The following is a 278,835-nucleotide window of genomic DNA, read 5'->3' as shown; positions in this document are numbered from 1 at the left end:
TCATTCAGCCCCTTACCTACCCAGTAAATTATCAAAAAAATCATACAATAGATATTTATTTTTTTTTTTAATTAATGAAGGTACATTACGTTATGCCGTATGTTGTAATAGCACATCCAGTACTTGCTTTACCTAAGATTACGAGTGCCTGCATGGTGTGCGCCACAGAGCTCAAGTTCCCAGGGCAGAAGCGAATTGGAAGGAAAGTCAGCAACAGAGGATGTAACAACAACGGCTTGCATTAAGGAGGTTTATGGAAATGTGTTTGCCAGTGGTGTGTATGACAAAAGATCAGCTGTTATAATTAACATAATAAGACTGATTTTATGCTTTATACTGCATGGAAACTATTTTAAGAAGAAACTAGCAATTTATCACAGCATATCAGGAAAAAAACCCTAACACAGTGACTTCTGTTTATTTTTCTAGGTTCACTATATTATGTTTCTTAGAGCGTAAGCAGGAAACAAGCAAACTAAAGCGCTATTTCTGTTTTTGTCAGTTTTCGTGCTCGAACAGACATTCTGCTAGTGTTTATTCTTTAAGCACTCTCAAGGGGAAAAAAAATGCCTTTTATTTTTATAAGAGTAAAGAACTCCCCAAAATATTTTGCACTGAATGTACCAAAGTCGAAGGGACATTACGATCTGACCGATAGCAAACTGCATCACTATCAAGTATCTGTAAAAATGCTTAGGAACCAGGCTTTCTTCACAGTGCCATGTCTAGAGATATCAGGACTGTGCACATAAGTAATAATTTTATAGTACTATATGTGATATTATAATATGCATTTATTTTAAATGCATCTGAGTCATTTTTCGTGCATTGGATAACTTAATGCAGTGGAGTTTAATACAGATATTTCATATACTCCCCACAACTTTTTATTTGTACAGCACCATAAAACACTAGCTCATTTGGAAACCCATGAGTAACCTACTTCAAGGTGAGCCGCTGGTCATAATGCCACTGTCCCGTATCAGTGAACACCTACAAGATGTAAACCATTCATAGCATCTAAGCTTGCATTTTCACTGATAAATAGTTTTCTTATCAATTGTTAGTTGAAAGAGGTTTTTATGGTGTATCAAGCACTGCATGGACACCAATTTCTTTATGCTTAATTTTGCTGAAATACATGAGGCTTGCTCGCATCTATTTTTGGTACTTTCCTCCAGACAGTCTTGTGGAACTTACACAGCTGCGCACCGTGTCTTGTACAGCTGCTGTCACGCAGTGTGGCCACCACGTTTTAAAATTCCGGGAAGTTGCACTTGGATACTGGATGACAAGAACAGGAATCTAGCTTTGCGCTAGCCCTTTCGATAGCACTGAAGCACAGCAAGCCCTCTTCTGTGGGAAAAGTAGCTTTTGAAGTAACATTCTCACTCTGGAGACTCTTGGAAGGGCGTCTCAGGGAGGTATCCTGGTTGTTCTTATGGAAGGTTTTTTCCAGTGGATCTGAACATCTATGGAGATGCCGTCAGCAAAGACTGCCATGCCACCCTCCACGTCGAAAGGCAGGTGCAACTGTGGTGGTGGCAGCAAAGACTGAGAAAACCCTCCAGGCTTACTGAGAAAATGTTACTGGTGCAAAGGAAAACCCACTTGCAAAATCAGAGTGAAAGCATTCTTTTATTTCAGGAATAATTGAGCTTCTGCATGACATCTGGGACCCGCTTAAGTAACATGGATTTTCTTACGCTACTTCTGGCTGGTATGAAGTAGTGAGGAAAAAATCCAAACATGTCACCCTATTTTTACACATGTATTTATCAGTCTTTGCTAAGATTGCATGTCACAGATCCTAATGCACATCTTTTTTCAGAACACGGAGGAGCAGTAGGCTAACTGACTTTCACCAGGTCACTCCAGCATGGCTCATGTTTCATGTGATCCATCCACTGAGTAGCTAAAACTCTGGCACTCGAAGCAGAATGCAACTTTTGATTGGCTGAAGGACTGCAGAATTTTGATTTTACAATACCGTGTTATCTGTGGTCCAAAAAGGTGATTTCCCAGGTGGAAACTGTATCTACAAGTTTTGAACCAGAAACTCCTCAGAATGAAAAATTTAAATATTTGGCACAAAGTAAGTTTATACTAGTCTGCCTTTTAAGTTATGCTTTTGTACAAAACTAAACCAATAAATGCATCTTGTCGGTTTTTATTTAATTATCTCTTCTGCACACATTTGTTCTGTATTTATGCATGTAAAACCAATGGAATTCAGTCACAATGATCTGGTATTCTGTAAAGATGTGACAGTCATCAGTGGGACAGCTGTCAGTTGAAAAAAAAAAAAAGATAAAAAACATCCATAATCCCTGTAGCATTAAGACTAAGAGAGACTGAGAAGAAGCTGCTTCTTCCTCCTTTGCTGCCAGCGTCACCTGGGGGACTCTAGAAAAGTGCTATTGGAAAGCGATGAGGAGTTAGCTACAGACACATGGCTGCCTATGGTGCCTCAAGCAGTTGGCTGGCTCTTTGTGATGATACAAGCGATGCTGTTGCTCTGAAAAGATGGCAGGGAGGGAGTATATTCCCACATACCCACATCTCCTGGCTACTGTGTGGAATGTTGTCCCATCAGTGTGGGAAGCATTTCCCATTAAATGCATCCCAAGCGAAAGCCAACTTTCATGTCCTGCACGTGACTGCAACAGGCGACCACGGTGCTTTTGCTTAGGACAGGCTGTGGCAGGCAAGAGGGTCCAGATAGAGAAAGATTGAGAAGCCTTTTTGCAAGCTCTGTATCTCCTCAGAGCTCTTCCAGATGGTGCCAAGGAGCTTTGCATTTAGGGAGGGTGGAAAAAAGCCAGTCAACCTGAAGCAGGCAAAGGAATTCCCTTCAACTTCAGTGTGATGACAGTTGGTACTAACTTAACCTGCAGCATCTCCATCGGACGGGCTCTGGCCGAGGAGGTGCCCAGGCTTCCCACTCTGTCAGGAATCAGAGCCACACGTTGCTAGCCAAAAAGCAGCTAGTAGGTCCCCTGGCAGCCGAGTGCACGCCAGTGGCCTCTGTCCCCATCCCCAGCACTGCAGGGCCAGGTCCACCTTGTCCCAGGTCCCAGCATTGCGGCCAGGCAGAGGTGCGCTTTGGTTTTGCCCACAGCAGGCAGAAGACAGTCATCTGCTACCTCTGCCACACCGTCAGCTGCAGGGTAACACGGGACAGCCAACTTGCAATCCAAAATAAAATCCAATTTAACATGCAATCCTGCTGACCAGAAGCAAACCTTTTCCCTCACCTCTAGCCTCCTGTTTTTCTTTAGTATTCATCAAATAATTGTCTTTTTGCTTTTAAACATAGTTTTTGTTATCTTCATTGTGAACTTACCATAAAAAGGTGTTAATGTGACTTAGGGAGTATCTAGGGTGAAATCCATCTGTGTACACAGGCCTGCTGGGCACCACATGCACTCCACATGGAAGCGGTTAACCTCAGGTCACGTATGGTGAATATACATCTTCTTCGGGGAAACTGAAAATCTAGGCAGCAGTGTGCTGGCAGGACATCAAACAAAGTTTCTGGCACGAGTTAAACTAGCAGAGCACCAGACTGGTAGTTTGCTCAGATTAAAATTATAGGAAAGAAAAGACTTTTGTGGTTTCTTATGTATTTTTAATCCTTTTAAAAGTAACAACAACAACAAAAAAGGAGCTTCTTTCTGAAGCCTTTGTAATTGTATCATCTGGTTGCTAAATGTCGTCTCAGCAGTATTAACGGCAGATGTTTGCTGAGTTTGTGCAGCAGTAGCTGCAGAGGTTTATGGAGATACTTGCAAGCACACTGTCCCTGGCCGGAGGGAACTCCTCTTCACCGAAGGGGGATCTGCAGCAGCTGGGTTTTCGTAGCCGGTGTAAGTTCATTTCCCATAGCATAAAGCAAGTTAATTCTTCTCAGCGAATGAAAACTCTTTGTATTAAATTACACTAGTAGTTGTGTTTTTCTTGGTATTGTTTTCATGTGGAGGGGTAACTTACTCCGGTTAGCACTAACGAGAATTGAGCAATAAGTTTGGTCTCTAGCCGTAAGGTTACAGACTTGGCTTTAATGTTAACCATACAGTGTTAAAACTCGACGACCACTGCTGTTTCTCCTTCTCAGCCTTTCCTCCTGGGTAAGGGAATTGAACTCCAAGCAAAATTTCAGAGTGGTTACTCAAACCTGGCTTCTTAAACAGTTTGCATTTGAGCCCAGTTTTGCAGTATGAGGCAGAACTGCAGAAGTGTTACAGGTTGATTAGCTCACCAATTGCAAGTAAGAAGTTCTTCACAATTTTATTAGCGCAACCACAGTGGCTGCCATTGGACTAGGCTAACTTTTTGCCTAAATATTTTACAATAAAAAAAGAGTTTAAGAGGTTGAATTTGAAGTTGCTTGTTCGCTGGAAAAATAAATATACGTTAGGTAAGCAGTAGGGGAAAAGAACAACTTTATTGTAAAGCCCGTAAGGCTAAAAGCCTTTTTACAACCCATTTTTGTTAGCAGTATGCAAAATTATAAGGCTGACCATATAAATGCAGTTTTCACAGGATGTGTTGGTTTGTGTTTTGGATCTCTTAAATAGACCATGAGCTTCATAGTGCTTCTGTTTGGTTTCAGACTGGCTAGTTTCAGCACTAGACTGCTACTATTTAAAACATTCATTGCTATAAAAAGTTTTCTATTCAAACATTTCTAGTATTTTCCAAAATAATTTTGCTGTAAAGAAAGGTATTGTTCAGGTTGAAACTTCATTTAGGGCTTTACTTCATAGGCTTTGCTCGGAGCCATGTAATGCTATAGGTATTTTAAGGTAAATTCATGATTAATGTGAGAGTTCTGATTCCTATCAGTGACGTTATAGTGACCTGGTCACTGCTTAGCAAGGCTCGTCCTGACTGTAGGTAAAAGGACGGCAGTCAAGGACTCCTCTGGAATGGTTACAATCCATTGTCACATCTGTATGTGTTCAAAATGCAATTAAAATCTCTCTTGAGGACTATGTGAAATAATTACTTACGCTTACTGATTAGCCCACTTCTAAGTCAATAATTGGCATTTTGAACTTCTTTCCTTTATGTACCAAATGCAGTCAGATTACATTGCGGAACAATAATTAGAAAAATGTAACTACAGATGCATTCTGACAAATCTCTTAAAAGTTAGGTGGAATGCAACAGGGAGCTGAGCTATGCTTCTTTCAGTCCTTCCTCCCTTAAAAAACTTCTGAGTAATGAAAATTGTATTTTGATTTTCAGTAGTTTCTTTTTTAGAGCTTTCAGAAACTTCTTACGCAGCCCCTACTAGAAGAAATCTTGTCTACTTCAAGGGCTTTTGCTAAGCACTCAGGAGGTATATTGTTCCACTAATTTAACATAGTTCCGTGCTGACATCAGTGTAATCAGCTTTTAAATGTATAGACCTACAAAACTCTGCACGACTCTGGTCTCCCTTATTCTGGGCTGCCATCCAAAGGCTGGCTGTCCTCTCCCTTTTAATTGCACATAATCCTACAATCACCCGGAGACAATTGCTGGCCACCTACGCTGACTGTAGCTATAGTATCAGAGTGGGTTTGTTTTATTTTTTCAGCAAGAATTAAACTGGTCTCCTTTGCAACAAGAGCAGCTCCCTTCAGTCCAGAGAGTCGTCAGGATCACAGTTACTCTGACATCTAGATTGTGCGCGGTTTGAGAAAAATAGTCACAAAAGTTTTTTTGGAAAACAATTGCTTAAGTATTCAAGGGTAAAGTACCCTTTCGTTTTGGTTTTGCAAAATTAGTCACGAGGCAGGGGATTTTTCTCACCATGTTTTCTATTTCCAGAATTTCTCAGCCCCCGTGGGCTGCGTCAGGCTGCTGGCTGGCAGGGTGGGTAGCCCTTGCAGTGAGGCAGGTGAGCGCCGATCCAGAAATCGGGGCGGCAGGTGATTTATTACCTTAGCGAGGACTGTGCCTTCCACAGATGGAGGCTTTGTCATACAGCCCTTGAGCTGGTTTCTCCCAAAAGCGCATTCGTATCTGCGTTGCCTGCTAATTGCCATACAAGCAGCTGCTGACACACTCCATTGACTATTCCGCATCTCTTATCTAGCAGTATAAATCAGGTCCATAAAAGAAGATTTTGCTGAGCCATCATATTTGATTGCCATGCTGACTGCAGTCAGACATTGGAGCTGAGGAATTTTAAAATAGATTATTGTATGAATAAGCAAATAAATCTCTGAAACCTCATAAATAATGCTAAGGAAGGAATGTAATTGTAGGTGCTGTAAGGATAAGATACGGCAGTTCCACATGGCAGATAGAGCATGCAAAAGGCAACCGTGGAATAGCGCTACAGAGAAGACAAGACTGAAAGAGTAGGGACAGAAAAGGGACTAGACTTTGCAAATAAGCAGCTGTGCTGCCTACCGGGTATACAAAAGGGGATACTTTTTGCTTGAAAATTAGGCTACGATAGTGCACCCAGGAAAAATGACTATTCATCATGAGATACATTAGTCTTACTGCAACTGCAAGACCTATTTTACCTAATTATTAGGTTTTGAAAATCTAAAGTACACAATCAGAAAGCTTAATTCTATGTTGGTTTTTCTTGTTTTATTGGTTTTGGGTGTTGTTTTTTTTTTTTTGGACTACTCAGGAAAATGAAGGCTTCTAAACAAAAAAGGGTGGTGTCTGGAAGTCCTCTTTACTCTTACTCTTCGTACAAATAATTATTGTGTTTATTATTAGCTGCATTTGTCAAGAGAAATAGCATCTGATAAGAAGTTAAATCATCACTACCGAAGGTGACTTTCATTTTAAACGTGACAGGTCAAATCCCTGACATTTAGATGTGCAAAAATGTAGATGGTCCTTTTGGTTGGGGTTTGTGTTACGCTTGTATAACAACCATGGAATTCCACAAAGAGTGTTAGTCATTCTGGGATTCATATGACATTTCTAAAGCTTATTTAAAGTAATTAAAATATTCTCAGTGATCTAGCCTGAGCTGATGTGAATCTGGACTCCATTCACACTCTAATGATATTATCAGCAAAAATACTGTGGAAGAGGGGTAGGAAGATTTCAGGACCTGGTTCTTTACCTAAAAGCCAAGACTACTGGATAAGTACTAAGTCAAAAGAATTCCTTGCAAATTTTCTTCTTCAACATGATAATGGAGGTGGTAAGAGTTAATATAAACTTGAAGTCCTAAACTAGAAGACAACTAGTATGTTGGGCCATAATGGTTCAATAGTTCCATATAGCAGGACATTTTTCTTCAATGAGTCTGCAACACTCAGGAGACTGCTGTTTATTATCAGCATTGCAGGGAGGAAGAAGAATTACAATAATACTAAGTGCATAAATCATCTTAGAAGGATGCTTTTTCTTTGGACTCTGTTTTTCCTTGGAATGACGCAGCCTTGAGGGCATCCGTGAATCCTGACCAGCAAGGCTGCTTTTTGTATAAATGACTGAACATTTGTACTTGCAAGGGCTGGTGCAGTATAGAAAGGGAAAACTTGGGAGAAAAAGGAGTTGTTGAGGGAGGTGATCTGGAATGCTGGTACCCCCAAGTCAGTTGACAGTCTTGCCCTTGCTAGGCTACAGTTTGGGTTATTCAGCATGTTTGAAAGCGCATATAGTTTTACAAGTTTTTGTAGTGGGGATGCAGGCATCCAGAATCTAACAGGTATAGAGGTGCATCTCCCTCATTTTCGACAATTACTTGATATAATTTTATACCAAGTTCTTTGTTTTTAAAGAATTTCAGGCACTGAGAATACAGAGTGCGTGTTTATTTCTAAGCTTTAAGTAGAACACGTGGTGTATTTTTTAATCCTTTCCATACTTTTCAGTTAAGTGTTCACAAGACTGTATATCAAATACAATACCAAGTTTTTCTATCTTTCTACAAGCCAATTTAAGTTTCATCAGAATTTGGTATATGTCTTTCACAAAACACCAAATGGGGAATATGTGCTTCAAGCATTAAGGTGGTGTATGTCCTTTTCTCCGTTTACATTGCGTTACGTTTCACTTTTTTTTTCTTTGAGGCAGAGCGAGCAGATACGAAATGTGTTGAGTGTGTTACAGGGACACACAATGTGTTTCGTTGTGCCTGGCTTCAAGGAATGTACTATAATGTTTGACTGCTCACAGATTTGCATAATTATCTACTCAGTTGAATACAGGACTGTTGTGTTGTATTTCCTGTTATTCAAAAGCATTTGGGGAAAAGATTTTTCTGTGTATAATTTTATTTTCATACTGATCTCTATTTTGTTTAAGACCATGTTTCATCATGAAATCACTGAACTAAAATAAATCTTCTTACAAAATCCACTTTGGAAATTGACTCTTTTATTGTGCCTCTGAATATATCGTAACACCATTTTTCAAGCAAGTACCTCTTGTCTCTAGATCATTCGGTGTCCTTTGCAGCATTTAAAAACCTTTAGAGATCCCACAAGATACTCTTTTTTTACATCACTTCTAACTGACTTCTGGTGGCCTCTGGAGCCCAGCACATTACAAATCCTGATTTTGGAAGTGGAGAAAGTAAGGATTCTGCAGCCACATGCAACATAATTTGAACAAGAACTACGTATGAAATAAAGACTCTCACAACTAAAGCGAACAAAGCACCAGATCCTACAGTCAATGCGTTCGAGGCCCAGGCTTCATGAAGGAGTCTCTGCTTTTGGACGGAGCATCAGAACTGGCAGAGACAGTGGCTATAGCACAAAGCACTGTATTTTCATAGGGAAATATCTTCAGGGGAAAACATATTTCTCTCTTTTATTAGTTGGTGGCTCCCACCAAAGATTTCCCCCTACTTTTCTTAACAGATTATACCAGTTCCAGTAAGAGATACTGGTCTTTATTCAGCACTTAGGCGAGGGTTCTCCCCACCGAGACAGTCCAAGGAGACCTTTGCTCTAGGATGGTTAAATGGCAAGTTCTGACTTCTCCTGTGTGTTACATAAACTCTTTGTAGAATCTCACACTGAAGTGATAATTCTATTATTATAAAACTTTTTCTAGGAAGTAATTTTGCATTATCTTGCTGCTAGCAGAAACGCGGTGCAAGCCAACCTAAAGCATTGAAGGGGAGCTGCTGCGGGAAGAGAAGAGCAGAGAAGAGGCTTTGACACTCATAGTTCTCAATGTTAGACTCGTGAGACAGTTTCATCCAAATCGCTGATAACTGACGCCATGTATTGAGCAATTGCTCATTTTTCCCTCAATACTAAGGCTGGCGTTTGTGTAAAGCTCACGCCAGGTGACACTGGGACAATTCTGGTAAGCAGTGACCAAAGGAAACACAGAGATTCTTTGCCCGTGGCACTGCGGATTGCCTTTCCTTACTGGCTTCCTATGCAAGAACATAGTGGCATTCTTGCAGACACTTTAGCATGGGCAAAAAAAGTCAGATTTTTTTTAAATGGCCTGTGTTAAATAAAAATACAATCATTCTTTTTGGGTGAGGGGAGCATCTCTATTCAAAGATTTGGTCATGTCCAGAACTGACTATCACAGGTATGGCAGGAGGTGGCATGCGGATCTGAGCAGCCTGTGGCAAAACGTCGTTCTGTGCTTTGAGCATTTCATGTTCTAGTTTGGCATTTGGTATCAGAGACGTTGCTTCAGCTAAAAGTGCTCTCATAGATGTTTGGGACAAGGGTAATCTCTACAGGGTGACGGGGAGTTAGAGGGTTTTTTTTGCCTATTTTATCCCCACGGGGTAAGAGAAACAACATTCGGTGTCAGTAAGTCCAGAAGTATCCCCCCTACGACAGGCAGCTTTACACTGGGATCTGAGATGCACTGAATCAGCACGTTTTTCAGCTAGTCTGCTTCTCTGTGTGGGTCTGGTGTGCCAGCTCCATGCTCTTCTGCCAAGCAACGAACCGTGGGTACTTTGCACCACAATCATCCACTTTGCAGGCAGATTCACTCTAGATTCTTGAAGGCTGCGGCAGTAGAGGCAACAGACGGAAGATGTGGATCTTTCCCCGTGACTTTTGAACTGCAGGACACTGAAGACACTCAGGTAAGGCTTTGTTTTGCACGTGTTGTCATGCTACTTAAGCACATACTGCCTCGTGCAAAGGTTATGCCACCAAGAGACGTAACAGCTTGGTGGAATTACCCATTTGCCTTATGTTTTTGAGGCTTTTTTTGGTGCTACAGAACAGGGTCTTGCTTTGTCCATGTCTTGCCAAAGAAATTATCACGAACGACTTGGAGAAGGTGTCTCAGACGTTCTCAGCTTCCATCTATGCAGCTCAGTGTTATTCACTCGTCGCCAACTCTAGCGACTGTTGCTGTCTATTCAGTCCAAACTACATCAACCCTGTGACAGGTCTGAGTTGAAATCAGTGCTTCTTGAGGGAACTGAGCTTATTCCAGAAGTTTAGCTTCCTAGAACACCTATGGCTCTCATCAACGGGAGCTGTGCGTCACAGCCTTGCCAAACGGATAACTGATCAAGAAGAAACAGTTCTTTTCATGAAAGCCTCTAAGACCGTAAAAAACCCAGCTTCGTAATGGATAGATAATTAAGGAAAGCAAGAGAAGAAGTTACTAAGAATGGGAATTATGAAGCTAACACCTTCGGAATAATTAAAAAATAGCAATTAATGACCAGATGCGTGCATTAGTAATAAGCATAGTTCACCATTCTGTACTGTTGTGACCTTCAGCCTACCGTTCCCCCTTCTCCACCCTTTGTTTGTCGTTCTCTGTGGCGGTGTATCTAAGTAAAATTCCAAAGTCCTCAGGGTGGAGTCCTGCCAATTATACCCTTCTCTAAGTGCCAGATATGTTTCTTTCACATTACATAAACAGATAACCGAGACTACAATAACACGAATGTCATGAAGCATTTTTAGCATTTACTTGGTTTTCAGAACTTCCAGGGAGAGTAGAGCAAATCCTGGCCTTGAAAAGGGTCTGCAAAGACACACGAGCAGCTAAGGAGACAAACATAAGCACTGTCATTTACTTTTCGGCACCACATGCTATAATAACCTAAAACATCTTAATTGCAGTCATCATTTAATTTTACTCCTGTGGATCATTCAGTATGTTTGGAATGCTGCTTGCTCTTTGTATGGCACAAAAGAACACTTCTCAACAAACCCAGTCTTTTCTACACGCCTTTTTATTTGGCAGATTATTTGAAATCATGTTACAGTGAAGAAAGGGTACTCTGCAGAGATGGTGGAACTCTGGGGGAGAGAGTTAAGATTTTGGACTTTTTTTGTCAAAAATATTCACAGCTCAAATGCTAAAAACCTAGATGGAAGATCAAGTGAGCAGGAATTAAGTTGAAAAGCAGCTCTTGTTCTTAGTAGGTCCATCTTACTGTGCCAGCTGCATGGCATAACATAAATCCAAAGTCTTCAAGAATACTTTCAGCTTTCTCAAACTGCTTATCTCACCTTCGTTTATACTATTTTAACTAATCTTAATGTAAGCATTGCTGTGACAACATGACTTTGGTACTGTACGCGCCCTGCACACAGCAATTACCCGTTTCACTGGCAGTGCCATGGCGTAAACAAAATTAACCCAGTAAATGTTAACGGTGTGCTGCTGAAATTAAGTTTTTAGCTCTTACACGCTTATGCTACATTATTACTGCCTTTATGACAAATCTATTACAAAACGGATGTTAGTAAGTTTCTAGGGCAGCTGGTTGGATTGCTTCACAGGGGAAATAAATTTGACAAACAAATTGCAGCTATTTTAGAACCCTAATTTCAACTTATTTCTAAGGCATGCTTGAGGCTATTTTATATCCTCAAAAAAGGGTCTTTGAAACCACAAGTTAAAGTCTTTAAACTTTTTTTTTTTTTCCCCCTTTGGGCTCCTGGAAGCAAGAGGCGCTGAAGAGCTCGTTGCCACTTACATGCACGAACGAGAGACTGTCACACGGGCTTTTTGCGAGATGCGTACTTGCATAAAAGCCATGAAAAGCAGGCTCTGTTCCCGTTTGAACATGCATATGCAAACGTCAGTGAGAACTGGAATACCAGTTCGTGTTTGTAACTGGACCTAGCCAGGAATACGCTCGCCCGAGACCCTGCAGGCTGCGTTATACACGCGAGATAAAAAGCGCGGCCGTACGTGGTCGCTGCCGGTACGCGCACACGGGATTCGGTACCGCGGTCGCGGGTTTCTTTGTCAGCTCCTCCAGCGCTGCCCCGCGCGGCTCCGCGCAGCCCGACCCTGGCTCGGCGGCACCGAGCGCACCTTGCGCTACCCCGCTGCCCCCGCCGTTCCCCTTTGGTCCAGCACACCGGGACGCAGCACGCGCACCGATAAGCCTCATGACGGTGTTTAGATTAAATACAGCCCCCAGACTAGGAGATACGGCCGGTGCATCTCGCCCACACCGGCGGCTCGGCTCTGCTCCGTCAGGCGGCTACACAAAATGGCTCTCCCGCAGCTGGCGGGCCGTCAGCCGGCGGTGCGCAGCCCCGCTTCGGTCCCGCACCGGCTTCTGAACAACCGGCCGGCCTCGCCCCGGCGGGCCCAGCACTTCGGAGGAGAAGGAGGAAGAGCAGGAGGGCACCCGGTCCGCGGCGGCGGCGGCCCCTCAGCCCGCAAGGAGGGGCTCGGGGCGGCGACACCTGCCGCTCCCGCCCCGCCCCGGCGGCCTTTCGAGGGGCGAGGGCAGCCGAGAGGGGGCGCTCGGCGGTGGGAGGGCGCCCCACCAATCGGCGGGCGGACGGCTGGCCCCGCTGGGCGCGGATTGGCTGCTTACCGGGGCCGAAGTGGGCGGGGCGGGCGGGCGCCGCCGGGGCAGCCACAGCCACCGGGCTGCGCTTTTCAAACGCCGGCTGCGCGGACGCGGCGGTTGGCGGGCCGGCCGTTGGCCCGTGAGGGGCTCCCTGGGAGGCCGGCGGAGAGAGGTGAGCGTGTCTCGGCTTAGGGCTGCGCCTGCCGGGGAGGAGGGCGGGCGGATCCAGTGAGGCGCCGGGTGGGCGTCGGGAGCCTCCTACGGTCTCTCTCTCCCAGCCGGTGTCAGCGCTCGCCGGCGCGCGTCTGCCCGCCCCGAGGGGCGCAGGCGGCGGCAGCCCGGAGCGCGGGAGTGCCTGTGAGGAGAGTTAGGGCGCGCCGCGGGTGCCCGGGTGCCCGGGCGCTGGCAGCCCGTCCGGACCGAGGTTCAGCGCGCTCCCGCGGAGCTCCCGTTGCGGTAGCGCGGAGAGAGGGGGAAGGCGGAGGCGAGGGGAGTGCGCCGTGCCCTTCGGCTCCCTGCGGGCGGGACTCGGTCACCGCCCGTCGCCGCCGAGGGCGGTGCGGGCCCTGCGGTGCCTCGGCGTGTCCTGGTGCTGCTCGCCCGTGGTGCTTCTCTGGCGAATGCCTTCCTAGCCCGGAGCAGGGGCTTGGCTTTTTTTTTTTGGGAAATAGTTACACGAAGTGACCTTTTTTGGCCAGTTCAAGATAGTTTAGTGGGAAGCTTTCTCTTCAAATGACAGCTTTGAAATTTGAATTTGACAGCTTTTAGAAATTTGCAAATTTCTGTGGGATCTGTGCCTCTGATGTCTGTTACTCCGGGCTTTTGGTGCGACGTGTAGCAGCACAGGTATCGCTTTTAATTGCTGAAACAGTGAACGTGTTAGAATTTGTGCCTTTTTTCATAGCTAATTGGATTAGAAGCAGGATCTCACTCTCTTGAATAGATTATGTCCCTGTTTGGGGGTTTCTGCCTGCTACGAATATATGTTTTTCTCTATTCTTGATGATGCCAAGCTAACAAGAGGAGATGTGGTGTTTTACCGGAGAAACAAAGTCAATTCAACAGGACAAAAGTTCTCCTTAATAATAACTGCTTGAGAATAGTCATGTAAAACAAAGGCTTGCATAATACATTTGATAATAGTAAGCTCTTAATCAACTAGGTAATTTGTCTAACATAAATATCTTTTTTTGTGCTGAAGTACTGCACCAACAAGATAACTTCAACAGTTAAACTGTATTTAGTGAGTACAGTTCTAAGGAAAGTCATGTAAAACTTCAGACATCTGAATCGGTCTCATAAATGATAAGCTGTCATACAACTGGGGAAAAGGAATGCATGTTTGTTACAAACAAGGTGATTCAAAAACTTGTATGTTAGATTGTATCGTAACCTCTTGATAATTTTTTAAGAAGTTATTTCACGCTTATCAAATAGTACTTTGAAGGTATTCTTAAACTGTATTGTAGGTTGTTGTTTTGTGGTTGTTTTTTTTTTTTCTGCTAGAGCATGAATCGTGATTTAAATCCAAAATAGTTCCAATATGAATATCCATGTTCCAAGAACTGGTAATTTGAACAATGTTTGGGTACTGGATTATATTTGAATCACAACTAGTTTGAGTGCTCCCCCAGAAGTTCCTGATAGTATGTTTCTGTCGTTTGAAAGTGTATTTTTTTAAGTTTGTTAACTTTAGCTGAACTGTAATTTTCCTTTTTTTTTTTTCTCCCTTCACTAATACAGGTAAACCTACTCTTTAACTTAAAATAAACCATCAATTAAGGCTTCTGTTATCTTTCAGTAACCTTTTTCTGCTTTGCTTTTGCATTTCACCTGAAGAGCTGCTTCAGGCCTATAAATGTGAATGCCAAAACCCAGTACTTTTACTGTTGTTTGGGTTTTTTTTTAACAGTAGTAGAAATTATGTGGGTGGGTGAATCTTCATAATGTGTTGTTCTACTGGTTTATTGAGGTAATTTAATCAGGGCTACTATATCATTTCTATATCATTTGGTTCTAAATGATCTGAACTTGCAAAGAGGATGTTGTCCATTCATGCTGCTTTCTGACAATTAATCTAGTGTTAAAATGAAACTTAGATGACCTACGAGTGAGTTTAATAAGAAATGTGAATCTTCCCACTGGAGGAAATTTTTTCTGTAGTTAGCTATTCTTGCTGTTTAGCAGACAACCAAAGCTCCCTCCTGTTTATTAAGTCCCTTAGGGACACCAGTTAAAACTGTAAACTTAAGGGAGTTTCTGGAACTTAGCCAGAATCCAAATAAGAGTTAAAGCTTATTGTCAGAAAGCTTAAAAAAAAAAAATACATGTCATTAATAGTTAAACAGTTATTAGCATTTTTAGTAGAACCGAAGCTTATCCCCAATATTTTATGGATATGTCTAGGGGGAAAAATACCCAACTTATCTCAAATGTTAAAATTATTAAGTAAAAAAAAAAAAAGTCTTTCCATTAGTTTTCTTAGCATGTCTTGATTAGTATTCCTTTCAGGTTTTATTTTTACAGCGATAAAATGTGTTGTTTTCAGGTCTCTACTGAACAATCTTAAGGGTATTCTAGTTCGATAGACCTAAACTCTAATATTTGTCTACTTTCCTGTGTTGTAGTTATGGAATTTCCAAAACTCTTAATTATTTTGCTTTAACAGGTGACTGGTTGAAGAGAGAGACCTGTTCCTGACTATGTCGAGGAGAAAGTTGGAGAGTAAAGGCCTTTCTGGCTTGTTAGCTACATCTCTGCAGACACAAATCAAGACGGACAATTTCCATGATTTTTATATGCTTGAATCGAAAGAGCTAGGAAGGTAAGATTATTTTATTTTATTTTAATAAGAGGAATTTCTGTTGTAAGACAATTCTTTGTGCAATGATAGACTGTTTCGGGGAAACTTTTATGGTAGTAGATGGGGGAATGACGTGTCCCACTCTCCTTCCTCCCTGCTTCTTTGCAGAATCTGACAAGTTCTCCAAGGACCCAGAAAAGGTACAGTGAGGCATAAGTTGCCAGCCTCTTCCACGTCAGAGAGATTTAGCCTGTTTTCACAGGCATATGGATCTGGGATTGTGTTCCTTTTCTTCCATTTCCCGTGTCTAGTCACCTGTCGCGTGCCAGGTACATAAACTAAAGAAGAGATGACATAGGGTAATGCTGCAAGACAAAGAATGGGGATTTTGAATTGGTTGTTCCAGTTGTTTGGTTGAGTTTTTTGAAGTCCAGAAAACAAAGACCTTTTTCTCTCTCCCTCCCACCCTCAAGCAGTTAGTGTAAGTTTCAGAGTAGTTTTGCAGCCTGCCTCCCTTGCTCATGTTTGCAACAGTAAAATCAGAACTAAAACAAAAGAAAACAAAAAAAGTGGTATTTATGATACTGTTTCAGACATCTGAGTTAATGCTTTTTTGAAATCATTTTTGGTTAATTCGTACCTTGAAAATATTCAGGGAATTGTATGTAAAGCTGTGCAACCATAATGCCTGGTCCTGTTTGCAGGCTCCTCGAACAGAAGCAGTGTGGGTCAGTCTCAGTTGTGCCATGCTGTGCTACATAATGATCCTTTGCACCTGTAACTTGTTTTGTCAGGAAAGATGCTCTTCTGTATGTGATTTTGTAAGCTCTTTAGCCTTTGTTGTTCTCTTGGTGTAGTTTGGGATTTTTTTCTAGTATGTGCTTTATCTGGTACGTTTTTATGGGTTGCAAGGTGCACTTTTATAACTTTCCTCTTTCCTTACACCTTTGCCAGCTCTAGTTTTGAATTCTAGGCTCAACAGAAGCAGTTTATATGCACTATCCTCCAGAACTCCAGTATTGTTAAACTGCTGACTTTCAGATTGTACATACCTGTGAGATGATGTCTAAAGCAAACAAAAGTATATATTTTGCATGGGTTCCAAAACACAGTCTTTAATACTTTCTCTGCATGCAAAACCAGGCATAGCAAAATAAGTACCAAAATGCCAAGAGATAGAAGCAGAGTAGTATGTTTTCTAGACATACTTTTGACCTTTCCTGGCCTAACAGTGTGTGTATGCATTTTTTTAAAAAAACGTTTTAAGTGTTTACAGCACTTTGCAAGTGATGTAAAATCCACCTTTCCTTGTAGCTTCTTTAAAAGATTTAATATGCTTTTCTTTTCACTTGCAATTTTCTTCTTCCTCTTCAGGTTACGTAGTAAATGGTCCTTTTGTTCTTCTGTGCTTGATTCCCAAGTCCCATTTCTTCCTCCCACACCCTTATCTTTTAGGTCCTTTGGTATTTAAGAGACTGACTCATGAAGCAGGCAGGTTCTGCTCAGTGGGTTAAGTAGTTCTGTCCCCAGTGTGTGGATGGCTTGGCTTGTTTTGAAGTAGTTGAATTTCTGTGGTTTATAACTTGGGATATGAAAACAACTTGAAATTGGCTTTTTTCTCATAAAACTGAGCAGTAAAGTGTGGTTAAGCGTTTGTTTTGCAGGCACAAGGACTGGGAACCACTTTGCCTGCTTCAGTGCAACACTTCAGATCTGACTTTTTTGCATTTCTAGGGAAATTCCACTGCTCTAAAACAATTTTGTGTCTTAATAATTTTGTCTTAATAATTGGCATGCTATGAATGCAGTATAAACAAGTGGAAATTTTCACATCATTTATCTGGAGATAGCGCTGACCTTCAAAGCTGCGATACTCGCAGTGACTAGAAGGAAGATGCACAAAAACTATCAGGGAAGATCTCGTTGTTCTCATGAAACTCAACCAGTTCCTCTTTCTTAATTTTAGACGAACTTTCATGGTTGACAGGGTGACGTGATGTTAAAACGACAATGTGAGCTGTGGGGGGAGCATCTTAAACTTTGGTGTATTACAGAATTCAGCTCAGTAACTTCAAATGCTTTGCAATAATAAGCTGGTTTAACAATTGGGAAAAGACTTGGCCATTTCAGGCTTACAAATAGTTGCTAAAATGAAGAATGCATGTATCAGATTGTAAATAACTTTCACCTCTTAAATTAATTTTTCTTTTGAGTTTTGTGCTCTTACCTTTCTAAACTTAGTGCTTTCAGAAAAGGACAAGTCCTGCAACTAATTGCAGATGCTATTTTGTGGAATTTGTTTCTATATAAGTGATAGTATGATTAAAGGTCAACTTTACAAGTTTATTAATTTATTCAGATTTGTACAAACTGTATTTAACATATGGTTATTTGCAGATGGAAATATGATTTTTTCATGAGATGCTCATACCTTTTTTGATTAAATACTGAAGTCTAGATTTTTCAGAAAAGCCTCAGACATGCTTGTTTTCATTTTTTTAGAGATATTCCTTTTAGGCATTGGATTTTTTGCACCCGAAGACAGGCAAAGCCTATAGGGCAACAAAGTCTTTTCTACTCAAGAAGCTGATTTAGTTGAAAAAGTGAAAGTCAGAGAGCTTATAGTGAGCTGCTTCATCAAATTTGTTCTTAGTATGCTGTGGTAACAAAAAAACAGGCATGGAAAGGCATTGTTTTTTTGGAGACATAAGTGTAGGTCTTTTTGTACAGTTTTGTAACTGTGTTTAGAACTTTACACAATTTTTTTTTAGCCCTTCAAGTTGTTTTCCTTTAAATGAAGTTTCCTGTATCATTTGAAACACTTTGCAAGTATGCAACTAGGCATTTCTGGGAATGCAAAACTTGTGATTATAAAAGTTTGGGTTTTCAGAAGTTTATAACTTGGCTTTAAAAACTGCATTTTTTCCCCTAGTTTTTTAAAAGGTCAGCTTGGTGATTTAACTACGGTATGTGGTTTTCTTTTAAAAACATTTCTTTGCCAAAATACATTTTTGTTTCCATACCTAAACAGTCGGATAGGAAATAAAGCAGCACACTTTGTCTAACTGTAATTGAGAAAGAGAATGCTCAGTAGCGGGTGTCTTTCTGTGGAGATGTTTTAAAACGTTTTGCAGATACCTGGGGTTTCTGAGCAGTACTGTGTGATTTGTGGAGGGAACTTCTCTGTATGACTCAAATTTTCTGCACTTAAAACCTTCCCTCCCACCTCAGCATACAAATACACTTCATTTTCTGTTTTCGCTCTCTACATTTCTCACGGTTTTGTTTTATTTATTACTGTATCCTGTAGGTGCTATAATGTGGTTGAGATTTTTTTTTTTTAATACAACGTTGCCAACCTGAACAAAGCCCTGAGCAGCCCAGTAGAATCTCGTGGCTGGCTCAGCTTTAAGCAGGAGGTTTTGCTAGAGACCTCCAGAAGTCTCTTCCAACCTCAGTTACCCTACAATTCTGTGATCCTACAGTAAGAATGTCCATGTAACCTGATACTCTGATTTAATGCTGCAAGGCTGTATAGAGGGAATTGTACTGGGTCTGCCCCAAACTTCATCTAGCTTAGTATTGTTTCTCCTGTAGTGGCTGAAAGTGAATGTTCAGGGAATAGTCTAAGAACAGGCCAAACATAGCATTCCCCTGAGAATTATTTTATTTATTTTTTCAAATTTTAGTTTCCAGTAATTTGCTGTGCTTTTTTGTTTCTTATGCCAGTTTACATACTTATTAGGTCTTATGTCTTAATGTTTTCTTTTTTATTTTGTAGAGGAAGATGTGCTGTGGTTAGAAAATGTATAGCTAAATCCACAGGCCAAGAGTATGCAGCTAAATTTTTAAAGAAAAGAAGAAGAGGTCAAGACTGCAAAGCAGAGATTCTTCATGAAATTGCTGTACTTGAACTAATGAAATCTAATCCTCGCGTAGTTAATCTCCATGAAGTCTATGAAACAGCAAATGAAATCATCTTAGTGTTGGAATAGTAAGTATGCATTCATCAGATGTCCCACATCTGTAGCTACAAATCTGTCAACGTACTCATTTTTTGCATGAGTTAGCTGAACACCCAGGAGAATTATGACAGTACTCTATATACGTTATGCTAATATCTTATTATTATATACTTTATAAGCTTTTAGGGACTTTGGAGCTGTTTCCTCCAAAACTCCCATGTCTCTCTAGATTTCCTTGTGGCTCTTCATTATCTCTGAAAACAAGTCTGATTTGGGAATTTAATTTGAATTTGAATTATCTACCATTTTGCTGTATGTGTAAACTTTTGTTTAGAATGTAAGGAACAAAAATGCAATTTGTGAAATTAATTCAGAAAGTCTCTGAGTTAAATTTCATGTACAAAGTGTTTGAAGAGCTGTTGACAGTGGTCTGCACACACTATGATAAATTCCTTCAAAATTTCTGAAGAATGTACATAGATGATCTTAAAAAAATACTTTTCTTCCTGGAACAAGATGATTCCTAACATGTTATTTGTTGTTTTGAGAAGGCATAATAAATAATGTAGAAGTAAAGACAAAGTCTAGATGACAAGTTTTGAACTTTTTATCAAGAAGTAGTGCAAGTGCATATGAAAGCCATACTGATTTTACTGCTTCTGTGTCAGCTCGGCTAACTCTGTCTTGCCTGTTAATGCTCTGTAATGAAACAGCTTCCTTTATACTACACTGGTGTTAATGGTCTACTTTGTAGTAGCATTCAGAAGTCTTGCAGTATGTGTTCCTAGTTTCATTGGGATAAACGGAGAGCTGATTACACTTCTAAATTATGTCCAGATTAAATTATGTAGCAGAATACAGATTTTTTTTTTGTTTCTCATTATCAGAACTCTGAAGCAGTACTTCAAAAGAATTGCAAGAAATAAGTCTCTTACTAATAAAATAGTTTATAAGCATTTCCCTTTTAGCCATATTTTTCCTCCTACATATGGTCCTCACTGTTGTTGGATTGTATTGGTGGGGTTCTTTGGACGATGCAGTAGTTAACAGTCAGTTTGTGTAAGCACATATTCTCTAAATAAAGGAGAGAAATGGATGTTAGTTCTTAATAAGGCTATCTTTGTAGAGGGAATTACTAAAGACACAAATACTTCTTCGGAAGCCCCACAACAGAGGTTGTTACTCTTCTAATCTGAGGGTCAAAGGTAATTGGAGGAATCTGGTTGTTCAGAGAGAAACCTGACAGCTGTACTAATTTTCAGAGCTATCTAGTTTTGTTCATTGAAGAACTAAGAAAGGCCCTACAGAGTCAGATCAATGGTTTGTCTAATCTGCCGTTTCCAGCAATGGCTGTAGGGAGATGCTGTTTAGGAAGAACTAAGGAGCGTATGAGCCTGTCGGCTTTTTGCTATCTGTTCTCTTTGCACTGTCCCAGCAATGAGAGGTATTGTGCTGAGGGTACCTTTCTGCCTCTTCCTTTTAGTATCTGTTTATGGACCTTTAGTCTGTGAATCTGTTTTGTCCTTTTTTCGAGCCTGGTGCTAGCGCCTACTTCGGTGTTAATAAATTCCAGATGTTCATTACCTACTGTGTGAAGAAATACTTTTTTATCTGTTTTAAACTAATCAGCGAGTTTCATCAGATGCCTCCTAGTTCTCATATTGGGATTTGGTGAATAACAGTTTTCTTGTTTAGTGCAAAACTGGCTTTAGTTTTTATAAGCCTCATTCATAGACTCCCCCACAATCTTCTATCCAAACTGAAGAGTCGGTGTCTCCTTGGTTTCTTTTTGTAGAGTAACTGTTCTCTTACCTGCCCTTCTCTGTCTTCGCTGATCGCTTGATGCTTCTTGAAGATACGAAAACCAGAACTATATGCTAAGGCTTTATACTGAGCATCGTTCTGCTGCTTTTTGTTCTCAGTAGCCTTTCTGATGATAGCCACGTGTATTGACTTTTATTTAGACTGCACACTGGTCCAATTATTTCAAAGAGCTGTCATAGAATCACAGAATGGCATAGGCTGGAAGGGACCTCAGAGATCATCTAATCCAACCTCCCTGTCATGGGCAGGGACGCCTCTCAACTAGACCAGGCTACTCAAGGCTCTGTCCAACCTGGCCTTGAGCACCTCCAGGGAGGGGCATCCACAACTTCTCTGGGCAATTTATTCCAAAGTCTTACTGCTCTTGTACTGAAGAATTTCTTCCTAAGATCTAACGTAAATCTGTTCTCCTTCAACTTACTCATTTCCCCTTGTCCTATCAGTGGACACTCTTGTAAAAAGTTCCTCCCCAGCCTTCCAAAATGTCCTGAGTTGTACCTGCCAGTTCAAAGTTTGACATTGTGTAGGATTTGATTAGGTTTATTTTTCTGAAGGTATCTTACATTTATGTATGCTACAGGCCATCTGGTGCTCTTTTACTTGCTTTCTCAGTTGATGCTGAACTCACTTGTTAATGTCTTCCTTGAACTGAGGACCCCAAACCGGGATGCTGCGTTCGCGCTGTGGCCTAGCGTGCTGGGTAGTCACTTGCCTCAGCCTGCTGGCCGTGCCTCTGCTGTTACAGCCCAAGGTGCTGCTGACCTTCTTTGCAGCATTCAGCTCGCTCTCTGTGAGGACTCCCAAACCCTTTTCAGCAGAACTGTTCAGCTCTTTAGCCATCTGGGTGCCCACTCCTCCAGACCGTAATGTAGCAGCTTGGATACAAGAATCTTACGGGAGACAGTGTTGAAAACCTTATTAAAGTTGGAGTGGATCAGATCCACTGCTCATCCCCTCATCTACTTTTGTCATAAAGGCAACTAGGGGAAGGCGTTACTGACACCTCACATAGCTCCAGCAGGTTAGTGACTGTGTTTGTCCATGTTATCCGTTATCTGACTTTAATAGACTGTGTCATTTTGCTAATGATGAAATTCAGGCTTACCAATCTGTAGTTTTGAGGTAGCCCTTTATCCTTAAGAGGAGACTTCAGGCAGTTAGAGCAGGCTAAGTAATGATTTCAAACCCAGCACGAAAGGAAACCGCTGACACTGTGGCAAAGTGTAGAACTAATAAACCACACACAACATGGTTATTTCCGTACTTCCGTTATGCTCTACTAATAGTAGGGTTTTCTGTAAGTAAACAGCAGCTTCTTTCTGAGGATGGTATACTTGAGGCACTGTGAAAACATGAAGCTTGTTAATCTCATCTTTGTTAGTGTGGAAATGGTAGATTTCAAAGGGACAGACGCGAGTCCTTTGTTTCTGAATATTCTGTCTACTGGAGTTTTGGAAAATGCTGCTCACTAACTGTGAGCAATTGTATATTTAATCATCATCAGCATGCTACGTTTTCTTCCTGGTACCTCTGATTTTTAGTCTTCCATATCGGAATGGCAGGACCTAGGGTGGCACCTGTGCAGTTTCCTCCCACTCCAGAAATATTCTTCAGCAACTCTAGCCGTTCATTGCATTGTAGTTCTTACGTTTACATCACAGCCACATCATGTAAAAAAAAAAGATGATTTTTACTCCCAAACTCAGAATAGGAATACTGCTGGCCTTTCTAGCTTTGTATTATTTATGCAACTAGTCTAATGGAAGAAGTTTTAGATTGGACTTGAAGAGAAAGGCATCTTCTGTTAGGGAATGATGATAGAATTTATCTTCCTGAAGGCATCTCCACACTTAAGAGGAAAGCATGCTTGAGGGTACCAAAGCATTATGTTTTCAGCCACAAAGTTCTGTTTCACTGTCTCAGCTGCTGTTGCCAGCTATAAGGAACAGGATTGTCAGATTATTTTTCTTCCTTTTCTAAGTGCGTATATGATGTGTCTTAGCATTAGTGTGTGGAAAAAAAACAACCAACCAAACAAAAAAAACCTCACAAAAAACAAACCAGCCTCTCTGGGAATATGAATATTACATAAGTAAGTAGGTACTAGATAGAAAATTTTTCCTCACTGTGTAAGTGTTCTTGAATGTGTTTCAGTGCTGCTGGAGGGGAAATATTTGACTTGTGCGTTCCAGATCTGGATGACAGAATTGGTGAAAGGGATATTGTAAGACTTATAAGACAAATACTGGAAGGACTTTGCTGCTTGCATGAAAACAATATTGTTCATCTTGATTTAAAGGTAAGGCTACAGCAGACTTTTTATTTTAGTACTTTATCTTCAATTTAATATTATGATCATCAGTCATTTGTTAAAAAACAAAGACAAGACAAAAAGGAGTGTCTTAAAGTTTAAATAATTTTTAAAAATAAAATCTAGCAGTAAGTATTCATAATAGAAACTGAAATGTCATTTAGTACATTGGGGGGTTTTGCAGCTTATATTTTATTAATTGAGAATTAAATCTTTTCTGTTCTAGCCTCAAAATATTTTGCTGAGCAGCGTCAATCCTCTTGGTGATGTAAAAATTGTAGATTTTGGTATGTCTCGGAAGCTTGAGAATTCTAGTGAGCTGCGGCAGATTATGGGAACAACAGAGTATCTAGGTATGGAAGAGTTGCTTCACAATTTCTGATGCGTGGTTTTGAGAAAACAGAAGCAGTTCATGTCATAAGCTTATCAAATTGTCAGTCATTACTGGAAAAAGAAAAGCAGGACAAGGCAACGTGTTTTGAGCTGTTTGTTCTTTAGAGTAGTCAACAAATATTTGCACCAAAAAAAACCCTAATTATATCAATAAGTACACCTCCAATTTCATGCTGTGGTATTTCTTGTGATGCAGACTGTTAACAAGAAATTTTGGCTGTTAAATTCTTTTGATTAGAGTTGAAAGGCAACATTAGCATGCACAAAGAAATGTTCTTTGAATTAGGAATGCCGATTAGTAGGATGATTTAATAAGATTAAAATATTCATTGGAAAAGGAAAGATTGCCATTAACACTTGGCGGTCTCTGAGGGGCAGGTTTCCTCAATGGTCTGCCTACACTCAATTTTAAGAGCACTTCAGTGTGTAGTGACTAAGGAGCTATCTAGCATGTGCTAATAGCCACTAATCCTACGGTTGGCTTTGCGGTGTTAACATGCTGAAGGCTTTATGCATTCCCTTTAAAAAGCTGTATACTTGAAAACCTCTTAGTCTTCTATGTGCATGCATCTGATGAGAAAATATCTTGAGACTTGGTTAGAATAGACTTTAGACCATATAGTGCCATTTTAGTGTGAACCAGTTAAGTACTGGTGTGTCTAATCAAACAGAAGTAACTTTTTCGCACCCTTGTGACTTAAAAATAATGAACTTGATTATTGAAAATGCACATTTAGTCTCGTAGTAATGGTTGGCAAAAAACTGCCAGAAATGTAGTGTCTGATTCAAGGCCACTTGGATAATATATCTATTAAAGTGTTTTTCTTCTCCCCATCTCTTTCTCTAGCTCCAGAAATCTTAAACTACGATCCTATTACCACAGCTACAGATATGTGGTAGGTTGTGTGTGTTAATCCATTTTATTGAGGTAGGCATGACCACTTCACAATCAGAGGCCAGATCCAGATTCCGATGCGGTTTCATTTGGCTTCCAAGAATGCCCTTCTGTTGATGGGCTGACCAAAATAGGGAGAGTTGGGAAGGGAAGGAGCCCGCAGGATATAACCCAGGGCTTGCAGGAAGTACTGTACGTGAGTCTGTTGCACATCTAGTAGGGAACGCTGGTGGCTTCTGAGCACGCAGAGTATAGGCCTTTGTTCTAAGGGAGCAATACCAATGACTGGATAGCATACTTTATTTACTCTTAGATGCCATGCTTCATGTATTAACTGCTCTTGGATAGTCCTCCCTACCCGCTTTTGTATCATTAAATAATTGTATTATACAAATGATAAGTATTTTAACTTATCTTTAGAGCAATATCTGCAGAATGAGTCATAAAAAAATGAGACAAGTACCTTAAACTAATCCACAACTTTATTAAGTACATCTTTGTAGCCTATTAATTTCATGAGCTATGTTAGTGTCAAGGCTAGCTTTGTGATGTTTCCTTTAAACCACAAAATATTCATATGCTCTTATTAAGCATCTAAATAATTAATATTCAGTTTTAGAAGTTGTTATGATCTAATTACTCCTTTGAAATAGTAATTAAGTGTGTTTGTGAATGTGTTTTAACCACTTATTTGCCTGCTTTTGTGGGAAGATGCAAAAACAAACTATTGGTGCTCTACTCAGAATGACAAACACAGCACCTGCACCATAAGGAGTACGAAGGTTTGATCTATCGATCACAACCATTTTTTGTTACGAATCAAGGAACCATCTAAGACTTATAATAAATCACATGATGTGTGGTACTCACATTCATGTTCTCAGGGAAAAACATCTCAGCAAGAAGATTGTAACACAAATGTCAATTGTATGGAAAGGCTGACTAAATCTCAGTCTTTGATACTTCATCCAGAATTGTAGTGAAAGATGGGGATTCATTTACATGCAAGTTAAAGTCTATCATTTTGCAGTTCTATCATCCAGAATTGCCATATGTCCAAGGATGGGCTGTGTAAAAGTGATGTATTTCTTTGTCCTAACAATCTCAATGGGAAGAAAAGGGTGTATGGAAAGTAAGCATTAATTTTCAAAAATCCCTTCATTGAGATATATACATAGCTTTCTTGTGTATGCATGTGCATACATGCTTGAATCGCATAGAAGTGAGATGTCACATGATGTTTTTAGTTCTTTGAGTGTGCTCGAAATGTCAGGAAGTTTGATCTGCAGCCTGAAAAATATGGGGGGTATATTGTTTAACAATCCTAGTAGGATTACACATTGTGTTCTTATCTCAGGAACATAGGTGTAATTTCATGTGTTATTATCTCAGGAACATAGGTGTAATTTCATACATGCTGCTGACACAAGAATCTCCATTTGTGGGAGCTGATAATCAAGAAACTTACCTTAATATATCTCAAGTCAATGTGGATTATTCAGAAGAAACATTTTCATCAGTTTCCCAGCCAGCCAAAGATTTCATTCAAAAACTTCTCATAAAAAATCCAGAGTAAGTAACAAACTCCTCCGGGCAAGAATCTTATCTTTTATGTTTGTGGAGCACCTAGAAAAAATGAACATTAATTTGGGAGCTTAATACCACTACTATGATCAGTCAGACATTTCACAATGCTTTGGTATTATCAGCTGGGTATTTAAAAGTGTAGGTTAATGCTTTTTTCATAATGTATGAAAAGGATCTTTGGTTCACTGTCTAGCTGTTCTTGTAGTCAGGCTTGGTCTTTGAGCTTTTTATTTTGAGTTCCTCTATATTTTCATTCAGAGGATAGATTATTAACAAATCTGATTAAATATATTCTGGAAAGGTCACATTCTTTTCCATAATTTAACCTTTTATTGCACAGTTTGGAGAGAAAAAATGCAGTTTCTTTGATGCACTGCTTTCTTGTTTCTTGACTTACCTTTAATGTATCTTCCTACTTAATAACATTTTATATGAAGACTTGACAGTCTTGTGACTAAGCGTATGTTTTTCAGAAATACAGTGTTTTGCCATGTTCAATCTCTAAAAAAAAATGTTCTCAATCAAAAGTACAAAATTCTTTTTGCTTGTGAGGCACGTTTCCATAACTTTGCATTCAGACTCTAATCGAGGTCTTTCAAAGTAACTGAATTTTGAGAAAATAGTCTTTGAGAGTAGGAGAATTATAGACATCAACTGTGTCTCCACTTGCTGTATAGCGTTAAATCCATATATTTTTAACTGTGGCACCAGCAAACGCAGAAAACAAACAAATAAAACCAAAGAGGAACACCCTAAAAAGTATATATGGGGGAATAATGTTTAGCAAAGTCAGTTAGTCATGTTCGACTAGGCATGGTCGGGTATTATCAGTTATAGTGCTGTATTGTCTGGTGGTGAGACAGTAGTCCCTGTCTTCAGAGAGCCTGCAGCAAGCAAGAGTGACCCTATTGTTTAGCTGAGAAAGAGATTCTGTGATAGGAGGGGACGATGGGAGATTGTATCTATGAAAGTGCTACTTTGATGAAATAAGAACTCCTTATAAACGCATGCCTGGACAGGATCAGGGATGAACGGTCCTTTCTATTCTGACATCTCACATAGAAGGTTTGTCAATATCTGGAATAACACAAAAACCACAGGATCATGAGAGAAGCAATTACGAAGAGCCTGTTTTGATAAATGTTAGTGTGTACCTGTGGGATGTTAGACATTCCGTCACAGTTACTTCTCTACTTGCTCTTTTGCTTCTGAGCATCTCAGAGTCTTTGTTATATCCTCAATAACTCTTTTTCCCATTCCTGATGACTATACTCTCTTGAATCTTAAGAGGAAAAATCTGTACTCAGATAGTCAACTCTGTAAAGTTACAGTTCTCTGACTGAAAAATATCCATGTGTCCTGGTAACATTAAGGATAAGTGGTGGGCTCTGTTGCATTTCCAGTAAGTTCTGTGGAACTTAACAATTGCATAACGTGATGAAAACTGTAGTAGCGCTGTACTAGCTTATCCAAAGGAACAGTTTTGTAAGTCCATGGTTTGTTTGGTGGTAACTACGTTTTGGAAGGGTTTACACTAGTTTATGATGAATTGCAAGAGTAAAAGCCTGCAAAAGTCAGTTTATGACATCATGTTATTTGTCTCTCCTTGAAAACCTAATGACTGAGTATTCATTAGCCTCCCTGTTTACAATGGTCTGTATAAAACATAGGACTTCAAAAACACAAGCGCGTGCGCAAATGTGCTGGGTTTGTGTGAAGGGATTCTGGTGGCAGGAGAGGATATTTGCTCCCTGTGACTTCCCTGGTTTTGGAGGCGGGTCTGACCCATACACACACACACACACACACACACACACACACACACACACCCCATTGAAAACAGAATTCTAAGGGACTACGAATACTGGCTGAGAAATATCTGTTGCTTGTTCTGATGAAAAGCTCACCAGTTCTGACACTCAGCAGTCAGGGAAACTGCCAACTAAAATTTAGATGGATGTTGCCAACACATAACCTTAACCGTGGTAGGGTCTAATGTGTTTTTTAGCAGCAGTGGTAGTGGTGGAAAAGCAGCAATATTAACTCTTCAGCGTTAATTCTGCTTAAGATTTCTTAGCATGTGTCAGAGCTATTTTAATTATTAAATACTTTCAGTATTTCTCAAATGAACTTGAGCATCTTTGCTTTTTTCTCTTTCAAAGGGAAAGACCTACAGCAGAGGCCTGTCTTTCTCATTTGTGGTTGCAGCAAGGGGAGTTCATACTCTTGTGTAGCCCAGAAGAAACGTCTTGCTCTTCTCTGATGCCAGGACACACACCAAAATGCTCAGAAGAGCGGAATGTGAAATCCAGTTGTAATGGTACCTGTAGCAACAAGGAAGACAAAGAAAACATTCCAGAGGACAGCAGTACAGTCTCCAAACGCTTCCGCTTTGATGATTCGTTGCAGTATCCTCAAGACTTCATGACAGACTTCGTATGTTAATATGCAATATAGACTTCTATAAAATGAATTTAGCATAATCTATTCCAGTGGCAAATATAAGATTATGGCTTGCCAATTTGTGCAGCACTGCAGCATTGGCATACTGGAAATGCACTTTGATTCTTTTATGCTGGTGCTTCCTTTTCTATCCGTTGCTGGCAATGGATTTAACTCCTGAGAAATTGGAGTTGTGGCACCAATAAAATGAATTATTTTTTTAAGGAGATATTATTAAATATTTTTGCACTTTTCAAGTTTTAGTCCAAAAATGATGCCAGAGTGAAAAAATTAAAACCTGAAAATGAGTTTGTTTAAACTCAAGCTTTGCCAAACAGTGGTTGAACACATGCACATTTTTATGACTAGCCTTGATAAGAAATTGGTCTAAGCAGGGAAACTGAATCTAGCTGTCTTACTGGGCTTATTTGTGACTGTTCTCATTGCTTTAAATTGAAGCTGAAGTTGGTATGTTTTGGGAATATGATACATCTGTTGGGGCCATTTGGAAAACTGCTTTTTCTTTGGGATCATCAGTAGTTAAGGAAGTGTTTCTGCATTATAGATATGGCCCACTTAGGGATTTTAATGCCTACTCTGTGTGGTTTTCCTGTGTTGGATCTCTGGAATGCTTGAATAGAAAATGGGTAGACTGTCAGTTCTTGTGTTAGTGGCCCTTTGCTTCTTATCATTAAGTTACACTGAAGAGGATAAGGGTCCCAGGCGGATGTGAACATTCGATACACTTGTTAGTTTGCTTTCATCAAACCTCTGAAATAGTGTTGTCTACCTGTATTGACCTATTCCTCATCTTAAAAAGAAAGAAAAAAACCACAAACAAAACTCAAAACAAACAAACCTACAAAAAAGTATAATAACTGAATAAACTGAAAATAACCATTTTTGCCAGTGAAGCTGCAATTAAAAGCTTTTCATTATACCTCTCTAATGTAGAAGTGCAGTGCATCTTTCTGTCCATTATTGTTATCCATAATAACTTAGCTTCATGCCCACTCTGAGAAATGGACTGCAGTGTGTTAGTATTTAAAGACAAACTACCTAATAATCGTTTTGAGCGTTTAAATTTTGTTTATTTAGTGGGTTTGCTGTTGGTTTGTTTTTGAAGTTATATCCCTTCTGCCTTGTGTTTCTAGGGTCTGAGGAAATAATGCGTATGTCAAGTTTTGACTTAGAGCAAATACCAGTCGTGCCTTAACAGCCTGAAACTAATACTGACAAGACAAAATCCTTATTGTAACACTGAGGCTGGAAGTCTTTTTGTGTAGGGAATGTATTAAAACTCCTATAAATATTTTGAAGGTAAATGGCACTTCAGAATACTTTTAGGATTTTCCAATCCTCAGACCTTAAACTTATTTGTCTTTGATTTGGATTCGGTTTGTTTTTGTATAATAAAATATCACAACCTGATAATCTTTTTCAAGTGTGCCTGTGGAGCTGTCAATATTTAGGCAGATTGAGGTTTTGGAACATCATATGACTGAGAGGTGAACATAATGAGCGGTAAAGGTTGTATTTTATGTTTCTTCGCACAAGGAAGGAACAGGGTTTTTTACAAATGGATTTCAATATAAAGTATCATCATAATGCGTGGGGGAATTCAGGACTGTTGTCCTTATTTTGGGTAACACTCATGTTGGCAAGTGAGAAGTTGACTGAGGTGTAAAGTGTGTAAGACTATCTTTCAGCTTATGTTTGTCAGGAGAAGCAAAAGTTTTCCAAGACTTAATCTCATGTGAAATGAAGTAATGGATATATTCAGCATGGATGAAACTCAGATGCCTAGGTATAAATGAACCATACTGAGTCTCCTCTGTGTGCTAATTCTCATGTCACTTTTTTCAGTGATACTGATAATATATATAATTATAAAATGACTTCGCTGGAGGCAGTTGTTGGATTCTGTTCAGGTACTTTATACCCTTACTTTTCAAAGTCCTTGGCTTTTCCCAGTTGGATTCTTAACTAATCTTTTGGTTTTTTCCACCAGCAAGGAGTCTAATTTGAACCAGGTAAATTAAAAATACTTTTTTATACATACTCAGAAGTTAAAGTGCACTTAAAGAAGAAAATGTCAAAAAGCTGTAACAGATAAAGGTAGAAAATAATGCTTATAAAATTGTTAAATTTTAAAATTCTGCAAAAATATTACTGAACTGAAATTATGACAGGGAATCTTGTGAAAGTCTTTGTACATTAGTATTCTTTTCTTTTAACATCTGGAAAATAAAGCTGAAAGCATATGGCAGCACTTTATGACAAAGTTATTCCTTAAGATTTTTATCATGGTATCTGATGTTTACATTTCTTACTACTTTTGGAGCTAACTTATCTTTAAATTTAAATAAATGAAAATTGGTGTTTTCCAAGGAACTTAAGTTTTGAAGGCTTTATTTGTACTTTATGGAAACTTAAAATATACCTTGATTCAGATTTTGTTTGGATCAGTGTGTTTGATTTATTTAAAAATACTATTGTGCATGCATAACTTCAATTGAATGTAAATACATACATTGTAGCCCGTCTGTCTTCCTGCCATATTACTGGGAATTATCAAGTGTAAATGAGTGATAAGTAACATTTTAAGATGACTGAAGTCATATTTCTATGCAGTTCATGACCTTTTTATATTAAAAAATAAACTTTGCCTTTTTTCAAAGCTTCTGTGTTTTCATTTCTTCACAGAATCAGAGAATGGTTGAGATTGGAAAGGATCTCTGGAGGTTATGGTGTCAAACTCCCCTGCTCTTGCAGGGTTGCCTAGACTTGGTTGGCCAGGACCGTGTCCATATGGCTTTTGAGTATTTCCAAGGAAGGAGCCTCCACCTCTCTGGGCATCCTGTTCCAGTGCTCAGTCATCCTCACAGTAAAAGTGTTTCCTGATGTTTAGATGGAACCTCCTGTGTTACAGTATGTGCCTGTTCCCTCTTGTCCTGTCACTGGGCACCACTGACAAGAGCCCAGCTCCATCTTTGCATCCTCCCTTCACATATTTGTATATGTTGGTAAGATCCACCCCCCGAGCCTTCCCTTCTCTAGGCTAAACAGTCCCAGCTACCTCAGCCTTTCCTCACAGGAAGGATGCTCCAGTCCCTTAATTACCTCTGTGGCCCTTTGTTGGACTCTCAGGTAGGTCTGTCTCTCATGTACTGAGAAGTCCGGAACTGGACACAGTACTCCTGTGCTTAGTAGAAGGGAAGGATCACTTCCGTCAGCCTGCTGGTAATACCTTGTCTAATGCAGCCCATGATCCCATTAGCTCCTCTGTGGCAAGGGCATACTGTGGGCTCATGTTCAACTTGGTGCCCACCAGGACCCCAGGTCCTTTTCTGCAAAAGTGTTTTCCAGATGGGTGGTCCTAGCATTTATCAGTGTATGGCATAATACACAGGGCTTTGTGCTTCTTGTTGAATTTCATGAGGTTCCTGTCAGCCCATTTCTCTAGCCTGCAGAGGTCCCTATGGATAGCAGCATGACCCTCTGGTGTTATCAGCCACTCCCAGTTTTGTGTCATCTGCAGCCTTGCTGAGGGCATGCTCTGCCCCATCATCCAGATCGTTAACGAAGATGTTTAACCACGACTGGACCCAGTATTGACCCCTGGGGTACACTGCTTGTTACTGACCTCTAACTAGACTTTGTGCCACTGTTCACCACCTCCTGGGCCTGGCCATTCAGCCAGTTTCAGTCTACCTCACTGTCTGCTCATCCAGCCCATACATCGACAGCTTGTCTACGAGGACCTTAACGGCAGACAGCATCAAAGGTCTTGGCTGAAGTCTAGATGGGCAATGTCTGCTGCTCTCCCCTCATCTACCAGCCAGTCATTTCACCACAGGGGTTCATCAAGTTGCTCAAGCATGACCTCCCCTTGGTGAATCCATGCTGACTACTGATGAATCATGAACTTGGCAGCTGACTTCCTGGAACTCTTTTATACATGCCTGCTTTTTGTACATAAAAAGTTTGTGTTCTTATATGTAATGGTCTAGTTATGTCTTGCAGTAGTTCCTGAGATGGTACCTTTATGTTAGATTTAATGGTCTTTGCTGAATGACAGTGTAAGGAAACTTAAACAGAATGTTTGTTACACATATCAGAGTCCTAGGGCACTAACTGTACTTTTGTTTCATTTTCAGGAAGATGGCTGAGTTTTTAAAAAAGTAATAATTTTCCTTTAGAAAAGGAGTTACACTCAAAAGAGGTGGTTAACCCATTGTGGCCTGGATCATACGTTTCCTACAAAGGTGTGTTTCACTGACAAAACAAAAACATTTCTCATTGTTAGAAATGCACAAATGGGCTTTCTTTTTACTGAAAGAAATAGTGTGTTCATGTGCTTGATTTGGTGTTGCTTGCAGTGTTAAGTTCAGAAATTATCTAACATCTACATTTCCTGCATTGAAGGTTCTTACCAGGAATACTGCCTTTTTTCGTTTTTTTAAGACATCTAGAAAACAAACTGTTCTGTTTAACACTAGTAGTGATTTGAGACAGCTTGAAATTTCTGTCTTTTCAAAGGGCCTAAGGAAGGAGACATTAGAAAAATGCATTCTCTAGATAATCAGCACGGTTGTGCTTGTACCCTTGCCAAGTAAGGTAAGTTACGCTTGGAAAAACGCACAGCAAAATTGGGGGCAGATAAAAGCATGCAATTAATGTGTGTTTGTTTCAGAAACCAATCCTCCTGCGCCTTAAGAACCTGGCAGCTGACAGACCTGAAACTACTGCTTGGCCCGCTCTGCGTTGGAGAAGTGAGCAACGTACAGAACGCGTCAGCGTGTAGAAAGTCTACCAAATTAATTACAAAGCTGAATTGCTGAGTCACTGACCAGTGCATGAGCGTCTAAGGAAATTTCTTAATTAAAAGCAGGTACATGAATTATGACATAAGAATTCATACCTGGTTAGCTCGTGTAGTGTTAGCCCTAATAAATAAAGGCTAGACTGTTACACAAAGTATTCAAAGAATCAATCATTTCATGTGACAGTGCTATTTTTTGTTGCTTTCACAACACAACAGGAAGAGAAAGGGTGGTTTTTGACCCAGTAACACCTGTGACAAAACTGTTGCCCTCCAGTGAAATGAATGTTTTACCTTTGAGAAGAGTGTGAACAGAGTCTTCCTGGGACACACACAGTTGCGTCCCAAGTCAGTAAGTCAGCGTACCTACGCTGACCACAAAGTATTCATACTTCCATTAGCGTTACGATGTTCTTGACGGTAAATAAAGACTCCTTTTTCCTTTTTAAACTTGCTCTGACTGGTGCTCAAGCTCAAGCTAGTGTTCTTTTGGAGTGGCTGTAAAGATGAAATAGGTGTACGAGTTCTGGCCTGTAAATTGCTTCTTTTCTGTTGACACAGTTGAACTTGGATCTCTTCGCCGTCTTTGAAAATCTCTTCTGCGTAGCAGTAACTGTGGGTTTGTGTGTGCTGTTACTGCGGTGGCCGTTCTAAAATGATTCGCAAAGTGATCTTTCCCTGATGGCCAGTAGTTCTGTTGAGATATGAGCAGAAGACTCATCTGACTAAACGCATGCTGCTTATAGCACAGCATGTTTCAGGGAATGATTTGTACAAACAATATGTAAATAACTATCACTGTTCTCTTAGGGAAGAAAAACTATTTTAGTCCCGTCTTCAATTTGATTTTTGTGCATTAATCAATCCATACTCAAGATATATGCGTAACAAGACCTGACTTAATAAAAATCATAAAGTTTTTTTTAAAAAAATCTTTTTCAAATAGGAGAAATTTTCTAGTATTTCATAGGCATTACTTCTTACTTACAAAATCACTACTTACATTTGTGCTTCCATATTGTTAGTCTAGGAATGTCAAAAATAAGGTATACAAGGAAAACATAGACCTGTTTTTGTCTTTTAAAAATGAACTGAAAAATGTATGGTGGTGTGTGTTTTGTTTTTTTTTTCCCCACTGGAAACTTGCCTAAAGTACAATGTCTCACCATTCATGGTGAGTTGAAGTGGGTAAATTCATTATCTTTTTGAAATAATTATCATATCTAATAGTGTTTTAGGTCCTGTCCAAAATTCAAGTCCTGCCTATGAACATAACAGAGTTGAAGTATCAACTCTTGATTTGAAACCCTGCAACTCAGTTTTTTACAACTAAAACTTTTCCTTTACAGAAATCATTTATCAGTTATCAACTTGTCAATTTCCCTGCTATTAGAAGCCTCTGAGAAAGTTTTGTTTGCTTCATTAAAGGTCTTTACAATGTGAGATCAATTACTTGTTTTATATGCAACTATAGTGAGTCCATGGAGGGTAGATGTGAAAGAACTTAAAAATACATATACACATGTATATTTAAGAAAAAAATAGAGACAAAAGAGATTTTAGGTGGAGTACAAGAAAAGGAATTATGTGGGAATAAGTTCCAGTATGTACTCTTTGTGTTCAGTTGAGATTGCTGTAACTGCTGGAGTGATTTAGGAATACAGCTTTGAGAAATGAGCTGTAGGCATGTAAGAAGCTGTGATTCCATTGCATTCAAACATCTTGTTCTGTTTTCATGCTAGTTAATGTTTTTCAGTCTCTCATCTGAAACCTCTGGGGAAGAAAAAAACCCTTCCTGAAATTATTTTTAAAGCAGAATCCAAATCTGACAATTTTACTTTTTGTGCACACAGGAGTTACTACATTTGTTGTACTTTCAAACATTATTTATTTGCTCTAATCAAAACGTACAAAGCATGCCAGTAAGTACTTTGGTTAAAAATTAAAGGATCACTTTTTTCTACATTAAAAACAAAACATCTGGTCAGTAAAATACTTCACTGTACATAGTACTTTTGCTTAAGTTTTGTTAATTCCGTGGAGCAAACCACACTGTTAACTACTGTCTAATACTTTTGACTCTGAAGGGAGAAAGAAATGTATTCTTGATTTACTGGCACTGCAGAACTTAACTGAGGCAGCAGGGTGGAATAAAAACCTCATGTCATTGAGTCTTTCAGAAAATGAAAACTTAAGTGATAAAAAAATGTTACCTATGACCTTTTTTCCTTCCTGTTTTTAATTTTGTCATTGATTCTTTTTTTGTTGCACTGATACTCCAATCACTGCTAAACTTTTTATTACATAACAATATATGAACTGTGTGATACTGAATGCCTATGTTTTGGTTTTGCCTGGTAATGATGGGTTATTTATTTTGATAGTCTGCTCCACTTTTTTTAATTGCTTTAAGTACGGTTCTAAAACATGCTGAGGAGTACTCACTAGTACTGAGGAGTATTTGTGTGTACTCCTCTTCATCCTTTCACTATTTTATTCTTTTGATCTTGTTTTCATCTCTGAAGTTAGATTTAATTGTTTTGTTAGGTATGACTGGGATTTCAAATGAAAGTGAGATGTTAACAAAAAACAGGAAGGCAAAAAAAAAGTTGCAATTTTTTTTTTTTCTGCCGTGTCCTCCTATGGCCTTGGAAAAGCTGATTAATAGCAGCTGGTGTTGCATTTATGTAAATAAATTGTGTTTAACTGGTCACTGCAGGAAATGAATGAAATGTGGGGAAAAAGAATAAACAGCAACACAGAAGTTCTTAGTTCTCTGTAAGAAAGTTGTTCTGATAATGAAAAACACTATATACACCATAATTGATATTTTTCTCTCTAATGTTCCTAATACAAGCAAACTAACTGTGTCTTCCTTCCTCTGAAGCGTACAAGCAGGTGTGCTATTTATAGTTTCCTGATCAGATAATGAAAAAACATAATGTCACTTTCTAGCAAAAGGAATTGCAACACCCAGTGGCGTATGGTGATGTGCCCTGAATGTGCCTACAGCCTTCTGTAGATGTATTTTCTAGTAGTTGAATGACTCGGTATCAACAAGAAATAGCAAGGATTTCCCTTCACATGTTTTCCAGCTAGACTGTTATGTATTATAGGCTGTACGGCAAGCAGCTTGTTTGAATCTCCCTAAGATATGTTAAGTATGAGGGCATTTCTCATTTCAAAATCAAAACCGGGCTTTGGTACTGTTCTAGAAAATGCACTGGGAATTCCAAGTGATGTTGAATTTTCTACAGCTGGACAAGGCCAAAATACCCTACTGGTTCTTTGCCTGTGGTATTTTAACAAAGGGGCTTTTATGTTTAAAATTCGATACATAGACTCTTCTAATGCTCTATGTACACTTCACAGGGTTGGTGGCAGGCCTGAATCAGAGCTCATTTATAGGGATTTTCCAGCAGGCTAACTCCACTGCAAACTGTAGTGCTACCTTTTATGTGTTGCTGCTGTGAAAACATAACAGAACCTCTCATTTAAAATTCACAAACTACTTAATACAGCAACAGCTGCTTCAGATCCCATTGAGATGCAAACCTGGTCACAGCAAAGTGTTAGGAGTCATACCAACCATACCAGTATTTTATTTAGAGTGGTCAAAGCATCAGATTTGTAATGCAGGGAACACCCACTGACTATCAGGGAAACCGAATGAAATTTTTATTTGTATTTTCTCGTATTCTTTCTGACTGAGGGGTGGGGAGGTGGCAGGTTGTTTAAGTACTAGGGTTCATTGTGCACAAGATGAGCTGATGCACCTGAAAAATCTTTGGTTGCTGTTGTGGTTCAGCCAACCCCAGTCCAGCTGTTAGAGCTGATTAAGAATGATTTTGTGAGCACAGCTGAGTTCTTTTGCATGTTTATTTGGAGCACACATGTCTCTGCTTTGCCTAAAGACAAGCAGCTGCAGTCACTTACTGGTACGTGTCACTTCATTTAAAAGGTGAGAAGGAATGCCCGCCCAAACAGCAGGGCACGGTCCATGCTACTCAAAGCAATTTTAATTACCCTTATTTTCCTCAAAAGGGTATCGAGCGTTTTCTGCTGGAATACAGTCTCCTCTTCATCCTTTCACTATTTTATTCTTCTGATCTTGTTTTCATCTCTGAATTTAGATTCAAAAAAGCTGAAATTAACATGCTGTAGCTGCAAGTGCATCGCAACAGCGTACAAGCGACCGTCGCAGGTGGCATCTGTGCTGTCGCCGACGAGCTGATGAATTGCACGTCTCCAGGCAGCAGCAGCCGAGCGGGCGGCCGTGCTGACCCTGCGGAGGGCTCCCCGGGCGCGGCGGGGGCTCTGCCCGCCAGCTCGACGGCGCGTTTCGGGCGTTTCTCTTCCCGTTCTCCCCTGCCGCGGGGTCGGGGTTAGGCTGCCGCAAGGCCGCGCGTTCGCCGCCGCTTCGATAACGCGTTACGAGTTGGCAGGAGCCGCTGTAACGCGCCTCACTCCGCCCTGCTGCGGAGCGCCGGGAGTGGCGGGCGCTGCCCGCTCTGTTCCGGGACCGGCCGCCGCTCGCGCCCGCTGCTTGGCATGCGCTCGCGCTGCCGGGTAACGGCGGCGTCCGGACGCGCAGCCATGGGCACCGAGCAGGTACGGCGGGCAGGGGGGCTGCCGCGGCAGCCGGGCAGCCCCGCGGCCGGGCTCTGCCCGCCCGCTCCGCCTCCTTCAGCCCGGAGCCGGGGGCGCCTGCCCCGGCTCTGGCGGGAGCCCGGAGAGCCGCGGCGGCCCCCGGCGCGGTGCGGGGCCGTGGGGCAGGACGGGGGGCCGGGGCACTGAGAAGCGCGCGCGCGGCGGCGAGCAGAACGCTCGGGCGCACCTGGCTGCCGGAGGGGGCTTGTTCTGATCCGAACAGCGTTGGTTTTCCTTTAAGCCTTAATTAACAAGCTGGAGTGAGGCTGCCGAAGTTAGGTTTTTCATCCCTGACGCTCCGAGCAGAGCCGTGGTGGGCAGCCGTGTGCGTGGAGAAAGGCTCCCGTATGCCGTCCAGTCAGTCGCAGGCTGGTTGCGACCGATACCCTCCGGAAAAATCGAGCCGCGGTGTCTGTCCTGTCAACCCCTTAAATCAGGTTTTCAGAAGCGGCGTCGGCCGCCTTGCTGCTGCCCACGTTTCCTTTAATTGCCTCACTGGTGCACATTTACGCAGGCGCGTTCGGTTTGGGCGGCTGTTCCTGTGGTGGTTTCAGAGAGGGTGGCTCCTCAAGGTATCTTGTTGTAAACCACAGAAAGGATTTTCAGTCTTTGTCTTGGTACAAAACGTTATGTCACAAGCCCTCTCCTCATTTTTTTTTTTTTTGTTTGGGTTTTTTGTTTGTTTGTTTTTAAAATGTGAAGCGATTTTAATTAATTCTGTTTATTTCCAGAATTGCAGGAAGCTTAAGCGCTGAAAGCAAATACCAATAGAAGCTTTTAGCTATGAGTATGGTTTTAAATCACTAGGCATTAACTTACACTAATTTGCATTATTTCTCTAGTGGCCTGATTGGGTTGTAGTTGGTTAATGTAATTATAAGGAAGAGTCTGCCCTCTTAAATCGTGTTGTTCTCCTGTTAGGAAGTCAACCCTCTTCTTTTAGTCTCTTGGTTTTGACGTTCTCATTCACGTTTGTTTTCCTCTCATGAAACATGTGAGATATTTTAAGAGAAATCATTCAGTAATTTCCTTCAGTGAATTAATTGCTCACCAGTTTTTCTTCGAGTGTGTTTCTTCTAGAGGTGCATATTAGAGGGTGTGAGCTGGCTGCTCATAATGATCGGAGATAGTCCTCGCTGTCCAGGACTCCCTTTTTAGTACATCTTACTGCCAGTAGTAAGTTTGCAGTATAATATTGCAAAATATCAGCGCTGTCTTCAAGGGAAGTAATTTCAACACTGAGTTTAGCAGTACCAGCTCCTCAGAGGTATAAGTTGTGGTGCTGAATTCTATGTTTTCCCACAAAAGAAAATCTAAACAAAACTGCGTAATGTTGTATATGAAGACAAGCTATACTCTTAGTTATTTTTGTAGCCCTATTATTTGTAAAAATACCCAGGTTTCTGCTATTTGTTCCTAACCAGGAATCTAAGAATTAAGACTGTGGACCTTGTTACTGAGAGAAATAGGTGATACTCTTCTAGGAGTTCAAAACCATTTTCTCCTGAATAAAGCTTTTTTTCCCCCGTCCATTCCCTTCACAGAGTAGTAGATAGCATTTGCCATCTGCTTTAGAATCCACACTGGAGAAACAATGAGCTTTATATTTCAGTCTCATTACACAAGACACCAAGAACAAAGCGCGTCTATGCTTGAGATTCAGAACCACCTAAGCTCTGGTCCAGCAGCTGTAAAGTTGTTCATGAACCAGAGTCCATCAGGTCACCACTGAGATGGTGAGGGGGCTGGAGCCCTTGGTGTATGAGGAGAGTCCGAGGGAACTGTGTTTGTTCAGCTTGGAGAAGAGAACATGTTTTCCAGTGCCTGAATTAGAGAGAAAATGGTGCGGGGTTTCTCTTGGTGCTGTGCAGCACAGGAGGAGATGCAATGCTTTCAAGCTGCAGGAAGGGAAGTTCTGACTAGGCATCAGGATGACATTCTTTATAGTGAGGTGAGAAGCAAGGGAGAAGGTTGCCCACAGAGGCCGCTGCTTTAGAGAACTTCACATCTCAACTGGACAAGGCCCTGCGCAATCTGACCCAACTTTTTGTAGTTAGTGCTGCTTTGAGGAGGAGAGCGGGCAGTCAGAGGCCCTTTGCAGCCTGTTTTTTTCTATGATTCTACCATAGCGTGTTTGTATAGAGCTGTGTCTGAACCAGCCCAAACTCTGTCCGTAGGCTACACGGCATTCTACAGGCTTACTGGCTTGGGAAGCAGTGGTTTTATGGTGCAGTGTGGATACACTCTTAGGACACATATTCATGCTAGTATTAGAAAAGACTGGTAACTGTTACATGGTCTGTGATAAGGATCTTTTTGCAGTTGAATACGTTAGACTACAGAGAAATAAATGGCTTCATGTTTTCCCAGTAGAGTCACACTGCTCCGATTACCAGAAAAAAGCAGGTTTGTCCTGTAAATCTTTTTGTATTGGTTATAATACTGCTTTTCCCTCATTTGTGCTGAAATAAGTTCATCGTCCATGTCATTGCAGGCTATGAGACTGGTATGGGCATTAGAATTTCAAGGTGTGAAAACTGTGCGCACGGACCATGCTATATTAAAATATAAAAATTGGCCTGCTTGGTGTTTAGGGTACTTTAATTTACCAGATGTTTTGATCTCTATTCAAGGGGAAGCCAGATGTGTTTAATCTCCTTTGGGGAGAGAAAGGGGGAAGAGAGATCTTTGGTTCATTAAAAGAGTAGTGCTGTTGATTTTGAATCAAGATACTTAAAACATTCTGTTGTAGGACTCCCTCTTGCAGCTGGTGGTTGTCAAGGAGTTTCTCCCCATCAGGTTCAGGGGAAGAACTCCCTAGAGCTGGAATGAGTTTGCTCCCATTTCACAAGTTGGACCACAGATGAGCTTATGAAGAGATTGCTAACAACTGATCAGATATGTCTATACATTTATCACTGTCACATTCCTGTGTTTTGAATGATATTTTCTTTGGAGCCTGATCTGATATTTGACTTCCTTGGGAATTGCCAGAGTTTATCCTTGACTGCAAAATTCATGTCGATAGTTAAGTGCCTAAAACTTGTGTGAGTTCAGGATCAGAGCAACTGTATTGCAAATGGTAGCCGGGTCTGGTTGTTTAAGGGTCGCTTGGGTATGTCCACACAAACTTTCTGCACGCTTTGCGTCTTTCCTCTATTAGGCACAAAGCCGAACAAGGACGGCTGTAGCGTAGGCGTGGAGTGTTACTGCCAGTGCAGCGGCGTGGAAAGAGGCGATGTGGGCAGTGCCAGGGGGTTCTGGTGGTGGTGTGAAACAGGAGAAATAGAAAAACAGCCAAAGGCAGTTGCGTTAGAGCAAATTTAAAATGATTTTACAACTAGATTGTCTTGTTTGTTTATAGGAAAGTGGTGTATTTATCTAGAATGTGCTAGCCAGAGTCCTGGGCATGGTCAGAGGGTGCTTTTGGACAGACAGCTTTGGTGTCTGATGCTGAGAGATCAGCGTTGTGGAAAGACAGAGAATACTGGATGCTCTTAAATGAAAGCTTATGCATGAGGAAAAGAAAAAGACCATTTTGTGTTTTAAAAAATGCTGACTGAAGAACGGGAGTAAAAAATTTGTTTATTTGTTTGTATTATTTAGTGGTATCTTGTAATGCTTTAATGTGTATCTTGGTGAAAAGGTAACATAAATGCTTCCCAGCCTAATATTAATTTTTCAGACGTGTAATTTTTTCAAAGGCATTCAAGAAAGTTGAATTCAACATGGAAACACTCTAGGAAGAATAGGGGAAGTGATATGGAATTGTATGTGTAAAAATCATTATATAAGAGATAAAAATGGAATTGTAGCTAGATTGCAAGTTTAAGTACTCCTTGGAAGTCTAATATTAGTAGTAATTTAAATGTCTAGTTGTGATTTTCATTGTTTGTTTTGTTGTTTTTTTTTCACCCCAAGCCCAGCCCAAATGGCAAAGGGAAGTTGGCAAAGAGAACAGCGAACTTACTACCACAGTTATCTCAGGTAGTTTTGTTGACTTTTTCTGAAAGCTTTCCTTTTCAAACGCGCGTCACAGCATGGTTATGTGAAGACCGTGGTTCTTGTTCAGATATATGCTGAGGTGTATATTCTCTCTGCACTGTATATGTGTATTACATCTGTATGTGGAGATTAACATTGAAAGTGGGATATTTGAACAAGTTTCAAAATACTTAAGTAAGGTGTAAAACTACAGAGTTTACAAGTATTACATACAAGTTTAACATGCTTATCTAATGGTCTGGCTATTTAGAATTTCAGGGCGATGTATAAGCTGTAGTTTATTGTATGCTGCCTTATTCCTGCTCTACATCAGGCTACAGTTTCTTTGATTTGCTGTATTTATGAAGTCTTGAAGTGTGTGTTAGTAGCACCTACAACAAATGTAAAATTAAAATATAAGATATTTATTCCAGGCAAGGTCTAAACCTCTGTGGCAGCAGACTTGTCCTTCATTCCATCTGAGCAAAGAACAGAAAGATGACGAGTCAGATGAGTTTACTGTAAAAAATGAGTGTTCACCTGGTAAGGTTGTTTTTAGTACTACTAAAGAAAACCTATCAGAAACATAAACCTATGTATGATACATTTGAATTTTTTTTTGAACTTAATTTCAAAATGTATTTCGTGCAAGGAGAATATTTGAGGATGAGATCCAAGAGACGTAAGATACAGGATTCTAGAGATGATGAAGCAGGTGCTGGACCATCAACTTCGACACTGCATAGCAGCAGTCATCTGAAAAAAACTCAAAAAAGTTTCAGAAGTGCTCTTGTTAACATTATATTGTGAGTTTCCTTATCTTTGAATAACGAGTCTTTCTTTTTTGATAGAGGAACCAAATTTTAAAATTAAATTATTTTAAAATGTTAATGATTGTAAATCAAAAGTATGTATATGAGCATGAGCTATATCACCAGTTCTAAAAGCTGGACTTCAGCAGATAAAATACAAACTCAGTCACGTCTTTCAGTGTTCCTTTTGAACCAGAATGTCTTCTGCTCATTGTAAAATTTAGGCAGTTACTTTTTTTGTTTCGTTTGTTCACAACTGACATGTAGGATGACCATGTATTACTTATGCCAATAAAATGTATCTGAGGAATGTGATACATACTCTTTGTTTTTTTTTGTCTCAGACAGCAAGACCTTACTGAAGAACAGCTTCCATCCCATGATGGAACCCAGCCTCCAAGAGCAGATTCTTCTACATCAATAGAGAAGGATATTTTGGTAGCTAAAGACTTTCTAGAGTATTAAGTGAAATACAGTGCCAGTCATTTATTGTAAATATTGACAAGATGATTGACACAATGAGAGATGACCGACACTATTAGTTCCACTGTTAGTTTCACACAATGTATTGTTTGTACTGTTACTGTTGAGTGGAACATTAGGGGTGTATGGATGATACAAAGAATTGCAGAATGGAATAGTAACTGGAGGATAACCAAGGTCAGGAAGTAATAAATGAATCTTTTCTACACTTGCTTAAGGTGAGAATCACTTGCAAGGGAGGGTGCACTGCTTTGTCTCAGCAGATAGAATCCATAAGACAATTCTCTTTGGGTTACCCTTATCTAAGGACTAGGATGTACTTCATTCTCTTTCTGGTTTAAGATACCTTATATGACACAATTGTGTACGATTTTGTGGTTAATTTATATTTAAAATAGATTAAGTTCATTTTGGGTTAAATTGAATGAAATAGATTCTTGTGTTACTTCCTGACATTGGTAATCTTCCAGTTGATATTCCATTCTGCATTTCTTTGAATTTAGTCTATTTCTTCATCTGTGTTTCCTTTAATGCCCTGAAGTTTCACATGCCTGTTTAAATGCTAGCATCCAGGCAGTGGTACTTATTTGTGGTTATACATTCATATTTTGAGCAGTGCATTAGCTGTACAGTGCATATCCACACAAAACTCTGCAGAATGCGTGACTTTAGTCTTTTTTTTTTTCTTCTATATGGTCCAGCCCCAGACCTAAGGGATAATAATGGCAGCACTGGAATGATGATTAATATATATATTGAAAATTTCCTTAAGGATAAGATTGGTACTGGGACAGTGCAAAGGAGAGGCGTCTCTTTAGAATTGTAGAACTGTAACAGCAAAACAAAAACAAAAGCCAGATTTCTGAGTTATGTCTATTCTTCAATGACGTTTTTGTTATTTAACTCTGATTGGAGAAATGGAATAAAACTTATGCCACTGTACCCTGTTTTTCTCTCACCTTTAAACCTGTAGTAGCAATGACTTTCTAGTACTAGAAATAAGTACACATCTAGTAACTGGTGCATCTTAATCTTTTATCCTGCAGAAATACTACTTCTACATTCGCCAAGGAATTGATACAGCAAATGTGGCTTCAATGGATGATTCATGGCTAGACCACATCTTAGCTTTAATTCCACAACATCTGAAAATGCTTGATGAAAGTATACGTTCACTGACTGATGAAATTAAAGACGACTATCTTCTGAGTGTAAAAAAGGCTATAGGTAGGTTTCTAGTTTACTTGCATTTTCTCCAAGTTGCTTATACTCAGAAGTGTTCGTTGTTGAGTGCTGTTCACTGCTGAGAGCTACTGTTCCACTGCTGCGGAACAGTTGTATAAAAGTGCTCTCCTGGATGTTAGAGGCACATTTAAATGAATACTCAGGTTTTCTTATCCTTGTAATGATCAAAACTAATACCATTCAGTATTTTTGATCTTTCAACACTTTTTAAAAATGTTATTTTATTTTATAAGTCCCTATTTAATAGTATAACTTTCTCCTGAATCCCTTTTCATGTATATCTAGATGAAACTGTTCATTTCAATGAGTTGTACATTTGAACATTTTGGTTGAGACATTGAGGTGCTGGAGCGTGTCCAAAGAAGGGCAACGAAGCTGGTGAAGGGTCTAGAGCACAAGTCTTATGAGGAACAGCTGAGGGAACTGGGGTTATTTAGCCTGGAGAAAAGGAGGCTGAGGGGAGAGACCTTATTGCTCGTTACATCTACCTGAAAGGAGGTCGCAGTGAGGTGGGGGTCGGTCTCTTCTCCCAAGTAACAAGCGATAGGATTGAGAGGAAATGGCCTCAAGTTGCACCAGGGGAGGCTTAGATTGGATATTAGGACAAATTTCTTCACAGAAGGGGTTGTCAAGCATTGGAACAGGCTTGCCAAGGAGGTGGTTGAGTCACTGTCCCTGGAGGTATTTGAGAAATGTGTAGATGTGATGCTTAGGGACGTGGTTTAGTGGTGTACTTGGCAGTGTTAGGTTAACGGTTGGACTTGACGATCTTAAAGGTCTTTTTCAACCTAAATGATTCTATGATTCTATTCCTTCACTAAGCTTATTTTGACTTTTATTTCTTTTCTTTCTTTATATTTTTTTCAGTTGACTTTGTTTTAAGAGACACCAGGGAAAAAGATGAAGACAAGAAGAAAAATTTTCTTCTACCTCATCGTGCAGAGTAAGAAAATATATGCGTTCAAAAACACTGACTAGAGAACAGTGAGATAGAATAGCATGTATAAGGAACAGTCTTCATACCTACTGGTAGTGTCAGCTGCAAATAGGACTTAGTTATTCGTTGTGCAAATTCAAGTAACGATTATACAGCATCTTTCGAAAAACCCTGGAAAATATGTGTCTACCTTGAAAGATGGTTTGGAACTAGTTTTGTTTAGCAGTGCTTAACTAGTAAGAAGTCTCACAATTAGCCCCACAGAATTTGAAAATGGGATATAGGAGGCCAAATGCTTATGTATAAACTACATTGTGATCAGTGGAACAATAGCATGTTCTTCACAGATTTCACTGAAATTCTGTCTTATTTACAGATTGTGACAGTTTGGCTCGATACATACAGGTTTAAGAGTGTAATAAATGCAGACTGTTTTGTTCCTCAGAACAATTCAGCAATATGTAGTATAACCATTGACAGCTGCCTGGCTCTTCTGGCCGGGTCTTTCAGCATGTAGCAACTTCCATACTGGAGTGAACAGGGGTGGCCTTTGTTTAGAGTAATGGACTATCTCTGTTTTGTTCACACTTGCCTTAGAAAGTCTGCAGTCTACTGAAAGCAAGTATAGTGCTGCTCCCAGGATCATACATCTGTCCAGTGTGCCTCAGCCTACCTAATATCAGCTTTCCTAGAACATACTTTAATTAGTCCTGAGATGTGAAAGTGAAGAGGTTCCTTTTTCATAGTTACAGCTCAGACTGGTAAAATACATTTGCCTCGTAGAGGAATGAAATCTTACAAATGCTGCAGAAACAGAACGTTTCCACTGACACCAACCAGGCTCTGTACTGGGGGTAGCATTACTGAGTGGTTTTAGAAACTTAAAAGGTTCTGTTATAAATCATTTCTGGCCTGTGATTTGAGGTAGGTACTTTTAAAAATCAAATGATAGGCATTAGAATATAATAGAAGAGTTGTCTGTGACAGATGTTACTTAAGCAATTTGCGTTTTGAGAAGAGAAATAATGTGATGAAATTATTGTTGTTATTGTATCCTCTAGGTAGGATTCCATCCTCCAGCTGGTTCTTTGTAGATCTTCCATATCTTCTAGGAACCGTGTAGGACATCACAGTAGTTTGTGTATAAGCTTATGTCACGCTTACATGCAAATCCTGAAGTACAGGATTCTCCTAGTAGAATAATCATTGGTAAAACAGTTTTATTCCATTAACCGTATTTGAAATATGAAACTTTATTCTGAAGAAACATGTAAGATAGATGTTGAAATCTTGAAATTTTTTAACTTAACTTTCTGTAGCTACTTCTTCTGTCCCCTATAGAATACAGATTCACTGAGAAATGGGTAAAAGTTCAGAAATTTTTACTTTTTGGTAGGAGTTCTTTATGAAAATAGGAACAAAACTATTACAGATGTACGACAAATTTTCCAGGAGTGTTTCTGCTTTTCCCTTGCAACTTAAAGGTTGCAGTGTATACTTCCTAAGTTGCAATGCTTAATGTTTTAAAATCAGACTGCCTGTAAAAAATGACAATGATTTTAAAGCAAAATAATCCTATGAGTATATAAAAACCCCCACAAAAATAGCTTAATATTAGTTTTTTAAAAATTTGGAAGTAGATCAGCTGAGTTTACAAAAAGGTTCTGAACTTACGAATTTTTATGTATTTGATGTGTTGAGCATAAACATAGATACTACACACTGTAGAAAATTGCATATTAATTGACTACATTAGATATGTATAATGATTTTATTATATGCTAAATATAAGGGACTATGAATGGGTTACAGATCTCTTACGATTTTGCCAATATTTCTCATATTTTTTGGTTTTTTATACAGTGGTCAATATTTGAAGACTTTTTTTTATGTCTGAAGAATGAATAGAAAGCTAGATTTATCTCCTGAATTCTGTGCTTTCTGGGATGCAAGCAATTATCTTAAAGCAAATGTACAAATATTTCAGTTCTTAGCACAACTACAGTAATCCTACTGTTTCTTCTTTGTTTTGTGGTTTGGTTTTTTTTAGGCTAGAAGTAGTACCAAAGCCTTGGAACAAGTCTTTCTTGTCAGCGTGCAGTTACCTGAAAGAAAATTTGCATGCAATAAATCCTTCAATGCTTGCTGTTCAGAACTTGTGGGAGACCTCATTTAAGTGAGTGTTTTCTGTGCCTCTCAGGTTTCAGTTGCTCAGTCATTTCAGAATCTATATAGGGAAGTAATGGGTGGTGACCATTTAAGATTTCCAAGTTGCCCTATTGAATTTGAGACTGCTACAATAAATGCATCTGAATTGTGGATACGATGGCTTTGTTCAAAAGTCATTATCCCAAATATATTTGTCTGTTCCCTCTAACTTTATGGTTTGAAGAGTTTCTGCCAACTTTTCCTCTATAGAGGTCAAACTTTCCTATCTGTACTTCCCCAGAAATCACACGGAACGATTTGCTGTCTCTGTTTCCTTTGATATCTAGGCAGTTTTAAGTGAGAAGCTACATGTGAAAGTTGAATAGTTTAGCTGTTTTGTACTTGGTTGTCTTTAGCGCTTGGGTGAGATGCCATCGGGACCTGGCATTTTGTGATTTTGGTTTTTGGTTTGTTTGTGTGTTTTTTTTTTCCTACGACCTGTACTGCTGACCCTTCTGAGACACTATGTTCCTTGCACAGAAAGGCTCCAGAATGGGGCTGCTATGATCTTATCTTCTCTAAGCCCCACCCCCCTTTTTTTTTTTTAATTTTCTCTTCGTTATCTTACAGACTCGGCAAGCTTCCTGTTTCTGACATGTTTGAAAAATAATTTATTTTTGCATATGACTTCCATTTTTGAAATAGTCTCTCTTGCTTTTAGTATAGTCTCTTAATCTCTATTTAAATTTGACTCTATTTTTCTGGCTTTCCCAAGTCAGGAATGTTCAAAACAGTCTGTCTCCCAAGAGGAGAAGGATTGCTGTCTTGCCTCGCAAGGCACTTAAGGTTTTTTCTCTTATCTGATTAACAAGGAAAAAAAGCATTAGATGGGCTGTTATTTTCTGCTTCCCAGAGCAGACCAAACTGCTTCCTTATTTCTTGACTGGTGATACAAAAGAGAATGAACTGAGCTGTCCAGGCCAGGTGCTGTAACAAGTTGCAGGGAGTGTTGTTTTTTTTTAACTTTTGTTGTATCTGCTAAGTAGGAGAGAAAATTCAGATGATGTCTTTTAAAAATATAAAACCTGAAAACTATTTTGAAGCTAAATTGAGATGGTTATTTATTTCTTTCTACATTGTTTTAGAATATTTGTAAAAATCCATCCAGTCCTAGAAAGGAATACTATTTAATGCAGTCAGAATTTTTAATGATTGATCCTGTATATAGTGAGTAACATGCACACAAACTCTGCTTCTGAAAATAGTTATTAATATAATCAAATGTAGTAATTACTACTTGAATTTAAGACCATGCATACAGACAGTACTGCAGTGTTTACATTTGGCAGTTCTGAAACAAGAGAAGCTAATTTCTGAAAATAACGTTATTTTTAAGTGTTTAAAATACGTTTAAAAACCTTTTATGTTTGAAATGTGAAATATGAAAAACATTTTATGGAAACAAAGAATTGAAACAAGATGCAGTGAATATGCTCCTGAAATACTCATGTTATTTTCTGTTTCAGGAACTTCCGCCTTCTTGATACAGAAATATTCCACAAAAAACAATTAGCTGAGGAACTCTCGTTTTTCCAGAATAAAGTCATGAAGGAAATTGGAAAATCCAGAGTGATTCTGTCTAAGAAGTATGATCCACTGTGTCCATATCTCTTAAGTTACAGGGAAATCTTTAACTTTTTCTTCAGCTGCTTTTGGAACACTGAGCTTTCTGGAGAGAGGAGGAATGACCCATTTTCATAATACGTACTAGAGAAAGATGCAGTGTTGTGAAATGCTTTGAGGCCCGTGAGTGAAAACTGCTGTGTAAATATTAAGCATGTTACCATGATTTGTGCAGATTCCTTAGGCTGAATTTTGGTGTGACGTATTTTGCTCACTTCTCGGAGGGACGCTGACAAAATACATGTTTTGGTCTGTTATAACAAAAGCTTTTATTTTATGGACTCGTGCTGGATAAATGAGAAGATACAATGTTGCTGTTATCAATAAGTTATGACATTTTAGAATATAAACTGTGATGTAAGCACTTATGACTTATGATATGACTTGCCCCATCCCTACTTTATGCAAAGGAAGTGTCTCATTGAGAGGAAGATTAACCTAGTGTCACGTCAGTAACAGTATCTCTGTAGAACATCTATTGATGATTTTTGAATTTCAGTTTATATATTCTCAGTTTTGTAGTGGTTTCTGATAGCAGAGTGATCTGAAAATGTTGTGTTAATGAGATTGGTTGACTTTGGAGATTATGACTAAGATTTTTCAAAAGCAAAGCGTTGGGATATCATAAGGTTTGTATATTCAGCCTGAGAAAATTTAAAAGAAGAAAGGCGATTTTCTTGGTAGTGCGCTCAGTATGCTGCAGTTAGGTTTTCAAATAAAGCAAAATTTCTAGATCTTTTTTAGATATTTGTGGCCAAACTGTATTGTTTGTATGCATCTGATCTTTCTTTAACCAATACTACTTGATTCCTGCAGTTACGTATTACTGCATTTTTACTATTTCAGGTTTTAATTAAATAAAACAACTGTCGAGACTACTGTAGTCTCAAATACTTGTCTTTTCATGCTATTAACCTTGTAGGTTTTTACTTCCATACTTGTCTACGATTCTGTTATGTATTGCCTTTGCTATTTTCAGGTATATTTATTTCTGACCCTGAAATAACCTTTCTACTCTTAACTGAAGGCTGCAGTTCTGTGCTTTCTTCCTTCCTATTTCCCAGCAACGCCAGAGCCAATTTCATTTTGGTTAAGGGCAACAGGGCAGAAATTCTCTTTGGATTGCTTTCACATCTTAACATCTACTGAGGTTAGAAGGATGGATAATGAACTGCACAGAGCCTCTGGGACTTAAGTGTGCTGCCTGTGAAGCCTGCCTGTCCTCAGAAATAGGAGACCAAAGCAAGAAAGCAAATTTGTCATAAGATATTATGTTTTAAATATGGTTCTATAATAACAGATGACGTTTTCAGAGACGCAATTCCTTAGAATTTAAAGTTACTGCCATATGGCTAACTTAAGTTAAACGATAGTTTCCCAATATACTGCAGCATCTTTTGACTGCATGTAACATAAGCATTTATAGCAGTTAAATTAAAACCACAGGTTTATTAATGCTAATTACTTGAAAAACTTAAAAATACTGTATTCTTTTAAGGTGGTTTCCAGAAGTGCAGAAAATCGTCTACCAAGGTAATAAACGAAAACAAGAACCCAGCAATGCCAGCTTCACTAAATCAGAATCTTTCTTCTGTTGTGCTGCCACTTTAATGACTCGTCAACTGCAGCAATTACTTTTACATTCAATTCAAGACTTTACAGATCTGATTGTGCAACCTACAGTAAGTAGTCCTTCATATGCACACTAGCAGCATTGTTTATCCATGTACCTAAAATTTTGTTTCCTGTTTATTTTTCTTTTGAAAAAAGTAATAGGAAAAAAGTATGAACTGTGGTGGCAGGTGCTTTCTGGAAGAAAAAAAGAATGTTTTAGGAATGTATTATTTATTAAGTAGAGTTAAAATAACTTTTTTTTTGTCATGTAAAAAGGGAATATCAACATATTTTAAATCTGATATCCTCAAGAAGACACTGCAGTCACTTAGGCATACAGTAGAAATTCATTAATATAAAGGCCGTTTGCATCTTGCAGTCGTGCTCCCTCTCCATAATACCGATCCGTGCAGAAGTCTTATCTCTGCTGTTAGTAGGTGTCTACTACAGGCTTTGACGAACAGTTCTTGGAGGGGGGCGGAAAAAGTAAATGAGTTTCTCTGTTGCACTCACATAATGGCTATTGTAGAGATAAATACTTCTCATTGGTATTTGATGTCTTGGAGTGCAACTGGTTCTTCATTCAGCTTTTTGTTAATACAGCCTTGCTGTCCACAGAACTCTGGCTCCTGATAATATTGATGAAAAAACACGCAGAGAACGTAAGGAAGTAAAGAATCATGTTGTGGAAGCAGAGCATATATTTTTCATTCCTGCTCCCCTGTAATTGCTTTGTATGCTTCTGATTTAAGTGAGCTTTGATGTGTACGGTACTATTTTCTGTTATTATTATTAATAACAGTACTACTCTTATCCTTAATATGGTGATCTTATGCTACCTAGTAGTGATAAAATGCTTCCTCCTGTTTCCTAATTAATTTGTTGTGTAGTTAGAATGTGTTAGCAGATGTGGGAAAGTTAAGAGATGCCTGATCCAGATTAAAGATATGATGAAAAATCAAATTATGCCACCAAGGACAAAACCATATAAAAATTTTCATACTGGAATAGATTAGGATCGACAATGTAACCCTCATAATACTCAGTTTGTGTGGATCAGATTCTTGCTTAGCAAATAAAATTGGATGTAACACTTTTTTTCTTACGTTTTATTTTGGTTAGTAGATTCATGGTGACTGCTCCAGAGGATGAATGCATGTACCGCTGTACACATAATAATTCATATATTGCTACATTTGTTAGGGCTACTACTGTAAAGCTGCTCTACCTCAGTCTATGCATATAACTTCTGTAAAGTTGTTCGTTGGTGTACAGAGGATGCCTCTTGTGCCTACCAAAAATAACATTGTATTTCATCTTAACGAACATCAGTTCATGTGAATTTTATCAGAGACATGCTTCCTACTTACACAAGTATTTTTGTAAGGATTATGGAATGTCATTTGCAATGAAAGTCCTGACAACTTAAAATGCATATGCTGGAGTAATTCATAATGATCCTTTGACTTTTCCTGCATGATTTAGGTTAACATACTTTACTGTCTTTTTTTTTTTTTTTTTTTTTCTTGTTTAGAAATTGGTCCAAGCCTACAAACACCCAGGTTTAATCCTGAGGTTAATCCTTGAGAATGACCGTATTAAATTTGAACCTGACTTTAGTGACTATGAGGATGTGTTGCTGAATGTTTATACTGTTATGATTCAAGCTGTCAGTGATATACCAAGAGTTGAGACCAGATTATTTTCTCACTGGGTAAGAAATTACAGTACTCGTGTGGGTTTTTTTAATCATTATATTGTTGATACATTTAGTTCCTAGGTATTTTAATGAATAGCCATATTGTCAGAACTCACATAGTAATATTATAATTAGTCTTTCAGGACTATATTTGGAACACTTTGAAATCATTTTAGTTTTATTAATAAAAGGCCTAATCACTGTTCTCTAAGCAAATAAAAAGCCAAGAATTGACTAGTTTCCTCTATGAGTTATTTTCTGCAGCAGCTACTACAAATGTATGGCCAAAAAAATGATGCATTTAAATTTTAAACATTCTCTTGCCCTTTCTGTTTAGCACCAACTTGGGTTTTAAATAAAGATGCTAACCCTCGACTCTTGTTTTGCTTGAACATATGGCCAAGCAGAAACCTGAGTAGTATGCTATGCTTTACAAAAGCACTAATCAATAATCTGTGAAAAGGCAAATTAAAAGATGTGTCTTAAGCGTGGCTAAATGCACAAGAGCAAGGCTTTAGAACTTCTAGGGGATTACAGGAAAGTGCTTTCCATATTTGGACTGTTACAGATTCATCAGTTGATAGCAAAATTGAAATCATGCCTGTGTAAATCGGAAAAATAAAATCCATGTGGATTAAATTTAAAATTCTTGATAGAATCATTTTGGGTGGATAAGTACGTGGACTTCTGAGTTTCTGAATAAAGCAGCTCTGATTTCCTACTTGTTGGAGGCAAACATTCGTAAGCTAGGATTCAAAGAAATTTGGGAGTAGAATGTAAGTAGCTGTATCTACAAAATTAGATTTATAATCAGACTTTAATTAGGAAGATTTTAAAGTAACATTTAGTTGATTTTTCTATCCTGTTTATCTTCCATGACTTAACTGAGCTACAGACATAACTGTAATTTGAAAATGTGGGTTTTTTGTGTTTTGGTTTTTTTTTTTTAAAGCCAAAAGATGAATCCTCATCATCTGTCTTGAAGCCTGTTATCCTAGATGAGGTCTTGGATGAACATAAGAAAAGGATCAGAGAAGAAATTATCAAAGAAAGTGCTGCACCTGTGGAACATCTCAGGCTGTATGATAAGTACAGCTTCCTGATAAACAAACAAGCTGAACAAGATGTTGATCAATTCCTGTCAGAGGAGCATACCTTTGAAGAAATGAAAAGGGAAATTGCAAAGTACCAAAAACTTGCTAAGGAAATAAAATACACTTCTAGGAAGGTAAATGATCATAATATTCATAAACAGATACGGATATCATTTTAATGCTGATTTTGTACTAAGAATGTTGTCAGTCAAAGATGATAATTAGCTGTGAGATAATTAAAGTGAAATAAAATTGATTTTTGCAGAAGTAGTTTTTGACGTGTTAGCATTTCTGTGTTTATTTGCCGTACTTAAGTGAGACTTAGTTATTTTTGCTAGAAATTGTTTTGGGACTTCTGAAGGCATTCAGAGTATGCTCCTCTTGGATGTGAAGGAGTGAGAGTGTGAGTCCAGCCACTCCGATTCCTTCCAAGCATGTAAGGCAGCGAGTGGATCCTTAACATGAACTGCTCTTTTTGTCACTGTAAGGATATTTTGTGATAAGAATCCTTTGTCCGTCCATTCTGAAAAAGAACTCAGAAGGCTGAAGTGGTTCTCCTTAAATTGTTTCTCTCCTAGCATTCAGTGCAAACCTCACTTTTGGAGAAACTAGTACTTACAGGCCTGTCATGAGGGCTTCTATGTGCAGAAGTCAAGCTGGTGCCCGCTAGTCAAAGAAAGCGTTAGATTCGGAGACTTTGTAGGAGGCAGAGTCCCTTTTTAATCCTAAGGAATGTCACTTGTCTCTAACAGTAAAGCAAGATTACCATGTTTCGATTATCTCAAACTCTGTAATTTCACCAGACAATATTCACTGCTACAGACAGTAGATGCCTTTTTTTTTTAGGAAGTAGATTGTTTGTCAAGGTAAAAAGCAATAGAAGTAAGATTTACGTGAAGTTCCATGTGCAGATACAGAAAAACAGTTATTTGCATCTGTAGCTTTTCTTTCCCTTCTTCACTTGAAAGTTTTAAAAGCATTTTATATTTTAACTAAGTTCCTAGGTGACATCCCTGGCATTCTGCTTAAGATAGTGAGAGAAAATAGGCAAAAGCTATTCAGTGTTCTGACAACTGTTGTATTTGTATTGCAGTGTTTCCGTCTAGGAATGTTTGAATTGCACTGTGAGAAATTAATAAGTGCTTTGGTAAAGCGAGCAGATACTCTTTGTGAAAAAGTTATTTCCAAAATGTTCAAAGATCATCAAGACATGAATGTGAGGTAACTCTCAAACTGAAAATATGTATTGAAATGTACTTAATTTCATTTCCCCTGCTTTTTTTTTTTTTTTTTTAATCCTTAAAGGATACGTTGATCTCATTTGTGCTGTTATAAATGTATGCGATTTGTCCAATGATTAAATCTAAATACACATGCCAAACTGGTTATTTTATGTATTTTTCAGACTATGTGATGAGTTTAAGAGAATATCAGAAAAAGCCCTTACTGCTCCATCTAATACACAGGAACTAATGGAACTTAAGGTACTCTCTTATTTTTTATGAATCCAAGCAAGAAATAACTACCAATACTATTGCTCTGGCCTTAAGCAGTAGCATATGCAAGTTGCCCCCTTTACAGGTATGATTCAAAATTATCAGGAGGATTCTTTGAAATATGAATTGACATCCACTATCGTTAATGATGAACCTTGCTTGAAATGTCTGTTGTGCCGTGAGATATTAGTTAATGATAGTATGAAGTCATCACATGTAGCAAGACATGTTAAAACTAAGCATCCAGATGGTGAAGAGAAACCTTTGCGATTTTTTCAGTGAAGTTTCAAGTCATGCAATACTTAATCCAGTGCTCTACAAAATGTAACGATCCATGCTTAGAAGACTCGGAAGCCTCTTCTTATTTAATAGTGAAAGAGAAAAAGCCACATACCACTGGGGAAATACTTGTTCTTCCTGCTATGGTAAAAATGGCTGAAGTAGTACATGAAAACCAATGTGGTGACAAACTAAAACGCATTTCTTTGTCATCAAATACTGTTGGAAGACGCATGGAAAACATTGCTGAAGATTTGTAGAAACAAGTATTAGAACAAATCATGCAGTGTGGGAGATTTGCTGTACAGGTGGATGAAAGTACGGATGTTTAACTTACCTCTGTTTATGGTATTTGCTAGATTCTGTTTCAGTAACGAAATACATGAAGAAACCACCTTTTTCTGAGCCACTAAAGTACAGATGTATTGGAGAAAAATATATTCTCTACAGTAAATGACTTCTTTAATAAAAACGATGCTTTATGGAAAAACTGTTCAAATGTAACCACTGATGGAGTGGCTTCTTTGACCAGAATAAAAAAAGAATTCTGGGGTGAGGTTGCAGAGGTAGCACCACACATGAAATTAATTCACTGCATCATTCATAAGTTTGCTGTGGCAGCAAAGGTGTTGGAGCCAGAAGTGCGCAAAGTTCCACAATGTGTCACCAATGGGGTTAATTTTATAAAACAAGATCTTTAAGTAGTAGAATCTACATAATAGTTTCTATTGAGACAGGGTGAAAGTCTTTTGTGCCACGCAGAGATTTGTTGGTTATCTGTAAAAGGGTTGTCAAACTTAAAGACGAGTTACGCGTTTTTCTTTTACAAAAAGAAAAGTGTTTCTAATTTTGCTGACCTTTTCTGTGATGCCAAGTGGCTGTCAGCAATATGCTACCTAGCAGATATTTTGGGTAAAATAATGACTTCTAATCCATCCTTCAAGGTAAAGGTGCCGTCTTTAAGAATCAGTGAGAAATTAACTGCTTTTCAAAAGAAAAAATATTTCCAGTGATACAATGTTGTGTCATCATATTAAATTTTTCTGTATCTGTAATTGATGGATATCAAGTAATATCTGCATGTACTGGTACGCTATTGATCTGTGCAATTGGTCAATGTTTTTACTAATACAACTCTTTTCTTGTTAAGAGGCTTTCAGAGTGCTGTGTTATGAATTATTGTTTAAACAGGGCTGTGTTGCTGTTCTGTTAAGAGTACCGTACAGAATGCTACGTGTATCAACGCGGTTTTACTGCCAACTTTGAAAGAACAGCATGGTTTTTGTTTTAATCATAATCAGCAGTACAGTGGCTGTCTGTATTCCTGATATTCTTACTGCTAGGGAAGACCTAATCTTACACTGGGCCATACAGTGCTTCCCTTTCTGAAGTGTGTTCTTCTTTTCTCTTGTACTTATTTTACTAATTTTTCCTTGGTAGCACCACGCTTTCTTTCCCAAAACCTGCAACACACACAACGGCTGTTTGAATTGTCTTCCATTAGTCCAAACCTTCGTGCATATAGCTTTGTTCATTCTTTTGAGTTTTATTCAATAAAATAGCTAGTAAGGCAGTTGTATTAACAAGTTACATGCTGTAAAAATGGCTAATATGATGCCATTCCAAATAAACACCTTTTCAGATAATGTTTTTCTAGTTTTATTTAATTTTCTTTGTAAAAAGTAAGCTTTTAAAGTTAATAATTAACTAAATCAGGCATTATTTTGGCATTAAATTATATGAAAAATATCTTCCCATTTAATTTCTGTTCTCTAGGCCTGTATGCAGAAAGTGGAAACGTGTGACATGCCTGAACTGGAGCAGAAATTAGTGGATGCCGTAAATCGTGTTGGTTTCCTGACAGAATGTGTCATCTTTTCACCAGCAGACATTCGACTGAACAGTAATGTTTTTCGATGGTATGCACAAATGCCAGAGATCTTTGAAAAGCATGGAAAGATAATGAAAGAAAAAACAGATCAATTTCAAGATGATCTTAAGGTTTGTAATGACAGTATTTTAAAAATTCTCAAGCTACTAGCTTTGAATGGCATACAGGACAGGAAATAATAGATGGAATAACGTTTTATATTCCCATATATTTTAAAAAGAAGTTTGAAGTAGATAATTTTATATTATTCTTGGTATTAACTAATTTTTACCTGCTTTCCACTCATTTGTTTTCACGTATCCATGAGTACTGCAAGACAAGGCACATCTCACATTTTGTGCTTGGAAAGCTCTTTGATTCCAGAACTTCCAGCGATGTTGATGAAAGTTGTCTGTATGTGACATAGTAAAAGTCAGATAGATCCTTTAAAGACATGTACGTGGTTTGATTTACGCACAAGTGGTCCCTTTGCAGTCAATGACAGTATATGAAATTGCTATGATAGCTCAAAAAAAAAAATCCCTGCATTGATTTGTAAGTGTGATTTTGATGTTAGGATAATGTCAAACAAAGTAGTTTTATAACATAAGAGCATCTTAATTCAGGTTTTACTTGTTTTTATTTTTTAATCTCCTATACACTTATTTTATCTCTGTTAGAATTTTTCGTTAAATTTTCTGGGCTTTTATAGTACAATTTGTTACAGTATCTAAGTGATGGAGTCTCTCCACAAGGATTGCTAATTACTAGGCTGCTGATCCATTACAGTTACTGTCTATCTAGCTGTCTGCTTTGGTTTTCTTGTGCTCTTTAGTCTCATCACCATTTTGTCTTAGATCATACATGTTTTGAGATAGTGAGCTTCTATGTTTATGGAGTACGTTTAAAGAAATAGCTGGTGTTGTTGTGTTACAAATAAATGTGCAATATAGACTCTGTTATCTTGAAACATTTTATTGCTCTGTATGGTTTGATGCTTGGTTTCAGACATTGACCACTACTGATACTCAATGTGAAATACGTGTTGTGGAGTCCTATATACAAGGAAAAAACTATCCTTGAACTGTGTGGCTTTAAGACAAGAAACACAACTATCTTGTGAAACTGCTTAGCTTCGTCTGTCATTTGATTAATCCTATTATTCTATTTTAATTTGACATACACTAAGCATTTGAATTTAGCTTTCTATTATTAGCCTGCTGACTATGTCTGTCACAGAAAGCAGAAATTTCTATGTACAACTGTATCCTGTGACATAGAACCCAAAGTCATGTCTGTCGATTAGCCCAATGAGTCACTGTAGGTAACAGTAAGGGCAATTTCTGTAATTTGGGTGGGATAGATACTCCTCTGCAAATATGTTGGATGTCTTGGATTTTCTGCAAGGATAAAGGTCCTACTGTACCAAATCAGAACAGTTATTCCTTCTTTTTACAAAAATTTGTTTTGATTTCTTTAAATGACTATATGCTTGCTTGATGTTTAACTAGATACGCTGTGAACAATTTGATGAGGAACTGAAAAGCTACTCTAAGGAGGTTGAAGAATTTAGCACATTTGGAGATATTCAGGAGGTCAACAGGTATTTGAAGAAAGCTCAAGTGTTAAATACAAAATTGGATCTTGCTGCTGATAAGGTACAGATTATAGTCTAAACTAGCCCAATAGTATAAATTGTTAGCCTTAGTATTTGTGTTATCAGAATCAAGAGTTCGCTTAGTAATGCAGTTACTGAGCTGTGGCAAAATAATTCTTAATTCAGCTGTGAAATATTTTTACAGGATTTGCATTTTAAACTGCAAATTTACTGAGTATAGTAATTTGTTACTATGGTCTTGAGTTAACACAGCAGCACTTGGCGTAGTGAAAGAGTAGATTAAGTTTACGTAGGTTTGCACAGAAATTAAACTTTTATATTCTTGGAAGTGCAGTTTCTGATGCTAATTATTACCTCCTGTCTGATAAAGCCTCCTTGATAATGCAAGTTATAGAGGAATGCTCAGGTACCATTCTAAACCTCTAACTGTATTCCTCTATTGAGTAGCATGAATGCTGAGCTGTTGAAGATTGCTTTAACTGCAGTCAATGGCAACAATTACATAATACACTGGTTTAGTAACTCAAAACTTAATTTGAAGCTTATTGATGATCGCTAAAAACCTTCCTAATTCCTGTGGTAAGGACCTGGTATCATGGACAGCTTTGTGATAGTTTGTATTTTTGACAGTTTGTACTTTTTGACAGTTTGTATTTCAGACCTCACTTATGTCTCAACAGATTCAGGAGTTGAATTCAGAAGAAGAGTCCTTTGAATGGCCAGTATCTCAGTACCCTCAGCATAAGAACATCCGGAATACTCTTGCTCCATATCTTCATCTTTATGATATGACTGTTGAGTTCAACAGAAAACACAAAGATTGGACAGAGGGATCGTTTACAGAAGTGAATCCAGACAAAGTAGAGGCAGATGTAGGAAACTACTGGCATGGACTGTATAAACTAGAAAAGGCCTTCCACAATTCTCCAAATGCATTAGCAATAACAAGACAGGTTAAATCAAAAGTGGAGGAATTCAGATGCCACATTCCTCTAATCCAGGTGATTTGCAATCCTGGTTTGCAAGAAAGGCACTGGGAGGAGATGTCAAAAATTGCTGGTTTGCCACTGTCTCCTTCTGAAGACTCAAATGTCTTGTCCTATATTAACTTGAATCTTGAACCATTCCTGGAAAAGTTTGAGACCATCAGTGAAACAGCCAGCAAGGAACATTCGCTTGAGAAAGCTTTAACGAGGATGATTTCTGAATGGGATCAAATGGAGTTCACTCTTCTTGCCTATAGAGAAACAGGAACCCATATTTTGTCATCTGTAGAAGATATTCAGATGTTATTGGATGACCACATTGTCAAAACTCAGACTATGAGAGGATCTCTGTTCATTAAGCATTATGAAAAGAGAATAAGGTATTTTTTTTCTAATAGAAAGTCACCAAATAAGAAATATTTTCTGCTTAATCTAAACACAGGGACTTGAGATGCTTTTGTTTATCCTCCTTAAGCAGTGACTTAATCTCATTATAAAGGGCTAAAGCTTTCATCTGATGTCAACTACACACTATCTAATCCCATAAAGCTGATTTTTACTTTTATTTAACAATATGGGAAGTGCTAATGCATTGGAGAGATTGCTAAACATTTGTACTGTGCTCTGGTACTTAAGATACCAGATGAATTGTAACGTTACATTTGTTTTACCAGATAAGACACATATCTGAGGTGCAGATGGAAAAGTTGTAGACTAATATAATATAGGTTTATCCTTCTACTTAAATTATAAAGCTACTGAATCTTTTACCTCTTCAACAATTAAAAACGTTGGCTTATGTAACGGAGATGAAGAAAATGAAAACAAGACAAATTTCAGGGAAGTGATGAAAGATTTTTTTTTCTAATGCAAAAAATTAAGTTCTAAAACTGAGCATTACATGTTAAAAATTCTGTACTTCTATCTGTGAGCATAGATTTTAATCTGATTTTGTCTCTTTCCTCAATAATTACTTTACTTGCTTCTTAAATCCCCCAAACATAGCCATACTGTGGAAAACCAAAAATCTTTCATCTAAAGTTTGGCTATAATTCCTCATTAATGTAGAAGGTTTTGCCTATTTAAAAAGAGTAAGCACACAATGATAATTTCATGACAGTTTTTTGGTGGCTGACAGCATTCGTCATAGTACAAGGTATTACTATTACTTCAGTCTTTGAGATCCAGGCAATTGCACGCTGGTTGCTTTCTCAATAACCCAACAGAGCATGTAGCATTCTGGATTGCTGTCAGAGATTATCCAAATTCCTTGTCTTCGTTTTTGTGCGGTTTTGGTGTAAGCAAATTAACTGACCTGCCTAACTTTCGTCTTGGAAAGCTGCATTTTTCTCTACCTCTTGGTAAAGAAATGAGATACCAACTAATACCTAAAAGATGAACGAGAGACTTCGGGTAAAAGAGAAGGTAGGTGCAAGCAAAGCTGTCTGTTGTTTAGGATCTGTGGCAGGTGGATGAATGAAGGAAGAAGTTAAGTATGTTTTCACATGTATCGTTTTACAGACCTCAGTGCAGCCCATGTACGAGTGTCCTGTTGAGAAAACTATTGCCATGATTCATTTAGACAATATATGTTTTAACAGCATGCACTTTTAATAATAGTTCTATCTGTACTGTCCAGTGGCACTAGAGATGTAAAAAATTATTCTCGCTGTTTTTATACAGGGAAGATGAACATGTGTACTTGTTAAAGGATTATAAATAGCATTCTATTTTTATATATTTTTTTGCAGATTGCTTATGTCAGTGAATTGGGAATACCAATGACATTAGAGAACTCGTAATATCACATCTGATATTGGTGAGGTAGTAAGAAGTATCAAATGGTAGTGTTAATAATTTTAAAACAATGCAGAGGAATTGAGGAGACTTAGAAAAAAAGAATCTTGATTTCTTTGGCTATCAAAAGGAAAGACTGAATTGCTATTGAATTATAATATTGTGTACCCATAGTGGTATGCAGTAATATTGAAGGACTCTATCAGACAAACGTGTTCAACATCCATCTTTGGAATTTGAAGTCAGAAATAAAATGCGACCTAACCGTTGGAGTACTTACACTACTACTGAAATCTTTTCATTAAGACCACATGTCTTTTCAGGACAGCATGTACATATTTTTGGTTTAGTAGTTTAGGTTACTTTCATGTCTGTCTTTTGCCATCTCAGCCTGTCTATCCCAGGAAACAGTTAGAAACAGCAGTCTGAGCTTTGGTGTATGCCAGAAACCAGATTACAAGCTCAGTTGAAGTGAATTTGTTCAGAGGTAACATTACATGCTAAAGCATCTGCTATGTTCATTCACTGACACTGTTAGTCTATTTATTGGATTAATCTAGTTCATGAAATACCACAATCAACCTTACAGATAATCCAGTTGTGGAAATTAATGTGGACTTCATTGTGCAGGAAGTCAGGCTAGGTGGATATGATATTCTGTGAAATTTTAAACCTGATGCACTTGCTGTTGAATATGCGAACTGCCAAAAAAATCCTAGCAGTCTGCTGGAAATGTTTTACTGGAAATATCAATTAATGTATTTGAACTAATGTTATTTTATAGGGAATGGGAGGGAAAGCTGCTGTTGGTACAGGAGATCCTGGATGAATGGCTGAAGGTTCAGGCTACTTGGCTCTATTTGGAGCCAATTTTCAGTTCTCCTGACATCATGGCTCAGATGCCTGAGGAAAGCAGACGTTTCAGTACTGTGGTTAAGACATGGAAAGACTTAATGAAATCAGTTTTTCAGGTAAGCACTACTGTCTTAAGAATATAGAGTGAATTTGTAGTATGTACCCAAAAAAAAAATTGCTTCTGATAACACAGTACTGTTTTCTGTTTCATCTTATCCCCCTTTCTTAGAGTCTTTTAAAAATCATTTTGCGGAACTGTTTCACATAGAATCACAGAAGCATTGATTGAGATGGGCCACTAGAGTTCAGTTTAACTTCTTTCTAAAAGCAGAACTTTTGCCAACAGTACATCAGGTTAGCCACAGCTTTGTTTAGTCAATTTCAAAAATCTCCAAGGAGACAGAGATTTCCTGCAGATTACCTTCAGAGACTTCAGTGCTGCAGTAACTTCCTAGTGAATAATTTTTGCCTAATGTCCAAGCTGAACCTCCCAAGCAACGAATTGTACCTGTAGCCTCTTGTTGCCCAGTTGTCACTGCTGAGAAGGCGTCTCTATGGGTTGTTTTTTTTTTTTTTCAATTTCCCTTCATGTAGTTGCTGGCTACAGTTAATTTCCACTTCACCAAGCTGAGTAAGTCCAGCTCTCCTAACCTATTCTCATAGGCCATGTGCCATTCTGGTGAGCAAAATTTAAGCAGCATACAAAACGAGGTAACATAGCAATGATATTCCTGGCATTTTAGGGCAATCTGCATGAATCAATGAAATTTTATGCTGATTATTCGTTTTGAAAAACAGTTTATTTGCATATTGGATCTAGAGGTGCCTCTATAACTTTAAACTGTTCAGCTATTTAATTTGCTTCAAAAGTACTCTCTGATCTGCTGTAAATTGTGCACTGTGAATCAGTGTACAAGGCAGTTGTCAGACACCATCAGTGCACAGATCTGGCAGTTCAAAATGTTACTGTCTTGCCAATCTGCTTCTTATTTGACTCATTCCAGAAGTTATGACTGTTATTAGGATCAATTGATGAGATTACATGAATGCTCTTTGCTTCAGTAGTTAGATGTTCTCAGCCTTGGAATGGGTTAGATGGACTGTATTTGCCAGCCTAACTGGATGAAGAACACTTTTACAATCCCTTCTGCTGACTCTGCTGAGAAGGCAATAGCTTCTAGCAAAGAAGTGGTACTGGTAAGGGAAGAGGTAACATCTGAAACTGGCACAGCTGGTTCTTCAGCAGTTACATGATCGGTGGTCTGGATGCATGCTCTGCAAATTCTGTTCCTCGGGGAATAATCAGTTACCTAGTAATTCTGATAATCTTATTACATAATTCTAGTGGTTCTCATAATGATTGGAGAAAACTGCATTAATTCTGAAAAACTTCCATAATATCAAGGATGTTTCTAGTAAGATATTGTGGTTTTAGTATTTTTTTAACTGGACTTACTAAATTATTCAACAGACTTGAGAAGATTTATGAGGTCTGCTCTTTTCCAAGGTAGGGACATAAGATTGTAGTTTGAAAGAAAAAATTAGAAGCTTTGCTTTCATCCGTCTCATGACATTCCTTTGCAGAACTTTCAGAGATCCGTTATGTCATTAGGACGAAATGCTAAAATCTTCACTCCCTCTAAAAGCTTTTGGTCTAAGCTCTTGTCAGATTGCAGGTTTGGTCTTAGTGTAGGAATACACAAAATGTGTAGTATACAAAAGAAGCATTTGCTTCATTTCCTGGCAATTCATCTTGATCACTTAAAGTTATTTTTAATTTTTATTCTCTTTTTATTTCTCCTTCCTTTTTCTCCCTCCCTTTCTCACTCTTTCTCTTTTTCTCCATCTTACACTCCCCCCTGCCCCCTTCTTTCTCTCATTTTCTTTCTTCTGAGTTAGAATAAAAGCAGGAATTTATTTCATAGAGCTGTGAAATCAACAGTATTCATTTTGGGGAATAAATTGTATAAAAATAAAAAAGGCAAGAATTTCAGAATTTTGTTGAGCATTATATTTCTAAACATTGTGTGCTGAATGGTCTGCTTTGATAAAATCTTCTAATTCAGATACTCGGTGCTAATCAAATACAAAGTATTTTTTGAATGTGGTGTATGTTATCACTAGCAGAAGAAAGAACCAATCATCTTTTGTTTGTACAGGAGGGTGTAAATGCCAGAATAGAAGTTTAACAATCTAGAGTTAATTTTGGCTAAACAAGTAGGCATTATTTTCCAGAAGATGGCACTCTGTTTCTGCAAATGCAATGTTTGGGTTTCATGGCTTAAAAAAGTGCTTTTCCCTGGTCAGTATGAATGGTCTTTCTTGAAGCATAAAGCTAACTTGAGTCTGTTTGTACTTTTTTGCCTTTATAAGCCATTGTATTAAAGCCTTTATTTGCTTACCTTTTTCTCCTAAATTTGAATAATCTATTATTTGTTCATTTTAAATATCTAATTTAAGTAATGCATGCTAACGAGGGTTAAATTACTTCATGATTTAATACCCACTTCCTATAAATTTTTTTAAAAATCTAGAATATGGAAGGTTTTCTGTCTTTGTAAGGAAGAAAGGAAAAAAAAAAGGCAAGAAAAAAAAACAGACTCCAACCTGTGTTATGTTAAAAAATATATTTAGAAACTAGAGTTAGTGATGGTGCTTTAACTGGTTACTCCAACTATTTTTATACACTTGATTTATACTATTTTCTAGATTCAGTATTTTTTCCTAATTGACACTGACAGTGTCACTGACAAGTTACGCTGATGTTTTGGATGACTGAGAATGATGGCATTCCCTTTTTCTTCATGCCTTAGCAGAACTGTGAACAGAAAATCTATGTTGAAGAATAAATTATTTTTTTTCCTGACTTTTTCTCATACGAAAGAAAAAAGAAGCAGGAAGAATCCCATTAATAAAATTGGCAACATAGCCTTGATTTACTTTGTTGGTTGCACTTACTCTATTTGCTGAGGATAAACATGTTAAGAAAGGGAACAAAATTTCGTTCTGTTGACAACATGTAGTTATATGGTTGTTTGTGCTTTGAAAACTGTTTTAGAAAGCCATTTGCGACCTATGTTTGCATGCTGACAGCGTAATTGCCTATGGATGGATGAAAAGTACATGTAGTTGTTCCGTTCTGGTTTGGTATGATGTGAGAGGCAAGTTACAGATGGTAAATGTATTTCATGTACAAAGGAACATTATAATTATTGTATTAGGGAGGTGCACCCCCACAAAGATCAAGTAGATAAACATACAGTTCTTGTGGTTTTTTCAGATTGGAAGTATATGTGTGACAGGAGCAGGGAGTTGAACCAAATCTGAATGCACATTGCAAATAATTTCAAAATGTTAGTAGTTTTTTAACTGAAACTGAACTTGGAATTTATTATTGAATTCTGCAAAGTGACGCTAAACAGCAGTGAGGTTACTGGGTCAAATCTGCCTTGCCACCCTGTGAGGGGTTTGTTTCTTACAGACACCTTTTGCACCTTCTGGGCTTTGCACAGCAGTCTAGCCTGTCTGTCCTCATTTGTCCCTTGCAGCATGAGTCACCCATGCTTCTGCTCTGTGAGACTGGTGTTCTGCAAACCCTACCAGGGACTTTTTTGAGTGGGGTGTTCTGTATTCGTAATGGACTCTGACAAAACAGTTCCTAGTGGAAATAGTCTAGGTACAGCTTTGATTTCTGCTGTCCGTTGTTGGAGTGTTCTTTGTCGTTTACCGTCAGCAGTTCTTACAACCGCTTGGTAGACTGACTAGTTCGAAATTCTCCCTACCAAATCTTTGGTGTTTCTTATGATTGAGTACACCTATGTCTTTTTTTTTTTTTTAATTTAAATCCTGGATGTGTGTTCTGTGCTGTGTGCTTACAGGTGCAGACACATGGGGCAGAGCGGAGGGGATCTAAGTGTTGACTAACATTTCTCACGAGCTCTGTTTCCATCTCACCTGTGGTCATTCTGGCCCTGTTCAAATTCCTGAGAAATGCAGTCTGATTTAGGTGGTAAATGAGAACTGTGTTCTCAGACTTTGAGAAGTGGATCAGGGGATTGGGATTAATTTCCGTGCCAGGACTTGGTCATTATAGAACGTTATGTATTGCAACATGAGTGGGTTTGAATCTGTTCACGGTTAACAAGTCAGTCAGTGTAGTGGCACAGGCCTGAACTAGAACTGAACTAAAATAAACTCAGTCACAGATGAACCCAAGCCCCACTGAACTGAGTAGAAGCATTTGCTTGGTTTGACTTCTTCAGTCATAAATCTGAATAATTTCCTACTTATCAATGTGTTTCTCATTTTGCTCCTAAAACCCCATACTTGGTGAGCAAGGTTAAAAAATGTAATGATTATTAGGCTATAAACTGTTCATGTGGCATATTAAATGCTAGAACCTGATGTTCAGACAACTGTATTTCTTTAAGGCTTCTTAGCTTGGCAACCTTTACATCTTTTGCAAAATCTTTTTTGTATTTGTATTAGTTGAGATAACATTCAAAACAGTAGCTTTTCTAAGCATCTACATTAATTTAATTTGAGAGGTTAATGTGGAAAGCACTAGAAAGAATTTGGAAAGCTCTATATGTCTTAATATATATTTTGTCATCTACACAGTATATAAGAAAGCCAGAGTTTACCCAATGGTGTATCTTGACAGGTGTTATCAGGTACTATTGTGAGAAGAAATAAAAACACAATTTTTTATATTCTTAAAGCAAGTATAGATTTCATGTTTTGCTAGCAAAAGTCTTTAAACATATATTTAGCTAGTAAACAGATCAGACAATACCTTTTTTTTAGGCAGCATTACTATTAATGTTAGTACTGAAGTATCAAGGTTGCCTATGTACAACTTTGCCATCTCAATACTTATAATCTTGTATATATATTTACATGTTTTTTATGGAAGGAAAGATCATTTTTTTGCATTGAACTCTGAGTGATGATTACCACTTAGAACGTGTGACTACATTGTTGCCATAAAAGTACACTTTTAAAAATCCATCAGAATGTTTCAATTGTTCATGTTGCTTAATTACATAATGCAATTGAATAGCCAGTGTAAATTGCTGTTGCTTCAACAGAATGGTGGGAGTTGTGCTGTTTGATGAATTAATCCTGTTTTGAAAATTATTTTCAAAATTAATAGTTTACATTTTGAAAAATTTACTTTAATACCAACTGCCTAACTACTTTTCCAGCGAACCCTGGCAATGAAGAAGGTTAGTAAATTGTAACCCTGACAATGGTTTGAGTAAAGCAGAATTTGAAATAAAGATTCCTGCAGTGCTGTGTGGTGATTTACTTGAGAAGGCATTAACATTTTTATCTGGAATAATTTTTTTTCCAGGACAAACATGTGCTTGCAGTAGTAGTAATAGACAAGATGCTGGAAAAACTGAGGAAGTGCAATGAATTTCTGGAGCTGATTCTCAAGGGACTTAATGAATACCTAGAGAAAAAGCGTCTATTTTTCCCCAGATTCTTTTTTTTATCTAATGATGAACTGCTTGAGATTCTTTCGGAGACAAAAGATCCTACTCGGTATGGTAATATTTAATAGATGTATTTGTGACTCACAGTGCATGCAGATGGTCTTGTCGTACTGTTTCTCTGAGCCCAGAATGCTCTTTTTTCTCGCTGACAGTTATGGTCTTAAGTATCTACTTGGATAGATTTTATGACAGGTGAATGCATTTTTAATATGAGTAATTAAATTCAGTTCTGTTTTCTAAACCAGTAACCCTTCTATACAGTGGTTTTCAGAAGAATCAGAAGTCCATATATGAATTCCTGGTGAAATTAACATACCTGATTTTTCCCAGTAGAAAATTGAATATCAGATGGGACCTGTAGACCGCTTACTTGAGTTTTACATTTTTAGGCGCAGGCCTAATTACAGTATTTCAGAAGTTTCTTTGCCATATTTTAACTCTTTTCTGGGTTTTCTACTCCCCAGCCTCATTCAGGATTTGACTGCAAAAAGTGTAACTCAGATAAATCCTTATACTGAGTGGAATTAACTCTATGAAGATTCATGCAGAAGTGATCTTGTTAAGCAATAGAGCCTTTGCCATAAGCAGAGGAACTGGGGTTTGATTCCCAACGTGCAGACTTGATAGTGTGCAGTGAATGCAGTGCAAGGTCATGCAAAAATAAGAATGAAAATAAATAATAAATTGCAGCTCAGTTACAGAGAAATATTCATACAGTGCAAGGTACAGGGTGAGATCTTGTGAAGAAAAAAAATCTTAAAGTTGTTTAATTTTTTTATTATTACAAACTATTGCATTAGAATTGTACTTGCTTGCTTTACTCAAATTCCTTAATGTTTACTATACTTTGCTGGGAAGGTATAAATAATGGAATTTTATGTACTGTAGGTGGATTAGCAGTTAAAGAATACTTATTTATCCTTACTAGTTTGTATGTTACAGACACTATAAGTAATATTTTACATTTTTAAACTGATCTTCAAAAAATACCGTGGTAGGTGTCTTACAGGAGGTAGTACCCAAGAATTATTGTTGAGGATAAACTTTTTTTTTAACAACCTTAAAATGATCTTTTAAGTAAATTGTTCTGAAATATTTCTTTTTTTAAAAAAAATTAGATTTTCTTTGGTAGTATTGGCAAGAAAAAATTGTCAGAAGCTGTTTAATACTAGTTTTGTTTTCTAGAGTACAACCTCACTTGAAGAAGTGTTTTGAGGGAATTGCAAGAGTGGAATTTACTGATGTATTAGATATTACACACATTATAAGTAGTGAAGGAGAGATGGTGGAACTCATAGAGACAATCTCGACGTCAAAATCTAGAGGTCAAGTTGAAAAATGGCTGGTTGAACTGGAGGCAGCTATGCTAAAGTCTGTCCACAAGGTAGCAAGTCCTGACCTCTTATTTTCTAGGTTCATGTCATTCAGCGTTTTTTTTCTTCATTAAACGTTGACATATCCTGGAGTCACTTTTTATTCTTTGCACTAAACATGAACATTAAACCAATGAATTCAGTCTTTATAGGTTATACCATTTTTTTTTTCAGTTCTGGTGTCAATTTCTGGTTGTAAAATTCTCTAAAATTCTTTGAAATTAAATAGCAGAGTCAAAAAACATTTGCACCAAGGATTCTTTTGCCAGAGATTGTTCTACACTTGATGTGGTATTAAGGAACAAGGTTAAACTGGAAGATTGCCTGTGGGGTATTTTTAATGTTCCTCTTAATTATGACTACCTTAATCAAGACCCTTAACTCTTCTTTTCACATTTTAGCATTCTAGTCTTTACAGTGTCTCATCATTGTGTTGTGTGTTTAACCGTCTCTTCCGTCTTCTTTTTTGTGGTCCCTTTTAATGTCAAGTGAGGTAATTAAATGTGCACACGCTTTCCCTGCCACTGTCTTATAGTACAACAGTTTAAATTATTGTAGTGGCATATCAGTCCAGAAGAAAGTGAATAACCTGATCTATTTGGTGCATGTCAGACATGGACAAACTGAGCTGCATCAATAGATGGTTCAGCACCGTTTGTCTGCATTTAGCCTTGACTACAGAACTTTTATAATGATCTAAACCAGATAACACTTACATAGTTTCAATGTCAATACAGACACATTTTCCCCTCGTAGATGTATTTTTTTATTGATGCTATTGTGTCTATAGATTGTTAAAAGCAGCGAGGCTTTGAACTGAAAAAAAAAAAAGGCAAATTTTCACTCAGGTAGTTTACATTGCTTGTTGGAGGAGCCATCTAAATTTATTGAGGAGTTTGTTAATAATAAGACTTTATTCTTGCTTGAGTTTTGTTAATGACAGGAAAGTAACCTGTTGGTATAGACTAGTTGTTTTTTTTTTTTTCCAGTGCAGGTTTTGATTTCATTGGGGTTAATCTTGAGTGGCACTAGAACCAGGTTAATCATTCTATTATTAGAAAATACACTTGACTTTAGATGTATGTTTAAATAATACGAACTGCAAAATTGAAAGCTCTGAGTTTTTACTGGAATTAATAGATGAAAAAACTTTCCATTTGGGATTTACTTCTAACTAAATTGTATTAGTACTTGTTTTCTAGTTTCATTGTATGATGGAGCTAGAAAATTTTCAGTATCCGATGGCACAAATCGTTTTAGAATGTGTTGTGAAATAAGTTCTCAGAAATTTTGCGTGATCACTTGGTTCATATGACATTTTGGTTTTTTTCTGAGCTGTACTGAGAAATTTGCTTGCAAGACATCAGTACTAGAGTTGAATTTGAGGCTGAATCTAGTCCTGGATTTATTTTTTATTCTCTGTAATACGACCTACCTCAAATTAATTCTAAAGCTGAACATTACCTGTTTTCACATGTAGTTATAGTGTGCTTTTACCTGTCTAGGTCATTGGGAATGCACACGAAGCTTATCCAAAAACTCCACGTGTTAATTGGGTAAGAGAGTGGCCTGGGCAAACAGTTCTTTGTGTATCCCAAACTTTCTGGACAATGCAAGTACACATGTCTATTAGAAATGGCCAAACGGTAAGAATATTTTAAGTCTGAATTTATGTCAAATTGATATAATGCAATAGTAAATCAGACCTTTGGTAATAATAGGTGTTCAATACAATAGTTAATGTAGATTGAGTATCTACTTTAAAGATCTACCTGAAATGTGATCCTTGAAGACTTTGGAGTTAATATTCCTTTTGGATATAGGCACCGATGCTTCTGCAGTCTGTCAGAGTGTGTTCTGTTTAGCTCAACGTGGATTACTTGTTTCTGTGAAAGCAGCCCAGCGTGGTGGTATGGACTAGCATAGCTTGTCTGTTCATCTCTGGTTCAGAAGTCTAACATACTTTTTTTGATGTTAACTGCTTTTTATGAAGATGGGCTAGGACTAGCATTAGAATCATAGAATCATAGAATTGTTAGGGTTGGAAGGGACCTCAAAGATCATCTAGTTCCAACCCCCCTGCCATGGTCAGAGACACCCTCCACTACATGAGTTTGCCCAAAGCCTCATCCAACCTGGCCTTGAACACTTCCAGGGATGGGGCATCCACAACTTCTCTAGGCAACCTGTTCCAGTGCCTCACCACCCTCAGAGTGAAAAATTTCTTCCTTATATCTAATCTAAATCTGCCCTCTTTCAATTTAAAGCCATTGCCCCTTTGTCCTAGCCGTAGCCATTGTCCTATCACTACATGCCCTTGTAAAAAGTCCCTCTCCAGCTTTCCTGTAGGCCCCCTTTAAGTACCGGAAGGCTGCTATAAGATCACCCCAGAGCCTTCTCTTCTCCAGGCTGAACAGCCCCAACTCTCTCAGCCTGTCTTCATAGCAGAGGATCATCTTCATGGACCTCCTCTGGACTCACTCCAGCAGCTCCATGTCCTTCTTGTGTTGGGGACTCCAGAGCTGAATGCAGTATTCCAGGTGGGGTCTCACGAGAGCAGAGTAGAGGGGCAGAATCACCTCCCTCGACCTGCTGGTCACGCTTCTTTTGATGCAGCTCAGGGTACGGTCGGCTTTCTGGGCTGCCAGCACACATTGCCGACTGATGTTGAGCTTATCCACTAGCACTTCCAAGTCCTTTTCCTCCGTGCTGCTCTCAATCCATTCTCTGCCCAGCCTGTACTTGTGCTTGGGATTGCCCTGACCCACGTGCAGGACCTTGCACTTGGCCTTGTTGAATTTCATGAGGTTCTCACAGGCCCACCTCTCCAGCCTGTCAAGGTCCCTCTGGATGTCATCCCTTCCCTCCAGCGTGTCCACGACACCACACAACTTGGTGTCATCTTCAAACTTGCTGAGGGTGCACTCAATCCCACTGTCCATGTCACCAGCAAAGATGTTAAATAGCACTGGTCCCAGTACTGACCCCTGAGGAACACCATTCGTCACAGGCCTCCACGTGGACATTGAACCGTTGACCACAACTCTTTGAGTGTGACCATCCAGCCAATTCCTTATCCACCAGGTGGTCCATCCATCAAAACCATGTCTTTCCAGTTTAGAGACAAAGATGTCGTGTGGGACAGTATCAAATGCTTTGGACAAGTCGAGGTAGACCATGTCAGTTGCTCTTCCCTTATCCGTCAATGCCGTAACCTCATCATAGAAGGCCACCAAATTAGTCAGGCAGGATTTGCCCTTAGTGGAGCCATGTTGGCTGTCACCAATCACCTCCTTATTTTCCATGTGCCTTAGCATAGTCGCCAGGAGGATCTGCTCCATGATCTTGCTGGGCACAGAGGTGAGACTGACTGGCCCGTAGTTCCCTGGTTCTTCTTTTTTTTCCTTTTTTTTAAAGATGGGGGCAATGTTTCCCTTTTTCCTGTCATTGGGAACTTCACCAGACTGCAACAACTTCTGAAATATGATGGGTAGTGGTTTAGCAACTTCATCTGCCAGTTCCCTCAGGACCCACGGATGCATCTCATCAGGTCCCATGGACTTGTCCACCTTCAGGTTTTTTAGATGGTCTCGAACCTGATCTTTTCCTACAGTGGGCGGTTCTTCATTCTCCCAGTCCCTGCCTTTGCCTTCTGTGACTTGGGCTGTGCAGCTGGAGCTCCTGCCAGTGAAGACTGATGCAAAGAAGTGGTTGAGAACCTCAGCATTCTCCATATCCCAGGTAGCCAGGGCCCCTGTTTCCTTCTGGAGAGCGCCTACATTTTCCCTAGATTTCTTTTTATCACTGAAATATCTATAGAAGCTTTTCTTGTTGCCCTTGATGTCCCTGGCCAGATTTAACTCTATCAGAGCTTTAGCTTTCCTAACCTGATCTGTGGTTGCTCGGACAATTTTTCTGTATTCTTCCCAGGCTACCTGTCCTTGCTTCCACCCTCTGTAGGCCTTTTTGTGTTCAAGTTGGTTCAGGAGCTCCTTGTTCACCCATGCAGGCCTCCTGAAGAAGATATGTATCATCCTTACCTTTGTCAAATAATGAATATATATACCTGGCTGATACAGAATTTGTAATTAAGTAATGCTAGTGGGAATAAAGGTATTTAAAGCATTGAATTATGACTCAGCATATCTGTCTTGTAGAATCTTCTCTTTATGACTAAGGCTTAATGCTGTCACCTGTAAGTGTTCCAGAACTGTCACCATCACATGAGGCAACTAGATTTTCATTCTCTGGTGTTTAGACAGAAAGAAGCATGAAGTTGTTCACAGTTATACATAAAGTTATAACTTTGTGATACTTGATGATACTCTCTTCTTTTCATCCTGTTTTTTGCAATGGCATGGTATTAATTGAAAGAACTTGTACAGTATTGTGTTTTTGGATTCTCTCTGTTCACATATAGCTGAGCTATACCACAAACACAAAGTTAAATCTAATCTTTAATCCATGTATGGAGCAATATTTTCAGGCTATATAACGTTTTCTACTTATTCACAAGTTGAAGCAATGGCTTCTGGTAATAGTGACTTTTTTGAGCAACTGCACTTCTGACATGCAAAGAGAAGAAGACATTCCGAGTGTCTTGGAAGAGGGAATTAAAGGAAGAAGAGGACATTATCTGCTAATACAAAGAGTAAATCTTGCAACAGATCTGAAGATTTGAAAAAGATTTGAAAATATTTTCTTTCCCCAGTAATAAAGGAGATCCTTGGTTTCCTGGGGAAAGAAATAAGGCTTCTACATACTCTGCACTGTTTATTCTCAATTGGTGAAAGACTTTCAGGAAGGAGAGACAGGAATTCTAATCCTAGAGATTTTAGATGAAAAAAAAAATAAAATAAAGCCAACCTCACCTTAATGAGTCTGTGGTTAATGTTGTTAGTGAATAGAAGAGGAAGTTAAGCAGAGGTTAAATTAATTTACTTTTGGGAATGTTTGTTACAGAATTCTGAGTTTAGACAAAAGCTCTTGTGCTGGTCTGCATGAAGCCTTTTCTGTACATGGGCATGCAGGGAAACCTGCCCTTCCTGTAGCTTTCACTCAAAATCTGTTGGTTGTGGGAATTCTGCTCATCTGGCTTGAGCCTGTTTGCATCTCCTGACAAATTCCTTGTCACAAATCTGTGGCAAGGAGAACTCTAAGTCTTGCAGCCTTCAATATTCTTTCTCTTTTCCATTCCTGTCTTGTACACTAAAGCGTAAGAAACTTGACAGGCAGTCAGTGACCACATGAGAGGCTAAAAGTACTGCGTTCTGCCTGAAGCACTTCAGTGATTTCTGGGGCAGGATGCCAATATCATTGAAGTCACTCATTAATATTAAATATCTGTTCACACATGCACACACACATGCTGCCTTTCAAATATTTTTGAGTTGTTTCCAACAGATAACTGTTGTACATAAATCAAAGGTGCAGATTTCTTCTTAAAACCAAATCATGAACTAAGATGCTGTATAAAAACAAAGATGTTTCATAAATTTTGAAAGCATTGTCTTGGGGACGATGTGCATTCTCAGTGAAATACAGTCATATGATCGGAAAGATAGCACCAAGGAATGTTACTGACACGGGAGTTGAGGACATATTCTGGGCCTCAAGTGATCTCTCATGTTTGCTGAGCAAAGCTTGGTGGTAAGCAAGTGGATTATTATCCCTGGCTCAAGTGGGAGATGTGTCAGATTTTGTCCCGGTCAGAAGCTGTAATGCAACACCGTAGAAATTGAACTGGATTTAAACTCTACATTTACTGCTTTATTCTCATAAATAAAAAGAAGCCATACTAAGCAGATGATTGTCCAAATTTCACGTTTGGAAATAACTAGATGAAAGATCTCAAAATCGTCATAACCTATTGAGGGTTACCAGCGCCAGTGTGTTTGGAGAGGAACAGCAGGCTAGCAGGGAGAAAAATCTAAACCAGGCCTAGATAAATTTTTCTCCAGACAAACAGAAGCTATTCCTCTATAGAAACGTGCTTTGGTGTGAATGTATTACTAAGGTTAATTCCCAGTTTTTTATTTCAATTCAGTAAGGCCTTCATCACATCTAAGTACTGCTGTGATACAAGTGCTTTCCTTAATTGCCCCTTTCCAGTATACCAGCAACTTATTAGCCTGAAAGAAGCTATCAATTGCTGTGTAAATGATTAAGCTAACTGAACAGAACTATGACCAGAAGTCAATAAACTGAAAAATTGTAGAAAAATTCATTTTCTTGTCAACTTTTTTGAACTATAGATGTTATTGTTTCTAACTGTTGTGGGAAATAAAGGGTGTTTTTTTTAGTGTGACAGTGTCCTTTAACCATAGAAAGTGTATTGTATACATATAAGTAGATCTTTAAAACACACGCGGCATTTTCCGTTTCTTAACATGAAATGTATAAAAGACGAGGACTCTCTCCTGCGTTCCAGGAAGAAAACAGCGTATGCTGTTTTGTTTCTAGATATGTATCACTCATGTTTTACATATGATTCTGTAAAAGCAGAACGCTTCCTCACCAGAAAAAATAAACAAAAACCAAAACCCTATTGAACTACCAGTGAATGAAGGACACTGTGCTACTATTATAGTGAGAAAGAACTTTTTAATACAGAGAAATAAAAGTAATATAAGAAAAAATAATCATCCCTTAGACTAGACATGCAACATTCTTAACTTTTAAAAATTTTTGCAGGCACTAGAGGATTTTCTGGAACAGAGTAATAGACAGATTGAGGATATTGTCACCTTGGTGCGAGGAAAGCTGTCTAAGCAGAATCGAGTGACTCTGGGAGCACTTGTTGTGCTTGATGTTCATGCTAGGGATGTTCTTGCATCTCTAGTACACAAGAAGGTCAAAGATGAGAGTGACTTTGAATGGTTAAGTCAACTTAGGTACTACTGGGAGGTAAGTGATACTTCTCAGTCCTATTAGGAGATAATTTCTGTTCACAGCTTTTCAATTTCTGCTTGCTTGCTGACACAGGGAATGGTTACATAACTATGAGAGTTTCTGCTGATCAGAGAATGCCTATAACCAATTTTTTTATGGTTTGCTAACTAGAACTGCCAGTAGCCAGACGCAAACAGTTTTTAATTAAAATTACTTTTTTCATCAATACTGAGTCTCAGTGCATTTGCTGAATTTGCAGAGGTGGGTACAGACAAAATTTTTTCACTCAAAGACTGTATTTTAGTTTTCTGATTCTGCAGGATAAAGAATGCTGTAGGTATAACAATTTTCAGGTAGAGGTTTTAATCTGGCTTACTGTCTATATATTTGTGCATTACTTTTATTGAAAAGACTTATTGTCAATGTTATTTGTGCATTAACTTTTCTCAGAAAAATAAAAATATTTATGCTGGATAGTGGTGGGATACGATATTTTTACAATCATCGTGACAATAGTTCCCATAATACAGAAGACATTGCATGTGAAATTAAAACCAATGTATATGTAGGGGTCGTACTTTGCCATATCAGAGTCATCAGGTTGACCATAACTACAGCTATTGGTCATGATTACTTCTGTTTACCTTTTAGAAAGTCTGCTAGCTTTCTAAGTAGCTACACAAGACAGTTTTATTCTGCAGTATGGTTAGTCAGATCTCTTTTTAGATAACAGTTAATGTAAAAAATGTTCTTTTTGTGTTGATAATTTAGTATCCATTAATGGCTAATTTTCTTTTTTTATTTGAGTCACACTGAAACCAGTATGTCAGAGTAATCAGTGGTCTGCTATGCTGTTTCTAACAGCATTGGGTCTGTTAAGGAACTTGAGCAATAGTGTTGATTTGTGGGTGTGGATTTTTAAAAAATTATTTAATTAATCTAAAATTAATGCCTTGTTCCTTAGGAAGGGCATCTAGAAACAAAGATAATCAATGCTGGACTGAGGTATGGATATGAGTATCTTGGCAATACCCCTAGGCTGGTTATTACTCCACTTACAGACAGATGCTACAGGTAAAACTGAAGGTTACTAAATGTACTGTATTAGCAAGAATTTATTTATTTGAGATATTTTAATTAGTCCTGAGAATGGATGACTCCAGAATTGTATTTTTTATGTTCTAAGGGGCATAATTAGAGTAGGATTTGTCTCTTTTGGTGGAGTAGAATTGATCCCGTATGAATATTTAAATTTGTGATAAAATTAATCTTTTGTGGCACTATAATTAGTGATAAATTACAAGGGGATATAGATTTAGAAAGTGGAAAGTAAGCTATTCTCTCGTGAACTTCATAGATTTCTACACGTTCGTGAGCTACAGCTGGCCAGAAGCAAGTAAACTGTACCATTACAGGAAAATTCAGACATGAAACAAATTTTTTAAAGTTTCTGATGAAAGAGCAGCTGTAAAAATAGCATAAAAATTTGTACAGTTTATTTTTTTCTATTATTTTATTTCCAGAACCCTATTTAGTGCACTACACCTGCATCTTGGAGGTGCCCCTGAAGGTCCTGCTGGAACTGGAAAAACAGAAACTACAAAAGATTTAGCAAAGGCTGTAGCTAAACAGTGTGTGGTTTTCAATTGTTCTGATGGATTGGATTACCTTGCATTAGGAAAATTTTTTAAGGTTTGGATAAGTCTTGAGTATCAAATTCTCAGTTACATTAAAGCACTTTAATTATTTTGGCACTTGAAGTGATCTTAAGGTATTGTAAATGTATCTTTCTCCAGCTCCAGACCACTATATAATGCTAATATTGTGCAGATAGGTCTTACCGTAAGTAAGAATCCAACTGAGGTATCAAAATGTTAACGTGTTTTGAAAATGAAATATACCGTAATGATATTATTTGCTTATTCAATGAGTGCGTTTTTAATAGCCGATTGCAAATTTTAGAGGACTCAAGGTTTAATCTGAACTCCAAATAAGCTGCTAAAAGTCATTATATTATACAAATCAGGCATATGTTCGTTTTGATACTAGCCTGAGTAGACAGCTGTGTATAATGAAAATCTGTCCTGAATGGGCATCTGTGTGTTTTAGACCAGTGTCCTGATCTGGGTTGGAATGATACAAAAATAGGGAAAGTATACCTTCCACCCTGGCATTATTCTTACCTTCTGAGTCAGAGGTGGCATTGGAACAATGTGATTTGTCTTCAAAACTCAACATGATGGAAGTTCATCAAAATAAGCTAAATTAAGAGTTTTTGTTTGGCATGATGAAAGCAAAATTCTGTGTCTTAAATGGGAATTTTAGAATTACTGTTAACAAATCATGAGATGCCATCAAAAGGCTACAAGGGGCAATGGCTTTAAACTGAAAGAGGGGAGATTTAGATTAGTTATTAGGAAGAAATTCTTCACTCTGAGGGTGGTGAGGCAGTGGAACAGGTTACCCAGAGAAGTTGTAGATGCCCCATCCCTGGAAGTGTTCAAGGCCAGGTTGGATGAGGCTTTGGGCAAACTCATGTAGTGGAGGGTGTCTCTGCCCATGGCAGGGGGGTTGCAACTAGATCTTTAAGGTCCCTTCCAACCCTAACCATTCTGTGATTCTCTGTGACTACCAGTGCTGCAGAGATGGTGCAGTAGCATTTGGGGAGCATATCTCAGAAAAGACCTATGAATTAACCAGAACTGTAGCAAAAGAGTATTATTCTTTAGTTGCACTTAGGTAATGTGGTATGCCATAAGATGCCGTAACAAAACAGTGAATTTTAGCCATGCAGAAGTCTGTATGTTGTCTTTTGTCACTGTGAACCCTGTTAGCATAGATGCAAAAGAAGTTTAGATTTTTTTGAGGCTTTTTTAGTGCTGAAATCTTCCCCTTTGTCGAGTTTCGAAATACTGACTAAAGGTAAAACTTGCAAAATGTATGTATTTGATAGGTCTTTTGCATATGACAGAAAAATTAGGATTTTGAATTACTTTGTACAGGCTTTTTGTCTCAATTTTTTTTCTTTTTTTTTTTTTTTACAAGCAAACTTAGTTTTTAAATTTCTGTGATTCTCTTTGAAACAAATTCTATCTGGAAAGGTTAGTGCTCTAGATCATGGATATAAGTCCTTTTTCTTACTGCAGCATTGTTTTGATCAGCATGTCCAAGATAAGTAGTTACCTAATTAGTCGTATGTCCGTCTCTTTTAGGGTTTACTGTCTTGTGGGGCATGGGCTTGCTTTGATGAATTCAACAGGATTGATTTGGAAGTACTCTCTGTGGTTGCTCAGCAGATTTTTACTATCCAAAGAGGTAAACTGTTATTTTAGTCATATCTTTCACTTACGTATGATAAAGAGTAAAGACAAAACCCGCCCAGCAATGACATTAGTTGCTATTTCTCCATAGGCATTAATTCAGGATCTGATTTAATAGTATTTGAAGGAACTGAACTGAAACTGAACCCTACATGTGCTGTCTTCATTACCATGAATCCTGGTTATGCTGGGCGTTCAGAGCTTCCTGATAATCTTAAGGTATTATAACACTTATTGTTTTATTACTTTTAATAACTAATACAGAAAGTAAAAGAAGAAATCACTTTTTGTCAAATATAGAAATTATTAAGAATATTTAATATCGGTTACCTTCATGTTTTGATTACATCAGTGTAAAAATCATCTTCTTTCAGAAGAAAAAGAAATTAAAAAGGATAATTAGAATGAAAAATAGGAACAAACTGAATTTTAAAATGTCAGGAAGTGGTTCTGTGATTCAAAGTCTGACTGTAAAGATGAAAAAAAAAAAGTTTAAAAAAGCTCAAACCTTTGTGTGTTTCTTGGCCAAGCATCTGAAAATTCAAAAATTAAAAGGAATACTTTATAGTGTACAAGCAATGAATAATATCTTAATATTGAAATATAATGTGGCTTTTTTTTTTATTAATTTCTGTTTTTTTTTTCTGATCTTTTGATTTGATCTGAAGGGATTTATGGTGGTTTTAATTCTAGATTTCTATTCTGCTCAAGTTTATTATTGAGTGATTGTTACAAGAGTGCTACATTCTTTCTTACCCTTTAAATATGTGTCCTATGTCCATAGAAAAAAAAAAGTTAATCTGAGCAAATATCTTAATAAATTAATACAAATGTAGAAAAGTACAGTCTTTGTAAATATTTCTCAGAACTGTCTGGGAAGTTTACTCACTAATGAATAATAAGAATACAAGATTCAAAATCACTACTTGTATGGATGAAAGAGAATAATTTTAAAAACTTTCTGGTAGAATATGAAAAGTAGTGGAAGTTTTGTCTGTTTGAAAGTATTCTGATGCCTGTTTGGTAGAACAGTTGTAAAATTGAAGCACAGGCTGCAGCTAAACAATGCTGTTAGGAGTCTGAGAGCATCCTTATTTGCTGTAGTTGTGTTACGCTCCCCTGTTCCTTCCAGCGCATGTGCTATTTTATGTGGTTTTGTTGTTAATCTTGAAAGAAGACGACCTGCAACCCACGAATTGTCATAATGGAAGACAAAGTATTTCTGAGTGTTTATGGAAAGCCATTAAATACATTGTAGTCATAATTGTGATAGTTAAATTTAATTGGCTGTCACTTTATTAATGAAATAATGAAAAAATAGTATTTTATGTAATTATAGAAAAAAGTTGTATCTAATAATGTAGTATAATTTTTTCTGATGTGGTTTTTCATGTATGTGTTTAATAGGCTCTCTTTAGAACGGTAGCTATGATGGTTCCTGATTATGCCATGATTGCAGAGATTGTTCTGTATTCTTGTGGTTTTGTTACTGCTCGACCTCTGTCTGTAAAAATTGTAGCTACGTACCGTCTGTGTTCAGAGCAGTTGTCTTCTCAGCACCATTACGATTATGGAATGAGAGCTGTGAAGTCAGTACTCACTGCTGCTGGCAACCTGAAGGTAAATTTTCTTTGTCATCCAGTAACTTAGTGATGTGTCTCTTTAGTAACAGAAGGGACACTGTTCTACATAATGGCAAGTATCCGTTTAAAATTTCATCCTGGGATACCTATGAAGATGAAAAGAGTATGTATTAGGGCATGAGCTGAAGAAAGTCAAGAAGAAACAAAGCTGCAGGACCCTTCACCACACCACTTGTCACTGAATTGTGTGCCTATTAAGTGTGCTGATTATCTTTCAAGAATTCTAGTCGAATGCAAATTTACTGAGTTGTTTGGCATCTTAGCCACTGCTTTGCTCTGCTTTTCTTAGCGGGTTCAGATGCCTTTGCCGTAGTATGCGTACACTTTCCAGCAGCACACTGGCTTGTATCTGCCACATGTGAATTTGATCACTTTTATCTGTAAGAAAAATGGTGTAGGATGTAGTATTTTGTTTTGGCTTGTGTTGTGGATGAATGATTTTACTATAAAGCTAAGCTATTTTATTAATTGTTATTTTTATTTAGGTAGACTAGTATAATTTATAATTCTGTTCCAATTGTTTTTCAATCTATAATTCTACTACTACAAAAAAACCCCTACAAAACCCCAAATCAGCAACTAAGCTATGTATTGTGGCAAAAGAGGCACATACTTTTTTTTTTTTTTTTTTTTTTTTTTATAACCTAGGAGAGTGATCTATATGCAAGCTTTTAGAATTTCCACTTCACTGAAGGCAGCTTTATGTCAAAGTAGGGAAAATCACTCTTCTTAGAAAGAAAAAGAATACATCTTAGAAAGCAAAAACCCAATAGTTTAGGAAAAATGGCATATCAGATTTATGGTAACACCTATCACAGGGTATAAACTAAAGTGAAATTAGCCTGTCTTTAGAAACCTACTGCAGACACCTTGATTATGAATGTATAAACATACATCCAGAACGTACCTTGTCATCAGTGGACCTGAACTTGCCAAGATAATTGCATAGCTGCACAACAAGAAACGTTCAGTAAACCAAGCAAGTTTAACATCTGTTTTTTGAAACTATGAAAATTAACTAACGCTATTTTTTACTATTTTTTAGCTGAAATATCCATTGGAAGATGAAGAAACTTTGCTCCTTAGATCCATTACAGATGTCAACCTACCTAAATTCTTGTCTCATGATTTACCACTTTTTGAGGTAGAAAACATACACATTTTTAGTAATGTAAAGAGCTCGCCAGAAATACTAGTTGATAAAAATGTTATGTAACAGGTTTATCAGCGAGATGGATCAAAGATTTTTTTAATCTAGCCTGTAATTATTTTGAAATATAATCTTAACTGTTCCTTCCTAGCAAATATAGAGAGCATTTTGGTTTTAAGCCTTTAGACCAATGAAAGTTTCTACCAACTCTACCGCTTGAAATAGTAACATACTATTTTTATATATTGTGTATTCAACATTTCAGAATACCTTGTAAGTATTCTTATGAAATAGTTAGATACTAATAGTCTCCTCTTTATAAGAGAAAATTTGGATTTTCATCTAAAATGTGCAAAACAATAAATAGACTAAGTGGCCCATATTCATTCTTTTCCTGAATTGATCTTAATATGGAAATGAGCTGGAGAAAATGATTTGTAACTTGCTCCCCTGATTTACAGGATGCACTAACACAGTCAGTCTGTGTTTTAATATGTGCCATTTGGATTGGATGTTCAATCTGTTAACCACGGGATAGGTGTGTTTAATATACCTCTGATTGAACCAGACATGTCCAACACAAATGTGAGCTGTCAACTTGGTTAGGGAAAGTTTGCAATCTTCTTTGGTAGCTGTGAGCTTTCTGTGTCATGTCAGAAAAAGAAGAAAGGATCTGAGCTGGTGTACATAGAAGTTTGGAAACTGTGAAAACATTGTCCTTCGTGTGTACCTTTTTAAATGTTAGTAGAAAGATCTTATGTGGAAAAAAAAACCCTGTTTCTTCATATACAGCCATTGGAATTTGTGTGCAATTATACACTCAGAACGTCAAAAACACTCATGAGTTGTTTTGCAGAGTAATAGGTATATTTTAGCAGTTGTATTAGTTGCAATTATATTTTCAGTGCATAATACTTATTTTTGTGTAATTTTATAATGCAATAAAATGAGGTAATTTCTATAAGAAAACGTGCATGAGAGCGTGAAAGTAATATGGAAGGTCTTTCCTTTAGGAATTTTAAGAGAAAGCTTTAGAAATCTGAAGCACAGAAAAGGTAATTGCCTTGCTGAAAGTTAAATGAAAATGTAATGAATTAGAAACTGAACAATCTCGGTCTCTGGACACTGTTACTCTAATCTAATTAAAATTCTGCTTAAATTACACGCTTGTTCCTGAAAACGAGTCATGAGCATGAAGGGAGATTTCGTATTTTCTTGAGTTTTGAAATAGTGGAGATAAATTTAGCAAAGTTGTCTGGGAAAGTTGAAGCATCTTCACTAGTTGTTTGTCCAAGTTTCAGTCTTTAAGAATAGTAATGTTAAGAACTTAGTGTACAGAAACTAACTGTATTTATGAAGTAATACTGTACGTTTTTCACTTTCACGGGATAACAAATGTATGTTGCTTTAGAGATGAAATAGCCTTGCCACATACTAATATTTTGCTTTTTGGCATATCCCAAAAATAGGAAAAATTTTAGAGGTTGAAACTGGGAAGTATCCCTTTATTGACTTGTAAAAAGCAAAAGAAGGCTAAGGAATATAAGGCCAATAATTAGAATTCGAGTAGATGATTATGTCAGTACAGAACTGATGCATGTTACAAGAAAAACACTGGCAAATGAGCACGATGCCACAATGTCACTGTAATTAGTTATCCATTGTGAGACAGATTGCAGAGTCAGCAGTAATTTAGGCCTAGAGTATGTGGGAATTGTAATAGCGTAATTCTGTTAGTTCTGGAATGAAGTAGCTTTGTTTGAAATTCTTATCAGATACAGAGAGAACTGTAAAAAAGATTTAGTTCAGCAGTAGTAATGCAATTTAAAATTTTTAATATGATTTTAAGAACTATTTCCTTTTCTATTATGAGAAATATTAATTTCTTCCCTCAATTTACATATTACACTTGAGAGAAATGAGGAAACACCCATGTCCTCCCTCCTTCATTTTCATTTTGCTGGTTTTGCCTTCATTGTTCAGGTCTCCAGTGTAGTCAGATCCATCTGGCTTGAGATACACAGTAATTCTCCTGTGTTTATGCAGGAGTATGCAAATGATATGTACCTTCTCTGTCTTGTTTTAAATTACTTATAGTCCATTCAGTTTTTTGAATCTTGATTTTTTTGATGCTTAAAAAAATATTTTCCTTTAGTACTATCCTGTAGTATATTTCATTGGGCCTATCTTAAAGTGTTTGGGCCCTGTTAAAGCTGTTGTTTATAATATTGATCCTGCTCTGTTATGGAGAAAACACTTTTTCCTAGCAGTAAAACTTATGCTGTTATACTGATTTGTTTCTTTTAATATGGTATTTCTCCATTTCCTCATTCTTCTGTCATCCCTCCTTGTAAGAAGGGGTGATTAATAGGTTATTTTTTTCTCTTATTATCTCAGTTATAAAATCTAGTAGGCATAAAAAGACCAAACTGTACAAATCTTGAAATCTTTCACAGAGAGTGTGGAGAAAAAGTGCAAGAGAGAAGGCTCCGGGGTGATCTTATAGCAGCCTTCCAGTACTTAAAGGGGGCCTACAGGAAAGCTGGAGAGGGACTTTTTACAAGGGCATGTAGTGATAGGACAAGGGGCAATGGCTTTAAACTGAAAGAGGGGAGATTTAGATTAGATATAAGGAAGAAATTTTTCACTCTGAGGGTGGTGAGGCACTGGAACAGGTTGCCCAGAGAAGTTGTGGATGCCCCATCCCTGGAAGTGTTCAAGGCCAGGTTGGATGAGTCTTTGGGCAACCTGGTGTAGTGGAGGGTTTCGCTGCCTATGGCAGGGAGGTTGGAACTAGATGATCTTTGAGGTCCCTTCCAACTCTAACCATTCTATGATTCTATGAATGACCAATGGAAATTTTACATCAAATGTGTTTCAGACAAGAAAAACTGCTCGCCTTGAACACAGCTTGGTATTTCTACTTGGGAAATATGATTATTTTCATTGGAAAAGCCCTGGTTTTATCTTAGACAATTGTAAAACATGCCCCTGGTAGCACAGAACATGAAACATGTATTTTAATCCACTTAAATAAAAAAAAAAAAAACCAAACACTTTAAGGTCAGGATGGAGTATGCTCATTAATACGTTACCAGTGGAAACTAACAATGCTAAAAGAAAACCAAAGCACATAGCAGAAGGAAACTGACATACATAGTAACAGGAAAAATGTCAAAATAATGCGATTCAAAATTCACCAATAATTGCTGTCATTGTAATTTCTAAAGAACATGTTTTCTTTTGAATGTTTTTTCAGTAATCTTTGCATCCCAAGTTGATATAGCAGAGCTGTCTAATTGAAATGATAACCCAGAGATTCTTTTTCTCATTTGTTATGTCTTCAATTTGTTCTGTATCTTTCTTGTTTTGCTGTAAGCAAAACTGTAGGATCTTTGCTTTTAAATTTAGATTTCAGTTAATTATTTTTCAGTTGTTGAGGGAAAAAGGTAAATGCTTTCTCTGCTTTCTAACTGCAAGATTTATAAACCAGTTTGATAAAAGCTGTTTATCAGGAAGAGCATATGCTTAGGTAGTTAATCCCTTCTCTATATGCCCAGGTAAATATGAAAAAGATACATGAAATAAATATCAATAATAAATTACAAAGTCAGAATTTTGGCTCAGACAAAGGTGACGTGAAATTCATAATTATTTTATTTTAATCAAGATAGATATTAATCTGCCCAGCGTCAACAAAGGGTTGATTGCATGAGTTTCAAACCAAATTACTATGAAAATAAGTGTACTTTCCAATTAATTTTTTGGATAGAGTATTACTTCAGATTTGTTTCCTGGTGTGAAGCTCCCAAAACCAGACTACAGTGACCTATTGGAAGCCATCAAAACAAACTGTGATGCTATGAATCTGCAAATGACTGACACATTTACTATGAAGATCCTGCAGATATATGAGATGATGATTGTGCGTCATGGCTTTATGATAGTTGGAGAGCCTTTTGGGGGAAAAACATGTGCATATCGAGTTCTGGCAGGAGCATTGGGAGACATATGTGAGAAGGTACCTAAACGTTTTTATGAAAATGTATAGTGAAAAACTATTTTCAAACAAATTTTGTAAACATATTTTAGTATTTGTACTGAATATAGAATTTACTTCAAGGAACTTAGAAGTAAGAGGAAAAGCTAAAGAATTTGATTGAGAAGCTGTACTTCCAAACTTACGTAAGATAGGATGACCCAATTTTAAATTTATGCATTTAATACTTTTCTACACATGGCATTTTCTCTAAATTCTTTCATTGGATTGAACAAGGCATGAATTAGCTACTTGAAATTTTATGATAAACTGTTTCTTATGAAAGCTTTATATGAGATTTCCAACTTACTCATGTGACAGCTGCTGAACTCTCTTTTAACAGAGATAATTCAGTTTAGACCTACACCAAACAGTGGATCTGCTTCATAAACTTATACAAAGTTTTGAAGATTTTCTGATAAGGATATAATAAACCCATGTAAACCCAGATACTAAATAGTCTCAAATTTTGATTATTTTCAAAACCAGAGTATTTCAGTTTTTCAGACAAATTTTAGATCTGAAACAAATCCAAAATCTGTTCTGCTAAATAATTTCTCACTTGACATAGGAGAAGCGGGTAATAATTGTTATCTGTGGAACGTTTAAGTGGTCCAGTAGTATAGCTATACTAAATCTTGCTCAAATTCAAGCCATCAAAATACGTGTTTCATATATGAGATCTCTGAATCCTGCCACATGGGCTGTGGAGGCTTTTGCAGAATAATGTAATCGAAGTTACTGTCTTCGGTGTTCTGTGTTCTAAGGACCTCTAGATTCAGTCTAGTCTGATCTGCTGGGATGGAATGTAAACCCAGTTCAAGGCACTCGTAGCTGTTTCTGAAAATAGGTGTCTAGGATTTGAGACTGGAGAGGTGACTGACCCACTCGTTGAACTCCAAGAACTTCCAGAGAAAAATAGCAATGACCATGAAGCTTAAGTGATCTTCAGGACACTGAATTTCTTCAGCCTGACTGGAAACATGCAACCAACCGCCTTAGCAGAATTGTTTCATTTCCTTAATGGTGATCCTCAGGCAGGCACCTTATATGTTTGTGCAGATATCAGCAAGAGTAGACTGGCTTGGCTTTCACATTGCTATTGCTATCGAACAGAACTCTACTCGTAATTACGAGTTTTTGTTAAAAGCTATTACTTATTTACTTCCTATATTATAGATGAAATTGTGAAGCTTTTGCTTTAGGTATGAAGGAAAAATTCTGTTCTTGCCTGTCATTCACATAACACAATATTTAATTTTCTGCTTTTCCTTGTAATTCAGTGAATCATTGTCTAGTCCTTCCCATTTTTGTTAAGGAAAAAATTACATGGTAGAGTAAGCATTTTTTATCTGATGATTTTTTTTCCTGTTAGCTCAGCTTCTTAATTAACTCTAATGACTAATCTAATGGCCATCACACCTTTTGGAGCTCCGCTCCCCCCAAAAAAAATAAAAAAAATTGGTATTGAACTAATGAACACAGTTTCATTTTGATTATTATAACAATTGCTTTTTTTGAGGATTTTTACCATCTTGAATAAAATCTTCTCATCAATCTGAACCGATTAGTGTTTAGTTCTGGGAATGCTAGCAGCTCTATGGGGACTATGTCTGAATTCTATATTTAGAGGACATTGTGATGAGTAAGATGAGGAGTGATTTGTGATGAATGAGGTAAGAAGCTGCTAACAGAAATAATACAAAAGAAAATTGTAAGGTACTTGCAAATCTTAAAGATTATAAATGTAAATTTTTGTCATTGCAACAGTGTTTTAATTTTTTAGCTGGGCAGCTGTGACAAAGCTGCTGTACTCGGGGTTTTTTTTTAAATTGTATTTTTGCCACGCTTGTGTGTTTGCTGTTCGCGTAGCTTATAACTCTTTCCAAGAAGATATTATCCATTTTCCCCTTTCTTTAGATATTACATTTGCCTCTGAATATTCACTTTGGTGAAATAAAAAAGTATGTTAGAATGAATTATAATTCAATACAAACTGTCAGAAAAAGAAGTTGTAATCATACTTTATTTTATAAACATACTTGTTTCTCCTTTGAAGTAGTATAATAAAAATTCCTGCATTTTATGTTTCGTGGAGGGAAACAAAGTGTGTCTGTGGGAGGAAGGCAGTCAGAACAGGCATGAAATGACACCAAAGTTGTGATTTCTCAGTTCAAGTTCATAAACAATAGAGCTGCTTTTGGAAGGAAAGAGGTTTTTTCTTAAATTAGGGATACACATTTCTTATATTTTAAGGCTATAGTAAGTAGGTGTTCAAATGAGTGTTTGCAGTTTGTTAAGTTTTGCTTGTGATTCATTCATGTATAACAGTGGTTTTCAGTTCTCTGATGTGTGCAGTATTTAGTCGCAGAGAAGAAACGAATCAGTTGAAGCTTAATCAAAAAGTAAAATCAGATATCTTTATATCGTTTAAGTAAAAAAAAAAAACAAAACAAACACCAAACCAAAAACCCAAACCAACTTTGTAATGTCATTTTGACGTCAGTCTCAGAAATTTACCAAGGTAGTTGTATGTATTCCTTAAACATGGGAAAAATGAGATAGAGAGACAAGGGGCTTGGCCTGTGGTAACCCCTGTAAGTGTAAGAATAGAACTTGAGTCTCTTGATTGACTGCCTAATGTTCATTTATCAAGCCACTGTCAGTATTAAAACTAGACTTCCAACTATATATAATAAAGTCAGGATAATTGTCTTCAGACACTTTCAAATCTTTTCAAATCAAACCATCTTTCAAATGTAGTATATGTAATGTCTTTCCTGCTGTAAGCTGATGAAATTTTAATGAAGGTTTAATAATATATAACTGTAAAATTCAAAATAAAACAAATGGCATAATAAATTCCAGGTTTGATGTTAACAGATATTATTACTTTTATGTCTTCAGGGGCTGATGGAAGAAAAAAAAGTTCAGATCACTGTTTTAAATCCCAAATCTATAACAATGGGTCAGCTGTATGGACAGTTTGATCCAGTGTCACATGAATGGTCAGATGGCATCCTAGCAGCGTGCTTCAGAGCATTTGCTTCTTCCCCAGTAAGTGCCTAACGGGCTTAGAGCATTTTGGGAAATGGCTTTTCAATTTATAGATTTGAGATTTTAATTCCATATTGTTTGCATGACCACTGTAGGATTAATCATTTGAATGTAGACACTGCAATTTGGCTTGATCAGAGTCTACTCCATGCAAAGTATTTTTTGGATGCTAGTGAATTAAGATTTGTGCTTCAGAAGTCCTTATGTGAAGATAAAGATGGTTTTTTTTGTCTGTTTGTTTACATATGTTATAAATAAATGAATGTTTAATCTTTCTAACATATTGTCACTCCTTGTTTTCTGATTATGGCCCAAATCTGTGCTGTTTATATATATATGGGCATTTTGATGTTTATTTTGGAAGAAACTACTGTCTTGAGTGTGGCTTATGGCTGACCTTCCATTGAAGTCCATTGAAATATTGCGTATAATCAAAGATGTATTTATGTGACAGATACTTTACTTTTTGCTATTGATTGCAATATCTGGCTCTTTGTCCCTGTAAACTTAAAGAATAGTTAATTTAAGTTGATCAACACGAAGTTCATCATCTCTAATAACATTTGCAGAACTGCACAACTGCTTTGTATTTTCCTGTAAGAAATGTGATGAATACCTATGACTGTTTGCTTATATTGTAAAAAAACAGGCATATTACATTTAGACATTACCATATTCCTTAAATTAGTCCTATTGACTTCCATGGTAGTGTGCAGAAGGTATTACTGATGAGTAGTAAATTTGTATTAACAGTCTCACTGTGCCATAAGTCAAAGTATTTGAATATGTTGTAGGTTGACAGAAGCAATGTACAGCATTGCAAGTATAACTGAAAGCAACTGGTCAAAGATATAAACCTTCTATAGTTAAATGCAGTATATGCTTTGAAGTTATAAAACTAAATTGTGAATATAGATTGTGATTTCAGAAACTGCTTGTGAATACAACTCTGTACTCTGGGTATTTTCAAATATTTTTTGTGGAAAATAACTTTAGATCCAAAATATTTATTTTACAGTAAATGTAATTAAATTGCAAATATTTGATTAAAAATATTTTCTGCAAACCAGACTCCAGATAGGAAATGGCTGGTTTTCGATGGGCCAGTGGATGCAGTATGGATTGAGAATATGAATACTGTGCTTGATGATAATAAGAAGTTGTGCCTTATGAATGGAGAGATTATCACAATGTCACAGCAAATGAGCCTTATTTTTGAACCAATGGATTTAGAAGTTGCTTCTCCTGCTACTGTAAGTACCTGTCTCTGAAAGACTGATTACAAATGTCTTTGATTATTGTGATATATATTCTAATTTTTTAAGAATACACTTAAGTGACAATAGTAACTGTAAGTTTGTATTTCTTTGATATATGTTTAAAATAAAGAACAGTGTAGCTTGGTTTTCTTGTTTAAATTTTTTGTCATCTTACAGTATGATGTGAAAAATTGCATATTTACATACGTAATGTAAATTACATATACAGAAGACCCTGTAACTGTTCAGAGTTTGGCCCTTGCGAATGTCTGGCAAGAAAAATAAAATCATTCATGTGCAAATGTTTAATTTCCTAGACAAATTCTGGTAACACCAACAATTGCTGCATTACTGGCGCCGTATCTGTATCTATCACACTTGTTTTTTTGATGGCGTTTCGTAGAATACAAAAATTTTCTCTTGAATATGAATACAGGTTTGAATAATAATATAAACAGAACAAAATATCTTCATAGTCATACCGGGAAGGAGATTTTACTTAAAAATTAAATAAAAATTAATTAAAAATTAAACACTAGTAGTCACTCTAGTAGTCATTGTATTATCTTTTGTGACCTTAATATTGGGAACTAAGTCTATTTAAGAGGAAAATCTATCTTTGACATTATGACTCCTATTGGCTGAAGAAATAAAGCCAGGTTTGAAACATGTCTTCCTCAGGGCTCACAGAAACCCACTGTGCATTTTATACCAGCTTCTAATAATCCCAGGAGCTGTATAACACTAAATGTTATTTTAAGTTCTTTTAATAGGAAAAAAACTTTGGAGATCACATGAGATAACATGCATCTGTTGGTTTCTTTATGTTTAGGTTTCAAGATGTGGCATGATCTATATGGAGCCCCATATGTTAGGCTGGAGACCATTAATGATGTCTTGGCTAAATACAATGCATTCAGGAATCAGCTCTGCACATAAAGAATTTATAATAGGCCTGTTTGACAGAATAATTCCGCTCTGTCTTGAGTTTATTAGGAAATACACAAAGGTAGGATAAAGAATTTTTCTGAGAAACTAAAAGCGTATAAATTATTTTCACTTCCAAGTGCCAAAGGAACAAATCGTTTTATTTGGACCATGTTAATTTATATTTATTAATTTTTAAAAACAGCTGTTAAGATAAAGGCTGTGAGCAAGGTTTCTGTGTGTATTGTTCAACTTGCTTCTGAATGTATTTTAGCCACACTTATCCTACAGGGTTTTTTATCTTTACAGTGAGCAAAAAAAACCCACCATCTAGCAGTCTCTTTTCAGTGAGTTTAACATACCAGCAACTGAGAGAATTTCTTCTTTCTTTTCAGGAACTGTCTCCTACTTCAGATACAAACTTAATTCGATCACTAATGAATCTCATGGACTGCATGATGGATGAATTTACTGATGGAGCCAAAATTAAAGCTATGAATGACCAGGACATTTTCTCTTGGCTTGAGGTAGGCATTTTGTTTAACATACAGAATAGGAAATTCCAAACCAGGCTTTAGTGAAAAGGAGTTCACAAGCAATAAAACCTATAGTTCATCATTAGAATACTTATTTTGTAATGTCGATTGAGGAAAATACTTTTACCTTCTTTATAATTGATACATAGTTGAATCTGATGTGTTTGATGTCTTAATATAAATTTAATGAATTTTCTACAAACCAGCCAAAATTATATGTGATTCCCCAGTTTCTGGTATCTCAGTTTATTACTAGTTAGGTCAATTCTATCTAAGGATTACAATTGGAGGAAAACCCTGTTAGCAGGCATAGCCATCAGTGTATGACATAGGCCTTTGAATAAGAGAACCATAATCTAAATTTTTCTGGAATAAAAGGCAGTCTGTGCTTAAACTTTCTCAAAATAACAGCTCTCTGCTCAGCAAGTCAGGCATTTTGCTGTACAACAAAGGTGATCAGATGCCGATAGTTAATGTAAGTGGTATTCTGTTTTACCAGCAGCATGGTTCCAGTTGTAGTTCTATTGTGATTTGTGGCAAAAATTTTACTTCAATGAATAAGAACTTTGTAATATGCAGGTACTGAAGTTACTTCCCCCTCCCCCCCCCCTCCCTATTCTAGGGTATTTTTTTGTTTTCACTGATATGGTCTGTAGGAGCTAGCTGTAAAGAAGATGATCGACTGAAATTTGACAAAGTTGTGCGAGAAATCCTTAATGGACCAGTTAGCGAGGAGACAAAAGAACGATACAAATTGTTGAGCAGTATTGATTCACAGCCTTCAAAAGCTTTCACAGTCCCATTTCCAACAGAAGGAACAATTTATGATTATCGGTTTGTCAAAAAGGTAAGGATTGCAAGATAAGATAAGGACTTCAATTTTAAAATAATCTTTTATGAATGCTACAAGGTGTGTATTGTTATTGTAAATTTGTTTGTTCTATCTCCTCCTTTTGTCGCTGAATAGGACAGATGTTCCTACTTGTGAGCTAGTGACAGTCTGGTGTTCTGGCAGGGGCTTGGAATACCAAAGCCTGTCTTTTTGGCTATCGGAATAATTGCCTGTTGTGGCAGAACAAGCTTGCAGAAAATCTCGACCGTTTTTTTTTTCTGTTACTTTTTTATTCTTGATTTCTTGCAAGGTTATTTTATTTTGGGTTTCAGACCTTTTGTTAGGTTGAGGAAGCACGTGATATACTTTAGGCCATAACTCTTTCAGTACTGTAGAAGGCTACTTCTCAGGCTCTTCTTTGCCCCTTTTTCCTGGGATTAAGATGTCAATCCATGATGCATCTCTCCCAGTGGAGAAAAAAACTTCACACAGTGGATCTATTATGCTCCAGAGACTCCAACATAAAAGAAATGTAGAATCATAGAATGGTTAGTGTTGGAAGGGATCTCAAAGATCATCTAGTTCCAAACCCTCCACTACAACAGGTTGCCCAAAAACTCATCCAACCTGGCCTTGAACACTGCCAGGGATGGGGCATCCACAACTTCTCTGGGCAACCTGTTCCAGTGCCTCACCACCCTCAGAGTGAAAAATTTCTTCCTTATATCCAATCTAAATCTCCCCTCTTTCAGTTTAAAGCCATTGCCCCTTGTCCTATCACTACATGCCCTTGTAAAAAGTCCCTCCCCAGCTTTCCTGTAGGCCCCCTTTAAGTACTGGAAGGCTGCTGTAAGATCACCCCAGAGCCTTCTCTTCTCCAAGCTGAGCAGCCCCAACTCTCTCAGCCTGTCTTCATTGCAGAGGTGCCCCAGCCCTCTGATCATCTTCGTGGCCCTCCTCTGGACTCGCTTCAGCAGCTCCATGTCATTCTGATGTTGGGGACTCCAGAGCTGAACGCAGTATTCCAGGTGGGGTCTCACGAGAGCAGAGTAGAGGGGCAGAATCACCTTCCTTGACCTGTTGGCCACACTTCTTTTGAGGCAGCCCATGTACCTTTTGTTTGTTTGTTGTTTCTGTGAAGTCCTGTTGCAGTACAATGAGAACTGCTTTTGTCTAGACTTAAGCTCCTGTATGATTCCTGCGTCTTTCCAAGGAAAGTGGTTGAGATTTCAATCAGCAATAAAGGCTTTATGTCTCTGATCGTAATCCATAAAAACATGTTTTTCCAGTAAAGGAGGTTTTGTGTTCAGAAGTGGGCACATGCCCCCTCTAAGAAAGACTTCAGGAGAGAGCAATCTCTAGGAATTGCATATAACTTGTATCTCAAGATAGAATTTTTTGGGGATAGGATGCAACATACAGTTGTTTTAGGACTATTTACATTTAAAAAAAAAATTTCCTTGTATTAATTTACTGCTGGACAGTTTTGACATGTTTTAAGCCTCCTCTAATAGGCTGATCTAAAAGTAGGCTGATCCAGAGTCTTCTAGAGAAAGTGCTGTGGAGCTTCAGTGCTAAAAATAATCTACCCTCAAATTCCATAGTTTGGAGATATTTATTATGAAGGAGAGTCTGTGAAAAGTCTGACTATGTTTTTTCAGTTTTAGTGACTAAATTTATACAGTAATTTCCTATTTTATTACATATTTATATACTATGTATAATTCATATATAAATATGTGTATTTTTTCATTGTATATATAATATGTGTACAAATATGAAATGTAAGATAAAGTTCTTGTTGAGTAGTTGCATGCTTCAGGCCCAGGTGTTTCTTTTTAAGTACTCTCGATAACACTGCATTCTGAAACAAACTTGAGAAATCATTGATTAATCCTTTTAAAAATTGATTGATAAACCCCAATCTGTTAAATCCTGGAACTTTGATTTTTCTATTTCCATTGCTTCTATACTGTTTTTTCCTATTTATTATAAATACATGACTTTCATATAAATTAAAATAGGGCGCAGGAATTTGGGAGCCCTGGGTGGAAGCACTCAAATCAGCTCCTCCTATACCTCAACATATGATGTTTAATGAAATAATTGTACCAACTCTGGATACTGTTCGATACCTGGCATTGATGGAATTGTTGATAGTGCATCAGAAACCTTCCATATTTGTGGGGCCAACAGGAACTGGAAAAAGTACCTATATTACTGTAAGTACTTTTAATACTGACATTAAACATAGTTATAAAAGGGGTAAAATAAGGAATGATTTGGTAACTTTTTTCAAAAAAAGGAAAATGAGACATGAATTATTGGATATTATGAAATGAAATTATGGGCAACTAAAAATGCAGTTGTGTAGTAAAAGGTGATGATTTGAGGTTTTGAGGTGTTTTTTTCTTCTCTGCACTTCCAGACTAAGTTCTTAAGAAGCACCCAGTTGTCCACTGGAATGAGCTGCTAATAGGACCCGAACAGGGCTATTCCGTTCGGTTCCTGTGTTGATTTACTTTGCATTGTGATTATAGATATAGTTGGGATAGTCCACACGGACACTGATGCGTAAAAGGCTAAACCATTTAATAAGACATCCAGTCAAGATTGCTGAAAACAACAAGAAAAGAAATGCATACGTCCTAGAGATAGAAGCAGCAAAAATGTGTGCTGCTGTTAAAGCTTAGTAGATAACCTTTTCTAGTCAGGTGCTGCTATGGCAATTCCATGTGCTGGAAAATGGGGAGGAACAAGAATTTTGTCGCTGAAAGAAATATGAAGGCAAAAAATTAATAGCAGTAGTACCAAAGAATTCTTTATAGAAAATGACTATAGTGGGAAGCGGAAATGGCTAGTCAAGACCTTCCTAGGCAGTTTTCTTCAGATAACCAGTTGGCTATATCTGGTCATTACAATGACAAACAGCTGCCCGTTTCAAGATTAATAAATTTTAAATCAAAACAATTCTGTGTCCTGTTTTATAGAATGCCAAATACTCTTTATCCGTCTTATCCGTGTCTTTCAGAGAAAATGCAAAAGAAACACAAATAATAATCTAATTAATCTAATTTGAGTTTAACTTTTGGCAGTACATAATTTGAGTGTAATCTAATTTGAGTTTTTTAACTTTTGGCAGTACACAATTTCTGTTACTTCTGAAACAAAATCTTCTTGGCAAAATACTAGTATTTGATCTAGTTTTAGGATTTTTAAGCTTGATGTAATCTTTCTGTAGAAAGGAAAAAAAGGATCATTTTTTTCAGTATATAAACAGTTAATTGTTTTAGCAGGAATCCTTTTCTAGGAAGCAGCAATGTCAACAATTGTTTAATATTTAAGGAAGTTCACTTGTACCTTGGGGTATCATATCAGCCATCTTATCTAGACTGATATTATATTGCGTATATTTCTATATATGACACGCACAATACATTAAATAAAGACTATTAAGGTAGTAAAGTACAGTTCAGAAGCTAACAAATTATACCTTATACAGTAATTTGACGTCTCTTCATTATGATAAACTCTTGAATTGCATGATCAGATGCTTTTTTGCCCCCTTGTAGTGTTCCAGTCTTACTACTATGAGTATTAGTCTATTTACATTTTTTTAAAAAAGAAGAGAGACTGTTTTTTGTAGAACTTGTACTCCACTTGCAGAGCTTCAAAAACTTGCAGTAAATTCAGGAAAATGGCAGCTTTAGGAGTGGATTCTGTCCCCTGTCAGTGACAAAAGTCCTCTGTAACAGTAGACAAGTCAACTAAGTCATACTTTTCATAGGCAATTATTGTGTTCCTCATTTTCTGGAGGGATGATTTGAATTCATTTGCAGGAGTGCTATTCCCAAAACATCAAGTTGTTCTCTGAAGTCAGATATCTGACTGGATAATATTTTGCCCATTACCTTTCTATATCTTTGTATTAGTGTGTACCATGTTCTTGAACGTGATCTGAATTCTGTTTAGTAACTAAGATGAGCACTGAGCACTGAAGAGAAAAAAAATCATTGACAGCTGTTTTTTAAGTTGCCAGTGTGTATTTTTATATTTGAGGCAAGATATACTTAGTTCTGAGTGTGTCTAATGATAATCAAAACACGTGATAGTAAGTAATAAAAACATTTAAGGTAAGTAATGACTTAGTACAGCCAAATGCAATATATTTCTCAGAGCTTGTGAAATTCTAATTAAAGGGAATAACTATCTTGTAAAAAGCATTGTAACTTCAGGTATTAGAGAAAAAGAAATCAAGATAAATGTTAGTGGGTTTTCTTTCCATGTCTACAAGTATTATTTTTTCTGCCTAAATGGTTAATTCGGACTGTATAATTGAAAGCAGATTTTATTCTTTTTGAAATAATTGAGTCATCATTATTTTGGGATAGAGTATTTCTTTTTTTTTCTTTTCCAGTCACCGAGTGATGCTTTGTTAATTTTAATTTTGTCATGTGGTTATTAAAATAACAATATGGATAATAGAGAAAGTCTAGTGGTCTAGATTAAAAGTTCTAGATAAATCTTAATTCTTCAGATGAATCTGACAGATACTATGAGTTAAATCCTGATACCATCGATCTTTTTGGGAGGCTATGAAAGCCTGAGAGGCAATGGAACTGTGCCAATAGAACTGTTCATGCTTTTGAGGTTCACTTACAAAAATTTCCAAATTCAGCATTTTTCACTGATTTCCATCTAGATCTGTGGCAAAGTATACTTTTGAGGCAAAAAGGGGATATGTGAGTAGAGATATGGCAAAGCCATTATTGCATTTTTAGCTAGTGAGATCATAGAATCATAGAATCATAGAATGGTTAGGGTTGTAAGGGACCTCAAAGATCATCTAGTTCCAGTCCCTCTGCCATGGGCAGAGAAATCCTCCACTACAGCAGGTTGCCCAAAGCCTCATCCAACCTGGCCTTGAACACTTCCAGGAATGGGGCATCCACAACTTCTCTAGGCAACCTGTTACAGTGCCTCACCACCCTCAATGTAAAAAATTTCATCCTTATATCCAATCTGAATCTCCCCTCTTTCAGTTTAAAGCCATTGCCCCTTGTCCTATCACTACACGCCCTTGTAAAAAGTCCCTCTCCAGCTTTCCTGTAGGCCCCCTTTAGGTACTGGAAGGCTGCAATAAGATCACGCCGGAGCCTTCTCTTCTCCAGGCTGAACAGCCCCAACTCTTTCAGCCTGTCTTCATAGGAGAGGTGCTCCAGCCTCTGATCATCTTCATGGCCCTCCTCTGGACTCGCTTCAGCAGCTCCATGTCCTTCTTATGTTGGGGACTCCAGAGCTGAACGCAGTATTCCAGGTGGGGTCTCATGAGAGCTGAGTAGAGGGGCAGAGTCACTTCCCTCGACCTGCTGGCGACACTTCTTTTGCTACAGCCCAGGATATGATTGGCTTTCTGGACTGCCAGTGCACATTGCTGGCTCATGTTGAGCTTCTCATCCACCAGCACTCCCAAGTCCTTCTCCTCCGTGCTGCTCTCAATCCATTCTCTGCCCAGCCTGTACTTGTGCTTGGGATTGCCCTGACCCATGTGCAGGACCTTGCACTTGGCCTTGTTGAACTTCATGAGGTTCTCACAGGCCCACCTTTCCAGCCTGTCAAGGTCCCTCTGGATGGCATCCCTTCCCTCCAGCGTGTCCACAACACCACACAACTTGGTGTCATCTGCAAACTTGCTGAGGTTGCACTCAATCCCACTGTCCATGTCTCCAACAAAGATGTTAAATAGCACTTGTCCCAGTACTGACCCCTGAGGAACATCACTCGTCACTGGCCTCCACATGGACATTGAACCATTGACCACAACTCTTTGAGTGTGACCATCCAGCCAATTCCTTATTGACCGAGTGGTCCATCCATCAAAACCATGTCTTTCCAGTTTAGAGACAAGGATGTCGTGTTCTCGAAGTAAATCATAAGAGAGGAGGAAGAAGCACAGAATTGATTTTATTTGTTCTTTTTTCCCTCCAGTATGTCTTTTTGTAGGCATTTTTCTTCTGTTGATTGCTCCAGTGCAATCAGCACGAAGCCTGTGTACACTTGATTGTTTTACAGAGGGAGCAAAACTTGAAAGTTATGTAAACAGACAAAATAGCTTTGGCTTCATGGTGTTGAATCTGTTATCCTTCCTTCCTTCTGTGTGACAAAAATTAACTGTGAAGTTACTGACTAAGGATTATTTAACTTAGTTTTGATTTTAAGTTACTTTTCCGAAATAATTTTGAAGAAAATAAATACGAAGACTGGAAGGAGATCTGTTCATAAAAGACTATTCCTGGAATATTGATGTCAGAAATACAATAAAGCATAAGCAAAACGTTTGTTTGTAATGAAGAATGTGACTAGTTTCTACTGCTTGGTTTGTTTCTGGGGTTATAGTTAAGAATGTGATATTTCTTAGGATTTCAGAACTGATCGAAAGAATAAAAGAAATACGGCCATTGCTCTATAGTTTCCATAAGTTGTCACATTGCTCTATAGTTTCCATGAGAGTCACATTGCTCTATAGTTTCCGTAAGTTGTCATCGTAATATTTTTGTGCAGCAGCTCAGATTTTTCCTTTGAGGGCAGAGATTAAACATTCTTTCTGCAGAAAAGACTATATGGTCTGGAAGGTCCCAACAGCTGTTGACAGAGATTAGACTAGTTGTTAGAGACAGTACTTTATATGCAATAATGCTCTGTAGCAACTGCGGGAAGGATGGAAGGGTATCTTTGCCCCATGATTTTACTCACATGTGGGTAAGAAATGAGTCCCATTCCGTCTTACTTGAAAGGCTGACTTTGATCCAAACTCCCCCAGAGGTTGAAGTGCAGCTAATGTAAGAGACTTTGGAAGGTAGTTAGCGTTATAAAACACTACCACTCTTGATGGTAAAGCTTATCTTTAGATCTTCGTGCTGTGCCCTTCAAAGGAAGCGTTCCTGGAAACCCTTTAAGATTAGGCCTAAACATTTGGACCTGTGGACACTTTTGCAAATTTCGGTGTGCATCAGTACAGGCAATACATATCACCTCTTATTAGTACTATGAAGTATTGTGTGCACAAAATATTAATGTACTGAATTGATATAACACGTTAGGTAGATTTCTTTTGTGAAAATGTCTATATTGGAGGTAGAAGTTTTTCTCTGACAAATTAAGTTTATTATGTTTTGAATTATTCAAGAACATTGGTTTATCTGATGAAATATAATTAGAGTTCTCTTAGAGATAAGTTCTACTTTCTAATTTTAAATCAAATAAAAATGGTACAAAAATGTCTGTTTGATGGCTATGTGCTGAAGTGCTGTAAAATTTCTCTACATATATAGTTTAACTTCCTCCTCTTCACAATCCTTCCAGAATTTTCTTTTAAATAATTTGAATAAAGAAGTCTACAAGCCACTGCTCATTAACTTTTCAGCACAAACTACAGCAGCACAGACTCAGAATATTATAATGTCCAAGCTGGACAAAAGGAGAAGAGGAATTTTTGGACCTCCTCTTGGAAAGAGAATGGTAACTGATATGTTTCTGTATATAAATAAATGTTTAAATACAAACAAATACGTAATTGCATAATTTTTTCAACTGATCGCAGGTGGTACCAAGAAAGGATGCTCGGTTTGAAATAAACTGTCAGAATTGCATCCTGTTTTAATCAACAGAAGAAAATGTGGTATATGAGTAACTGTGAACAGCATTGTTATAGTTCCTCCTCCATGTTTTGTGATATTATCCTTGAGATAAGAATTCTGTATGGATAAGCTTGTTGCTGGTATGAAATCAATGAAGAAAAAGCAGCTTTGAGCATGAGGTTGGACTAGATGAACTCCAAGGTTCCTTCCAACCTGGATAGTCTAGTTATTTTGGAAGCATTAAGGAGATTTGACTCTTTTATCTTGTTATCACTGAACAGTTATCAGTGGAACTCTGAGTACTCAGAAGCTTGAGATGGATATTAGATTAGAGCTATTTTTCTTTTTTTTTTTTTTTGTGCAGTGAGCAAATCCTTTTCTCCTGTGTCTGGAAGAGTTGCAATGATACTGAAAATTGAAATATAAGGAGTTTCCATTATCTCTCTCTCTCTCTTTTTTTTTTTTTTTTCCCTCTCCATCCCAGATTAAGGAAAAATTCAGTTTTTAAGGAAAATCTAAAAATTACATGCGGTGATGGATGTGTGTGATTTAGTACTGATATTTTTAGGATGCCTGTAGACTCGTTGCATTTGCAGCCTTGTTTTTTCTCATTTTCAGTATTTCCTAGCTATTATTTAATGAATGCTTGTTATCAAGAGCAAAATTTGTTAATGTTAGAAGTTCCTTAAGGAAGTACCATTTAAAGTGTTTTAAGGTCTTCCCCTGCCTCCCCCTCTAAACTGTTGTTTTAAGATGTATTTTAGCCAGGTCTTAAATGTGTAGAAATGCTTTGAAGGATACGTTTTGTCTGATCTTTATTAGTCAAGAACACTTCGAACCATTTCAGTATGTTACCCAGATTGCAGTGCTGAATAAGATAGAAGGCCCATGATTTAACCTGTTTTTCTTTTGACCAAATTTCTACTCTGTATCAGAGAATGAGAAGAAAGAGGGGACAAAATGCATAAATATGTTTCTAGAACTTGCATCAGTTGCATTAGGTTAATTGTGTGAAGATGTTTCCTGATCAGCAGTAGCCTATAATTTAGGAACAGCAGTGCCAAGAAAGATGTAACGTTTTAGTAGATTTAAAACCAGAACCATAGTCTCACTGAAGTTTGAGATTTTTTTTTTCCAAGAAATGCCATATGAGTAGCACAGTAAGGTTTAAATAGCAAGTATTAGTTTACCATGTTTCGTTAAACACACTCAGAAGTAAGAAGAGAAGCATAGTTTTTCCCTCCTCTGTAGATAGGTTTTGTAGTGGCACAGTTACTACTTAAATTTGATTTTTATTTAACTCAGCAGCAACTCCATTAAGACCTTAGGGCTGCTTTTAAAAAACAAGTATTTATGTGTATTACTCCCATTAATTTTAATGGAAGTGAATTGACGTACAGTGTTTCCAGAAACAAGTGAAATGGTGGCATATATTCAGTAAAATAAATTAATGCAACATCCTTTATGTTTTTCTTTTCAGGTTGTATTTGTAGATGATGTTAATATGCCAGCACGAGAGATCTATGGTGCTCAACCGCCTGTTGAGTTACTACGGCAGTGGTTAGATCACTGGAATTGGTATGACCTTAAGGACTGCTCGATGATTAAACTTGTAGATGTTCAGATTGTGTGTGCAATGGGACCCCCAGGTAAGAGTTGTGTCTTGTATGCTTTTTCTGTTTCTTTGGTTTCCAAAGGCTGAATGCTTACTGATGCATAGTTTTACAATTTGAGTCTTTATGGCTAGGGATAGGACTCAAGGAACCCTTTCCTTGCAGGAAACATGAACAACAGTCATACTAGAGTGGTTGAGGAGCAGCAGAAAGACTATACAAGCCTAGCAGGAAAGAATATTACTTTCAGGATGACAAGAATATATCTGCAAAGTATTTATGAAGTCCTTTTGGTCTAATGAGATCCTTCATTGGCCTTCAGTCAATTTTATTCCTCTTCGGAACTTTTCTAAATAGTGATGTTCTTAAGCAGATAAACCCTACTTTATTTGTCTAAAAAAACAGAAGTAAAGCATATGATGTAAAGAGGTCATTATACTTCTGATAGCCTGCATACACGTTGACTATATGAAATTAGTTTAAAAAATCGAGTCTGCTGTATTTTATCAGTTAAAATGAAGAATTACTGTTTCTGTTTTGCTTTTAAAGAATCTATACAATTTATTTCTTTCACTACAGCAGGAATCATGTAACAGAATTTCTATCCGCAGGATTGTTCACAGGCCTTTCTCTAACATACCACCTAAAAAGTTTGTCATAGCTGAGTACATTTACAGTGTTTAATCAAGCTATGCTTGGTACTTTCCTTCTCTTTTCTCCTTCAGCCTCTCTGGACTTTCCTCTTTTCTTTTGTAGAGTTTTTTTATACACACAAACACAAACATGCCAATGAACCTTCGCTCATAACAACTTTTGTGTTTGTGAAGGAGATGCAGACCCATGGAATGGGTGTCCACTGTGGTTTCACCTGTTTGGTTTCCTAACTGTTGTTGTTAAACTGTTGTTAAACTTATGTTGTTTCAAAACTGCTTCTTGCAATCATTTTAAATGAGAGGCATTGTTCATCCACAGTTTAAAGTGCTTGATCTAAGTATCAGTCTGTGGAAAGACTGAGCAGAAGGAAACTGAAAGAATTATAAAATTTTACATCTTCATTTTTGCTAAAGCTTAGGTAAAGTCATGACTTGTACTATGTTCTGGCATAACTTAATTGCACAGGTCTTTTTTTTTTTTTCCTTTCTTCCTTTTTTTAACATCAGAAATAGCCAAATCTTGGAGGTGCTTTTTCTGTAAACCATTGCTTCATGCTATGTTCCTGTTCCAGGGTAATAGTGTAGAAGTGACTTTCAACTGCTCTGAAATTAGGTCAAATTTTCCTTTCCCAGGAGAATTTCGTAGCTAATTTTGTTCCAGTACTGTTCTGGTTGAATGGTGAAAAATAGACTGATGTACAAGTTATGGTCCTAACTATTTTTTGTCAAATACCACAATTCAGCTTCAGGCTGAAGAGTTTATTGTAGTAGCTTCGTACAGGGAACTACTTCCAGAACTCACAAAATTTTATTCTCTTTCCAGCCTGTGTTTTTTTTTTTTCTCCTAATAAGAAATGAAAATCCAAAATCAGTATGTGTATATAGTGCTACTGAAACAAATATAAAGCTATTTAAAGAACATTTAAAGCGAGTTTATTAAAGTTAGGTTTAAAATTTATATTAGGAAAGGATTATCTTTGGGGTAAAATTCATATTTATATCCCAGTAACTCGTGTAATTCTGCCATCAGTGCACATGTAAACTTCAAGAAGCATTGTAAACTGCAGTGTCTGAGGGATGATCTTAGCTGGAGTAGAAGGAAGTAGGATGAATAACTGGCCTCTTTAGCATAAAATACTGAGATTCCTCAGCAGATACTAGTAATGCTTACACAGTTAAATACAGACAATCACTGCTTCTGCATGCAATCTCAGGTGACTCCACGCCAGGAGTCTTTTTGTTTCTTTAGTGCAGGGTCATGCCTGAGCTAAAGTCACTTGTTTTAAAAGAACTTACCAGGCTAATTCGGTTAGAGGTGGTAGGTTGCCTGCTTTTCAGCTACTTTTCTCTGATTGGTAATATAAGAAGGCTGAACACAGTATGCAGCAGCTGAACCCTAAATTCCAAACAGAAGGAACAGGTATTCAGTAAATGTCTGGTTTGTGTCCCCTTATTTCCATACATCGCTTCATTGTCCAAATCACAGTCTAGTCATAAAAACTACCAACTCTAGAACTGGGATAAAACTTAAATTGGAAAAAAAAGTACACAGCATTACTTGTAGAGACCTCTTTCAATGAGATGCTTTGGAAATCACGAACATGGGTTTGGAGTTTATGAGAAAAGTTTTCTCTTATAACAGAAGCATAGTTAAAATAGTGTCAAATCTGTCTATCTATAGCTTGATGATTTCAATCTGTATTTTACAGACTACTGGTTAACAGGAGAATAGATTGACACTGAACTGCATGTTGCCTTCATTAGTTTTATGACAAGGTGTGGTACATTTTAATGTGAGCCTGCTAGCTGAATCGAAGATGAATATTAGAAAAAAATTGCTAGGCTTTTACTGTTTTATATTATTTTTTCTGTTAGTTACAGCATTAATGTTTTCTAATACTTAGGTGGTGGTCGAAACCCAGTAACACCACGATTCTTGCGACACTTCAATACAGTCACTATTAATGAGTTTGATGATGAATCCATGTACACGATTTTTTCTAGAATCTTAGACTGGCATCTAACAGTATGGTAAGAGACCTCTATGTATTGGGAAAAATTAAATTCAGTGTTAAAATTATGGTACTAGGAAGTTTCCAAGATATGTTGGTAGGACGCTGCTCTTGAAAAGAAATAATAAACTTTTATATCCTGTGCCTTTTGATTTATCCGTTACTCCACAAAAGTAGGGCTCATCTTAAAATGATCCAATGGTAAAGTTCTTGTTCTGAAGTCTCTAACAGAGGTTTAGATTAGCTGAGGCTAATTCAGTTAGTTGAGATATTTCAGTAATACAGTATTCTTTGATGTATAATAAATTAGAATAGAATTTGGTTAGTCATCATTCAAAGAATAGAACTGGAAACTGCTCTTAATTTTCCTGTGGTTTGAGAAGGCTTTCTCTTTCTTTGGCCTTTCACCACTGCATAATTTTTAATTCCATTATTAGGAATGGACTTCAACTTTCATTGTCTCTCCGTTCTGATAGCTACGCCCCAAAAGATGCTCACATCCTGTTTCCAGACCAAGTTTGTGATTTCACAGCATCTGACCCTTTGAGGGGGAGAGGTCCCAGAATACAGCAAGGGCTATTTGACCTGACTTCCCTGTTGCTGCTGCTAGTCACAGAAATGAGGGAGGAAAAGGATATAATTCACTATCTAAATAGCCAAATTTGTCAGCATGTTCCAAAGTTACTAGATTTGATTTGCAGAGTTAATCTGTCACTAGAGTGAGAGAACTAAGGTTTGTAAAACTGCCTGTGAGGAAGTATAATCATAGAAATCAAAAATGGACATGAACTTATAAGTGAATAAATGTACATATACAATATTATTTATTAATTCACATGCTAGTATGATGGAATTATAAGAATCATTCTGTACTTACCACCTTTTATAACTTGTCAGTTATAGCTTTCCATCACAGTATGCAGAACTGACTCCACAAATTATTAATGGAACCATGCATATATATAAAGAAGCTATGAAGAATCTGCTTCCTACTCCAGCCAAATCTCACTATTTGTTCAATCTCCGTGACTTTTCACGTGTTATTCAAGGTGTTTGCTTGTCAAGGCCTGAAACAATAGAATCTGCAGGAATGATAAAACGTCTCTGGGTTCATGAGGTAGATCACCTAGTACTAAGAAATTAGATTTATTATAAATAAAAAAAAAGATGTGGATTTGTGTATTAATCTTTTTGTAATATCATCTCCTATTGGCTAATAGCTGTGAATTGGTATCACGCTTATGAGAAAGGATTTTGTATACTTGGATGGGCAGAGGAAATCAGACTTTTTCAAAGTATGAATCATATCTTAATAGACAAGTTGATTGTTGATACATTCCCTTTCATGTGATTATGTAGTCTTTGTTTGCTGCTTTGAAAGCTTGCACAGTCCTTTCTGTTTCTTCTCTCCTTCCTCCAAAAAACCAAATCAACAGTGAGAAGAAGAGCAAGTAGTCCTGAATCACTGGAAATTATGAGTGATTTAAAGTTTGCTTCCTACTTTTTTTTTTTTTTTTTACTTCTGTGTTTCCCTTAGAAGAAAGTCTTACCCTCTTCAGCAAATGCTTCCTGTCTTTCAGTCATAATAGGATAGACACACTGAAAGACGGGAAGCGTTTATCAATGTATCTATCTTTTATTGAGTATCTCTCTCTTTCATTAAAAGCGTTTTCTAATACCCAGCTGCAGTCCTCTTTCTTGAAATACAAATCAGTAATTTGTCCTACCTAGCTTCAATGGAAAGACCAACATATTCCCTTCCTCTTTGCAGCAGCTTTTTATGCATTTATGTAATAACATTTATAAATATATATGTGTATATGTGTGTGAGTGTATATGTATTTCCATATGAATTTTCAGTTTAATTCAGAAGTATTATTCATAGGCTCAACTGTTCATATTAATCCTATGTAGTGAAGTTTAAGATATTTTGAATATTTTGAGGCCTTTTTCAGAGTTGTGTTTGGTTTATCTTGTTTAAAAGAAGAATAAATTCAAGAGCAGAAGCAACTATTAAAAGAATTACTTTTTTATTATACAGGTTCTTAGAGTGTATTACGATCGCTTGGTGGATAATCCTGACCGGGCTTGGCTTGTTGGATTTATCCAAGAAGTAGTGAAAAATGACTTACATGAAGACTTTCATGAACTTTTCCAGAATCTGGACTTCAACAATGATGGCAGAGTGGAAGAAGATGACTTACATAGCTTAATGTTTTGTGATTTTCATGACCCTAAGAGAGAGGACACTAAATACAGGGAGATTAGTGATGTGGATGAATTGAGATTAGTTGTAGAGAGTCACCTTGAAGAGTTTAATAACATGAGCAAAAAGCCAATGCAGCTTGTCTTGTTCCGATTTGCTATAGAACATATTTGTAGAATTTCCCGTATTCTGAAACAGCCTCGCAGCCATGCCCTCCTTGTTGGTGTTGGGGGTAGTGGTCGACAGTCTCTTACTCGATTAGCAGCCCATATGGCTGAATACAACCTTTTTCAGGTTGAAATAACTAAAAGTTACAGTATCAATGAGTGGCATAAAGACTTAAAAGGCATACTAAGAAAATCTACTGAAGGGGAAGTGCAGGGAGTTTTCTTGTTCACAGATACACAGATTAAAAAGGAATCATTCTTAGAAGACATTAACAACTTACTAAATGCAGGTGAAGTGCCAGACCTCTTTGCAGTAGATGAGAAAGAAGAAATTTGTGAACAAATGCGTCAAGTACTTCGCCAACGGGATAGGACAAAACAGACAGATGGCAGTCCTATAGCTCTTTTTAACACGTTTGTTGGTCTCTGCCGAGATCAGCTGCATGTAGTACTGGCCATGAGTCCCATTGGAGATGCTTTCCGTAGTCGCCTTCGTAAATTTCCAGCTCTGGTCAACTGCTGCACGTTAGACTGGTTTCAGGTAAAAACAAAACTTTTGTTGGGCTTGGTATTGTAATGGAAATGTAATAGAAACATGGCTTCAGCCATGACTTCAACCCTTTTTGTAGCAAGTAGTTCTCTTTGGTCAAGTTAGCAGTGAAAAATATCTTGAATTCTCTTAGTGTCATGTTCTAAATTGTTTAGACCATTAGAACTGTTCCGACTGTGATAATGACCAGTATAGGCTGAATGAAAATCATCAAGAAATAATTGTCTGATGGTGGTGTAAGAGTATAACTGAATGAACGTAGTACTGTAAACATTACAGATTTAAATATGTATTGTTTTCTTCTATTACCACGACTACCAGCATCTAAGGTGCCACCAATTTTGAAACTGAAATACCTGTCAAAAATACAGACACCTTTTGATGCAGAATAGCAGATTTCCCCCCACTACTCTGCAGTAGAACTGTATTCTGTCTGACTGTTATGTGCAGAAGACCTCAGACAGAATATTTAAGATGTAGAATTTAATCATATAAAGAATCTGAGGAATTTAAATTTCATCAAGTTGTAAAATGTAGCACTGTGTATTTTGAAGAGGAAGAGCAGAGACAGTTATGCACACATATGGACATACTGAAAATGCAAAATTTTCCTTTTAGTAACAGTATTTCTACTGAGTGAAATAAGACAGTGGGCTTGAACTGAATCCTTAAGTAGTTTGGTTCTTTCCAGTTATGTTATTGTCCTATTGGATGATCTTTTCATCATGAGTCATTTCTCTGTGCCTCAGCCTATCTTTGAAATGAGGTAAAGATACTTTTTTGAAAAATGTTTTGATATTTATGTGTAAAGTACTGAATAAGAGAAAAGTATTTATTTGTTTATTTTAGACATGGCCTGAAGATGCATTAGAAGCTGTTGCCTCTCGCTTCCTGGAAGATGTTGAAATGTCAGAAGAAACTCGAAGTGGATGTATTGATATGTGTAAAAGCTTTCACATGTCTACCATTGTTTTATCTGACTTATACCATTCAGAGCTTCAAAGACACAACTATGTTACACCTACTTCATACTTGGAATTGATCTCCACTTTTAAAAGTCTACTTGAAAAGAAACGCACGTAAGGATTTATAGTGTGACCTTTTCTAGAGGAAGCCAAATTCACCAAAATACTATTTTCTATCTCTTATAGCTAATCTGAACAAAACAACTGAATTGTTTTTAGTTAATTTAAATTGACTGAATGGTGGATGGATAAAATGTACTCTTAGTACACATGCTTGCTTATTGGACAAAAAGTCTGACTTGATGCTCTCAAAATATACTTGTGTTAGACCACTTCTAACATCCCTGGAGACGTTGCTGTATGTTGATTAGGTACATTATGCTACCAGAGTAATTAATGCAGCCTGCTTACTCTGTGATTGTTTGGAGGGCGTAGGGAAGATGATGTCTGGGAATCACAGAGTTACAGAATCACAGAATCACAGAATGTCAGGGATTGGAAGGGACCTCAAAAGATCATGTAGTCCAATCCCCCTGCCTGAGCAGGACCACCTAGATTAGATCACACAAGAACGCGTCCAGGTGGGTTTTGAACATCTTTAGAGCAGGAGACTCCACAACCTCTCTGGGCAGCCTGTTCCAGTGTTCTGTTACCCTTACTGGGAAGAAGTTTTTCCTCATGTTTAAGCGGAACCTCCTGTGTTCCAGCTTATATCGATTTCCCCTTGTCCTATCATGGGATGCCAGTGAGAAGAGCCTGGCTCCATCCTCATGACAGTCACCCTTTCCATATTTATAAACATTAATGAGGTCCCCCCTCAGTCTCCTCTTCTCCAAGCTAAAGGGACCCATCTCCCTCAGCCTTTCCTCATAAGGGAGATGCTCCACTCCCTTCATCATCTTTGTGGCCCTGTGCTGGACTCTCTCAAGCAGTTCCTTGTCCTTCTTGAACTGAGGGGCCCAGAACTGGACACAGTATTCCAGATGCGGCCTCACCAGGGCAGAGTAGAGGGGGAGGAGAACGTCTTCTCGACCTACTAACCACACCCCTTCTAATACACCCCAGGATGCCATTGGCCTTCTTGGCCACACGGGCACATTGCTGGCTCATGGTCATCCTGCTGTCCGGCAGAACCCCCAGGTCCCTTTCCTCTGTGCTGCTCCCCAGCAGTTCAATCCCCAACTTGTACTGGTACATGGGGTTGTTCTTACCCAGATGCAAGACTCTACACTTGCCCTTGTTGTATTTCATTATATTTCTTCCTGCCCAACTCTCCAGCCTGTCCAGGTCTCTCTGAATGGCAGCACAGCCTTCAGGGAAACCAGCTTCCAAGTTGCTTGGTGCCATTGGCTTGCTAGCAGGGTTCAGCTGTACTGTGCCTGTGCAAAAAGGAGCTCTGTATGCATGTGCACATCTGTCCTGTTCTCATGGCTGGTGAGAAGTTCGTTTTTCTTTCCTTCTCATTGATAAGTCGCTACCATGACAATTAAGACAAGTGCTTAATTTGATCAACCGGGTGGGTGAAACACTGCGTGCAGCAAGAAATTCCAGGAAGGAAGGAATACAGTATTGAATGTAGTGATCCAATCCTCTTGGAATCTCTTGATTCTGACACTGTTGGCTGTCCCCAGAGCCATTCACATTCTGCTGCTGAAATTATTATCCCAATTATATTAATCGTATTTCAGCCTCACCTCAGCTAATAATTTTCATGCAGGTATCCCCATCTCTTCCCTCTCCTTTTCTTGTCTGTAACTGCTGTGCCATACTGATTTTGTAGCTCCTGCCAAGAAAGAGGCAGAAGCTTAACATTTATGTATTTATAAGTGATTGCTTACTTATCTGTATCCCAGTCTCTTAGTAGACATGTTAGAAAAGTTGAAGACTATGGCTCAGGTAATCGCTACTGTTTACTATTTGTTGAGCAAATAAAACAAGATTGGCAGAGCGTTGGATTATTCAGAGTAGTGAGAAATTTGGGGAATGGATGCCAACTAATGAAGTGATCGAATATTGATAAAATTTCTTTATAATAAAGTACTCTTTATTTTCAGTAAGGTGATGAAAATGAAAAGAAGATACGAAGTAGGCTTGGAGGAACTGAACTCTGCTGCATCTCAAGTAGCCTTGATGCAATCTGAGCTGGAGGCTCTGCAACCTCAGTTACAGGAAGCTAGCAAGCAGGTTGATGAGATGATGGTCGTTATTCAAAAAGAATCTTTGGAAGTAGCCAAAACTGAAAAAGTTGTGAAAGCTGATGAAGCAGTGGCAAATGAGCAGGCCATGGCTGCAAAAGCCATCAAAGATGAATGTGACGCTGACTTAGCACAAGCCATGCCTTGTTTAGAAAGTGCTCTGGCTGCCCTTGACACTCTCACTGCACAGGTATGACTAACAATGCATATTTATGCACTGGAGAGGGATTCAGATATACAAAAGCATGGAATATCTGCCTTTTCAGGTTTGATATTATACTTACATGGCTTTATAACTTGGAAAAGTCTTGAAATCTTTCAGTTTTAAAAAGCAAAATATTATCTTGTTTTTATTTTTTAGTGAAAAATCTGTAATGCTGAATTTTTATGGAGTACAAGATCAAATATTATTCTAGACATTTTAAAATCTGTAGTTATAAAAATATTTTGATTCAACAATTGAGAAGTTAGAAAATGTTTGCTTTTTTACTTTCTTATTCAGAACCTCCCAGCCTGTCATCCAATATTTTTATATCTGGTCTTTCGGAGTCTAGAAATTGAGGCTGAAATTCTATGTCTCCCCATTTTAAGGGACCACTCCTTCATAAGAGTGTGACAATAGAGGCAGCCACCTTTGATTTTATGGATATTTGGGTTTTCATTGCCTGGATGATGTTTTGCTCATGGTGGGATGAAAAGAAGTCTCTCAGATTTTAAGAGTGGGGATAGACTATGTGCTTCAGCTATTGTTGCTGAAAACAAGATTTTCAAAAACTTTCAAGGAAACCTTCTTAGATAGGAAGCAGATGATTTGTTATCTACAGCCATTGCTTGGTATCAAAAGTTTTATATTCTGGCATTCTCTTATATCCTTTGGCGTGCTTTGTTGAAAATAGTACATGGCTACTTAGTCACTCCAAGGTTATACTAGTGAATAACAAGCATTATACTTGTGAATAACAGGACAAGAACAAGGCTTTGAAAGCTAATGAAATAATACTTCAGCTGCTGTCAATGCTTAGTGTAGCCAAGCAGGGAGTATTAAAAGGCAAGAGAGAAAAAAGAATAGAGTAGGAAATTCCAAAGGAAAAAAACACCCGGAGGTTTTTTCCTCGAAATATAGTTAAATAGCATGATGAATAAAAAAACCCCCAACAAATCTGTGTGTAGGAAAGCTTAGAATACCTGTAAGAACTCTTGTTTTTGATTCCCCCTCACCCTGGCCACCACTGATGGAAAGCAGAGCAGGACACACGTTGCAAATTGTGCCCATAAATCCATGTACATAAATGTGCAGATTAAGTGCTTTGTTTGGCGAAACAGGCCTACACATACCTAATTCAGTGCTGCCAAAATGAGTATTTACAGTCAAAAGGAACTGTGTACCTCATGTGGCTGGTTGTTCAGCGAGGATTAGAAAAAGTATAACCATTTCAAGTGCTCTTTTGCTGTTGAGATCTAGGTTTTGTAGGAATACACATATGAAGACACTGAAATTTAAAACTGGGAATGGACCTCTGGAAGTTTTCTTCTTCTGCTTTACACATTTATCATTAAGATTTTCCTGGTGTTTACCATTAATCTCACTCATTACAACTTAACCGTGTTTTCTGTCCTGCTCCCTGTGGACATGTTTTTTTTATCTTTTATGCAGTTAAAGACTGTACTCATTGATCTCACCACTTCCAGTTTTCTTTTCTGTAAGCTAAGTGATCACTATTCTTTTAGTCTTTTCTCATAAATCAAATCAATCACTCACGTCATGTGCATTGCCCAAAGTGGAATACAGTATTTCAGCTGTAGTTTTGCTAAATGCTGTGTAGAGGAGGATTATTGACACATGTAGTTTGTCATTCATGCTAACAGCTGTATCATTTCCTGAAAATCAGTTCTACATAATCATTGCTTTCTCTTTCTTTTTTATTCTTTTTGTAGTAGTTCTACTATACTTTTCCAATTCTGCAATTTATCAAGATAATTTTTCCTGTTCCCTGCTCCAATATATTTGCATTTACTCTCAACTTTCTATCAGTTGGAAATGTAATAAACTCAAACTCTCTTTTCCATCGTTCATTTCAGTGATGAAAATATTTCATAGATCCAGACCGGTGTGACCTTGATTAAATCTCTGCTGTGTTTTGACAGTGTTATCAATTGTGCTAGTCGCCTACTCACAGTTAATCTTCAGAGATGTCAGATGCAAAGAGCATTAACATTTTGACTCTATATGCCATTTGCTTGTGTCTCGCCCTTTTCACTAAGTACTTGGCCAGCACTTTTCTTGCTTTTCTTACTATTACTGTAGTTACAGATTTTTCTTGTTGCACTGCACGTTGCTTTTAATTGCAGCTGAGTTTGAATTTGTCCTTCAAAACGATCTCCTGCTCTGCTTACAATTCTTGGTTGCATTAAGTTAATTTGTATTTATCTTTCATTTTGTTCCCTGGAATGGCTGGCTAACTTTGATTGTTCTTCCTCTCCAGGAACTTCCTTCCCTAGAGATCCCATCAGCCATTTTCTGACTGCCTCATTGAAATTCCCTGGCTTTATTTACCTGCTCTTGTTTCCCTCTTGTGATCACTTGTGTGCTTGCAGGTTTTGGTTGGTTTGGTTTAGTTTTTTAAAGGCTTTTGTAGCTCCAGGAACTATAATTCATGGTTTCAATGAAATAATTTATCTTTTTTTTTTTTTTTTTTCATCCAGTCTTAACGTTTCTCTGTTTTTTGTGGCACAAATGAATGTTCCCAGAACTCGAAAGATACCTCTTTCTATTCAGCCAAAATCTAACACTGTTTGGCAAAATAAACAGGAGAATGTAGAAATCCTTTAATGTATTGGAGTATGTATTCTCTGAGAAAAACTCTGAGAAAGAATATTTGAATTACCATGCAGAGTTATTCTTTGGAAAGAGTAAGAGAGATTATTTTTCCATAAATCTTTAGTTTACAAGCCTCTTGCTTAATTAGTTGTACATATGTGTGTAGAAGTGTTTCATTCTCTTATATTATTATTCTATATTTGCAGTTAAAACTCTACTTATTAATTTTGTGCTGTTTCTTACAATGTCAGTATTTCTGGCCTGGTACGTTTCTTCTTATTAGCTGCTTCTTCCCTTGTTCAGCTGGCTCTGGGAGTTAATAACTGACCAGAATACGAATCAGTTATTTTCTGTACTTGGAGAGCATTGATCTTTAGTTCTGTGTTGAAGGTTGCTTTTACCTTATGCTATGTAAAAATCTACTAATCCTCTGCTGATGCGATCCTGTAAGCTTGGAAGTATTGTGTTAGAGCCTGAACTGAAGGGTAGAGCACACCACTGGAACATCTGAACTCCGTAACTGAGGTGCAATGCCCACTGCTGAATTAGGAGCAGAAAAAGTACAGCTAGGAATGAATTACAGATAAGAATTTTTTGTCTCCTCTAAACTGATTGTTGACTAGATTTCAGATATTTTTGTTTAGATATCAGTGTTAGTTTAATCTGTATAGCAACATAAAGAAAGGACTAGAAAGAATGGGGAAAAAAAAAAAAGATTTTGCAGAAAGGTAATGAGATATATATGTGCAGACCATGCAGGCTTGTGCTATGAACTTGAGATTGTAGTGCGTTTAAAATCAAGTGTGAGAACAGCAAATGTATATGGAAAAATATTATCTTGACATAAAAAGTGTTATTATTTCTATTGTAATAGAGGAGTTAATCCACCTATGTTCAGAGGTCTAAAGGTGTTTTTGTAATTATTCTTTTAAGGATATTACAGTGGTTAAGTCCATGAAGAGTCCTCCTGCTGGTGTCAAGCTTGTAATGGAAGCTATATGCATCCTTAAAGGCATCAAAGCAGATAGGATTCCAGATCCAACAGGTTCTGGAAAAAAAATTGAGGATTTCTGGGGTCCTGCTAAGAGACTTCTGGGTGACATAAGATTTCTTCAGTCTCTTCATGAATATGACAAGGACAACATTCCCCCAACTTACATGGCTATCATAAGAAAACAGTATCTTACAAATCCTGAGTTTGTACCAGACAAGATTCGAAATGCTTCTACGGCAGCAGAGGGTCTGTGCAAATGGGTCATAGCCATGGAGTTTTATGATACGTAAGTATGTATAAAAATAAAAAAAAGGTTAAAATGAATTTGATTAAAGAGATTGGTTTATTTTAAAGAGACGTGAAATTACTTCTCTCTAGTGAGAAGCTTGTGCAAAAAAAGCAGTCATAAAGATTCATTAATGTAAGATACTTGATCTTAAGGTATAGAGCCTGATTTTCAGTTCTGACTTTTTCTAAGAAGGCATGGGAGCAGCAACACGTTCACTTAGCAAATAAAGCTCACTTCCTTTTAGAGTGTTGCACAAAATAGAGGCTTTATTGAAATGTCTTTGGAAGTTTCACAGTCATATCAAGCCTGAAGGATATTTTTTGTTACACATTGTATTTGATGCACTGAAAAAGTGTGCTTATATTTTATGATATTTCCCATTTTGAAACACCTGGAACTCACATTTAACAGTAAATCAGCACTAGGTGACTAAGGTCAACTTGCAATTTGAAAGTTGTGTCATGGCAAGTAGTGCGTGCCTTCATTTGACAGGGTATTTTGTTACTTGCCTAAAAGATTAGTAATGCATACTTGGTAGAGTTCTCAATTTGACATTACAAATACCAATTGTTAGAGAGAAAATTAACTAAAAAGGTGGACTTTAAAGGAGATCTGCAACTTACACCAGTAGAAGAGGGGATTCATTAACTATGAGGCTGATACTTGTGAAATAACTTGGATTTTCTAGCGTATTTTCTTGCTGGTTGTTTTTGGAAAGATAAACAGTATGTTTTCAGTTATAAATAACTTCCAATATTCTCATCACAAAAATATCTGTTTAAAAGATCGACATCCTCAGAACTGGAAAAGAGATTCTTGGATGTGAAAAGCTGTTATTTTTTTCTTATATTTTGTGTACGCTGTTGACTGTATGTGTGTGTACAGTGTCTGAGTGTTACTTTATATATATATGATTATCTGTGTGTTTCTAATGGCACAAATCCATAATGGATTCTAAATTGTGGTCAAATGGGACACACAGTTTGGAAGCATAACTCTTTTTGCTTCTAACTGTTAACCTGTTATGACCCCAAAATTTGCAGAAACTGCAGTATAGTTTCCGATAAGTCAGTATCAGCACATAAACAAGTGATGAAGTAAAACCCAATTGTCTTCAGATGTTGTCAAATTATGAAACGGAATATTGCACGAGCTAGAGTTGCTGAGGTCTCCCTTCATCTTTCCTATGTTCATTTTTGTAATAGTAACCTTGGAGTGAGAGTGTATCTTTCAGATGTTTTATTTATTCTTTGACTTTAATATTTAGAGTGACAAAAAATGTTGCACCCAAAAAGCTAAAGTTGAAGCAAGCTGAAGGAAAATTAAAGATTGCTATGGATGGTCTAAGAGAGAAACAAGCAGACCTGAAGGAGGTTCAAGATAAATTAGCTGTACTCCAACAGACACTAGAATCCAAGAAACAGGAGAAGGCTGACTTAGAAAATCAGGTACATGATGCAAATGATGAAGTATTGTTCAACTGATATCCAGAAAAGTTGTTTAAAATGTGCTTCTTTGTCAAATGCTATTTTTCTTTTTAACTGCCAATATGTCGAACAAGTTGTACTTTTAGGCAACTGTCTTTTTATTTTGGTGTAACGGTCTTGAAGTTACGAATGGGCAAAGCATGGGGAATAAATGCTTTAAAGTAATAGAAAATGCAGATGATATGAATTTACCAGCTGATATCTCTCTCCTACGTCCTTACTCTTATCTGCTTTCTTGTGAGGAGATACATTTTCAGTGATTGTACTAAGAGTTTGATTCATCCATTAACTTGCAAGTCAGTACATTTGAAGTTTTGGAAGTTTATTTATGCCTTCTGTGCTAATGCAGTTTTGAGAATGTGTTTGGTAAACTCTATTCCTGATTGCTAAATAGCTGTTATGTGAGCAGAAATAGGCAACGTTTAGAAGATGGTATTAATTTTTTTTATGATTTGCAATACATCATCTTGAGCATTTTTTACAAAAACAGTATCAGAATTTGAAATAGAGTCTTAATTCCCATCTGTAGTTAAACTCACTCTTTGTGTGTTTCTTCTGCATCCTGGTACGGTTTGGAAGTAGAAGGGAGAGATAAACTACCCAAGCAGTTTGTTACTGTGGTGTAAATTGGTGGCTTTGGTTACCAGAAGAGAGAGAGGATTGTCACAGCAGCAAGAGTTTCCCTCCTGTCCTGTGGCTGAAATGTGTCTCTACTAGGCAGTAAAGAATGCTAACAGAGCTGCATTAAATTCCTGTTAAATCATATTTTTTGCTAGATTATAAACATGCCTGGAAGGATGGCTTAGAAAATGACAGCAGAAATGCAGATTATGTATTCATAAGGATGTGGGTTTCTTTCGGAAAAGAACGTACCTACTTTTATGAGACAGTGATCTCTTTAAGGTGTTTTTGTTTCTCTTACGATATGTAGATCCTTTCCTTGACTATTAATATATTCCATATCACATGCAGAGCTATTTTGAATTGTGTGCTTTATACTGGTCATCTTCCTTTATTTGGATGAAAATGTAACTGAATAGACTTTACTGTGGTGGTACTGAGATTGTTTTTGTTCTTTGAACATTTCCATTATAACAGGAAGGTGTGTTTTGATGAAATCACTTAAGAAAACATCTGCACAGGAAAATAATTCTTGAATGCTCTTAATATTTGTGAAATGTTTTTAAAGAGATCATGTAATATAATCAGAATTTTTTTTATTCTGAGGTTGACTTATGCTGTAAAAAACTACAGCGAGCAGAACAACTGCTTGGTGGCCTTGGAGGTGAGAAAACTCGCTGGCATGAGACTTCTTTGAAGCTGGGAAGGCAGTACATCAATTTGACTGGAGATATACTTATTTCATCAGGAATTGTAGCTTACCTAGGAGCCTTTACATCCAGCTACAGACAGGTAATGTGTACAGTGATTTTGTCCTCATGTTTTGTAATAATCTAAATTTTATATTTTTTTTGTGTAATAGAGAGTTCATATTTGTAAATTATTTTTAATAGAGCTCATAAGTGGAACTGAAACTTTATTGTAGAATTTAGCAGTTTGTTAGTAAGACTTTTGGGGGAAATTCCTAATTCTACTGTAAAGTACTTATTGCTGTGTAAAACATTTTCTTTGCTTTTCTTCTCTAAAATAATAGACAATAACTTTATACCTCATGGCTCTGGTTACTCCTATTCCATTCAATGGCTAAATTCTCCTTAACTTTAGAGAAAACAGAATTAGCTTCTACTTCAGCAGCAGCACAGTTAAGCAAGTTATAAAAGCGGAGTAATTCTGTACAAGAAGTGACAAAAGATACAGTAGCTCAAGAACATAGCAGATTTGTGCCTGTAGCTCAAAGTGAAATAAATGGAAATTCTGAACACAAAAAAGCTTTTGATATTGCAACTGATTTTAGATATAATAATTTTTGGATGTCAAAATCAGCCTGAGTTTGAGTTTTTGAACACCAAAACCTGCCACTGAATTCAGCTGAATAAATTAATGTCCATTTCTTTTGAAAATCAGGTCTAGAGCTGAAAAAATTGAGAGAGAAAAAAAATCAACGTACACCTCGTTTGAACATAGATTTTGGATATAATTAATCTTTATTTCCACTTTTCTTTCAATGTACTTCCTTTGTCCATTTTTCTTTAGAAAATTTTGTACCGTTCTTTCAAAATATTGTATTCTTCATAATGTCCGTGTTGTCATGTTACTACTTTAAAACTGTGTAGAGTGAGAGCTTATGAAGTGAGCGATGATAGAGTAAATAAATAGTCAGCAGTTCTTACAATTCCAAGTTATATAATTTTGAGAAAGTGTTCTTGTTTATGCTTAAAACCTTCACCGTGTATAATATTGTGTCTGGGTAGGTAGGGGTGCTTTTGGTGAAACGTCTTATGGGGGTGCTGAGCTGTATTCCAGGCAAGTGAAGATACAGGTGCAGATGATATTGATAAAAGGCAGACACATCTGCATGGTTATTCACTAAAAATGAATATATAGTGGTTTCACCTGAAAAGTCTAGTGTAATTTCATTCCCTCTGATTGCAGAGTTTCTCTGTGCAACAGTAGGTGCGGGTTCCTAGTTGCTTCTTCTTACTCTTATGATTGTGCAGGCACATATTTGTTAGATCTCTCTTTCAGAAATTGTTGGATGGTGTAATCTCTTTTCTGCAGTACTTAATTTCATTTGCTGTTATGTTTTATTTTTTTTCCTGCAGTTTTCATAAGAGAAAAAGTTACAATATCTTTTGGAATGTCAGCTTTGTTTTATACAAAGTAATGATTGCTTCATTCACCACCTCTGTGAATGTCTCTAGCACTTAGACCGTTTCCTTTAACATTGCATGTCTGAGTTTTGTTGCTTGAGACTTTGGCAGCTAATTTTTAGTTTGGAACACTAGAGCACACTTCTTTGACCTTACACATCGCTTTCATACAAGATTGTGCCTTTCATATGAACATGCTATTTCTATACATTTTCCTTCTTTAGAAGCATTCTTCCTACTGGAATACACTTTTTGGTTTACATTACATATTTAAAGGTGTGTGTCTTCATCATTATTATTATGCGCTGTACAAACATGTATAGTTTACACAAGTGTAGTGAGTTAGATGATACAAAGAATAATGAAAAGCAACTCCAAATGATTGTTAAGTCCTGACTCGTTATGTGTGTCCTGAGAGTTAAATAATGAAGATGTAAATTTTTTTCAGTTAGAATATGTACCTTTATTCTACACTCATTTTATGTTATAGAAGACTACCGCTGAAATGGTAAATAAAATCATACCAAGGCTCTGACCAAATAAACTTATATTTCATATTTAGAAATTACATACAAAGGTATTTTTAGAGACATTTTTAGACATTTTATACAGAAGCATGAGTTTCTTTCAGTTGAAGATACAGTGATCTTGTATGTAGCAACTGTTACGGGAAACAGGTTGAAAAATATGGTTTTTAATATTTTGAAAATTTAGTGAATAGACAAGAGCTTTGGTTAATATTTGTTTTCTTCTTATCTAGATGCAAACTAAAGAGTGGGCATTGCTATGTAAAACAAAAGACATTCCGTGTTCTGATGATTTTTCCTTAACAAATACCCTGGGAGAACCAGTGGAAATCAGAGCTTGGAATATTGCCGGACTACCTTCTGACATGTTTTCTATTGATAATGGCATCATTATCTCGTAAGTAAAAAAAAAAAAAAAAAAAAAAAAACAATTGAATATTTTTCATTAAATAGCTTCTTTCAACGTACTTTTCAGTTATTATTTTTATAGACAGTTTTCTACTGTATGTCCAGTTTAGCAACCAGAGTTATAAAATGACTGTAATGTTTAAGTTTATAAGAAATAATACTAATACTTTTTAACTTTAGAATGTAAAGTTTTTAAATCTGTGAATTCACTTCTCTCCTTTTTAATTCCTACCGATTGCTATAATGATACTTTCCTACCTCTGTTTTGGTTTGATTTTTTTTTAACAAACATGCTGCACCCTGTATTCGATTTTAACACATCCTAAAATGCTTCAGGAATAGAACTTTGGGTACTATTCTTGTAGTAGTAGAATCAGTAAATATGGAAGTAATTCTCCCCTGAAAAGCTAAAGTTTTTGAATTTTAAAGAAATATGCTGGCATCAGGTTCTACCAAGAGGTGGTTCTGTGGAACTACTGAAGATTATTTTGCTAATCTGATGAGCGTCACACATTTTTCCCTACGATGGCACTGGAAATACTATAGGTAATGTCTTGGTTATGTGTCTGGAAGTTTCCCAGTTTATGTTGCCAACTGGCAGGAGATTTTAACATGGAGGCTTGTAACATATTTACTGTGTAAAGCCCTGACATTTTGGAAGCATTGGTTTGTACACTGATGAGCTGAATCTTTATTTTGCTAGGGCACAGTAACAAAACAACAAAAAAAGGCCCATGTATATCTTCTACTGAAGGCAGTAAGGGAGGCGCAAAAAGTTAGAATGGAGAGAATTTCTAGTCCGCTTTCTTACAGAGGATGATCCCAACCAGCTCTTGCCGGTTTCTTCCTCTGTTTCTTGCCTTTTATTCTATGTCCTGCTAAACCGCTTCAACAAGAAAAGGTGAGACAGGCCTTTCCTGCAATAACCTCTGGTTTCAGAAAGCTGTGCTTTCACATCACGTCAGGTAGTTGGGAGTTAGATACGATCTTCCTCATCCCTGTGAGAGTCTTAGATATTGCATGAAAGGTGAAAAGGTGTATCTGTACTGAGTTTGGAGTCTGTATTCTTTAGGACCTCATTCCCCTAACTGCCCATGCTTCTCACAGACTAGTCATTCCTAGGATCCCCTCTGGAGCACAACAACCTGGCATATTCCTAGACAAAAGCTGAGAGCTTTGGGTTTGGAGTTAGTGTAGGAACCTCTTTAAGTAGGCGTTATGAATGGGGTGCCACAAAGTCTTCTTTGCACCCAGTCCAATCCTCAAAGAACTTTAAAAAAAAAAAAAATATTAAAGTGTGAATTCATAGTAGAGACTAGATTACATCTTCGGAGTGCTGGAATTTACTAAATACTATTTATGGTTAAAAGCTTGGCAGTGGCAGTTGCAGTTGTAGCTTCCTGTTGTAATGCGGTTAGTATGAGAATGGTCTTATTGCATGTGGAAGAAAGTTCTGATAAGGAAAGAAGGATTTATTTTTCATTTTGAAATCCTCCTCTTTTTTTTTTTTTATTTTTTTCCCTTTTGTATTTATCTTAAGCAACATCCAAATAAAATACTTTGGCTTTATCTAACAATACATTGTTTGATCTAAACCATTTTTGAAAATTCTGCATATATAAAGATAGTTATTCTTATTTAAAAAATGAAACAAATTCTGAAATCTCAAAATTCCTCGTAGAAAGAAAATATGGATCCCATGAACTCTAAATCTAATATTATTGCCTCTCACTTTTAAGATGATTCTACATTCTTACGTGGTATTCTGATAACATGCACATCTGCATCTCACATCAGTCACCAGGATTATGTTTGTCTGGGCAGAGTTCATCTGGTACCTATCAATGTCACAGTTAGTGCAAACATCAGTGATTGGTATGACAATGTGTGGCGTGGGAACTGCCCGTGTTTATGTTTGAGCATCTAGAAATAGCTACAGCTCACGAGTGATCAGCTTCAGATGAACGTGCCTACTGATGACTGAGATACCTGCGGCACTGTCAGTTAAATACAGAGCTGGGTGCTTACAATGGGCTGAGCTTTGTGACCTTGCACAAGCAGTTACGATTTTATTTGGACTTGTGTTTGTTATGACTGTAAGCAAAGAACCTCTCGGTTCTCTCCAGCGTGCTTGCTAATGCACTGCTTCTGACTTCCAGCTTTTAGGTTTTGTTCTTAGCGCGGCTGCAGCTGAACTGACCGTGGAACAGCGTTGCTTCAACTGGTTTTCTGTTCGTGATTGCTACCCATTAATTTCACGTCTGATGGTTCTTTTTTTCTGTATAACGAATAAATCATTCTTACAATTCTTTTCCATAGCCAGGTTAATGGGTATCAAGACTATGATAAAATGTACCTAACGTTTACGCATCTGTTTTACAGTATGCTACTGCAGAAACTTGCTATAATATCAATCTTTAATTTTTCCTACAGTTCACATGGAAGTTCTAACTGTTTGAGGAGTCTAATGTTGTATAGCACTGGTGAATGAATACTTTGACTGTAGAGTGAATGTTAGATTTTTACATGGAACTGAAATTGTATATTATAGGGCTAACTTTTGGAAGCATAGCTGTGTGGATAATACTTCAGCTCTGGCAACTGAATAGGTGACGAAGAGCAAAATGAAACAGGTAAAAATAATGCACTAGCTGAAGAACCTCAATATGCTTGCATTTGAGTTTAAAGATCAGCATTGGTTGTGCTTCTGGAAGCAAAACTACTTATTGAAGTTAGAGGATATATGCTTGGATTATGAATACATATGTAACTTTTTAAAGTAATTATTGTATTAATTCAATCACTCAGGCTAAACAGTTGACAAATGTTAATGAATTCAACACTTCCACAGTACATACTAACACTTTACTTTTGTAAAGCTTTGATCAGAATTCTCTTTCAACTAATGGAAAGATGATTAGCATTTTAAAACTAAATAGTGATAGCTCTTTATTTTGAAATGTGAGATAGAATCTACTTCAAATTGATGATATGTATTATGCCTGTAGTTACGAGTTTATGGCTAGACGAATTTTATATTTGGACCCCAGGAACCACTTAAAATGCAACTCAGACTTTTTATAACAACAGATTTCTTAAAAAGCATAATTAGAGAGCTATTCGAGGATAATTTGTAAACATACACAATGACTGCTTGTTTATTCCTATCGATAAAGAAGGATTTTATCCTTGATGAAAGCTGTGTGTGTTTGGCTGTTACTAGAGAAACGTTCATTAGTTGTTCAGTCTTAAGTATTTCATGTCTGTTACACAGTAAGTCTGAAATGGGATATGCTGAAAATAATACGTGAATGAAACTTTGAAGTAATTAGGGAAAGAAATACATACGGTAGGTTTTGGCTGAGGTTTTCTCAGAGTCTTGTTTTAAAATAAGAACAAGCAAAATTATTATGAGCAAATTACATAAATATTGTCTGGTTTACAGCGTGATTAACACGGAAGTTTACTGTGTTCAGTGTACAGTTTGCAATTGCTGTATCACCTTGTATCATCTTACTCTTAAGATCACCTGGGTATATATCCCTTGGGTCTCCCTTTGGGCTCTCATAACAAGGGAACCACCTAGCAATTTGGGAGCTCAACAATTCTCTCAGTACACTTTGGATCCATAGGTGTTCCTACTTGTCCTCTAATACTGCTGACAGTACTGCCTCCTCTGACATCTTCAGATTTCAAATCCTGTTTGCTTCTCTAGACCTACTGCATTACCAAGTTCATCCTTATCTCTGTTTATCAAATAATTGAAAATACTTGTACCTTTACAAAGCCCACACTTTTACTTTCTCAATGTCTGCTTAGATATCATGCTGTCCTGGTGGGTTACAGATGCATTTCCTGAATCTCCGAATGCATTTTCCCTGTGGGTAGGCAGGACAGGGTACTTTCCAGATGGCCTGTTTTCCTAAATCATTGTACAAGGGAGAAGAGAGCCATCCTACTTCAGCTGGTGCATGGTCACTCCCAAATCCAATTTGTGATCCGTAACAGAGAAGGAACCTCTGTAGCGTCCCAGGCTACTGCCACACATGGTACATTTATCTTCCAAAACTTTTGCTCCTAAACTTCTGCCAGCTTGCTTCCACAATCTCCACTTTCAGTCCAAAGAACCTAAGGTGTTTGTGCTCCCTGCCTCCATATATATTCAATCTTCCAAGGGATCACATTTATTTGGGCACTTTTTACTGTGCAGAGATTCTGCAAGCAGAATTAGTCATGATTTCTGAGTACATGTCATGGTTTTAGGTCGATCCAGCAACTAAAACTCACACAGTTGCTCCTTCTCCAGTAAAGTGGAGAGGAGAAAAATATAGTAAAGGGACTGAGGGTTGAGACAAGAACAGAGGGAGCACCCACCAACCATGGTCCCGGGCAAAACAGACTCGGCTTTCTCAAAGCAAAACAATTTATTAACGTTTACTTAAAAGGACAAAGGGAAACAAAACCAGTTACTTGAGAAGATAAAAAGAAACAAAGCCAGATCTTAAAACCGACACCTTCCTCCTCCCCCCCCCTTTCCTTTTCCTCCCGGCTTTACCTCCTCCCCCCAGCAGCACAGGGGGCAGGGACTGGGGGAGTGCAGGTCAGTTCATTCTGTGCTGTTACTGCTGCTTCTTTCTTAAAGGAGGAGGAGTCCTTACACCCTTTTCCCCTGCTCCAGTGGATCCCCTACCCACGAGGAAAAATCCACAAACTTCTCCAGCATGAGTCCAGCCCACAGGAAACAATCCTTCCCCACAGATTGCCCCAGTGTGGGCTTTACCACAGTCTCGGATACTTAGGGAATTGTAGCCACTTGCTCTGGCGTGGGTCGTCACGCAGACTCCAGATGCCTCTCTGCCTTGTCGTGCACCCCAACACGACCGTCCTCAGGCTCAGGCATCTTCCCTCCACGGGCTGCGAGTGGGTCTCTGCTCCACCGAGGCCGTCCTGGTTGCAGGGGGGCCGCCTGCCATCTCACCACTGGCTGCAGGGGAAACTCGGCTCCGGCACAGCTCTTCCCGCTCCATCCTCACTGACCTGGTGTCGATGCGGCTGTTTCTCTCAGATCTCAGTCCTCTCCAGATGAACTCAGCCCAGTGGGCACCCCGGGTTCCCCAGCCGGCTCCGCCACCGCCATTCTCAGTGGGTGGTGCCAGCCCGACGCAGGCAGCCGCCCGGCCGGGAGCCAGGGAGCGGGGGCAGTGCCCTCCTCCCTTCTCTGCTCGCTCCTGGGCAAAGCACCTTTTCCAGTTCCTTTGTCCCGACTTAAATAGGGCAATTTGCAGAGGCGCTGATTGGCTCAACCCCGAGGGGGATGGCAGTCCGATCTGGTGGCCAGAACGAAGTCTAACCTGGTTTCAAAACCAGGGAGGTCACAGGGAGCAAATCCCCTCTCCTGCCACCAGAACCCCCACCCTCCCCCGCATCAAACCATGACAGTACAGAATTATTTTTTCACTGATACACATTCATGATAGGATAATGCTACTAAGCTAAACATCAATTTGCTTATAACTCCATCAAGAACACCTTACAAGTTTGTGCTAGCCAGAAGGCTAGCTCTGAGGTGGGGAGGTGTTGGCCTTCATTGCATCTTAGAAAGGACTGGTTCTTGATCTTGCTGAGCTACCAGATCTGACATCAGTTGCCAAAAACCTAAAAACCAGTCTGCTTTTTTTCTTCTTTCCAAAGGTCCGTATCTTCTTGTGAGTTACTATTCCCAAGCAACTGACTTCACTTTCAGCTTTGTTTTCACTTTTTCTATTGTGATAGTTTGATGTGTGGGGGGGTGTTCTGGTGGCAGGGGAGGGGATTTGCTCCCTGTGCCACCAGATCTGAGTCCCATCCCCCCCGGGGGAGGTTGAGCCAAGGCGGCGCCTCTGCGAATTGCCCTATTTAAGTTGGGACAAAGGGGCGGGAAAGGGCTTTTTTGCTCAGGAGCGAGGAGAGAGAGCAGGAGGGCGCTGCCCTCGCTCCCGGCTCCCGGCCGAGCGGCCGCCCGGGCCCGGGCCGGCGCCATGTGCTCAAGATGGCGCCGGGGAGCCGCATGGGGGACTCGGTAAGCGCCCCGCTCCCGGGGTGCCCGCCGGGCCGAGCTTCCCCAGAGAGGATTAATATCTAAGAGAAAACAACCACAACGACCGGGTCAGCAAAGATGAAGCAGGAGGAGGTGTACTGGAGCTGAGGCTTCCCTTGCAAATCGGTGTGAGATGGCAGGCGGCCCCCCTGCAGCCAGGGTGTACTCGGCGGAGCAGCGACCCACTCGTGGCCTGTGGAGAAACCCACGTCGGGAAGGAGATGCCTGAGCCCAGGAGAGGTCGTGGAGCAGGGGATGCGCGACCAGGTACTGTTGATAATGGGGCATGGAATGCACGACGAGGTCGTGGAGGCATCTGGAGACCGTGGGACGACCCACGCCGACGCGAGTGGCAGCAGCTCCCTAAGAGGCCGAGACTGGTAAAGCCCGAACTGGTGCGATCCATGGGGAGGATTGCAATCCTGCGGGCAGGACTTACTTTGGAAAAGTTTGGGGACTTTTTCTTTGTGAGTAGGGGATCCACCGAAGCAAGGGAAAAATGGTGTAAAGACTCCTCCTCCTTTAAGAAAGGAGCGGCAGTGAACAACATGGATGAACTGACCTGTACTCCCCCATTCCCTGTCTCCCTGCGCCGCTGGGGGGAAGGCAGAGCCAGGAACGAAAGGAAAATAGGGGGTGGGGAGGTGTTGTTTTAAGATCGGGCCTTGTTTTCTCTTTCTCCTCTCAAGTAACCGGTTTCGTTCCCTTTTGTCTTTTGTTTAGTAACTGTTAATAAATTGTTTTGTTTTATTAAGAAAGCCTGAGTCATGTTTTGCCCGAGACCATGTTTGGTGGGTGCTCCCTTTCGGTTCTTGTCTCGACCCTCAGTCCAAAAAAAAAACCACGACATCTATCTTACATAGTTATGCTTATCTAGTGTCTCGCAGCTTTAAAAAAGGTATGTTTTCAGTGATGACAATCCAGAGTCACACAGCTGTGCTTCATGGAACTGCGCCTGAGTCACAGAGAGCTGAACCTTGCATTGAGTGTTTCGTGCCTGTTATTGAGTGTTACTGTATTTACGCAGGTTATGAACTGGCCTTACATCTACACTTAGTCCTTAATAAGAAGTTTATGGAATAGAGATTGTAACAGAGAATATAAAATATTTTTCTCTCCTAAACAGTGCTTTACCTGTTTTAAAATTACTGTCTTGAAATAAGATCGAGGTTTATAATGTGATAAAGTTTTGCCTGCCAGCAATTTTGAAACTAATAAGCCTGCAAGAACTTAGACTACATTGAACTAAGTTTGTCTGAGCGTTATCTTCTAGAACTTGTACTGTATCTACAGCTAATTATTTTGTACCTTTTTCTAATTCAAGGCTTATCACGTTCTGTTGACAATTTATGGGTACCTTTCATAAAACATCACTCTTTCTAAGAGAAGGTATATTTGAAGATCAGACAAAAATGAGTTTGTGTTTTACTGAACTGTATACATTTCATCCTAGTGTCTTTTAAAGAAAATAAGAATACAGATGCAGACACGTTTATGTTGCAAGTTTTGTTTGTGAATCAGAATTTTTCAAGAGAGATAGGTTCAATTAAAAAAATTATTAATGATAAATAATTTGCCAGTGTCATTGTGCATAAGCTAACTTGTAATAATGATAGAGGCTATAGAAGTAGTCTGAAAGATTTCTTTTTATACTGAATCTGGACAAAAAGGTATTGCTGTTTTTCTCTTCCAGTAGTAGACTATATTGTATCTCCTAACCAACAGGCACCTGACTGGGACCCTTGATAGAAATTTTTAGGACTACGTTTATTTGGGAATTCTCACTTCTGCCTGCTTAGATGGTTTCAATTTTGATTATTGCTGTAATTGTAATTAACCTTTAAAATGTGTCACTGGTCTTAGATATCTTGATAATGTAACTACATGTGGTTGAGAATACTGTAAAAAAAAAAAAAAAATCTATGAAGTCGTTACTAAACCTAGCAAAAATAAAATCCATAAATTCTTTGTGTCCATTGCTGCTTTAGGATTAGGGTTTAAAAGGTAAATACCTTTTGAATCTGCTTATATATTTTCCTTTATACTAACTCTAAAAGGTCTCTTTAGTGGATAATTCCTTTTTTTTTTTTTACTTGAAAATGCTCACTTGTGCATATAACTGTATTAAAGCTGTTCAAAATTTCAAAATTTAGAGCAATCTTTTTATTTTGAAAGTGTTACAAAATTCAATGTGATTAAACTTTCTGGGAAGTATGAAATCTTATTCTAAGTACTTTCTTTGAAACAGGAAAATTATTTTTTGTAAACAAAGAACTTTCAAGTTTCATCTCCCTCCTGTTAAATTAATCAAGGATTATATCTGAGTATGTGCCTACTACGATTTCATACTGATGTCCTTTTGTTTTAACGACAAAAGGGAATAAATTGCCTTAAGAAGTACTTTCAGGTAAACATTTGAAGAGCTTGTATTTCAATTTTAAAAGTTTATATTTTTCCCTTCAGCAATGCAAGAAGATGGCCTCTGATGATAGATCCTCAGGGTCAAGCAAACAAATGGATAAAGAACATGGAAAAAGCCAATAGTTTGCACATAATCAAACTCAGCGACCCTCAGTTTGTTACAACACTGGAAAATTGCATTCAGTTTGGCAGTCCGGGTAGGTTAATGACTCATCAAAGTGTAAATTACAGAAGAACCTGGAGGGGGCACAATTAGCTAAAAAATGAAACTCCAGTGAGTATCGAATGTTCTCGCCGTTAAGGGAAAGAGAGAAATTTTTTATCATTTTGAATCAAATTAGTACTATAGTAATTGAAGCCCTCACCCCGGGTTATAAGATACTTCTTAGCACAATATAATTATAATACTCAGTTTAATTTGTATCTTTTAATTGCTTTATGAGATTTGCCATTTCTTTGTTTTCATGTTAGAATAATTTTATTTTTAAAAAGTAATGTTGTTTTTATTTGGCTTTTCAAGGGTATAAATACCAGATTTCTAGGCTGTGATCGTTGATGATTCTTGTATTCTCTGTAGTATCGTTATTGCAAATAGTCTTATTACCCTCAAATAGAAATAAATTAATGAAATACTTAGTTACAACTCCAGCTATTTTTCAATGGCTAATTCAACTCCAAGTAAAGAAATGGATTGTTCATTCTCCATTATTTCTTTCTGGATTTTGACAATCTCATACAGTTACAGTGAAAATTGAAGCAGACTTAGTTACCCAAAATTATTTCTGTGGCATGTGACATTTAATGTGTTGTTATTTCCCTTTTTAAAAATGATAGCCTTAAACTGCTGTTCTAAGCCATTGGCAGCAGTGATAAACGATAGCTTTTAATTGCTTTTTTTTTCCAAATTGATTTCATACCAAAAAGAAATTAAAGATATCTTTCTTTGATTCATTTTTCAATCAGCTGAATACTCTAAGAAACATTAACCTCATCTCTAGATATTGCTCGATTAATTTTTTTATTGTTTGTACGCTGTAAATACACATTATGCGTATGTATCGTAAAGAACAGTCAATCAGTAATATAAATGCCAAGACAGTCCCACTAATTCTTATGTCATTTTGAAGTGCTACTGGAGAATGTTGGAGAAGAACTTGATCCTATCCTCGAGCCGCTTTTGCTCAAACAGACATTTAAGCAGTCAGGGAGTATATGCATTTGCCTTGGAGACTCCATTATTGAGTACGCTCCTGAATTCCGCTTTTATATTACAACTAAGCTGAGAAATCCACATTATCTTCCTGAAACATCTGTTAAGGTGAGAATTTTGAAAAGCAATGTGCAACTCTGTTTTAACTTTAAAATGATTCCTTGGCTAAAACCAGGGAAGAATTTACGGCATTTGTTTATTCCTCCTCCCCTGCCAACACTGGAGTTTTTTTACGTTGCTGGAAGACTGGTATCATGTTAGAAGTGTTGACTCTTCTCGAGTCTAATACTTCACCTTGCCATACTGTCCTTTCATACTGTTAGGAATTTAATTTATTTTAACACCTTTCTCAGTCTGTATCTCCTGATGCTATTTAGTCACTTTTTAATATAAAAATATTTACAATGACTTAATATAATAGTCACCTCACATGTAAACTATACTTTCATGTTCACGATTTTTATCTGTAGTATAGTTAGAGACAAGAGTCTGAGCAATTCCTGGCATTGTGTCTTGTTTATAACAGATAGAAAATATATTTGCAGATTTATACATTTGATAACTATAGCTATTCTTATTTTTCTATGTTAAGACAAAAAAAGATGTTTTCCTGCTTTAAAGAATAAAATTGGTGGTTTAGTCTTTTTGAAGTTGCTTGGGAGATGTAGTCGCCCTTTTATTGATTATTATTTTTGAAGAACTGTTTATAGACAAGTATTGCGAATTTACACTTTGGTTAAACATAAACTATATTGAAACATAAAACCTTGAAATCAAAACTTTTTAAATGGTTAAAATATTCAGTAAAATGGAACAGTAGGTTGTTTCAACAATGAAGGAGTACTGATGCAGGAAAAATGGACAAAAATTAATGAAAAGGAATAACTCCTGTTCACTTCAATGTACATGAAATCACCTGGACATTGATCTTTTATCAAAGAAGGTAATTAGCTGCACGTTCAGAAAAAAAGATGCAATATGAAAGGAAGAGAACATCCAAAAGATTTACTCTTAAAGTACATATACATTTAAAAACTATATGAAGGTTATTTCCTAGGAAAAGTTTTTTATTTAACAGACAATTAAAATGTAGTTGCCAATCAACAGTCAATATAGTCTTCGCCCCACCCCCACTCACCCCCTTCCAAACAATATAAAGTTTCTAAAGAATTAATCTTCTCTAGTTGGGTTCCACGCAGTCAGACATAAGTTGTTAATTGCTCTAACGAGGAGCAGTTGCTTCATGACGTGGTTGGGTATGTTCTTAGCTACACCACATGCTGCTGACTAAGGTGGCTCACGTACAGGGAGCAAGAGGCAGGAAAGTCGTATCTAAATATCTTGGTCTGAAGCTAATTGCAACATGCATTGGTGAATTTGTCCCGAGGGTTATTCAGGAGCTAGCTAATGAAATGAGTCCATGGAAAACCGTTATTGATATGGTTGTCATATTTCACAGAAAAATATTCTACTGCATTCTGATGCGACTTACGTAGTGAGACCTGCAAAGAGATATAGGTCATGGATTTTCATGTATATACACTACAAATACATAGATATTTATTTGCAGTTATTAGCCATTTGGAGTAGCTTTTTTCTGTTTGTAACATTGTTAATTAAATGTAGTAAAACCCACTAAAAAGTCAGATAATTTTCAGCACTGCTGAAAACTGGACTTATTCATGTCCATAAAAAGTATTGTTCTGACCCTCAGGGACCAAGGAGAAATGTAGAATGTAGGACGCAGTTTGCACTTAGACCTCAGAGGTTGCCATGTCCGATTCAGCCAACCTTTCAGACCATGGCAGCTCTGATTGAAAGCTAACTCATAACTCTGTTTGTAGCTAGTCTTTTACTTTGAAGAGGGGAAATGGAGCCTATAGAAGGCTCTTGAAGTTTTGAAACATTAGGTCCCTCTTATATTTCCCATTACTAAAATTGTTAAATAAGGTGAGGAGGAAATAGGCTATGATGTTTGTGAAGATCTTACTGATTCTTAGTATCATATAGAACTGAACCTCCTCTCAAAATTCCTGTGGGCAAGAAGAGTATGATACGCTATCTGTGATCATAATTTTTTTGTTCAGATGAGGCTTACAATAACTAAAAACTATTAGCAATGTATTTTAAGAAAGTTGAAATACTGCCACTCCTAACTTTACAAGCAAAACTCATGAAAAAAAGCCTCAAATGTTTGACAACTTTCAGATATTATTAGTGGCAGAAGCAGATCAAGACAAATTAACTTTACAAGTATTCCACGTTCTAAGTGTTCATTATGTTCGAGGTCACTGTTCTTTTGAGACACACATCAATAGTATCTGTACCCACCAAAAAAGCCCGAAGAAAACCTGTAGTCACTATCACCTAGTCAATTAATTAAAACCAATACAATCATCAAAACTGATGAAAGATAGTAGATTTATTTTCATAGAATCATAGAATGGCATAGGCTGGAAGGGACCTTAGAGATCATCTAATCCAACCTCCCTGTCATGGGCAGGGACACCTCTCAACTAGATCAGGCTACTCAAGGCTTAGTCCAACCTGGCCTTGAACACCTCCAGGGAGGGGGCATCCACAACTTCTCTGGACAATTTATTCCAAAGTCTTACCACCCTCGTACTGAAGAATTTCTTCCTAAGATCTAATGTAAATCTGTTCTCCTTCAACTTAAACCCATTTCCCCTTGTCCTATCAGTGGACACTCTTGTAAAAAGTCCCTCCCCAGCCTTCCTGTAGGTTCCCTTCAGGTATTGGAAGGCAGCTATTAGGTCCCCCCCAAAATCTTCTCTTTTCAAGGCTGAACAATCCCAGCTCCTGCAACCTGTCCTCGTAGCAGAGGTGCTCCAGCCCTTGAATCATCCTTGTGGCCCTCCTCTGAACACGCTCCAACAAATCTGTCTCTCTTATGGTGGGGACACCAGAACTGGACACAGTATTCGAGGTGGGGTCTCACAAGAGCAGAGTAAAGGGGGAGAATCACCTCTCTTGACCTGCTGACCACGCTTCTCTTGATACATCCCAGGATGCGGTTGGCCTTCTGGACCGCATGAGCGCACTGCCGGCTCATGTTGAGCTTTTCATCTATAAACACCCCCAAATCCTTCTCTTCAGGGCTACTCTCAACCCACTCTGTGCCCAGTTTGTATTTGTGCCTAGGATTGGCCCGACCCAGGTGCAGGACCTTGCATTTTGACTTGTTGAAGCTCATGCAGTTAGCACTGGCCCATTTCTCAAGCCTATCAAGGTCCCTGTGGATGGCATCTCTTCCCTCAAGTGAATCCATGGCACCACACAAGTTGGTGTCATCGGCAAACTTACTGAGGGTGCACTCAATGCCGTCATCCATGTCGCTGACAAAGATGTTGAACAGCACTGGACCCAGAACAGACCCCTGAGGGACACTGTTTGACACTGGTCTCCATGTAGACATGGCACCATTGACCGCAACTCTTTGAGTGTGACCATCCAGCCAGTTCTTTATCCACTGAGTGGTCCATCTGTCAAATCCGTGTCTCTCCATTTTAGAGACAAGGATGTCATGTGGGTCAGTGTCAAACGCCTTGCACAAGTCCAGGAAAATTACATCTGTTGCTTTACCCACGTCAACCAGTGCTGTAGCTTTGTCGTAGAAGGCCATTAAATTAGTCAAGCAGGACTTGCCCCTAGTGAAGCCATGTTGGCTGTCACCAACCACTTGGTTATTTTTTATGTGCCTTAGTACAGCCACCGGGAGAATCTGTTCCATGATTTTACCTGGCACAGAGGTAAGGCTGACTGGTCTGTAGTTTCCCGGGTTGTCCTCAGTCCCTTTTTTAAAGATGGGGGTTATGTTTGCCCTTTTCCAATCTGTAGGAACCTCACCAGACTGCCAGGACCTCTCAAATATGATGGCTAGTCGCCTAGCAACTTCAACTGCCAGTTCCTTCGGGACCCGTGGATGTATCTCATCAGGTCCCATGGACTTGTGCACCTTCAGGTTCTCTAGGTGTTCCCAGACCTGATCTACTCCTACCCTGGGTGATTCTTCACTCTCCCAGACCCAGCCAACATCCTCTGTGATTTGGGTGGTGTGGTTCAAGTGGTTGCCAGTGAAGACTGAGGCAAAAAAGTTGTTGAATATTTCAGCCTTCTCCATGTCCTCAGTAACCAGGTCACCCGTATCCTTCCAGAGAGGCCCCGCATTCGTTCTTGTTTTTCTTTTTTCTCTCACATACCTATAAAATCCTTTTCTGTTATTTCTAATATCGCTGGCCAGATTTGACTCTGTCAGGGCCTTAGCTTTTCTAACCTGGGCTCTGAGTACACAAGCAACTTCCTTGTAATCATCCCAGGTTACCAGTCCCTGCTTCCATGCTTTGTGTATTCCCCTTTTGTATTTGATTTTAGCCAGGAGTTCTTTGTTTATCCATATAGGTCTCCTGTTTTTTTTGCCTGATTTTTTCCTTTTAGGGATACAATTTTCTTGGTTTTGAACTATGTGCATCAAACTATTTTCTAGCCTTCTGCTGGTAATGTATTCCTTCTCTTTCTCATGTACAATATTGTATGTTTTGGCTACTTCTTCAACAACAGCATGTGGGTTTTACGGATCCATTATAAATATGTCATGGGACAGGAAATGTTTTAAATAATAATTTTTTTTTTCCAGTCACTTATTTTCTCATGAAAAAGAAAACATGATGCTATCCTAATTCTAGGATACAAATATCCCTGTAATAATAACACTGCAAATTGTATGTGAACGAAGCCATTAAAGAGAGAAAACATGTGGCAGATGCAATAATATTCGTTCATGTTATATGGACCAATCACTTGAAGCACTAATATTCAAAGTTTCAGTGTAATTTTGAGGAACAGATTGGAATTCTGTATGTTCTTGTCACATCCCTTTCATGGTTAACTTTCTGGGTTAATCCTGGAGTTAGCTTTCCAACACATAATCTTAAACCCTCAGCTGCCATTCGTTTACTCTCAAAGATTGGTTGAGCATATTACATGATTGTTATACTAACCTCATCTTGTAAATGAAGAAACATTTTAATTGCATCTGGCCATAGCTCTGCTATATTTTAAAAAAAATTTCTTCTAACAGGTGACATTATTGAACTTCATGATAACTTCAGAAGGAATGCAGGATCAGCTTCTTGGGATTGTAGTTGCAAGAGAAAGGCCAGATCTTGAAGAAGAAAAACAAGCCCTCATCCTTCAAGGGGCTGAGAATAAAAGGTATCGAGAGGACTTCTGCAGATTGCAGTTTAAGGAAATACAATCATGGGAAATACATCTGAGAGACCTTTTTTGTTTGTTTGTTTGATTTAACAGGAAATTCAAGGCTGCTGGTTTTGAGAGCTCAAACTTAGGCTTTGTTTGGTTTTTAGGCTGATTTGGATGCATGCTCTTATTCATATTCCTACTGGTTGTGCCTTTCTTATTCTGATACAGTTTCCTATTTCTGAAATTATAAGAAAATGTTAAAGATGTGAATTGTGGGTTGTGTAATTGCAAAATGTAACTCTTGATCCTGTGGCTAAATTTTTCAGAAATTTAAGAGAATGTTTAATAAGAAAAAAAGAGTTTGGTATGCAAATTGCATCCCATGAATAGAATCTACATGTTGTTTTATTTTGTAGAAACTAACAGAAAACAGCTGTAATTGTCATGTGAAAAATCTTGTATATCATTTTAGGCAGCTAAAAGAAATAGAAGACAAGATTTTAGAAGTTCTTTCAGCCTCAGAAGGAAATATTTTGGAGGATGAAACTGCTGTTAAGATATTGTCTTCTTCCAAAGTTCTGGCTAATGAGATTTCTGAAAAGCAAGCTGTAGCTGAAGAGACGGAAAAGAAGATTGATGCTGCTCGTATGGGCTATCGTCCTATCGCTGTCCATTCGTCGGTCTTGTTTTTTTCTATTGCAGATCTAGCTAACATTGAGCCAATGTACCAGTATTCACTCATGTGGTTTATTAACCTTTTCATCATGTCTATAGATAATTCGGAGCAATCGGAAGTTTTACAAACAAGGTGAGAGTGATAATTTGCCATTTGTAATTGGTGAGGTATTCATAGTTACTCCAGAAATGTTACCGTCGTTTCTCCAAAGTCTATTGTCTCAGGCATTGCATTTTGAAATACTTTTTTGTACATATGTATGTCAGATGTTTTTTTCTGGAAAATAATTTATTGGTAGAAGCAAAATGGTACATTATGTTACAAGTGCAACATATTCTGCTATTTCTATTTAGTAATTGCTGCCTCAAGTCGTGTGTGAAATTACAAAGTATCAGGTAAAAATGGTCTGCTTGCTTGCTTAGATTTTACATTTCATTTCATGTAGTGATTTGGTGTGTCTTCAACTTTTTCACACAACTGGTGAGAGAGAATGTGAGAGCCTTGTGACTGGGGTTCTTGGCTGTAGAGTGTGCAAGGCAGTAATTCTTAATCTAACTATTTTTTAAATTCAGTTTAATTATTGTTTTATACTTAAGTGTCCCTCCATCTTCCAGCTTGTTTGTGAGAACAGGAGAAACTGTGCAGTCTTTAATGATCTGAATTTATTTTACATGCAATGGACCTCACTGTTATGATCACATTAGGATTATTCAAAATACGCCCTTGAAGTGAATTACTGACATAGATTGTTTAAAGAAATTTTTTCAGTATTCTATCACATCAGTTACTAAATTCTACTTTAGTGGCTTTATTTGATCTTCAAATCACAGAACATTGCTTCTATTACTTAGCTACTTGTCTGTTCATCAAATAAAGGATGGGAGAGGGAAACTACTCTCTCACTTTGTATATAGAAAATTTTTCTATTTAATATTGCAAATGGCAATTTCTGACCTATCCATTACTGTCCATGTTTTATTTAAATACAAGTTGTAGCACCTGTTAAGGTAGTACTTAGTGCGTAGTTTAATGTGTAGTGTTCAGTTTAGTGGCATACTCGTTATGAAGGTTATTTTTTCATTAGAATTTAGTCAAGGTCTGGGTGATCTAAATCTAGTATAACTGTGTCATCAAAGTTGCTGCTACTAATCATTCAGAGCTTAATATTTTGGTATCGTATTTGAAAACTACATTCAAGGTAGCCTTTTACCAATAAGGCAGTCTGTGTTCTCTGAACCTAGCTCTTTGACTTTCAGTCTTACTCTCTTATATCTCAAAAAAAACCCTGTGTGCCTAAATTAAAATAAGCAATAAATAAAATAATCTCATTTTGATTTAGAACATTTCTGTCAGCAGAAATATAGAGATACAGGACCCAAATCCCAGCTGTGACAGTCTGCATTCCCAGGGAACAATAGGTGTAAACCCATTTTGATAATTTTGCTCAGGGAAGGCAGAGGAAGACAGACTCAAAGAAAATTTTCTGTGAATTAATAATTCACATAAGACTGTCTTGGACTATCTTCACTAGTCAGACATTTTTTTACTACAGGCTCTGTGCTGGATTTTTTTTTTTTTTAAGTAACTCTTTTCTCATGCAAACCATGTTACTTCTGTAACTTGAAAAAAGTTTACATTTTGTCCCATGGCGATCTTTGTGTCAGTATTTTGTGTATAAATTGTCTGTGTATCTGTTTAACTGATGAGGAATCAGTAATTTGAAAGAACTTAAAATGCTAATAAAAAAACAGGAGCATTTATATGTTACAATAATATTATTAAAAACAGTCTATTTCTTGTTAGCTGAAAGGAAGAAAACAAATTTAAACACAAGACTGAAAAGGAGACACAGATCAAATGACATAGCTTTCTCTCAATCTTGATCTTCTGTCAAAAGCTTTCCACTTTTCAATTATAACAGATCATGCTTAGATTTCTGAACGATCACTGTGTCTGAACTGCAGGAATGCCCTCTGAGTAGCTCCCTGCCAAGGGATTGGTGACCTAGGTAGTTAGAAAAAAGCCATAGCACCTCTCCGCATCTTTGTTCCTACCTTGAAAGAGGCATTTGAAATAGCTGCGCAAATTCAGACGCTGCATTTCTGACTACCCGAATGGACGTTTCCTTATTTTGACTAGGTGTTCAAGGTATTCGAACTCAAACCTTTATAAAACAATAGATGGCCTCCTTGCTTTGTATTTAAAGGAAATTATTGATAATAAATCAGAGTTTTAAATATATATGTATTATAATGTATTTAGGAAAACACTCTGTAGAATGGGAAACATATTTCAGATAGCCTATAAAGATGGACCGTTTTGATTTTGGCCCTGGTATTTATATTCATAATGAATTTTAAAATTGCTGCTCTCTCCTGCCCCTCCCAAAAAGGAACCCTCACTTCCTCTGAAAATCGTGTTACTAGATGTAATAGCACTTAAATTTTTTATGTTACTTTGGTCACAAAACGGTACATGTATTCAATGATTGCGATTGCTTTGGAGTAATTGACCAGAGAGTTTATTAGAAGAGAGGAGATCTAAATGGTCATAACAGGTTTCCAAGGTACACACTGTTTAAAGTGATACTAATGGAATATTATTCTTTTTCCGACGCCTGTAGGTTGAAGATTCTCAAGGATCATTTTACTTACTCACTTTATGTCAATGTGTGTCGCTCCCTCTTTGAAAAGGACAAGCTGCTCTTCTCTTTTTGTCTAACTGTGAATCTCCTGAAGTATGAAAGATTGGTCAGTAATGAAAAATCATTTGCAGTTTGATATGACATATATTAAACTGTGTATACAAACTATCAGTAATAGAAACATTCAGGATAAGAATAGCAAAATAAGTTTACATATAATTATATTGCCTAAGCCTCAGTTTTGTGATGTTTTATTTTCATTTTAATGAGCAATTATAAGCATTGAAAAAGATTCTCTAGAATAAAATAAATATATGACAAACAGGTATGACAAAACTGAGCTAGATGGTAACATTTTGTCTAAACGTTACTTAAACCAAAGCCCAGCCTACGTTATTCTTACAGTGAACACTTTGCAAAATTTTACTGTTATGTGTTCTGAGTTCTAAAAAAGCCTATAAAAATGAACTGTAACCATTGATTTAAGAAACTACTCATCTTTCTCACTTAAGGGACTAAATGTGTTTATTTTTGCATAGAATTCCTCAGAATCAAACACTTGTACCAACTGAATTCTACTAATTTCTAGTAATTCTTTACAGGATTTTTTTAGTTCGTAATGAAATACATGCATTTTAACCATATCATCTGCAAAACGGTACTTATGGTTGCTTGAGGTTGTTTCTTTCAGTGTAGTATGGAAACATTTAAAATTTTAGAAACTTGAGGCATTTTTATATTGAGGAATACATAAAAGTGAATTCTTTCAAGACCTGACCCTAATAATCACGGGACACTGTTCTCCCATTCACAGGGATTTCAATTTACAATTTCAAGCTATCAAAGAAATTTTGAGAAAAAGGAGTATTGAGAAAGGAATGAGACATGTAATAAGCTGATATTTCTTTTTCATATTTAGACTTGCATTAAAGGAAAAGGTTGCTAAATGCATGATTCCCTGAAATATTTCCAGTATTTTTGTCCTTCAACATTTGGGATTTAAAGAATGAGTCTAAAAATCTAATCAGTTAAAATTGTCCATTCCCCAAGTTAGGAATGCACATGAATCTTTAAATTGGCACATATCTTAGGTTTTTTGATTCCTGAAGTTCATGGCTAAATGAATACTTTGGAAATAAGCTTTTAATAGCTGTATAGAAGCTTTTTTGACTAATGCAAGATTTCAGATAAACGTATTGATTTCCTACATAACGTAATAAACCCATTAGATTTTATTTATTTTGTCCTTAGAGCAGTGTTTTTCATTGTAGATTAATGAGAATGAGTGGAAATTTCTGTTGACTGGAGGCATCGGTTTGGACAATCCCATTTCTAATCCGTGTACCTGGCTTCCTCCAAAATCATGGGATGAAATTTGTCGACTAGAAGAACTGCCATGTTTCATAAACATTCGTGAGGATTTTACGCGACTGAAGGATGGGTGGAAATTGGTATATGACAGCTTGGTATGTTAATGTTCCTGATTGCTTGCATTCATAAGCTAATTAACACATTGAAAATATTTATTCAGGGAAAAGAAAGTGCTGTCATTTTACATGGTATGTTCTTACATATGCGAATGTAAATATTTAAGCAAATAGTGCGTAATAGTAGATTATTGCCAGTTTGTCAGGTGGCTTCTGAAGAGCAAGTCATGATTTGAATTTAATTTGGATAGAAAAAGGACAACAAAACCTGGAGTGGTAAGGTGATCGTGAATTTGCTAAACTTAAGGCAACCAGTATCCCTTGTCAGTCTATATATCTGTTTCCCATGCCTTGAGGATGCTTTTTCATGCTGTTATGTAGCATGCTGCTTTCCTGAGTAAGTGTTAAAGACCAGTTATTGCCATGTAGAGAAACTAGAATGGAATTCGGGACACCTGTGATTCCCAGTTCTCACAGTGACCCGATATATGCATGACTGACTTATTTTGTCTTTATCTGACTTCATCACTGTTCCCCTAAAATCTTAAGCTCTTTAGATGAATATTACTCCACATTTGGGCACTTGCTTGATCTTTAATCTTACTATTAACTCCTTTTTTTTATTTTATCATCCTTTCCTCTTCTGCTTCTTGAGATGCAAAATGCTCATTGTTCACGTACCTCCTGAACAAACGATTAAAAGCATTATCCTTCTTTCCTATTTGCACCATATCTGACCATCACCACTTCCACATTCAGATAATACTGTCTCTTTGTGCTAGTCCATTACACCACTTTTCTCACTGTTAGCTTAAATGATGAAATTTACCACCAATATTCAGTCAAAGGACCCAAGGCTTCTTACACCCATTTCAAAGAGATTAATGGTGTGTTTTATTCTATTTTAAAAATGGGCTTAAAGAAACAGGAAAAAAATAAAAGAAACTAAGCAGCTGCAGCTCCTTCAGTTGTCCAGATTGCAAGAAACAGGCAAAGAGCAGAGATGAAGCTTTCCTTGGGCATTTACAAAAAGATACAGCAAATTGAGGGGTTTAGCTCTTCTTTGGGAACTAGTCATTTGGAAAATGAACAGAGAAACAATGGCATTTGAAAAAGAGATTGAGGGAGGGGACTACTTCATTATGCACTTTGAGATTATAGCTTATTTCAGCAATGCCTAATATAAATGAAAGGTGCTGACTTTCAGAAGTAAAGATTCAAGGTGCGTGTGACAGCTATGTGTGTGTTCACACAGCCAAACTGAAATAAACAAATTCCTTCATTTAAGTGGCAGTCAATAAAATGAGATCTATAGAATCAGGTCATCAGTTAACTGAAAGAATCTATAAGAGTAATACTGAAGCCAGGAACATTCAGTTACTGAACCTTGAGTGCTAGATCAAAAGGAATGGCATTATCTGTCACTGTCCTGATATACAAGAGTTGCTGTGCTTTTTACTTGTCATGTGAAAATATTTTTGTTACGTATCTAGCTTTAATACTAGTACTTTCATGTGAGTGCACTGGAATTTTCAAAAAAAGCTGGTTAATGAGTCTTGGGGAAGATTCCTGTTTGAGAGCTGTGGGCGTTTGTTTTATCACTAGTATGGTTTATCCCCAGTAATACGCAACCAGCTTTTTCCTGTCTTGTTAGTGATACACAAACTTAGATAAAGAGCAGTTTCACACTCTTTAGAGTGTGTTAGAGAGGGCACAAAAATCAGTGTTGATTGAGCCACTTTGCCATCAGCAACCATACACTAATATGAATGTTTTTCAAAGACATTTGAGATGCGCTTTTGTCCTACTGTTGTAGATGAAGTTGCTTCCAAAAGTAGGGCAAGACCTGACTTCAACTCCCCAATTCTATATATTTTATCTAAATTTGTATTGCATATCTTGGAGTAGTGACTGAAACTCAGTTCCCCTCTAGCTGGCTGACTTAATCTCAAAGCTACTGATGAAGAGCTGCTCATGAAGCAGTGAAGAGTTTTCAGTAGTGGTACCATTCAATGGAGTCTTCAATGAAACCTTCACTTCTCAGTGTTTCCTAATTCACTCAGTTTTCTACAAATCTTGCTAATTTTTTAGCTAAACTCTTCAACAGCTGTTACAGATTCTGAGGTGCCTATTTTTCTGCATATATTAATATAAAAATAACACAGAATTCTGAATTCTGATCTGAAACTAAGTGCCTAGAAGTTGAGGAAGGAGGGAGGTAGGCTCCAGATCCTTAGCAGAATGTGAGCTCCATCCTGATTTGATTTGCTAAAGAATTTGCTCAGAATGCAGTTTGTGCAGGTCTGTCTGCATACCTCTGTGCCCAGCCCTCTGCAAGCAAGCCTAAGGGTCTCACCAGCAGAGCTGTAATACCAGTTTCCAGAAAGGCATACCTAGCTGGCACAGTACATCAGTCAATGAGAAGTTAACAGGCCACATAACCACTGCTGTTCCCAGTCTGACAACTGCAGTAATGACGAAACAGCCGAATTATTTGTAGATCGTTTACAAGCCAAGTTCTCTGGTGCGTTCTTTGACTTCATTTTCTAATTCTTGTTTTCCTGCACTCGTTTTCTGCATTCAGACGCATCCTAACTCATAGTTATCATGTAATACTGTAATGTGGATGTCATTGATTAAACAGTTATCATTGTCACATTGATGACTGACACCATAATTCAGTTCTAACAGAAAGAGGGAGGTAAAGTGCATTTCCAGGTTTCTCCTCCAGCTTGTTCCTTCTCCACTTTGTAGAGAAGAACTTTGGGTTATTATCTTTTAAACACTTAAAAATTACTACAACTTCTCTAAGAGAAGCTTCTTAGAGGAACGTATAAAGTGGTTTGTTTTTTGTTTCTTTTTTTTTTAAACAAAAAAGATTTAAACATGCCAACCTCATTTCTGTAGACTGATAAAAAAATACATCATGGATTGATGTGTCAAGTTAAAAGATAATTTACTCTCACAAATGCTTTAAAGAATGTTGAAATACATATGTTTTTAGGATCCCCAGCATGAGGATTTTCCTGCAGAGTGGCAACACAAGTTGGGGGAATTCCAAAGGATGCTTATCATTCGCTGCCTGAGACCTGACAAAGTATGTATGAAACTTTCACCTATTCAAAAAGGTCTGTCAGTCTTAGCAACCAGACGTACTTGCAAGTATAAGTATGCATTTCAACTGTGTTGTCGACAACCATTCTACAACAGTCTGTCATAAAGGAAAACAGGAATTAACGAGATTTCAAAAAAAACAGCAAGTTCAAAATTGCAATGAAAAGAATTTTTTAAAAAGGGTAGGCCTTTAGCTTTTGTTTGTATTTCAGCATACGTACCAAAGTCCCCAAAGCGTTGCCTCCTTGAGACTGTCTTACAAACCTTGTGACTTCCCTTTTTCAGTACACCTGCTATTTTTCTTATGTAACTTTTTTGATGGATGTGGTAAATTTTACCTGATCTAGGAAGATAATTTAATGATAAGCTGGAGTGTACATAATGTAGATGCTTAAAGGTAGTAATTATTGCATACACACAGATACATTTTGTTCCATGGATAGTGTTTTGAAGCAGAACTGTTCTGATTTGAGTCTGTCTAGCTGTAAGGCTTGAATTTGGCACAGATCACAATAGGTGCTCACAATTGTGAATCTTTATTCCAAAAAAAGTCAACCTACTAAAAACCAGAATGTAAGTATTTGCTTAGACATTTTTTATATATTCACAGGTTAGCAGGACTACTATTAGTCCACACCTAGCCATAATGACAAAGCACATTGTGAAAGATAGCAGTTAGTATAGTTTTGACCTCTGTTCCAGCAAATTCTCTACACTTCCTCCCACAACTGTTCAGCTTTATGTTAGTACTCAGACAGAAATATGAATGTTTGTTGCATATAAAGATGAGAAACTTTTAGAGTCAGATTTTACACTTCACTTCTCCTGGATTTTTTTTGGCTGGCAGTATGAGCTTTCAGAACATTGGGCAGATGGATCAGCATGGAGAGGCACTGGTGGTGGTGGTGTATACTGATGCTTGGAGACAAAGTTATCCACAAGACGCTGCCTTGTTGCAGTGACTTCTTCTTGAAAAGAGTTTATTATTCTTCTGCCAGTTTTGCACTTAAAGCAAAGCAAAAGATTGAGACTTTCAATATAGCAATTTAACTGTCTAGTTCAACTATGTTAAAAACCTACATACTCAAAACCTCACTAATCTGAGACTAATTCTAGCTTAGAAGTTTACTTTTGGCTATAGTCAGCAATGCTGCTGTCTGTGCAGAGCAGTTTGGCAGATATTTCATATGCATACCCTGATTTGATTCAGAAACTCCTCCACCAGCCTTGCCAGTAGGGCTCAGTTCAGTGACCACCTTCAAGTATGTCTGGCATACTTTTTCTTTCAAAGTAAATTGTGAAACTACTGTTTAGCTGTATTTTAAAAATCACATCAGGAAGGGAGACTTCAGCTGTACTTTTTCTCTGTGTGAAGAGGCATGATCTCACTTCTTGGGATGCATTAGGATATTGGTGCTTCAAGGTAGCAGCACGCTCTGAATCAGCCTGAGTGTGTAGCCCTCCAAGCTATTGGTGACAGTATTACAGGGGCAAAGTGTCCCCACGTGAAGCTACGTGAATGCTGTACTTAGAAATAGAGTAGTATTTTGGCCATGACCCATTTTGTACCTTGGAACACTGCTCTAAATCATTGGTTGTTCAGGTGAGATAACATCAAGTTCTCACTGTTAGTCCACCTTTTAAGATATCGGACTGCAGCATGTGATCCTGTTTTTGTGTATTTGAGTCTGTTGTATAGACAACTTAAACACTTAACCATGACAGTCACAAGGTATATTTTCAATATGGAACATTATCAGCAAGGCAAAGATCTTATTTGTGCAAACCCACCAGGAAGATGCAGAACCTTCACTGTGCCTCTTCAGCAAACAGGTGATTATTGCACCCAAGATATTTTTTCTGCTGTAATGAGTTGTTGGAAAACATTTCTAAAGGAAACTGGTGTTCTTTCAAAAGCTAGACAATAGGCCTCACTGAGAAGTGTTTAGATGCAGACTTCTTAGCCAATAATACATGTAAACTGTCACTTGATAGTAAGTCATGTTCTAGCCTTACACAATCACTCCTTGCTGATGCCTGAAAATCTTAGAGGTGGAAGTTCTTGTTTACATTCTAGCTTTGAATCTTATATTAGGCTTATTTGGTTAACACTTACGAGGAAGGTTCTCAGCCGTGTCATCTCCAGCATGTAGTACTCCTCCATTGTCAGGTCATCAAAGTGCTTAGTAAGGGATAAAAAGCCACAGCTGTGACGTTTAGTGTGCTCTTCCCTGCAATGTAAACCACAATAAGAACAGATATTAAAACCATGAAAGTTACATTTCAAGAGATAAAGAAATCTAAACAGACAGGTCTCTTCAGTACTTCTACTGTCTATCAGTACAAAAGTATCATACAGAAAACATATGAAATAGATTCCGATGGATCTCAGATAAAAGCCAGTTGAACTATTTCAGGGTAAGGTAAGCTTTCAGTAGGCTTCAGTTTTGTGAACTGTTACAGAGAAATTGGTAATTTTGTAAAGAGTAAGGGGATGTTGTTAAAGAAGGTTGGAGGAGGAATACTTCAAGAACATTATTACACCTGTGCTTACCATGGGTCATCATTTGGTTCCCAGCCCTCCAGTTCTATCAAGCAAAAGAAACATTTTGCCACGTCTGGTTCGTTTGCGTTTGGACAGTGGACAAAGCCCGCCTTTGCCATCTGCAGGTGACAGTTCAGAAGTTTAGAGCCACATCTGACACACTGCTCATGTTCACATCAGCAAACTGTTTCTGTGAGCTTGCAAATAATGCCTTTCCCCACAATGCCTATCAGCACAGCTCAGGCTGAAAAATACATTTCAAGTGAGGGCTGCAAGCAAGTAAATAAGCAACTAGTAAAAGAACAAAGAATAGGCTGCAAGTAGTGAATGGGTTTCTGGGTAGCTGTGGTATCTGCAGGCTACCAGAGTGGCTTTGTTCTACCAGATAGCATCTAGTAGACACCATGCTATACAGGCTATTTCGCAGCAGTGCATGAGATCTGGCATAGCCAGGACTTTAAAGAATATCTTCAAAGAAAAAACGTAGCATAGGACCATGGACATAGAGAACCTTGAAATACAAATTATGTGAGTAAAATGCTACATCTTTAACTTCTATGTTTTCCTGTCACTTTAGAATCCCATCTGGCCAGAACACTAAAAATTAAGTAAGTTTGTTTCAGTTATCAAGCACTCAGATAACTCTTGCAGTATGACCTGAGATCTAGGCTGATCTTCTTGTGTGCCAAATTAGAAGTTAGATGGATTTTTTTTATTTTTTTTTTTATTGCTCAAGTCAAAGCCTGCAGGGGCATAAACATTAAGTTTTCTAAAATTTAAATAATGTCAATTTCTAAATTTTAAGTAGTGATCATTCTGCTACTTCATCCTTCCTACTGGATGTGTACTCGTTTCTTCTAACAAAGGACTTCTTTTTTATGACTGAAAATTTGCAATCAGAAAGACAACATAACACCAGAAATTAACTTTTAAGTGACAAGAACCAGAAACAAACAAACAAACAAACCCCCAACAAACAAGAAGAGTAACTGTATTCAATTTTGTATCTAGACTAGTGAACTGAACGTGCAGAAGCCAGTCATCCTACTGCAGTATTCCCGGGCAGGGTACAGAGGAAAAGTTGGAGTATTCAACTTTTCGTCTTCTTTAGGCTTAGTGGAAGATCACAACTCTTGAACACAAATACACTTAACAATTACTTCATTTTCAGGCACGGTATATAAAAACTGAGGCATAGTCAAAACATCCATTTTCAGACTTACATTCTCCGGAGTGCACTTGCAGTTCTCTGTAAAAGGCCAGTTTGTGAACGTTTTTAAACGGTTCTCATATTCATACATATCCTTAAAATCACTCAAGAGCTTGGAAGCCAAACCAAGCTCTTTCAAGAGCATCTCCATCTATAATGCTTGCAATTAGGATAGCCCAGAGCCTCCCTCCTGCTCTCACATTTAAGGCATTATACTAATTGGTGACACGTTGCACCTGTAAAGCAGGGTAAGTAAAGCAGGTAGGTAAAAACACAGGTGAGTTTTTGAGCAAGACAATCAAGAGAAATGAAGCTACTGGAACTTTCTTCTGTATGTCACATTCTGTTTCTTTAGTCATACTATATATTTATTAACTAAAATCACCTTTGCTAATGCAGTATGGAAATTATACATTTTATAACTGAAATGTTAAAAATGCAAGTTAAAAATATAGTTACAGCAATTTTACATATACATTTAAAAAAAATATTATACTAATTGCAGTCAAAGTGGTTGAATTAACATTGCTGTTTGAAAACTTTAGCGTTTCTTGAATTTTATGTTCAAAGATTAAATCTCAGTATTATGTTTGCAAATATGGTTGCATTTCTTTAAAAAGGTGGTGGTTATTGTAAAATATTCTAGAGTGTGTCCAGAGACAGAATGAATGTGATGTTTAAAAGAATTGTATCTGTGAGGATTTACATGGCCAAAGCACTAAGCTGTCCTTTTCTAAATTGTCTCTCATTTTGCTTAACTTCAGTAGGAAGAAGTTTAAACACCAGTGTGTACCAGACTGCTGTACACAGCAGTTTCTAGGCCAAGATCTTAACACCTTTGAAAGGTGGTTGTATTATGAGACTTGAAAATTGAAATCCTGTCCATAACACAGATGGAGTAAGTGCAGGAAAAAAATCTGGCTTCCAATACCAGCACACTAGTCTGTCCAGATGTGACAGAAGTGAGATTAAGGATCATTTGCGTAGGACTTCCAATTTCAGCCTTCTTAGAGCATCTTTTTTGCCTGGATTTGCACGTACAAAATCATTGATTCTTCTGGGACTGTACTTGTACCTGATTTTATAGGCAGGAATTAATTCTATTTTTCCTTTTCTTTATTTTTTTTAGATAATACCAATGGTGCAGGAATTTATCACTCACAACCTGGGCCGCCCATTTATTGAGCCACCTCCATTTGATTTGTCAAAAGCGTTTTCTGATAGTCATTCTTGTGCACCACTGATATTTATACTTTCTCCTGGTGCTGACCCCATGGCAGCCCTTCTTAAGTTTGCTGATGATCAGGTATTTTAGTATCTCCAGACTTTATTAATATAGTTGATGCTTGTGTGTGTGCACGTATGTTTGTATGAAGCAAGGAACTTTATTTAAGTAAAAGCTGAAATGCCAAAATAAGCTCAAAAACCTGTTTAACTTCCCTAAAACATGTAAAAATTGTTCTTATGGTTCTCTTTAACACAAAGCACTAATTAATGCAAGAGGATTGTTTTTAACAATTAATAATTTGTCTTGTTTATAATAAATGGTATGTTAAATATTTGTGGCATATTTTATGATGTTGTGATGTCATGATCTATTTAAATAATTAATTTGAGTAATCTCAAATGGAAAATAGAAAAATGGAAAAAAAAGCCCATAATGGTTTAAACGTTTATTGTAAGGAATCTTATCTGAAAATAGTAATTTTTTTTTCTAATATGTGTAATATATTACTTAATTACTTAATTAGAAAACAGTGTAGTGATATAGGACCATAGGATCTGGGTGGAATTTACACCTCAGAATTCAAATATGGATTTTTGTTGGTTTAAAATGTCATTATTATGGCATTCATAACAAAAAATTTCTAACAGCCTAAATCAGTTCTTAGGTAGAAGAGTACTTTTACAATACTAGAAAGTTGCTATTTTCTGGTAAGATGTATTTCTTGAATTTCCTGACTATTATTGTCAGAATTTGGTCCTGTTGAGAATGACAGACATACTTCAAGTCTCCAGCCACTAAGCTGCAAGTGTATCCTGCATTTTAGAGTAGGTTGGCTACATCGTTAAAGAACATGCTGTTTTCAGGAGTATTTTGAAAGTGTCAGAATTTTAAAGAACTGGATTAAATGGATGTGTACTTGGAGCATTTCACTAGAAGATAGAGAAGAGGTTTTAGTCAACTGGAATAACATGAAAAAAACAGATTTAATGTATGTTTTAAAATAAACGCTACATTAAATATTTCAAGAATGCTTACAGATGTGAACGCTCATATCGGAAGGTTTAGTGCATTTATGTGGTATTATTCTTACTTATAACATGCCTTCTACATGCAGGGGTACGGTGGCACAAAGCTTAGTTCTCTGTCACTTGGTCAAGGCCAAGGCCCAATAGCCATGAAAATGATAGAGAAGGCAGTAAAGGACGGAACGTGGATAGTTCTGCAAAATTGCCATCTAGCAAGTTCATGGATGCCAACACTGGAAAGAGTCTGTGAGGTAAAACCAAGTATTGTCATCATCTTATAAATACTTTTGACGGCGGGTCTGATCCATACAGACAACCAAGAAGTCAGCTTAGCATATTTCGTTCTGTTTCCCATTATATAGGGACAATCATCATACACTGATTCTTGTTCCCTCTGCCTGCTCCCAGACGTGGTGGGCCTGGCTCCTTCCTTCAAGGGGAAATCCCAGCCACTGCAACAGCCTCTTCAAGCCAAGAGCTTTCACCATATGTCTGTTGCTGCAGAAAAACAGTGTGCTAGGGACTTTTATTCTTGAATGGCTATAGGTTTCCAAAGAGGGACTAGCATATATATCTTTCTTTTTTTCCCCCTTAATAAACTTAACACGATTCTGATGTACCCGTATTATTCGTATCGCACCTCCCAGAACAGCTGTATGACAGTAAGCGCAGTAAGTGGGCAACGTATGCATCGCATTGCTCTGTTGGTACAGAGCCTGCACTTGGTTTTCTTCGTGTGTTCCACAAACATGCACAGAGAGGAGAATTTTTTTGTTCAAAATATTGAAGTATCGAATAAAAATACACCAGCTGTAGAAGGGAAGTTGTAATTCATAACCGTGACTTTCACTATAATCATAGATAAGCATCTAAGAAATTAAACTTTGGACTGATGTATTTTCCCACTAAAAAAAAATTGCTTTAATAATAACACTTGATGTGTATATTAATCTATTGTGTCTTCCAATTGCCTGGTTTTTATGTGTTTATTGTAGGAGCTAAACCCTGATACAACACATCCGGATTTCCGAATTTGGCTCACCAGTTACCCATCTGCCACTTTCCCGGTGTCTGTACTGCAGAATGGAGTGAAGATCACTAATGAAGCACCAAAAGGTTTACGGGCCAATATAATTCGTTCATACCTGATGGATCCAATATCTGATCCTGACTTTTTCGACAGCGGCACAAAACCTGTTAGTAGTGTTGTATTGTAACTTTGTAAATCAGTTAAAGCAGACCCTGATGACTTGAGTATATATGCTCTGAGGGGAAAAAAAACCACCACACTCCCAAATTAAATAGTTTTCTTCCACTACAATGAAACTGATCAATTCTATCAATTGGTATCAACTGATCTATACTATCAATTCGTGAGATAAATTTAATTCTAAATGTATTACTTAAATGATTTATTAATAAATTAATTAAATAAATTCTTTAATTTTATTATTTAACAATAAAATTAAATAATTATTTATTATTAATGCATTAATTAAATTATTAATTTAAATTTAAATAACGTTTGTTTGCTCATCTCCTACTTCTTCAATTGAGATTTTTGTGCTATGGCATTAATACTAAAGCTCTCTAGTTGCTTTTTTTTTTTAAAAAAAAAGTAAGATACTAGTTTGCAAGCATATTTTACATTCTTTTTTTATAATTATTGTATTTCTTCTAAGTGAGGTCATATACTTTGCTAAATGGTCTCAAATGAAAAACAAAAGTTCCTATCTGAAGTTTTTCTTTAAAGGCATGAACTCTATCTTGAGAATGAGAAAAAAAACAAAACAGCAATATTGTGTGAATGTTTTATAATACAATGGTGTAAAAAAAAATCATTAGGTACATGGTCTCCTACATATAGTTGTATGTGTCATGTGTATTAATTACATATACATGGAGATGTGTATACATGTAGCTTTAAAAATGAAATTGCTTTGAGGGTTCACACTGGTTTAGGAGAATATTTAGAACTGATGTTTCGGACAACCTGATGACTTCCTGCTGAAGGCCTTTGTATGTCAAGAAGAAGCTGCCCCTGCCTCGTGAACAGTATGTGACAGGGCTGGAGACGCTGGCTTTCAGCACTGCTGCGCAGGATGTGAGCTAAAAATGAAACGGTTTAAACCAGCCATGAATGATTAACGGTGTTGCATTTGGTTTTAAGGCTGAGTTCAAGAAGTTGCTGTACGGCCTCTGCTTCTTCCACGCCCTGGTGCAAGAAAGGCGGAATTTTGGGCCCTTGGGCTGGAACATTCCGTACGAGTTCAATGAGACCGACCTGCGCATCAGCGTGCAGCAGCTGCACATCTTCCTTGACCAGTACGAGGTACAGCGGCCTCTCACCGCGGTCACGGGTCCTTGTTTGCACTGTCTGGGGCTGTTGGCGCCTGTAGTGATGAGGGCCGAGTGCTGCCGCCGCAACAGTTCAGCGGGAGCAGTGAAGTAGAAGCCAAGGTCTACTTGTAAGAGTGCCAACCACCATTTCAGGCGCTTAGTGTACCATGAGCAGTATGGAACTAACGGGGGAAACTTCCAAATTACAATTTAGAAGTTCTGCCATGCAAATTAGAGCAGTGTTTGTCCCACACAGTTGCCATATTCGTTGGAATCTTATCTGAGGAGCTGTGGATTCAGCTCTTGGTGACATTACTGCAAGCTGTAAAATGTCCTACTAAACCGCTTAATTGCTAATTGTGATTTACTCAGTGATAGGGATAATACCAGACCTTGGTCTGTTGCAGATTAATAACAACCTAGGTCTATTTGTGTAAATTTGGCAGATGATGTTTCCTTCCCTGTTTGCAGAGCTAGGCGGTGCTTCATAAAGCCTCTCTGGAATTTGCTAGCAATACCTGACACTTCTTTACGTTCCACCTTCCTAAGCAACCCACTATGGCCAGCATCTGCTAAGGTTATGTTTAGGTGCAGGAAGAGGGTGCTGTTTTCAAACCAGCTGCCAGCCTGGCGTGTTTTTGGCCATCAGTGTGGTCAATAGGTAAATCGTGATTCAGCATGAGAAAGTGACCCCGGGAAGGTGTGTGTGTTTCTTCTCCTGCAAAGGAGTGAAGAGGGGCTGAAATGGATGTCCTCCCATTATATGGTCAAAGCTTAGGAGCAAATGTAGTGCCTAGCAGGGAGGGAAGATTTTTTTTTTTTTTTTCCTCCTTGCAAGACAGTAATTTGGGTGTAGTAAACAAACTTTGTGGTACTTTTTTCAATTGGTTTTCTTTATCCCGGTTCTTAGCGTATCACCTGCTCTTGCCCTGACTTCCTGTAAATAATTTATCTCTTGCCACTTGTAATTTGTTCCTTTTATGCACCTAAGTGGGGTCCAGCTTCTCCCAACTTCAAGACTTTAAGCATGTTTGATTTTATTTTCTAAAAATAAATAAAATAAAATTAATGAGCAAAACTGTGGCCCTGTGCCAGCACACATTTGTTTTAGAAGTATGTATAACCAAACAAGTAGACATAATTTTGGAAAAGTTTTCCATCAACTTGTACTCAGGAGTTTTAGCTGCATTAGTATGGAAATTTTTGGTGTGATTATTCTTCAAAATAAATGGTGCTGGGTGACTTGGATGATTATTAAAAGTATTTGAAGACTAGGAGATCAATGGTACAAGCATGAGCTAGCAGAAGCAAATAAATAACAGCTTTTAAACTTTCTGGTGAGAATTCTGGATGACTTCCCAATAACTTACAACAATACTGATGTGGCTGTCCAGAGGAGTGCCAGGCTGCAGTTTGGAGCATTGTCTTGCTTTTTTTCAGGAAGTGCCATATGATGCTCTTCGCTATATGATTGGAGAATGTAATTATGGTGGCAGAGTCACTGATGACTGGGATCGGCGTACACTCCGTAGTATTCTAAACATGTTTTTTACCTCAGAAATCATTACAAATGTAGATTATAAGTTTGATCCAAGTGGCCTTTATTTTGCTCCTCCTGAAGGAGATGTAAGTATCCCAGAACAACAGAATCACCAACAGCTTATTTTCTAAAAAAATATATCTGTCTTTACTGACATCGATTCGTGCCTCAGTGCTTACTGCTGTCACTGCTTGCTTTTGTGGCCTGACCTCACAGTCTGTTAGGACTTGGTTCAGCGACTTCTAAGAAATGAAAACGAAGTAAAAAACCCATCCTAACTACGACCAACTAAATTGACTTTGCTTGGAGTCAGCATGCTGAGAGGACAATAACAGATAAATAGAGCTTGCTGAAGTTAAAAGCATTATAAATAGGCATAAGAGAATTAGTTGATCATATCTGCTGGAGGTAGAAAGGACACAGGAATTGGTGTAATTTATCACCTGGGAGAGTGATGTTAACACATCAGCAAACAACCCCAGAAAGGGCTGCTGCCCCTTGCTCTAAAGTATCTTATTTTCAAAGAGAATTTCTAACAGCTGTCAGAAATTTTGTCAGAAATTATTTAAGCAAAGCCAATCCTGATTTCAGGGTAAGAGGATGGACCAAAGGAATCTGTGAGGCACAGTCAGCCCCTGTATTTCCTTTTATATCTTAGTTTACACACGGTATTCATTACATGAGGAAAGTTTGTAGTGGTTTTGAGACACAGCCTGCAGCCTGTCGTGGGCTGTCTGGCTGTTCCTGCATCTCCTTTTAAGTCTAGAATATTTTGGGTTTTTTTCCTTTTTTCAGTACCAAAGCTATATTCAATATACAAAGACACTTCCACTGAATCCATCCCCAGAGATATTTGGAATGAACGCGAATGCTGATATTACCAAGGATCAGTCAGAAACACAACTGTTATTTGACAGCATTCTTCTTACACAGGTATGTAAAGAGTAAAAGAAGTCATACACCATCTTCTTGTAACTTTCTACTCTCTCCACGTTAGTAGGTTCAGATTTTTTTTTTCTTCCAGTTTTTACTTTACCTTATTGCGTTGTGTCTCCATGCTGGGGAAAGCACTGTTCAACTTAAGAATCTTTTAAGGCTTTTTTGGTTTTGCATTTTTCCTGTCTGTCTTCCTAAGGAAACATAGCTTCTGTGATTGTACAGTAACTTTGTGTATCATCTTCTTCCCCCAGCTTTTAACAATTTTCAACTTTTTGGTCAGTTTCAGTCCAGTCTGTAAGCCAGGTACAATCTAGGGATACTGTAGTTGCTTCATGAGGAAAATGAAAAGCTGAACGTAGGGAGCAAGAGGGACATGGAGGGAGAGTGAGACAGAACTCTGCACTGCTCAGGGCCGTTTGGCAGCACCTGGGCAACCAGTGGTGCTGACAGGTTCGCCAGAGATGGGGGAGAAAGGCTGGTTTACAGCAGAAGCAAGATTTCAGAAAAAAAACTGAGAAGGACACAAATATGTAGGAAACCAGATTTTGTCCTAAGCTAGTAACTTAACTGCAGTAAGGTAAGAAATTCTGAAACAAATTAATTTCAATCATAGATGAAGAGGGTCGGAACTGTAATGACCTTTTAAACAATGCCTTTGTAACAGCTCTCTTTTCCTGCATTTTAACTTCTTGCTCTCCAAAGTCATCTTTCTTTTTCTCAAAATCCAAATTTTTGGCTCTCTCTAGTCTCAAGGATCTGGTGGTGGTGCAAAATCCACGGATGAAGTTGTTCATGAAGTCGCAGGTGACATCCTGAGCAAACTTCCTTCAAATTTTGACATTGAAGCAGCAATGGGAAGATATCCAACCACTTACAGTGAAAGCATGAATACTGTGCTTGTCCAAGAGATGGGACGCTTTAACAAGTTATTGCAGACAATACGGGACTCCTGTATTAACATCCAGAAAGCGATAAAGGTGAGCTGAAGGTAACCTTTAAAGGCACATACCTCGAACCTAGACTCAATCTGTGAGCTATTAATGCAGGTACCTTAGAGAACTGACCCTGAAGTCTGATTTGGGTCGGTTAGTCAAATGTTTAAAGAATCCAAATTCCAAACCAATTTGTTGATCTGTAATCTTAACACTGATAGGAGTACAATGGAATATACAAGTACTTTTGTGCCTACTGTAGAGAAACCAAAACAGAAAGGTTTTTAACTACAGATTTGCTAGCAAGTAAGACAAGCAGTAAGTAGGTTCTCATCTGTGTTTGTGCCTCACTAGCATGAAAGACTGAAGCATAATCACAGAATTTCTTACAGATGAAAGATCTCCTCAATGCCTCAAATAGAAAATTACTGCCAGCAAGGATTCAAGTTAAGATATCACAGTCTAAAGTCAATGTTTGTTCTCAGTAGGAATCAAAAGCTACAGCTGTGCAAAATACAGAAAAAAAGCAGGAAAAAGTCAGTTTGGGTAATTTTTATTTATCCTATTACAGCTTAAGGCTGATGAGGCATGTTAGCAAACAAACAAATCACCAGCAAGCACCACTCTTCTCCCAGTTAAAGCCAAACTACAAGCTAAAAAGTCTGCCACTTTAGAGTAAGGTGCTTACAGCAATGTTTCTGAGGAATGATGGCAAGGGAGAATTTTCCAGAATGGGCAGTTTTCTCCAGAAGAGGGTATGGACCTTTTCCTTGACTCACTAGTAGTGACTGACTACCGGATCAGACAGAAGACCGCAGTAACTTTTATGAAATCTATTATGCCCGCTCTTCTTGTTTTCAGTGTTGCTCCTGTCTGACTTACCTTGAAGTTCATAACATATGCTGGACAAAGAGCTATGTTGATTTTTAATAATTGTTAAAGTAAGGCTGTTAGGCAAAGTATTTTGACGTCTTCCTTTCCTAAATTTCTTTTAGGGGCTAGTAGTGATGTCTGCTGAACTGGAAGAAGTGGTAAACAGCATTCTGAAAGGCAAAATTCCAGGACTATGGATGAGTAAGTCTTACCCAAGCCTCAAGCCTCTGGGCAGCTATGTGATTGACTTCCTTAATAGACTGAAGTTCTTACAGGTGAGCACACCTCATTTACGCACATTTGTTCAAATGCCACTTCTTATTTTTTTCCACTGGTGTCAGATGACTTCTCCCCAACTGAACACACACCCACGAATTACTTCCACTGACAGGTAGAGTTCAGTTCATTTGTGCATCCGTTTCACGCAGCCGTTTGCTCATCACAGCGTCTAACGAAGCACTACGAGAGCTGCAGTACGTCAGTGAAACTGTATGACAGAATTGGCCTTCTGAAGTGAATTAACTAAGGGCCTCTTAAACTGCACATATAGATCTGGTGATGGTAATGAAGTTAATTAAAATAGAACTTAGGAAAATACTGTTGAGTTTTGAGAAAAAATAGTAAAACATTTTTTAAAACAAAATCTTACATCAGTAAAATACCAAGCTTTCAGTGGAGTGCTGGAGAAGAAAGCTGGGTGAATTGAGGAGAATCAGTGGGGTTTGTTCCCCTGTAAGGGTGCAGATTCCCAGAACTGACTTTAAATGAGTAATATCTAGAGTCTCAGCACTATTCTGTAGCCTAGTAATCTCAAACAACTGAAGCAAACCAATCTCATAGAAGGTTGCCTACTCCATACCTGTTGTAAGAACAGGTCCCAAGATAGACAAAAGAACTAGGAACAAAAAAATAAGTAGATTTAACAAAAATATAAGTCAAAAGTATCCAGTTTAAGGTCTAGAAGGATAGTCACAAACTCTGCATTTCCAGAGAACCTCTATTTTTTATTTTTGGACACACATCACCCAGTCAACTCAGTCAGTAACTTCCACTTTCACCTGTAGCAAGCCTGGCAGCAGGATGTGTAAAGAACAAAAGTGCCATTTCTTGAACAGAAATTAAACTTGTACAAATGGAAAACTGCCAGTAGCTATGAGGATGATTTTTTTTTTTCTTGGTAGGACAACTACTTACTAGTAGAGATAACTAATTTAGTTGTCTTCATTGTAATTCTCTGCAGCGGTTAATTGTACCAAACTTTCTTCAGATAGTATTCAAAACATGTTTGCAACAATCAGAAAAATGTCTTCTTGCATGCAGTAAATATTCACCATTGCAACAGACCTCACATGTATGTATTGCAAGCAAATCCAATGAATTTTGGCACTTTTAAAAATCATTGTTATACAGAGGCTGCCACAGTGTAAGCTATTTAAAACAAAAAACACCAAAAAACCCCAAAACCCAAGAAACAAAAAAACTCTCCCCACCCCACCACATCAATAGAACTTTAATTAGCCCACATATTCTCCTCATGAGGAAATCATCCCTCTTCCTCTTAAAACATGTGACTTTGGCCCTGGAAGGGATTTATGACACTTTCAAAGAGAAAACAGCTGCAAAAAATCTGTCATTTGCTCAGAGTTGTCAAAGGTGAATGCTCAACGGCCTTCAGTAACCAGGGAGGAAAACAGAACTGAACATTTGGTGAACTAACAAGGAAAACGGACATTTAGGAAACTTACTCAGACCAAGTCATTCACATAAGTGAAGTACTTCCAGGCAAGCGTTGGGGTTTTTCTGTGTGGTGTGTTTTTTGTTTCAGGGTGTTTTTTTGTTGGTTGTGGGTTTTTTTTTTTCAACAGAAGCTAGTGACATTTTAAACAAGTTGTTTTTTAAAAAGACATGGAACCATCCAAAGTTCCACTGCTTTCAGAAAAGAGAAAGGCAATCCTGGATTCACAAAGGGAGAAATTATTTCTGCTGTTATTCTAGAAGATACTGGCTTCTGTAAATACTAAAAAAATAATTAAAGGCAGTGATTTTTATTTTCTCCTCCTCTCCCTTTGGCTGCTGCAGCTGTGGTATGAAAATGGAACTCCACCAGTCTTCTGGATTTCAGGATTCTTCTTCACCCAAGCATTCTTAACAGGTGCCCAGCAGAACTATGCCAGAAAATACACCATTCCAATAGACCTACTAGAATTTGACTATGAAGTGCTGGAAGACAAGGAATACAGAACTGCTCCTGAAGATGGTAAGTAAATGCATGACACCATTTTCTGCCTTTGCTCATGTATTCAGAAGTTAACATTAATTTGGAGACTTAGAGTTAAGAAATTAAGTTAATGAAAGCTGGAAAACATACACAACTGCACTGCTCCCCATGAGATGCACGAGAAGTGAAGAGGCAAAATACTATTTAAGTCGTTAAGAACTGCTGAGATTAGTTCACCTCCTGGATTAGCATGCAGAGATGAAATTACACCAACAGAGGACACAAACTCCCCAAGGCAGATCAAACTGTCAAGCAGTATCTAGCTTGCCTTTTTTCTTTTTCCTTCATTTCACTCCCATTAGCATATACATCCGAAGAGGTGTATTTTCCTAAGCCAAGGAAAAACAGACACTTAGCAGAGAAGTTGAGTATGCTATCTATCCCTAGAAAAACATCTTATGGATATGATCACAATGTGCAATAGGGGACTGCTCTAAGGTGGAAAAAGCCCTATTTTTTTAATCAAACCACTTTATTTTATATTAGTTACCTTAGGTTCCAGTTGCAGATATGTTTGTAGCTTGTCCTTCCTCAGTAAAAAAGGACAGCTTGAACTGAACTGTTCTTAATACTCCTTCTAATTCTGAGGATCAGTTTGACTGGAAATTGTGTAAAAGAAAGGGCTTGGCGAGTTGCCTGGTAGAGCCACATCCAACCAGTTTCAAGTCATTTTCTGCTGGGGCAGGTTTATTTTTTGGTTCAGATGTTACAGTTTTCAGTTCACAGACCAAGAAGAAGGTGCGAGTTTGATAAAAAACAGATGTTGCTGTAACTTACTGGAGAGCTGATGGAAAGACAGTTGTCATTGTCATGTCATGATATTATGACATCCAAATAAAGATATTTGGTTTATAAACATCTAAAAATTTTTTTTTTCACTTTACCCCTTTAATGAGCTGCTTTAGAAGGTATAAGCAAGTGGCAAGTTGAAACATAAGCACTGAAACAATATGAAGACTAACTAGTGAAAGATCAAATCTCCAAGTTTGGAAACATTAAAGCAGGCAATATGCAGTACGTACAGAAAAGTTTATAGTAATGACAGCTGTAAAAATAGTGTCCTGTACTTTGGAATAACTTTTAATCCCCATCATGCAAAAAAGGCTGGATACACTATGGTATTGCTAGACATTGTAACTTAGTAAATCTTTAGGAAATTGTAATCACAACAGATTGTAACACAGTATAAAATTGTGTTATACTCAAAGTTATTTATCACTTGGTCAGTTTGGTGTGTTCCAACAAGTCCCACAGAATCAACTCACAGCTAAGTGCCTTGCACTGGCTGCTGCTCTCAGCTAAAAGACATTTTCAGTGTTTGCGTAATACGGTATCTTTTCCAACCGATTCAGGGGTCTACATTCAGGGATTGTTCTTGGACGGAGCATGCTGGAACAGGCAAACGAAGAAGCTAGGAGAATCTCATCCAAAAGTCCTGTATGATGCAGTACCTGTGGTCAGTATCTGTCCTTTGGTGACATTTTGTAGTATTATATACCAACAAATACTGTAGAATTAATACTCTAAGTTCTAGTCTTGAAGTAAGTAACAGTAATTCTTTAAAAAAAAAGAAAATTGAATTGAAATGTTTTGTGTTGAAATAGAAATTGTCTGAGAGGAGCTGAGAATCCTCTGCTACTAATGACAGTGACAGGTAAGTTTGGTGTTGCATGTTGTGGAGGAGGAAGCAATCTGCTAAGAAAGAGGAAACAAGAAACAGGTGTTCAGGGCTCTCTCTTAAAAAGCAAACAAAAAAAAAACCCCACAATGTCAAAACGCTTTGGCCAAGCCAAGACTGTTTCTCTGCTGTTTTTTTTAACTGAGATGAAAAGGGTTATTTTATTCTTTACTGCAGATATGGCTGAAGCCGTGTAAGAGGGCAGACATTCCACAGCGACCAAGTTACCTGGCCCCAGTGTACAAGACCAGTGAGAGAAGAGGGATCCTGTCAACTACGGGCCATTCCACCAACTTTGTCATCGCCATGACTCTCCCTTCAGACAAACCGCAAGAACACTGGATCAGACGGGGTGTGGCGTTGTTGTGTCAGCTTAACTCATAAACCTGTCACAGCTTATAGAGGTAGGTGCATTTTCCAGATCACTTAGAGGGGATGTGTGTCAGTCCTGAAACGCCACGTAAAAAGAGGAATCGAAACGAGTGTGTTTACGATGTTGCATTTGTGCCTTTCATGAGATTTGAAATAATACTAAGATAAAGGTGCACAATAAAACCTTATAAAAGCCAACAAAAATGTCTGCTCCTTGAATAATTTTATTTCTGAAGGCTCCTTATTTATAAGGAACATACATAAAATGAACACAACACTGTTGACAATGAACAAAACAGCATTTGATCATTCCCAGCTTTATAAAATTTTAAAAAATGATTTAGTTATAACAAAAAGACTGACAGTTCAGCAAGTTATCTTATAGGACTATAATCACATTTTAAACCATAGACACAATTGTTAATGGGAGGGGAAAGAAAAAAAATAAAAAAATAATAATAAAAAAATCACACTGCATCTAGCAACTACAATATTTTCTAAGCATAATCACAGCCGATTGAGTGCAATGTGATCTACATCAAAATTCATACGGCATGTCACACAGTGACAGCATTGTAATATACAAGTAACATTTATGCCCTCCAACAAATACAAGTTAAATGAGACTCTGGATTCAAGCAGAATGGAATGTTGAAGCCAAGTAGAAATGTAGTGGAATTCAGATTGTCTGTAACACGACTCAAAAGGTTACATTAGAATCATTTGGAATTCAATACTGGTAGAAACATACAGAAGTCGTCACAGCTGTTACACTGCTCTTCATAACTTGTAATAAATACTAGAAAATAAAAGGAAACAACCCATGTGTAATGAAAAATACAGTACCTACCTTCAAGGACCATGCTTATCCCTTGTCTGAAGATGGTCTTGGAAGGAAGTTACCTATTTTCCTATTGAGGCAGTGTAATAAGCTATAACCATATGCCAACTAATACAAAAGTAAATACACTACCTGAAATACAGAAATCTTCATTTGAAAAGAACTGAAAGAAATAAACTTTAAAAAATGACTTGACAAAGTATCAGTTCAACCACATGACCCCCTTATACTCGACAGACTTAACAAAAAAGGAAAATTAAGGGTCAGTTTAATACATAAGAAAGATCGGTTGTTTAAACTTAGATCCTCAGAAGGTATCCCGTGAGTTAACTCTCTTTGAAAATGGTACTCAGCGACCTAACATGGGCACTATGAAAACACATCACCCAGGATCTTTACACTGCAGAAAATCAGAAATCTGAAGCTAACAACAGTGTGTTTGCTAACGAGGGTCCAACGTCTTTGAAGAAGAACAAGAGAAAACCTGAGTTCAGAGCATCAAACAGCTGCGTGCCTGAACTCTGGGCTTTTGGCTTCTTCACTGAAGAAGCCGTGCCCTTCTCTGAAATGGACCCTTAATACTGTTTCGTGATACTGCACTGGGAAGAAATACTGGCAAGAACCAACCGATACCTTTAAAATACATGACCTGCTCTCAGTAAAGACTAAATTGACCAATGAAGCTTCAAAAAGTAAAGGGCCACGTGAAGCAAACATTAACTTGAAATGGAATGAAGATACCAACTGGCTCTCGTTCAAGGCGTCAGCATCAGTGTTTTTAGCAGCGACGCTGGCACCAAGCAGACCGAAACAAAACTTACGGCACGTAGTCAAAATACGGCTTTTACCTGGCATACACAGAAAAGAAGACAAACTGTATGTTTTAAAAAAGGCTACTACCATGCTTAGGACTGGTACTACAGAATCATCTTGCACTCCTCACAAACTCACAAGATTTTTTAAGGAGATGGGTACAGGAACTACTAACTCATATCTGGCAATATAAGCAATATCAGCTCAAGCTGATCTAGGACAGCTGATCCCAGCAAGTTAAGGCCCACATTTTCAGTCTATCCTTCCAAATGACACATACCACAGATCTATCACATCTGCTTTTTACTAATCTAATTTGAATACCAAAATTATAAAAAAATATCATCAAAGTGAAGTCCTTTATGCTGGAAGTAGAAGTCTTCTTACATGCTTCACTACTGCCAGAAATGGCTGGTGCTACAAGGTCTGATATCAAGACATTGTAGAAACAGATTGTGATCTGATGTTACAGTATTGTAAATGACCTACCAGTACTGCATACAGAGAGCATAATCTAACCTTTGTGCCCAGGTTCAGGAACTAGCATGTTGCACTTTGGATTAACATGAAGAGGAGAAAACAGTCCAAAATAATTGTTAAAAAAAGGAGAAATTCCCACATGGATTCTCTGTTAAAAGAGTTTGCACAAATTCACAGCCACAATTCTTCAGTAGTTTATGCTGCAAGTGGCACACAATACATGTTTAGCGTCTGTAAAAAAGAACCAGAAATAGCTCAATAACTCCAACATCAGGGATTTCCCCAGGCTAACACTAGTTCTACTGCGTTTTGCATTTTCCGACTAGTATCAAGGAACAAACATCAAACAAATCTTAGTCAGGAAAACGACGTCAGACTGATCCTCGACAGAACACAGCACTTTGCAGCGTATGGCAACGGCCTGCCTTCTTACACATGGAGTGTGCAACGATGGCGTGCAGCTTAACGCGTACTCTAAGAACTTTAACAGTGTTTAGGTTGTGGTTTCTTTTTAGAAATTTAAACCAGCACAGTGGCTTCCAGTCATGCACTGTTGTAAGATTTAATACTTCGAGTCAACACTATGCAGAAGAATCAGCACAGAATGAATATATACACACACACACACGCGCACATATACATATATGTGTGCATGCGTATCTCTATATATCTCTATCTATACAGAGAGAGAGAGAGATGCGCTACTTAAGACTTATGTGGCACCAAAAGCTTACTCAGGTTCCTTGCAGAGGTACAAATTTCAGCTGTAACATTTTCTAGGTTCTGTTCAAACGTACTAATGCAATGGTATTTTCCCATTCACTGTACTTTTTCTGGCTTAAGCAAGCAGTGCTTCCTCTAAAGCACACTGAACTTGGCGTTCACCTCTCATATTTAGTATTGCCTAACGGTCCATCACTCGCGTTTAGAAGATGCATTGGGTGATCTCATCTGGTTTGAATGAGAAAAAAAGCCAGAAGTTGATCCACACAAAAACGAATACGCGGTACTTGTGTAAGTAGTGCAAGCCCCTGCTTTTCCTCTGAGCACCGTGCGTACGGTGGAACAGCGCAGACTCAAAGCCATACAGTAACATTAGTGTAACCACAGTGATTACCAGAGTTAGGTCAAAACTGGATGTCAAGCACAATTTTATCTTCATAGAGCGCAATCACCAGCATGATGGCAAATCCAAGAAGCAGGCCTAGATTCTGAAGAATGAACTGCCCCACGGGACAATAACCATGCTCTTCATTATCTCCATCTCCATGAAGCATTTCTGGAAGCTAAAAGGAAAAACCATTTAGAAAGTTATTTCACATCTATGCCATTTATACACGGACAAGTTTACAAGATGATATTTTCAAGAACAAACACTTCAGGATTCAGTTATAAAAACAATACATTAAGACATAGCTAAAACTCTACCTAACCACTACATCTGATAAAACCACGGTGACATCACGTATTTACAAAACAAACTAAAAATTTCCTTTCCTTTGGACTTTTTTTTTTTTTTAAGCTTCTACTGGATCACACAGCTACTTGATCTTTAAGTTCCTCAAGATAAGGACCAGCCCAGCATTGTTCAAGTTCTGCTCTCTCAAGTTCTTTTAGTCAATTAAAATTAACTCAAGTTCAAATAAACATAATAAAAAACTTGAACTATTGCTACAGCAGTTACATTGCTATAAATATACCCTTTTTATGACTTTGCTGATTAACTTAGCCATTCAGTTGTTATGTTATATGCTCACACATATTCCCATACATTTCCCTCTTAAATATGGGAATAATAGGTACAAGTAATTCAAGAGAAATTCTGTGTGAAGCTATTAAAAATTCTGAAAGCTCTGCATATTCCTTATATTCCTCACCTATGCAGAAAAGTCAAACAGTACTGAAAAAAGCAACAAATAATAGTGGACCTGGAAGATGTAAAAATAAATCTTATGAAGTGTCTTACAAAGTCACCCCCATACAGAAGAGAAATAACTTAAACTGTTTTACAAAGAAATTAATTCAATAAAGCATGAGGTAAACAAAGGAATTCCTTCAAAACATACTTAGTACAGAAAAACATAATTCAGAACAACAAAATGGACACTGCAGGCAGTACATAGCACAAGTCTCTATTGCTCTTCATTAGACAGGCCAGAACAGCTGGTTACTCCAAGTACCTGAATACTGCACAACAGAAAATGGCAAATTATCAGAGCATCAAATCTGCTATAAAAACAAATTTATTACCTATCGGGTCTTGTATTACTGATCTTCAAAAAGATACATAAACCTGACAATTAGTTTGACCCACTGAGTATTTAAATACAAAAAAATATACTAGTGTGAAAAATGTTTGTCACCTATACAATAGACCAGGCAGCTTAACAGCAAGCACTACATCAAATTAAAAAATCCCAATAAGTCATTAAGAATAAATAATTACAGACTTGGCACTGAACATTGCTGTATAGCTCTCATGTTGGCAAGCACGATTTGTTGCAGTGTTACTTTCTTTTAATAAATTAGAGTTGTATTCACCACGTAATACAACACCTGATCAGAGAACTAGGCTCGAATTGCTGCTCACCTTCGTGGGTTTTTTTGAATGGAAGATCTGCACATAATTCAAGTTTTCTTATCACCTTCTACAGACATAATACTGCTGTTCCAAATCTAAAGATGCTCTTAAGAATAATCAAAGGATATTCTGGCATCTGTTTCAAAACCTAAAAGAACACAGTGCTTTGTCTCCATAACATCAAAGGTTTCTGGTCACGGACGTGAAAGGGAGTAGAAGTGGAAGTCTTAGCTATGGCTAGTGACAGCTGCCATATATCCTCAAAACTGTGGAACTGAAAAGCAAGTTATGATGGGTTGATGTGGGGGGGTTCTGGTGGCAGGAGAGGGGATTTGTTCCCTGTGACCTCCCTGGTTTTGGAACTGGGTCAGACCCGACTCTGGCCACCAAATCGGACTCCCATACCCCTCAGGGTTGAGCCAATCAGCACCTCTGCGAATTGCCCTATTTAAGTTGGGACAAAGGAATGGGAAAAGGTGCTTTGCCCGGGGATGAGGAGAGAAGGGAGGAGGGCACTGCCCCCACTCCCGGCTGGCACCACCTGCTGAAGGATGGGGAACTTGGGGAGAGCCCCGCTCCTGGGGTGCCTGCTGGGCCGAGTTAACCCAGAGAGGACTGAGATCTGAGAGAAACAGCCACACCGACACCAGGTCAGTGAAGATGGAACAGGACAAGGTGTGCCGGAGCTGAGTTTCCCCTGCAACCGGTGGTGAGATGGCAGGCGGCCCCCTGCAGCCAGGACAGACTTGGTGGAGCAGAGACCCACTCACAGCCCATGGAGAAGCCACATCAGAGAAGAGATGCCTGGGCCTGAGGACGGTTGTGAAGCATGGGATGCACGACAAGGCAGTGAGGCATCTAGAGTCCATGGGATGACCCACGCCGGAGTGAGTGGCAACAGCTCCCTAAGAATCCAAGACTGTGGTAAAGCCTGCACTGGAGCAATACAATAGGTAAGGAGTGCATCCTACGGGTAGGACTCACGCTGGAGAAGTCTGTGGATTTTCCTTGTGAGTAGGGGATCCACTGGAGCAAGGGAAAAGGGTGTAAGGACTCCTCCTCCTTTAAGAAAGGAGCGGCAGTAACAACATGGATGAATTGACCTGCACTCCCCCATTCCCTGTCCCCCTGCGCCGCTGGGGGAAGAGGTAGAGCCAGGAAGAAAAGGAAAGGGGGGGAGGTGTTGTTTTAAGATCTGGCTTTGTTTCTTTTTATCCTCTCAAGTAACTGGTTTTGTTTCTCTTTATCCTTTCAAGTACCTGTTAATAAATAGTTTTGCTTTATTCCCAAGCCAAGTCTGTTTTGCCCGGGACCATGGTTGGTGGGTGCTCCTTCTCTGTTCTTGTCTTGACCCTCAGTCCTTTTGTTACATTTTTCTCCTCTCCACTTCACTGGGGAAGGAGTGAGAGAGCAGCTGTGTGGCGTTTAGTTGCCGGATCAGTCTATAAACCACAACACAAGCAAAAGCACCAGATAACAAAAAAATAGGGTCTTTGAGAGGGAGGCAGATTATGGAAACACCAAGACAAAAATCTAGCGCAGTTTCAAGTATGTCTTGCAGAACCTTCCCTGCTCTTGTTAATCAGACTATTGGGCTTTGACTATTTGGTTGCTACTATGGTGACTGAGAAAAAGGACAAGGAATAAAAGAATGAAAATACTGCTTTCCTTTATACATGATGTCTTAAGTCGAAATAAGTACAGGATATAAGTATCAGCCACAGGACTTAGAAGCACGTGATATTTCAGTAATTATAGGCTACTGTAAAACATCTGAAGTTGCACGAAGGATCACACTCAACTACACAGACACTCTGTTTAGCAAGCCCTGGAAAGGACTTAATTATCTTCTGATAGATAAGAGCAACTTCATCACTAGAGTACATTTACAAATTAAAGTTCTCCATAACGAAGTGAAGTATCCCATGGTGCCATGGCCAGCGCTTGGCTTCCGTGAGTCCTACTCATTAAGGACCTAATGGCAAGCAAGACTGAATGAGATGAAGGTCACAGGAGCAGCCTCTGCCACTGTGTCCTGCCTTCACCTGTGCTCAAGCCCCCATTTGATGACTACTAATGAGACTAACATGGGATCTTGAGAACCACAGCTGAGTTTAAGAGAAAGTTCTCGAATGTGGAGGATGCCACCTACAAGCAAGCTGAAGTCTCACTGACTAAGTTTCTTAAGCACCAACGTGGCAGTAGTGCTGAACACAGAACTAACTGCAGAGGTGCATCTGCTAGAGGGCAGAATGGCTGAGACAGCTTCTGCCGATACCAGGAAATTCAGCAGAAACTGGAGCCTCGCGTTCAGTGGTCTTTACTACTGCTTCAGTGACACCACTGAGGCTGAGAAACCAGACTCAGTAGCCACGGCTAGGAACTGCCAACTATTGGCCACAGCAGCAAAGGGGACAGGGATCTTCATAACGTCAGCTGCTTTAGTTAGCGCCAGGGAAATCATACAACCAGCCACGCCAGAGCAGGCTTACAGACAGTGATCTGGCAAAGACACGATGCTGTTTCAGTGAGAGCTGCTGAAACCCAAACTCTGTGTCTGTGGCTTAAAGTAACTGACAGATGCCTGACTGCTTTGACAAGTCAGCCAGTGAGAGTCAAACATCACACATTTCACTCCTGCACCAGTTAACTTTTGAGGAAGCTGCTAAAAAAAATGTGTTTTGAAAACAGGACAGTCAGCACAAATATACGCAGGAGAACAGAACTAGCAGTGTAGGCTAACAGAGCTACTGGATATGGCAACAAAATCTCTGAAGAAGGCTGGAAAGTTGAAGAAAATGCATGGTTTAAAATACTTCAGAACAGTAAAATATTCCATTTTACCCTCAACCGAAACAGGCTGGTCCTCATTCCATGAACTCAACTTTCTATGGAGATGCTATGAGGTTAAACAAAATCTCTAGTGGAACATCACTCAAAGCCAGAATTCCAGTTACATTCAAGTATTTTTCTATATCGCATCAGGAGATCCAAGCAGCAATCTACTGACAATAGGTAGATGGCTACTTAGTCTATTTGAGGATAGATGTAACAGCTGTGAGGAAGCTTGCCTCTGCTTTAGCTGTCTGTACTAGGAAAGAGTAGTTTGTGAACAAAGCAATGGAAAGCCAAGGAGCCACTCCACAAAAAGATCTCTGAACCCTTGTGAATTAAAGCTTTAAGTAGGTTGGAGTTTCTAGTCTAATTGATTAATAATTTAATACGATACGAGATATGTCCTTAAAATCAAGGGAACTGTTGCATCTTTTTCTGTGTAAATTAAAGCAGAAAGAGCATTACAAAATACCCCTAAAATGAAAACTGATCTCCTCATCACTGGGCTTGGGACAGTCAAGAAGTGAGAAAATGAGCTTATTTAAATGCAGCTCTGAAGCTGCTTAGGAGAAATCAGGATTGAATACGAACTGGTACCATGTGCACAAGTGCATTACTGCCTGAAGGATCTGGATCTACAGTGTACACACACTGTAGATATCCTTGAAGCAGCAGCATTTTTCCACTAGATAATTTTTTAAAAAGCTAATCACCACAAGAGCTATGTAGTACCAGTTGTTCATGCTAAGGGTTCAGAGAAACTTTCCAGAATCAAATATATGAAGATTAAATTCTAGTGAAGAATGATTCTAAATACTGGACTGAACTCTAGCATCTAACACCCTATGCAGAAAACCAGACAATTATCCTATTTTTATTAGTGGGAAGTTAGTATTTTTATTAGTGGGAAGCGTGAGTGTCTTTCCCAGCCCCTCTGTAGTCTTCATATTTTAACAGGAGTCACTGGCAGACTTCGGTAGCAGAAACCCAAACAGGCAAGCAACTATAAAACTTCACTACATCTCTCAAAGTATCTGCAACATTCTAAAAAGTTGTAGAGCAGAAACAGCCATCTACTGTCTACAGATATTTCATATGTTGTAACAAAAGAAGTTCTGTCGTAGGTGCCATTTCAAGTCCTAGGTTTCATGCATGGAACGCAAACATGACACAGAATCGTAACAATCTTACCATGTCAACCAATGCCACATAGAGGAACATGCCTGCAGTGATTGCAAAGATCCACAACGTGATGTTATTAGCATACTGTCCCACCGCGGTGCCTATCAACATGCCTATGTAAGCCATCATTGCAGACAGGAGGTTGTACACAATCGCTTGCTTTACTGTCATACCTGCTTTAAGAAGCACAGCAAAGTCACCTAAAACAGAGACACAACACAGGGATTTAGTATCAGTGCTTCTCAGGAGAGCAGGCAGATGAATTAGCCCACATTTACTATCTCACCAATCCAAGGCACTGCCAAAGTAAAAATGCCACTACAGAGGCTCGAAGGAAGACTGGGCAACCAGGTATGACAGCTATAAGAACTGTATTTATGTGCAGCAGTCTCTTGATTAAAATATGATTTCAAGGTGCCTATTCATCATGCTGATGGCCTAAAAGGTAACAGTGATTAATGGTTCAGGGTAAACGGAGGAGTCTAGATCTGGCCCTCCCACAGAGAATACACCCCCCCCCCCCGCATGTAGACCTGGTTTTACTTCACAGAAGTTCTTCATGGCACATAGAAGCAGAGGCTTAGTTTTGATCAATACTTGTGAACAAGTCCTCTTAGCTATATACACCCCGTTCTGCGAATTCAAGAGGGTAACGAGGCATGAGTCCCCACAGAAGGTGACAATGAATTTGAGAAATACAGTACTAAGACAAGGAGGACTCACATTCAGAAGGACTTCACATCCATGCCGAATCAGTTTGCTGGTTTAAGACGTGCCAGGTTAACCTGGTCTATTTTGAATTCAGGACAGCTCTGCTAAAATTGCTGATATAGATGTTCTATAAAGATCTAAACTTTTGTTTTGTAATCAGCTCTGATACGTTTTACTCCCTTCAAACTGAACTCTTTGTGAGTATGCGGAGTGAAAGATGATATGCAGTCATGAGGGTAATTAATACAATATTCTCATGTCAGATATGCTAGAAATTAATTGCTCAATCGAGAATCAAAATAAAAACTATGTACGGGAGCTCCTCATTTCTTAAATAAGGCTAATTCAACCACGTTAACCCAGGAAGTTATAAGCACACCAATATACACCACAATCCTTCATATACTGTACTGCAGCAGTTTCACCGAACTAACGACTGTGCAGCACCATTGTCAATCCATGAATATCCGCTCTTATTTCCCACCTGTGCCCATTCCTTACCTTATACTTACTATCTGCCTATATAAATGCTTTCACTCATCATCTCTGTTTTTCAGGCACTTGTTTTACTTTACTTTTGATCAGTCACAGCTAGCAGCTCCTCAAGTAAACAAGCTGTGAGAACATACACAGTTTACTCTAGCACAACTTCAAGTTACTGGCAAAAAAGACAACTCCTCCTCTCTCTAGCTGCTCTTTTGTAAATCTTGAGGTGCACTAAAATTTCATGCCATGTGCCTCATGACTCACAGGAAAACAGGCTTCATCATGGTTAACTGACCTCAAGAAGAAATGCTTCAGTTAGGGGGGAAGAATCAATGGCAGTGGCAACAATGTCTACAGGCTTCACCCTAAAGAGTCATCCACACCTACTGGACTCAGCAACAATTGGTACAAAGCATCTTCTGAAGATCTCCACAAAGAATTTTACTTACTTAAACTTTTGTTTACTTATTTAACTTTACATAACTTCTTATAAGACAATGCCACACAGAGTAGTGTGAAACTCTCTCTATAAAATGCAGAGGCGTAACACCAAAACGTAAACTGTATCCTCCTAAGAACATTTTTTAAAACACGATCAAAAAGCTTCACAGAACTGCTGTAACGAGATACCTGCCAAAATAATCCTGTATTAATATTCTCATTGTGTACTTTGAAGCAATATTGCTCCATAACTCTCTGAAGTTCTGGTCACCCTTGCAGCATCTGCGTTGCATTACGCTTATCTGCATGAGTATCACAACAGCTTTCATATACCTGTTTTGTACAGATGAAGAGACGAACACATTGAGTTTATACAATTAGTTACCTAATTCATGGGGAAGCTCGTGACAAAATACTGCTATAGATGTACTAATTCCTCCTGTCAGTCCAGCACTAAAAGCTGCTCCTAGGAAAAAAAAAAAAAAAAAAATTCACAGTATACATTACTATTTTCAAGTCCAAAAATTTAATCCACACGCTTTCCAGAGATGACATCCTTCTGTTAGAGGGCACACTCTAATATTTTTTCATTATGCTTGTGCCCTGTCTGTATATAAACTGAAAATACTGGAAGTATCCTGGATGTGCATTACCACTGCACACTTTATTACTCAGTTTATCTGAAAGACACATCTGAGAGAGAAGCACACAACTGAACGTAACAGAGACATAAAGGCACTAAGCTACTAAATAGCACCACTTCTACATTTTTAGGAACTCTCAAGTACATCAGGACAGTTAAGAATGCACACGAGCAACAGTCTAGCTTGCTCCTTTCCAGGGCGGCAATCCAAACTAATATTTAACCCATAACCTATTTCCTTTCTGCTTATTTGTAGAGCACATATCAGCAACACTAAGAAGCCAGACCTGGAAAATAGTAAGGAGAAAAACATTGGCCTAATCCTCTTTCAGTAACTTTTGTGTAAGCTAATTTAATTCAGTCAGCTTTAAGCTCATACCTTAAATAATTCTGAGATGAGAAAACTGGTATTAAATTTCTGTACTGTAGCAGAGGAAGGCACAAGAGCCTGCAGTGAGCAGGCAAAACAGGCAAAATAAAGTAGAAAGAGAAGACACAATCTGAAGACAGAGAGGAAATTTAACTTTCCTCTGGATTGCTCATAACTCACTATACTAAGAAGATGAACATGCTTTTCTAAAATCTACATTTTACCAAAGAATCAGCTGTTTGGGCTTGACACAGGAATATTTAGAAATGGAGTTTCAGTACAGTGAAGTTCTCAACAGATGGCGTAGTGATCCTTTTTGGCCTTAGAAGCCACTGTCTAAATGCCTTACCTGTTTAATGTGAAAATGAAGCAAAAAGTTAATTTTTATGGAGCTTAGTTTCTTTACAAATTCTTTGGAGAAAATGAAGAAACTTTAGCAGATTCTGTTGTTAACTCCAGACCCTAATAAGTAGCTTATTCCCCATCCTTCAAAACGGGCATGTTCCCTGTGCTAGTAGTTCAGAACCCTGTGTACTCTCAGTACCTACCTTAGTAAAAATTAAAAGTATGCACTTGAGTACTCTCTCATTTTGACTTGTATGACATATATTCAAATTAACGTGTTTTACAGTTCAAATCACATTTAGAGGTTTATGTGAATCAGAGTGGATTGGTACTTCAATTTCTTCTACATAGAAATAAATCTATACTGACCATAAGCCAAAACAATACTTGGCGCAAACAAAAATTAAATTATCCTAAGTAGTACTTGAAAAAAAAAATATTATGTCGGTAACCTGACTCATAGCACATTTATTATTTACAAGTACTGTATAATTCTATGTATTAATAGAAGTACTATTATTATTATAAATAGCTATCATTACAAATAAGACTGAAAGGAACTTATTTATTATTCAAAGGCAAATACCAGGACCCAAACAACAAACATGCTTCATAATTCACGTGGAGATTTGTCTGCGCCTGTCTTTATTTGGCAGATTGCTACTGTCGCTACTATCAGTACAGTGATCTCGGTGGAAACAGTCAGACTATTATGACTGAGGGCCTTTTCATTTCGGCTCTGAAGGAGATTAACCAATGCCAGTAACCATGGGAGCTAACTGGGCCTTACCTGTGATCACTGATAAGTAAAATATTACCAAAGTTAACTAAAGGTAAGAAGAAACTGTTGAGAAATACTCAGTGCTTTTGCTTACCGATTGCTAAGCCATCACTAAAGTTGTGAATGCCATCTCCCATAATTACCATCCAAGCAATATTAGCTATCCCAGTATCTTTCAGGTCTTTTCCAGAATGACAGTGGCCATGGGAATGATGGGAATGTTTGTGATGCCAGTGGTGACTGTGTTTTCTAGCTATCATTTTATCTTCGCCATGGCTGTCATACTCTGAATCGTGAAGATCATGCTCTTGAGCAGCATGTGAGACATCATTGTGAGAATGGTGCATGTTGTTGTCCTCTTCTACAGACAAGAAGTTTTTGGGAGGGGATTCCAGCTGGCCATCTAAATCAGTTAGTTCCGTTTCATTGAGTCGATCTTCAGATAAAACTGAGTCGTCTGCTCCTGCATTGAAGCCAGTTGGGAGAGACACTGCGTTAGTTCTTGTTTGAAACATCACCAGCAACTACTGCCTCGAGCTAAGAATCCAACTGCTTTGAGAAAGCAAAAAAAGTATTTTAACACCTATCATGTTAGTAACTTTGTTGTCAACAATCAGTCAAAAATATGTATTTCTCATGGCCCATGAAGTTATTAACTCACAATAATCCAATAAAAATATTTCAGAGTCAAAAATCAGCAAACAGTAAGCAGAATTAAAAACCCATGCACAGAGTGCCTAAGCAGCAGACAGAGTTCTAGCTAAACAAGCTCTTAAGCATCATTTGGACACTGCTTAAAAGGAAATGGAATGGCCATTCAGGTTAGTGGTAGTGGCACTGCGGTTAAAAAATTCAAATTCAGCAGAGGCTTCCAGTGCCTGTAGTACAAATGATTTACTGACCAGCAGAACAGTGTTATAACATGGAGAACATGCTGGTTTTATTAGAAGCAAAATTCCTCTGATCGCCCATTAAAACAAAATGAGGACATTTCAAATGTATGTACCACCATCCTCACAGCTGAAAGTCTTTCTGTGTTCTGTATCACTGTCCCAGATCCCATTTTAAGTTGTTTGAGTGGAGAAGGCTACAGTCCTAACCTTCCCTTCTACAAACCATTCAAATTAACAAAATTGCATTTGTATAAATATAGCTATGGATTCTTCTCCAACAAATTAATTCAGCAGTCACGCAGGCAACGGAAAGGGAATTTTATGAAGCAAAGCCTTTTCCCTTCCCTCATCCCTTCCAGAAGGGCGATATGGCATTCCTTCTGGGCACACACTGCATGAGCATTCAGTCTGTCATGAACAAACAGGATGTGAAAGTTGTTTTGGACACCTGAGGAGTATTCAGGATACTTGTTTGTATTTATGAAAAAAAATTAATTTTGTTTATCCTTCTCAGCCAAACTGTAATTGGTCAGAGACAGGAACCTTAACAGCATAACAGATATCCCCTTTCAGATTGTGTGTGTTCATTTTTGATCTGGTTTTTGCCAGGGCTGAGCTAGTCAGGCACAGCTTAACCAGAACACATCCCCAAAACAAACAAATAAAAAACTCCCCAAATAACCACAGCCACCCAAAACCTGACTGCTTCAGAAGTCTGAGAACCATTTGTATGGCATATTAGGAAGCATTAAGAGTGCTCTCAGATCTAAGGAAAACAAAATAAAATAAGATTTAATAGGGAAAGCCTATTAAGTCTTATTAACAATGATTTGCATAATAGCAGCAAAACTGTACAAGAGGTTACATGCTACATGGCATGACTTTGAATCTCATAATCAGAAAAAATTCTGAAAATAAACGCCTACCTGCAAGCGGTTTGAGTTGAAGCCAGTCAGCATCTGGTCTATTATTTAATTTGTGATCGGAAAGTTTCCTTCCAATTGGTGATTCTTCAGTCTGTTTCTTCTTGCACCATTTCTGTTTACTCTGCAACAGGGAACAGATAACAAACATCTGGTTTGTAAAAGGACATTGATGGAAATAACAGAAATGTGGTGAGAAAACCCCTTCAAAATAGACTAAGTTACTCTCTCTTAACATGCTTAACTTAAGTATGTTACTACAAATACTAATCTTTGTAAGGCTCAGCAATGCTATCTATCCCAGTGGAAATTCTTAGCTACCTGCCACAGAATCTCGCTCACTCAGACACAGGAAGACAGTATTTCACTGCAGTAACAGAGTACATTATGACAGGGATTGCTTTAACAGCCCAGAAACACGTGCAGAGTTGTTATATTTGCTTATCTTGTTCAAGAAAGCAAGCATGCAGCAAGAAGAGCTCCTCTATTTTCTTTAACTTAAATTTTTATACTCCTGTAACTTCCTTGTATTTTCCTTTAGAGAAAAGCTTGTTACTTTCCTATCAGTAGCCCGTACAACAGAGATCATAGATTTGCCAAAGCAGCCTAGGGATTAACTGTTTAATTAATCTCAAAGCACATATGCCCAATGTGACAGCTTTTATCTCTTTATCAGATGATCTCAGAAATGCCTCCTCCAACACAGAAAATCTTTTGCTGCCTGTCCAGCTGAGGCAGAAAGCCTGATGTGAAACAGAGAACTACTAAGTCTTTCTGCAGTCATTTTGGGAGCAGCAGTTACGGTTTCACCAAAATAATTTTCTCCTCAAAGTCGAACGATGGAGACAAAAGTTAAAAGTGTATTTATAGTAACTGGTGAAAGAATATGGCTCTTTGGTGGCTTGAATTTCTACCCACTGTAACACTCCCCCTCAGGTACTTGCTCTCCTTTTATACCACCATCATGAATACAGTACGCTCACAGCCCTAAAAATGTAACCGTTTTCAGGGAAATAAGTTAAAATTTGTTGGCAATTTATAGAAAGCAGGAGGTCTGCAAATTTTGGCTTTTTCTCATGTGGAAAAGTTGAATACCTCTGTTACACTGGCATCATGAGCTAACATAATACAGTTAAATTTCTTGTCAATTGCCTGGCTCTATTACCAGTTCCTTCCTTACACACTGCCTTTCATATTTTTGCAAGAAGATCACAGCACTTTAGAGAAAGAGCTGAATCTCTTTTATTTAGATCTACCTCCAAATATATCTGGCCAAAAAGCTGCAACCTCCCCCGTCAGACTTCTACTTACTCTTCCCAAATTACCTTGTTAAGAAAAGCAACCTCTTTTAGAAAAGGGTCTCCTCACATAAAATCAAACCCAATGCAGATTAGCAGCACTTGTTCAAGTTCACAGAATAAGGAATCATCACACAGACACTTCCTCACCACTCAGAAGGTAAGTTCAGGTAACACACTTTAGAACATCATGCAATTTTAGCGCGTACCTTTTGTTTATTGTAATGTTTGTACATTCTTATACAGTGCTCGATGATGAACAAAACATAAATGCCTCCAAGTGCCACGAGACCTTTCAGCACTGGATCATGTTCTTCTAGAAAGCCTTCTGTCCGTACTCCATGTCCGTGGGCATGTCGATGAGAACGCTTGTGTTCATGAACATGACCTTGGCCATGGTGGTGACTGTGGTTGTGGCCTCCATGTGACTGTCAGGAGAGAAAATAACAACACAGCATGACCTGGTGCAATCACGAGACTGAAATGGCTCCAAGCTCAGATGACAAAATATGTAACCTGACCAGAAAAACTAGCATATAAAGACATTAAAATTTGGGTTGTGGGTTGTTGTCTTTTTTTTTTTTTTTTCACACAAACACATCAAAATTTCTCATTAGACTATTCATTACCCTAATCAATAAAAAAAAAATATTCCTCTGGGAAATTTTTAGGGAGAGAGGGGGAGAAAATCTAGCTTCAGCTTTTTTCTGTCACAATGCTAAAGGTAATGAGACTAACACCTAGAGATGTCACAAGGAATTACCATTCCTACTCTCCCATTAGCAACCAAACCTCAGGATTTTTTTTAACTATTACAGTCAATTACAGCCTTTATTCTGATCTGAAATATAAACTGTCAAAAAAAAAAAAAACGTGACTAACAATTTGTAATAAAGTTTACACAAAGCAAGCATGTAAACATTAGTCTTGTTGTTGAAAGAATTAAGGTAACAAAATTTTAGAAAACATTTCCACTTCCAAGAATTAGAGTATAAGTCAGAAGTTACTTTCTCCCCAAAAGCCAGTAACCAGGAAGGTTAATCCCCCTGAAATACTTTAGGTGGTACTGATACACAAGTGTCAGTAGACAAGAGACAGTAATACTGCTAAATTTAAAAATACTAGTTGGTCTCATTTGGTGTTTTAAAATACTGTGACAGAAGTTAAACTATGAATAAACAACTACTTTTTAAAAAAAAAAAACACACATGTTTCCTTCCTTTTTGTTAACAGAAAGTCTCAAACACTGTTTCAGGATGTCCCTCAGAGTCAAGTCAATCTACATCTGCATCAGTGAACATGTATTTCTTGATACTTGTCAAACAATTCTTTGAAAATTCTATATACAGTTACAATTAAGAATAAAAGGTAAGGAAACAGTACTTACATGTGGCAACAGATGGAGCAGTGCATCTCCACTCATTGTTCCTACAGCCAGAGCTACCAAGAAAGTTAGAAGAAATTTGAAGCACCATTGGTTAATGATGGGAATCAAGATCACACCTAGCAAGGAAAGCAGGCTAATGACGGTGATAGAGATGATACCACAAAACCAGGCTGTGGGGAGAAACGAATACAGAAAGGTTATCAGAACAATACTTGTAAAACTTTTCACGACTGATTAATGACTTTTCTTAGGAAGGTGATTTTCCTTTAACCTAAGTTGTGTGATTGTTCATTCAAAGGTGCTGAAAAACACGAAGGCCGTACTGAAGTCCACAGCAAAAAATACCCAGGCTTATTCACAGTACACAACAATACAGTGAAAAACATAAGACCATCGGCTAAAAAGAGCCCAGCAATTCTTCCTGAGTGCAAGTTCCAGGCTTAGCTCTGTAGCCCTTATCGAACCACAAAAAGCAAAAGATTTCATATGTTGGAACAAAAACATCTCCACTAAACTTACTAGGTCTCTGTGAGCACTAATTTGTATTTAACATTTGTTTTTAACATGATTCCGATGCCAAATTTAACTGGAATCAATGCTTCTCCTCCTTTGTTAGGAGTAATGTGTTCAGTTAGGCACCATTCTCTTCACCTGGTGCTTTGCAATGTATGTTTTTATTTATGAGAAATAAGTAAGACTCAGCCTGTGACAGCAGAACTTTAAAATCAAATGCTACAATAAGAACTTGAAGAGATGAAAGCAACTTGCTACCAAGAAAAAGCAGTACATATTTTTTCTGAGAACCTCTATCGTTGTCATTAGCAGAAAAAGCGATAATGAGATACGGTACACTCAACATAACCCTGTTAATTCGGGAAGGTGTGCAAATTTCTACATGAGATGGAAAAGGAGGAATTACACAAGAAACAGATCTATACCCAAAGAAGCATGGCTCTTGCAGTCAGCATGTCGCCCTAATAAAATATTTTTTCTTCTACTTTTTCAAGTCATCAGTAAGGCTAAGAATTAAAAACTGCTGGGTGTTTTTTCCTCTCTCTCTGCTTCTCTATCACTTCTCTTGTTTCTTCCCATCACAGAAACTTCAAAGAACAGTAAGTAAAACCTGTTTAATTCCAACAATACAGTTCAAAAGCTTCACAGGCCCAAAGACAGGAATAGTTGGTGCTCCTATTTTATAAACATTAACTCTCTGGGCTGAGATCTCTTGTTAACATGATTTCCTCAACTGGAACTTCTTTTTTCATTTATTTATTTATTTATTTAAAGTTTTGGCCTGAATGCTTCCAGTTTTTCCAGTTGTTTTTTTTTTTCCTAGCTTCATTCTTAATCAAGAATGTCTACACAGTTTGCCAACTTTAATGAAAGTTAACAACTTCTGGTTTAAATTCATTAGCATCTCCAAGCTTCGGTGCATGATCTCACTTTCCTTACATCTATGAAAGTCCACTCATTTTTGATCAAGTCAGAGAAAACATAATGGGAAACTGGGGAATGGGAGGGAGAGGAGAGGAGGAGTGAATGTGTTGTAGCTGCTCAATGAATTTTATAATTTAGCAGTTAAATGTCCCAAGAATTCTATCCGTACCAAAAATGCTATAGGTCAGATTTGACAAGACTTTGCGACTACAATTGTGGCTGCTGCAGGCCTGGTCTGGTTCAACACCAAAACTTACAACATCTGCTGTTTTAAATTTTATTTTGGGATATTCATTCTTACGAGGTCTGTAGCTGTCATTCCACAACAGCGCAGAAAAGGCAACAGCCTAGTTCAAATGCAAAGGGTACAAGGGCACATCCAACAGGAGAAAATGGTTGGAAAAAGCTTTAGAAAGTCTGCAGCGTACACTGGAATGCATGTAGATACTCAGAGGAAAACAGAGAGCTGGTGAAATGGCAAACACTGCCATCAGATGAGGAACATAAAAACAGAGGTTGGAAAATGGGAATACAAAAGTAGGTCTAGAGTGGAAGCAGGACCCTGCCGACCAAAATACTGCCACTACACGGCCTTGGTTCATCCCCAGAGCACTTCAGTCATGTACGCTGGATTAACAGGCTCTGCTGAAAGAAACAGCCTACATGGACTGGTAATTCAATACTGAATCACACATGCATGCACAAGTACCCCAAATAAAAATTACACAGCCATTTGGCAGGACACTGGATCTCCAACACGGACACAGACATTATGATGTTAAGTGCCAGGTTAAATGACCAACAGCCTTACATGGAGAAAAACGGAAAGGAGATTATGCAAACTGGTTTAAGTTTCATATATCGTAGCACAGATTGGCAAATGCATCTCTGAAGGGCTCACATGCTCATAGGAATGATACAGTATCTAAACATGGCTCTGTGATTAAGATGAGGCACATGAGAATTAGTATACGGAATCTCTGCATCTCAGGTCTTGGTCGTCATGTTCTGTCTCTGTTTAAACTCTTAAAAAATGATATGGAACCAAAATTTTCAGCAAAAGGTTGCTGTCAAGTCAAAGATAAAAAGTGTATTACATACAAAAGCTGTGCAAGACCCCACAGTTACATATATGTACAAACACTCTTCATACAAAAAGGACTACTAAGGAAAACTTACAACAAAATTCCGACACAAAATTTATTGAAGAATTTGAACTGTAATGTTCAAACACTAAAACATTATGGAGGTGGAACTACTATGCAATATTATGAACACTGCAAGAGCTCTAAGTTATAAGAGATCTCGGTGTGTGACACTCCTAGCAGTACTGTGCAAAGCTTGGCCAGTGAGGTGAAGTTATTACGCACTGGCTTCTAAAACACTTCGGTGGAAACAAACAAGAGGGAGGTGACTGAGCAGTTTCTTCAGCAGGGGACTTCTGTTCAAACAGCAGCCAGCAAACACAGACAGCTGCTCGCACTGGATTTGGGCAGCTATTTGTAGATTAAAACAGACTAAAAAAGGTAGTAAGGTGGACTCCGAGGAAGGCTGGGATCGGTTAGCTATCTGCAAGCCTTAACAGGAAAGCAAGCCAACAGAACGGTTCCGATGAAGCAAAGCCTTCCTGGGTTGAGGGAATGGTAAGCTCCAGGGAACACTGGCATCTGCACAGGCAGGTTTACAAGATATATCTGATCCGAAATTGTTTTCGCTAACTGATCTCCATCTTTAAAAAGTTGCTCACTGTTTACTTGTGCCACTTCTAGGAGCTTGATTCACAGCAGGGTGTATCTTCCCTTTTAAGTTGTTCAAGAGCCCTCAACAGTAATAACGCTGCCTCTTCCAGTGAGTACACTGTGAAAGCTCAGTTGTACATATAAGCCCTTGAAAATCCTTGCTTAGAAGATGTTACAGAACTATTTGTAAATTACAGGAAGAAGATCCAACATGGCTTCATAAGTTTTTGGCCATCAGTGAATTAAATCACTTGGCTTTAGAAAACTGCGCTATCAGAACTAATAGAAACCTTACAGGCTAGTATCAGTGAACAGAAGCAGCACTGATCTATTAAGTTTTTTCTGAAAGTGTTAATTAAAGCTAGTGTTTAAAAACATCTGCATCCTCCTAACTTTGGCAAATATTTCTATCCAAAAATGTTTACATTAGCTTGAGTAAGATACATTTCCATTTTAGTAGAACCCTACAACCTGCAGGTTAAGTTACTCTATGACTGACATTTGTCCTCCCACAATCCCCATATCCCAGTTAAGATTTGTTACTTTGTGATTCAATTCCTTACACTTAAGAAGCAAAAAAAAAAAATTATTACATCAACTGAAGTCTCACTGTAGTTAATACAACAGTATACAGGAAACAGTTATGAAGAATGATTTATCATTATCTAATCAAGTTGACCTGGTTTAGAGGTTACTGTTTGTTTTCAGAGCCACATCAATAAGTTAAAAACCAATTTTTTACAACTAACTGGCAAACCTGTTGTTTATACTCAAGATACCAGATGCCATAAAACATGTTAAATGTTCACAATAAGCTTTGCTAATTTTGAAAATTAAGTCTCTTAAAATGTTAAAGGTCTTCAAGCTGATTTATTCATCAACTCCCTTAGTCATTACAGAGAATGCATTCTTTTAAAAGGAAGCACTCATTTGTAGAAACTTTGTAATTAAACTAGTTCAAAGCCTGTGCAACATGACAGTTTTGTACATGGTATCAACATTTTAATTGGCAGAAAATGCTTACAGCCACTCTACAAATCGTCTTACTACAAGGAGACTACTCCACAAAACAATGTGCTGCCATATGAAACACACAGTATATTCAGTTCACAGCAACCCTGGAACAGTTAACGCAATAGTAGTTTTGTCACTATAGGAGATTTCTGTATAACAAGTTAATTACTTTAATGACTCCAGCATTGTTAAGAAAGATTACCAGCAATACATTCTTTCCAACAGTTATTAACACCTATCAGAATATAGTTATTTCAAGCTTTATTTCTAACGATGCTAATAAGCACTTATGTACTAATCAATATTCACAATTACCACTATTTTTATTTTCAAAATGTGGATGTTGTACCCAAGATGTTTTAGATTTTTCATGTTTCACCACAGCTAAACATCTGTCAACAGTTCCATTATAATCTATGAAAGACAGCATTATCTATCAAATTTTAAAAGCTTGCTCAGTTATGAAATCACAACAATGGATTCTGCCCTTAAAGTAACTGCTTTAACAATAGTAAAAATATTTTTAGCTTAGAACTATGGTAAGAAGAAAAAAAAAAAAACCTCTACTGATTTTTACTCAAGGCACACACACAAAAAAAATTAAAACTGCCAACAGAGGATTTTGACTGAATACTTCTCATATGCTTAAGAGAAGTAGTATAGAATAAGTGACATTGGAAGTCAGAAAAGGGAACTGTTGTCAGAAATGGCAATTTAAATGCTCTTGTATCTTGCTCAAGTCTTTGTATTTCTTAAGGTCAGAAAAAATTCTGGATGTCAATTCTACAAATTTGCATCACTGCTGGAATATGAAAATGGTAACACCTGAAATCGTATCTCCCAGTGAACGAACTGTGATGAAGGTGCTGTTCTCTATTCCTGAATGAATATATTCAGGTCAAATTTATACAGAAAATTTGTGCCAAAGTAACACTGCAACTTTCCAACTTTGAGATAAACATCTGGACCACCTCAGTCACACTAAGAGAATAAGACACAACATACTTTAAATGATGGAAATAATCCAAACTGTGGGTGGACTTGCTCATCCCCAGAGGTCCTTCTGTCTCCAAATGTTCTGTACCTTGCCTGTGTTGCTATTACAAAAAAGTGCCAACGTCTAAAGATATGTGGGAAGAATCCAGGCCAAAATGCCTGGGCCATAGGTCTAATGATAGGAGGTTAGGACTCAATGATAGAAGTCCAAAAAAAGCAAAAAATAAGCAAACATAAAATAAAAAGTGAAAATAATGCAAAAGGATAAAAAGGTACAAGAAAGGTAGGTATGCCTCCCTGAGACATGGTTACTTAGGAGACGCCATCATACCACCAAACAAGATGCTGTGTCTCCTGACTTGAAGGAGTGTGCCGTCTCATTTCTTCTGATAAATGTTAAATTTCAACCAGTCCTCTACTCTGCAGTCAATGCTAAGTTGTATGACATTTCAAACTTTGACATTAGTATTTACAATGCAAAATAATTTTGAAGGCTTTAGATGTCACGCACCTACCTGATGCACCTGTTTTATCTTTATTCTCAATTGATGCATTTTTACTTTTCATAAAATCTTCGAGCTCATCATAATGTACAATACAAAGCCTTCTCTCAATCTGGTATAGCAAAGCAGGACACATGTATATAAACAATTCGGGAGATATTGGAGAGCTGGTTTCCAGACCATAGTACCGTAGCAGCTGGGTAACATTTAAGCACTGCAAGCAAATTGTACAAACAAATTAAATAGGAAAGCAACTATTTCATTAAAAACTACAGTTAGGGAAAATTTGGCATATGATTTGAGAACACCAACAGAAAGTAGAAACTCTGGCCCACAACATTCCGCCAGCGCTAAAACATGCCTAAGCAGATCTAAGTGGTTTATGAAGGGAAAGAAACAGTAAAAACATCTGCACTACACAACCCGGTCTCCAAACACCGATATAATTACCGATAAATTCAACGAAAATGAGTTTCCCTATTCTTTGCCATTACACAGTACAAGCAATGAAGAAAGAGCAAAAGGAAAGGAATGGAAGAACATAAATCCAAAATAGGCTTTCTAACCCTTCTCCTTACCTACCAACCTTCTCTGTTTGGAGTTTCACTTTTTAAACCAGTTTAAAACCGCAGACGTGGCATTCACTCCACCTTTTCCTATCCTGACTTCTAGTTTAAATCCGCGACACCGAAATGTCCTGCTTCTGCAGTTAATTGTAAGGGGGAGGGGAAAGTATACGTCTGGTCCTGGCAGAAATAATGGATGTTGAAGGGAGAGATGGAAGAGCTTACACCGCGCACAGTGCTACAGAAGTTACATCTACATTGCTTCACAATCTCTTAGGACAAAGAAATTAGAAGCATGTTGAAAAGATGCAGGTGTTTCTTTTAGGAAAGAGTCTCTGTGCAGTTTCCAAAAACGTTAATGATCTTAGATTCAGAAAGAAGTCCAAAAAAGGTGTGTGTGGGAAGTATTCATGAATACTGGGAAAGGCAAAAACTCGACCTGTAAGGAGGGTATCTTAGAAAGCCTTAAGTATCTCCTTTATACAGATAAATAGGCAAGAAGATAAATCTCTGTGAAAAGACGGGCAATGGGCAGACATAAATGAAAACCCATGAAGTAAACTCAAAACTGTGGCAGTGACCTGGAGTGTTTTCACTCTGCTACCTGCGTTACACAAAGGGCACAAAAGTGCCTCTGCGTTTTTGTGGGTGTGCACCTCCAATTATTACGTTACAACAGCAAAAGTGAACTTAACTGGTTCTCCGTTTCATACTCACCTCTTCACGATCACGTTCATCTTCATTATGATCCTTATGACTATGCATGGAAAAAACAGCACGTTTTCTTACACTAATCTGCTTATGAGGTGTCTCTCGCTTGCTGGTATGGTGGTGTCCATCCTCGTTACCTAAACTGGAATCTTGATGTCCATGACTAGTAGAACGATCACTACTGTGTTCATGATGGTGTACATGCAAGTGAGATGCATCATGTACATGATCATGTTTATGAACACGGTTGTGCCCATACTGATCACCTGGATCATGATCGGGGGCATAATCCCGTGTAGCATCTCCTGAAGTCTCACTGATCTTCTTTTGCTTCTTCTTCTGTTTCCGTTGTTTTCTTTCTGGCTGATCCTGAGTTGTGTTTGTCTCTGTTGAAGGTTCATGATTCTGTTCTCCATGTTCACTATGACTAACTGAGTCATTATGAGAATGATGTGTACCATTATGGTCATGATGACGCAGACGAGTGTGGTGATGATGGTGATGGCGACTCTGGTCATGAATGTGTTTACCATCATCTTTTACTGATGGCACTGCTGTGTCTCTCTCGGGGATACATTTATGATTTCTTTTTGCAGCCATACCGATCACGGTTTGGTTCTCCGAATCCGAGTGGCTATGAGGATGGTTACGAGAGTGAGAATGCTTTCCTTCCTGTACTTCTAAAGCATATAAGTGAGAAACGTGATCATGGCCAATATCATCATGATTTATCATCACTACTTTTACCTCTCCCAACCCAAGGCTTATTAACAGTTTTTCCAGGCCCAAAAAAGATAATCTTCCGTTTTCACCATAACGATCAAAAATCTTTTCAATGTAGTATTTTTGCTCATTTTCAGCTTCCAACGTTGAAAATTTACTCGCCATAGATTCTGTTCCTCCATTCTGGAAGTAGGACGCATCTGAGATCTGATAGTCATTATGGTGGTGTACACGTTTCTCTTTAGGACCATGGTCGTGTCCATCTTCATGGCAATGATTGCACTGATGAAAGATAAATGTCAGCAAACAAATGATGCAAAATTTTGTGTGCATGTGTACCTTCATCTCTGTTTCCTACAAGAAACACAAGGGGAAGCGCTTAGGTGTAAAAGCAATCTCAACATTTGTACTACACGAGTATCAGTCTGGTACTTATTTGTACCAGCTAAAGGACTCCCAAATCTTTTTAGATATTGGTGTTAACAGAATAACAATTGCAGTACTTTTACAGCAGAAAATATATTAATGTACTTTTCTTATCCAACGTCAGATAAGCTCTGTGTATTTTAGAGATGCAGTCTTACATACAACTTACAGGAGGCAGCTACAAGAAAAAGATCAGCACTTACAGTCAGTCATAACAGAACATTTTTTGTGTATATTTTCAGAGGCATTTATGCTTATGATAACCTGTAATATTAAAAATCTTGTTAAAACATGTTACAAAAGAATAAAAATTAATTAAAACCAATAACACTGTTTCTATTTTCTTATTTATGGGCAAGACAGGCAGATAATAGAGTTGAAAACCCACACAACATTTTTTCTCTTATGTGCTGCTAAAGCACCTCCACTAAACACACACCCCACACAATCACCCATTTTGATTGGTAATTAGTGATTTAAAAATAAGTTGTCATTAAGCAACTTCAATGTATTGCTTAAATGGATGTCATTTGTATTTCTGGGACTTCTTACTTACATGAGTTTACTGATTTCAAAGATCTATGTGGATGTTAATTTGAAAATAAGGTTCTATGAAAAACCTCCATCTATGCAACTCAAAAAACAGTTAATGCTGACAGACTTGCTCAAAGTAGTCAGTACCGATTTTCAGAAATTACATCATCCAGACAATGTGATTTTCAATTTAGTATTAAATGTAAGAAACTTACTATTCAACATCAAGTAATGAAGAAGACACTGCGGAAGTCTATCTTGTGTTCAGAGTTGAAAACAATTCACTATTTTACAAAACATGACAGCTTTATTTTGTTTATATCTGCTAGCAAAAATATATATAAAACTGGAATAATTATTATAAAATACACTTTTAAGACAAAAAATTGAAGTTTATGTTAAAATGTTATCAAACTAGAAAGCTAAAGAGAAGCCAAGAACTGTACTTTATAAATTCTATTTTCTAAAGACTTATTTTGGGTAGAGAATAACCTCTAAAATACATGTTTAAAAAAAAAAAATTGCTATTTAAACACTGCCAGGGTTTTCTAGCAATGCCTAATTTGTTCTGTTTGGTACCAAGCCAAATAAAATACGTAACACTTAACAACAGTTCTGCCAGATACACGTAGTAATCAAGGCCAGCTGTCAGCAAAGGAGCCGACAACAAAAAGAACGGAGCACGGAGCTTCCCAATCAATCCCAACAGTTGAAGGACTGCTTTGAGCAGTTTAACAGAGCTACTAAAAAAGACAAAGGAAACAAGTACAGAAGTAGGGCTTTTACACATAACTAGTTAAATTTAGAGTATGACTGAGAAAGAAGTAAGAGCTGAGGGAAAAGGTAAGGACAGAGCTCCATCCACCCTGCTTTCCCGATGTTCGGATGCTACCAAAACCCTGCGGCAAATGCAAGGATGTGAAGCAACAGGAAAACGGGTCAAGTATGCCTTCATCCCTTTGGACACTGAAAGCAGTTTCAGCGCCCTGTGCACGCCCTGGCTAGAGCTGCCACTGGCCCTGCGCTCACAAAGAGGCAAGTGACCGGCTCCGCACATCCTAAAAGGCGACGGACTTTCAGACAAGAACTGGTAAATTTAGTTGTCCTTCAGCTGCCAGCTGAAACGTGCTTCGTGAAATCGGTCAGGAAAGTGCTCTGCAGCAAACCACAAACATTTAAAGTCCATTTTAATTTCCTAAAGTATTAGCTGGATGTTTTGTGCTTAAGTGCTTGCAACCACATTATTGCACACACACACAAAAATCTCTAGGAAGCTCCTATACTTGTAACAGGTTGACAGACAAAAGGAATCAGAGGAAAAAAATGAAAGGACTACTTTTTAATGACTTTACATAGCAAATAAATGAGTTAAGACGACTGGGGAGAAAGTTTTTCCTATTAACCTCTACAAATACAAAAGATGAAAATTCACTTTTCACTGGAGCATGAAATGCTTGCAAGATTAAAAAAAAGCAGAACTCTGTTTTGCAATACCCACCCAGTCACAGATGTAAAATGAGAAGAATCTCTGTCAAACAGAGGCATCTGCATCAAAACTGACCGAAGGGACACCAAACAAGTCAACGAGTAATTGCTGCATACTACCGCTTTATTTTTCTAAAACAACTGTTCAGTCATCAGTCTGGAATGACCACAGTTTGTCTCCAGTTCAATCACCTACATTCCAGTTACTGATTTAAGGGCTGTACAAATATTTTCAAGTAATTTAGTGTGAGTTCAACCCCAAAATTTACTGAGATATTATTTTCATATAGTTTTTTTCACTCTCAGACTCTATTTAAGGCATCCTTAATGTTCTTATAAATACATCACTGGGATTAGTATAGGAACATTAAAAGCATCTCAAAGCACCTTCCAGAAGCTTTTTCCATTCTGCTTTGAGGAAACAGGTAAGTACAGAGTTGCTACTGATGAGTAGAGAGAAACAGGTTGCAAATCTTTATCCAAGAGTCACTGGACTGAGCCAACCCTCAGATTGTACGATTGTCTGGAAACTCATTCCGTAACCTTTAAACAAAGAACATATGCTCTTTCTCACACAGGCTGAGAACCTGGGCTCTGTGTCTTACATCATCCCAGGAAGCAGACACAGTCTGGCAGTAAGTAAAGGATCAGGAGTATGGCTGGTGGGTGACCGGTCAACAGAGCTCCACATTTCTATAGGAATATGCTGATTTTCATCAACTGAGGATTTACAGTGTTGAATGTTACTTAATGCGAAGAACAGGTTCACGTCTGGAATAAGCAGTCAAGGTACACGCAAGACAGATGAAAGCCCTGGGAGAAAGATGCACTTACATCGCTCACCCAGAAAAGAGCAGCAGGAGGTAAGTGCATGCAGTGTACTGTAATGCTCTAGCAAATTCTTCAGTAACCTTCTAACTTCAGTTTCTCGGCACTGAAAACAGCATCTCAATTTTAAGCAAAATTCAGTTACTCAAAGGATACTACTTTTGTAGGTAAGACTCCATTTCTCTCCCTTTGCCACATAATGGTAACATAACCAGAACGAGCAAAGCCAAATTATTCTCCTTTAAACATGCACAATCCAGACTAGAATCTACCAGGAAATTCATGACTAAAGCATGATCATAATCCTTTTCACAATCTCATGATCTTTTTCATGTGACTGTCTCATACAATACCACTAATACATTACTTTGAAACGTCAGTCATGCATCCCTAATTGTGGTGTTTAGCTTTGAATGGTACCTTTTCTCCATGTCCTGATGGTTAAAATAGTTTGTAACCTATGATCATGCTTCACTGCTGAAACACAGGAGCTGCACGTTATCAGACCAATTTCAAAATCCATTACATGTCTCACTGTTTTCAGTTCAAATAGTAGTAACTCTAGCACGGTATTTTTAATCTTCTAGTGTATAACCTTCTGTATCTTCTAGTGTAATTCTTGTTACAGAAAAAAGATGCTTACAAAGCAAACCTACGCATCGCAAAAAGTCTCAAACAGAACAGCTACTGAGAGTTGATTATTTATTTGGTTCTTTTTAAGCAAGCTTCATTATTCTCTAAGTAATTACAAATAGCTGTCATCTGTAACCTGTCAGGCAGTATTTGTATGTGTAAAATACCAGAAAGCTGAAGTCCAAGTTCTATACGTTTCAGTGGCACGGAATTGTATATAGCTGATCTCAGAACATCTAACAACATCAAGTCTCTCGAACCCCTTCGAAACAATATGGAAGGGCAGCCTGAGGGCAAGGCTACACCAAAGCTGAAAAAGATTCTGCCTGTTATTGCTGTCAGGCTTTGCCTTATTTTATTCACTCACTTGATTCCCTGCTGCCTCCCCTCCTTCCCTTCGTAGCTCAGTGACGGTTGGGCACCCGAAAGGGGGAGATACGAGGGAAAACATCTTCTAGCTACGTGCTGGGTAAGAAACCACAACGCCCGTAGGCCAGAGCTGGAAATAACAGCACATTTCGTTGAACTGCAAAGAACAACCAGACGAGTCTTTCAGGATGCACTCAGGCAGTGGGACAACCTCACCCTCAGTCAAGCTGCAAAGTTGGAAAAAACGTGTAAATTTACAGTGGATGAGGTGAATAGTTCTGCCACACCAACTGACGATTCAAAGAGTGCACACAAATGCATCCCCTCCCCTCCTCACTCATCAGTGCCAGCAAATCGCTCCTACCAAGCACAGTACTGATCCCATCTCCATTTACAGGTTTTTAAATCAGAGGCTTGAGGTCAAAGTACCTGAGCAGTGCATCAGAAGAGAGTTCTCTTTTCTGTATGGAAAACTCACAATATCTCTATGCTAAACCCCTGCCTGCCTACGGTGTTTCAGCTCTTCATCTAAATGCACCTCTGATGAAAGTCGGGATTTTTTTACAGCCTTTTTCGTGCAATTTCCTTGGACTCCTGAAACTTCTCCACAGTGTCTACTATTTCAACTGTTCTTCTTTTATAGCACTTTATTTCTGAAAAGACGTCATTTAAAGCCTGGAATATGAACACGTTTTGGGGGGGCATTTTTGTTTAGTTATCACCAACTGCTTCACTGAAACTAGAAAACTGGTTCGATAGTCAGGCTTTCCGTAAAACAGCACACTTGGATTCAAATAACGTAGTAATGCAAAATTCAAACTCAATGAAAAGTCACATCAATCATTTTAGTGTTTGCAACCCACATATTAAAGCATTTTTGTTAGCATACAACACTGACTGGAATATTTGAAGTGCCCAACTTTCTTTCCCCCACTGGTTTTCCTGTCCGCCCCCAACAATTTTAATAACCTGAAATATGTGTAACTTAAACGCACCAGGTTTCTCCCCTTCCTATGCTCCTTCCAAAGTTAGTTTCTCTCCCTTTTTGTTCAACTTTCTTTCCTTGCTTTCTCTGAAGAACGTTTTTTTTTTTCTAGCTGCAGAAGAGATTTTTTAAAAATAACTTTGACTCCTCTAAGCAGTGACCCAGCCTGAACGCCACAATGACTAAGCTGCCTTAGCAAAACTTCATGGGCAACCAGAAGTTTCACACCAAACAAAAATACCACACACGTGCTTCAGAGAAAGACAAAAAGTATTAAAGACAAAGCAGTATTCTTACCAAACTGAGATATTCTCTCTCTTCAGCACTGAAAAGTTAAGCACTTATGTCATTCATTTCTATTAAGAACTACTCAGTAATAGCTCTATGAGAAATGGCTTTTTTTAAAAAAAAGAGAGAAATATTTCTTGAAATGAAGTTACTGACTACATAAACACAATTTTTCTTACAATTCCTGAAAATTAAAATTCTTTCTTATATTGCAGGTATTTACTCCAAAGTACATGCAGGAGAGGTGCCTGCAACTCCCCCACTTCCACTCCAGCGCTTGCACAACATTTCAGACCAATATTCAGTTCAAAAAAAGGCTGGAATCTGAAAATCCAAATTAACCTACTCCTTATTTCCTAAATTTCAAGTTTTTAACAAATGCCACAATATAAAGTCCTATTAATCTAGCACGCATTTTTAAGATAAATGATTTTAAAAAGATTATTGTGAAACTAATATATTGCTGTTGCGGAAAGACATTTTAACATGCATTTAATTAAATAATAATCTCGTTTTATCAGTCTTAAACTGACATTAGCTTCTGGATATACAAACAGGAAAACATGCTACAGATCTAAAAAGATACAATTAACAATTCCTAACTTGAGTTCTCACCCATCTCCTGTATTTTCTTCCCTCTTCAATTTCAGTGAAACAGGTCTCTGGATTTAAGTAAAACTCATTCATTTGAAAATCTACAGCCCAGTAGGAGGGGCACTTTGTAAGAACAGACCATTAACTAATTGATCCAAGCCATATTTGCTAAGTTAATACCAGATAAGACTTAAATAGTACAGAAAGCATTTATGCATAACTGAACACACCATGAAAACTTTTTAAAAATCTGAAAAGTGAAGTATTTTAAATGCCAAATCCCAAGCATCCTAGAAAATGATCCTAAACTAATATGGTAGAAACCTACTAGCGCAGTTATCCAGAAAGGGGCATTTATTTTATTTCGAATGAGAAAATCTGGACAGCCTTCTGCAAAGGACAGTTTTTTGTAAGGCATTGCTGACTATGGATCCCTTCTCAGAGCTCTAAAGCATATAAAACAGTTGGAAGTTCCATAAGTACTACTTCTGCTTGCTGAGGACTGATTTTCAGTCTTTCACGTACAAACTGTATAGTCTATAAAACATCTATTAACACACAAAATTTGTAACAGAGCTGGTTTGATTTTGTGCCAATATTCTACTGTTCAATTAGGTCCTATTAATACACCAGAGCTTGTAAGAATGAAACACTTGAAAACATGAACCAGTGATAACTGCATTTTAATAATTTTTTTTTTACTGAAAGTAGGCAAATGTTTTTGTTAGAACTAAGGCTGAAGTTCAACAAACATTTTAAGACAGTGTTGCACTTAGAGCAGTGCTCCTGACCTCCCCCACTGCTTCATTCATTCATTCCCATTCCCACGAAACCATTTTTGTACACCAGCACATTTGTTTGCTGATCTGCTCACTGTGCAGCTGTACAACTAGATTCTGCTGAAAAATGGCCTAGAAAAAGAAAAAAGATTATTTTCAAGACAGATTACTTTTCCTATCTGGTTCACTGTGCACCTGCACAAATACCACAGTCCACACAAAAAAAGAAAACCTTGCTTTTGGTGGCAACACAAACTTACAGATTAGGTTGATCTGCAGCCTAACTGAGTATTTTGGCTGTAGCACAGATAAAAAAACTGGCCACCTCAAAATGTACTCAAGTAACATAGAAAAAACATCAGTGGACAAACTTCCTATTGAAAGCCATTTGAGAATAATTTCTCCAACTTTCCCTTCAACACAGAATACAATGTTTTCAATGAAGTGTTAAAACCAGTTCCAGTATTTTTATTCTTCCTGTAACTTAAACCACTATACCTACTTCATCCCTGTGCTATGTTAAAATACTTGCAGTACGTTAAAAGGCATTAAAGGCACGGCTGAAACGTGTTTGATGCCTACACTATTACAATAAACCCCCCTCTACCACAGCTACAACCCAAAGGGCAATTATGCACGTCTACTATTAAGCTGATGACTTCTCCCACTTTGGGGCGGGGAATTTACAAAAGCTATCAAGTATAGAAGTCCAGTGACAAATGGGACCAAGGTACGTTTCTTTTACACGGGCTATGCCAAACGAGTGCCTGGTGGATTATCAAAGTCCATTTCTAGAATTTAGAGGTTGCAAATTTTTTACTTGGCAACACATACCATTGATTCCAATCTGTATTTTTTAAAAGATTTAATTAATGAACCACCATCACAGACTTCTATAAGGCCCTCTGTCAACATGCTATTCAAATTCTTCTCGGCAAATTCATTCTGTCGGAGGACAAACTTGGAGAACTACTACTACTCTTAGGCAGGAACACAGCCTTCTTTTCCTACGGGTGTAAAGGAAATTTGGGAGACAACGGGCAATTCCTGGAACGACTCACATCTTGAGTTAGTTGGCTCCCAAAGCTGTCTTAATTTGGTAATTGTGGGAGACAAAAGTGTTCGTAAAGACATCTTGGCAAATTCAGAAGTAACGCTTAACCAGTCTGACGCGTGACATAAAACAGTTGCATGTATTTCAACAGGCAGATCCACCAAGAAAATGTCCAGCTGGACCAAAATACGTAATTTCCATGAACTCCAAGTAAGACCTCAGCAGAAGTTGTAACACTGCCCAGCTCTCATTCATTTTGGCCAAGATTATTGTTAAACATCGACATGGTGACCCATTACAGGTCTGTGTGTCGATGGAGGCAGCCATTCAAACAGATACAAACACTGACTGGCTTCGAAAATCACTCACCATGAACTACAAACCTTTCCTAACAAGGTATTAAAGCAACTTTGAAAGGACACAACCTTGAGGCAAATTAATGAAAATGTAGTATTTAATACCCAGGATTACTCTTACTGTGAGATCAGAGACAGAAAAGGTGACAGGAAAAAGAATCCTTAGAGCCTTAATCTACAACGCACGCAGAGATGTCTTCTTAGCCAATCAAATTAAAAACATTGACGGGCTAAAATGGAAACATTAAAAATACTGTTATGCATACGTACTCCCCTGTGTCCACCACCTCGCAAGCGCAGGTGCATTCTAATATCACACACACAAGCAGGGACAGATCCATATGGAAAGTGAGAGTGCCTTACCAAGTTTTCTAAAACTACGCTGCAGTTGGATATCTCTAACCTAGACCATGTTGTGTGGCAGTATAACTTCATCTAACATCTAGCACCGACATCTTTCATCTTCATGGACTACTGGTTTCCCTTGCTATCGGGGCTTTCTTCATTTTACAGGATTCTACTACTTCTCAAGGCTCTATGTAATTTCTATAACCCATTTCTGTAAAGAAAGAACATTTTTTATCAGGAACCCACTACTTTGATACAACCGTCCAATACCTGAAACCTGACGATTTTAGTTAATAAGCAAGTGAACCAACTTATTGTGATTTTTCCAATACTAAAATTTAAAATTGTTTCTACTGTTTCTTATACCATAGTATGACAGTTTAAAACTAAATTTAAAAAAAAAAAAAAGCACCTACTTGCTGTCTCTAACCTTTAACACAACTGATCAGGAATTGTATCTTGAAACAAATCCAGCATTTTGGAAGAACAAGACCATCCTGACTAATCAAGAGGCACATTCCGCAAAGGATGGTGTAAAATATTTGTAGTTTTTTCTCTCTTTGACAAACAGAAATGGTTTGGCATCCTGCCACTGGAATTATGGGTTACCAAATTTCTCTGAGAAAGATGTTTTATGCTCTTTGCCACTGATAGCTGAATCCAAATGAAAACTGGACTCTACAGTCAAAGGGTCAATAGCTGGTTGCGACCATTATTCCACAGGTTCAACTTCAAAAATATTTACGATTCACAGAATGTAAACATGGGTTTCTGTAACAAGCTCTTTACCATTGCATGGATAGTGGAGCCAAGATTTTCTGTTAAAAAGTATCTTCCATCCTTCTCTCTCCTTTTGCTACTGTAACTGACAGTATATTACCCCTTCCAGAGTCTGCTGAGCACATCACAGCTGTATTAGGAAATATTTGACTGTGATCGTACTAAAGCTATCCAAAGTAAGTGCATTATGTGATCAGGGCTGCACATCTTTTCTACAAAATCAAGCCAATTAAAAACTACCGTATTTCAAATTGCATGTTTAACTAATTAACAGACTACAAAAGCGGCTTGTGGTAGAAGATGGCTTAAACCACCAGGGTAAACTGACAGAAATCTGTGAGACAGATACCCAGCAGCAAAATTAAAATCTACTGGAAGAACTGGTTAAGAATAAAGACAGCTAGAGTCCATCTACACCTCTAAATGTATTTTAGCATCTAAAATAGCTCAGTTTACAATATCATTAAACATAAACAGTATGAGAGTTTACTCCTGAGAACAGAGAAACTTTTGATTCCCGTGAAGATACCTGAGCATTTGTGTGCTGTTAGCAGAGTCTGAAGCTTTACTTTCCTCATTTCTAGATGCACAACAGTTTCTTGTGAATCCTCTGATCCTCTTCGTAGTCACTGGAGTTTTGATCAAGCCTAGTCACTAGAACCATGTGCTATCTCCTAGCAGGCCATCGCACTGCCAGGTTAAGAAGTTGAAATACGTCAGTAAACAGGTCGGCTCTTTGGCACTCAAGCCTAATATATAGGTGTATATATATTAGGTATCTAGCTAATACTATATACCACAGTCCCTGACCTGAGAAGTTTTCAATATAGGGGGAAATCCCATAACATCATGCCTGAATAATAAAAGTTGAAATACCTTTTTTTTTTTTTTTTTTTTTTTAAGAAATTTGGCAAGGCTAACAATGTACATTAGCTTTGGCCAACATAACTGTATCCTGAAAGCAAAGCACAACAAATACACAAAAACACTAAAAAATATTTTCCGGTCTGATAAGCTAAGTTCACTATTCAGAAATTTCAGATTAAATTACATGTACTTTCTAGTATTCAGCTTCAACTTTTATAATGTAAATTGTAACATTTAAAAAGTGTATTACAGATTATAGGACTGTGAGGTAGAAGTGTTAAGGATCACGCTTTGCTTACTGTCAAGAAAAACAAAAAACCAAAGCAAACCATAACTGCCATGTACAGAACAGGAAACAGCAGAGCGCATGAGATATCATCTCAGAATTTCACTATTACTCAGTCATTTGGAACTACTCAATTCACTCAATCACTTGGAACTACTGCCTGACATATTTGATAAGATATGGGCAAAAATTAGCAAAAAAATGTGTTTTTTCATACTTAAAATACATTTGTTCTATTTGAAAAACAAGGTACTCCTCTCATACTCTTTGAGAATATTTTCTTTATAAAATGTAATTAATCCTTTGTCTTTCATGTCCACATTCTGAATTTATTGTTAACAATTAAGCTACAGTGAGAGAAAATTCCAGTAAATGAAATTACTTGTAGAAACTCAGCATTTTCCCTAAAGAAGTGACAATCTGCCTTTTTCAATTCTATTACTATTTTAAGAACAACAGTACGTTGTCTTATTCTAAAACACTACTTTGATTTGTCCATAGTCCAATTAACAACAACAAAAAATAACTAAAATATTAAATCCATACATTTTTAAGAGGTTCTTGGCTTAAACTATTCCACAATTAAACTATGAGAGGTGTTCCTATGCATCAAAGGCTAAAAAGTACCACAATAATACACTCTTTCATTAGACAAACGCAGCCATTTAGCACTGACAAACCAGCAGTTTTTTAGGGAATACAAAATAAAGCACGGTCTTCAAAGACAGTGAATGTATTTTTACATTGCCTAGCATAACTGCTTACTGCAATTAATTTGAACCCGAACGTCTGATACACGGAAACCAGAAATGAGTAATAATAACTTGCTACAGTCGCTGCGTTCTTACTAAGGCATCTCATCCTAATCCACTACGAGTCAGCATAACCCCCCCACATTCCTCTCCCTACTACTGACCACACGTAGTCAGCAGAAGCCAACATGAGAATTTTTGCCTAGAGCCACTGAAAATGAACTTCTGCTGAGATTCTGTACCTTACTCTGCAAGATGCAAATGCATAAACTTTTACAAAACTCAGTCTCTTACCTGTAGAGAAAAGACAGTGACTGTGTAAAAAATAAGTTTTAGCATGGGTGGTAATTTAGGCTATTTTTCTTCAGTAACATGCCAACGAAAGTCTACAATATATAACAAGCATTAAGAAATTAGCTATGGGAATATGAAATAAAAAGCTAAATTTTGTTTACAGATCCTGCTGCAACCACTGTATATTTACTGAATATATGGTACAAGTCCTGAGAGCAACTGGACAACTCAAGCTGCTACTACAACACAATGCCTCTGCTAGACAGTTGCCTCCATATGGAGTTCAGAACAGGAAGGTCGGAGAGTCTGTCCTCTTTACATATCATATCAGACATCAAATAAATGGGAATATTTTATTTTTAGCATAAAAATGTAGCAATGCAAGGCCACCACATTATTTGGACTGCAGCCAAGTACCATATTTCTCAAGTTGTAATGTACGCTAGTACAGTTTAGAATTGTACTTTTAGGCTGAGATATTGTCTTTTATAGACAGACATTCAGGTCAGCAATAAATAAAACGCTTCTACGCTCTGCAAACAGAACTAGCCAATAAATATGGCCTAAACGATACGGTTTGCATTTCACAGAGTGAAAGTACTTACCAAGGCAGTGGAGCCCTGGTGAAAAGAAGTCTTTCTTTACAGGAATGGATTACAGAAATTGCATAGAGCCTTGAGAAGTAATATAATCATCAGTTAAAACATAGAGTACGATATTCCACTTGAGGGTAAAGAGGCTCTAGACTGAAGTTGTGCCTACAGTGGCAAAATATGACTTATTCAGGCTTCGATGCATACCTGCTCACTATTCCCCCTTACAGGAAACACTCGGTTGTGCTATTATTAGTTATTTTGCAAGGTGAGTTAAACTCAACCTTCATTTGTACAAATGACATATGGTTACTACCATGAACAACCTGACAACCAGTCTCCTGGGATGTTGTGCTACTCAGTCCCACTTACAATGCAAATCAACGTTAACAGATATAAATATTACTTAAAAAAAAAAATTCCACATCAAGAATCACATTGAGTAACACCTATCTGAGGTGACTACCTTGGAGGTTACATGGACTTTTCCTTCGTTTTGCTTTGACACTGACCCAAGTACAGCTGCACGCCATCATCAGCAATTAGCTTGGTTAAAAAGGAGCTATTCATAGATATCCCATCACCAGCTGTAAATCAATTATCATTTACAGTCATCCTTCAGAATTCACGGTATTCTTTTTGTCCATTAATAATCATCACACTGCAGTAATAAAAACTGCAGTGTGATGATTACACACAGCTGTAATAAGAAGGCACAAAGATCACTTTATGAATGTGGTACAAGTCAGACCATCTTGAGGTACCTCTGTTTATAGATAAACTATATGACAGCACCTATCTGGAATTCACGTTTTATGATAGTGGTCTTTACTAGGAACTGTGATTGAAAACTATGTCTAAAACATTAATAACCAACACGCAGAAACACTGCACAAAGTCTCTGTTGAGGAGTATAATTTTATGCAAATCCTGCAATCTTGCATAAAGCTTCCTTCATACATTCTTAATCTGAAGAATTTATCTCACATATGCATTTTAATCTTATAAAAAGACTAACCACAGGAATACTTTTACAGGACTTCATTTGATTAATGAGTTTCAGACATTATCAGTTATTCATAACTTCCAGTATTATGCAGACTTTATCTCAATTCTAGATCAATTTAGCTACGTAACATCAACCACAAAAGTCTGTCACTTAAGCACCAAATTGAATGCTTAGAGAATACAATTTTCTGTACCTCTGAAGAGTTCAGAAGCTGTAGTGCTCTAACTCCTCCCTAGTTAATATTCCATATTTTTTACATACTTGATAGTGTATATAATATTGAGATGCTGTGAGTGTTGACACAGAAGAAAAAGAGGGGGAGGTTTCTATAGCAAACTTCATCATAAGACTACAGATATATTTCTCACAAGTGAAAACAAGATTTGTCTTTGGACTACTCTTCAAAAAAAAAAAACAACCAACAAACCGAGACTAAAACCAAACAAAACCCACAAAAACAAACCTAGAGATTAATTTTATTAATTTACTGCCAAAAACGTCTAATAAACACAAGGAAACTGATCCACAGCTAGCTAGGTTCATTTTGCCGATGTTCAAGATCTGTTCAGGAATTATTTCTCACTCTGTTCACGTTCACAGAGTAAGCAGTAACAAACACACCGGCATTCAGGCTCTCCTGTGGACAATGCAGTACATATTCTGTAACAGGTTCATCCATTTTAGTAGCAGTCTAATTTTGCATTAGTACAACCAGCAGATTTCCTTCACTCTTATCCTATTACTTTGGAAAGCAGGAAGCTATAGAAACGGTGATGGCCAGATGAGCATGAAGCTCCCAGGTCAGCAGCAGTCGAAAGAGAGAAAAGACGAGCTGAGTCATTCCTCCTCTGCAGCAACCGACAGAGTCAGAAAGCAGAAGATGAGGCAACGCAATGTGATACCTAGAAGATGAAAACATTTCCAGGGTACTGAACTGTGTCCCCCAGCATGGGTACAACACCCTACATACAATTTCAACATCATTTCTTCTCATAAGCTTTTGAGACCGACATCAGGAAACCATCATCTTCCCAGTCTTTCGTGCTGGCTTCCAGCTTTTCGGCTATCAAAACCGGTACGGGGTTTGCATTATCACAAGAGGTAACGAAACACAAGTGACTTCAAACAATTATTTTTTAACTTTACTCCTCGGATTTCTATTGCACCAAAAACCTGAAGAAATGGCACTGATGCAATAGCCCATAGAACGTTATGAACAGGGCGACTGAGGCAGCGCATACCTTGCTTTCCTGTAGGAGATTACAACGTAGGCAGGACATGGCTTTCACCATTTCAATCAGTTTTTGAAACTTAAAAAACCTATTCGTTTTTATTAGTTTTGCCCAATCGGTACACATTTTCTTAACAGACTTTATTAGGTATATTTCAAGTAATCTCTCAGTTGCAATTTAAGAATGATCTAAAACCAAACTAAATTCTTTCTGCATCAGGTGTTACTTCCGGCCTTTGTCAGCAAGCTAAAATTACTAGTTCTCACTTAAGGTAACTTGAGTAGCCCATTCCCAAAGATGACTATTTTTCATATGATAAAATTGCTTTAAATAACTGCTCTCTAAATTAAGTTGGATTCCTACTGAAAAATAGGATGTTGTAATGATTTTCTTCACATTAGAATAGAAATTGCTTCCTGAAAGGCGTAAATTCTTAGTATTCACAGAACTCTCCAGGCACCCAAAGCTCAATTCCGTGAAAAAGATACCTACACAAGGAACACAAGACCTGAGATTAAGCTTTCCTTCTTGGAAACTCCCACTGACATTTTTAAATGTGTTAAGAAAAAAGTCAGAATATGTTCATTTGACAATTCTGAAAACATGCTATGAAATGGCAAACATTCTGTCAGTTTACAAGTCAAACTGTGAAGAAAAGGGAACGAGGTTTTCTTGTTCTGGTATCGTTTTCATTGTTGACACACGCAGTTAGGCCTGTCCATCCCCGATTCTGTAGAATGGTCTATAAAGATGCCACAATCTTTCCACTGAGTTTCACCACAGTTAAAGATTTAATCTATCTTACAGGAGAACTTTCATGGAGCTTAGCTTTTAAGTAGCTTGTGTAATTTTAATTCAGTAATTCCATCTGCTGAAAACACTTAACTGTTTCCAAATCGAGACCAATTTATCTTATCATTGATTTATCAAGCGCCCATCGTATGTTCAAATAAACTTCCACTTCTCCAAGAACTGTGACAGAGACAGGAATAGCAAAGCCATTACAATAGGCACAATCACAATCAAATGACGTTAAAACTGGACAGCCAAAGCAAACAAGTCTGAACACACTTCCTTTGCGTCTATATACACCTGAACTTGAAGTCCACGTGACCTAGGCACTACGTAAGGCTCCTTCCTACTTCCATTAGCCATTGCTTTGCAGAAAGCGTATTATGAATAGAAGCATCTAAGTTACAGTTGCTTGACTTAGTGAAGACCACAAAGGAAATCTATGTCAGGTTGGATATACTCATTTTTCCACGTGAGTCAAACGACACAAGTAGTATGTCTCTCACTACGGTGTCCTACTGAATATTCAAAAGGAACGGTTCATTAACATAAAAGGCGTAGAGTACCCTACGCACTCAACGCTCTCCAGCTGACTTTTCACGGTATCACTCTAGAAGACAGATGTTGTTACAATACCATGTAAATCTTAGTTTGAGGTCACTAATTAAAGATGAGTATTTCTAAGCACTGTAGCAGATGACAGTCAGCACCAGGATCTGTGCTTTTTCACGTAAACTCAACTTTCTGGAACATGCCTGATGATCCAATTTTGCATTTTTTTTTTAATGGCAGAAACAAACGTTAAGACAGCTAAGCCTGTGAGCATATTTGCACCACTTTAAGCCACTTCTCTGTAATTGCACATTTTATGACTGACTGGATACATACTCCAAGCCTAGTACCTTTTTTTATTTAAGCCAACCTGGAAAGCACAAAGACCTACATAAAAGTGTGGAGTATTAATTAAAACAAATCTCATTGTTTTGGAGATTTTTTTTTTTTTTTACACAGGGAGCATCTCCTTTCATGTTGTCTGTTTCAGGTAAGCAGTTGTGTACAATCCTTCTATATTCGCCTTCTGAGGACAGTAAGGCACGTTCCTATATGGAACTGCCACCACTAATCTTACAAAATGTGTATGATTAATTCATAGTCTATATACCCAACTTATCTCTTTTAGAAATAGACTGCATGGCTGCGTGTTTTTTTCCTCACAAGTAAGTGAGTGTTGAAAGCAGTTTAAAAAGCAGCACTGCAGGACAATACCACCAATTCCACTTGGACAGCTGTTTTATAACAAAAATCTAGTTAAGAAAGTCTATAGTCGCACTGGACTCAATGTTATTGGGAACCACAGAACTTTTTCACATTCTTGTATTATCATACCAGAGCATTAGCCTCAGAAATAACCAAGTCCAATTTTTGCTTTGGAGTCGAGCAGTATGCCTCACCAGTCCACACAGAATACCTGTTTCCCTATACATCTAACGTAAAGCACATGCTTAAGTGAAAGAAAATTCGAGTGCATTCTGTTAAAATAGATTAAAAAAAAAAAAATCCTAACAGGATACCTGCTTTGTAAAAGAACAGATTTCTATGTCATTGTATCAGTTACTACTACCCAAAGGGTCAACTGGAGCACTGCAGGAACTACGTTAACTAGATTGCAACTGCTTCCACGTGTCTGAGAACTAACCAGGCCTTCCGGAGTGCCTTTCTCAAGTGCTGTATCAGGCTTCAGGTATCACAGGTTCCCTCAGAATTACAGTACATCCCACCTCAATAAAAAAAAAAAGTCGTGATTGCAACTTAAAGACTTATCTTGTTTACAGTGCTAGAAAACAAAATTATTTCCAACTCATCTCTTGCTCAGAGGTGAGCTTGAGAGCCAGCAGGTATGAACACAGAAGCCCCCCAAAAAAGACAAAGATAACTAAAGATTTTCAAGAGTGATTTTATTCCAAAGTTTCAACGTCAAGTATGTTTCCGAAGGATGCAGCATAAGCGACGGGAACAGCTGAGGACAGTAAGCCAGTTCTTTTCCCTCGTTATTTCGGTGTCCGGTGTACCACACCGGTGACAAAAGCCTTCCGACCCCCTCCTGCCTTTGTCTCAGGTTCTGTGCAGGCTACAGCCCGAGAGCCGTTCCTGCAGCTGCTAACACTGACCAGGAACTCCAAACCGAGCCAGATCTAATCGCGTGGCTCGTTCGTCACCCGCCATCACCGAGCACGTACGGCCGAACACCCACCGAGCCCTTCCCGGGCGCACCCGCCGCGCGCCGCTCTTCCTTCGCGGCACCCCGCACAAACCGGGAAGGGACGGCACCTTCCGCCTGCGCTCCAGGCCTCCGCGGCGCTCGGAAGAGGAAGGGCGCGCGAGGGCCGCGGGAGAGCGGGCGGGAAGCAGCGCGCGCAGCCCCGGCCCGCTGAGCCCGCCGCGGTCGCAGCGGGAGCCCCGCGGCGCCCCCCGCCCCACCGGGCTCCCCCCGCCTTGCCTCTCTCCGCCCAAGCCGGCGAGGGCAGCCACGGCCCCGCGGCCGCCGCCACGTCCCAGTCCCCCCATTAAGGGAGGAGCGGGGCGGGGAGAATTTACCTGCCGCATGGTCGAGCCAAGATCAGGAGGAAGAAAGGGAGTGGGGGGACGCGCCAGGGCCGCGGCGGCGCCTCGTGCTCCGCCGCCGGGGGGAGGAGGAGGCCGGGCACGGCCCCCTCCCCAGCCGCCGCCCCCCCGATCCCCACCGGCCTCCCTCGCCCACCCAGGCCCGGCGGCGGGTTTCGCCGCCGCCACGTGATGAGGCGGCCGCGCCGCCGTGTCCTCCACATGCAGCTCCGCATCCCGGGGAAGGTGGTGTCCGTTACCGTCGCCGGCTCCTTCTCGCCCGTAACCCCCGCCCGCCCGCCCCCCCCTCGCCGCCAGCCCGGGGCCAACCGCCACCCGCACCGCAGCGCCGGCCGGTTGTGGGGGAGGGAATGTAAACAAATGGGGTTTTATAGCTACCTCACTCGAGTGCCGTGTGCATCTCCCTCTCCGCTCGGTACCAAACCGCCGCGGCGCCTCCTCCTCCTCCTCCTGCTGCAGCTCCTGCTGCCGCCGCCACGCTATTCACTAAGCACGGATACGCCAAGCCGCGGCGCGCTCCCCACGCTCGCCCCTACGCACCATGCGGATCGGACTACATACGCGCCCTCGCAGCTCGCTTTACCCAATGCGGAGCCATTTCCTTCCCTCTCCCCCCCCCCCGCCGCCTCACTCCCCCCTCCGCTACTCCGCCACGGACTACGAAAATAGCGTAGCGCGCGTCTGCCCCCCCGCCCGCACAGCCCCTCCCCTCCTTGCGGCGGCTTGCGCTCATCACTCAAGCGGTGGGGGCCGCGGGCGGCCGCGGCGGGGTGCGGGACGCTGCCCCGGGGCGGGAGGGCGGCGGACCCCCGGCTTCGGGCAGCGCCGGCAGTGGCTGTGCCGCCTGCGCCCGCTGCTGTGGGGACAGCTGGCGGCCCGGGCGAGCCCCCGGCCGAGACCCTTGCGGTGCCCCGGGCGGGCGGCGGGGGGAAGCGGAGCCGCCGCCCGTTCCCCGGCGGGAGGGCGGGCGGTGGCGGCGCTGGTCGGCCGGGCCGAGGGCGGGCTGGGCCGCGGCCCGGCGGCGGCAGTCGGGGCCGGGCCTCGGCCGCCGCGGAGCCGCCTGGGCTGCCGAAGGCACCGGGAGAAGGGGTCCGTCAGGATTTAAGGGGTGTTTCCTGGGCAGAGCGTGGCTTTCGTACCGAGCAGCTTTCCGAGAGCCAGACGCGTATTACCCCCCGGTTATTTAACGCTGGAAAATCCTGTCGGGATTACTCGTGAAGTAAAAGCAGAATCTGTTTATCTCGATGGTACAACGCCTCTGACAGGTGGTCGGACCTCTCATCTCATACATTTGATTCCTGCACAACAGCTACAGAACCCCAAAACCCCCAACCTTACGTGAATTAAAACCTTTACTAGAGCAACATTGAGGTTCAGTAGGCATCGGGGTTTATAACCTGAGACCTACAATATATGAGTCCTCCACATCAGGTACTATTTTAAAATAAACCATCTTATTCTGTAACGGTTAAGTATGTTCAAAGGATGGAGTGCAGTTGTAGGAACATTTCAAATAAGTTTTAGGCCGTTTCATTTTTCTTTCCCGAGAAATGTATATACAATTTTCACCACGTTTTCCTCCAAAAATGACTGACGTTTCCATAGCAGGCTTCAATCCATCTGCAAGCAAACCAAGCTCTCCCTGTTAAGGAGGCATGCGTTTTTCTTTTAGACTCTTATATTGCTGAATTGAACTAATTCACCTAATCCTTTCTAAACGGCTCCCTTTGTTAGACCAGATGATTCACACCAGCAATATCCTAAGTATTGCCTGGCAGAGCCAGACTCTGACCCTATCCGCAGTCCTATCTCGCACCAAGCCTTACCCCATATAGGGTTATTCACCCTGAGAGCCTTCCAAAGGCATTAAAGTGAATTTTTCCTCTGTGACATATCCCTAGAAACCAAAACCAGTTCAAAATGCCAAAAATGTAAAGGATTAATAGTGTTTGTTTAGAAGCCAAAAGAAAGTTGATACGCGCAAGACTCAAAAAAAACATAAGCATAAAACTGAAGTCACAGTGCAAAAGAAAACCAGAGTAAACATTTTTAGATAAGGTGAATATTCATTATAATGCAGATAATGTAAGAAACTGATAAAGAGAAAGACACATAGACTTATCCAACAGTTCTGGACCTAATACCACATCAGCTTTGTGTTTTATGCTACACCAGTCTCTGTCTTTTGGTATGTGATGCTGAATCTTTACTGAACTTTTCCAATTACTTGTCTTTTTTTTTTTTCTTTTTGCTATCATTTTCATGTCCTAGTGACAGACTTTCTAATTCCAAATTTGCTCACAATACCTTTTTCTTTTTTTAGTATTTATTTGGAGGGGAAAATATAACATCTACGTTACCTCCTTCATTTTTTCCCAATATCTTACCGAATCAATTACTAGTGCACAACCATATTAATCCAAAAATTTGACAACCTCTGCTCAGGTCAACTTTTAGGGACTGTTAAAGTGATTATGAAAGGTCCTGTACCAAACTGTTGCACCAGACCGTTTGTACAATTTGAATGATTTTTGCCTCAAAGCAAGTCCTTCATCTCTTAGAAGTTTTGTACAGCAAATAAAATACAGATCTGATTCTGATATCCGTCATTAGACACCTACCACAATACCCACTGTTGATCACTATGTGTGACTGATTTGTGGTGGTGTTTGGTCTAGGAAGGAAACTACTGAGTGCAAAGAATGTGAAAAAAGCAAAGTTTTGTATCTTCTTCCTTCAGAGTTTATTCTGAGTGAATTGTACATGGCAATAAAATAGAGTATATGGGGTTCGTTAGCTTTTCTGGGTAAAACTAAAATAATGTAAAAATCTTGTAAAAAAACAAAATCAAGAACTCCAGTAAGAGTACTACAATGGATGAATTGAAATTAAGATATTTAATCCAGAAAGGTCCTTCAAAATTTCAGGACTGATTGATTTTATACTAGTTTTACTGTATTTAGAAAGCTTCGAAAATTTGGGCAGGTGGGTAAGGAAGCTTTTCTGAAGGCAGCTTTGCCTTATCGTGGAGGCACTGATGCTACATAGCTACTTTCCAGAGACTCACCCAAACGAGGTGTACCAATAATAAAAAAAAAATCTCTATATTGGTAGCTTCTCTACACAGAAGTCCCCCTCTCCAGCTGTTACACGCTCTAACACATATCTGTGTGTTTTAAAGCCAGAAAGGACCATTAGTAGGCCTGCTAGCACTATGAGATAAGAGTATCCTTTCCTGTTAAGATACAGCTCTTATTTTCATTTTGATTTAGGCTATAACCTTCTCAGTTAGTCTGCTAATGTCTTTTTCTTCATACATTGAAAAGCTGGAATATTTTCCCTATAGTTGTACATTGTATCTTGCAGTTAGCTTATTTCTCCGTAGTTTTAACCATGTATTTTAGTACAAGAACTGTCTGCACGTCAATACTTAAAGAAAGTATGAGCTCCTATACCTCAGCTTCAGAAACCCAGAACAAAAAACTATTAAATCAGGCATTACTGTGAAAAACATGCAGCTGAGAAGTATGCTTCCCTGTAAAGCATGTGGAACGACTTTCCAGCAACTGCAGGGAAGCTGGTACAACAGAGCAGGGCAGCCTGCGCTGCAAGAGTGCTGGTAGCTTGAGATAGCACAAGTGCATGCAACAAACCCAAAGTCACTTTCCAAGCTTCCAACAGAAAGATATGTTGCCACACTTTTAGAACAGAACTGTCTTTTTTTGTCTTTTTTTTTTTCCCTCTCCTCTTACAAGGCACTTACTTTTTGAGTAACGCTGCGTGGTACACGCTCCTACATTGGGCTGCAGGAAGGGAATATATCCTGTCAAATACTATAGAAGGGCTTGGGGTAAAATGCTGTGAAAGTACACAGAAGTAGTTTGCTTAGAAATAAGTTTTTCCTCATTATTAATTTACTCCCTGAAGCAAAAATCTCTGGCAAATTCAGCATTTTTGGTTGAAGAATCCAACTTAATTTTCTTACTTTTGAAATACCGATGTCTCAAGGAAAAGCTAAGATGATAGCTTGAAACATCAACTTCCTCCTTTATTTGAAATCATCTTGTCCAAAGATTTAATCAGAATTTAGGGCAGATTGAATGCCAACATACCTGGATTTGTGGTGTATATGTACATGTATGTTTTCTTTCTTGTTCTTTAAAACATTTTTCTAGATTCTGTCCTTCCCTTTCATTCATTCAAAGAGCCTGAATCAAAGTCAGAAATGCCATTTCTAACTTGACAACAGCCAACAATTATTACTCAGCTTTCTGAAGAGATTTGTGGAGATGGCTAGTCACAGGATTAACCTCGAGGAGGTAGAGAACAGTTAACAGGGCTCAGCCATTGTTGATACTGACTTGCCAAGCAGAGGGATGTTACCAAATTCCTCAGGAGAGAAAGAGCTTTACTTTAGGAGGTTTTACTCAGAAGTGCAGTAGCAAGAGCTGCTGAAGCGAAATATCAAGAAATCATATAGAAGACATTTTCTTTCCTCATCACATAATTTCCTAATCAGGATCTCAAAAACATGACCTGTTGACAGTCGCCTCTTCCGCTTTGAATTTACTGATGTACTTACTATATAACCATACGTGGTTAGTTGTGTCGTACAGATTTTCTTGCGCCTTCACTATTTGGTACAGGGGTTTGATCTGATGTGTACTAGTTCCCAGGCTACGTAAGAGGGCACAGAGACTGGGTGCTGAAGCACCAAAAACTTTGCCTGTGGAAAGGATGTGAGTGAAGGTGTTTAAGCATCAAGGTGAGCTTCAGTATCACTACAAGCGGGTAGTGATTGTGATTAAAGCTCATGCTTGGAAACAGGTGGTGGTGTCTTCTGGGGGACTTCGCTGCCTCAGGACTGCTTGGCTTATAAAGCCCAAGTTTATTCAGTTTATAAAGCCCAAGTTTATTTTACAAGGGTGTGTAGTGATAGGACAAGGGCCAATGGATTTAAACTGAAAGAGGGCAGATTTAGATCAGATATAAGGAAGAAATTTTTCACTCAGAGGGTGGTGAGGCAGTGGAACAGGTTGCCCAGAGAAGTTGTAGATGCCCCATCCCTGGAACTGTTCAAGGCCAGGTTGGATGAGGCTTTGGGCAACCTGGTGTAGTGGAGGGTTTCCCTGCCCATGGCAGGGGGGTTGGAACTAGATGATCTTTGAGATCCCTTCCAACTCTAACCATTCTGTGATTCTATGATTCAACTCCAAGGCCATATATAAAAGCGGTACTTTTAGTAGAGACTACATATGCTTTTTCACATTCCTGCCAAACTGGGTGATCTGGTTTAGGCCTTTGCTTGGCAGATTTGTTTAATTAGTTCTAATTGGTTTCAACTGTATAAATTCCAATGATAACTCAAAGTAAATCTGACTAGTCTTGCACCAACTAGAAAGTATAATTTGAAAGGTTTTTTACTCATAAGATGGCACAAAAAGGGAAATGTATCTGAGCTTTTTTTCTTTGGTAGTGTTTTTTGTGGGTTTTTTTTATTTCTTAAAACAACTCTTGCCCTTCTCTTACAATAGCATGTACATACTCCCCCGTTCAGACAGTATATGTACATGCATAAGCATGTGTGTAGGTTTTGAAGCAAAAGTACTGATGTCAGTGACACAGCCTGTGTAGTTTTAAATATGGTACTTGCATAAATATTGACAGGAAATTAGTTTAAACAGAAGCTCATTATTTTTTTTAAACTAGCCAAAACAAGATACAGGTTTTAAATGTCTTTGTTGCAGAAGCTTTTGAGTTGGTCTCTTTGTTGGAAAGGGCTAAGCTTTTTGCTTTTAAACACAAGCTGACATTTTTAGTGAAAAAAAAAATTAAAAGCTTTTTCATTGGCTCTAAACTTAAGGTTACATAAACATCAAAGGACATAAGCAAAAGGGTGTGATGCTGTGGCAACAACTGAAGTATTTGTTTCACACAAAACTTTTTTTCTGCAATATGGAAAAAAGCCAATATGACTGGTAGATCTTTGGTTAATTTTGCAATGCTAGCAAATGCTAGTATAGCTTATCCACAGAAAAAACCTTGCTGGGCAAACTTTATTCAATGAGTGTCCCTTTGTTTTGTTATTATTTGTTTTAAATACAACTTAGCAGTCCTACTGTCTAAAGCAGCCAAAAGCCCTTTCAGTGGATCTGAGGTGGGGTTTGCTGGTAGCAGGGCTGGGATAAGATTTGAAATGGAAGATGAATACTAGAAAGCAAGAACAGTGTGTCACAGCCTCCTCCCTCTCTTGCAGACTCAGGTTTATTTCTTTTTTCTCCCTTCCTTCCTGCCTGTTGAAAACACCTGCATGCACCGGTTGCAGAAAGATCTCATCTTTGTGCCAAAGGATATGACCCAGACTGGGTGCTGCGTTGTACCATTTGTCATGTACACGGTTTATACTGCTCTGTCGCACCTCTTCCTCTTCAGACTTCCACTTCTCATAACAAGCAAGCAGAACATACGCTTTGGATTAATTGACATATCTCACAGGGTTATGAGATTTTTTTTATTTTTTTTTTAAGACAACGCAGTAAAAAGGTCATGGTGGGAGGGAAAGGCCGGTCAGCTGCTTCCTTCAGCACATGACTAGAGTGAGATTGCTGAGCACAAAGAACATGTGGTCATATCCACAGAAGAGCTCTGTATCAATAAATATGGGATATTCTCTGCTGGAGCCAGGCAGGGCTCAAAACATTAAACAAAGCTGTGTTAGCTGGCTGGGTGGGGTAAGCTGAAAATTCTTCTAAAGGCTTACACTTATGAAAGCAAAACTGACCCACCTCACCAAAGAAGAAATATTGACTTTAATGTAATCTCTTTACATACTGAGGAATTTGGTTTACTCCCTCTTCTCAAACAGAATGGAAAAATGTAATGGTACTGTCCCTGACATGATTTGAAAGAATCAATGAGCAGATTAAAGTAAGAAAATAAAGGTCAGTATCTTTTGTGTCTATCCCTATCAATTTTTAACCATTAGTCTGGTGATTAGCAGTCTTTATATATCACCTTGACTTAGCTGAGTAATACAAGCATAGCTCTTCTAAACTGGATTTTAGTAGGCAGCTGGGGCCAAGTTCCCCATTTCTTTCACCTGTGTTGCACTTGGAAGTAGTGAATTTAAGTATAAACAAGATATGAAGAGAAGGGTAAACTTCAGCTGATACACAAAAAGATGAAGCATAGGGACACATAGACTATAGTCTAAATGATGCGACATGTACAGGACAGTCAGATGATGAAGCCCAGTCAACATGGATTTATGAAGGGCAGGTCTTGTTTGACCAACCTGATCTCCTTCTATGATAAAATGACCCGTTTAGTGGACGAGGGAAGAACTGTGGATGTTGTTTACCTCGATTTTAGCAAAGCCTTTGACACTGTTTCCCACAACATTCTTCTGCAGAAGCTGGCTGCCTATGGCTTGGACGGGTGTGCGCTTCGCTGGATCAAAAACTGGCTGGACGGCTGGGCCCAGAGAGTGGTGGTGAATGGAGTTAAATCCAGCTGGCGGCTGGTCACCAGTGGTGTTCTGCAGGGCTCAGTGCTGGGGCCTGTTCTCTTTCACATCTTTATCAATGATCTGGATGAGGGGATCGAGGGCACCCTCAGCAAGTTTGCAGGTGACGCTAAATTGGGAGGTGGTGTTGATCTGCCTGAGGGTCAGGAGACTCTACAGAGGGACCTGGACAGACTGGATGAATGGGCCAAGGCCAACTGTATGAAATTCAACAAGACCAAGTGCCAGGTCCTGCACTTGGGCCACAACAACCCCCTGCAGCGTGTTACAGGCTTGGGGAAGTGTGGCTGGAAAGCTGCACAGCAGAGAAGGACCTGGGGGTGCTGGTCGACAGCCGATTGAACATGAGCCAGCAGTGTGCCCAAGCAGCCAAGAAAGGCAACGGAATCCTGGCATGTATCAAAAACAGTGCGGCCAGCAGGAGCAGGGAAGTGATTGTCCCCCTATACTCAGCACTGGTGAGGCCACACCTGGAGTACTGTGTCCAGTTTTGGGCCCCTCACTTCAAGCAGGACGTTGAGGTGCTGGAGTGGGTTCAGAGAAGGGCAACAAAACTAGTGAAGGGTTTAGAGAACTTGTCCTATGAGGAGCGGCTGAGGGAGCTGGGACTGTTTAGTCTGGAGAAGAGAAGGCTCAGGGAGGACCTTATCGCTCTCTACATTTACCTGAAGGGAAGTTGTAGGGAGATGGAGGTCAGTCTCTTCTCCCACGTTATGAATGACAGGAGAGAGGGAATGGCCTCAAGTTACACCAGGGGAAATTTAGGTTAGATATCAGGAAAAATGTCTTTACAGAGAGGGTTGTGAAGTATTGGAACAGGCTGCCCAGGGAAGTGGTGGAGTCCCCATCCCTGGAGGTGTTTAAAAACTGTGTGGATTTGAGGAACATGGTTTAGGGACCCTGACAGTGCAGGGTGAATGGTTGGACTCGATGATCTTGAGGGTCTCTTCCAACCAGATGATTGTATAAGAAACATGAAAATCAGAGATAAGTACCAGTGAAATTACGTGGAGAGACAGGCCATGTGGATGTTGCACAGCTAGAAGCTGGGAAGAGAGGCAGAGAAATGGGGAGGCCTGTTTCATTGCTCTTTTTCATCTGCATGACTCACTTGATGCTTGTTGTTGTAAACCAGTAGTAAGTCCACTAAGAGCAAGCTATAGCAGCAGAAGGGTAATGATGAATAAATCCCATTATCCTTTAGAAAAGGAAGCTTTGAAGCATTTCCTCAAGCGAGCATGGGATTAATGAGACAGCTTGTGAAGACAGGATGTGGTCATGCGTCTTTGCTGACATGTCAGATGATGTATTTGGTCTGTCTGAGAGCACTGAGAGAGCTCTGAGAAGACTCAAGGGTGGGAATGCCGGTAAACAGGCAGAGAGAAAATAAAGCCATTTCTGTAATGGTTGGGTTGGACTAACATTGCTGCGATAACTAGCAGACTGTCAAACTCAGGGGAATCAAACCAGTCCGAGACAAACGTAATGACAGTTTTGTCAACACTGAAATTGAGAAGGAGAAAAAAAAAAAAAAAAGAAAAGGTTACACTTGAAAATGCTTGATTTCACTCACAGTATTTACATCTTTCCACCCTTCTCAGATAACCTTCCCTTCCTTATCCCTTACCTCTGAATTTATAACTAAAAATTCCTTCCCATATACACAAAGGGTAAACTCAGATGAGCCTGCATGATAGCTCTAGCAAAATTCTTGTGGACTTCTCCAAGAAAAACATATGAGTTTGAGGTCATGCCTTTTGTTGGTAAAACAGTGCATTCCAGGGATATTTAAAATAAAATGTTGAACAGCAAAAGCTGTGTAACAGGTTAATGTTATTGAAACCATACCAAAATGCTCCACAAGCACATAGAGATGTAATTGCAGGCTGAAAATTAATTGAAAAGAAAACAAATACTACTGCCTTTTGGACAGTTGGGGGCAAAATTCGAGGTTTTGGGAGTGAACTGATATTTATATTTTCATTTAATGATGGTGCCATCTCTCAATAAATGCGTCTGCTTGTGGAACTGCTTCCAACAGGTGGCTTTTGCTAAACATGCGAAGAGCGTATCTGTATAACTTCTGATTAGTTTTCCGTATAAGTTACTGCTGAGATTTCTTAGCTATTTCTTAGAAGAAAAAAAATTAATCACCACCCGTGAAGGTGCTTCACCCTGTTCATGTGTTAAAGTGAGTGGCTTTTGGTTATCAGACCACTTGCGTAGTTACCTAAGCCTAGTCTCTTAACACAGGTGTTGGAATCGTAGCCTTACTTCAAGCAGTAATTACTTCAGAGAATCCTCTTTCTCCGTTTTTTGCAGATAGTTTAGTATAAGTCTTTGTGATTGGGTAAACACTGTAATTTCTTTCACATTTTCAGAATTACTTTTCTGTTAATTAAATGTTAAATATATGAGAGGCAAATCAACTGGATTAATTACAAGTGAAGACTGAAGTTTGAAAGCCTTAATCTACCAAATTTCCAGTTCACTAAAATTCTGATAAGTTACAGAAGCACAACATAATATCCTGTGGCAAATCAATATATATAATGAAGAGAAGGAGATTGTACACAGGAGCTTCAAGAGATTGTTTCTTAAAACTAAACAGAAGCTAAACCTAAAGTCAATACTTCCTGATCATTTGCAAGGAAGCTTGGAATAAGAATATTTCACGCAAGCCAGTTACTTGAAAAGAGTCTGCGTGGGGCTCCCTGGCTCACATGTACCTGGGCTGGGCTGGCTCATTGCCAAATTCCCTTGCGAAGCAGATGCCAGATTCTGGGAAATTCCCAAAACCAGCTCATGGAGTTTTACTTCAGTTTATATCAAATAACCAAAAAGTACTTTAGTTTGGACAGTGTTATTCTGGGATAACATTATTTATATTACAGAGTGTGTCAAATTCATAGCGTAAGAATGACAAGAATTCATTGCTCTTCTTCTGAGGGGGCTTCAGTCTTAATGTAATCTGCACTTCTTACTCTAAAATAAAGGTGTACAACTTTTGGCCCCATCATCTCAGAAGATACGAATCACAGCTATCACTAATTAGACAAAACCAGACTTGATTACGCAGCTTCCAAACAGCAATGAATCGGAAAGTTAACTGCCAGCCGTGAGGCACCTGAAGCTCCTGCATGCACCCCTGTCCCGAGAGCAGCACACGCGTGTTGCAGAACAGATCTGCCCACTTACTCAACATCGAGCGCTAACTTCGTCGTTCAGGTCAGCAGCGTCTGATTCGTGTCATTTTGCTCTTTCTCCTCTTCCTCATTTACAGGACGGAGAGGCTGCATGGCCTGCAGTCACTTCCCTCAACAGCAATAGTTGCTATCTGTGCAGTTTCTTTTTTAAACTACTGTATTTTTAAGGAGCTGTTTGAACAGGGTTTCTTTTATTTGTTATTATATTGAAATTGAACCTTGAGCTAGTAAAAACAATATTATGGTAGTGCTCTGGTTCTAAAACCAGAGCTGCTGTTTTCACAGGAGGACACTTCAGATTGCTGCACAAAACTTTTAACTGTTGAGCACGGAGATGTGTGCAGTGTACAAGCCTGTTACTGCAAACAGCAAAAAAGCAAAAGGCTCTTCAGAAGTTGCTGAGTTTTACTTGCAATCCAAAACCTTAATGCAGAGAAAAGTGATTTTTGCAAGGGAGGGTGGCTGGATCAAAATCACCGCAACTTTTTCCATTTATATTTTTAAATGAGACTTGCATTGCCCTGCAAGACAGCACAGAAACCACATTCATCTCAAAAGTCAATGATCTCCTGAGGATAAAAGACAAAAGAGTCAGTCATCATGCTAGCATAACCGGATCAGCAATTGTTCAGAAAGCCAAATGGGGAGGAAATAACAAGACTTTGAGAATTTATTTCTCAGAGGCAGATGGAATTGCCCCCAAAAATCTCTGTCTGTTCATTGCACCCAGAGCAATTCTATCTTCCCTTGGTACCCCACAGCTTTCTGTCTTGCTATAGCTCACATTCAGCCCTTTGGCTGGAACCACCAGCAAAGTCACCAGCCATTTTGGCTTATAATGCCATCTAAATGAAGGCAACATACAACTCTTTTGTCCTCAGAAAGCCTGCTTCCCTAAAGTCTGACAGATGTAGTGAAATAACTTGGCCACAGAAACCTTTTCAGAGTTGATTCAGTCTTTATAAAGCAGTAGTTTGTGTTTTCAAGAGCCTCAGCTAAAGGAGCCCACCTTCTTTTTCCCAACATGACTTAAATTTATGGTCTCATCTGTGCAGAGGCCCAAAAGATACAGATGTTCTGGTTTCAAGTTGTAGGAAACCAGGCCAGCAGTTCTGTTCCTTCTGGGCACAGCATTGCCATGTCATTTTCTGACAGTGTATACCTCAGCAGAACCTAATCTGCGAGGCAGGTGGAAAACATTTGCCAATGTAAATAATAACTCATCTACTCTTCAGGTAGAGCGGAGAAGAGCAGCATACTACTTCTGTCTTCATTAACCTGTGTTGGGGTGGGGCTCATGGGTGGAGGAAACTGGACTTTTTTTTTTTTTGTATGGTCTGTGACACCAAAATACCTTGGTGTAACAGAATAGGAGAAATTATTAACAGCAGGCTCCTGGTTGTGTGTCTACATTCGGTTGTGGGTTTTTGTTGGTTTTTTTTTCCTCCAAAACAGTGTCTCTCATGATTCCAGCAAAAACATGCATTGGCTGTCTGTGCTGGTGGTGAGATGTGTGCAAGATAGGGACAGTCATGTTCACAACAGACCGCTGCCTTAGAATGCTACGAATCCAAACATATTAAATCTAGGAGATGCTCTAAAATTGATTTCCTCCCCTGAAGTAGCCTTCCCTCTTTGACTCTTTCTTCTCTCCTCCAATTCCTCCTACTGCTATTACCAGTGCAGCTCCAGAAAAGTCATGTCGGTATTAGGACACTACCAAATTGTCATTCGAGGTTTCTGTTTTGAAGGTCAAGAAACACAGGTCTTAAACTAGTACTGATGGTTCCTCTGTGACAGCTTTTGCCAAGGCGGAATTGTAACTGAATAGTGACAAGTGCAGAGGAATCGATAAGAACAAACCTGTTGCTGATAGGGGCTCAGCTGTAAAACTTCAGCTATCTGCCTCTCCTCACTGCCCGGTCACTCTTCTCAAGGCTGGCCGCTGAAGCCTCTAACCCCACTGGCTGTTACTGCATAGCATCTCTCCGACAACCACGCCTGGCTGATGTAGAGGGCGTAGAATATACATGTATTCTGTTCCTGAGATACTGATAATAACCTTCACCGAATTAAGTTTTAAAACGGTTTTCCTTCAGTATCATACAGGAAGAAGCAGCTTGAGAACGCTTTCCTATTCAATGCTTGCATAGAGACACACATCGGAACAGCCTTTCATGGTGCCGCTGAACTTGGTGCCCTAATAAAAACAGCTTCTCCTCTATGGACATTGTTTGTCTTAGCTTGACTTTATTTCCAGGAGATTAAAGTTTAGCAATAATATTTGTACAGTCTTGAAACGCTCTTCTGTTTTTGGAAAAAAAACCATTTTGTTAATATAAGTTCAGAGAGGAGGCAAAAAACGTTTTCCTTTAGTTTCACTTTGCTACGTTCTAGGAGGAGCAAAACCAGACTCCAGAAACCTCCCACAAAAAAAAAAAGCTGACTGCAAGTGCTTTTTTAGAGAACTTTTGACATTAATCTTTAAAAAAAAGGTATAAAAACTGTTGTACAGAATTTTGAGGTACCTATAAGCAATACTATTTTGTTGAGATGTTTGAAGATAGGATTTAGTACGATTTAGTCTTAAGTACTGCAAAGCATCCAGAAACTACAAGGTAGGAACGATTGCTGAAGTAAAAAAAACAAGCAAGCCCTGTGCGAAGTGACAGATTTTCTTCTTTACCTGTACGCTCAAAACACATACATTATCTTTGGCAGAAAGGCACTTTCCGTCTGACAAATCTGTAAATTGTTAGAAAAATTGACACTGACGTTCAGTAAAGCACAGGGAGCCCCGAGGAGACAATGGGCTGTCAGGCCTGCCTCCCTCCGCCCTGCATTGTGCTGGTGGCTCCTGCGGGTCCAAGAGAAGGTGGGAAGAAAGATTATCTGATTTCTGATACCCTGAAGCAATCGTTTCCAGTAGTCACCTAGTGAACCTAGAGGAAGTCTGCATGGTTTAATTTCCCCCTGAAAATGATGATAAAGCAAGTTTATAAAGGAGCATGGTACTTACCCTTTATCAGGCTCTAATTCAAGAGTTTAAAACATGTCGCTGGCTTTACACAGGCAAGCATTTACCTCCACTCGGTTGCTTAGTAGCTCCTTTCCAATCAATGGGAACATAAACATGCTGTGAGGCACATGCTTTAGGGTATTGCTGAATCATGTCATTTGCATGTCACAATCATTGCTGAAAAATGTGGTCGTGACCATACACCAAATTAGGACAAGAGCATTTGTTATGGAAGGTAGAGCGTGGCCAAACATGAAGCTGGTGTGTATGTGAATGTGGGGGAATGTGTGCGTGGGGGTGTTTCCTGCCGTGGAACTACCAAGCATTTAGATCTTTTCCAGATTCTACCATTTCTGGAGATGTTCTAGATGCTAGAAGCTGGGCATTTTGAAAGCCACATTAGTTCCCTAGGTACCTTGCATACAAATTAAAAACAAATAAAAATAATAAAAAAAAAAATCTTGATTTCTGCCAGGTATGTGACGCTGTAACAACAACCATAGCAACATAACAAATCTGCTTTTTATGAAATGCTTCATACACACCAAATTCAGCATGAACCAAGATGACATCGTGTCTTTCTCTATTTGATAGTAACATTTAGGCCTCTCTAGTGTGCAGAGAAGTATATGTATACTGCTCCTGAATATGTGGTTCTACGAGAAAAAGCAGTATACCAAATGACTGATGCAAAATCTACTAAAATTAATATGTTCACTTCAATAAACTCTGGATTAAACTTCAAAGTTAGTTTTGTTCTCAAGTTTCAGTTTCAACAGAGTTTTTTTTAATGCCAACAGAAGAGAAGAATATAAAAGATAAAACCAACAATTAAACAATAATGCACAGCTATCATTAAATAGCATGGCTTGGTTTCTTTCCCATAGAGATCTCTGTTCGTGAAGAAAGGCTCCCTTGCCTCTCACTCCTTCAAGAAAATTGTTCTAGCTTTTAGGTTTTTTGAGCCAACACAGAAAATTTCTGAGTATATTTCATTGTAAGCAGCAAGGTGTTTCATTGCTTTCAACTCCCAGAAGTTGTTGCAGAAAAGTATGCAGCATAGATATTCCAGAGGTTAGGTACCATCTGCCTTCATACATTGCTGCTTTGCTTTGCCTTCGTTTGCTCATGTTCATATTATTAGCCTATAATTATCAAGTCTAGTTTACTCATAATGACAATTCTGTGTCAAGAAAACCCTTTCTATTTCTGTGCTGAGGACGTTTAGTTAAAACATTAAATTTAAGAGCGAGTTCTTCTTGTTTTGCCACTTTGTAAAAATTTTTCCTTTGCTGTTTTGGAGCCTGCTCCTATAGATCAGCTCAAGGAAAAGTCTAACTGGAATCAACAAGGGTAGTGGGTGAATGAAGCTGCTACCTTCTTCTGTCAAGAAGGTACAGTTGAGGCTGCAGGCCCATCAAGCTGCATGTACTAGCCTATTCTCTACAAATAGATTAAGCACAAGCGTCTTTCCCCAAGAGTTGAAAGTAAAATAAACGAAGAAGATACCACTATAAGGATACATAAAAGAGAATAAATCATATGAACTAAACACAGAGGGAGATTGCAGTACATCCAAAAGCATGCTACTTGTATTTTTTGCAGAAGTTTAGATAATTTTCATATTGTTACTTTGTGTTTATGTTAACAATTTGCTAGGTTTCAAATCCACCAAAATCTCTTGGTTCTAGATTTATGGAAAGCAAAACATACGCGTAGAGCTGCTGACTGGCACCGTACAAATTTATGACAAATGATATTTGTAACACATGTAGTTTCAGCTCCAGCGCTGTAGTCCTGTAGTCCAAAATCAAAACAGGGTGTTTTACAAACAAAACACTACGTAGAAAATCAAATGTAATAACTTTTTTTTCTTTTTTTCCCCCCAAGATACACAAAGCCTGAACCAGCAATAAGTTCTCTGAGATTTCATGAGAATGTGTCAAAAGGAATATTCATTCATCTTTGCAAGACTAAATACAATGTTGTTTAGCCAGTTCTTTTGGTCATCTTTCCATCCTAATTTTTAAGACTAAAAATATTAGCTAGTTATTTAGTTTTCAGCGACTCAGTTTTCTTGCTAGTTAGTTCAGCAGTGCAGCACACTAAACAGAAACCATCGATACTGGTTTCATAGAATTCCTGAGCCATGCCAGTAGACTTAAAAGTTGGACTGCAGAATATTTGAAGCTGCCTCACCTTTGGCTGACTATTCCACTACACCATCTTAGTCTGACCTTTGCAAATTTTTATGGGAATCTTTAAACTCCATTTTAAATCAAGTCATGCAGCATAGAAAATGAAGTCATGACTGTTTACAAAAGACCAAAACACTTAGATTATGACACCCAAAGACTCTGCTGACACCAAGAATGAAAGCCCAGTGCCACTTTTCTAGCTACAGTGCATGATGTTGTGATGTCAGCTAAAATGCAAAATCTAATGTTCCCTTGACTTTGGGTAAAAGAGAACTGGGTCTGAGTATTGTGATTCTATGCTTAATGTCTTCAAAGCAGTTTATAGTAATTCTGATAAAAAGTTTTTTCTATCTGGACAAACGCCTTTTCCGTATTCAAGTCATCACTACTCCAGCAATGTCTGAAGACTTACAAGAGTCTCTTATTAGCTTTAGCTCAAACTAGCACAGCTCCTTTTCCAGGGATTAGATCTCTCCGCTTACTCACAGTCAAAATGGATTCTGATTCTGTTTCTCTAATGCTTAGATATGCCCAAATCTAAAAATATTTAATGCAGAGATGGAATCGGGGCACATGGACTTGCAGAAGAATGGAGCAAGCGTCTTGTAATAAAGGAAATTAAATATTTTAATGAGTTCAGAGGTGGAAGTTTACTAGATTAAGGCAGCACAGCAGCGATAGAAGACTAGCTGTGCCCTGAGAATGGCTTTCTAGCTGAAGCACAGAAGACCTGTTCAGAGAGCAGTTGGCTCAGCCAAACCTAATTAGGTAAACAGCATTCAGCTTGTTAATGGGTTCTGTCTCCACTGATTAGCACTTCTCATATGATCAGCTTTTTTTATTAGAAGGTTGGGGTTTTACCAGATAGATTAAAGATCAATAACCTGAAAATGAATGATAGCCTCTCAGTTTATCTGGTATCAATCTGAAAAATCCACGCATTTAACTTTGTATTGTCAAGCATAAATTACCATGCTCTTTCCAGAGTAGGATATCTGTTGTGGGAGGAACTGGTTTGGTTTAGCATTCCTCTCAACAGCTGCACATTGACTAAAATTAATAATGATATTTTGTTCTATTTCCTTATTTACAACATTTATTCGTATGTTCAACTCTAAGGAACAGACCAAAGAGACTCTGCAAATTTAAAATTGCCACATTTAAAAAAAACCTCCAAAATACTCTTTAAGTATTTATAATTACTTCCAGCAACACAAAAGTGCTGCCTACAGCATTCCCCAAAATACACAAAGGTGCACTATATCAATAATTACTGCTTTTTGTCCTGTTTCAGTGTCCTGGGAATTTTTCAGGATGGTTTCCATTTACTTCTGGGGCACAATGATTTAATGTTTTCAAATGTAGTGATTTAGGTTAATAATATCTTACCTAACACTTCAAGAATAAATAGAAGAAATTGCAATTTTATTTATTTAGCACTGAAAAAGAAGCACAAAATTTGCTTTTATCATGGTCATCACAACAGGCTGTTAAAGGTCTGAGTTTTTTAGGTTGAATTTTTGGTCCCAGAATGAAATACAGGAAAAAGAAAATCCCTTTCAGGCAGTAAAACTGGGTTTTTAATTCCAGCAGTGATCTGTCTTTCTCTGTTAAAGAGAAGAGGCTGGGTGTTGTATTTTTAGACTAGCTTAATTCCACTATTTGCATGAGCTTTCTTCTTGCAGTAACAGGAGTAGTCTTCCCTGTAGAGAATTGACACCTCATCTGTGCAAAGCCAAGGTGTTTCCTTCTTTTGTATGAGAGAGGAAGGTCTAAGGTTAAGTCAATAATTACACCAAAGAGATATGGATCGAGCTGCATTAGGTCTGACATTCCTCTACAGTAAGAGAGGGGAAATGGATTTAGAGCATTGCAGGGAATACCTCCAATGTCCTCCATCTGAGGAGTCAGATTTGCCTCTCTTCAGCTACAAGTTTTACCTTCTGTTCTTCCTTCTGGCTACTGAAGACTTTTATTCAGGTGCAAATTTACTGAAGGTGGTGTGTGAAGGTGGGCTAATTTAACTCTCCCCTTAGTCTTGCCTCTTGCTGTTTTCCTCCAAAGCTAGCAACTGGTGATAAGAAATTGGAGGAGGGTACGGGAATGCATACTGATAGAGATAATAGTGAACAAATTGTTGAGGAGGCGGTAAGCATCCTTTATCCAGATGGAATTATAATAATGATTCTTCTTGGCCAAGACAAGACAGATACAGTCATAAAAAGCCATAAAATAGTTTTGAAATTCTGCTGATCTAATTGCTCTTGTGAGCCCAATTTGGTTACAGCAATGGGTACACATTTGAAAATCATAATAGAAGAAAGGCAGAAAGCGAGCAACTAATGAGCTTAACCAGATGCACTGCCTTGCCCTCACTTATTTCCCGAGAGAACCGAAGAGGTAACGGTCAACTAGCTACTCCACATCTCAGCTGGGTTCTTATTAACTGGAGATACTGCTCTATAGAAAGACTTTTTTGGGGGGATGAGGGGGTGGGTCTTAACGACAAACGTCTAATTTAGGATGCAATTCAAATATTTCTGAAGACTGGATGGCAGAAACTGTCAGTTTGAAAAATACAATTAAGATGTACAGCATGGGCTTTCTTCACAGAAGGTTTTTAAATGTAGTTCAAATTGTCTCTGGGTAATTAAAACCAAAGGGTCGCAATCAGTTTCAGTCAAAATTAAAGAGGTTGAAAATGCACATGATTATACGTTCACTGCTTTAATAGAAGAAAATAAAAGGTTTCACCCGAAGAAAGGCAAAATGGAAACTAATCTGGAACAGACGAGTGGCACTTGAGTCAGGTGCCTGAAGGAATTGGCAATGTCAAAAAGCTTTCTGCTCCCACCTCCCCCTTTGCAAAGGTGGATGGCAGATGTGTTGAAACAGTATTTTAAGGAAAATTCAGAAGGTATTACTGAGCTGGAAGAACACCTGAAAGGAAATGCCTGAGAATATTGAAGTAGCTCATTTGACACGTTTAACCAATTTTTGAAGTAACACAGGTTATGAGAAATTATTTTTATCTTCAGCTTTGGCAGTATTCATACTGTACAATAATGTTCCTGAAGCTCTTGGAAAGCAGTTCTAGCTATTTGTCATTGACGCGTCCCTCTTCCAATATTCAGGCTCTGACTAGATTAAGATCCCTGCTCCTAGATTTCTCTCGCTGTTGTATCTCTGGGTAAAAGTTTAAGAAGTTGCTTTAGCAACAGAGAATTACTTCAACAATGGCAAACTCTCTAACACTCTTAATATCCATGCATTACATACATGGAGATCCCCTGGAAGATCTACCAGTGTGAGATGATCAGACCAATGGTACTTCTGTGCTTTCCAGGAGAGTCTCTGCTCCTTGATAGAACCTTATTTGAGAGAATGAACAACTTTGGTATATTGGTCCTGTTCTCAGTGAAATTCTTCAGAGCTCCTTCTCACATGCTGTTATTGCAGATCCATGCAATAGCATGAGCTCTTTCACCCATGATTGACTTATATCTGGAAATCTGTGGCATCCATTGAGCAGGCATCCTACTGCAGCTTACATGCAAGAAGTCTGATGTTCCCTACACGTGTCACATTTATTACGTGATGTAGCAAAGAATGCCCTTGCAATACTGTCCTCACAGACATCCTATACTGACAGACAATAACCCTGAAGTATGATTGAGTTTCCATATAGGCCACTTCTCTCCAGACAAGAAGAGGAAGGTACAGTGATTAAAATCTTCCTCTTAAAGTCAGCTTTGGGCAAACAGGCCCTTAAACCTGCATAAAACCTCAAAGATGTTGTCTTTTCACCCTAATTGGGATGAAAAACAAAGCCTTAACTAACAGGAACATAAAGGAAAAATATTTTCTAGAGCTCTCTTCTTCCAAGGGTATCTAGATGATCTTGTTTTGGACCATGAACATTAACTTGACATTTCAATTTAATTGAAATTTAATTCAGTTTAATTAGGTATGGACCTGGAGGGGCGCTTAGTGCTTCAAAGTTAGTCATACTGAATTAGCATTATCATTTCTACTGGTCTGAGGAACGAGACTTGTAAATGAATGCAAATAATTCAAGTACGATAGTGAGAATTAAGACAAGCATTGTATTACTAGGCTTGGAGGTTGAAATTAGAAGCACAAGAAAAATCCCTGTAAGTTACATACCAGGGCAGATACCCAACTGGAAACACAATATAGAATTTCTGATAGTCAGTTCCACTCTGTCTCCTTGCCAATAAAGCCTGATTTTCTTTAGAAGAAGGCAGTACAACTCATGCCTATTAACGTTAAAATACTTTAATGGCCAGGACTTTAACACAGCTGCACCTGAAATGACATGTCTAGTGTCTAAATGGAAGCTTAATAGAATGAGTTGGAGAGAATAATGAAGAGAATAGGCCAAATGATGAAGGGGAAGATGATAATCAGAAATACTGAAAAAAAGAGATGTCTGTTAGACCAAGTGAGAAATCATAAAGGCGATGGATATTCTGGAAGAGAGATGAGAGTGTAAATTGGATGAACAGGAGTAGATTTTAAAAATGCAAATGTGAGATGAAAAGAAAAAGGGAACTGAAAGATAGAAAAAGTGATTAGGAAAAAAGCCATGGGAAGTTTTGTTGACTGAGCAAGTGCAGTGACCTTAAAAGAACAAGTTTGATAGAGTGAAAGACTAAATAGTACTTGAAACCTAAAGGAGATATTTTAACAGGTGAGACATGTTTTAAAATTTATCAACATCAGTTTTGATTAGGATTCAAGTTTGTACAGTTCCAGTTCAGGAAAAGAAAAAAAAGGTAAACCTCTCTTTGATTATGGCTTTGCTCCTGAATCCCCCAAAAGTTGCCAAAAGACATAACTTCCAAAGAGGGTATTGTTGATTAATCCGTACCTTTGGTATTGTAGGTAGAGTTGTTACAATATTAATTACTAGTTTTGGGTAGGAGCCTGTGTATTCATCATATAGAAGTAAACTTGTAAAAAGATTTACACGGGCGCAATCCAAGCAAGGTGATAACACTTTTGAAAGCCTCTGTATCACCTAGCACTATACTCTCATAAAGAATATACGGGGTGAATGTTTCAATGCCTAAGTCAATGCATCCTCTCCCTAAAATAAAACCCCCATTCCTATATGTTGTGGAATACCATTCACAGCAGCTGACACCCTGAGCAGAAAGCTGCCAAAATTCAGTGATAGGAAACATTAAGTATCACTAGTTGCACAAGCCCCACTATCTTCATGTGTACCAAGGAGCTTCTTGGCTAATGCTGCCAATCCAAAGATGTTTCTTTGACCCGCAGCTCTGAATTGTCATCTCTACAGTAGTCCATGCACCTTAATGGAGGTACTTGGTTAGCCTTGGGATACCTTAGGGTGATATTGGAGGGAGTGGGGAGGGCACGTTATGAAAATGCTCCAGCAGCCCAGTTTAAAGTTTATCGTGCCTGTAAATGGTGAAATACCTTGATATTAGTTAGGAGTCTTGAAGTCATTAAAATCCAGGTTATTTAAGAATGAATAGCAAGATTGTTTATGCCAAATCCAAAACAGATAACCGAATTACATACAAAGCATTTACTGACAGAGGAGAGAAATGAGAGGGAACCATAAAAAAAAAATCTGCTTATCACAAGACCAGAAGTTTCTTCTACTTTCTATCCAGCCAATATGCTGTTACGTTCTTAACACAGATGTTCAGAGATTCAGTCCTTTTGCATAGTTTATATCCTGAGGGATACAGAGAATGTAGCTTTGGGAATCCTTCCTTTTTTGTACTACCAACACCCTTCTTGGAGAGTCGTTAAGATTCAAGGCTTCCTCCTCACTCCACCATTCTGAGAAAGATTTCTTAATATTCATTGGAGCCCAGGTAACTCCAGAATTCCTCCCTCCTTGCCACTGAGCACCCCTTTATGCTTTCAGAGTGTTCATTTCCCTTAGGCCTATCCAGGAGCAATTATCACCTGCCTGGACAATAAACAGATTATGCTAATGGTGCTCCAGAACCCTAAGGTTTTAACCTGCTGTGATGCAAAACACCCTTTCTTGTCAAGCACTTCAAGACCCAGGCTGATACTTTTTTCCACACAGTTTATCATGCAGCCTGATATTCTATGTGCATATGTAACCTCTGAGTCTTATTTGATATAATTGCATAACTCAGTTTACTTGCAGTTTATCCGAGATCAGATCTTATCTGAAATCAAACACTGCAGCATTTTGTCTGAATGGGTTTGGACTACCCCTTCTGCACCCTGAACTGTTTCCCTCCAAAATTGTTTTTGGGGGGACACCATGATCTTACCTCCCCTAGATTTGCTGCCTAACTTGAGATGGCATCCCTAACCCTTGCTTGGCTTTAGTGATGATCCATCACCAGCAAACTAAATTTGCTGTAATATGACACATTTCTTAATCTAAAAAAAACCAAAACCACTTTTAAGCACACTATATAACATTCATTGCCTGAGAAGAGTGCAATAAATTTACCATAACCCTTTTTAAATGCAACACTTGGTGCATCCTTTTGGAAAGCTAAGTTATCTTAGCTTTCACGTTATTATTTGTCTGTTTAATGTTTGAAACAACTCTGAAAAAACAGTTCAAGAGGAATGATGTAATTTAATTGTTTCTTTCTGAGCTTCTTCTGAGCGTATGCCATGAACACTCTATACATGAACGGTGGGAAAACAGTTATGATGTGTCATTAAAGACTGATGATGATCACACTAACAACACGTGTGTCTCATTCGTTACTGCTTAACACACCTGATTCAGCGATATTCTTCACTTATTCCGCATGTGTCCACTCTTTTTTTCCTGATCATCCAGCAGGTCTTTACTGATCAAACTGCCTATTTTACTAAGTCAATGACACACGCTGCTAGCCCAGCTACAAGCTATTTATCAAGCTGCTGAGTGTATTTAGCGTGCAACAGGCTTTCATACCACCTTCACTACGCTTAAAGCTTTAACACCCAACCCTCCTATGTGAAGGATTTGCAAAACTTGCAACACTTCTGAATTAATACAAGGTATGGCCCAATACATCATTATTACATCTGATATGGCGGTTGCTACTTGTGAACCAACTTCCTAGGAGTGTACTTTATGCCTACAATAAATTTTAATCTAAAAATATAATCCTAAATTTCCAGGTGTGTTGCTTCTGTTCACAAGCTGAATGAATACTTCTCTCTTAGCTTTTCCTGTTCCACAGACTGTTTATGAAACGTCAGGGGGAGCAAATTGACTTCCTGTAACTCCTGGTTTAATAAAGTGACCAAATGCTGCCCTCAGGTTTTTACCTATAGGCTTAGAGTTAGGGAGATGAGAGCAGACTCGAATTCTTGCTCTGCAATTGCAACTTTCTTAACAGTTCTGTAGAAGTTTATTGCATTTCACCATTTCATTGCCTGGTAACATGCTGTCTGCTCAGCTAGGATAACAGAAATAAATGAAATAGCCTATTATACTTACTGGCTATCCTGGAGATGACTGGACTCTTCACAGGGGGAGAAAAGAGACTAGAGATTTTACTCTAATGTATGTAAAGCATTCCCTAAGCCTCTTATCCGCAGCAGTGCCACAGAAGACTATTGGGGAAACATTTTTATGGACAAGGAGGTCCAAGAGTCACGGAGGATGTTTGTCAAATGAGACTGCTACCAGGAACTGATCATGCAACAGAGCACTTGGGAAAATTCTTTTCATGTAATCTACGTAAAATTCCTGCCTGACTGCCGGGTAGTGGCTTCGTGGATTCCCTTGAGATGATTTATAAACAAAAGACACCAAAGTGTGCAAAGGACATGGTTATGTAATAGTAAAGTAATTTCTGAACTCCAGAACTAGGATTGTGGTAGTAGTAAATGATTTCCTTTTTTTTTTTTTTTTTTCTTGTATCAGACAATAGAACATCCAATTCCAAAGAATTAAGAGAGTTAACTTGTTTTCCATTGCTTTTACGTCAGTTTTGTCAGGATGTAATTAGAGGCTATTTGTTCAGACACGATACTAATACTCTTTGTGTTTCTGCTGAAAAAACTGCACGTTTAATTAAATAGATATAGTATGATAAACTCTAGTTATCAGCTGTACATATCTAAGATACCAAATATATATCAAATATCTGTCTGTATTTATAAGTTGCTTCAACATTGCAAGCTAAGTTTCGACACGTGTTTTGCAGTGTTAAACATGCACGTTATTCAAACCAGGGCAACTGATCTGCACATTAGAGTTATTTGTAACTAAACCAAACTATACTCTCTCTCTTACAAAATCATATTTGAGTGCTAAATATTCAGTTCAACTAGGATAGAGTTATATACTTACTTCAAAAGTGACATGGTTGGGAACTGAAGTCAGGCTATTCTGTGCCACATTTTAAAGTCTGTTTTCAGATGCTCCTAATCTAGTTTTATGTTCTTTTCACCATCAAATTTGCATTATCCACAGCAGCTGTTACCAGTCAGGCACCAAGAAGCACTTTCTTCGCACCAGGAATAAACCACCTCCCCACCACTATGGCTGCAGCCAGTGGGGAGCGATGCAAGCTCTGGGCAAGGTGGCCGGCCGAAGGGACAGTACCTGCCACTGGCAAAGGGGACATGTTCTCTTAGTCAGAAGAGAGGCAGATAGGCAAGGATGTTCCTCCACCCAGGAAGGTCTCAGTACTATGTGCGAGAGACTTGCCTATCCAAGTCCTTCTAGGAACATCGGTGGGCTTTGGAGTTGTTTAATCATATGATTATAGAGCCCAATAACAGTAGCGTTTGGTTCCCCTAGTTGGGTAAAATCCTAGAAATCTGATGCAACTGTTTTGGGAAGGCTTAGTACATATCTATATGGCAAATATTACAGATCAGCATTAATTATCAAGACCTGATTTACATAATCAAATCTACCTTTCATTTCTGCACCAATACATTCTCTGTATAATATAATGTTTTGCTGTGAACATCTTATGTTATGACAAGAAATTTAATTATGTATGGTAAGATTTTTAAATTATGTGAAAATTTAACTCCAATGTACCTACATAAAGAATATTTTAGTACTCTGAGAAGTAAAATGTCATTATGATTACAGAGCAGTTAGCAGGACTGCTCAAAGATTTTCTCTCAAGTAGACTCCTAGGACAGACAATATTAACAAGTAACTCACTAGAAATTCAGATTTAAATATGAACTTCCTTCTAGGTGCTGGACTTTAATTACAGGGTAAGGCTGATACCGCTCAGGCTTGTAAACCTGCGAGTTTTCTATCTAAAAGAACTTTCAAAGCGCTTTTTAGAAACGGCTGAGAAACCTTTTTTTTTGTGTGTAAGAATGAAAAAGTGTGGTAGGTTGGAGTTTTTGTGGTCCATCAGGTTTGGAAGAAGAATGTTCTGATTACTACTATTCTGTCAAACTCACGAGACTTCAGCACAATCTAATTGCAAAGATTGACTGATTGAACTAAGAAATAGTTAAGGGATAGAAATTTAAGTACCTGCTATAAACGAAAAATATTTTTATGTCTAGGTGATGCAATAACCAGAAAGAATAAAACTGCTAGATGCAGGAGACTCTAATTTATGTACAACCCCCGAGGTAACAAGTGACACACACTTTAATGCAGATAAATGTAAAACAACCATAGATAGGACCAATGAATAGGTATTTGCTGATAAGAAAGAAACAAAAGAGATGTGAGTACAGAGGAAAAAAAATAGACACGTCATCTGTTCACGGTACACCTAAATGGCCAAAGTGATTAAGGAGAACATCACTGTGTAAATGAGGGTGGATTAGAGCAAAGAAAGGCCTGAGTTGCCTCTTATGTGAGAAACAGCAGTAGAGGCCCGATTGTGTGCTTCTTTACATCTCCCTTGAATACAGCTCTTTTTCTGAAATACAACATAAAACAGACTTAAGATGTAAATATATTTCAAAGTGCTTCGGAAGAAAAACAGCAGCTGTGCCAGGAACCTTTATATCAACATCAAAACTGTTACTTGAGGCTGAATTCTGAAGGCACAATTTACTTGACTTTTGCTGCCCTGCCAGTCATTTCAGTGCCTCCATTTGCTTCTGTGGAATCTTTCCCTTCCTTGTTGTCATTCCATTGCCCTGATAATTCACCTTGCATTTGCCAGCTGACAGCAGTTCTGGAGAAGCTGTTTAACAAAAAAAACACATACTCTAAAACTACAGTCCTGGAAGTCATTTTTTAGCTGTCTGAAGGAAGGCCAGAGAATCTCCAGTTTCATCTTTTTTTTTTTTTTTTTTTTTTTTCGATATGAAATAACAAGAGAATTAATCTGTTTTCATGAAGGTCAGTTTTGGAACATTTAGAATTTGACACATCATATGCCACCAAAAAAATAAAACCCCACACATCCCTGAACAGAGCTATCCATTAACTGCCTTATTTGAAAGTAAACTTTGACATACTCTTTTCAGATTTTCTTAGGAAACAAGGGGAGTGATGGCTGAAAGAGACTGCAGTTAATCCCATAGGTAAGGAGCAGGAGGACACATGCTGCATTTTTTTCCCCCCAAAGGGAACAAATCAGCAGGAACACAGCATATTGTAAAAAACAGTAGGACATGCCCTATGACCAAACCAAATAGGGATGAAGAAAATTAACTCATAATGACACTAACAGTTTGCCTTAGTTTTAGAACGGTGAAAACTACAGGAGATTGGAGTGTCTAGAGCTCAATCTTACGTTTTCTTAGGAAAGACTTAAAAAACTCCACCAACCCTAAACACACATACAAAAACCCCACAGCATATTTGACTGTAGGAAATGGAATGCATTTGTTGTGCATGGAATAAAAAAAAAAAAAAAGTAGGATGGCTTTTCTATGCATGCCACTTTTTTTGAATTGCCAGGACTAGTTGGTGAATGATGTGATTGTACAACCTGGGACAAGATCTTAAATATAGCTGAGATGGCATTTCAACTTTCACTCTTCAGATGCGGTTTGAGCCATTCAACTTTCATTAACTTGAACAGGATCGTGATCTTTGAATATGGCAATACCTGCCTTTTTCCCACCAATTCCCATGAGCTCTATGCTTGCTACAGAGATAACTCAGCTGGTGACAGCTGTTCAGATGTATGAAACCAAAGTGTTCCTTCTATTTCTACCATTCTTCCCTCTTCTCTTCTGAGCTTTCTTTGAAGAGAAGTGGGTGCCACTTTACATTCATTCCCTTTTTGGCCTTCACCAACACTTCTGGCTAGAGGTACTTGAACTAGGTCGTGTACTTGATTCAGCCTGGCTGAACTGTCCCCTCCATGGTCGAGCCTCCCCGATACCGGCTGCGAAGCCTGACGGGTGTATTGTGCATGTGGAAGTCATCTGCCTGCTGGGAATCTGTTAGACCTAACTACACAGATGCTGCATAGCGCATTTTTAGTGCGTTGCTGTACAACTGACCAGTCTTACTGTGGTGGTCAGTATAAAGTTGCTCGTTTTCCTCTGGATACATGGGATCCAGTGGTCCGCACTGCTGAGCACCCAGCAGGTCACTGCTCAAAGGCGGCACAGTTCAAAGGACCGGAGCACTACAAATGCTGTGCGCACACACACAAACCCACCCCATCAGCTCTTTCATTGTTAGTAGCTCACATTGGAGAGGTTGTCTGCACATGCTCCCTTCTACATCATGATCTCTGTCATTCAGAAGGCCATGGACCTCTCTGGCCCTTCTCTCCATCCCTCTGCTCTGCCATTCTGTGTTCTTCACCAGAATTGTTCTCCTCAGTGAAATCTTAGCTTATGCACAAGCTGTGTTTTTTCTTCCCCCCCCCGGAGTTTGAGTAAATTTTTTCAAGGGACCCTTGTACCCTCCTCTCTTCTCCTCACTCCTGGTGGCAGACAGCAGTTGTGCGTTCATACCAGTACGTATTTAGATTTATTTAGTTTCATATTCTGCAGCTTCTTACATACGGTCTCAGTTTTTAAATATGACTTCTGCGAGGTACGCACAAGTACTTCCAAGCTTATTTAAAGAATGTTGAATACTCACTAAAACCCATGGTTTACCATTTGCTGATTTTATGCTCACAGTAGGAATTCTGAGACTAAACGTGACAGGCATTATTTAATAAAGACAGTATCAAACTGGTTTGAGAACAAGTATTCACTGTAATTTAACCATACTGCCTCTTATGACCACGGAACAGCCTTTCTTGAAGAACAGAGGGTTATCATCTGTTTTGTAGGATGCATTTAAAGACCATAAAGGTATTTGGTTATCAATAAAAACCAAAACAGCCTCTTAGATTTTGTTGATTAAGTAGATAGGCATAGGCGAAGCAAAATGAGAGAACCAGCAGCAGACAGTATCATTAAGCTTGGACTGTGCCATTATTAAAACATTGCCTGTGCCTGCTTTTGAGATACCAACTAATGCCTTGAGGTGCCTTTTCTTAGAATCAAGATCAAAGTTTTGATTATATATGGTCATTAACAATTCTATGTCTTTTTCTGACCTTTTTTTTTTTTATTATTATTTTTGCAGAAAGGGATCTGTTACTCTTTGTGGTGGTCTTCCTGCCAAAATCCAGTTTGGGCTGCTGAACACTCCCTTATCCAGCGCAATCTGGTTTTGTTACCGCCTGTTTTATTGGAAAGAACATCATGCTCCAGGGTATGCATTTGATAGTTTATATGCTTATTATCAAGTGCACCTTTTGCAATACCTCTGCATTTCACAACCAGGAAGCTCAGTGTTGAAGGATCCCAAAATTGTGAGCATTCTCTGTTTATTCACCAGGACACCCACCAGCAGAAGTACTGAGGTTCAATAAGATCCCAACCTGTTAGAACCGTTTCCCACTGAGGTGGCTAATTAATCACCTAAATTAGGAACACATAAGTCTTAACTCACCTACAGAGCATAATTAAAATCTGGACTATTTTCTGAGGACAAAGTCATCCCCACAGAGTCTATACCTGAAGCTGCTTCACTCAGCAGCACTGTATCCAAGTTTGGCTAATTAACATCGAATGCAGGGAACAGAGAAATTTATTGTGTATAGTGGAGTGGAAGCAGAATTGTGACACCTAGCAGCAGCAATAGCACCACACTGAAATCTGGGGCTTCAGCAGATGGAGAGAAGGATGCCATACCCACCCCTCCTCTGATCCAGCAGCTCTCTGGTTTGAGCTGATTGAGAGTCAGTAACTGTCCCTGTAAAAGTTAATTTTCTGACATAGAAAGCTGCTAGCCTGCAAAGTTATTGATGGTTTGGAGGAAATGGGGTTTCTGAATTGTGTAGGTGTTACTGCTGATATCTGTTGCCTCCCTTTCCAGATCAGACATGTATTTCCCCTCAGTAGTGTAAAGCCTAGTTCACTCCTATTTGGAAAGTAGCAACATCAGCATCAAGACGTCATGCTGACAATGTATTTATAGCTTAGGCTTTTGTGAGCAAGAAAACAGTCGATACGAACGTGCAAATATTTGTTTTCCTGTTTGGCATTCCCCACAAGCATTACAGCCATTTACCTAAATTACCAATGAGCAGCTAAAGGGTAATGGTAGGTAATAAACGTTTGGTAGCCAAGGATGCATCTTTCTGCTTCACTCAGAACTCGTAGGACATTGAGCATCATCCAGTTCCTGGTGAGGCAGGAAGTCAACAGGAACCCAGGAGCTTTGCTTTGCTTCCCTGTCGGCAAGAAAACTACCACCTGGCGAACTGCTTTGAAAGGCTGCAAGAAGTAATTTGGTTTGCAACCAGATTGTGATGCCCTTTGTTCTCACAAAGAATAGGTAGGAGATCTTTCCCTGAAGTGACACTGATCAGAGAGGGCCTAAGGATGAGATAAAAAGGAAGTGACAGTGCTCGTGGTACAATGCCCGGCTCTGCACGCTTCCCGCGCAGTTCCCAGACAGGTTCTCCAGTATTGAGAAATTATTTGTTTGAAGGTCAACCATTCTTCTGTGCTTAAACAAAATTGCTGGTGAATTGTTAGTCATTCTCAGAAGAATTAAACCATCAGAGACACAGTTTCATGCCAAGAGATCATAATTTGGTTATACGGGGCCCGAGGCCAAAGGGAAAGTAGTTTGTGAAGCCTGGTTGAAAAGCTTGCATAGTTTAAGAATTTTCTAGGCTCTTTTCCATCCTTAAAAATTGACACCCATATATATACACAATTTAAGCATTACATATTTGTTTGCAGGCTCTTTAATCAGCTGAATTAAAAAGCAGCCACTGCAAACTGTGTATGTTCATAAGAAGTTTATGGAGGCCACTGGATTTAGTGGCATTATACGTTACCTTATCTTGTCCTTCTCGCAGGAATATGCTCTTAACAACATTTCCAATTTTTGAGTTAGGAAAAGGGACCAGCCTATGAAAGAGAGATTCAGGACAAAGCAATCCATGATCCTAAATCAGGAAAAGCTTCCTATTTAAGATGAGGCAATGTGATGATTTGAGGACTTTTCTAATTTATATACTGGAACATAGTGCAGAGATCCTGAGGCCAGTATCAGAACTGAAGGCAGCATAACTGGAGAAACATGGCTCTGTAGGACTGGAATTAGTAGCTGCTACTTATTGCTTTTGGTTGTGACAGGATGTAGGGGACAGAGGATGGTGCAGGCAATGGATTTTAGATGTGGATACTCTGGGTATTGATTAGGAAGAGAGAGGTGATTCCTGGTAAAACTGAAAATATCTATCAGTGGAGAAGACGTTTTCTTGCTTTCACTTAAAAACTCTTTTTCCCCCCACCGCCCTAGCTGTTTCCCTAAGTTTATGACTGTCATCTCTATTGTACGGAATATGTCCTTCCTTATATTAAGCCTGAATGCCTGTCAACAGGAAGGTCATGCCTGTCATGCTACTAAGAGACAGCTGGAGCTCAAACAGCTCTGCTCACAGAGAGGCAGTTTCAGAGGTAGTGGAAGGGCCTTGTCAGAGTGCAGGAACTTTTGCTGACAATTCTGCTGAGATGCCACTTCTTTAGGCTTGCGATCTCCTTTTAGCATGTCCAAAATAGAAAGAAGATAGAAACAGGACAAATACTAGCTGTGTTGCAGGAAGGATGGAGCTCTAGCAAGCCTGAATGGAGCATGTTTGCAGTTTCCAAAGTTATCCTGTGCCTTTGGGGAAGGCAGTTTTGGAAAAAGCTTCAAAGAAAGAGAATCCATCAGGCTTTTAAATCTGTCAATCAATTTATATGTTTTAGACTGTCTCCGCAACAAATAGACTCAAAGCATTTCAATAAAAGCAGTCCAGTCCAACAGCTGGGGTCCTGAGTAGCCTTTGCTGTTCTCTTTAGCTTCTAAGACGAAAAGATAAACAGTCTTTGCTGCATGGGCCTCCAAAGCCCCAAGTATCTTTGGTGCTCAGTGGATCCAAAAGCACAGGTTGGGGATTATAAGCAAGAAACAAAGAATGAAAGAAAGCCAGGAAGTCATCAATCTAGGAAAAAAGTAAAAAAATTAACTTTGGCTCCTCCTGACAACTGATTAAAGGCTAACGCAGCAGTTTGGCTGGAAAGGCTGCTTCCCTCCCAAGCCCCAAGGTAATCAAGTATTGTAAATGCTTTGGAGGAGTGGCAGCAGAAAAAAAGACAGAAAATTGCTATTAGCATGGACTTATTTGAGATGGGCCCAAACAAAATCTAAGCAACTCCTCAGCTATGAGGTGTATTAATCTTAGATATGGACTGGAGATCTGCAGCTCAAGAACATTGCTAACTGAGAATTTTATGTAATATGTTTAAACATAAAAACTGATGCAATATAGCCTATGTATGTGTTTGCAAGACAGTAAACAAGCAAGTGATAGCCATGCACATTCATTTGATTTCTTTTGATACAGGAAACTTAACCATCGAAAACAGTCACCCCAAATGATGGGTTGAAGACAAGTGCTCTATGTAGAACTGGGCACCATTTGCCATGTGAGAAGTCACCTGCGAGGTGGATCAAGCTACAGGCCTGAAGATACAGAGGTATTATGTTCACTGTCTACATCAGTGATTATTGAACTTTATTACAAATGGTAATGATCCTATCAATTGAGAACAGATGTGAGAGAGGACAGAGGTGACAGCATGGTAAGGCAGGACTGATGAAGGACATGTGAATAATGAAGACAATTCTCATCCTCTCCCTCCTCTCTCCTCATCATTTTGCAGATGAAGTTTCCGTGTGCAGGAAAGGAGTGAAATGCAAGTTTACCTCGTGCAATCAAAAAGGTAGGAAAATTGTTGCTCCCACCACTCCTTGCTGCATTTTCTGAGCCACTGAAGGACCTGTTGTAGATAAGAAGCCAACTCTGTCTAGGGCCACATCCTAACATTAGTTGCTGCAGTCTAGCTGTATTTGTTATTACTATTCACAAAGAGCTATGCAAAAAAACCCCAAACCATTGCTTTGTCACCTTATTTCCACCAGAAACGTGCTATTCTAAGTGATCTCTTGCTACATTATTTTCACGATGTAAAACCTGTGTCATTACTTATATTTCTACAAAGAGCTGGAGTTTAAGCGCTGCTTCTCTAGAACAAAGACAGCAAAATCTTCATGACAAATGTTTTAACAGCTGCATGTAAGGAAGGCGTACAAGGAACTAAAATGGGGCTGTATGCTAGTGTAGACATGAAAGAATAGGAACTTAAGAGTCTTTTGTATTATTATTTGACAACAAATCGTGTTTCATATTTAGCTGGCCTTTACTGGTATATGAAATGGAAACTAACAGTATGTGTGTGGGAGAATGCTGAAGTGGTGTGGAACACCAACCTTTCACTTCTCCAAATAAAAACACCCCTACTGTTATGATGGCAGCATATCATATTTCAGACCTGAGCAGGACTTGTAGAAGGAAAGAGTTTAAAAATTTTTACATTCTTTTTGATCATAAGTAGGAAAACTACAAGCTTTTAGTGATGTTCGACTGAAAGGAAGTAAAAAAAGAACACAGAAATAGCTTCACTAAAATTCAAAGGTTGTCACATGTGGCAGCATCATCTGGATTTAACAACGACAGATTAGCAGGATCATTAAAACAAACAAACAAAAAAACAGACAAAAAAACTACTCATACCACAACCCCAAAACTACAAAGAATAAATCTATTTTCAATGAAGAACAGAGAAGGAACTGTGAGTGGCTATATTGGCAGCTTTACACAATATATATTATATATCATTATCAAATGACATATACATGAACGCCTTTGGGAGAAACTAGTAGGAAAGCAAAGAATGGAATACTTTGAATTATGATGCTGAAAGAGTCCAAGCTAATTATAGGTCCATACAAACCTACTGAAAATACACAGCTAATTTTACAGACCGTATAAGAAACAAAGCAAACCAGCAGCACTAAGGAGAAAAAAAAAAAAAAGGAAAACCAAACTTCAAACGCCTCCACTACAGAATAACTAAGAATGAGATCCTGTCGTGGTTTTAGGCTGATCCAGCAACTAAAACTCACACAGTCTCTCCTTCTCCAGTAAAGTGGAGAGGAGAAAAATGTAATAAAGGGACTGAGGGATGAGACAAGAACAGAGGGAGCACCCACCAACCATGGTCCTGGGCAAAACAGACTTGGCTTTCTTAAAGCAAAACAATTTATTGACGGTTACTTAAAAGGACAAAGGGAAACAAAACCAGTTACGTGAGAGGGTAAAAAGAAACAAAGCCAGATCTTAAACACTGACACCTTCCTCCCCGCCCCCAGCGGCGCAGGGGGCAGGGACTGGGGGAGTGCAGGTCAATTCATTCCGTGCTGTTACTGCTGCTTCTCTCTTAAAGGAGGAGGTGTCCTTACACCCTTTTCCCCTGCTCCAGTGGATCCCCTACCCACGAGGAAAAATCCACAAACTTCTCCAGCGTGAGTCCAGCCCACTGGAAACAATCCTTCCCCACAGATTGTCCCAGTGTGGGCTTTACCACAGTCTCAGGTACTTAGGGAGTTGTAGCCACTCGCTCTGGTGTGGGTCGTCACACAGACTCCAGATGCCTCTCTGCCTTGTCATGCATCCCAACACGACCATCCTCAGGCTCAGGCATCTTCTCCCCACGGGCTGCGAGTGGGTCTCTACTCCACTGAGGCCGTCCTGGTTGCAGGGGGGCCGCCTGCCATCTCACCATCAGCCGCAGGGGAAACTCGGCTCCGGCACAGCTCCTCCCGCTCCATCCTCACTGACCTGGTGTCGATGCGGCTGTTTCTCTCAGATCTCAGTCCTCTCCAGGTGAACTCAGCCCAGTGGGCACCCCGGGAGTGGGGTGCCCCCGAGTTTCCCAGCTGGCTCCACCGCTGCCATTCTCCGTGGGCGGCGCCGGCCCGACGCAGGCAGCTGCCCAGCCGGGAGCCAGGGAGCGGAGGCAGTGCCCTCCTCCCTTCTCTGCTCCATCCTGGGCAAAGCACCTTTTCCGGTTCCTTTGTCCCGACTTAAATAGGGCAATTTGCAGAGGCGCCCTATTGGCTCAAGCCTGAGGGGGATGGGAGTCTGATCTGGTGGCCAGAACCAGGTCTGACCCGGTTCCAAAACCAGGGAGGTCACAGGGAGCAAAGCCCCTCTCCTGCCACCAGAACCCCCACCCCCTCCACATCAAACCATGACAGATCCCCTCACTGACAGAATAAGTTATGATATAGAAGGCATCAAGACCACCGCCACTAGTGGTTAAAATGCGCAGTATCTTCTGAAACAGAGGCTAAGGGAACTTTCCCCTCCTCCCCAGTTCTTTGATGAATTAATGACACAAATGAGGTGTTCAAACACTGCCTAACCATGGTTATCTGTCCTCTGCAGGACACACTCCAGTACCAATGAGAACTCACCACCCTCTGACTGCCAGGCTGAGTGCTGGCTGCAAGTTTCTTATACAGCAAAAAAAATTCAACTCCAAACTAAAAACCCCCAAACCTCAGCAGGGGGTAGAATAGAATGGTTAGAGTTGGAAGGGACCTCAAAGGTCATCCAGTTCCAACCCCCCCTGCCATGGGCAGGGAAACCCTCCACTACACCAGGTTGCCCAAAGCCTCATCCAACCTGGCCTTGAACACTTCCAGGGATGGGGCATCCACAACTTCTCTAGGCAACCTGTTCCAGTGCCTCATCACCCTCAGAGTGAAAAATTTTTTTCTTATATCCAATCTAAATCTACCCTCTTTCAGCTTAAATCCATTGCCCCTTGTCCTATCACTACATGCCCTTGTAAAAAGTCCTTCTTCAGCTTTCTTGAGGCCCTTTTTAAGTACTGGAAGGCTGCAATAAGATCACCCTGGAGCCTTCTCTTCTCCAGGCTGAACAGCCCCAACTCTTTCAGCCTGTCTTCATAGGAGAGATGCTCCAGCCCTTGGATCATCTTCGTGGCCCTCCTCTGGACTCGCTCCAGCAGTTCCATGTCCTTCTTGTGTTGGGGACTCCAGAGCTGAATGCAATATTCCAGGTAGAAGTATGGTACAGCACGAGAAGAAGCAACCTGTACAGTTGCTCCCTGCCAAGTTCACTATAGCTTGAGAAGAGCTGGATTATGCTCACTGGCATAGAGACGGGCCACAGACTGGAGGTGCCAGTCCTTTGCATATGTTCTTCTGGCTCTTTTCCAAAGGTTGCAGCAGACGGCGGGGAGGGGGCAGGGGAGAAGAGGAACATCAAGGTAGCAGGAAGATGCAACATTGAGAATAACTGGATTGTTGAGACCCATTTTAAACATCAGAGCTTTCTGTCAGGGTAGTTAAAGCCACAGTAAGGTCAAATGTGTCTTTAAATAAAACAACTGGAAAACAACACAGTAGGCTGAACCTCTTGTGAAAGTCCATTTTGTTTCCACCAGAATTGTGTGAGCATTGGGCATCTGGGCTTCACTGGGCTCTGAAAAATCTCAGCCTTAAATTTTTGCTTTAGAAGTGTAAGGGAGAATTTTCCAGGTTATTGAGAATAAAGTTAAATGGAGAGAAACGCTAGAGAAATCAACACTGATTATGTTGCTTTGGTAGTAAGAGATCAAACCAGTCATTACCAGATTATACATACTTTTCATTCTTTGGAAGCTTTGCTAGATCACATGGCTTAGGTAGTTAATTTGAAAACTAACCCCTCTGAGTTTCCCGCTTTGTTGTACAGGTACAAGCGATTCTGAATATAGTTGGGCATTATGCTTTTGTAAGCTGTTGAGTCTCTTCTAAGTTTTCTCAGTAAAACATTACCTGTGAAACGGCCAAACAAACCAAACGTATGGAGCATTTTAATACTTACAACAACAACAAGAAAATCCAAAAAGCACATGAAACCCTAACAACGCCTCCAATCCAGCACTATTTAACTTTGCAAATTCGGTTCCCTGAATTAACTTTTTCTGCCTGACATTTAAAATTACTTTTACTTTTCAGCCCATATCCATAAAATATCACTACTCAAAAAACAAACCAAAACTGTCTTTATATAACAGATAAAAGAAAGAAAAGAACAAAAAGGAAAAGGAAGGTCTGTTACCAATGCCATTTCCAGCAGACAGACTGGTTTCAAGAACGAAGGTATGATAAAAGTATCCCTATGAATGGTTGAATTATTCCTGCAGAGATTCTGAATACATCCAACACATTTGGCTTAATTAATGAGTAGCACCGCTGAGAATATGGACAGAAAGGCTGAAGGAATGGTCATGGCTATGAGCACTAAACACGACTAAATGACAAACTAGAACATGATATATTTTTTGTTGTTTCTTTGCTTTAAGTCCTTTGGAATCAAAAAGCTAGAAGGTATTTTTAAATTTCTTTCCAAGTTCATACCTTGTTTATCCTGAAGTCATAAACTAACACATCACTTGCTAAATTCTTTAATATCTGGAGGATGACAAATAGTCTCCAAGTTCGATACTATAATTGCCCTTACTTTTATAATTGCATGGCAACACCAGGGAGATGGGCTCAGAATTCGGTTTAAAAACAATGTTAGATACCTGTCAACACAATCAAGAACCCACCTTCTAGATCTACTCCAACTGGGGTTAGTAGTTTGTACGCTTGTCATGTACGATTAGTGATGAATGCATTTTAAACTGCTGACAGCAGAATTCTGGGGAATTTCTTTTTCTTCATACAGCATTTGTTAGTCTCAGTTCATGTTCTAAACAACACAATTTGGTTTCATTTTTATAGATAATCTGTTAAATCATATGTTTACATTTCAAGTAAAGGCCCAATTACCAAAGTTTATTCACCTTTTTCAGTGCAACTCTAGCAAGAATTACTGCTGATAATAGCTCATGATACTGATAAAATATGCTTCAGTTAGGATTCACATCACAGTAAGTTCAATCTGCTGTTACTGAAGACCCACAATATTTCTTGCAACTTAACTGTGAAAAGTCTTGTTTATTAAATCTTTTAACTCGTAGATCAGCAGCTCGTTTCTCCACACTTCTGCGTGCTTACCATTTAGTCAGTAATAAAGCATTCTCAGAAACAGGTTAATGCTTTGCAATGTTTACAAGGACGCAGCACTGTCACATGACGATGCACATACACACAGAGGACTAAACGCAGTAATACAGGCTTCCAAGAAGTTCTGCTCTACAACAGAGGCCGTCAGTTCCTGCAGGATCAGAAGGCTTTTTCCTTGCACACACAGACTTACTTAGCTTTACATATGAGGTATTCCAGTGAAATAAATAACAACTACTTATGTACATAAAATAAGCATACGTAGAAGTCTTCAAAGGCTATGGCTTCAAGTTTTTACCCACCTGTTCCCCAGCCAAGCATGTTGGGTTTTCACTACCCAGTCTGTTGCACGCTCCATTCCTTTAAAGGCTCCAAATTTGTCACATGGAGTGTTAAACGTTATGTTCCTTGTTCATTAGAGAGAGAAGTAGTGAAATGGACTTCACCTAGTTAAGAGTTTTCAGCTTAAAAGATGACTTTCAGTTTTCACTGTACACATTTTCTGATCCTAAAATTCTTACCATCTCTCTGGAAGCTTCAGAACTAGCTCTTGGGGGTGCTGCCGCAATATTTGTCTTGTGGTCAAAAGACCACCAGATTTTATTTCCCTGATACTCCAAGACTCTCTCCTCTCTTTTGAATTTTGTATTGAAGAGGCAATAAAATGATTTGTTGCCTGTTCATCTTCCTTGATACTATTAGTGTTTCTTCATGGAAGGGAGTTGCTTCCAAAGACACAGTATTTTTTTTTCATGCAAGCTCTGTCTAAGCTGCATTGCCTCGCTACAGGGACAGATAAAGCGTGTCCATGTAGACTATTACTGGGAGTCATTTGACAGGCAGCTATTTGTAAAATATTGTAATTTCATTGTGTGCTGAAACCCCAGTTCAGCCCATCTGTGAACAAAGACTTGCTTTCACTTATTTCGAATTTTCAACTAGCAGCCTACTCCCCAACAGACTGTTATTTAAGGGTTGATTATCCTTAATCTTAGTATTGCCAAGATTTTACAGTCTTGCTTTGTGTACAGCATAGTGTTTAGAAAAACAGGGATCTGGTCTCAGCTAGCTTGTCTAGATGCTAACGATATAAAAATGCATCAATGGAGAGGGGCTGGTTCTACTGTCAGCTGCATTGAGACTGAATCAAAAGTGAATTGAACATACCAGTGTTCAGATAGGCCACTACCTAGTGCTGAATATTTTGGTTTGGACCAAGCAGAACTAATGTGAAATAGGACAGTCTGCATGTGCATTGTTTGATTTTTGGTTGGTTCTGTTTCTTGTTTTGTTTTCAAAACATGTTTGAGATCCCACCAATATTTCTCAGTTGTGAGATTAAAAGAAGATCAGATGACAAGAGAAGTGATACTAAGGAAAATTGACTAATCGTTTATGACCACAGAGGAATTTCACTGGGAAAGAGAGAGGGTAAACAAAAATAGAAGAAAAACAATCTGACCGAGGAGGGTGGAAGATGAGGGAACAATTCAAGATTCCACATATGCCCTTCTGTCTGCTCCATTTCTTGTAGTTGTTTCAGACTCTGATTAAAGCTTTTGCTTCTTCAGGGGGGCACTGATAAAATATCTTTCACTGATGTGCTTACTCATTTAGATTCTGTAGTGTCACCCTAGAGCACTGCCTTCCCCTTCATCAGGACACTTCCAAGTGTGCTCTCTTCTTTACCTGTCTTGTGTTTTGCTCTCTGTCCTTTACTTGACCATCAACTGCCACCTCTTGAGAACGTAATTATCTTTCTGTTACAGAAGTCTGTTTTCTCTCTGAACCATAGCTATGTTACTTCACCACCTGCAAGCTTCATGTCACTAGATCACTACTAGCTGAAGTAGTAGCAAAGCTCAAACCACCTGTAGGTCAAGGAGGTCGAAAACTTCTCCCATGTCCATTTCCATTACTTCACCGGAGCAGAGAAAGCCCTAAGAGCTTTAAGGTAATTTCCTGCTCTGCATGAGATTGCTGGAGTGTTGCTTGTGTGCTGAGGTTTCTGTAGAGTGCTTTTGTACTGGCCTCATTTGGTCTTCATTCTCCAGTATCTCTTGTTTATTTTCTTAAAACTTGTGTATTGGAAGCCTTTTGACTCCAGCCTCTAATTTCTTTACATCAATTTTAAACTGAACATCTGTGGCTCAGTTGTAATTTTAATAAATATTTGAATACAGCATACAGAGATAACGTTCTGCTAGAGATTAACAAATGTAGCTACACCCAGTGCTTACAACAAACATCTCTTCCACGTCTCCTTTCCTCCCCACTGCATCTGATATGGTGTATAGCTGCTCAAAGTTTTGCCCAGTTACAGTGAAACTGGCAAGCGAAAAGGCAACTAACTGCTCCATCTATCAAGCTTCCCTCTAGCCCAGAGCTGTGTGCAGTCCCACGGGGATCTTTACCGTAAGCACATTTTGTGCTGCAGAACGTGTGCTAGCTCATATCCTGTTTTCATTTCTGCAGACAAAAGTTTACTCCCTAAACAAGAATGGTGCAGATTTTCATAATCTCTTGATTAGACAGGCCATATAAGCAGCTGCGTTCTTTGAGCAGCACAAATCGTTAATGGAAGCTTGAAATCTACACATGGCACATCGACCCTTTTAAGTCTTACTGTCACTGTGCACGGTGTAGTCACGCAGACCAGCAGGGTTACCTTTGGAGAGCTTATTAGGAAAAACCCAGATGCTTATTGATTTACCTACAGAGAAAAATATAGCCAGTGCATGATTTCCTGCTGAGTTCCCAGACTTTGCCTCTATGCTATTACTTCTAAAACACAAAGAGACTATACCTTACTAATGCCTAGTTACTCACCATCTCCACTACCTTCACACCATTTGGTGCGGGTGTTTCCAACACAACAAATCAGTAGCAATGGCACGTTTCAGAGTACCTAGTACTCCATCTTACTTCCTCTCACCTTTATATCCAGCTCATGCATTTGATGAATTCTGTATCCTGGTAGATTAATAGCTTCCTTTACTAATGCAAAAGTTTTGCTGTTTTTATCTTCTCAGCTCTACAGGTGCAGCCAAGAATATGCTAAAGGCTTGCTTTTTCCTTGTTCGTCATTAAAAACACCAGAAATATGGAGGCTGGAAGGGTAATTGCTTAATTTCAGCCAGTAGCAACTCCATAAGGTTATGCAATTGTCAATTAGAATCTAGTCTGACCTACATATATTCTGATTATTATTATTGATGATGAATCAGAATGAAGTAACTTGGCTTTCAACTCTGAGACCGAGTTCAAGCTTAACACTTAAAAGAAAATTTAGTTATTGCTGTTTTATGAAATAAATTGATCACATTTGATCTGAATTTACAGAGAAAGAGATAGTGGTTTATAATGTTTTCCAATATGTCCTGCACTTCAGATGTTAAGATTTAAACCCTCCAAGAATCAAATCTGATTTGTCTTTCTCACTTAACCAGTCTCATAACAGGTTAGACACAACAGATAAAGCATAATCTGAACTCGTTAATGGCAAAGCTTGTAACATTAATACTTATTAATATGCTTGCTCATAATTTCTTTCTCACAAGATATATTTACAATTGCTTATATTTTTGCAAGGTTGCAGCCATTTGGGCTTAAATATTCAATGCCCAGTGCATGGATGAGTTTGAGTGGGGTTTTTTTATTATTTACTTGTTTGTTTTTTTTTTTTGTCGTGTTGTTTGTTTGTTATCAGGGTTGTTTGTTTGTTTTTAATGTGTGTGGAAAGCTCTGGCAATTCTAGAGATTTACCAAGAATTATGGTAACATATTTTTTGTGTATGCCTCACACAGCAGACTATACATGTGAAAACAGAATGAGAGAACGAGAGGAACACATGTCAGGGAGGGATTCTGTGCTGTTCCAAGAAAAAAAAAAATAATTAATCCAAGTTTGGCAAAGTTATAAGCTTTTGATAGAAGCTCATAAATGCCACTTGGACACCCATGCCCCACCATCTTAGTATCTGACAGTGGTATAGGTTTACACTTGCTGATTATGCCCAGTTTCTTTGTAATTCCTAGCAATGATTGGGTCTATTCACAGTTCTCCAGACTAGAAGATGCCTATCTCAAGAGGCAAAGATGGACATTCCTAGTGAAGCTAACACTGGACCAGGGCAGGCACTGAAAGCAGGAGCAGCCTCTCAGTTTTTCCCAAACTCTCGAAGTTTGTCTTTCTGTGGACATCCAGGAAGAGGAGGAAGAAGATTTTCACTTTTAAGGCAGAAGGCCAGAAAGTATTTTGAAGAGCAATCGAATGAAATGAAAGTCAAGGAAGGGTCTGCAAGAATAGATAAGCTATTTGATTGTGAACAAGCTAGCCTTTGTACTAGCTAGGTCTCATGTAATATTGCGTAGGAAATGAGTCTGCAAGTTTCCCTGCTCCTTTTTTTTTTGTGTGTGCGCGCGTGTGTGGCAAATCTTATTTCCCTGATGCTAATGACTTAAAATTATGTGACCTCTACACTCAGCAAGATGAATGCAAACTGTATATACCTTCCAAGCCCAGCCCTCTTTCTAGCTCTGCAGCCTAACAAAGAGAGAACAGCACAACGGGTTTTATAGATTTTTATTTTCTAAATCTTATCCTAACCTCAGCAATATGCAAATGAGTGCCTACATTTCAAGTTAAACACTGATTAGCTAATTCAATCTATCCTATCCCAAGCCAGTATTTTAACCATGGACTTCATAGCATCTTGCAGCTTATTGTCCTTACCTAGCATCTCTATTATGGTCTACTTTCTGATGATTGGCTTTCCACAGCTTCTCCACTACAATTCACCAAAGTCATTGTAGGACTGTCACTTCAGCTAGCATTTCCATGTTGCTTTAAAATGGCAGCTGTAGAAATAAAGCTGCCTCTTCATTTACTGTCCTCCTCCTGCACCCTGGCAAATCCCATTAAAGGGAGTGGACTCGTGGTGTTTACTTAATCACAGAATCCCAGTTTGAAATCAAGAACTCAGGTGGAGGAGAGTGGTGGAATTCCTCAGTATATGAACATTATGGGGACAACTAGTGGTGAATTTGGAATGGCATGTTATTCATTAGCTCTTACTTTCTAGTGATCCACACTGTACTACACATACAAGTTCATTATTTGCCTTCCATGTGGAAAATAATAGCTTTCCCCTTCTCCCCAAAAAACCTGCTCTCAACAGTGGCAGATGATAAGACAAAGGGCAATGGTCACGAATTGCGGATTGGGAGATTAAAACTGGATATTAGGAAAAGCTTCACGAGGAGGGTAGTTGTGCAGCACCAGAACATATTATCCAAAGAGGCTGGAGAATCTCCACACCTGGAGAGATTTTAAGGTCTTACGTAGACAAAGCCACAGTTGATTAGACCCAGTGCTGATGACAAGACAATCTCCAGAGGTCTCTGAAGTCTACATTACTGTGACTGCACTGCTTTCAAGGGTTGATATGCTTGTTACCTATACAGCCAGATTCCTCATATTGAAACTGCCGTTTGTTGACTACCTCAACCCATCCTTCCAGCTTGTGACCCTGTGGTGTCTTGTCATGAGGGTACATGGGTTTGAGAGAAAGGAACAGCCTAGTCTTTTGCAAAACATCTGAGTTTCAGCCCACTCCTGAAGCAGCTATCCTTCCTGTCCCACATGTAGCAGATACCCACCATCATCACAGGTTTGCTAGTAAAGCATCCATGGTGCTGGCCTTCTTGCTTGAGGGACCCTCCATGATAATCATGCCTTTTGTAGCCTGGGCTTTTGCCTGCTGCCCAGCTCAGTTACCTAGGCAGGAGGCAAGACAAGGCTGCCTAAACAGCACCACTTAGTTAGTTTGTTGCATTGTTTTTTTTTTCCTGGCTATATTAACCTTGTTTTGTTACCCAACTGGTTTAGCCATTGTTTGAATACTGTTAATTACTCTTGGCTGTACAGGACTTATGTTCTACATCTCTATTTTTTCCTGTAATTTGATGGCCTTATCAGTAAAGGTGCTTCCCTGTGGAACGGCTATATTTAGTTAGCTCTAGATTCAGTCTTCAGGCTTACAGTGACAGCTGGGCCAGCAAAAGTAGCTTGTAAACAGGTACATGGAAAGCTACAAAGGACTTCCAAGGGCTCAGGAGAACAGGAAATGAGCCTACAAATGTAGCATAGATAGGACCCCTAAGGGGATAAAGATAAGAGGTAGCTATAGAGACCAGCCATTTGAAATGAATGGGATGATGGCAATAGGTAACGTGAAGATAGAGGAAGGGGTTTTGGGGAACAACATAGCTGAGCTCTGTTTGGGTTACATGCACTAAGTAGGAAAGCGGTGGTGCAGACAGACTGTAACAAAGCAGGGTCCACTGCTTCATACTGGAGGAGAAAAATAAGATTTCTGTTTTGTTAAATAGTAGTAGAACAGTTACGAGGAGAGAACAGCTCTTTCCCCAGCAGAGCAAGTATGTTCCTTGCTTTTAGGCGAGAAGGCTCATTTCCAGCTAGGAATTCCCTCTAGTGACAGTCCTGAATCCTTACAGCTTCCAAGATGTTAATTAGGATGTTTACAGCATTTCCAGGATACATTAGTGAGCTGTTACAAAAAGCTGGTTTAAAATTATTTCTTTAGCAGCTTAGGACAATTCTGTTAGAAAAGCAGAAGCCACACTCTTTACCTTCACACCCACACCCTTAGCTTCTCCTACTCTACTTCCCCATGTTTCTTGTACCTGTCCTGGTTTCAGCTGGGATAGAGTTAAAATCCTTCTTAGTAGCTGGTAGAGCGCTGCGTTTTGGACTTGGTATAAGATTAATGTTTATAACACACTGATATTTTAGTTGTTGCTAAGTAGTCAAAGACTTTAACAGCTTCCCATGCTCTGCCAGCAAGGAGGTGCACAAGAAGCTAGGAAGGAGCACAGCCAGGACAGCTGACCCAAACTGGTGAATGAGATATTCCATACCATATGACTTCATGCTCAGTATATAAACTGGGGGGAGTTGGCAGGAGGATGCGAGATCACTGCTTGGGGCTGGGCTGGGCACTGGTGAGCAATTGCGCTGTGCATCACTCGTTTTGTATATTCTGTTATTATTATTTTCTCTTCCTTTGCTGTTCCATTAAACTGTCTTTATCTCAACCCACGAGTTCTACGTTTTATTTTTGATTCTTCTCCCCATCGCACTGGGGAGGGAGGAGTGAGCAAGCAGCTGCGTGGTGCTTAGTTGCTGGCTGGGGTTAAACCACAACAGTGCCATGCCATGCTTATTGGGAAAAGACTCTGCACCTTGTCTCAAATCTTACCAGGATCAGCATGGGCAACAGGTACCATATCCCCAGGCTACTCCTCTAGCACTAGCTATAGGAGCTCTTCCCTGCTTATGCAACAGCTCTCACAAAACTTTGGCGAGTTTCACTGTCTTTAAAAACTCTCAATTCAGTTGAAAGTGGCCAACATCTCCAAAACTCCCAGGGGAAAATGAGACAATATAATCCTACAAACCTTGGTTATTTTAGGTCTTTAATTTCACATTCTAAAGAAGCTTGCAAAAGCTGTAGCAGAGATTATGTTCCTTCTGCACACCTGCTAGAAATACTGAAAGGATTTGGCAAATGGTTAAGTTTCCTCTCAGTCTCTTTGATTTCTCCATACAAGAACTCAAAAGCACATGTCATGGCAGGAAATCCCAAAACATTTGCTACCTTTTCTGCTAAAGCCATTTTTACCTGGCTTCCTTTTACGCTTCTGCTAAGCTTTCTCTGAACCATCATTATTAAGAAACTTTCCAGTAACAACGGTATATTGTTCAAACATTTTTTTCCTTAACTCCCACTCATTTCTCAGAAGAAAAGCCCAACCCAAAAAACAAACAACCCTTCTAATCCCTCATGAAGTCAGAATATATGCCTAGACAGACAGGAAGGAGAAACGTTAGGGCTGGTTTGTACTCAAGTTGAGGGCACAGCTATATTTCTAAAGCAACCTGTATGATCAAAATCTTTGTTTGCTTCAAGTAATTTGATGGTTTAAATACTCTTGGTTTTATGTGTTGTCACCTACACACACACAGTTCATCCTGGGCCTCAGCAAAGAATGACATCAAGCAGATAGATGTGGTTTTCCAGAGCAGTTATCTGGCCACCCAGCCTCGGCACTTTGCACTGGTCATTAGCCAATCTGTCTGTGGGCTTCTACATGCTCTTGGTCACCTTGACCGTTAGAAAAATCCACTTGAGGCTGATGCAATTTGGCTCATGAAGGTTTGCAGCATTCACACTTCATCCTTCAGCATGGTCCTGGGCAGAGTTCTGGGATTTCACTACAGAAGTTGAGGAAGCCTAAGTGCACCCAAAATGAAGGCTGAAAAGACTTATTTCAGCAGCAAACATGGAAGAGATGAGGTTGTTTCCTGAGCAGCTGCTCTTGCCTTGAGCCACCACTTGAAGGAGTACAACTTTCAGCTGAAAGGCAAAGGCTGCAGCATCTGCTGCTTGCCACGGAGACAGCCTGATGTGCTCCAACCCACTTCACCTGTGGTCACAGCTGAGCAGTTTGGTTGCTCCTGCTGCTAGACTGGAACCTGATTGCACATGAGCGATCCTCAGACCTTGGTTTCTGCGTCCCGGGTGAGAGGTGCTGTGTCCCATGTGCTGGGCATTCCTGTGCAGCCAGGCTCCAGCCCAACTGCTAGCTCCAGCCAGCCGTGAGTGGTTCAGAGGCTTGTCAGAAGGAGTATTTTAAAAAGCTTTCCACTCATTCCTTAGCACACGTTCACCCTTGTGTCCTTATTACCGGAGCTCAACATGGTGCATAGTTTGTTAGAGGACCTGGAAACTATCAAGTCCCACCATTTAGCTCGCCTTTAAAGAAGCTGGGCAAGTCATGCAGCAGGGCTGGAAAGTTCATGCCTGGCCCAGATATGCAAGGTGTTACTGTCCTACATCATACGACACTTGGAAAATGGTTCTGTAGCTGGTTTATTCTGGCTTACATAATTAAAACTATGCAACATATTAAGATGGTGCAGAACAAGAAAAAAAGCCTCCAAAATTATTGTGGTCTTTCTCCATTGCTTTCTAGTGAGTTTCTCCCATTTCGTAGCATAAAAAAACCCAGTCAATACAGTGCTTTAGCTATGCACCATGATACAGCTCATCAAATGTTCCCAGCATGGTAGGTGCTGTGTGGCTATCTACATCCTCTAAAGGAAACGTCACTTTGGTGAGGTGTGGACAGCCATATGTTCACTCAACATTTGCTGTGGGCAATTTAATTCATCTGCATGATTCCCGGAACCAATTTCAAAGACAACTTTTCACCTGAGGCATGTCTATAAAACCTCCTCAAATGGAGAAAAATATTTTAAAGGAAAAAAAAATCATGTAGTTTTCAGGAAGATGTTATAAAAATGTATATATAAGAACTGTAGACAACTCGTACAAGATCTTTAGTTTGACCTTTCAAATGGTTTACAGAACACTCAGAAAACAGATAAAAATTGCCAACGCTAAGTTTAGTCTCCACTTAGAGAAGCATTTTGTCATAAAGTTACTGTTTATAAATATTCTGTGCTTCTTTCTTTCAAATTCCTCATTGCCAATGAAAGTTTTCTCAAACTGACAGTGAGCCACATCTGAGAGGTTGTTTTGTTTTGCCATGCCTAAGACCTTGAGATTAATTACTTAATGCTGGTATGGCCAAAAGTAAACCACAGAAACCTGGCAACATTTGAGTCACTAATGCTCTTTTTCAAGCTATGTATTACTGCCAAGTAGCCCCCAAATTAGCACAGATTAAGAAGAAATCATAAATCAAAGCATTTAGGGAAGTACACTGACATTTCTGTTTGCATAATGCAAACAGAACTGGAGCAGCTCCAGCTGAATTGTGCTGAAGCTTACTGTGAATAAGCAATGTTCATCAATGGAAACGTCCAAGGAAGACAGATCATGGCAATTCCAGAGTTTGTGAGATTAAAGTTACTAGCATGGTGTGGCTCTGATCTTGTTAAACACACAAGCTACTTCATGCACATGCATTTTTTTTTTTGGTTTAGCTGAAAGGAAAAGTGGGTAAAGCAATTCTCTAACAAGTTTGCAGGGTTAGACTTTTACACTGATAAAGGGCTGTAGCAGTAAAGGTGGGAAGGAATCACAGATGTTAATTAAAATTGAATTATTTGTCTTGAGTATGACAGAAGTCTTACAGAGAACACAATCAGTTTTTCCCAGTTTTCCTAGTTCTTTTGTTACAATCAACCAAGCTGCATTTGAAGTCAATTAGAACAGTACAGTAATCCCTGTCCCCTAAAGGAGGTTGCCAACCTAAGCTGTATTTTATTTCTGGCTTACTGTGAGTTTAGTGTGCACAGCCAGAATCCACACTTTGGATCTGCTTCTTTTTAGTCCTTGTGGCACCATTTTCCTCTCTTCATGGTTACCCAGGAGACAGCTGTCTATTGTTTTCTTTTGAAGGAAACCCAAAACTATACAGTGCTATACTGAACTATGCCTCCTCATGCTGCCTAGTCCATGCCTGACAACACCCTTTTTAGGCTTGCTCTTCAACAATTCTATTTCTATGCGAAACAGGTTTGCCTCTCTCCATATCCCCAGATATTTCCTGCCCTCTTTCCTCAGGTTTTGAGGCTAGGAACAAGTATAATCCCAGCCATCCACTGATTTCTTACGGATTTCCCTTTGCCTTACAGAGGTAGCATAAGCACCAGGCACTGCTCTGTTCTGGCAGCCTGTCCTGATTTTGAGCACCTCCCTGATGATGCCTCGCTGCTGCGAGACTTACTTCAGTAGCAGAATTGTTTCCTTTAGCCATCTTAGGAATTCTCTTAGCTAAAATTTCTACTGAAATTTCATATTTCATCTCATTTTCTTAAGGATTACGCAGGGTACAGAGGTTCAACAGAAGGTAACGCTGTGCCTGTCTGGTAACCGTGCTGCCATTTCCAGATCTTCAAGACTACTCCTCATGCAGTATTGCTGTGATTGTAGCCAGCTGCTCAACTAGCCAAGAACAACCTTGTTACAATAAGCATCCAGATCATCTTCCACCACCACAGAAAGTTATTCCCTCCCCTGAAGGCCTTATAGCACTCAACGCTCAGGTTTCCCACGCCTGCTGCCCTTCCTGCCTCAAAGCATAGGCTGATTCAAGTTGATGATTGCCAGATCCATAGTTTTTCAGCATGACTTCTTGGCCTTTTAGGTCATGGCACTACTTTCACTTGCAGAGATTCTGTTTATGTGAAGGTACATTCCTGATGTCTGCTGTCAGCAGTCTTTCAGCAGCTACCCCACCATGCACTGCTGGTTCCAGGGTGGGCTTACTTCTGTACTCACCAACGCACTGCACTTATCTCAGACAAGCATTACCTTCTCATTTAAGAGCTGGCCATTCACATTACAGAATGCACGTTCCCTATAGTACAGCTCCTGCTGTGAGGTCTGTTATTGTGTTTCCGAGCTTGCTTGCTCAGTTTGGTGAGCTACTTATTCTGTCTGGTCTGGAGAAGAGCCCAAGCAATACAGTGACCAACAAGATACACACAGAGTCCCCAGCACCAAGTCAAGACAGAGGATCTGCAACAGAAACTTTTGAAGGAAATGCAAGAGTTTGGCAGATGTCCATTGTCCAATCCTATGACAAGAACTGTTTCACACGCCAACCTGACTTTAAGCACAAATAGTCTTTTAAAGAGGCTTGTTGAAGAGTAAAATCCTCAGAACGTTTTGGTAGAGACCGGTAGATAGCAGTCTTAGTTATAATCAACTCAACTCTCTGTTAGCAGCACTGAGTCTTAAATGCAAATATTACAGAAAATAAGCTGAGAAGAAGTGAGATCTATGTGCTCCTCGGTCAGGTGCTAGGACCACCACAACTGTCAGGTGAGCAATGATGTGAATAAAAAAAATAATAATCCCAAACCAGACAATGTCTACACAGACATTAGACAACCTGGTGAGTTTCAAATATTACTGATCTATATATACACCCTGGAATTGGACCAGCAGATTTGTCTACTTAATGAAAAGCTATACCAAGCAACAGAAAACCTATATACAAACGGCTGTTATCTGTCAGGTGGCAAAACATGGACAACATAGGCAAAACCAGAAGAATCATATTCCACATTCTTTTATTTCTGGGAGACATCGCATGAGGTATTACAGAAAAATCCGCCACAGCTAGCAACATGCCTTCAAATATCTAAGGAGTGTGCTGCCTGGCTCATCTGGCCAGTATTCTGTGCTTGTTCACAGTGATAAACAAGGTGACCACCTCAACTATTGTAACTTGCACACCTTATTTTAGGGACTAATCACGTCTGATACAACATTAAATCGCTCTAAAGAACAACTTTCTGTTCCTCCTTTTAAACAGAGAAGAATATCCATCTCAGATCTAGTCTTGGGGAACAGAGGGGAGGGAATCTTCCAAACTGCCTACGATAAGATTTTTCTTTTTTTCTGTTTGTTATTTAAAATGCTCATTTTTCTTTCTGGATCAAAACTAAACAAACTCACAATAAGCAGAAAGTTACAACAAAAATGAAGTGTGAGCCATAGTGGATGTTACAATCTTCATAATCACTCAGTGATACTACTGCCACTTTTTTTTTTATACACTTATAAAATATATAGTTGGTACTGTTTGTATAAAGTTATGCTATTATTCAATCACACTTCGAAAAACCCTATCAGCATTAGATAGGACATTTCACATATCATAAGCTTTTAGTCAAAAGTTACTTTAACTTTTCCTGATGCTCAGACCTTACAAGAGAAATCTGACCTTGATCTTCTATTTACAGAACAAACCCATTGCATTAAATATACAACAAAGAACAGTACCGATCCCATATAAGTCATTGACCTCAACTAGTCAAGCATTTAGTCTTCTAGTGGATTTCTGAAAGGAGAATTACGGTACTTACGCAAACCTATTAAAAGCATAATGATGCTGAAGACATTAAACAATCTACACACGATGCCTTTAGCTGTTGTACAGTTTTCTTGCAGTATGCTTTACAAGGTCATTGACTGCATCTGCTTTTTTCCACATGCAGGGAAACACCTTCCTTTGAGACTGTGCCAATCTAAGCTGCAGAGTTAGTCATAGACCATAATGGCTTAAAATATTGAAGAACTCCAAGATGAGAGCACTGAGCTCATGTTCAGGCTGGAGCTGTGGCCCTGGTTGTTTCAAGTTCAAGGACAACCTACGGCCTGACTCAGTTCTTACATAATGTTGTAAAACAATTCTAAGAGTCTTCCTCTTAATCATTTAGCAAGAAGCGTTTCTTATCCCGGACTTATGGGGCACAACTGGGCAGCACAAGAGAGTTATAGCAACTGACAGTGCTTAGTGAGGGCAGGGCTCCAGCTTCTCATCAAGAAAAAAGCTTTTAAATAACAAGTCTCCTTATTCTGCAACTGGCAAGCTGAGCTTGAAATGTATCTCCCCTCCCTCTGCAGCAGTCAGCATGTAACATTACAGAAAAAATAAAAAATAGAGCAACTTCAAAGAGGTTTTGGGGTGGGTTTTTTTGTTTTGTTTTATTTTTTAAAATTTAAATTAAGACACCAACTATTGCAGCTGTTTTAACAATAACCATCAGGAACCAAAAACAACAAAGGGTTTTCGGGTCATTTTACATCGTATTCTTGCTGGACATATGCAATAGGGAATTTCTGTGGCAGCCAAAGTTTGCAGAGATTTAGATGACCCATTTCCCTTATCTGATGAATTCAGGCAGAACTGCAAACTTCTTAAGGTTTTAAACTGACAAACACAGAGAGTCAACATGAAATTGAAAGACAGCTCATGTTTAGAACACAGTGATTCTTTAAGTCAGTTCAGGAAGCCAAGTTTTGCAGCTTTCCAATTACTGATGTATGGAAGAGCATCTTTAAGATGTAGGTATTTCAAACCTCTGTCTTTGTTGGGAACTACAGCAGAGGGACCCAGGGGGTCGTCTTTACTGAAGCAGATGCTGCTTTGGTCCTTGGGGAAATTGCCAGACAAAACAGAACAGCACAGAGCTACCTTGCCTTAATCATCTCCTTTACAATTGTCTTTCGCCATGGAGTTAACTGCTAACGAGCTGTAAAGAGGTCAGAACCAGGTTCTTAACAGTGGTGCCCAGTGACAGGATAATGGACACAAATTAAAAAAATAGGAAATTAAATCTGAACACAAAAGAACATTTTGTTTTTTGTTTTTTGGGTTTTTTTTTAACCACCAGTGTGGTCAAACAGTGGAACAAGTTGTCCAGAGAGGTTGTGGAGTTTCATCTGTGGAGACACTCAAAAACCATCCAGATATGGTCTTGGGCAACCTGCTGTAGCTGACCTTGCTTGTGCAACTGAAGCTAGAATGTAGATCCCCAGTACTAGGCTGCAATTAGTGGAATTGTTTTTATTTACAGTGCTTGAAAACTGGTTCCTTACACTGAAATAACAGTTTCTTTTGGTGGAACTTTCAGAAGTTTCCATAGGTTTTCACATCTGCACACATTAGCAATGTTGATGTCCCAAAGTATTGTCTTAAAGAATATTTGATCTATACCGATTAAACAGATCTCCCATGGAGTGTTACTCAAAACTTGTAAAGGAGATCTTCAAGGCTGTTTTAAAGTCGGGTAATTTGCCTGACTTTTATTCCTAATCGAGATGGCATAGTCAGACTTTTCTGGGGCAGTATTGACATGACGAGAAAGCTCTGACTGCTGCTACAAGTTGACTACCACAGTACAGAACAGAAGCAGCTGGCAAAGTGGCCTTTTGTAAAATCACCTAAAGCAAGCTCTGTCAAAATTAACATGCAGCCTTTATTTATCATAGCAAGAACAAGCAGTCGCTTCCTACTTCAGTAAGGTGAGTTTCTTCTGACTTTCCTGGGGCTCCAGTATACCTGTGTGTATTGCTCTTGCAAACAACACAGAACAGATCATTCTTACATTTGGTAGATAAAGACGTTCTGGACTATAAGTATCTTTTAGGAAGTCTTGAGTTCAACATACATTTTAGAATTCACATCTGGTATGGAGACTCCAGTGAAGCATGTAATTCCACTTACAGGTCTAGACCTATCTGTCAGCAGTACTGTTCTTACCCATCTGCAGAGAGACAGCTAAGTAAGTTCTTGACTTTCTAGTGTCAAGAGGGAGAGGATGAGACAGAGAAACAGAGAGACACTCATTACAGAGGGAAGAATAATACATCAAGTTAGCCTCTTTTCAGGAAACGCAGCCTGTAAGTGCGGCTATACATCTACGCATCTTAACAGCCCGTCGATATACTGTGACTCTGTGCTTACACTGAGGACTGGTTCCAATGTTTTGCTTCGTCAGATACACAACAAATTGGAAAACCTCAAACAAGGAAAATGCTGAGTAAAGCCCAGGATCTACTTTCAGAACAGTTTTTTCCCCCTTCTCCTAAAGCAAGCACTGGGGCAAAAAAGCTGAACTCATATCTCATAGTGGTGGATGTGCCACACATTTTATGTCACTACATGAAGAAGTTAGGCCAGAAGTAAGTTTTCAGAGTAGGATGCCCAGGGAAAATCAATATCCCAGTAACAGCTAGCACCAAGAATGATTTATCAAAATTATTTTGTCGTTCAGATAAAAGTAGATGTCTTTTAACTATACTTAAAGATGCACTTTTGAGCAACAGAGGACTTCAAAGATTTCACTGTACTGTAAAATTCATCTGCAGGAGATGCAAAGGAAGGAGAAAAAGCTACTAGAAATAAGTGCAACAACAACAACAACAAGCACTAAGATTTTTAAAGCTGTCCCTTTTCCTATAATGACTAGAGTAAAATTGACAGTTTAAAAACAAACACCCCCACCCCCCCAAAAAAAAATAAATTATCCAAAACCAAACCAAACCACTGAAGTACAAAAAACTCAACCTTCTGAGACAGAAACAGAAGCCAGATACTCCTGGAGCCTATCTGTTGTTTCTGGAGGCGAGTTAACTGGACATTACCTTAGTTCTTTTTCCAATTAGCTGATATTCTTAGGCTATTCGCACCTCTTGCCTAGTGTTTGCTGAAAAGAACATGCAACTGCAGTAATAGCTCATTATCTAAGTCACCCAAAGCCCCTCAAACCCTGACAGAAAAGAAATTAATATGTTCAGTTCTGTTCTATACAATCATTTTGAGTTTATTACAAACCATCTTTAATAGTTTATATATAACTACATTAATGATACAGAACAAACAAGTAGAAGAATTATTAATACGTTCTGCTTATATCTGATAGTTTTCCACTTGACTCAAGGACCAGTCCTTACATAACACCTGCTTGGGCACAGGAATAAGACTTCTTCGAAAACAGACAAAGCAAGGGCCCAAACCCATCATTACAGCTAAGCACAGTTTGTGTTACTGTGGGTACTCCCATTACACCCCTGGTGAGCAACTGAGCCTTCCAGAACAGCAGCAGATAGTGAATCCAACACAGCAGAAAAGATCCTCTCTAACAGGCTGAAAACTTCAACAGCAAAAACCAAATTGTCGTCTTCAAACCGCACCTGCTGCGGTCCTGCAGCACACAGCCCATGCTCAGCCCCTGGCACGCTGCAGAAATGCTCAGCAGAACCTCTTCCTCAGCCATCGCTCCAAAAAGAAGAGGAATGCGAACGCACTTACCCGAATATCCGTGGGCTACATAGATGCTAGCACAGGCTGTATCCCCTTTATGCAGTAGGCCTTCCAGTGCTCCCTCTTCCCAATGCTCAAGTAAAGCAGAACTGTTTATGCTACTGCACCGATAAAAATCACCTCAGAGGGGCCCAGAGCTGCCCTCATAGCTCATAAATTATACAGCTTTACTCTGCTTGGCACAGGCTTGAACCCTGTTATAATTTAGGTTAGAAGACAAAGCAAAGTTTCTGCCTTTTCAGAGCCCTTCGGCAGTTTTGCTGCCGAGCCACAGGGTCTGGTCAGGCCTCAACAGGTGTTCTTAATTAGGAGAGAATCCACGTCAGGTACTAGCCTTAAAGATATATGTCTTTTAAGCACAAACCTTCAAAACTCAGCCGTATCATACTGTCATCTTCCCTGAGTTATGCTTACAAAGAGCGCAGATAAAATAGTGTTTAATCAGAACTGCTGTTTCCCTTTGCAAGCAAAAGATGGTGAAATAGCTATCCTGCAGTACGAAAGCATTGAGTTATCTCCTCCTAATGTGGGCGCCTAGTTGATTCACCTTCCTGCCTTTGACTTGCTTCAACGCTTAGATTTAAAAAGCACTTCTGTCCTCGGAGGCGAGAGTAGCGTATAAAACACAGCACAGACACTTCTTGCAGAATTCGATTATCTTTGGGAACAAATCAGCTGGCCTCTTATTCACGTTTGCAAGAGAAGACTGAATGGCTTTAAAAGTGAAGACTTCAGAGAGACAGTATGAAATCATGCACAGAAATAAATACACAGCTGTGGCCTGGATGATGGTTAATGGCATATAGCCTGTGAGGATATATGGAAATAACATTCTTCACTTTGAAAGAGTCAGAGGAAAAAAAGACACAAGCAATTAAGCCACACAGTGTCATGAAATATATTAGACTCTTTCTCAGTGCTGGATAAAATGAGACAGGCTTACAAAAGCCTTGTCACTGACATACTCCAAAGGGTTCTTTGGGGCAAGTGCCCTGTCTTTCCAAGCACCAAACTTCCAGTGCAGTCTAGCAGGGAGTCTACTACACGAAGCAACTAACAGGGCTGAGACTGTAGAGATTTGTCTTGTCAAAGGTTATAAAACATGGTTGGTGGAGCATTTTCCTGTTCCCCGAAGTATGAATGGCAGAGCTGTTCTGTGGCTGAGCTGGCTGGACCTTCAGTTTTGCTCGTCAAAGAAACGAGGATCATTTACAGCCTGTGGAAGTTCCCTACCAGGTTCTCAGCCGTGAGACCATGCTCCTGGAGTTTCCTGCCTTGAACCACGCAGAAGCTCTTGTGCTCTTTCAGGGCTCTTCAGATTACTAACTCCAGAACATAAACTTCAGAAAGATTTCAGGATCAAAGGGGCCAGGGCAGGATTGCAGCTGTGCAAAAGCAGCGTAAGGTTGGTATAAATGGCTCCAGGCCTATGCTACTGTTCAGGGGCCATTTTAGTACTAGAGCATCCCTGAAAGTTGGTGGGTAACATAAGGCTGCCTTTGTCATCTCTAACTATTGGACTGTGCAATCTAAATTACAGTTTCGGAATGCACAAAGGAAGAGGGAATATTCATGCTGCTCCATTTGAACCTAATTTAGATGTTATGCTGAACCACATCCTATAATAGCCCCCACCCTCCGCCAACGTTTATAGACAGCCTAAGAACACTAGCCTCACCGAGATGTTTAAAGCATGTGAATAACCTTACAGAATCAACATCTGATCTGTGAGGAAATCTGGATCACCTGATAAAGTCCCAAAATATAGTTATGCAATTTCTGTAGCATAGATCAGCAGACCTAAACCTGAAATGCAATCATAGGGAAAGTCTTCCCAGAGAGAACCTCTGGCTTAGATTTTGATCTGATTGATCTTATGCTAATACAAGTTAATTTTCAGATTAATTTAAAAGGGATGGTTTGAATGTCTCAGTATTCCCACACATACATGACTATTTTCAGAACTACCCAGACTACATTTTCATTGATTACAAGGACCAGACATGAGTCTGCGCTACCTTGATACTAGATGTACTGCAGCTGTTTTTCAGGACCTCCACTCTACATAGCTGTGACAGCAGCCTGAACTGAAGTGCCCCAAACTCTCATCTGCCCTGCAGCACGTGATGCCAAGAAAGGGATGTTTTCTCTTCCTGATACTGGCTAGTGGATGTTGTAAGAGAGAATATGTGATAAGCAGCATGCACATCAAACCGTGCTGCAATAGGTGTTTTTTTTAGCAGCAGGTAGTCAAGCTTGCCTGCAGGATGAGTTTGACCATGAGTATACAGTCACAATGTGGGTTCAAGGGAGGTTTGGGTCTGAGGATGAACTGGTGCATATCCTAGTTGGTGTCCCATACATGTCAGTACTATAACATACGAATATTTTGACTCAGTAGGTGTTTCTGAGGGCTTCTAAATAGTTGCTGAACATTCTTCACCATCTTTTATTCCAGAATCTTTCAGTGTTCTCAGCCTCCAGTTTACACCCAATAGGGTATAAATATTGATTTTGTAAGTTTGTAAGGAAACACTGTGGGAAAAGATTGTTGAGAGACACTGATTTCAAATTTCACATTTGTGTCATTTCTTCCTAACTTGATACAAAAAATAATTAAATTCTGCATTCAGTCAGATTCTTGTAAGTGCAACTTTTCTGGCTTTATACAGATGTAACTGAGGACAGAACTGACTTCAAGGCATTGCCATGCAAAATTAAATGGTATTTGGTCATATTAGTTCAGTTGCTTCAACTTGTCTATTGGCACCTCATTCAGAGGAGAATAGATAGAATACTCTCATGGTTTAACCCCAGCCAGCAGCTCAGCCCCACCAGCTGCTCGTTCACTCCCCTCCACTGGGATGGGAGAGAGATTCGGAAGGGTAAAAGTCAGAAAACTCGTGGGCTGAGATAAAGACAGATTAACAGGTAAAGCAAAAGCCGCATACACAAGCAAAGCAAACCAAGGAATTCATTCACTGCTTCCCATGGGCAGGCAGGTGTTGAGCCATCTCCAGGAAAGCAGGGCTCCATCACGTGTAATGGTGACCTGGGAAGACAAGCACCATCACTCTGAATGTCCCTCCCCCCCTTCCTTCTTCTTCCCCCAGCTTTATGTGCTGAGCATGACGTCATATGGTGTGGAATATCCTTTTGGTCAGTTGGGGTCAGCTGTCCCAGCCATGTCCCCTCCCAATGTCTTGTGCACCCCCAGTCTACTCACTGGTGGGATGGGGTGAGAAGCAGAAAAGGCCTTGACTCTGTGTGAGCGCTGCTCAGCAGTAACAAAAACATCCCTGTATCATCAATGCTGTTTCCAGCATAAATCCAAAACATAGCCCTGTACTAGCTACAGTGAGGAAAATTAACACTATCCCAGTCAAAACCAGCACAGATACCTACTACAGCCCTCAAGGATATTTCTAGATGGAGGAGATCTGGGGAGGTCAGGAGAAGACCTGGCTAAATAGGTAAAATGAATATAGTGTTCGAGTTTGTCTTCAGGGCTACTCTGAGCCTTGCACAGCTCTGAGAAGATGGTAAGATTACTTTCCGCATCTAGAATGTCTTTTCATCATCAGCTTTCTGAACCTGCAGTTACTCTTGTGGTAGTTGTATAACACTCATCTATCCCATCCCAACTATGAAGAGATCATTTTTCCATCTTACACAAAGTAAATGACAGGTTAAGCTAAACTTCTAAAAAAAGTGATTGCATTTATCACTGAATTCTGACTGTTCAGAGTATGAAAAATGATAGTATTGAGTACAGCAGTTATAAAAATGTAAAATCACTGTTTCTTACCTTATTTGGCCTTAAACCCGATTCCTTTTCTGAAAAGTCAGTTCTTAGTCCAAAAATGTTATGAATGCCATTCTGGGAAATCTTGATCTACTTTGTGCACTGTATAATTCTAACAACACTATCCTTTACTTTTTACAAGAAATCTAATTCTTAAAAGTGTCATCCTATGGAAATAAAAAAAGATAAATTGAGGATCAACCCTAATGATGAACACAGAAGTGTCTAACCAGTGAGAAAGAATGCCTAAATTACACAAGGAAGACAATAGTGAACAGAACTTTTCTATCTGCACTGAATTCAGAGGTGCCCTGAATGGACTTGCTGGCTTAGCGTCAGTGTCACCATCTGAATTATGAACCTACATCTGGTAGTGGGACTACTTCCCACTATCTCTTCTGGAAGTATATTTTTAGTTCTGGATGTCTAGAAAGTCCTCAGCATCACCTCAACAGCTAGAGCCAAATTGCCATTAATTTCTGAAAAGTTCTTATATGAGAAGCAATTATGGAAAATAAGATTCTTGGCTGAGAGAAACTGATGTTATCATTAAAAAAAGATCTGGCAAAGCAACAGTGGTAATGATATGAAAAGTAAATAAGGACAGGAGATAATATAAAGAAGCTGAGTTGGGAAGGAAATTATTTCTAATATGAACTAAATCTCTCTTTTATAAGACTTATTCCACCAAAATAGATGCATTTAAATTGCTGTTTAGGTGCTCTTATTCATTGCTGTTTACAGCATATTAGTTTAAATGCAGAGTTCATTTAATTCTGGCTAGGTCAGTAATTGTGCTAGTGAACAAGGTGTACCGTCAACCATTTGCTTGAAGATGAATAAATGCTCATTTACAAAATAAAATGGCTCTCTTTTTGTAATTTCATAGAGGCATACAAAACAAAAGTGCTGATCCTGTGCAGGCTCAAGTGAAACGTTAGATGCCATGAAAGTTTAAATTAAAGACAAGACAGTTTCTCATGCACTATAAAATCTGTGACTGCCATGAAACAAGACCCTGCTTAATATCCATGCACTCAGCAATAAAAGTTACAGAAGAAGCAAATTTATTATTCGATTAACTAGTTAATTGTGTTATAAATAATTTAGAGTTTCTTTTTTCCCCACTGGTAAACTTTTGATACAGAAAAATTACTTTAGTACCAATTATTTATAAATAGTTTTGATTAGAACCTTCGTATTTTCAATGACTGTTTCTACTTTGAATTGCTGTACAATGAATAATTATGAATTTAATCCTGTAGTGAGAATGTCACTTGTATAAACAATTACTTAATTCACTACAAAATAGATGAGGAAGCTGGTTAGGAGTGTAATAGCTCAGCTTTGTAAAATGGTTGCCTTGCTCTTCTTGCCTTCCTAAATAGGGAATGGCTGTTTGGTAGTTTTTAAAAACTAAATATCTTCAGTATCTTTTGTAATACAACCCAAAGTTAAAGAATTCTTTAAATCTGCTAGCTCATAATATCATACAATCCAATTTCATCCATTCTCGAAAGGCCAATTCAATGGTTTGAAATTAATGCAAATCAGTTTCTTCATGATTTCATAATAAATCACAGTCTGATCAGTGAGTTCTGCGAGACACTTCTGTGTCTTCTGCATCCTCTGCAGAGAGCGCACTGGAAGCCAGTTGGACACATGATTTGGAGCATGACATGACAAGTTAAGGCAGAGGACAAAACCACAGCAATGAAACTTAACTGATGTACGAAAAAGGTGAGAGTGGATTTAGAAGCACTGTAGTTTTGTAAAAGAACTCCTACTTAACAGCAGTGGTTCCAATGTACTTCCTGACTAACTTGAATACCGGCAGAGTATCTAATGTGGGTGCCTCTCAAAAGCAGAGGTGGGGAATGAGAGACAGGCCTTCCAAAACTGTTCTATCAGATTTCTTGTGGAATCATACACACAGTTACCATTGGGGCCCGGCCTTGATGATTTAAGCCTGTGTTATTGAAGAAGCTGGAAAACACTGATAAAGAGCATGAGAAAGAAAAGGGAGTGTGAACAGCTGGTGCAGGGAGTGTGAGAAGCTGACATGGGGAGTATGGGAAGATGATACAGAGTGTGTGAGAAAATGATGTTTAGTTTAGCAGGTGAAAAATAGCTCCTTTTTAGGCATAGCCAATAGTAAAGTTAAAATAGGTGCGTGCACTATTGTTTGTAACCAATCACAGCTGGGTGAGGGGCACGTGGACACATCGTGGCTAGAGTAATAATCTATAAAAGCTGCCTGTATAACAATAATAAAGGTCACTCTGCTATCACATCTATGGAGTCCGTGCATTTAGCCGCCACAATTTCTCACTGATGAAATGGTACGTATATCTCTGAAAGAATATGCTGTATTCATAATTGTAAAAAAGATTCTCTCAGTTTTGTAAAAAAGAAGAAAAATGTTCTTTAAGTTAGGGCTTTGTCCAGTAACGCGGAGGATCTCTGTTCTGTTTCTAGCAGTGACACATACTTTAAAGGTGCACTAGCAAACCAGCAAATTATTTATTACCTATGTCAATCTCTCAGCTATAAAACATGTTCAGGATGCAGGCAAAGCAGCAAAATGCCACATTATCAGTATCTATTTTCTGGTGATGACAATGGAAAGAAAGAGGAAGATGAATGAATTGTGGTATGCAAGTAAAAACCGAAAGTAAGGATGTAGCTGGGGACAGTAAAGTGGAAAAGGACAAGCAATTGGAGGGAAAGATAGATGTGAGGGAAGAGAAATAGGAGGCAAAAAGGAACAAGAAGCAGATGGGAAACAACCCAGTAAAGAAAGTAATTTGATATAGATACTAATTTACAGTAAAAGTAAAAAGTCTCATTAAATACGCAACTATCATGCAAGGGAATACTCTCACAAAGCTTGTTTGGGCCAGATGCCTGTGCTGCTGAGTCGCATAAAACTCAGGTTATATCTCCATTTTAAGGTCAGAAGTCTGACTTCCACTCCATATGCAGTGCATTTCACCCAGCTTTCACTGTATTGAGAATGGTAACTGTACAGAAGGAAATACCTAGCATTTTAAAAAAAACTATTGTAAAAATCTACATTTTCCCCATATTGTCTGCACTCTCTTGGAATACCCAAACCATCAGTTTATTGAAGGCACTAAGTATAAGCTCTTCTTTTATGTGGGCAGAGATCAGTCGATGTGTTCTTAGAAGAGCTGCCAAGAACTAAACTGTCTTTGAGAATGACTTGCTACTGTTTTCATTTTAAGCTCGGAACCTTTGTCGATGTTATTTTCCTCCTTTAACACAAGCGTTCAGTGATAACCTGTGAATCCAATTGCAATGTATTACTCAGAGGTTTTCAGTTTTGTTAATTTCTTTACAAACAACAAAAATGTTCCCTTAAGACTGTGAAATACCTTTTAATTTATGAATTCATTTGAAGAGATGCCATCATTCCACTTACTACCTGTGTGTTAAATTAGTACTTTTCAATTCATAGACTTCACCAATGGGCCTCAAGGACTTTTTTCCTTCCCTGTGCATCACAGGACTTCCTACCTTCCTTTCTGTCCTGAATAGAAAAGTGAAGTCATTGCCAGTGTTTAGGCTCTAGGCAATTTTTGGCCCCAAGTTTTTTTCTCACAGTTTTTCCCTCTCCCCCTGAGAACGCAGTGATTATACCTGTGATCTGCTGACATGTCGGTGCCCGCGCATGTAGGAATCTCAGCGTGTCGGTAAGGCTCTGCCTGGGCACTGGGTATGGGAGCGTTGATTACAGAGTGAGCTGAGATCGAACTCAGTGCCATAGGGCTGTGTTTCTTCTCCTGCATAACCTTCTGAAACAAAAGCCATCCCATCTTCCATGGATTTTTATCGTTATTTAATCCCCAGACTTCTTAAAGTCCAAAAAGAGAATTCACCCACAGCTAACAGTGCCGTGTCCTCAGTTTACTTTGATACGTAGAGCCAAGATTTGAGGTTTGAATGTGAGCCCTCTTCCCTCAAGTTTGCTTTCTGTTTGGGAAATGTTGGTGTTACTCCTTTTGCTACTTCAGCAGCAGAAGCCAGGGTAGTTTTTTTCTTATAGTCTGCTTGGAAAAATCTTATGAAATTGCTCCTGCAAATTTAATTTATTTTGGTTAAGGTTATACAAGCCAATGAATTACATTCAAGTTTTGACATGTTTGCACTTAGACCAGCAGCTCTGATATTCTGACTTAACATATTATATATACCAGTTGGAATTAAGAGTATGTTTTATTAATTTAATCCCACTCCAGTTTGGTGGATCATAACAAAAGGGAAAAATCCTCGTGGGCATCCAGGAGTACAAATATATAACTCTTCTGCTTGTGTTCCACTGAGGATGGTGAAGAACATTCTGAACTAGAAAGATCAAATAGAAGGCTACAAATCATGCAAATCTTACAAGGTAAGAGGAGATCCAAATGTTCCACTGACTTCCAAGAGGCATGCATGAAGTGTTTAACAGATATTCCATTCAGAGCACTTTCCAGTGTAAAAATGAATCTTTTGTTTGTGAAATTTTTCAGCTATTAGGTGAATCTTTATAACCTGCACTCTCTAGTGCCTGAAACCTGTGTTGGGACTTGCATTCATTCTCATATCCAAAATGATGTAATGAGAAAACAGCTAATGCTCTTAGTCCATTAAGGAACTAACGTGGAAAGTCTTGGAACACGTATTTTTGTAATTAGCATGTTTGCTGACAAAAGCTGTTTGTGTGTTGACAGCAAGATGCATCCTTATTATATTTTATATTCAGATGAGACTGCATGTAAGTAACTTTAGAGCTGAAACACCTCTGATATGGAGCAACTTTCCTATCCTTTGGAAAATGCCTAAAGGGCATGATTGAGGAGAAATTGCTTGGGTTTGGATACCCACCTTCAAGGTTAAATCTCAACTACTAGGATAATTTATACTGTCTTTTACAAGATTGTGTTGTATGCCATTGCTTCTATTGCAGGATAATGTGATGGAGCACAATGCTGCTGCTGAAGTTGAGGTATCCCTTAAGTGTCTCCTGTATCCATTAGGCTCTGAAAATTGCAAATCACTGACTACATGAATTACTCTGGAACAGTTTAGCGTGTGTGTGGAGTTTTCGCTATCAAAAAGCTCTGGCGATTCCACATTAGAAAGTAATTTTCCATATGGCTTACGGGGAATTTAGGCACATAAACATATACTCAGCAGTGATATTTAATGCAGTTTATTGAACAGGTTTACAGATTAGGGACATAATTTTCAGAGCTTTGCCAGTTTCTGTCTGAACACACTGATTATGTGCCTGGGAATTTGACTTTTCCCCTTGTAGTTTATTTTCCTTTGTTCTCCATTTTGATGATAAAAGGTAAATGCAAAGGTAGGATTGTGCTGATGTGATGGAAACGTACTTCAGTGTAGTTTATAGACAGAACCTCTGCAAGAAATAATGTTTGTGTGATCATCTTGTCTTGCTGCAGATGTTTTAGATTAAGCTTCTTGCTACACAGTCTGCATAAAATGCATGAGCAGATACTATAATATGTTGCATAGAGAACTGATATGGAATAGAAGCCGATGTGAAATTATAATGAGCAATTGGAGTGCAGACATGGCAGTATCTAGTTGTCTGCACTTAAGCGTTTATGAGCGGAATAGTAACTGAACACAAGGACCTGCTCCATCACCAGGTCTGCTGGGTGCCCTGAGAGTATATAAATATAAATAGCAACATATGGGATATGGATTAATTTGTGCTCTATTCTTAACAGTTTTGAAACATCTTTCTTTTGATAGAAGGAAAACAACCACACACTGCAAGTACATAACAGTGTGCAAATCTGTCACAGCCAAGGAATAAACAGCCATGGTCTCATCTGGTCTGTGCCGCCTCCAAAGGGAGAGGAGGAGGGCTTGCTTTGGATGTGCAGCCATGTACGTAATGCCTGTTCAAAGTCCTCCAGGAAGCACAGGCTGTCAGCACAGAGCATGATAAGGAGTAGTTTTGTCCTGCGATAAGAGGGAGACCTTAAAACTGCTATAACCAGTGTTCTCACCACACTTACTATGCAAGTAATACCTTTCTCCAGGAGGGGAAATGTCCTTTACTGGAAAGACTTGGTGGACCACAGCTGTGCTTAACGTCATATTGTATCAATACACCAGCCCACCATCTAAAAGAAAAGATCAAGCTGCCCATGAATTCTCCAGTTTATTTATGTGCCTCAAAAATGTCCCTGAACAGAGGTTATCTCAACCCCCCTTCTTCCGCAGCCGTGGTATAAAAGAATAGGACTACTTTATCTGTGAGATCTGGGTCTGTGCTCTGCAGGGCGCTGGAGCAATCCGGCAGGACGGATTGCTTCTGATCCATTTGATGCCTCCTGACCTCAGTGTTCCGTGAGGAAGACCATCCACCTGACAAGGCACAGTGGCACTGTTGGTGACATGACCTTTGGGGAACTGCCCATCATGGCACATCGGGGGTTTTTGTCTTGGTTTTGGCATCCAGAATTTGGCATTCAATAATTACTCAACTCTGGTTTGGATTTTTTTTTTTTTTTTCCCCAAAAGCAGATTTTCTGTTTCCTTTTCCCAAACTGCTTGCTTTTCTTTTTCTTTTTTTTTTTTTGTGCTTTTAAGTAGAATTTGGCACTTGAAGTTCATATTTTTTAATAATTGGCAATATTTCTCTGGTTAACAAAGGTTGTGGCTAAGGTTCCAGGATCAAGTATTGTTAAAAGCTGCTGTACCAAGTTCCTCATAAATCGTTCCCATAAATCATGCAGCAGGTTTCTCTTCTAGTGTTTGCCATGCTAACATGGTCTCAGTTCAGAAAGAAAGACAAATGTTATTAGGACTCAATGAAGCAAATGCAGGACAGGATCATTTAACATAACACTGATAAAACTGGCAGTTTGTGACATGAAATTTCTTGTCTGAGTTATGCAAATATCTTAAGTTTCTGTATTTATGATATCTTCTCCTGAATCATAAAGTTTGATGTGTTAATTTTATGGTTAAACAGATTTTTGTTGTTTTTTTCCAACTTACTGTAAGCATCCTCAAAAAAGAAATACTTTTTAAATGTATGAATTTTGCAGCCTGGTTATGAACTAACAGCATTTTTACATATAGCTCTTAATAACAGAGAATTTTAAAGAGATCTGAAGATTAAAGATGAAATATAACACAGTAACTGAATAATACTGTGGTAATTTGTAAAGCTTGATATAAGCACAAACTAATAATGGGGTCTTCACCTAAGATTCATAATATGGGCAGAGAGTCTGGTAACACAGCATCTTTGTTTCAGTGACTAATATCATCCAATCTCATCAGTGACTGGTCTCACCCAGAAGATGTCTGTTCTTTGTCACTGGATGCTGGATCAGACTTTAAAGGGAATGCATATATAATTATATTATAAAAGCCTGGGGTTTCTTTTTAATTTTTATCTGAATACCTCAATGACCAACATGAATTCCTTTCGTTGCTTTTATTTTTTTTTTTTTTGTGTGTGTGTGTGTGTGTGAGGAGTAATAGATTAAAGTGTAAATAGTGGGGGAAAAGGATTTCCATCAAATGAAGTGTTCCAAGGTTTCTACATCCCTTCTGGATATGAACTAGTATGAAAAGTCAAGATTTAGAATTTGTAATTGGAAATGCAATTCTGAAAATGCTCTCAAGCTTGAAATAGCTCATTTAAGAAACTGTAATGCCTTTTTTTGCTTTGACTCTGGTTTAATATAAAGTATATGTCAACTTTTTATGTTACTCTACTAAATCCTGGGAATGTGTCTATATCAAAAGAGATGTAGGTATATACTTGGAAAAGGACTTCACAGTATTTCATATGATAGGTCTGGCTTTATCAGTAGCAACTAGTGCTATCCCATTCCATTGAAGCTGTCACAGAGAAACACAAAGACACTCCTTTCAACAGCAAGAAGTTATTCTGCTGTTTGTGAAATATCTTGTCCTGGGTACAACTTTTCAGAGGACCATACAACAGGCAATTGACACCGCTCCTTTCCCTCATCAGACGTGACACCTAATCTCCCATGAAGGGTGTGCGTATTATGGGGAAGGATGCAGATGCTGCTCTTTCATGGAAAGATTTATGCTGACAGAGCTCACTTAGATACCTTTGAAGAAAAGCAGCTGGAAAAACAAGGCCTATGGATGAGTTCTTGAATTTCTTCCAGACACAGTGACCCAGACTGATAATCTGTACATTCCTATAGCGGCAGGAAAACGCATACATATGTCCCAGCAGTAATTGCCTCTCCCAGCTTTACATATTTTTTCCTTATATTCAGACTCATAGGTGATACCGTTAAACAGGCACAAAACTCTGATCTTTCCCAGAGTCCAAAGATTTCCAACTGGAAATCCTAGGAATGCTGCAAAAGTTATTAAATACTATACCGAAGGGATTCTGCAAATCAAAAGATTTTAAGGCTCTACTTTAATGAATTTTCAAGCTGTTATCTTCCCTCCAAATTTGCACATTATCCTTTTTAATTGTCCTTCTGATTGCCTGCAAAAATGCGAATTCAGAACAGGTACTTTCAGTCTCATCCAGTCTTAGTGGTTCCCCTATTAATGTCCATGCAAAGTATTAATTACTAAATTGAACTTGCAAACATTTAAAAAATAGTTTCCTTCTCTCTTGAAAGCATTTCATTCACAGTACAATTTCATTCATTAAAAGTATTGAAGCATCTCAGGACACTTGCATCCTTTTTTTTTTTTTCTCCTCAGCCCCTGATTAACACACTAAATCTTATGGTCTCTCCTCTCCCTTTTTCCTGCTCTGCAGAGCAGTCAGGCTGAGGAACCTCTGCAGCCCTCTGGGATCAAGGAAAGTGGCGTGAGGAAGAAGCTGCAGAAGGAACACATCTGCAACTAGCAGGAGGGGAGATTATTTTGAGAACAGAATAAATTGCTTGTTGTTGTGGGTGCGTGGAAAATTAGGTCACCCTCATTTTTCAGACTATTTTAAGACCAGGTAACTACTCACAAGCCAGTCGTGCAATAAGGTCAGAGAGTTTTGATGGGACTTTTTGAAAAGTCATAGACATCTGGACAAGTGGGAGAGCTAACAGGATGAGTGAGCTCAGCAAGGCGGAGCTCATCACACAAGGAGCTCAACAAGGTTTTGCTGGATGTCCTACCATATAAGCACTTCACTTTGTGCATTTTCTGATTAATCATAAAATTGCTTTCAGCTGACTTCCAAAGCCAGCCGAGTCAGGCAGTATCCTTTGTTTCTTAAACCACAAGCAGAGCCTCTCCCTGTCCCTCTGCAATGGAAATTCTCCAGAAGATGTCTGATGTAAATCATGCCAAGGTGCCATCAGGTTGACTTGCTTACTAGAGTTCTAGTATTTCTCTGGATTTGACTTGTTCCTTATAAAGGAAATTATTTTGGTTATGCAAAACCTCGTCCTGCTTTCTCTCATGGAGATGTAGAAACATGACCACTACTGTATCTTACTGGATTATTTTCTCCTTTTTAAAATTTTTATTTTTTCATTTTTTATTTTCCTTTCTTAATGCTGTCTTGACAGCCAGTTTTCTTTTCCTCTCTCTGAAGAAGCTACTCAAAAGGGCACAAGCACATGAGATAACGCCGGGAATAGAAAAGGAGAGGTATTTTTAGTGTAAGGGAGACACAAAAAAGATTCAGTTTATTTCATTTGAGATGCATGAACGTCCTTAGCTTTAAGGCAGGCTAATGGCATGTCTGCTACATTCAGGATGGACACTTCAAAGTGCAAAGACATTCTATAGCACTTCAAGGAATTTCTCTATCTGCAACTAGTGCTGCGGAAGAAACACTCAAACACAAGTGGCACATCACTGCAGAAAATCCAGGTGGATGTTTAACAAACCTCCCAGATTTATGAAGTAGGAGAATTATATTAGGAGTATGGACTATTTGCTTTAACAGAGTGATTCATTGGGATAAGAGAAGCAGGACTTGCTCTGTAAGTTTGCAATTGTTGAAATTAGTAACTGTGGCTCATCACTCTCTGCAGTACTATACCAATTTACTGTGCTCTTTTATCTCAATTACTTTCTGTGTGTGTCTCATATTTCTCTATTAAACTTCAGTGATTGTAACACTATGGTAATAACGTTGACATACTGAGTATTATATGATGGGCTATTTTACATTAATCTGACTGCCTTATTTATATTATAATTATTAGTGTCTATGTAAATGTGATTCATTGAACTAATAAGGTCTTCAGACAACTGCCAAAGCTCATTGATTTTCTTCTCTTATGTTGGAATTTACTTTGCACTGGTAGTTGGATTTCCCTACATTTTTAATGCTGGCATTTGTAGAATAAAGGCCTTCCATTTTATCCCCATAGTAATGATACTTTATACCTCATTCTATCTTGATACCATTAAGCTAACAAAGCAAATGGGAAGTACCAAAGTTATATTTTCTCAACTGATCTGTTCTTTTCTTCAAAAGTACTTCTAAAAGCACCTGTCTCACTCACCCCTGCAGAAGTGATGACGGAAACATGATTTTTTGAGGTTAAGCAGTTAGCGCTCTGAAATCTCACGTAGATTTTGTGTGGTACCACATGCACATGCAGTTCTCCTCTGAGAGGAATTCGCGTAATGCCTTCTGAATGGCCCAGCTGCTTAAGCCTTTCTATATCTGCAGAGTTGAATGAGTTCATGTCTCATGCACTGTTTACCCTATCTGTGCTGCGAGGACCCGAGCCTGCAATCAGTTCTACCACAATTTGAAAGTCAGTGAAGAATGTGGCAAATGAAGATGAGATGTAATCCAGAAAAAGGCACTACTGATTATAACCTCATCGTATTTGGGTCTTCTCCATGCAATGGCATTTTAACAGATCTTTCAAACTACATCTAGCACACCACTAGCTTATAATATAAAAAATACACACATAGAAGATCTCTTGGTAATAAGAAGATTGAGATAAATAACACAGAACCTTTATATAAAAGAAATAAATAACTACACAATGTAAAAATTATCTTACTCTATTCATAGTTCCCCTCCTGTGCCCAAGTCTAAGACAACTCAGTTGTCAGCCATTTCATAGGAGGAGATCAAAACTTCTCCCTGGTGAAATGGATTTATTTCCAGTTGCTGTGCTTTCCAAACAGCTAGGATAAGAAGGATTTCACTCCATCTCCCTTGTGATTTCTGAGCGTTTGTTGACAGTGAGCTGTGTACAGCACTGTGCATTGGGATAATAGTATGTTATATTTTGTGCTGGCCCTTTGTTCTTGGCATATATCGATTTCCTTTTCCCTAAGGTGACCTTTGTACTCTGTGCTTAACATGAAGGGTATTTGTTTCAAGCTCCTTCCTTACATGCTTAGCTAGGTCCTGCTGATGCTACAAGACGTTACAGAAGCACCATGATGTCAGGAGACCCCAAATTGCAAAAGCACATGAGTCAGAGATTCCAGTGCTGTGATTCCAAGCCGTGGTAAAACACACTTCCAAAGTTTTCAATTTTTCAGTGTCTGACTTACATTTCAGATATTGATTCAGCTGCTGGAAACAAACATAAACAGTGACACCACCATCTGGCAGGTAACACCACTGTAAAATGTTTATCTTTCTTTAGTCACAAGTATTTATATGGGATAAAGGACTATGTAAAGCCAGTGAAGAGTAGAAGCTAGAACCATCGAAGGTCTGTGTTACATTGTTGCCCTTTTGTGGCTGTGATTTTATCATTAGTGGTACAAATTCCCTGCTCTGTTTATTGATGCAATGTGGATGCCAGGACACTCCTTATTGCTTCTTAGAATCATAGAATCATAGAATGGTTAGGGTTGGAAGGAACCTCAAAGATAATCTAGTTCCAACCCCCTGCCAGGGGCAGGGAAATCCTCCACTACACCAGGTTGCTCAAAGCCTCATCCAACCTGGCCTTGACCACCTCCAGGGATGGGGCATCCACAACTTCTCTAGGAATCTTGTTCCAGTGCCTCACCACCCTCTGAGTGAAGAATTTCTTCCTTATATCTAATCTAATTCTCCCCTCTTTCAGTTTAAAGCCATTGCCCCTTGTCTTATCACTACATGCCCTTGTAAAAAGGCCCTCTCCAGCTTTCCTGTAGGCCCCCTTTAAGTACTGGAAGGCTGCAATAAGATCACCCCAGAGCCTTCTCTTCTCCAGGCTGAACAGCCCCAACTCTCAGCCTGTCTTCATAGCAGAGGTGTTCCAGCCCTTGGATCATCTTTGTGGCCCTCCTCTGGACTTGCTCTGACAGCTCCATGTCCTTCTTGTGTTGGGGACTCCAGAGCTGAACGCAGTATTCCAGGTGGGGTCTCATGAGAGCAGAGTAGCGGGGCAGAATGACCTCCTTCGACCTGCTGGCCACGCTTCTTTTGATGCAGCCCAGGATACGGTTGGCTTTCTGGGCTGCCAGCGCACATTGCCGGCTCATGTTGAGCTTCTCATTGACCAGCACTCCTAAGTCCTTTTCCTCCGTGCTGCTCTCAACCCATTCTCCACCCAGCCTGTACTTGTGCTTGGGAACAAGTGAACTTGTTACTGAACTTGTGCTTAGTTCTTCTAACTAACCATATGGGTAGAACCCATAGAGAAGATGATCTTTGAGCAGACAGAGACTGTTAAACTTTACTTTAGCAGAGCTTATGTCCTGCTATAGTAATGACTAGATGTACAACCTCACTATTAATACAGACAGTTCCGAATATAAGAGCAAGCAGTGAGAAAAAATGGTTAACAAGACAATTATTTTGCAGACCATGGAATAATTGTGGTATGCCTGGCTGATTTATCTCTGTTTCTTTTCTGTCTACAGAACATTAATGCAGTGCTTTGAGTATATTCTCAGTTGAAAGAAAATGGACAAAATAAGAACTTAGTCAAAGAGCAGTGATGTGGAACTGTGGTCTAGGTCTGGAACATCAGTTATACTCTAGGCTTAAATAATTTGCTTTTTTGCTGCAAAGTAGATGAAGTACTTGGTGGATAAAAGGTTAAAGTCTAGACTAAATTCAAAGTAATACAGACCCTCTTTTTCAGGCTTTGATTCAAGAATTTATGTGGATGGCTATGCCAGGGTTGTACAGCCATTCCCAGACTGTATTGGAAAGCAATGAGAAACAATCTGGATTCTCAAATGCTAGTTTCTAGATAGGAGACTGTCACAGAACTTCAGTTAAATTAAAGAGGAGAACCAAGACTTTTTGTAGCAGGTACTTTTTGTACCAAGACTCCTTTTTGTAGCAGCCCAAAGGAATACTAGATACAGCTATCACCTCTATTAACATTACTAACAGAAGAATCTCAAAAGTTTTGGAGAAGTATTTCAAAGGTCAGTAACCATGGAGCTGGTAAAAAACTTCACAGGATATTAATCAGATTTCCTATGCTTCTAGCTAGCATCTGGCCAGAAAACAGGTAAGATTCTGATGGAAATATTGTCTCTTCCTGGGTCTGCTGGTCCTCGAAAAGGAAACTGTAAATTACTCAGTAGTTAAACTCAAAGTTTCTTCTAATTTTCCCAACTGATTCAAACGCACTGGAATAAATTTATCCCTCTTGCAGCTAAAGAGATTTGTTGTACTATATAAACTGTCATGAAGCTCTTCAGCAGAGAATAAATAAGCTGCATCTGTAAAAAAGCTAATGCTCCCCAAGGATCTCATTCCCCAAAATTTAAATATCCATTTATGAGTGAAGAGGCTTTCTGTCATTGCAGAAGCAAAACTACTCTCCTATTTTCAAAGTGCTACCTAGTTACTGTGCAATATGCAGTCCACCCGTGAGTAGATACCAGACTTTTGCACCTAAACCTGCCATTTCTGGTGTCCTAAAAGCTGCTTTCATAGCTTCTCCATTACTGCCTATCCTGAGCTATGAATCAAAAAAGCTGCACATTCCAGTTCTTCACGAGCTCAGATAAGGAAATCAATTTTACTTCATGAAAGATAAAACTATTGGACTGGAAGATTGATGAACAATTCCTGTCGCTTTACAGCAGCAGAGTCTCAGTGATTCATCCCAAATCAGACAAAAGCCTTGTACTGCATCACAAAGCTGGGACTCTGTACAAAGAGAAAGGGAGACTGAGACGTAATTTGTGCATGTCTCAAAGTTGCTACACAGTTCGATATAGCTAGCAGTTTACATAGGAAAGGCCCAGAAATAGAAACAACCAGTCTCTAGTGAACTGGAGGATAAAAGCAGGAATGCTTGTCTAGTCGAGGATGTTACTTTTCTTCCTTAGCCTTCCACAAGCACTAAACCGAGCCTGAAAACAACATTTGCCACATTCGAGCATGAGAATTAAGTCGATTCTGTAATTACATTTGATTATTTTTGTTTAGAGTATTTTTCTGTGAAGACAAACTGTAGTTATTTTCATAATTTAAAATACATTGACATTGTAATTACATTGCAGACATTTTTGCAGTGTTGATATTGTCCTTCTGACCAAAATGATCTTTCAGGACTGTTCATTTGAATGACTATTTTAAATAAAAAACCAAAAAATTAAAGAAATGAATGTAAACCAATAATTTAAATAAACATTTTGAATGAATGTTATTGGGTTGCCAGCTTCATGTTTAAAAATGTACATTAAAGTGAGACCTTCAGAGCAATGCAATTAAGATGTGTCTTGCAGGTGTAGCATCTATAAATCATATTTCAGACCCTCGCCGCCCTACTTTAATTTGCACTAGAAGCAAGCCCTAGCCCTTGTTTGCTCAGCCTAATTTGGTTTGTTAGTGTTTACTTGAGTCTGAAGCAGAGTGTTCAGATCCGAATCCTAACTTCCCCACAATTGAGAGTATTTGTTCATACGCGTTTTGTGTGTTTGCTACATCAGTCAGTTTTTCTTTGAAGGTTGCTCTTGCTAGACTTGTATTATGAAGATGGTTTTGCTCTCTTTCACCTTCTTGTGAATCTCACAGGCAAAATTTGTGGCATTGTCTTGAGACACCAGCAAATGTTTAGTACATCTAGTACGGGATGCACTGAAAAGCTTTAATTTGTGGAAGAGAATGCATCTGAGAACTCTATTCTCATGTAAAAAAGATGCTATAGTTTATTATGGGGATATCATACCTTGAAGACATAACTGGGGATGAACTTTCATTTGGGTTCCTACAAAAAATAGGTTAATTCTGTTATTTCTGTGTATTAGTGTATCATGGGTCGGTTTTCTTTTTAGTGCTAAAATGGCTGCATGGACTATTGCTAATATTTCCTGCTAATGCATTGGTGCTGTGATATTACCTCCCTTTTAGAGTTTTTGCTTTCACAGGGGAAGAGCATACTGTGAATTCTGGGAGAGGTGCAAGGGAGCATATGCCAAAATCCTTTTGCTTAGAGCACGAGCGACCACATGGATCAGACCAAGATTTAAGTAGTTTAAAGACCATTCATCGCATAGAGCCATTGCTCTAATGCTGCTGTAGCTTGAATAAGTGGGAGGATGGCCAGGGAAGGGAGAAAGAGAAAGGCAGTGTGGTTGGTCTGACTCAAGTACACCTAAGACTAAACCAGAGCAGGTCTGGTACCTGGAAGCACACCTTAAGCCACATTTTGCCTGGAGCAAGCCCAATATCTGCCTGACAGTTGAGGAATCAGATACAATCTAGAAAGCCACGCCTGGCTTCCTACAGGTGCCTGGTATGCTTGAGGCTCAATTTACCACAAACCATTTCTTAATTTTAATGGCTTTAAGTAGCAGCGCCTTTGAAATCTCAGTGGGCTATATGGTTTCAAAACCAAAATGCTAGAGGAAAAAGAGAACCTGGGAGGGTTCTCATTCTACTCCTGTGTTTGTTCCTGGGTCTGACTAGTTTTAGGGCACAGCTCTACAGCCTTACTGATGCTTTGCTGAAGTTAAAAGGGTTACTGTTTTAAAGATGGCTTACTTATTGAAGGGTTGCTTGTTAAACATAATCACCGACACATATCAAGAAAAATCTTCATTAATTACATGAGAAAGCACCATTACCCATTTAAAGTTAAATATTATAGAAACTATTCTATATAGAACGTCCAGCTATGTATGAAAAATTACAAAGAATAAGAGTTATTTTTAGAGTCGAACAGGTATGTGTGAGCAGTGAGCTGATAACGAGCTTTTAGTCTGTAGTCTCACATGAAACATGTGAGGCTAGCTTTCTTGCTGTTGGCACATGGTTACTATCCCTAGCAACTATTTCTGTCAGGGCATCGTGTGGTAATGAATGCCATGAAAGTTCTCTTAACAGTTATATTATGTATACTATATATAGCAGTGGTGTATGATAGTGACAGAGACTCTAGAACGGAGAAGTTGAAAATGATAGCATGCAGAAAAAAAGATTATTTTAAAATGGCTAACAAAGATCAACTTAATACTCACCAAGGTAACATCTGCCTCCACTATGAAACTCAGATTTTACGGGAAGATATGATTTGACCTCATTTTAGAACAAAGAGGAATGTATTTTAGCAAGTGTTAAGTTAACTTGATCTTCAGCTAATAACCATATGGTGCTGAAGAGCAGGAGGTGTATCCAATGTCAGCAGCGCTCATTGAAGGTGTAATCCTAGTTGTATACAGCACATTATGTAGAATGTAAAGTACCTAAGCATTTTTCAGTATTGATTTCAATACCATGGTAATTAACAACATATAATTGTTGGTGCATATACATTAGAAGAGAGGCACTCTAATTGTAACTAATGAACTCCTTTATAATAAGAACTTTACATAATTAAATGCATAATTAAACATTAATGACCAAGATCATTACTGGCAATTTTATTCCACTTACACATGATTTTGGCCTTAGGTGAATCCTAATGTTATAGTAAAGCTGTCATTCATGCTGCTCCTCCTTTGTTTGCTTTACAACCACATCGTATTCTAGCCTTGAAAAGTCTTCTGGATATTGATTTCTAATATGGATTTAAAGGAACACTGCTTCCACATTCAATCCTGCTCCTAGCACTAACAACATAGGTGGCAGCCTAATAAATTACACCAGGTATTATGACGAACCAGGAAATCTGGTGATCCGGTATCTCTACAAAGCATCCAGCAAGAAATCCAGCAGCCAACTGTGCAAGTACACGTCTTAATGTTTTAAAAGGCACTTTGATTTTCTCTAGCCACTTTACAGTCACACTTGACATTTTACAGCTTTCAAGTGACTATTGTTACTGCAGTCAACATCCCGCACCCTTTTCTTTTCCATGTCAACAGCTGAGGAAAACAATGCTGAAACAGCTGCTTTCCCATTGCTGCAGTCTTCTTCTTCAAGCTCAAGCCTCGCCTAGTGTTATTATAGCCTCGACATAGGATACTTTGGGAGCAAGCTGTGCAAGACTTCATCAGGAGGCTGCACTAGAGCTGGCCCAGCAATCACTGAAATTGGGCCGAACAGCAGAAGAGACCTTTAATCTGCTGTATGCTATAATACCTGTCCAATCAAAGGAGAAAGATAACTCACGTTTCACTAGAGCATCTGTAGTTATATTTAGGTAGCAGAGGAGGCTGCTGTCACAGTAACATTTCTATTTGGTCCTCGATTCAAAATCCATGCTCTGAGAAATGCCAGTTACACCGTGAAAAGCAAGCTATATTCCTGGAACTGTGTTTGTCCAAGCTTTGTGACAGGGATTTGCCTTTAACGGTTGCATTTCCAAGGACTTATTTACAATGTACTATCTGCTAAAATTAAATAATATCTTTAAAAAAGATCCCATTGTTTGTCCTTTACT

The 278,835-nt window shown here is 38.7% G+C and overlaps 4 protein-coding genes across 6 annotated transcripts; 2 read left to right on the top strand and 2 right to left on the bottom strand.

Annotated features, from left to right (window-relative positions):
- Nucleotides 1–12,865: 12,865 nt before the first annotated feature.
- STK17B (serine/threonine kinase 17b) lies at nt 12,866–31,622 on the top strand. 3 transcript variants are annotated; one of them, XR_015222299.1, is made up of 9 exons: nt 12,866–12,911; nt 15,408–15,563; nt 19,324–19,536; nt 23,486–23,630; nt 23,869–23,995; nt 24,883–24,931; nt 26,323–26,502; nt 28,680–30,890; nt 30,971–31,622. XR_015222299.1 is itself a non-coding variant. In XM_086615829.1 (9 exons), the coding sequence occupies exons 2-9, from the start codon at nt 15,442–15,444 to the stop codon at nt 30,826–30,828; spliced, it is 1,113 nt and encodes a 370-aa protein (XP_086471955.1). In that variant the 5' UTR covers nt 12,866–12,911; nt 15,408–15,441; the 3' UTR covers nt 30,829–31,622. The 3 variants fall into 3 exon arrangements, 2 of the variants coding, with proteins under 2 accessions (XP_086471955.1, XP_086471954.1); XM_086615829.1 differs by having other exon boundaries at nt 28,680–28,953; nt 30,826–31,622; XM_086615828.1 differs by having other exon boundaries at nt 28,680–31,622.
- Nucleotides 31,623–38,380: 6,758 nt separating this feature from the next.
- DNAH7 (dynein axonemal heavy chain 7) lies at nt 38,381–160,614 on the top strand. Its single transcript, XM_086616016.1, has 64 exons — nt 38,381–38,395; nt 42,356–42,421; nt 42,853–42,961; nt 43,071–43,224; nt 43,575–43,668; nt 44,760–44,940; nt 45,826–45,901; nt 47,946–48,071; nt 49,570–49,689; nt 51,225–51,408; nt 52,875–53,054; nt 53,992–54,267; nt 55,227–55,354; nt 55,539–55,617; nt 57,685–57,909; nt 59,290–59,436; nt 60,077–60,762; nt 62,964–63,150; nt 68,391–68,584; nt 69,721–69,919; nt 71,414–71,554; nt 76,602–76,814; nt 77,764–77,873; nt 78,323–78,491; nt 80,012–80,114; nt 80,211–80,338; nt 81,527–81,739; nt 82,808–82,906; nt 86,685–86,933; nt 89,859–90,008; nt 91,079–91,261; nt 92,100–92,276; nt 92,590–92,721; nt 93,353–93,577; nt 95,587–95,784; nt 100,925–101,080; nt 102,680–102,848; nt 105,370–105,496; nt 106,375–106,594; nt 107,519–108,391; nt 109,250–109,479; nt 111,420–111,750; nt 115,312–115,658; nt 116,929–117,109; nt 118,376–118,561; nt 120,680–120,843; nt 129,394–129,548; nt 130,479–130,669; nt 135,660–135,793; nt 136,254–136,589; nt 139,081–139,207; nt 140,373–140,567; nt 143,533–143,625; nt 148,527–148,703; nt 149,740–149,901; nt 150,646–150,846; nt 151,821–151,982; nt 153,431–153,616; nt 154,326–154,463; nt 155,216–155,446; nt 156,397–156,549; nt 158,354–158,531; nt 159,905–160,008; nt 160,408–160,614. The coding sequence occupies exons 1-64, from the start codon at nt 38,381–38,383 to the stop codon at nt 160,612–160,614; spliced, it is 12,030 nt and encodes a 4,009-aa protein (XP_086472142.1).
- On the bottom strand, nt 144,459–147,548 carry LOC104382815 (baculoviral IAP repeat-containing protein 5.1). The gene is made up of 4 exons (XM_009990846.2): nt 147,411–147,548; nt 146,197–146,306; nt 145,759–145,873; nt 144,459–144,647 (listed from the first exon to the last, which is right to left on the bottom strand). The coding sequence occupies exons 1-4, from the start codon at nt 147,546–147,548 to the stop codon at nt 144,459–144,461; spliced, it is 552 nt and encodes a 183-aa protein (XP_009989148.1).
- Nucleotides 160,615–163,863: 3,249 nt separating the features above from the next.
- Nucleotides 163,864–191,536, bottom strand: SLC39A10 (solute carrier family 39 member 10). Its single transcript, XM_009990845.2, has 10 exons — nt 191,465–191,536; nt 184,585–185,655; nt 183,314–183,515; nt 177,613–177,782; nt 176,435–176,653; nt 174,931–175,051; nt 173,206–173,574; nt 171,358–171,438; nt 169,344–169,534; nt 163,864–164,022 (listed from the first exon to the last, which is right to left on the bottom strand). Exons 1-10 carry the CDS (start codon nt 191,534–191,536, stop codon nt 163,864–163,866), a joined length of 2,655 nt encoding a protein of 884 aa, XP_009989147.2.
- Nucleotides 191,537–278,835: the final 87,299 nt, after the last annotated feature.

Source organism: Tauraco erythrolophus, chromosome 8 (assembly GCF_009769465.1).
Source record: "Tauraco erythrolophus isolate bTauEry1 chromosome 8, bTauEry1.pri, whole genome shotgun sequence".
NCBI lineage: Eukaryota > Metazoa > Chordata > Aves > Musophagiformes > Musophagidae > Tauraco > Tauraco erythrolophus.
This window is presented reverse-complemented; position numbering and strand designations above follow the sequence as displayed.

Bases quoted from the DNA above. Each gene is read 5' to 3' on its own strand.
- STK17B (XM_086615828.1), top strand. From the start codon at position 15,442: ATGTCGAGGAGAAAGTTGGAGAGTAAAGGCCTTTCTGGCTTGTTAGCT. The intron at 15,564-19,323 runs GTAAGATTATTT...TTTATTTTGTAG, and splicing joins GAATCGAAAGAGCTAGGAAG to AGGAAGATGTGCTGTGGTTA. The intron at 23,631-23,868 runs GTAAGGCTACAG...TTTCTGTTCTAG, and splicing joins TTGTTCATCTTGATTTAAAG to CCTCAAAATATTTTGCTGAG.
- DNAH7 (XM_086616016.1), top strand. The intron at 63,151-68,390 runs GTAAGCACTACT...TTTTTTTTCCAG, and splicing joins TAATGAAATCAGTTTTTCAG to GACAAACATGTGCTTGCAGT. The intron at 149,902-150,645 runs GTAAAACCAAGT...TGTTTATTGTAG, and splicing joins CACTGGAAAGAGTCTGTGAG to GAGCTAAACCCTGATACAAC.
- LOC104382815 (XM_009990846.2), bottom strand. From the start codon at position 147,548: ATGGAGATGCTCTTGAAAGAGCTTGGTTTGGCTTCCAAGCTCTTGAGT. The intron at 145,874-146,196 runs GTAAGCACAGGT...TTTACATTGCAG, and splicing joins GAACCAAATGATGACCCATG to GGAAGAGCACACTAAACGTC. The intron at 144,648-145,758 runs GTAAGTGTTAAC...CTTTGCTTTAAG, and splicing joins CACGGCTGAGAACCTTCCTC to TGCAAAACTGGCAGAAGAAT.
- SLC39A10 (XM_009990845.2), bottom strand. From the start codon at position 191,536: ATGAATGAGTTTTACTTAAATCCAGAGACCTGTTTCACTGAAATTGAA. The intron at 175,052-176,434 runs GTACGCGCTAAA...TCCCTGTTGCAG, and splicing joins AACATTACAATAAACAAAAG to AGTAAACAGAAATGGTGCAA. The intron at 164,023-169,343 runs GTAAGATTGTTA...TTTTCCTTTTAG, and splicing joins ATGTGGCATTGGTTGACATG to CTTCCAGAAATGCTTCATGG.